This window comes from Saccoglossus kowalevskii, chromosome 11, assembly GCF_978046115.1.
Source record: "Saccoglossus kowalevskii chromosome 11, keSacKowa6.1, whole genome shotgun sequence".
NCBI lineage: Eukaryota > Metazoa > Hemichordata > Enteropneusta > Harrimaniidae > Saccoglossus > Saccoglossus kowalevskii.
In genome coordinates, this window is record NC_140651.1 from 1,284,509 (window position 1) to 1,519,829 (window position 235,321).

General features: G+C 35.0%; 4 protein-coding genes across 5 annotated transcripts; all 4 read left to right on the forward strand.

The window, feature by feature from the left end:
• Positions 1-12,747: 12,747 nt before the first annotated feature.
• Positions 12,748-42,004, forward strand: LOC100377029 (telomerase protein component 1-like). Of its 2 annotated transcripts, none has more exons than XM_085505612.1 (16): positions 12,748-12,824; positions 14,000-14,380; positions 17,616-17,845; positions 18,597-18,781; positions 19,198-19,426; positions 23,861-23,956; positions 24,289-24,400; positions 24,620-25,059; positions 26,034-26,136; positions 27,329-27,456; positions 36,549-36,761; positions 37,691-37,903; positions 38,112-38,312; positions 39,210-39,431; positions 40,138-40,312; positions 41,094-42,004. In XM_085505612.1, the coding sequence occupies exons 2-16, from the start codon at positions 14,182-14,184 to the stop codon at positions 41,276-41,278; spliced, it is 2,931 nt and encodes a 976-aa protein (XP_085361738.1). In that variant the 5' UTR covers positions 12,748-12,824; positions 14,000-14,181; the 3' UTR covers positions 41,279-42,004. The 2 variants fall into 2 exon arrangements, with proteins under 2 accessions (XP_085361738.1, XP_085361739.1); XM_085505613.1 differs by lacking the exon at positions 12,748-12,824 and adding an exon at positions 13,693-13,781.
• Positions 42,005-53,311: 11,307 nt separating this feature from the next.
• LOC146735856 (potassium channel subfamily K member 16-like) lies at positions 53,312-61,549 on the forward strand. The gene is made up of 3 exons (XM_085505559.1): positions 53,312-53,768; positions 61,282-61,439; positions 61,541-61,549. Exons 1-3 carry the CDS (start codon positions 53,312-53,314, stop codon positions 61,547-61,549), a joined length of 624 nt encoding a protein of 207 aa, XP_085361685.1.
• LOC146735857 (uncharacterized) lies at positions 61,375-62,692 on the forward strand. Its single transcript, XM_085505366.1, has 2 exons — positions 61,375-61,974; positions 62,140-62,692. The coding sequence occupies exons 1-2, from the start codon at positions 61,554-61,556 to the stop codon at positions 62,400-62,402; spliced, it is 684 nt and encodes a 227-aa protein (XP_085361492.1). The 5' UTR covers positions 61,375-61,553; the 3' UTR covers positions 62,403-62,692.
• A 4,438-nt stretch (positions 62,693-67,130) lies between these two features.
• Positions 67,131-161,611, forward strand: LOC102809432 (uncharacterized). The gene is made up of 6 exons (XM_085505560.1): positions 67,131-67,173; positions 67,426-67,575; positions 156,196-156,333; positions 157,393-157,558; positions 161,039-161,153; positions 161,301-161,611. The coding sequence occupies exons 1-6, from the start codon at positions 67,131-67,133 to the stop codon at positions 161,493-161,495; spliced, it is 807 nt and encodes a 268-aa protein (XP_085361686.1). The 3' UTR covers positions 161,496-161,611.
• The last annotated feature ends 73,710 nt before the right edge of the window (positions 161,612-235,321 follow it).

Sequence of the window (235,321 nt, forward strand, 5' to 3'; positions counted from 1 at the left end):
AAATACCCCGTAAAATACCGCAAAATGACGACACGATGTAACTTATGGCGTTACGGTGACATATGTATGACGAGTATTTATTGTAAATGAATCAAACGTATTGTCTGATAGAGCGTCATAAACCATACAGAATTGTCTAATGCAGCCTAATACACTTACAGTGTACTATAATATAATATAATAGCTGTGTCTTGAGTGAATTTTCTAATATAATCTATAATTAGACAACTAGTACTGAAAACAATGTAATTTGCTGTACCATGAACAGCCGTATCAAAATGTACCAGCAGCCGTTCGAGCATTGAAATGTTCCTTATGGGGTAAATGACGTCACTAATATTGACGCGTTCCAAGTCCAGTGACGTCACTTTCGAAGAATTTCTCTTGTTTATACAGTGGGCGCATAGTCGCCATAAGGCCGATGACATAACTGAACACAAACGTTCGCACACGTTGGGTTGCCATTTTTCTCATTATATGATTAGTACAAGCAGGAAAAGGGTGTATTATAATCAGCTTATCCGGGGAATGTCATAAAGTATGCACCTATACTGTCATTGTCTAATACAGCCTCGTACACACCTTGTGTAGTTGGAATAAAGTTGTCTGTTTTACAAACAAACGAGTTGTCGTTAGTGCACACCGAGTCATAGAAATTCCCCGAAGATGTACTAATTAAAATGCAGTTTTCAGTGTCTGTTCCTGTGGGCTGCAATAATGTCCATCTGATATAGCTTGCAATATCGCCATCTACGGTTTTATATATACCTTCTGTATCTTCATCTGATATACCTATCCAGGCTCCTTGCCATCCATCCCAAATGGTATCACTATTCGAGCAATTAATATTAACATTGAAAAGAGTTTGGTAACTAACAACAATAAATACAATAAACATATCAATATCTATCAAGAAAACTAATCATAGTTAATTCATTATACATAGGTACTGACAGTGTATTCGATAGCGATGATCACATTGGTTATATGTGATCAAAAATGAATTATTTTTTGTTTTTTAAACTGAAAAGAATAATAACAATAATAATAGTTCATTATCTCTGTTGCAAGCCTGTTTCAATAACTGTAAATTGAGGTCAAATAATATAGGTTTGGTATCCTTAGTTGTATATTACTGTATACAATAGCCCTAAGATAGTTGAAGATTGTGTATAGGACACTACATCAAACGTCGTTTGTGAAACTTACCTTAACGATGCTGCTAATGATCTCACTATTTCGTTCTCCGCATCATCTAGAACAGTTGCTAGGTTACCCCATCCAAAAGAATTGCAGACTGCATTAGATTCATGCCAATTAAATTTGACATTTCGTATTGCCGAATACGTGTTTCCGTTGTATTCTGTTTGTACGATAACTGTAACAAATCAGTAAGAGAATTAAAATTTCAGTATCCCTGGATTACACTGCGACATATTTGCAGGAATTTGAAAATGTGGCGAATCTTTGTGAACACACAAATATGAACACACAATCGAATCGGACAAAAATGTAAATGTTTTAAAAATCATTGAATATTATGCGTTCAGGAGATCTTTTCACAAAATTCTTGCAAATTCATAACTTCAAATATTTCACATTTGACGTGTGTTAATTGCATGTGTTCAGCGTATACTCACATAACAATGATAATATTTAAATCTTGTTGAATTATATATATTTACAACATTCAAGACTATAGACTAACTATTCTGTCATCAAAATATTATATATAAGAATGTAAGTATTGAAACATTATGCAGAATATGTTTTATAAATACACAAACATCTCAAATACAAAAAACAATAAAAATAACATAAAAATAATAAAAAAAAAATAATTATAAAACACAAAGGAAATCACAACTCAAGCTAATATTGCATATGCTTACAATACAAACGATTGTGAACAAGAGTAAATCTCAGAGTTCAACATAATTGTAACCAATCAGTCCTGTTATTTAAAATGTTATTAAAAGGTGGAAACCTGTAAACAGTATGTACTGAGCTAATGATTTATCTCGCGTTATAGACCTACAAAAAACTCATGAATACACGGCACGCATTAGTATAGGCCACGCGCACGTCGCCAAGTTTAACAAGTAATATTATACCATAGATTTGTTTTTTTTTTGACTTGTTAGTGAAGCATGTACGGAAAAGTAAGATCTTGACAGCAATACTTGTATCGTGTAATTTGCATAAGGGCATAGTGGCCCGACCATTAACACATTTTAACTGAAGTCGTACGTAAATACAATTCAAGTACTCGTGCTGATTGACTCTTGAATATCAGCCAGACACCTCACTATTGTGTCCCGAATGTTTTCCACTTCGATGGTTTATTGTTAGAATAATTAGATTCCACAATCTAAACAATATGAGGACTGAGATGAGAAGGCACAATTGTTGACCAAATAATGACAGTGTAAAATGACGAATTATTCAAACGAACAAAATGTCACAATATTTTACACATTAATCCGTTAGTTGGGATTATATTGCAATTAAGAATGCGTTTTAGTAAACTGTTTACTGAGATACAACTGTTTACTGAGATACAACTGTTTACTGAGATACAACTGTTTACTGAGATACAACTGTTTACTGAGATACAACTGTTTACTGAGATACAACTGTTTACTGAGATACAACTGTTCTGCATGAAAACAAACCAACGATAATTTACATGCGGTACATGAACGATAGAGAACACATAATATATAACAATTTATAATTACGTGATAAACATGATGGTACTGCATTGCTCCAATATCCATTAATGCAGGACAGTGACATTATAACAACATCACTTGGAAAACATCCTAAATGCAAAACATAACCTTCAGTCACAGGAAATGTTGGCTGAGGGTCATTCAAGATCAACAGTCCGTTATTGGCAGCAATTGCAGGGCACTGTCCGCCTGTGAAAAACAAATGAACTACATCGCTAGAAACATAAATGCCTCCCTCTCTAACAAGCTAGTTATAATGAATGCACTCATTTCATATTCCACGATCAAACCGCTATAAACAAGATAACCTTACACATAAATAACCGTTTATTGATGGCAGAATTTACACCAACATGTAAACAAACAGGGTATGTTAAGTTTGCATTACCATCTCATCCGTCTGGGAGTGATAGTCATGCGCCATCTCGAGTATCCCCCTTCGCAGGCCGAGTGCCCTCTGATAAATCTGACCGAGGACTCCATATGATATTTTACAAAGAATATATGGTATTTTACTATTATTTTTTAATGAAAACAACGTACTCATTGATTTCTTGCATACTGCCCCACCCGTGTAAGTTGACGTCAATGTATTCCATTTTCCATCATCAGTCGCCATATACACAAAGTCGTCACTCGCAGGTTGACCGGTGCCATCCCAGTCAAAGAAAGCTACCATTTGTCCCAATGTGTTCATAAACACATTTTCAGTTACTTTGTCACTGATGGCAATCCATATCTTAGAAACTCTGAAACGAAAATTCGTGGAGGATAAAACTTTGCAGTACGTACTTTTATAAATCTTCTATTGTGACACAATATCAGAATACTAAATAAAATGAGAATACTATAAATCTGAATTTATATGAGAAATATACGCTGTGGCATTTAATGTTATTTTTGATAATTGGAAACATCTGTATATTGTACTTACCCTGAAAACTGTGGTAACAATGATTGTATATGCTCATTTTCACAATTATCATTGATGTCAGCGAGTTGGCCAAGGAAGTTATTTCTGCAATAACTTTCAGCATCATCCCATGTTAAAGTGTCGACTGCTACTACTTCATAACAAAAACCGTTGTACAAATTTTGACAAACTGTGAGAATGTTAAAACAAAAGATGCGAATCTAAAAAAGACGGCATCATAGTTGACAAGTGCAAGTGCTTAATCAACTGATGTCTTCCGAAAATATTCGCCACAAGTGTAACCGCCGGCTATCGCATTGGTAATATTGTGTACCACTTTAGTCATGTATGACATGGTTATATTTTTTCGAACCATAGAAGCGATACTTCAGCAAGATCGTGGCAAAGATTATTTTGAAAAACTAGAAAAATAATTGGAGTTAGGCTATGATTCAATCAGTTTTGTTTAAACTAAGAAGTACAATTTGAGAATACACACCTGTTATTAAAGTTTAAGAAGAAAGTATGTAAAACGCCATGTGTGTGGTAAAATTCCATACACCATGTCAAAGCCGGCATTATAATATATGTGTAGTGTAATGGGCAACATGTGAATAATATTACTACCGTTATTTGAACGTCTTGAGTACTTACTTGTACAAAACGGAGGTAGGTAGTTCCAATAACCTGCAGTACAGGTTATTGTGTCTCGACCCTGCATTGTGTTGCCGGAATCACATGTAAAGCTGGCAGTTTCTCCTTCTGCAGCAGGGAATGCAGGAGGCGCAGTTACAACTTGTCCTTGAAATGGCTGATAAAATGCATCACACCCGTAGACACCATTCACTGCAGCTGAATGTCAAATTTAAAATATTTGAATACATTAAATGAAAAGATAGTAAAACAAATTACATTGAATGACGTACGTTGATCAGACGGTGTTTATTGTATATTTGATTCAGTACTGTGTTCCCATAATTAGCATCCAGAACAGGTCATCAACTTCTGATCGAAATTATTGTTGTGCATGTTTACATTATTGTAAGTGCACACTTACACCAAATGTACAACACTAAATAAAACAATACATAACAGTCTGAGAATTTGTGGATTTAATTGTCAGACACATAACATACACGGTCAATATATCGCATAGTTGAACCTAACCAAGAGTCATCCTAAAAACATGCAAATGTCATTGAGACCGTCTAAGATATCTGCAAACAAACATTTTAATTTAATTTGCAATACACATATTAGGCGTATACTACATGTCCTGGCATAACTGATGGGATTTATGTCAGACCTTAATCGCAATGATGGCACTTGCACTAAATTGGGCGACTACACACCATAGACATACGATTTCGTGGTTGAATTTACATAATGCTATGTTTGTTTGATTCAAGTCAACGCAAAGTAACACGTGGACGTTATGTATCATTATCCTACATGTGCAAGACGAATATACTAATAATGATAACTTTTAGTTGAATACCATCTTTACACTTGTTCGGTGTAACGACAAAAGCTTTAAATCAGATACGACTATATATAATCACAACGTCGAAATTAGGTTGCGCGTCAGACATGGTACAAATGAAATATCGACACAACATCCAATTGCGAATCTTTTCAACGTTAGGACATAATGTTGTATTAATGAAGTTTCAACGTAATTAGCCCACTGGGATGTTGTGACAGTTTATTTATTACAAATGAAAAACCAGGTAGGCCGCTTACCTCTTTTCTTGCAAACTGAATAATATTCAACATTGCAATCTCTGTCATACCACAGCCCCGTATCACTGGCAATAGATATACAATGTTCACCTTGTTCATGTGATGGCTGCCCAGGAGCAAAATTTGTGTACGTGGCTATTTCATGCAGCACAGTTCGGTATTCGCCCTGGCTTGCAAGATCAATTATACCAATCCAACCAGTTGTATCATATCTTTAATGAATAAAAACACAAAAGTTATTTTTAAGTCCGGAGAAATGCCCGAATTAGTTTAACAAATTAACCAACGTACATAGTTAATACAAATACATGGATAACTGCACTGCAGTAAGGCAGTTGACATTTAACAAAAAAAAAAGAGATACGAGGGGCGTTCAGTAAGTGATGCCCCTTACCCACTTCCAGGTGTCTGATCTAGATGAAATTTTGCATGTGTAATGATTTACATCTCTATGGGTTATGTTGCAAAAACAGCTATGAGTGTCGCGCAGTGATCCGGTTTTCGTATTTAAAAGGACACACGCCAAGGAAGACTTTTGATGAATAAAAGAAACTCACGGTGATGATGCCCCTTCATATGACCCTGTAAAACGCTGGCATCGAGAATTCAAACATGGCCTGAAGTCTGTGGAAACAGCTCCCAGACCTGGTCGTCCCTCTTCTGCCATTGATGAGGCACTGTCCGTCAAGTTGAGGCAGCCATTTTCGAAGATCGACGTATTACTGTTCGCCAAATAGCCCAAGAGGCAACGATTAGTACAGGGTCTGTGGAAACTAGCATTCATGACCATTTGCCAGATGGATTCTCAGGTTGCTCACACCTTTCCAAGGGCAAGAACGCGTCGAGTGCTCGAGGATGAATTTGGGGATGTGCCAAGAAGATGAGTCAAAGTTTTTCAAAAGAATGATTACACAGGATGAAACTTGGGTCCATCACTATGGTCCAGAGACCAAAGCCCAGTCAATGCAGTGGAAGCACTTGGACTCACCACCTCCAAAGAAGGCAAAGGTGCAGCCCTGATGACAGATTTCCTAGCAAAGGGTACCACAATTCCAGGAGCCTATTACGCTTCACTTTTGATGAAATTAAGAGAAGCTATCAAATCAAGAGGCGGGGCAAGATCAGCAAAGGTATCCTACTCCTGCAGGACAACGCTCCGGTCCACAACTCGCATGTCGTCAGATCAGAAGCACGGGCGTGTGGCTATGGGATCCTCCCCATCCCCTTACTCTCCGGACCTTGCACCCTCTGACTTTCATCTATTCCCAGCCATGAAGTTGATTTTGAAAGGAAAGCGTTTCCCAGATGATGCAGCCTTGATTTCTGAAGTTACGACGTGGTTGGAGGACCAACCAGGGGGTGTTCTACAAAAACTGTGTCCAGAGCTGCATCAAACGATGGGAGAAATGCATAACTCTTGGTGGTTCATATGTAGAGAAAGATTAATAACTGTGCCAAGTTTCATTAATCTCCTGCTACGGGAAATGGGTCAGGGGCATTACTTATTGAACGCCCCTCGTATGTGGTCAGGGACAGGGTAGATGCGAGATTGCTTGCTGGTGCTGACTCCTCCATTGACAGTGTTTCACTTACTGGTCTTGAAAGCTTTACCACCAAATTTAGAACTCTTATAATAGTACTTTCTTTTGTTCTTAGTACTTCATGTGATATGTATACATGGACAGAAGACTTCAGCGTATTGGTAGTGTCTTTGATGTAGGCCCGAATCATTAAGGTGTATTATGTCGATGCTGCAAGCATTGTATTCTGCATCCTATTGCCGGACAATTTGGAAGACTGATTCGTGTGGTAGAAGGTGATAAATGGGGTTTATATGAAGCAGTAGCACAAATGAGGGGTATACATCATTAGCAGGTGATCCTGATCGTGATGGTGACCCGGTAGCGGCTCCCAAAACCATATTTATCTCATTTAGAAGATATCTGAATATGATGTCAAAAGGTCAATCCTCCAATCAGATTGCTCGAATTGTTATTATTAGTATGGGGGTTTATAAATTATTACACTGCGTTATTACACTTAGCTGCTATTTTTTGCACCGTTGATTCACATTGCAGTGTAAAATCGTCGATGTTTATGTAATCGTATTTGGAACTTATAACTTGTGTGTTAGTGTTACCATAGTAATTTTAATATGAAAAAATGTAAATTTATTCATTACTGTATAATCTGCAAAGTATCAAATACTTACGACGAGTAGTACCATTGGTTACCGTAGTCGTCCAGCAAACTTCTAACGAACTCGTTTTCTCCTGCGTTTTGTATATCGACCAATTGTCCGTTTGCATTACACCCATTCAACGCTTCACGCCATGTACTCTGTGAAATAACTGTATACTCGTACCCATTGTACATGCTGTTCGTATCTGCAAGGTAGAAAAAGTGAACGTAGTAACAGAGAAAATAGTGTTCAAATATATATTCATAAAAAAATACACCTTACTCACCCGACATCCATCCTTGTGTGCAATACACCAATGCGAGACAATATATACATTCTCGCATCATAGTGTAGGGGAGTACCACACTGAATCAATCGTTTATGTGATATAGTGTCTATTAGCAGACACGGCACGTGAACATAGTCGGTGATGTGAATGAGCAAACACCACTCAAACTCGCCGGGAAGCTTTAGCAAGTGCGCATCGATTGAAAAACAATGATAATGTTATGCGGTAATTGTATTTGTTTTTCGAACTTTATCCAGTTTTCAATTTTTACAGTTAGGGAAAACAAACAATATGCATATAGTATACGTGAAAGCCACAGTTTCAAGTGTCTCGCCGTGGTATCCGACGTTATCTTCGCAGTACTTCCAGGTAAACAATACAAAGTAGTACTTAGTGTATTCGTGCGGAATGTTAAACAAGTAGAAAGTTTGTTAATTTCGGAAAGAAAAATCAATGCAACAAAGTACACTCCCAGAGAACGGAATTAAGTTACTGTAAACATAAAATATGCCACTCCCGGAAGGAACTTCGTAATACTGTGACGTAAGTAGTGTTTCGACATGCACTGTTTGTCGAATGACACTGTACGTAAGTTTGTACACAGGTTTGCACGTTGCCATGGGAGTAATTGATTAGGAAATAAAGAACGACGCAACGTTCGTTAAAATTGATTTGTCGACAAAATTGTGTATGAAACCTTTGGCATGTTAATAATAATATGCCTGCTGTAATACAGCAGCTATGGTATCCACTCGCCTTGCCAATAGCCGAACACTGCCGAGCAGCTTTTATCCACTCGCCTTGCCAATAGCCGAACACTACCGAGCAGCTTTTATCCACTCGCCTTGCCAATAGCCGAACACTGCCGAGCTGCTTTTATCCACGCGCCTTGCCAATAGCCGAGCAGTTCTTTATCCACACGCCTTGCCAATAGCCGAACACTGCCGAGAAGTTCTTTATCCACTCGCCTTGCCAATAGCCGAACACTGCCGGGCAGTTCTTTATCCACTCGCCTTGCCAATAGCCGAACACTGCCGAGAAGTTCTTTATCCACTCGCCTTGCCAATAGCCGAACACTGTCGGACAGTTCTTTATCCACTCGCCTTGCCAATAGCCGAACACTGCCGAGAAGTTCTTTATCCACTCGCCTTGCCAATAGCCGAACACTGCCGAGAAGTTCTTTATCCACTCGCCTTGCCAATAGCCGAACACTGCCGAGAAGTTCTTTATCCACTCGTCTTGCCAATAGCCGAACACTGCCGGACAGTTCTTTCATATCCACTCGCCTTTTCAATAGCTGAACACTGCCGAGCTGTTCTTTAGCCACTCGCCTTTCCAATAGCCGAACACTGCCGGACAGTTCTTTATCGAGGGGGGGGGGGCAAGGGTTATTTTCGTTCAACGTAATTGCAATATTTTTTGTTCGTACAACGTAAATACAAAAAATAAATTCCGTAATTCTGTAATCACAGGCTAGACGTACAACGTAATCAATCAAATATTTTTTTCGTACACTGTAAAAATGTGTCATTTTTCTCGTACGTACAAAAATTCAAATCCAAATAAAAAAATCGTAAAGAATAATCCAGGGAAATTACATTTTAGAAACTGTAAAACGACTAGAAGACACAATTCACTACAAAATTGAATGTCAAGACGTAAAAGGCCCTCTAACCGAATGAAGAGCATTACGAGGGTAATATGCGCATGCGTCTCTTCACACGGCGCAGCAATGTGGAGAATTTGAGTCGGAGAGCTCTTCGGACCATTCAATGTTACATTTGTTAACACTGTAAACTGTAAAAACGTCTTTTTTTTCTTCGTAAATTGTGAAAAGCCCTTTTTATTTCCCGTAAAACCGTACCAGCTACCCCCCTTGCCTCCCCTCTTTATCCACTCGCCTTTCCAATAGCCGAACACTTCCGAGCAGTTCTTTATCCACTCGCCTTTCCAATAGCCGAACACTGCCGAGCAGTGTTTTATCCGCTCGCCTTACTAATAGCTGAAGGTCAGAGATGGACTTTATTCCAAAATTAATATTCAATGTGAAGCATTTTCCATTAAGATTAATCTGTTTACTTCAGTTAATTTTATTTAATATCTCGGTAGCCCCTTAAGTTGCTATAAGTACTTATTTACAATGAGGCCGAGGGAAAGGAACAATAAATACGTAACAAACAATGCGTAGGGGGATTATTTTACTGAAGACAATGAATAACTTTATTGTCAGATGTCAATCAGATTCCAATCAGTATAACTTGCGAACGCAAATTTGATTTTTGGCTTCAAAAGAAAATATCAACATTTAGGTTCAGTATACGACACGGGAAAATACGATGACAATGTTACGTGAAAGCATCATGATGGGTTTAGACGAACCGTACATAAGATATTGCTGTCCCACTCACTATCGCGTTCGCATATGTTCGAGAACTGACCACGGAATTTACCAGTTATGCGGTCTGATACCAATGAGATCGTGGTGTTTCAACAATGGGCGTGGCATAATATTCTAATACAAGTAGCCTGTCCGCTGAGATAGCTCCACTGTTACTAGTAGCAATGCACATTTCAATTAAAAAAATTAAGATAACAGAGATCGGTCCACTTGAGGTACCTATATATATAATATCAGAGTAATCAAACATTCAGTTTTCAACAAGTAGTCGAAAATATCACTTTTTACCAAACATGACAAGCATATTCACCAAAATTAGAGAATTAAGGATATCATCACGAAATGAATAACTATAAGAAAGGTGCATATACCCAAGTATCAAAGCAATCAGACTTGTAGTTTTCAAGAAGAAGTCGAAAATTAAAGTAAAAAGTTGACGTGGACGACGACAGTCGGCGACGGACAATCTCATATAATAGGCTCCGCTCGACGAGTCGATAACGGGGCTAAAAGTATATATATTTTATAGCGCATAATTTTGTACACTTTCATGTTCCACCATTTTCCTCATACTATTTTATAGAGAACACAATAATGTTTGATGTATGCTAATGTAATGTCTACAGACTACAACAGATTGTTTGGTGGCTCATGTAAAATGGAAACCATTAACTGTGGAGTAGATAGTGTTGCTTTTGACAGGAGATGTGACGGACTGCAGAAATGTAATATAATGGCACCAAAAAGTTAACAATGTGGAATAAAATAATTTTTTTTTAAATAATATTTTTATTATAGCGCACGTGCAATGAAGCGTCTTGGCTAATCTAAATAGTGGAACATTGTCGAATGCTTTGATAAAATCTTAAAGATACACAACACAGGAACAAGTGACAAATACAACAAATTTTAGTAAATTTATTAGACTTGTTCATTCTAAATTATTAAATTAAATTAATTAAATCATTATTAAATACATTATACACCGTACTGTAGTATTTCTGATAAGTGTTTCCATTCGTAAAAGGTACAATGCTGTCTTATATGCTTTATATATAATGTTACGCAAGGGCTAATTGCCAAAGAATTAGCTTGGTTTTCACAAACAGTATTGAATGCATTGTGAAAACAAGTTACATTAAGAGTGTTGTCCAGGATGCAAACATATGACCTTGCAATCGTGACTATTCCATGTGTATGTTATAGTTTGTTCATTTAAAATAAATGGTAATACATGTTTTACTGTGCAAATTACGGAAGCACATTTAGACAAATGTTCAAAACAGAGCACAAGCCTTTTTATTAGTTGTCCACATCCCCATCTTTGTTACTGTCCTTCATCAGTGGCGGCGGCACAGGGGGCAGAGGGAGCGGTCGCCCCCTTGAACAAAATGTTGGGGTGTGGGCGTTGTGTACTCGCCTCTGAGGGTGGTACGTGAAACTGGTAAATATGTTGTGGTATGCTCAACTCTGAGGGTGGTACGTGAAACTGGTCAAAATGTTGTGGTATACTCGACTCTGAGGGCGGTGTTGTAAATATTTAGTAAATATCTCCGATATTTCCCATCACTATTGCGAGGTTAGTGATTAGCATTTGTTATTTTATGAAATTGAGATGAAATACAGTCATTGTATCATTTCTAAACTGCCATGAAAACTGACCTTCGCATGGAATGTGTTTGTCCCGAGTGAAATGTTCAATGATATCGTGGGAAAGTTATAACGACTAAATTCTGACAAGAATTTGAGTGTATGAGATAGTAGGTTTAATTTTGTTAATCTTTACGAGATGCGCTACAAATCTGAAAGTGTACGATGGACATTATATGTCTTTGTACTTACTATGTTGGCGATGAGGGCGCTAATATCTCCAAAGTTGATTTCGCTGAAATCAGGAGTTCAAATTATCAATGGGTATGAGTCAAATATTCTTTAAAGGGCACTAATACTATTACGAATACTATTTCTCATCATGTCTTTACATTTTGACATTTTGTCACAGGATTTTCTCGAAAACCGTGATTGTTACACTAAAAGGATTATCGCATATATGGAGCACTTTTGAAACAGTATATTACGATAAATTTCCCTCATATTTAATAGGTCGAAAACAAAACAAATAATCAAACTCAACATGCTACAGCTTATATCCAAATCTATAAATAGGAAGAACTTTTCAAAAAAAAAAATTGTGATAACATTTTCACTGTATTTAATAGATCGAAAAAGCCGCGAACGATAACTCGGAAGCTAACGGTGGTGGCATGGCAACTCGGTATGTTTGTGGTCCGCTAGCCATAATGACAACACAACCGATTATCAATAAAACGTAGAACCAACTGATAATTTTGGTTTGACACACAAAAGTAGTTGATTATTAATAGTAATTAATACCAAATACACAAAACTAAAATACATTATCTGTTTTCGGAGGGATAAACATTTTGTTTAATCATAGAAAAGTATTCTTGTACGAGGTTGCATGACGTCACGGGGTTGCCTTGTGTGTTAGTCTGATATGTAATTCCTACCACTACTAGTGTGTAAACACGTCGTGAGGCGAGGTAGGTGATCGATTTTCTAATATATCTACAGTTTTATGATATATTTCAAGTAAAACAATACATCAGTAGTTGGACTGTGGTATAAAAACATTGCCCGGAAATACACTCAGCACAGAAGTGTATGGAATCCTTGTTTTGATTTAATTACATTCAAATATTTGCTGTCCATCTATCTGTTGAACCAGGGACGGTGGTTGAACCAGGGAGCTGTATTACTGGTTGAACACAGAGTGACCAAGCTTCCACCGGACTAGCTCGGTGATTGAATGATTGCCGCAGTCAGCTACATAGTCAGTGTTTAGTGCAACATATAGTTGTTTTGCTCGCTGAACTAATCGAGCGTTCATTTTGTAATATTACTGTGTCGATTATGGAATGTCGTTCAGGAAAGTAATTGTGTTCCAATATTAGTTAGCAAATGGAAATCAGTAAAAGAAAAATATCTTGTGCATAAGAACCTTGCTCCATCCCGAACACACATACAACATAATCCGTGTAAGTAATGTTTTTCAGGAGAGAATTACGGAAAGCCCAATACACGAATACAGACAGGGTCATATCATTCAGGAATACAATGTATTTGGCTAGCTATTGTTTCTTTTATCACAAACCATAATAACCCTTATTGTTATGTTGATTACTTGTACTGGTAGATTCTTTTAAAAATTTTTACCTACATGTAGTAACACTACACCAGACACCCACAGAGCAAAGAGTGTACACACTGTATGACAGCTCTGTAGTGGAGCATGGAGTGTACACACTGTATGACAGCTCTGTAGTGGAGCATGGAGTGTACACACTGTATGACAGCTCTGCAGACTCTGTAGGGTTAGTTGAGATGCTAGTAGAGGATTGTACACGTTGATGCAAATGTAAGAGCGGCTTCTTGTTTACCGGTAATCAGGCAGATCCACAGTGTTAAATATAGCCAATTTTTTTCGCAACAGGAAAAAGGTTCAATATTTTTTTCTCTTTTCAAAAATGTTTTGGGAAATCATAAAAGTCAAAATGTTATTGTATTTCTATTGTTTGGACAATATTTTTGTCTCCAACCTGAGTGTTCAAACATGATTTTGAGACATTCATGTGACATGGTGTATTAAGAAATTTCTTTTTTTCCATTTTGTAATCACATTACATGTATGAGTAAGTGTTTTTTTTATTATTAACAGAGAGGTGGTCTGGACTATCAACGAGATCTTAAAAAGATATTTGCGGCAATTATTCGCCAAAATTTCATTGATATACTTAGTATCTACTTCTGAACTGATCATGTGACAGGAGTGATGATGTCACTGATCATGTGACATGTGTGTTGATGTCATGTTATGAGGATTCAATATTGAAATAAACAATGGGAACCGTTGTGTCATTGCCAAAACTAAGCCCCTTGGAAAAACAACTTGTTTCTGAGGGAAAATTGGACCGCAGTGCTCTGTCTAGTCGTGCATCCTGCAAGATCAGAACACTTTCACGAGAACAGCAACAAGCAGTGTTTACACAATGTCAAGGATTGTTAAATAATATCAAGGAAAGCAAAGATAAGCAGCGAGGTAAGTTAAAACTATTGATCCTGTGATATCAATGATTGATTGATTGTTCACTTAATATCTGCATTTCTATATAAACTACATTTAGAAAGGACAGTGAAAGGATACCAGAGAATGGAATCTAATCCTTCAGAATTTCTAACTCAGACTGAATATCATATACTGTTGATTTGTATTTTGAGTTGTACTTAAATTCTAAAATTAATGCACAAAGTATATATGCTTGGTTTAAGAATGCACAACTTAGGAACACAATGTGGGTATCTAGTGTGATTCAAATATAGTATGAATTAAAACTCAATGTCTGGAAAAACAATGAATTAAAACACAGTGAAGCATTATAGAAAACTTGAAGCTCAATGCCAGAAAAGTTGTAAAGAAATTATGCTCAAATTATGTCAAAAGCACATACCATAAAAATAAACTGAGAACGTACAGAAAATTAAAAAAAGATTTTTCACTAGAAAAATACTTGCAAATAATAAAAAAAATGCTATATCTCTCTGCAATGACCAAACTGAGGATAAGTGCCCATTGCTTACAAATTGAAATGGGAAGGTACAATAATGTACCAATCTACCAATTTAGGTGTATTTTTTCAAAAATTTCAATCTTTCCTGTCACCTGAATTAGAGCGACGCCTACATTTTATGGTAAATGATGTGGTGAAACACATTTAAAACTGTTTTACAGAGGAGGTAATATACAAGAAAATCCAATTAAAAGTGAAATGCTTACACCAGCTATTCAGAAAATACAAATTAACCATTTCTTTTTGTCTAGAAATTTGATCGTCTTGTTTTGGTTTTTCCTGTATTGTTAGTTTTGGTACCTCTTTTAAAACAGAGGGAGAAAACAGTTCATTTTGCCAATACTACATTTAGTGACATTTGTTCTGCCATGGAAACTTGTTTTTAAGAATAATACATTTGTATTGTTTAGTGTATTTCCCACTGTGTGCCCATGATACTATATTTATTAATTTATAATATCTCCCAGTGAAAATAAAAATTGTCCTACAAAACCAGCAAATAAAATAGATCTGGTACATATCATTTTAGCGTAAATGTTTTAGCATTACTCCATATACTATATTTATTACAATTGTTAGCCTTGTAACCAGGGTTCACAATGGAATAGCATTTGTACATGGAGATCAATTGGTCAGACTGTGAATCAATATTTTCTGACTTATTGTGTATAGTATACAGTATAATGGGATCTATTCATTGGTATCGTTGACTTGTTGACATACTGCAGTATATATGCAGGAACCATAGAAATTATCTAAACTATTCTGTGATCTATCATGTCATCAACTACTAACATTTACACATACCAAATAACTATTTACGGTTGCAGTCTGAGGAAAATATAATATATTTATTCGTTTTTTGGGACTGTTATTGACATATGTTATGTCCTTGTAATTTCATGTACATTCACAATTGATCTAAATTGACAAATATTGATTCAGAATCGATGTAAATGGATTTTTAATAATTGAATATGGTAAAGGCATTATAAACTGTGATTATATCCTTTCATTTTTAGCAAACTGATATTGTTTTATGGATTGAAATTAACATTAACTACCTGTACAGTCATTTTCAAAAATATTTAGAATATTTCATAAAACTTGGTTTTGTTTGTTATAATAATAATGTTATAGCAGTCTCCTGGGAAAACAGCTAAATTGTATATTTAGTTTAATTAAGAAGCAATGGAATTCGTAGAAAATACATTCATATCTTAAAAGGATGTTAATTGTGTTAAACAAATAATGCATTTTGTATGTAACATGGGACCCACATTGAATGTCATGGCGATTCACTCCTCTTAAAGGGACAATCTTTCGGAAACCAATTTTTCTTTCATTTGTTGATAGTATTTTATTTTATTTCTAGGTTAAATTGGTGCAACCATAATTTCACTTTTTTCACACATACAATGTATATAAATTTGATTTTTATAGTGGCTCAAGTTTGTACAGATTATTGTTTTAAGAGATTTTGGAATATTCACCTGAATAATTTCAGACATTATTTGATTCGATATTTCCTTCACTACCACTACCACTACTTTTGTTGACAATGTTTATGCTGGTGATCAACCGTACAAAGAACCTCATTATGTGGAAAGAGGACATTACCCTACGTCATTTAATTGAGGCAAAGAACTGCATCGATTGATGAATGCTGTCTGTACTTTATTTGTATTGTTAACTCACATTATAGAACCAGGACTGCTGGTTGTTATGTCTCTATATGCATAGTGTGGGCATTGCGTCTCCTGTGTTGCACAATGAATTACTCAATTTATTATAAAATGTATTATGTGTACATTGTATAGCCACATGTACACATGTTGAGTACAATGTCATACTTTGTGTGTGTGTGTGTGTGTTGGTGTAGACGTAGAAGTGGAGCCTGTAGACCAGACATACACAAACAAAGTGGAGCCCTTTGTACAAGTGGAGCCCCAAATTGGTGGCTCCACAATGTTTCATAATTTATATTAATATTTAATCGAATTTAAGTCAGGTTTGCGAAGCTTAGGTTTAGTATCGGGGAAGGTATGGTTCACGTTATATTAATATTAATATAATTATACCATACCTTACCCTGATACTAAACCTAAGCTTCGCAAACATTTCTATGTTCAGTCACGGGATATTCAACTCTAGTTTAATTAAACTTAATTAAAGTGCAATTCTCCATTGTATTGCATTGTAATTGAGTTTAATTAAACTCCAATTAAAACGCAACCCTATATAGGAACACGTTTTAATCAAGTTCATATCGCAACTATATTAAAAGTTAATTCAACTATATTAAAAGTTAATTCAATGGTGGCTCCACAATTCATGGGACACCTGTATGTGTGTGTGTGTGTGTGTGTCAGGGGAAAACATGGAATTTAATGAAAGAATGCCATCAAACAATCTAATCACAAACTTCCCTACTAGTGAAAAGTTTAAAATGTCTTGCTTTGAAATATTTAAACTAATATCTATTCCTATTTGTGTAGTTATTACATTTTTAGACAAGAAAAAAACACAATGCAATGTCTGCTGTCTGCTCAGTAATGCTGGGTGTCATTGTAGCCCTCAAAAAATGTGGTTCGAATTTGTTTGTTCTAGATAAAATATAGTCATGTTTTATTATTCTCAATTATATGTGTTCTGTAAAATAATTTCATTGATGTAAAACTAAACAATTAGTTCTTTGTTTTGTAGCTGAGACGGAAGCAGCATTGAAGGTTGAATGGCAGGATGGTGAATCAGTGAGCACAGAGGAAGCTGAAGATATAGTACAGACATGCTGGTCTAGAATTAATAGACAATGTGCACAATATTACAGAAAGAAGAACTCTAATAAAACAGTAACAGGATGGAGAGTTGTTCGTGTATTTGTCTCCTCCACCTTTGCTGATTTTTTTTCTGAGAGAGAAGCTCTTGTTAAAAAGGTATTCATATTATCTGTACACTGAATGATTAAGTTCTGTCATATCAGGTAGCGCAGCCCTTGCTGAAAGTCTTCATAGAAAGCCGAAATGAATGGGAAAAAATGACCGTAGCAGACACTATGTTAAGAATACATGCTACTATGAAAGAGATACTGTCATCAGAAATACAGATTTTAACTTCTTGCATTTCAAGTGACAAACATTTACCATAGTACCTAAGATTTCTAAGATAATTAAAGGTTTATCATTTTGGTACATTTATATACAAGCTTTTAAAATAATTTGGTTTTCCTATTCATCTGTGCCCCAGTATTTCAGTATCATTCTAATTGGTTGTTATTTGTGTTGGATGGAACATACCTATCACACATGAGACAACACTAGGTTTAGCTAGATTTTTCACTGCTGCATGATTTTTCACAATGAAGTTATCTCAGCAAATATATGCACATTGTTGTATCATTGTGTTACATGCCACTTCCAACCCCAGACACCCCCACCCCACCCTAGCATGTGTATTTACAATCATGTGTACATGTATCTTTTTTTGACTGACACTAAACTTATTAATAAAACAGTCAAATTTAAAAAAAAAAAAAACTTCAAAAAACACCCACTAAACCGCAACTTTAAAGTTACTGACAATTTAATTTATTTTATTTTTATTTTATTGTATGATATTATTAGTAATTTTAGACTAATATGATAGAGTTGAACATTCAAAGTGAAAATTGAGTCATTTGTCTTGTAGGTATTCCCAGAGTTAAAAGAATGGTGTGAGACACGACAGCTGCAGTTAATTGAGTGTGATTTGAGATGGGGAGTACCAAAAGACACCACAACAGGAGAAACCATAGCAACCTGTCTAGAAGAAATAGATCGTTGTCTTGATGAAACTGATGGTGAACCATTCTTTCTTGGAATGTTAGGTGAAAGGTGAGAATTTAAAACTTGTATCATCAAACTTATAATTAATTTTAAATCCTGTAAGTCTGGAAACTTCATTTGATATGCACGAGTTATTTAAAAGTTTACTTATCTTTTCCAAGTCAATTTTCAGTATCAAATATTGATGTGTATTTATAATGAAGTGTTCAACTTAAAGTAGTCAGGTCATGTTATATCAAGTGATAATGAAGTTTTATTTAAAAGTCAAAAACTTCTGTATATTGAATAAAAAGAATGGTATATTCAGATAAAGTGAAGATTTTCTACAGACATTGTTAGATTAGCGCAGGTCAAGTGATTATCTTAGTATTTTATAGTGGGCACATAGGCTTCTGTTGGAGATTTACTTGTACGTACATTAATTTACTAATTAAATAATTTTAAATTATTATTAATCCACACAGATATGGTTGGAATCCCACCTCCAGAGAAGTCCCCCAAGATATTATTCACAAATATGAATGGGTTCCAAATTTATCCATGACACATATGGAAATCTTACATGGAGCCATCCGGAATCAAAATCCTAATGCTGTGTTTATGCTGCGAGATCCATGTTACCTGTCAGACATTCCTCCTGATCATCTGAAGAATTTTCTTGAAGAAGATGAATTGCCGAAGTCACAACTCAAAGTAAGATTTGTCATTTGTTTCTATTGGAGCAATTATCCATGTAGATTTTGTAAAGGTAACACAAATTGATAAAGATATTCAATGGTTCCCTGTTTTTAGGATGTTAATGTTGTTTACAAAGTTAAACAAAGCTGGATTACTAATAATACAATATTTTACACTTAATAGATGCATATTAATTAGCCTTATTTGCATATCTTGATAATCAATGCATTTGCTTAGCTTCAACAAAGTTTTGCAGAAGATCTAGTATAAATGGCAAAATTTGTTTTCCGTAAGTTCAAATATTAATTGTTGTTATGTATAATTAGTCTTGTTATTTGAGTTATAATATCTGTCTTATATAGTTTTCTTATACATGCATTGGTAGCACTATAACAATCCTTCAAGTCTCCATTTGCTGTGCAAGTGTTCGCAGATGTTTGAAATGCTGCAATAATATTGTAGGTGTTAAGTTGCATGTTAGCTCAAGCTGGTGTGATAGGAGCTTGCGAGCTGCAGCGGTAATCTACTAGAATCCGCAAATATTTTATTTGTTGTTTTCTTTGTGTGTCACATAATCTGCTTGTGAGATGGAATTAGTCTGTATTGTTCATCTGATGTTCTATGTGTACTTGGTGGTACAAAATGTTTTTATTTTTCTTATTAGTCCTATTCTGAAAATTAAACCTTGTAAACAATACCCTACATAACAGACATTACCAAAAGCATGATCAGTCCCTCTCTGCCATCTAATCAGTAAATAGGCATTTACACATTTACACAAATTATAGTCAAGAATTTCTTCTTTAATTTGACTTATAAATCTAGAGGTCATACAACACATTGTACACACACATGATTGTACCTTGCTAGGCATGGTCATACTAAAGTGTCCATGTATGTTTGATATTAAAATTAAAATGTTATTTTTAACCTGCTGTTAGATTAAGAACACATTCATAGCATAGTCTACTATACTTGTGTTGTTAATTCAGGCATGTCATTGTTGTGTTGCCAGGTACCAGAGACACTCTGGATTGCATTGCTATGAAACTAAAGCTGATGCTATTAATCATATGACCTTATGTCTCTTTTAAGACTTGTAGCTTAATCCATGGTGTTCATACAATTGTTTGTCAGTCTGAATTTATTTAATACCCGAATAGTTGTTGACATACATGTACTGTTCTTGTTGCTCGTAAAGTTGATACCGAACGTTTTAGAGATAATTTGATGTCAAAGTAGTCATTTTATACATCTGGGATGCGTTCAATAGAAAAAGGTACTTGAAATATCTCATCAATTTATTTCATTGTTGTCATGGAAACATGCAAACGTTTTTGTTGGCTATATAACACTATTTGTCTGTATAGCATTACTTATCCACTTGCACTTTCTGACAACCAACTTATTACAGAAACATTAACCATGTTGGCTCTTTCAGAGAGTGCATTGTGAAATTGTGGAGCAGCAGGATATTTCTATTTCTTCTTTTCGAATAGATACTCTCCAAACATTTAATTATAATTACCATGTTTCATTATTTATATCTACACAGTCACTAATACTAGTAACTGGACAGGACATTGACAATAACTTAAAATCATTCCTCACTAATCCATCATAATAGTCTCTCACCAAACCAAAAAAACAGTGAGTTGGTTTACATTTTGGCGACTGGCTAAAGTACCTTTATAATGAGGTCAACAAAATCAGATATTGCTACGTAATACTAAAAGTGTTTCAAAAAAATATTACTGTACTTGAAAAAGTTTGAAAAATATTCATTTTAAAATTATTTAATTGTATTCTATTTTATTAGCTTCGCTGTCGACTTTGTCAAGTGGAGCTTATCATATGAGTGATTGTCCGGCATCATCGTCCGTGTCAACTTTTTACTTTTTAACTCCGCTGTCAACTTTGTCAAGTGATTGTCCGTCGTTATGAGTGATTGTCCGCCGTCTGCGTCAACTTTTTACTTTTTTGATTTTTTCTTGAAAACTACAAGCCTGAATGCTTTGATACTTGATGTATATGTACCTTGGGTAGAGCTCTCTTAGATTTGTTCATTTCATGATGATATCTTCAATTCTCTAAATTTGGTGAAAATTTTTGTCATTTTGGTAAAAAGTGATATTTTTGACTTTTAGTTGAAAATTGCAAGTTTGATGGCTTTGATATATGGCCAGAAATGACTGATTTGGTTATAGAACACAGACTGCCAATCCTGGTAATATCCTCACATATACAAAGTCACAAAGTTCTCATTTTGTTCTTCTGTTCGTGAATTGACCTCACGCATTGCACCGTTTAATGCAGGGCTCCATGTGATATCTATTGACCAATGAGAATACCTCATTTCAGTGCATGGTACAATGTATTGTAATTCATTCTTACTCTCTCTAGTTTATGTTTGGATAAAATTTCAAAGGTTTTATGATGAGTTGCTTTATTTACAGTATTCTTAGTTTTTGCCAGTCACAGATGACCTAGTAAATGCAAACAGACTTCACACAGGATACACCCCACTTAACACTCAGTTGGGGGTGAATTTCACAGGTTTTTTTCATAAAGAAAGGTACTTGTTGAATTGATCGCTAGGCAAGACAAGCTCTGATTAATTTCAATATAGCACTGGTTGGTGTGTTGAATAGACAGTAATATGACACAGGTGTGTGTGGTCATAGAGAATGAATTGATGTTCAGTAGTCTTTGTGATGCAGTTTGTTTATTGTTGTAACTTCCAAAAACAAAAAAGTTTCTGTTTCACAGTGTTAACTGCTTTAATCCTTTCAACACTTTTACCTTTTCCATCAAAATTATATTTATATTGAAGACCAAACTTATGTTTTCCACATTTAAAAAATACTGTAAAACATGTTGAAAAAGCAACATGCAATTTTAGCTAATTATGGTAAAATGACGTAATAGCGAAATGTTGATTTAGAGAATCGCTATTGTCATTGTTGATTTCCTGTTTTCACAATACTTGTCTGCCACGTGGAAAAACAAATGCACAGTTATCATCTCCATAAAACAAAGAAAAAGTGTAATTTGATTTTGTTCCAATGATAAACAACTGATTCAACAGGGATTTAAAAAAGCGGGCATCGTTGCTGCGTTACATCCAGAACATTGACCTTATATATATATATATAGTACTACTAATTTCCGTAATCAGTATCACTTCATTTATTTATTTTCATTATGACCACAATGAATACGTTTATTTTTTTGTGTTAATTTACTTTTCAATAAATCAATCATGTCAGTATGTTTTTTTTTTGTGTTGTTTACAAAGTGTGTGTCGAGAAAAAAGACATTGTTTGGCAACCATTTTTAATTTATAATAGGGTCATTAGCGACATCTTGAATTAGCGAATCAGTTCTCTCTCTAAATTCGCTAAAAAGACATGCTCGCAAAAAAGACATGTTTTACAGTAATGAAGAAATATGCAAAATATTGGCAGGAGAAAATCACATTCAAAAAATGTTCAGGGATTTTTTTAAAAGGCAGCTGCCATCTAAATATCTGTAAACTTGGCTTGTTCAGCTAGCGAGTAACCTAGTAACTGCTGTATAGCAGGCCAATCGGTTCAGTTGGCTCAGAAGTCAACCTTTTAGTTAAGATGTATTGATTGGCTGTCAAAACAGCTATCTTGGTAGGTGTCAACAAATCTAAAATTGTAGTCGGTTTCACATTTTCACTGCATTTGCAAAGTTTGAACTTTGGAGAGAGCATTCTGGGACTTGATTGTGTCGGGATTCGAAGTTGGCATATGTAGTTGTCTATAGACAATACATTTGACTGCATTATGAATCACAGCACTGATTTGTTTGTGTCATTTTGAATTCAGTATAATTTAGTTTTTGGGGATGTGTTTGGAGATATTGTCATCTTGTCTGCATCATGATATTAATTGGGTTTGGAATTTGACCTACCTGTATAGTATCTGGAAATGAATGTTGTTGGCTGTGGAAACTATACCTCCCTACTGCAAATATTGTCAGAAATGGTTTTTTGAGTTAATTACAAATAAATCACAGTAACATTTATATGTATGTGTCTAATACTTTGTGGTTTAGGGTTGAGATTCCAACAAAAACATGTATTGTTGGAATAAAATGTATCACTTTTTAATTGTAGTTTGTATTCCTGTTGTTATAATGAATTAGGAGTGCCTGAATTAAGACATATTTTTCACAATCAAGTTTCTCTCATCTCATGAATGTATGCAATTTGATAGGTCTGGTACCCAGGTTTAAATGACCTACTCCAGAACTTAGTTCTCCAGTCGCTATGTGGACACTCCATGAATACTGAGTGTATTTATGTTTGTATTTATTTTATGCAACCCTTTTTTGGATTCACTAAAAATTTGCTAATTACAATAATAGTGTGTGCTTCTAAAAAAAAGTTATTAGGTAATATTTATTTGTCTATTTTCACAGGAATTGAAAAGGTACTTACATGAAGAGTTCTCTGATTCTGTATTTGAATACAGTTGTGATGTTGATGGTGTTGATGATAGTACTGGTAGAGAAGTGGTAAGAAAATGCAACCAATAATTTTATCATATGACCACGGTGCATATTATTTGCATGTGGAATTTTTAAAATAATTCTATGCGGGTTTAAACTGTACATATCCACTATTATTTCTAAAAGAGTATCGATGAAAGGGTAATATTTCCGTCAATTATCATATCTGTAATAGTAGTTGACCATATCTGCTTATGTACATGTTTGTAAAACTAGTAAAATAAGATTCAGGACTCATTCTAAACATGATTATTCAACTCAATTATTGATCACCAGTTAATACTGCTACGTAAACCAACCATAATTCAATATTTAGTAATATTGTTTTTGTTTGACAGATACAACTTTCAAAACTAGATGAGTTTTGTGAGCATGTATTAACCTTCTTTAAAGCTGCTATAGAAAGAACTTACCCTCATAGTGAACACACTCTTACACCACAACAAGAAGGTAATATTAATTATAATTATACTGATGTTGTTTATTATAACACTGCTTCAAACTCAACATACATGTAATATTATGTTGTAGGCATTTTAAATAAAAAAATGTATATTTTTCAGTGTTTAGATGGTGCTGTTTAATAATATTATTATGTATTTGACTTGTTTTATTATTTTATTCTTGCGCCGACCACACAATAATTTGAATTTTTACTTTTTATTTCAGAGAATGAACAGCATAGGAATTATGTCCTACAAAAAGGAAGTACAGTGTTTGGTAGAGATAGAGTTATCACGAATATATTAAGGTTTGCCGAGGGAGATAATCAGGGAATTACTGATGAGAACATATCATTACAGAGTAGTATCCGAGATTCTGACACGATATCAAGCAGTGATGACATTGTGATGAATCATCTTACAAATGGTGAACTATTAGACTCAGATAAAAGTGATGAACAGAATGGCGATATCAGAGTAGTGGTTGAAAACTATTCAAGTGATGTCGGCAGTGATTCTGTAAACTCCAAGGGCAGTAGACAAAGAACTAATATGAGGGTGAGGCAGAGTCGAGCTCCAAGTGATAGTTGGTTACTAGTTGTTGTTGGTAGTCCTGGTACTGGAAAATCAGCTTTGATGGCAAGAACAGTCATGAATGCTGAAAAAGTGAGTCCTCATCTATTAATTTGACACTGTGAATCATTGCATTTAAACACTACAGCTAATGTGAGGCAACTGTGCCAAACATCAAAGGGGGATAGATTGACCTATGAAATATCTCTTAGTGTCACACTTTGTTACATAGTATGTATTTTATTTAATATGTACCAGAATAGGCAAGCTGTGAATTTGTAAATTTAATTATAGGGAACACCAACTGGTGTTGAAATGGTAGCCTAATACATTTAGAATAAACAGTATGTTGGGTCAAAAATATTGTATAACAATATATACAGTGTAGTTGCATTCTTTTAATTTTTTAGTTTTTTGAACAGTGCGCCCTCTATGCCGATATGATGCACCGAGAGTTGCTGTGATGTAACTTACTGTAAAATACTTTATTTTAGCTGGATTTAATTCTCGCTGAATAGACTTTTTTGGTGTTTTGTATGAAAATTGATTTTTGACAAGTTTAATATTCCTTCAGCCAAAATAGTGAAAATTCATTCCAAGCGAAAATAAAGTATTCCACAGTATTATGCTGCTTCACTGGCAGGTCATTAATAGTGATCTTGAAAAAATAAAATTTACTATACTTACAGAAATTGTGAATTATCATTTTATAAACAAAATAAATTAAAAACCAGATCAGGGGCCATACTCACATAATATTTTCTTTTTCCTCCCTCCCACCAGCAGTCAATAAACTGACTTATGATTTCTACAAAATCAATCATGTTAGACGGCCCAATGCTTTCAACATGGATGATGGTGTTTACTATTCAATTTAAAAAACTTCTTTTAATTTAAATTTGTTTACATTTATGGGGAGTTTAATTGTAATGTGCTACAATATTTCATGACTTGTTCTGCAATAACAAAAATTAATCCACAATTTTTATATTGCAAAGCTGAATGAACTGAATGACATATTTTATATTGCTTTTCTAATAGCATCTTTCATTGTTTTGTTTTTTTAGGCTGGTTTGGATATATTCTACCATTTTGTTGGTTCATGTCCATCATCAATTCACTATGATAATCTTATCAAGAGACTATGTAAATATTTACTGTCAGCTGATGGTACGTTCTCTTTTTCTTTGTTAATTTCACAAAGGTTTTTTTACTGATACATTGCAGTTAAGGTAGAAGCCTGCTCATAAATTAAAAAACCCAGAATTTATTCATTTTGCAATAAATTGTACTCTAAGGCAATATAAGGATTATTGACCTAAAATAAGTTGGGGGTCACCAGCCTTTTTTCGAGAAATTGATGGTTGTATTTTAGTGGAAAGTTGCTCTTTTGACACTATTATAACACTTTTACCTAGGTTCCTATGGCAGATATATAATTATGCAATATCTCAAAATCTAGCCTGGTTACATAGGCTGAAAAAATCACATATTGTTAATGATGGAGTACATTTTGTTGTTCTAAATTATTTAAAAAATCTAGATTTTAAAAAGTGTCAAAAAATGCAATTTTTTTTTTAACATTGTGTTCCATGGAATTGTTCTAAAAATAGCAATTTTCAAGAAATATTAGGACACGTTTCTCAAAAAACATAACTGTAACACACAAAATAATGGTATTTCATTGTACCATGGGACATTAGCTTCATGATTATACATAATAAACTAATGAACATTGTCATGTGATTTATGACCAATTTTGTCAGAAATTATGATTAGGCTTCTACCTTAAAGTATGACTAAGAGGCCTATAGTTAATGAATGAACATCGATGGAGCATATGACACCTGTATGTGACCTATTCAACCTTATTTGACCTCTAGTTGAGGTCTAGCAATACCCTAAACAGTTGATTAATTGTGATAATGACAGAATAGGAATACAAAGTTTTACCGTAAACCTAGTGAGTTTTAGGTGTTTTTTCTGCTACCCCATATCAGTTTGCATATTGTCTTTTAATTATTAAATGAACTTATTATAGTACGGGGCAAATAATTATTTATCTTATAACTGAACCTAATACATGTTGAAAATAATAAATAGAGCAGACTTGAAAACCATGTGTGTCCATATAAATGTGCGCAGTTTGATTTGGAGTCAAAGCATGTGATTTGACTATTTCTCAGTCAGTGTTTATGGCTAGCGAACATTATAGGTGAGAGTGGTAACACTTGATAAGGCTTGCATTCTTTATATACTGCCCTCCATGGCTAAATGCATAATTACTGTTTTTTTTTTTCAATTTGGTTTATTGAACCTTCATATTTTCAACATGATTAATCATTTTCATAATTATTTTCAGATGAAAGGTTAGTCAAACTTGATGGAGAGTATTCTGAAGAAGAGATAATCAAATTATTACCAACTTTACTGAAGGAACGATCAAGCAGGAGAGAACAGTTGTTGATTGTCATTGATGCCGTCAATCAGGTATGAAAAATATGCAAATAACGTATCTTTATTTATTTTTACCTAGTTGAATGCAACGTTTATTGTCTTTCACAAAATAATTGTTTTCATATTTAAATTGTGAATATTGTATTCATATCTGTAACCAATTGTACATCTATTTGTTTTAACAAGTGTGAAGACAGCCTACAGTTTGATTCACATGCAATTGACGTACGATTGAAATATCTATAAATCACATAAATATAGCAATTTGAGTCAATGTAAAAATACTTTTGTGTGGGAGAAAAATAGGGGTCAATTTAGTATTTTCTGTTGAAATCAAGGTTATAAATACTTTTATAACACATGGCAGTTCCTTGACACATCTGTGAATGCATGGAGGAAGGTCAAAGGGCAATGATTATAAATAAAAACATCATCAACATCCTTGTTTCAAAGATTTTATTTGCTTTTTAGTACTGAGTGGTGATAATTTGAGATTAAATTTTTTACATATGATTCATATTTTTTAAAACATATTTATGTCTTTCCTGTGTGTTACTATTGCTGTTTATACTTATTTGGGCCCAAGTCATGGTGAATCTTGATGTGACTGAGACTGTGTTACTATTCATAACAATGATTTTTCCACACAAAAATATTTTTACATTGGCTAAAATGCTATATTATAAACATTTGTATTTCAATCGTACGTGAATCAAACCATATGCTGTCTTCACACTCGTCATTAACAAAGAAATTATGGGAAAATATTGAAAAATTATCAAAGTGATACACCAACATTTTGGAACAAAATATTATATTGGCTTTTAAAGTTGATTACCATATTGTTTGTATAAATAAGATTGGATTCTGTGTCTGCAATGACTTGTAAGGTTGATGCCTTAGCAATGTTTTATTTTTAAATTAGTGTCAAATTGAATTCACTTCCCTTAGGTGATAGTTGAGAAATAAATGGCTGCGTAATCCTGGCTAGATGCTCCTACATGATTTAAATATCAATCATTCTTTTAGCTCCGCTGTCGACAAAGTTAACATAGCGGAGCTGTTCATATTACCGATTGTCCCTCGTCGTCGTCGTCCGACGTCAGCAACTTTACAATTTCAACTTCTTCTTCGAAACCGCACGTCAGAATTTTCTCAAATTTGATATGCAAGTACCTTGAATGGTTCTTTCTCAGATTTGTTCATTTCATGTCAAAATCTCAAATTCTCTAATTTTGATGAATATTTTTGTTATGTTTGGTAAAAAGTGATATTTTCAACTTCTTGTTACAAACGGCAAGTCCAATTGCTTTGATATTACATATATAGGTACTATACGTGGACCTCTCTCAGATTTGTTCATTTCGTGATGATATCTTTAATTCTCTAATTTTGGTGAATAATTCTGTCATTTTTGGTAAAAAGTGATGTTTTTGACTTCTTGTTAAAAACCGCAAGTCCGATTGTTTTTATATTACATATATAGGTACTACATGTGGACCTCTTTCAGATTTGTTAATTTCATGATGATATCTTCAATTATCTAATTTTGATGATTATTATTGTCATTTTTGGTGAAAAGTGATATTTTTGAATTCTTGTTAAAAACAGCAAGTCTGATTGCTTTGATACTATACATATTGTTCATTTTCTAATGATATCCGACTGGCTGCTTGTTTAAGTCTTCAGAAGATCAACATTTAAAGATGCTAATAATTAAAATATTCATATTTCAATCAAATAATTTATTCATGGAATAAATATGGAAACAAGTACTAAATTATACAAATCACAACTGACGAAATATTATACCAATCTTTTTTCTTCAACAGATTCTTGTACATGGGTTGGTAAATGTCTTTGCAAATATTGACTTCTTGATTTTAATTTAAAACCACAAAATCCAATTTGTTGTATATTTGTACATTTTGAGAATTTCATAAGTTTTATTTTGTACAGTTGTATGTGTGATTACTGGGTGTGTTTTGTAAGTGTTATTGTGTTGGTCACAGCATATGACTTATCCAAACTTTGTGTCAAATAAATTAGGATATTAGTCAACATTCTATGAGGTACAGAGCCAGCATTGTCTTACATCATAACATTCTATGAGGTACAGAGCCAGCATTGTCTTACATCATAACATTCTATGAGGTACAGAGCCAACATTGTCTTACATCATAACATTCTATGAGGTACAGAGCCAACATTGTCTTACATCATAACATTCTATGAGGTACAGAGCCAGCATTGTCTTACATCATAACATTCTATGAGGTACAGAGCCAGCATTGTCTTACATCATAACATTCTATGAGGTACAGAGCCAACATTGTCTTACATCATAACATTCTATGAGGTACAGAGCCAACATTGTCTTACATCATAACATTCTATGAGGTACAGAGCCAGCATTGTCTTACATCATAACATTCTATGAGGTACAGAGCCAGCATTGTCTTACATCATAACATTCTATGAGGTACAGAGCCAACATTGTCTTACATCATAACATTCTATGGGGTACAGAGCCAGCATTGTCTTACATCATAACATTCTATGAGGTACAGAGCCAACATTGTCTTACATCATAACATTCTATGAGGTACAGAGCCAACATTGTCTTACATCATAACATTCTATGGGGTACAGAGCCAGCATTGTCTTACATCATAACATTCTATGAGGTACAGAGCCAACATTGTCTTACATCATAACATTCTATGAGGTACAGAGCCAACATTGTCTTACATCATAACATTCTATGAGGTACAGAGCCAGCATTGTCTTACATCATAACATTCTATGAGGTACAGAGCCAGCATTGTCTTACATCATAACATTCTATGAGGTACAGAGCCAACATTGTCTTACATCATAACATTCTATGAGGTACAGAGCCAACATTGTCTTACATCATAACATTCTATGAGGTACAGAGCCAGCATTGTCTTACATCATAACATTCTATGAGGTACAGAGCCAACATTGTCTTACATCATAACATTCTATGAGGTACAGAGCCAACATTGTCTTGCATCATAACATTCTATGAGGTACAGAGCCAGCATTGTCTTACATCATAACATTCTATGAGGTACAGAGCCAACATTGTCTTACATCATAACATTCTATGAGGTACAGAGCCAGCATTGTCTTACATCATAACATTCTATGAGGTACAGAGCCAACATTGTCTTACATCATAACATTCTATGAGGTACAGAGCCAGCATTGTCTTACATCATAACATTCTATGAGGTACAGAGCCAACATTGTCTTACATCATAACATTCTATGAGGTACAGAGCCAACATTGTCTTACATCATAACATTCTATGAGGTACAGAGCCAACATTGTCTTACATCATAACATTCTATGAGGTACAGAGCCAGCATTGTCTTACATCATAACATTCTATGAGGTACAGAGCCAACATTGTCTTACATCATAACATTCTATGAGGTACAGAGCCAACATTGTCTTACATCATAACATTCTATGAGGTACAGAGCCAACATTGTCTTACATCATAACATTCTATGAGGTACAGAGCCAACATTGTCTTACATCATAACATTCTATGAGGTACAGAGCCAACATTGTCTTACATCATAACATTCTATGATGTACAGAGCCAACATTGTCTTACATCATAACATTCTATGAGGTACAGAGCCAACATTGTCTTACATCATAACATTCTATGAGGTACAGAGCCAACATTGTCTTACATCATAACATTCTATGAGGTACAGAGCCAACATTGTCTTACATCATAACATTCTATGAGGTACAGAGCCAACATTGTCTTACATCATAACATTCTATGAGGTACAGAGCCAGCATTGTCTTACATCATAACATTCTATGAGGTACAGAGCCAACATTGTCTTTCATCATAACATTCTATGAGGTACAGAGCCAACATTGTCTTACATCATAACATTCTATGAGGTACAGAGCCAACATTGTCTTACATCATAACATTCTATGAGGTACAGAGCCAACATTGTCTTACATCATAACATTCTATGAGGTACAGAGCCAACATTGTCTTACATCATAACATTCTATGAGGTACAGAGCCAACATTGTCTTACATCATAACATTCTATGAGGTACAGAGCCAACATTGTCTTACATCATAACATTCTATGAGGTACAGAGCCAACATTGTCTTACATCATAACATTCTATGAGGTACAGAGCCAACATTGTCTTACATCATAACATTCTATGAGGTACAGAGCCAACATTGTCTTACATCATAACATTCTATGAGGTACAGAGCCAACATTGTCTTACATCATAACATTCTATGAGGTACAGAGCCAACATTGTCTTACATCATAACATTCTATGAGGTACAGAGCCAACATTGTCTTACATCATAACATTCTATGAGGTACAGAGCCAACATTGTCTTACATCATAACATTCTATGAGGTACAGAGCCAACATTGTCTTACATCATAACATTCTATGAGGTACAGAGCCAGCATTGTCTTACATCATAACATTCTATGAGGTACAGAGCCAACATTGTCTTACATCATAACATTCTATGAGGTACAGAGCCAACATTGTCTTACATCATAACATTCTATGAGGTACAGAGCCAACATTGTCTTACATCATAACATTCTATGAGGTACAGAACCAACATTGTCTTACATCATAACATTCTATGGGGTACAGAGCCAACATTGTCTTACATCATAACATTCTATGAGGTACAGAGCCAACATTGTCTTACATCATAACATTCTATGAGGTACAGAGCCAACATTGTCTTACATCATAACATTCTATGAGGTACAGAGCCAGCATTGTCTTACATCATAACATTCTATGAGGTACAGAGCCAACATTGTCTTACATCATAACATTCTATGAGGTGTACAGAGCCAACATTGTCTTACATCATAACATTCTATGAGGTACAGAGCCAACATTGTTTTACATCATAACATTCTATGAGGTACAGAGCCAGCATTGTCTTACATCATAACATTCTATGAGGTACAGAGCCAACATTGTCTTACATCATAACATTCTATGAGGTACAGAGCCAACATTGTCTTACATCATAACATTCTATGAGGTACAGAGCCAACATTGTCTTACATCATAACATTCTATGAGGTACAGAGCCAGCATTGTCTTACATCATAACATTCTATGAGGTACAGAGCCAACATTGTCTTACATCATAACATTCTATGAGGTACAGAGCCAACATTGTCTTACATCATAACATTCTATGAGGTACAGAGCCAACATTGTCTTACATCATAACATTCTATGAGGTACAGAGCCAACATTGTCTTACATCATAACATTCTATGAGGTACAGAGCCAACATTGTCTTACATCATAACATTCTATGAGGTACAGAGCCAGCATTGTCTTACATCATAACATTCTATGAGGTACAGAGCCAACATTGTCTTACATCATAACATTCTATGAGGTACAGAGCCAACATTGTCTTACATCATAACATTCTATGAGGTACAGAGCCAACATTGTCTTACATCATAACATTCTATGAGGTACAGAGCCAGCATTGTCTTACATCATAACATTCTATGAGGTACAGAGCCAACATTGTCTTACATCATAACATTCTATGAGGTGTACAGAGCCAACATTGTCTTACATCATAACATTCTATGAGGTACAGAGCCAACATTGTTTTACATCATAACATTCTATGAGGTACAGAGCCAGCATTGTCTTACATCATAACATTCTATGAGGTACAGAGCCAGCATTGTCTTACATCATAACATTCTATGAGGTACAGAGCCAGCATTGTCTTACATCATAACATTCTATGAGGTACAGAGCCAGCATTGTCTTACATCATAACATTCTATGAGGTACAGAGCCAGCATTGTCTTACATCATAACATTCTATGAGGTACAGAGCCAGCATTGTCTTACATCATAACATTCTATGAGGTACAGAGCCAACATTGTCTTACATCATAACATTCTATGAGGTACAGAGCCAACATTGTCTTACATCATAACATTCTATGAGGTACAGAGCCAGCATTGTCTTACATCATAACATTCTATGAGGTACAGAGCCAACATTGTCTTACATCATAACATTCTATGAGGTACAGAGCCAACATTGTCTTACATCATAACATTCTATGAGGTACAGAGCCAACATTGTCTTACATCATAACATTCTATGAGGTACAGAGCCAGCATTGTCTTACATCATAACATTCTATGAGGTACAGAGCCAACATTGTCTTACATCATAACATTCTATGAGGTGTACAGAGCCAACATTGTCTTACATCATAACATTCTATGAGGTACAGAGCCAACATTGTTTTACATCATAACATTCTATGAGGTACAGAGCCAGCATTGTCTTACATCATAACATTCTATGAGGTACAGAGCCAGCATTGTCTTACATCATAACATTCTATGAGGTACAGAGCCAGCATTGTCTTACATCATAACATTCTATGAGGTACAGAGCCAGCATTGTCTTACATCATAACATTCTATGAGGTACAGAGCCAGCATTGTCTTACATCATAACATTCTATGAGGTACAGAGCCAACATTGTCTTACATCATAACATTCTATGAGGTACAGAGCCAACATTGTCTTACATCATAACATTCTATGAGGTACAGAGCCAACATTGTCTTACATCATAACATTCTATGAGGTACAGAGCCAGCATTGTCTTACATCATAACATTCTATGAGGTACAGAGCCAACATTGTCTTACATCATAACATTCTATGAGGTACAGAGCCAACATTGTCTTACATCATAACATTCTATGAGGTACAGAGCCAACATTGTCTTACATCATAACATTCTATGAGGTACAGAGCCAACATTGTCTTACATCATAACATTCTATGAGGTACAGAGCCAACATTGTCTTACATCATAACATTCTATGAGGTACAGAGCCAGCATTGTCTTACATCATAACATTCTATGAGGTACAGAGCCAGCATTGTCTTACATCATAACATTCTATGAGGTACAGAGCCAGCATTGTCTTACATCATAACATTCTATGAGGTACAGAGCCAGCATTGTCTTACATCATAACATTCTATGAGGTACAGAGCCAGCATTGTCTTACATCATAACATTCTATGAGGTACAGAGCCAGCATTGTCTTACATCATAACATTCTATGAGGTACAGAGCCAGCATTGTCTTACATCATAACATTCTATGAGGTACAGAGCCAGCATTGTCTTACATCATAACATTCTATGAGGTACAGAGCCAACATTGTCTTACATCATAACATTCTATGAGGTACAGAGCCAACATTGTCTTACATCATAACATTCTATGAGGTACAGTGCCAGCATTGTCTTACATCATAACATTCTATGAGGTACAGAGCCAACATTGTCTTACATCATAACATTCTGTGAAGTACAGAGCCAACATTGTCTTACATCATAACATTCTATGAGGTACAGAGCCAACATTGTCTTACATCATAACATTCTATGAGGTACAGAGCCAACATTGTCTTACATCATAACATTCTATGAGGTACAGAGCCAACATTGTCTTACATCATAACATTCTATGAGGTACAGAGCCAGCATTGTCTTACATCATAACATTCTATGAGATACAGAGCCAGCATTGTCTTACATCATAACATTCTATGAGGTACAGAGCCAACATTGTCTTACATCATAACATTCTATGAGGTACAGAGCCAGCATTGTCTTACATCATAACATTCTATGAGGTACAGAGCCAGCATTGTCTTACATCATAACATTCTATGAGGTACAGAGCCAGCATTGTCTTACATCATAACATTCTATGAGGTACAGAGCCAGCATTGTCTTACATCATAACATTCTATGAGGTACAGAGCCAGCATTGTCTTACATCATAACATTCTATGAGGTACAGAGCCAGCATTGTCTTACATCATAACATTCTATGAGGTACAGAGCCAGCATTGTCTTACATCATAACATTCTATGAGGTACAGAGCCAACATTGTCTTACATCATAACATTCTATGAGGTACAGAGCCAACATTGTCTTACATCATAACATTCTATGAGGTACAGTGCCAGCATTGTCTTACATCATAACATTCTATGAGGTACAGAGCCAACATTGTCTTACATCATAACATTCTGTGAAGTACAGAGCCAACATTGTCTTACATCATAACATTCTATGAGGTACAGAGCCAACATTGTCTTACATCATAACATTCTATGAGGTACAGAGCCAACATTGTCTTACATCATAACATTCTATGAGGTACAGAGCCAACATTGTCTTACATCATAACATTCTATGAGGTACAGAGCCAGCATTGTCTTACATCATAACATTCTATGAGATACAGAGCCAGCATTGTCTTACATCATAACATTCTATGAGGTACAGAGCCAACATTGTCTTACATCATAACATTCTATGAGGTACAGAGCCAGCATTGTCTTACATCATAACATTCTATGAGGTACAGAGCCAGCATTGTCTTACATCATAACATTCTATGAGGTACAAAGCCAGCATTGTCTTACATCATAACATTCTATGAGGTACAGAGCCAACATTGTCTTACATCATAATATTCTATGAGGTACAGAGCCAGCATTGTCTTACATCATAACATTCTATGAGGTACAGAGCCAGCATTGTCTTACATCATAACATTCTATGAGGTACAGAGCCAACATTGTCTTACATCATAACATTCTATGAGGTACAGAGCCAACATTGTCTTACATCATAACATTTTGACAAATTTATGAGTAGTCTCCCACTTTAAATGCCCATCGTTTATACATGTATGTATTTATATAAAAAACTTTAAATCTGCCAACAATCTCAGTCAACTCAGAGTCATCTAGAATGTCAAAATCTGAATAAAAGGTTAAACTGTTACTAAAATAGATGATTTTTATATCATTATCAAATTGTAATTTCCTGTCTCAAGAGCCTCTCTATGAAACATTTACTCTATAGAAATTCACATGATTTCCCCAAGTAATGAAATTAACTTACATTCTTTATGCTTATATTAATATATTTCATGTAAATAGAAACAATATTTTATATTCTTTCAGTTATCCGATGGCAAAGAGACATCACATTTACAATGGCTTCCAGCCACTATATCTGGTATATATGTCAAATGTGTTGTCAGCACGGTAGAAAATGCTCGGTCATTACAAATATTACATGACCTTTCACCTTCACCATGGGAACTAATTGTCAGGCCATTAAACACTTCAACCAGAATAGATATCGTACAACATTATCTTGGAAGATACAGCAAGGTAAGATGTTATTAAAGTAGCACGAGGGGGAAAAACAAGGAATATGTACCATAATTGCTATTAGGGCATACTCCGCCAATTACTGAGCATTTGACTATCTCAGTATATAAGTTTTCAGAAAGCTGGGATATAGGAAAATACATTTTGTGTTAATTAATATATGCTTAAGAGACTTAAGTTATGGAGAACCTTAATAAAAAAAAAACTTTTTTGTGTGGAATTGTGTGGAATGTGACTGCCCTGCCTTAACGACCTCTGTGAAATCTTTATTGTGATTCCCCTGTCTTAAGGACCTCTGTGAAATCTTTATTGTGATTTCCCTGTCTTAACGACCTCTGTGAAATCTTTATTGTGACTCCCCTGTCTTAAGGACCTCTTTGAAATCTTTATTGTGATTCCCCTGTCTTAAGGACCTCTGTGAAATCTTTACTGTGATTTCCCTGTCTTAACGACCTCTGTGAAATCTTTATTGTGATTTCCCTGTCTTAACGACCTCTGTGAAATCTTTATTGTGACTCTTCTGTCTTAAGGACCTCTGTGAAGTCTTTATTGTGATTCCCCTGTCTTAAGGACCTCTGTGAAATCTTTATTGTGATTCCCCTGTCTTAAGGACCTCTGTGAAACCTTTATTGTGATTTCCCTGTCTTAAGGACCTCTGTGAAATCTTTATTGTGATTCCCCTGTCTTAAGGATCTCTGTGAAATCATTATTGTGATTCCCTTGTCTTAAGGACCTCTGTGAAATCTTTATTGTGAATCCCCTGTCTTAATGACCTCTGTGAAATCTTTATTGTGACTCCCCTGTCTTAAGGACCTCTGTGAAATCTTTATTGTGATTCCCCTGTCTTAACGACCTCTGTACACAGACCTGAAAGTGAATGTATCATATACGGTAACAACAATTTTGAAGTGTATATTTTTTTGTTCTAGAGACTTGATCCAAATCAGCTAGCACTGCTGACTAAATGTGATGGTGCCAAGAATGCTCTGTGGTTAACATTGGCATGTGAGGAACTGCGTGTATTTGGTGTATTTGAAAGACTCACTCAAAGGATACAGACATTGCCCGGCAAGCTAGAGGGTCTTTTATCTGATATACTTAACAGATTGGTGAAGGAAGATCTCACTGACTGCATCGCCAAGGTAATTTATAATAAGTCATGGCAACCAACCATAATGCATATCAAAGCACAAAAATCAAAAACCTTTAGACAGCAAAAACAACATGCTTAATCAAATATACATACCGGTAATAAAAAAAGAAATAAAAGAGAAATATATAGACAGGAAAAGAACCCAGGCCTGACTGAATATCAGTAAAACCTTGAAATATGTATGTTTTACTTTACAGGTGTTAAGTCTACTATATTGCTCACAGGCAGGTCTTCTTGAAACAGAATTGCAGATGTTACTTGGTGATGTGGAGTCCAACACTCCTTTACCAATGCTACCATGGGCTCAGGTTAGACGAACATTGAAACCATTTTTACGTAACATTGGTCTGGTTGGTGGTGTTGAGAGATGGGATTTCTTCCATCAATCCATAGCAAAGGTATGATAGATTTCTTTTAAAATTATTTATTAGTTATTATTCATCATTGTTGTAGTATCAATGTATATCAATGATGTTGTATATTATAAATCAGATGTTGTATATTGTAGATCAGGTGTTGTATATTGTATATGAGCTGTTGTATATTGTGCATCAGATGTTGTATGATTTATATCAGGTGTTGTATATTGTACGTCAGGTGTTGTATATTGTAGACCAGATGTTGTATATTGTAGACCAGATGTTGTATATTGTAGACCAGATGTTGTATATTGTAGACCAGATGTTGTATATTGTAGACCAGATGTTGTATATTGTAGACCAGATGCTTTATATTGTAGACCAGATGTTGTATATTGTAGATGAGGTGTTGTATATTGTATATGAGGTGTTGTATATTGTATATCAGGTGTTGTATATTGTAGACCAGATGTTGTATATTGTAGACGAGGTGTTGTATATTGTATATCAGGTGTTGTATATTGTATATCAGGTGTTGTATATTGTAGACCAGATGTTGTATATTGTAGATGAGGTGTTGTATATTGTATATCAGGTGTTGTATATTGTATATCAGGTGTTGTATATTGTAGACCAGATGTTGTATATTGTAGACGAGGTGTTGTATATTGTATATCAGGTGTTGTATATTGTAGACCAGATGTTGTATATTGTAGACCAGATGTTGTATATTGTAGACCAGATGTTGTATATTGTAAATCAGATCTTATATATTGCACATAAGGTGTTGTATATTGTATATATCAGCATTGTACAATGTAATGTTGAAATTTTAGCTTTTAAAAACAAAAACCACATGTTTTCCTTTTTAACACACACCATCAATTAATTAATTTACTAAATGTTTTCATTAATAATTATTTTTAACTTAAACAGGCAGTTGAAGATCACTGGTTACAGGATGTGGAAAACCGTAAAAACTGTCATCTGGAGTTAGCTGATTTTTATCAGTATTATAACAATAATAACTTTGCTGTTACTCAAAATCTCCCATATCATTTACAAAGAGCTGGTCAGATTCAAAGAATGGTAGAATTTTTCCAGAAAGATCAACGTTCTTTACAAATGAACCAGGCACACAAGTCACAGTATCTCAGGGTAGGTTACATTCTTCTTAAATCTTTGTACATCACATTTTTTACCAACCACATTTGGGATTTTACATCTGTAATTAAAGTTTAATTCTTGTATTTATAAAAGCACTGACCAAATATTTTTTTCGCGGATTAATTTCTAGGATAGCAATAACTTTTATTTTATAGTCTATGTATGGTAATGTAATTTTAGTGCCTCATTCCTATCCTCGTACATTTTCTTAAATATAGTTTAAACAATTTTAGCAAGTGCAATAGACATAGACATGCACCTTAATTTGTTTCACTTTCACTTGTGATCTATGTTTTTCTTTGCTATGTCTTAAACCGGAGGGGTCGTCACGCAACAAGTGTTCGAATTTGATGTAAATAAACAATCTGTTGTATTTGCTACTTAGGATTCAAGTATCAAGGAAATGCTCGCGACAACCCCTTCGCTTTAATATGACAAACACAAAGATAACTTTCAAAAATTTAACGAGGACTGTGTCATTTTCATAGACTTGTTTTGTGTGCTAAATTAGATAACCAAAGATTAAATTTTAAGCAATGATGAGTTGTAACATTATAGCTTAATTCATTTGTTTGAATTTGGTGGAATATTTGGCATATTGTTATGTATTTTCTAAATAAATTTTGAACATAACTTCCTATTCCTATTTTGTGAGTGATAAGACCTGGTCTTACAGTGCATTCCTTTCATTTGACAGCAATTCCGATGTCAAAGACAGATTACCAATGTGATGGCAGGATTTGGTAAAAAGCTGATGATCTGTCATTTTTGTCAACTGAAACAGGGAGCTTTCAATCCCGGTGGATTTCAAAATCATAATTGTTGCGTGATCTGTGGTGGATTTGTTCATTTCAAGAAAGATGACAGTATAGGTAGGTTTGTTATAATAACTCAAACACATATTTTCAATAAAGTTAATGATACCTTACCCTTATGCATACTACATTTGATATAAATAATGTCTGCCTGTCTGCCTCTGTCTGTCTGTGTGTCTTCAGCATTTTCTAATAAATTGTTTTGTAGATATCATGGAATGTTTCCATGATGCAATTGGCTGAAAGAAAAATATTATTTGCATAAATTAATATTCATGAGAAATGAAATAACTTGTCTTTTCAGAAAAAATGTATCAAAATGCTTTCTGATTAACTGATTCTATCATGAGCTGAAGTGTTTTCATCAGAATACAGAAAACTGTTGAAAATAACCAACATTGTTTTCTGTAATGTGATCGTAGCAAGTTAAGGAATTCATGGAGGAACATTAATATTTCATTTAGTACTATTGCCAAAAAAAAATTTAAATAACTTTTACCAGTGACATGTTTTCTAATTAGTATGCATTTTGAGCAATCTTTGTATGTGTGCTCAGTTTGAAATTTCATTCTACTCAATAAATTTCATAAATGCAAAAAACAAATTACTCAGAATTTAAAAAAATACTTTAGTGAATTAACATTATATCTTTTCTCAATATGATTTTTGTTTTTCAAACAGGGAAACCATGACATTTATGTCTTGCTCCCACTTGTTTCTTATACTTACACTTATGCACACCATCAACTATTGTTCCAAAACTACTATCCATTCAACTTGTTTCTATTTTATTGTTGTTATAGTAAATTGAAAAGTTTTTATCTGTTTTATTTTTCAGCTTATTTATGTCAATTTCACATGCCGCGTACACCGCCCTCATGTGATTCCTGCTTCCTCTGCAATAAGATGTTTCCAGGCGGTGGTCCAGTGGCTTCAGTGACAGGATATGTGTGTGTTTGGTGCAGATATACTCCTTTCTCTGCAAAATGTGTCAAAATACTGACAGAAAACGATAAATACTGATAGTATATGTTTTATATTGTGTAATATATCATTACAACAAACTGATCAATTTGTGGACTTTTTATAACATGTGTGATTTGTAGAGATATATTTATGGAGGCTGGTGTCTTAGCAACACATCAACAATCAAGTATTGTAAATAATGTACATAAAACTTGACCATTATAGATAGGATTTATTTTTGATAGCTTGCACAGCATTGAAGTTGAATGCAACACTGTGACATAATATATATAATAGTAATAATATATATATATTTAAATTTGCAATCACATACACTTTCATATTGTGTACAATATATACATATAGGAGGTTCTTAAATATTTGATTGAACACAACCAGGCAATATGCATGGTAATTATTTATTGAATTTAATGATCAGCACATGATATAAAGATAAAAAGCACTGTCATGTATTATGTAATGTTTTAAATGTTTTGTACATTTTATCAACTTGCCAACTTTGTCACCTTCACCAACTTTTTATGTTTTAAAAATTACTTTCTATGAATTATAATGATAAAAAATGATGTATATCAGATGTGTTTTGAAAGAGTACTGTATACTAAAGTATGAATGTATATCAGATGTGTTTTGAAAGAGTACTGTATACTAAAGTATGAATGTATATCAGATGTGTTTTGAAAGAGTGCTGTATACTAAAGTATGAATATAATAAGAGCACAAGGTCTAGATGAGAAAATAAAAAGTGATATTTGCAAACAATTGTATATCGATAATTATGATGTTTGCTCCAGTATGTTCGTACCAATGTATAGATTATATTGAGGTAGTACTGCAGTCAGAGGAAAATACTTGGTACTACTTGGTTACTAAGAGATTTGTTGGAATTACATACATTTAATTTGACATCAGTTGGTACATATTATGTGTTGTAAAAGGCTATTGTAACATTCTGTGGGAATTCAATTAACCAACATGTCATTTTACAACTTTGACTCAATGTATGTACTGATTATGAGAATATACTTTTTGCAGAATTAGCTATTTTATTTAATTAGCTATTACCTACCTAATCTTGGATTTAGCTATAAGCTACATCTTGGATTTAGCTATTAGCCACATTTTGGATTTAGCTATTAGCCACATCTTGGATTCAGCTATTAGCCACATTTTGGATTCAGCTATTAGCCACATCTTGGATTCAGCTATTAGCCACATCTTGGATTCAGCTATTAGCCACATCTTGGATTCAGCTATTAGCCACATCTTGGACTTAGCTATTAGCCACATCTTGGATTCAGCTATTAGCCACATCATGGATTTAGCTATTAGCTACATCATGGATTTAGCTATTAGCTACAACCTGGATTTTGCTTTTAGCTACATATTGGACTTTGCTTTTAGCTACATCTTGGACTTTGCTTTTAGCCACATCTTGGACTTAGCTATTAGCCACATATTGGACTTAGCTATTAGCCACATCTTGGATTCAGCTATTAGCCACATCTTGGATTCAGCTATTAGCCACATCTTGGATTCAGCTATTAGCCACATCATGGATTTTGCTATTAGCTACAACCTGGATTTTGCTTTTAGCTACATCTTGGACTTTGCTTTTAGCTACATCGTGGTCTTTGCTTTTAGCCACATCTTGGACTTAGCTATTAGCCACATCTTGGATTCAGCTATTGGCCACATCTTGGATTCAGCTATTGGCCACATCTTGGATTCAGCTATTAGCCACATCATGGATTTAGCTATTAGCTACAACCTGGACTTAGCTATTAGCCACATCTTGATTCAGCTATTAGCCACATCTTGGATTCAGCTATTAGCCACATCTTGGATTCAGCTATTAGCCACATCTTGGATTCAGCTATTAGCCACATCTTGGATTCAGCTATTAGCCACATCATGGATTTAGCTATTAGCTACATCATGGATTTAGCTATTAGCTACATCATGGATTTAGCTATTAGCTACAACCTGGATTTTGCTTTTAGCTACATCTTGGACTTTGCTTTTAGCTACATCGTGGTCTTTGCTTTTAGCCACATCTTGGACTTTGCTTTTATCCACATCTTGGACTTAGCTATTAGCCACATCTTGGACTTAGCTATTAGCCACATCTTGGATTCAGCTATTAGCCACATCTTGGATTCAGCTATTAGCCACATCTTGGATTCAGCTATTAGCTACAACCTGGACTTTGCTTTTAGCTACATCTTGGACTTTGCTTTTAGCCACATCTTGAACTTAGCTATTAGCCACATCTTGGATTCAGCTATTAGCCACATCTTGGACTTAGCTATTAGCCACATCTTGGATTCAGCTATTAGGCACATCTTGGATTCAGCTATTAGCCACATCTTGGATTCAGCTATTAGCCACATCTTGGATTCAGCTATTAGCCACATCTTGGATTCAGCTATTAGCCACATCTTGGATTCAGCTATTAGCCACATCTTGGATTCAGCTATTAGCCACATCTTGGATTCAGCTATTAGCCACATCTTGGATTCAGCTATTAGCCACATCATGGATTTAGCTATTAGCCACATCATGGATTTAGCTATTAGCCACATCATGGATTTAGCTATTAGCTACAACCTGGATTTTGCTTTTAGCCACATCTTGGACTTTGCTTTTAGCCACATCTTGGACTTTGCTTTTAGCCACATCTTGGACTTTGCTTTTAGCCACATCTTGGACTTTGCTTTTAGCCACATCTTGGACTTAGCTATTAGCCACATCTTGGACTTAGCTATTAGCCACATCTTGGACTTAGCTATTCGTTACATCTTGGATTCAGCTATTAGCCACATCTTGGATTCAGCTATTAGCCACATCTTGGATTCAGCTATTAGCCATATCTTGGACTTAGCTATTAGCCATATCTTGGACTTAGCTATTAGCCACATCTTGGACTTTGCTTTTAGCCACATCTTGGACTTAGCTATTAGCCACATCTTGGACTTAGCTATTAGCCACATCTTGGACTTAGCTATTAGCCACATCTTGGACTTAGCTATTAGCCACATCTTGGACTTAGCTATTAGCCACATCTTGGACTTAGCTATTAGCCACATCTTGGACTTAGCTATTAGCCACATCTTGGACTTTGCTTTTAGCCACATCTTGGACTTTGCTTTTAGCCACATCTTGGACTTTGCGTTTAGCCACATCTTGGACTTTGCGTTTAGCCACATCTTGGACTTTGCGTTTAGCCACATCTTGGACTTTGCTTTTAGCCACATCTTGGACTTTGCTTTTAGCCACATCTTGGACTTAGCTATTAGCCACATCTTGGACTTAGCTATTAGCCACATCTTGGACTTAGCTATTAGCCACATCTTGGACTTAGCTATTAGCCACATCTTGGACTTAGCTATTAGCCACATCTTGGACTTTGCTTTTAGCCACATCTTGGACTTAGCTATTAGCCACATCTTGGACTTAGCTATTAGCCACATCTTGGACTTAGCTATTAGCCACATCTTGGACTTAGCTATTAGCCACATCTTGGACTTAGCTATTAGCCACATCTTGGACTTAGCTATTAGCCACATCTTGGACTTAGCTATTAGCCACATCTTGGACTTTGCTTTTAGCCACATCTTGGACTTTGCGTTTAGCCACATCTTGGACTTTGCTTTTAGCCACATCTTGGACTTTGCGTTTAGCCACATCTTGGACTTTGCTTTTAGCCACATCTTGGACTTTGCTTTTAGCCACATCTTGGACTTTGCTTTTAGCCACATCTTGGACTTAGCTATTAGCCACATCTTGGACTTAGCTATTAGCCACATCTTGGACTTAGCTATTAGCCACATCTTGGACTTAGCTATTAGCCACATCTTGGACTTAGCTATTAGCCACATCTTGGACTTAGCTATTAGCCACATCTTGGACTTTGCTTTTAGCTACATCGTGGTCTTTGCTTTTAGCCACATCTTGGACTTAGCTATTAGCCACATCTTGGATTCAGCTATTGGCCACATCTTGGATTCAGCTATTGGCCACATCTTGGATTCAGCTATTAGCCACATCATGGATTTAGCTATTAGCTACAACCTGGACTTAGCTATTAGCCACATCTTGATTCAGCTATTAGCCACATCTTGGATTCAGCTATTAGCCACATCTTGGATTCAGCTATTAGCCACATCTTGGATTCAGCTATTAGCCACATCTTGGATTCAGCTATTAGCCACATCTTGGATTCAGCTATTAGCCACATCTTGGATTCAGCTATTAGCCACATCATGGATTTAGCTATTAGCTACATCATGGATTTAGCTATTAGCTACATCATGGATTTAGCTATTAGCTACAACCTGGATTTTGCTTTTAGCCACATCTTGGACTTTGCTTTTAGCTACATCGTGGTCTTTGCTTTTAGCCACATCTTGGACTTTGCTTTTATCCACATCTTGGACTTAGCTATTAGCCACATCTTGGACTTAGCTATTAGCCACATCTTGGATTCAGCTATTAGCCACATCTTGGATTCAGCTATTAGCCACATCTTGGATTCAGCTATTAGCTACAACCTGGACTTTGCTTTTAGCTACATCTTGGACTTTGCTTTTAGCCACATCTTGAACTTAGCTATTAGCCACATCTTGGATTCAGCTATTAGCCACATCTTGGACTTAGCTATTAGCCACATCTTGGATTCAGCTATTAGCCACATCTTGGATTCAGCTATTAGCCACATCTTGGATTCAGCTATTAGCCACATCTTGGATTCAGCTATTAGCCACATCTTGGATTCAGCTATTAGCCACATCTTGGATTCAGCTATTAGCCACATCTTGGATTCAGCTATTAGCCACATCTTGGATTCAGCTATTAGCCACATCTTGGATTCAGCTATTAGCCACATCATGGATTTAGCTATTAGCCACATCATGGATTTAGCTATTAGCTACAACCTGGATTTTGCTTTTAGCCACATCTTGGACTTTGCTTTTAGCTACATCTTGGACTTTGCTTTTAGCCACATCTTGGACTTTGCTTTTAGCCACATCTTGGACTTAGCTATTAGCCACATCTTGGACTTAGCTATTAGCCACATCTTGGACTTAGCTATTCGTTACATCTTGGATTCAGCTATTAGCCACATCTTGGATTCAGCTATTAGCCACATCTTGGATTCAGCTATTAGCCACATCTTGGATTCAGCTATTAGCCACATCTTGGATTCAGCTATTAGCCACATCTTGGATTCAGCTATTAGCCATATCTTGGACTTAGCTATTAGCCATATCTTGGACTTAGCTATTAGCCATATCTTGGACTTAGCTATTAGCCACATCTTGGACTTAGCTTTTAGCCACATCTTGGACTTAGCTATTAGCCACATCTTGGACTTAGCTATTAGCCACATCTTGGACTTAGCTATTAGCCACATCTTGGACTTAGCTATTAGCCACATCTTGGACTTAGCTATTAGCCACATCTTGGACTTAGCTATTAGCCACATCTTGGACTTTGCTTTTAGCCACATCTTGGACTTTGCTTTTAGCCACATCTTGGACTTTGCGTTTAGCCACATCTTGGACTTTGCGTTTAGCCACATCTTGGACTTTGCGTTTAGCCACATCTTGGACTTTGCGTTTAGCCACATCTTGGACTTTGCGTTTAGCCACATCTTGGACTTTGCTTTTAGCCACATCTTGGACTTTGCTTTTAGCCACATCTTGGACTTTGCTTTTAGCCACATCTTGGACTTTGCTTTTAGCCACATCTTGGACTTTGCTTTTAGCCACATCTTGGACTTAGCTATTAGCCACATCTTGGACTTAGCTATTAGCCACATCTTGGACTTTGCTTTTAGCCACATCTTGGACTTTGCTTTTAGCCACATCTTGGACTTTGCTTTTAGCCACATCTTGGACTTTGCTTTTAGCCACATCTTGGACTTAGCTATTAGCCACATCTTGGACTTAGCTATTAGCCACATCTTGGACTTAGCTATTAGCCACATCTTGGACTTAGCTATTAGCCACATCTTGGACTTAGCTATTAGCCACATCTTGGACTTAGCTATTCGCTACATCTTAGATTAAATAACTTAGGTCAGGTATCTGAACAATCATCATTGTAGCATTCATGAGATATGATATGCATCTTTGAATAGGATCTTTATTTGTCATACATTCTACTTATAAGTAGAGCTGATTGATACTTAGATTGTGACGGGCTGTATCATCCAACTAATCTTACATTTGTGGATAATACATGTATTATGATGTTACTTGTATCAACTCCATGAACAAGTGACATTGAGTACTAACGACATTGTATCAATTACTGGCTGATTTTGTATCAAGGTCTGGTTCCAACCGACCAAATTTCTCCACTTTACTGGAATGAAGTTGAATCACAACGTTGGTGAGTTTTTGGTGTCTTTCTACAGGGCTGTATGTCATAATGCATGTGTGTTATGATGTTACATACCCCTATTTCTATAGAAGGACAATGAGCCAATAATAGATATTATTATACATCTGTCATGGTAACGCAATCAGTTACAGCGTGTCATAGTTTTGTGGTATTGCACTCATCTGGTTTTTTCATCCAATCATATTAGAAAGCGCGAATTCCAAATATGGAATGATTATGCTCCTCAGCGTCCTCTAATAATAAAAACAAACATGGCTGCCTCAAGGATTTGACTGGATCCCACACAAAGAAGCTTTAAATGTTTTGAATTTCGTCATTCCCATGATGTATTCCTGGGAGGAAAAAATGTATAATAATAAAGTTATTATGAGGATACTGCGTGTTGGTCGATACTCCCACTGTATTGTCTTTGTGCATACTATCCTCATAATAACCTCATATTACATTCATTCATGCATATAATATATATGAATCATAGTGAATGATCTGAAAATTGTTGGTTTGAATGCAGAATGTTATTCATTAAAAAAAACAATACACTTTCCCTACAAAGAAACTAGTAAAAACACAGAGAGAGTACATTCCTAGTAAATTCTGACAAAGGATGCTAGGCAAAAACTCTTCTCTACCAGAAATAAACACTATGCTTAGAACAATAGACACAGTACAAATGCTGGTCAGCTATTATGGATTGGATAGTGGAAAAATGCATAAAATTCATGTTTGCTATTTAAAATCTAGTTTGGCTATCCCAGATTTGTTTTTTATAATTTAGCAAAGTTTCTGAATGTTGTTGTCTGAAAATTCTGTTGGCTGCATTCATCCTTAAGACATTATTGGCATGTACACACTACTCAGTCTGTATTGACATGTACACACTATTCAGTCTGTATTGACATGTACACACTACTCAGTCTGTATTGACATGTACACACTACTCAGTCTGTAATGACATGTACATACCACTCAGTCTGTATTGGCATGTACACACTACTCAGTCTGTATTGACATGTACACACTACTCAGTTTGTATTGACATGTACACACTACTCAGTCTGTATTGACATGTACACACTACTCAGTCTGTATTGACATGTACACACTACTCAGTCTGTACTGACATGTACACACTACTCAGTCTGTATTTACGTGTACACACTACTCAGTCTGTATTGGCATGTACACACTACTCAGTCTGTAATGACATGTACACACTACTCAGTCTGTACTGACATGCACACACTGATCGGTCTGTATTGACATGTACACACTACTCAGTCTGTACTGACATGCACACACTGATCGGTCTGTATTGACATGTACACACTACTCAGTCTGTATTGACATATACACACTACTCAGTCTGTACTGACATGCACACACTGATCGGTCTGTATTGACATGTACATACTACCCAGTCTGTATTGACATGTACACACTATTGTAGAGAACTTACCTGAATCTCACTCGCAAAAAACAGTACTAGGATACAGACTTGACTATATCAATAAATCCATGTGATATTTTATAATAAAGTGACCCAGTGTAATAAAAATATAGTTAAATCACAGTATAATCTTGTCTACTGACTACTGTATCTGCTACGTCTGAAATTTGTATATTTATCCATGGAAGGGCCATGTACAGAGTAGCATGAATAAACACTATTAACAACAACCTAGGTATGAGTGAATGTTACCATGGCAATGTGTTATGATTTTCTATACAAACCACTTTGAAATGAAAATTGGGAAAAATAACCTACTTCTAAGTATGAACCTTATTTCGTTTTAATTAATTAAACAAAATCAAGAAAATTGACTTTGCAAAATTGAAAAATTCCTCTATCAAAATTGGCTTTGTGCTGCAGTATACTCTCTCCACTGGGCTGCATATTTAGTGTATTATAGTGTACTAATTGTACCATTTGTTGCCCTATTATTTTGGCATATATATTTTTGGAATGCATGAGTGCAGAGTAAAAACAGGAAGTATTATTCAATGATATATATCAATAGGGTTATCAAAATTGTGTTTCAACAATAATATACTTGATTAGAATCAAATTTGGTTCACAGATCAATTAGGTATTTTAAACTAATTACCTAGTTTAGCTAGCGCCTTGTATATCTTTGTAGTTTGTTCTCGACTCTTTACAAATAATTGTATTTTTTGAAATCTACAGTTGTTTTGTATTCATTGAATTTTAAACGACTCTCCGAACACCGATACGCACGTTAAACTTAATGATACTGATGTAAGGATGGGGAATTCAATGTCCTATTAATTACATGTTAAGAGAACACGGTAGTGATTAGACCTAAATTGCACATTTAAACCGATTGAAAGTTGGCTTAAACGTTTTTTCTCTAATCTATTTGTGGTGATGCGTCTCCTGCTCGCAAGCATCATCAATAAACACAGGTAATGTGACATTGAACTTTTGCCAAAATTAAAGTTTACGTGTATCACGTGACTGTATTACGACATAAAAGTACGTGTACCGAATTCGGATCATTATCTCCCGGGATGGGTATTTTTTGAAAAAATCTCAATTTGTTTAATGAATGTATATATTTAATGCATTTAAAAGATAAACCATCTGGTACATACCAATTGAACGTATTCATAAACATGTTGATCGATGAAAATTTGTCTGCAACACGGAAGACGACAAATTACTGTGATACGAATCCATGGAACACGTTTTACAGCTTGACCATTCAATATAAGATAGTATATTGCAAACTCACGTGTATAAATGTGAGAATTGAAGCCAGTCTCCCAATGGAGGATGAAGACTGTATGTAATAGTGGGGTAAAGACTTTGTTGTTTAGCTTCACGTATATTTTATTTTAAAAATGATACAGCTAATATTTTTTGATTAATAAAAATGGAACACTGTATCGAACTACGTTTATGTTTTGATATTCGTTTTAAATAGAAATGTATAATCTAATTTATAGTGTTGGTGAAGCTTCATCACTCATGACATCAATTGTTTACTAGTCCAGTGGTGATCATGTTGATCAGATTATCCAGAAAAATATAATACATCTTCCATAAAAATGTCCCCCTTCTTCAAAAACTTTCAGATCTCTATCCCACAAGGTTTGGGCTAGTCAGCCTTCAAAGTGTTCTTTAAACATCCTTTACGACAAATTTGTATAGTCTAAGAATACATTGCTTAACGAATGGCTAAACATCATCATGACCCTAAAAAAATAACATGGATACCACAATAGGGACGATTGACACCACACAGTATGTCTGAACTTCTATGAGATACAAACCTGGAATCGAATCTCGAAATTCTACCAGTATGGTATGAATTTGACGATTATGTAAATATTACCGTGATCGGAATGTTATCTGTAACACAGCAAATACATTGTATATCAACGTATATAAATATGTATGCAATGGCATAATACATCAGTGTCAATACCCTTCAGTCATTCTTAAAACTTATAGACAGATGCACCGTGCTATTTCATTGTGCTATCCAACCAATCTTTCTGAATTTTATTATATGAATATTCATTAATATCAATGTAGTAAAGTAAATCACTACGATGAAACTTGAAACGTGGGATTGTTACTTGTTGAAAAAGTAGGTATTTTTTAAATACCAGCATGAGTTGACCATCTTAGTTTCCCTGTCAGACTGTTTAGATTATTGAAGACACAGTGGACAAAATATATTTTTTCTAAGAATAGACAAGTATAGCTTTCCTAAACAAAGTGGCAGGAGATTGTGTTAAGTAAATATGCTGCTCATGAGGGCTGTCCGTACAACTTAAACATTGTCTTTTAGTTGTTCTACATATTTGTTTTTGTGATGTGTGATTTCAAAATTAGTTGGGAGATAAATGTCAATACAGTTGACATGTGAAAACTAGCTTGATTGTCACTTTTTTGCGTGTGCTAACGTTTTTAAGGAAGGACACGGCTAACTAGTAAAACCATTTTGCCAAGGTCCCATCAAATAAATAACAAATAACAATCGTGGAGACCCAAACTTGTATAGATTGCAAAATCCATACACTTGAGGCTACTACTTTAAAATCATGTTCGATACGAGTGATGATAGTACAACACATTTTATCAAGCAAAAACCGATTATGTCAACATACTCCACTAACACTTAGTCGAGTAGAAAATTGACACAATTAGTCATGGTTTCACAGCCCATGTAAAACGCTTTAGGCAGATATCATTAATTTTCATTTTTGGCAGGAAGGTTCAACAAGCCACGAGTTAATCAATCTCCCCCAGACGCCAATGAATTCTTACAATTGCGCAGTATATTTCAGTCAAGTGTGTACGTGTGTCTGTCCCGGTGTTTGCCTGACCACACCGTTTGCTTTATTATGATCTAAAACAAGTCATTGCAGATGTTCAACTATTTGTCGATTTCTATACTGACTGCGTATAAGGCTTATCAGAAAATAACCCGTGATGGTATCATTCGTTTCTTTCTAGTGGGAGGTGACATAGTATTTCTTTCAATAGCTCTACAGCATATTTCGCGCACATGGCGTGACGTCACCTCGCCCCATAGAGATGGTTCACACGAGAATATATCTGTGTGTGTTAGTGTTAATGTCATGGCATTGGAAGGGTAAATAAATATCTTCCAAGTAAATACGTTCAGGTCGTTGATGTACGAGGGATATGAGTGTATTCATCAGTTCAAGAATGAGAACTTAACGAGATGTGAACCGTGAATCTTATACGATACACACCGTTGTGTTGTTATGGTTCCTAGGTCCGACTACCTAACTGTGTTATTTCTAATTACTCTCAATGACTTAAACAATGCAGAAACCACATGCAAACTTCATTCGCTCTTGATTTTAACAAGCGTATATGCACAATCTTTTCTACCATATCCTTCATTCGTGCGACTTTCGATTCTTCGTAATTTTGATATTTCGAGATGTGTAGATTCTTTTCTTTGACACCTATATGTTAAATTCAATTAAACAGAATGTACTTTCACGGGTCATAATTCTCGTATATCACATTGCATATTTGGAAACGTCACATGACAACATATCAACATATAGTTGCATAAAGCCGACATCAATAATGCGCCGATTTAATGTCTCCGACTTTATCCAGAATACAAGTTGCATGTATCAGTGTTTGAGTACATTACAAAGAATGTGAAATCTGACCAATTCTTGCTAAAGTGATCGAGATATATAGCGTTTTTTTTCTAATGATACCGTTAAACGGGATTTCCATCACGACTGTAGGCGGTCATATTCTGTAGCTGCCGGCCTTCGTTAATTGCTTTTAAAGCGATCGCTACTCCTATTGGTTAAAAACGTAATGTATACTGAAATAATCAAATTCAGCTGGACGCGTTCTACGTTACAACTATCGAACTGCCATCAAAGTGTTGGATCAGTGTAACTTGAAACTCATACTGTAGCACTTAGTGTTATGAATTTTACGATTCATTTGCAATTATTTCCAGAATATTGTGCAATACTGAATATGTCGTCGTCATCCTTTTGCTTAACACACGTTTAAAATCGAATCAATATCTTCCAAGGCAAGAGAACATACTTTAACATAGTGATGTCATTGGCAGACGCATTCGTAAATCGGAATCTTCGTTAGATTTAGAGTTCTACACCGAAATTATGTCGGTACCGCAGCAACCCAAGGTTACACCGCCTACTAACAGTGGTCACTTAGCCGCCGAAGAGCCATACACGGTTCGATCAGAAGGGAAACAGGAAATGGCTACTCATGATATCGGTTGCAAAACTCGACTGTACTGTAAACACTGCGCGTTTATGTACCTAGTAGTGGTGGCTTATATTATGATGGGTGGATTCGTGTTTAGTTACATTGAAGGAGGAGGAAACAAGTCAGCGATGGATAAGTTTCAGAAGACGAGGGAGCTTATACTATCCAGGTTAGAAAACATATCATGTAGTCATGGCAACAACTGGTCGTCTGACGGTTTATTAATATTACTAGAGTTTGAAGATAACGTAAACGAAGCCTTCCAGGCGGGGATAGATACGAGAGAGGAGAATAGATGGAAATATCTGCCTGCTTGCTTTTTCTGTTTGGCTGTTGTCAGTACAATCGGTATGTAATTAATCATATATTCATTATCAGATCATTAACCGGCAACGAAGACATATGAGGTTTCACCAAAATACATGAGTTTTCATGAATTAGGACTATAAGAAGTCTGATATATGTCTACAATAATTAGTATGTAATTTAACATCCAGCATGACAATGTACAGACGAATGATTTAGTTTGTAGTAAAGACACATGCTCCACGCAGGTAATCGTTGATTGAATCATTTGAGAAACTAATAGCATATGAGATAATGATGATTGGAACGAGGATACACCGTGTCACTGTTTGTTACACATTCAATTCAACGTATTTTGAACAAAAATATCGCTTCGCTAATATGACAATTAAATCTTTACAATAACACATTAATGCATTAGCATTTGAAGTATTAGATATTTCGGATATCCATTAATTTACATTAAATCACTAGAATATTCCGCTTAGCCAACCGAAAAACAAATAACTTATATTACATGGCCAAGTGAATTACCGCGAGTTGTGATACTATGCAGACACCGTACTACTTTATCTAATCCACTAAAAGTCGAAGTGGATTGGTGTGGTTTGAGTATTATGACACTGTGACTGCTCAAATCTCGGCAATGACAGCAAATGATTGATTACCAGTCAGTTTCACAGGTCAATGAAAATTGAAATGCAACGTTTCTATATAGTATCGTATTGAAACATTTGAGAGTAAATACCGAAGCAGATATGAAATAATCAATCAATATATGCAAGGTTTTATATGCCCTGAAATTGTATGGTTACAGTTACACGTATTTATTTAGTGGCGGTTTATCGTATTTTCATTGCATAAATAATGAATTACAATATCAGATATCTTTGTGATTTTAGGTTAATAAATTTAAACAAAAACTCGCATGGGATCATTATTAGAGAGATCCATCACAGTAGTAATGAGACACATCATGTTTACATCCGGCTTGTTAGTTTTCAAAAATACATTACTTGAAGAAGTCATTATATTGACATTGTCAATCACATGCGATAACAACACGTCACTATAACAAAGGATAGAACCCGATATCAATCATACAGTAAACAATACGATTACAATTCAGTTTTTAAAGTACGCCACACCAAACTCCGACAATTGTAGAGATGTGGAATTTAACAAGTTTACGATCATATTTTTTGGTGAAAACTATTGCTATATTTTAGTGGAGAGCTGCCATTTTGTCTTTTATTTTTAGTCATTTCATTATGAATTATGTATTAATCTATTTTATCTCATTTTAAGTACAGGAACAGGGCAAATACGTAAATAACTTCCCATATGAAATCCAGTCACTGATGTACTGTAACAGTTTTAGGGACTTATTATTTAGCGTGCAGAATTACATTACACTTTGTTTGAGAAATCAAAGATACGAATTGTGTTAGTATTTTCATCTAGTCATTGTGAGAGGGCATTCACTACACGCTATTTCTAGTTTTCTTTAAGCTTTTGGGCCAGAGGCGTCGTGCCGTAGAGGGAACCTGTCAGAGGCGAGTTGTGATCGAATCTCGTGTATCATCTTATGTGCCTGTAATTTTGATTGCATAGTTCACACTAAAATCACTAAACTATTTTGACTGCTTTCACTTCAATACTACTTTTCGTACACTGAGTCATTGGGCATAACGTTGTAGTGACGTCAACCCATCATCGAATGCGATTTGACAAACGCGAAAGTATTTTCGAAATATTTCTAGTCTTAATTTTTTGCTAGAATATTTGATCGTCAATTTTGATGAAGTAAGGTTATCTGAATGCCATATTTATTCTTAAAGATTCAACCATAAACAATAAAAAAATATCAAGTTCAAAAATAAATCGTTCTATTTTTACGGCAGACGTTCGGTCCGTACATTTCACGCATTACGCGAAATTTCGCAGTGAACGAAAAATCAGCTATTTCATATGTGCGACACGAATGACATGCCTCTAGGATTTTACCAATGTGTGGAATTTTAATTAACATACTCAAAATGTACATGGTAATATTAATCTGCACACACACACACATTTCATTACAGGTAGACTATTAATTGAAAATATACTTTTATTTATTTGTGCCCATACATTATTTTGACATTGACCATCAAGTGTACTGACTATATATATCGACACGTAACTAGAAAACATCAATGTTTGGCAATGCATACTAATACAGATATTTTATTGACAAAAAAATTGGTTCCAGAATCGATCATTTTCAAGATTTGTGTGCAATACAGTTATAATGAACACGTAAAAAAGAAACAGCCAGTCGATATCACGTGACACACTCATCAACCTATGGGTTGGATGACTCAACATAAAACAGATTTGAATACCAATTCACTTGCTGACTAATGATTCAACATAAGAAGAAAAAAAAAGCTAACACTGTATAACATGGACTTATGATGGGAATACAGTATGAATTGTCAAAAACTGACAACCCCCCATAGACTAATGATGGGAATACAGTATGAATTGTCAAAAACTGACAACCCCCCATATCAGCCCATCTGAAGATATACCTACATAATTGAAGTTGAATAACACCAATATTCTAAAATTTTAAAGTTGGGATAATAAAAAAAATTAAATTATGCACTTAAAGAAATAGATTCATAATGTTGTACAGAATAGCTAGATATTGCATGACCATTTAATGCCATTGAATGATTTAACGTAGCGAAAGGTATCCAGCGATGGTGATAACCCCTTATAGACGCTACAAGAAACCAAACACCCCATTCGTCATCGGAAAATGATAAAAATGTATAATGCACCTTAATAACTTATTGCAACGTAAAGTGTATAATAATTCATTACGTTTTTTCGTCTAGGATTTGGTTATTTTATATTCACTGATAAAGTAGCAAACATCTCATAATATTGCACGTGTACTCATTCTATTTCTAACCATATCGTTACAAAGTTGTGAGATTAGATTTGAATTTGGTCGAGATATTATTACATTATACATATTATCAGTTGGAATTTTTGTCTATTCTTCAATTTAAATACGATAATGAAGACGTCAAGTCAGTTCTTGCGACCCAAAGATGAAATTATATATCGAGGCGCAGTGTAACAAAAATAAAAATAAAGCAATTCTAACATATAACAAGTAACCTGTAGAATACTGTGTGGGTAATATTTTTTATATTGATTTTTGTTGCATTTGCAGCAAATAGTTACCAAACAATGAGAAATCTATAGGATTGAATATACCCCACAGCTGGCTTCACATGCATTGTTCATAGTTCATATGGTGCTTACACCAGGATTTAATTACAGCACCTAGGCGGTATGTGGTTACAGCTTAATGTTCGAGTAATCGCAAGAAATTGACATGACAATAGAAATTCATTAAAGACTGCCACTCCCATGCAATTAACAGCGAGTGAAATTCCTGGGATCGAAACATATATTTTGAAGTCACTGATGTAGGCAACGAATAACTGCAAGTTGACATAAAGACGAGGTAGTTTATTTAATCAGTGGTCAACTAGAGGCTGAAATTATAATTAATTTGTTTATTTCAATTTCTCCTGACGTCAAATAGAATACACTGGTGAAACACGGTAGTAACTGTGGGTGAAAGGATGTTTTGGGGTGTAGTTTACATTGTATATGGAGTGGTAGGGTCGGGTGTAATGTGTTCATTTCCAACTATTATGAAGTCACGTAGAATTTCACTTAATTTATTTTTGCTGACATGTTTTCAAGCATTACATGTGAATCTAATTTTCACTGCGCTGTGTCTCAATATAGTATGAGGGAAATGGCATATTTACTGGAATTTATTTCAGGGGAAAAATGTTTTCAGTGATAATGAAGTATTATGACAGATACCCTCCCCGTGGCTTTCATTGCGTATGGAAGTTATTTTCACGAGTGATGCGGTGTATCCTGCTGCCGGACTTTCACGAGCGAAGCCACGGGGAGGGTGTGGGGTTCTGTTATTATACACATGTCCCATATTTGATTATTTCATATAAAAAAAAGAACGTGCAACAAACCGGGATAGAAATTTAGATCGGGGAACCCAATTGCCCATTAATATGCTCCAAGACAGTGCTGCGACCTAGCAACGCTTGTCAGTGTAGAACGCGTGTCGCTGTACGCGTGAAAATAAAATAATCAGACGTCTAATTTAAGTCATTGTCCGAATAAATAACTCGTCGATGTTTAAGCGCGGTGGTCGTAGCACAGCGCGTGTTCGAATTTCATGTAAATAAACAATGTATTTTACACGCGTTGTATACGTCGCTGTGAGTCCCATATCGAACAGGACGCGACACGACGACTGTCGCCCTTTAGTTGGGACCACGACAGAACCAGAACTTAAACTGGGCGACTACGATACACGGTTGATGTTGAAGTTAAAAGTTCCTCCACAGATCTGTACATTGGCAAACATGCCGTGCAACTGCGGTACTCCACTGACGGAATGACTTTCGTTGAAATCGGTCGTCGCTGACTCGTGAGCTGCACACTACAACCTCGTTTGTGATGTTGCTTGCTTGTCGTGGATAGACTAAGTCTTGGTTACCGGTTAAATTTTGCTAATTTGGCGTTGGTAATCTTTATTTGGAACTGAGTAACGCCGCAACGTCGCCAGCAGAAACCTCATGGTATATCGATGTTGATGGTTGCGGCTCCATATTAATCGGAGATTTTACTGCGGGTCCAGGCAGCGGGTGGATCTTCCGAGAGCCCTTCAAGATTTATAAAACTCAGATTCCAGGTGGTCAACAAAACATTAAGTTCTCCCAATCCTAGTATTCTATGTGATGTACATCTAACATGCCAAAAATGCTGGTGAACGATTTGAACCTGACAAAAATACTTGAAATAGATACCAGGAAGGGGAGGGGGGTAAAAGAAAAGTTATATAACATTTTATTATTCAATAATTTATTAAAATACACAAGTTTGTCCAACTCCCTGCGATACAACATCTCAGACATAGCTCATTGTACTCGGCTGGAGTGTGGGCAAAAAGTTACTATTTGAATGTTTGATATCTTTTTTCATTAATGAGAAAGTTGACCCCGAAGTTAGAGTAACTGTTCAGCAGGAATGGCTTTTTAACTCTTCTGTGATTTTTTTTTTGGCTTGGCTGATTTTGTCACGGTTCATACTTGACAGGCAGGTCGTACCATCACTAATTGGAAAAACAATCCTGACCCACCGCTACCATGGCAACAGCCAAAGTCTTGTAATAGCAGTGCCCAAATGATCATGCCTTTTATTCTGGCTACGTTGCGCACTGGTAAGAGATCACCTGCGCCGACATTGTTACCACTGTCAACGTAATCCCAACGCAGCTTTGAACTTTGAATAAAATGTAAATGCTGCTTCCAATCTAGAAAATACTATCGCAAAACGATTGGAAATTATACATTTAACGGCTGAATACGTCCCAACAATAAAATAAAGTGACTTCTAATGACTGCCATGTTATTTTGCAAACCTCGTATAAGGTGCCCGGTTTTAGTTATAAACAGACGTTAGCTTCACGTTCATGTCCCTTCCATGATAACAGCCGAAAACATATTGCTTGTTTTTTACCGGTTTTCATTGGCAACCGAAGTATTTTTATTTTGTAAACAAATTTTCGTCTGCTATTTTTATTCAGTTCAAATCGTTCAGCAACATTTTTGGCATATTAGGTGTACATCACATGGAATACTACGATTGAGAGAACTTGATGTATGTTGACTGATTTTTATCATAGTACGAAGTACCAGGAAGTTACTCAGTTCCAAATAAAGATTACCAACGTCAAATGAGCAACATTTGACTGGTAATCAAGATTCATGTAATCCATGGCTAACAAGCAACATCACAAGCGAAGTTTTAGCATGCAGTAAGTCATCCCGTCAGTGGAGTACCGCAGTAACACGGCATGTTTGCCATCAGCATTGTATTCAAACGAATCACGTGGTGTGCCGTTCTCGTTCAAACCCGGGATTCGATCAATAGGGGAGTCCCATTAAAAAAACACATTGCAAATCATGGAAGTTCAACATTTTCAAACCAATATACTAAAACAGAAATGCACAGAGATGTAAATGAAGGATAGATATTACTTTTCACTATACACATCTCTGTTGATACTATCCCTCACATATTCTACTCCCAATTACTCCTGCGTAAAATGGACTAGCCTCTTCATGTTGACATTCAGACTAAAATCACGTGACAGGCTGTTAATATTGGCTGTTGCATACTCTTTCGCCGGTCTGGAAAATGTGTTTAATTAACTCACATTCAAGCAACAATGCAGATTTCCCAGTGGGAGTGAGACTATTCAAACTCTGCCACTAAAAAATAGGGGTGTTTTCAGCAAAAAACGAATAACCCTGGAATACATACAATATACTGAATTTCGGAACAAATCGTGCATTACTTACAGCAGCAGAATACCACAGAAATATCAGACGAAACATGAAAACACTATATATTGTATTTCAGCCTGAACCCTCTATATTGCAATTCAAGGAATTAACCCCATATGTGCATCCATTTCCCACCTTGGTATCACCCACCCCTGAAAACAAACTCTTAATACCACGCTGAAGCGTTTGGTAATAACAAGCATAACAAAGGTGTCTTCGACATCTTACTCACTTAATCATAATCAAAATTATTAAGAGTTAGCGTATGTTGTTCTTGTATTCTGTAACACAAAGGAACCAAACTATGTGTACATTGGATTGGTTTACAATTAAAGCCAATATGAAATAGTTTGCCAGTAGGATATATTATATGCATCACCCCCCCCCACACACACACACACATACACCGACCTTATGAACACCCACACACTTGATAACATTATCACGAAATGCTGCTAAAATACATGATTTATTCGTGGAAGCATTCTAGTGTTTGCTTTGGTCTACTGTACATGACGTATCCGTTGGTTTCTAATAGAGCCATCTTAGAATTCACATAAAATGTATTATGGAAATCATTCTCTAGTCGATATCCATATTTGTGTTTGTGAACAGCTTGTGAGAATCGATATAGCAGTGAAATGGATGGGCGAAACCCACTATATTACATTGATGTATTTATTGTGATAAAACTAAATTTCCAGTCTTTGTATTTGTAAAAATAAGATAAATTTTAATAAGTTTCTAGAAGTATGCAATCAATTATCATACAGCTGATTAATTACATGCAGTAGTGGTGAAACATGTTTACATATATTCTTCATATTAAAACTATTCGCATTATGCGTTCATAGTAGAGAAAATACCGAAATTCAAAATGAAACAGAGCATCATGGGTATTGTTTAGTTAACTGTGTACAAACTCCATTCACAATTCTAATTGAGTATTTCAATGCAACATATTATAGTTTTCAGTTTTCTGTCATTATAAAAATGAGAATTTGGTTCATGTTTAGCTTATGTGAATGAATTGTTGTTTGTTCATGATATTGTAATGCTTGACTTTGCATTATTAATTATATGTGCTATGATGATTCTTACAGGATATGGTAATATGACACCTGTGACGTCATTGGGCCGGTTATTGTGCATCATGTATGCCATCATCGGGATTCCGTTATTTATTGTTTACTTGGCAAAGCTAGGTCACGTGATTTCCAATGCGATCACTAAAGTTCAGAAGAGAGCACATTGTTTATCAGTAAATGTCCATTCAGGGTTGTTTGCAACACGTGATGCAGTAGTTATTTCAAACAACAAACATTGCAAAGTGTCTGGACGAAAAGTGAACATTCACCAAAGACATGGTAAAGATATGGAAATTGAAGTGACAGTCACACAATCAACTAAACCAAATGTAGTGCTTGCTTCAACACACCAGACGAGCCGTTCATCCCAGACACAATCTACTCAGACTAAGTGGCCACGGGAATCCACCCAGACTGAGTGGCCACGGGAATCTACACAGACTGAGTGGCCACGGGGATCGACACAGACTGATTGGCAACGGGGTTCGACACAGACTGAGTGGCCACGGGAATCTACACAGACTGAGTGGCCACGGGGATCGACACAGACTGATTGGCAACTGGAATCTTTTTCACCTAGTGAAGCAGATGCCACAGCATCATCAGATATGGACTATAACTTACTCCAAACTCCAATTGTCAATGGTGAAGATATTCGGATTATCGCCGTCGAGGAACGTTCAAATGACGTATCTGAAATACAAACAAGTATGTTCGATAATAACAATCATCATCGAATCCCCTTTTCTGTAGAGGGCACCGGGGAAAATTGTAACCTCGTTCATGAAAAAAATTCACGGTGTACTTTTTTTATTGTAATTTTCCTGATAGTATATATTCTAATTGGATCTTTTATTATGTATGTTTTGCAAGATAACTGGGGCTTTCTAGACGCTATCTATTTCAATGTGATCACCTTTACGACTATTGGATTCGGTGACCTTGTGCCATCCTACATGGGGCAGCGCCACCAAAGTTTGATACGCCAGACGTTGCTGTCTTGGTATATCGTAATGGGTTTGGTTGTTATGTCAACCGCCATGAACTTATTAAAGGAGAGAATGAAGAGACTAGCGAAACGTACACAGAAGAAAAGTTTTAAAATTGAGAAATTGTGCAATTGTCACTGTGAATAAAATACTCTGTAGAACGTTTAGTTGTATATATGTATTGTAACCTGATAGCGCAGTTAATGAAACATTAAACAAAAACAGGAACTGAATAAATAAAGTACAATATTTTCACTGGTTTAAACAACATATGTCTTTTTATTGGAGTAAAAATCTTGCAAAACACAAAGATTATTAAGTATTTTTTAAACCAATGGGAATACGTTGTTCATATGTCTTAGTCTTTATAATTTACCTTGACATTCACTGTGAATAACGAGTGTTTTTCAATAAAGCAGTTTAGACTTTTGTTCAAATCGGACTTTGTTATTTGCTGGAATTTGACCCGACCCATTTAGACTATGTGTCAACAATTACATGATTATGTATGATTGCAGCTGTTCTTTAGCCCGACTGTTTTTGCTCATTTAGTATCACACACACATATTGAATAAATATTGATTAATTTATTTAACGACATATCTTATCTAAAACACGACACAACACATGGTACATGTCACACTAGTTCCGATCTATCGATATATACCCAACAGTTTACGTTCAATACGGCCGTGCTTTAGATTTATTAGATCATGTTGGTAAATGTTTTGCAAAAACTTTTGAAACAGAGGAGCAGCGTAGGAATACGGGTCAGAGAAAGTGATGAGGCGTTCTATTTTTTTTCTGTAACAGATAGATTGGTTAAAGTAGATTTGCGTATGCAATACACCAAGGCAATATGTAATGTAGAAGAAGAGAGATGTATAGAAGAGTAGGAATATGGTTTCGATACAATATGTTGTAGTTGCAAAATTAGATTAATGTTTGTAATAACTTGTAAATGTTAACAATGTGGGCGTTTCACGCCTTATGGAAACAACAAGATAATACGCATTAATATCCAGGCTGTCTTCAGTATTGATCGTTGCGATGTTTCAATTATCATGTAATAATTAGAATTTTTGTTTTCAGGATTAATATTTGTTTTAAAAAGAAAGTTTTTAGCACTGCATCCTTTATTAATTTCCGAGAGATTGAGTACATCTACAAAAATTCGAACGTGAAAGGAATTGATAGAATTGGCAATAACATTAATATAGGCCGGCAACGATTGTGTGTTTCAATACGTACACATTGTAGCCAATTACAAAGGCAGTTTTTTAACCAAAATAGAGAAAGACAAATTAATATCATAGTGCTCCAGTTTGCGGCAAAAAAGTTCATAATTAATTGCTTAAAAGACATTTTTAGATCGAGCCCACTTTGTCAGCTATGTCCGCCACCAGGTAAGCCAAGGCAATTTTCGTAACTGAGTGTCAATAAGTATTGATTTTTTAGTAATGTAATGAATTGCTTATTAACGATTGATTTACATACATTGTCCAATTGAGTGGATATTTAGCAATGGATAAATGGAAATGGACATAAATAAAATAACTTATCGAGGTAAACAATTGATAATGTGAGCAGGGGGAGGGGCGATATTGCATGCATGCTTGACTATTCAAAGGCGGCGGCACGAAGTTTTGCATGAGGAGCGAGATCTGAAATCTAGACACCCTGAAAAGCTATTTTCTGCATTTTTGCTGACACAACGGGTTTCAGCTTGATTTGAGGGGAACGCCCCCAACATTTTTTCGGGTGGACGACCGCCCCAACTGCCCCGTGCCGCCGCCACTGCTATTAGAGGAGGGGCCAATATGACTGTTTTTCTAGGATATAGGGCCATGATTTAATTAACTATATATCTTCCACTCACTGGTGGTGTTACTTATGTAAACTATTGCAATGCATGGTAAAACGTACTATACCTGATTCGACGATAATTTATTTTTATCATATTATACCACCATAGTGTTGGTGTAGCTATACAATCCCCAAATAAGATTAATCAACGAATCGTTTAGAATGCTTTCATATAATAATGAAAACGGACCGTAGAATCAGTATCTGATACACCGCGCGACAGCGGATATTCAAACCTCTGGGTTACCTTACCCCATCTTACGCTCCACTAAAAAACTCCTAGCTTGTTACGTATTTTTCAATAAAGAAAGAAGCGTGGAACAGTGAAATGATTATTAATCTGCATTGAACAGAACTACGTACAATAAATGATAGCACGTTTTTGATAAAATCTGGAATTACATTGATTTATAAAGCTTGATAAAACTTTTCAGAAATCAATGTCTTTATATTTATCAAAGAGAAAATAGAATCAGTAATGAATATCTTAATATACTAATTTACTTTTGTAAATGTGCACTACTATGTAAAAAAACAAAATCACTCCAAATGAGAACTATTTTCAATATTAATTAGTTAGTAATTGGACATCGGATAATTGTGTATTAGATGCAGGTTCCTTTAGTTAATTTTTTCCCACTTTCTTTAGAAACAATGGCAGCTCTGAATTTGAATACTTATATTGATTGTGAAATGTTAGAATAATTATTATTAGTCGAAAAGTACACTATCATTATCCGAGGATGCACTATTAACCAATGGAATACGTTCATGGGTGGAGATACCTCATGTAGATATTAGTTCAGCTTAAACATTTGAATTAGTCAGCAGTATCCAGAGTTTACAAACGTGTTTTGGGAGAGCTCTTAGGTAAGCAGTCGCATTTCTTCTTAAAACGAGATATAACTGGGATGTATTCAACTACTTTATGTGACTCTGTCGTAACATCAGCTCACATTGATCACAAGAACTCCTGACTGGTGACAGATTCTATGCTGCTATAGGGTAAAATAATTCTATTCATCAACTTTTCAACGCTCGTACTAGTACTACTGTGAGTTGGGATATGTAGTCAATGTGTGTCCCACTGTACAGAAGATAGTACAACTATTACTGTATTACGATAATTTATTACGATTATTGTTTATAATGTTTACTGGTAAATTTGTGCTAACACCTTATTGCACAGCGCCATCAAACAAACAAGATGACCCACTCAATAAGGCTGACAGGCAAACAAGGTGACCAACTCAATAAGGCTGACAGGCAAACAAGGTGACCAACTCAATAAGGCTGACTGGCAAACAAGATGACCAACTCAATAAGGCTGACTGTCAAACAAGATGATCAACTCAATAAGGCTGACTGGCAAACAAGATGACCAACTCAATAAGGCTGACTGCCAAACAAGATGACCAACTCAATAAGGCTGACTGGCAAACAGGATGACCAACTCAATAAGGCTGACTGTCAAACAAGATGACCAACTCAACTCGGCTGACTGGCAAACAAGATGACCAACTTAATAAGGCTGACTGGCAAACAAGATGACCAACACAATAAGACTGACTGGCAAACAAGATGACCAACACAATAAGACTGACTGGCAAACAAGATGACCAACTCAATAAGACTGACTGGCAAACAAGATGACCAACTCAATAAGGCTGACTGGCAAACAAGATGACCAACACAATAAGACTGACTGGCAAACAAAATGACCAACTCAATAAGGCTGACTGGCAAACAAGATGACCAACTCAATAAGGCTGACTGGCAAACAAGATGACCAACACAATAAGACTGACTGGCAAACAAGATGACCAACTCAATAAGACTGACTGGCAAACAAGATGACCAACTCAATAAGGCTGACTGGCAAACAAGATGACCAACACAATAAGACTGACTGGCAAACAAAATGACCAACTCAATAAGGCTGACTGGCAAACAAGATGACCAACTCAATAAGGCTGACTGGCAAACAAAATGACCAACTCAATATGGCTGACTGGCAAACAAGGTAACCAACTCAATAAGACTGACTGGCAAACAAGATAAGCAACTCAATAAGGGTGACTGGCAAACAAGATAACCAACTCAATAAGGCTGACTGGCAAACAAGATGACCAACTCAATAAGGCTGACTGGCAAACAAGATGAGCAACTCAATAAGGCTGACTGGCAAACAAGATGAGCAACTCAATAAGGCTGACTGGCAAACAAGATGACCAACTCAATAAGGTTGACTGACAAACAAAACTACAAACTCCATAATGTTGATTGGCAAACTAGACTACAAATTCAAATAGTCTGACTGGCAAACGAGCTGACATTATACAAATGTTCACTCCAACATCGGTCGACATACAGTTTTATGAATATGCCGCGTATCGCATCCACTGTCAAGTTATTGGCCTAAATTAGATAAATTCGGAAAGAAAGTACCCGGATGGATGTAGAAATACGTATACGTCAGCAGATAGACATAGGAATATTTCTACCTGTAATGCGCGAATCTGATTGGCTGTCGTGGTCATGAGGTACAATAATCCAATAATAGCCGACGTCTGTCTCGATGATAGTTTAAGGCTATTTAATTGTGCGAATATTATTAATAATTGTTCGAAAAACCAAGGTTGTTCCGCAGTGTTTAACGCTATGGAATCATCAAAAAAACAATATGGATAAAACACGTTAATTGTGCCTGGTCGGAATCTATCATATGAAATGAAATTACACTTCCTCAACTACGACTATATTATGATGAATGTGTGATAACAACTTAATGCATATAGTTTTACCACCGTCTGGTAACTGAATAATGTATCTAAGCCAGTATATGAGTTTAGATTGCGACATGAGAACGAACATATTGCAAATACATTTATTTATATCTTATCAGTGCCACAGAAAAATGTCAGCTGGCATGTCAGACATGCATAGAATCTTTAAAAATGACTGTATTGGTCTAATTTACCTATTACATGCTTAACAACTCGTTGAATCATGACAGCGTTTCTACTGCTTCTCTTCGTTGGCGCCTCAGTGGGTAGGATTTACTTATATTTCTTTATTACATGTTATGATTGTTTTACATAATAATCGTACTATGACCGCAGTTATACGAAATGAATAAATATGTTAGCATGCGTATTCTAAAAGATTAATGTAATTGTGTATTGTGTGCATATTATAAAATGACTTGATATATGTGTTTACGCCCTGTGAAAACTAATCAACAACTCAATACTTCTATAGAGAACCTCATCGTATAATACGTGTTGTGTAATTTGTTTTGAAGCTATGATAGAGCCTTATCAAGAAGACCCTTGTAGAAGTTCAGGTGGTACGTGTGTATATGACAGTTGTTGTCCTAATAATAACTATATCAGTAACCAATGTCCAACACAGTCAGCTAACGTGAAGTGCTGCTACAGTACACCAACATGCAGTAAGTAAAAGTAATACTTTAAAGATAGGCCTTTGTTTCCTGGAATTGACTGTTAGGTTAGATTGTCTCGTTGGTTGTATCACATATGTTCCTCGCAGCAATACCCCATACAAACACAATGTTATAGTTGTCACTATAACACCTGTTAAGTTTTGTGAGGTTTCTCCTTCACTCGAAAAACTGAACATGAAAACACAAACTAAGTAACGATTAGAGAATCCCGCCAATATATAACATATTGTGTTTGATGCGTATTACAAAAAGTTACATGTTTTTATGCAATATGGTTTATTGTAGTTGTTATACAAGAACGAATGTTGGTACTTTGTATAACATATAACAGAACGAATACTGGTGTATTGTAACATATAACAGAACGAATACTGGTACATTGTAACATATAACAGAACGAATACTGGTATATTGTAACATATAACAGAACGAATACTGGTGTATTGTAACATATAACAGAACGAATACTGGTACATTGTAACATATAACAGAACAAATACTGGTATATTGTAACATATAACAGAATGCATACTGGTATATTGTAACATATAACAGAACACATACTGGTGTATTGTAACATATAACAGAAAACATACTGGTATATTGTAACGTTTAACAGAACGAATACTGATGTATTGTAACATATAACAGAACACATACTTGTATATTGTAACGTATAATATAACTCATACTGGTATATTGTAACATATAACAGAACGCATACTGGTATATTGTAACATATAACAGAACGCATACTGGTATATTGTAACATATAACAGAACGCATACTGGTCATTGTAACATATAACAGAACGAATACTGGTGTATTGTAACATATAACAGAACACATACTGGTATATTGTAACGTTTAACAGAACACATACTGGTATATTGTAACATATAACAGAACGAATACTGGTATATTGTAACATATAACAGAACACATACTGGTATATTTTAACATATAACAGAACACATACTGGTATATTGTAACGTTTAACAGAACGAATACTGATGTATTGTAACATATAACAGAACACATACTGGTATATTGTAACATATAATATAACTCATACTGGTATATTGTAACATATAACAGAACGCATACCGGTATATTGTAACATATAACAGAACGCATACTGGTATATTCTAACATATAACAGAACGAATACTGGTGTATTGTAACATATAACAGAACGTATACTGGTATATTGTAACATATAACAGAACGCATACTGGTCATTGTAACATATAACAGAACGAATACTGGTGTATTGTAACATATAACAGAACACATACTGGTATATTGTAACGTTTAACAGAACACATACTGGTATATTGTAACATATAACAGAACGAATACTGATGTATTGTAACATATAACAGAACACATACTGGTATATTGTAACGTTTAACAGAACACATACTGGTATATTGTAACATATAATAGAACACATACTGGTATATTGTAACATATAGCAGAACGCATACTGGTATATTGTAACATATAACAGAACGAATACTGGTGTATTGTAACGTTTAACAGAACACATACTGGTATATTGTAACATATAACAGAACGCATACTGGTATATTGTAACGTTTAACAGAACACATAGTGGTATATTTTAACATATAACAGAACGAATACTGGTACATTGTAACGTTTAACAGAACACATACTGGTACATTGTAACGTTTAACAGAACACATACTGATATATTGTAACATATAGCAGAACGCATACTGGTATATTGTAACATACAACAGAACGAATACTGGTATATTGTAACATATAACAGAACGCATACTGGTATATTGTAACATATAACAGAACGCATACTGGTATATTGTAACGTTTAACAGAACACATACTGGTATATTTTAACATATAACAGAACGAATACTGATACATTGTAACGTTTAACAGAACACATACTGGTATATTTTAACATATAACAGAACGAATACCGGTATATTGTAACATATAACAGAACGAATACTGGTGTATTGTAACATATAACAGAACACATACTGGTATATTGTAACACATAACAGAACGAATACTGGTGTACTGTAACATATAACAGAACGAATACTGGTGTATTGTAACATATAACAGAACACATACTGGTATATTGTAACACATAACAGAACGAATACTGGTGTACTGTAACATATAACAGAACGAATACTGGTGTACTGTAACATATAACAGAACGCATACTGGTATATTGTAACATATAACAGAACGCATACTGGTATATTGTAACATATAACAGAACGCATACTGGTATATTGTATCATATAACAGAACGAATACTGGTGTACTGTAACATATAACAGAACGAATACTGGTATATTGTAACACATAACAGAACGAATACTGGTGTACTGTAACATATAACAGAACGAATACTGGTATATTGTAACACATAACAGAACGAATAGTGGTGTACTGTAACATATAACAGAACGAATACTGGTGTACTGTAACATATAACAGAACGCATACTGGTATATTGTAACATATAACAGAACGAATACTGGTATATTGTAACATATAGCAGAACGCATACTGGTATATTGTAACATATAACAGAACGCATACTGGTATATTGTAACATATAACAGAACGAATACTGGTATATTGTAACATATAGCAGAACGCATACTGGTACATTGTAACATATAACAGAACGCATACTGGTATATTGTAACATATAACAGAACGCATACTGGTATATTGTATCATATAACAGAACGAATACTGGTGTACTGTAACATATAACAGAACGAATACTGGTATATTGTAACACATAACAGAACGAATACTGGTGTACTGTAACATATAACAGAACGCATACTGGTATATTGTAACATATAACAAAACGAATACTGGTATATTGTAACATATAGCAGAACGCATACTGGTATATTGTAACATATAACAGAACGCATACTGGTATATTGTAACATATAACAGAACGCATACTGGTATATTGTGACATATAACAGAACGCATACTGGTATATTGTAACATATAACAGAACACATACTTGTATATTGTAATATATAACAGAACGCATACTGGTATATTGTAACGTATAACAGAATGCACACTGGTATATTGTAACATATAACAGAACGCATACTGGTATATTGTAACATATAACAGAATGAATACTGGTATATTGTAACATATAGCAGAACGCATACTGGTATATTGTAACATATAACAGAACGCATACTGGTATATTGTAACATATAACAGAACCCATACTGGTATATTGTAAAATATAACAGAACACATACTGGTATATTGTAATATATAACAGAACGCATACTGGTATATTGTAACGTATAACAGAATGCATACTGGTATATTGTAACGTATAACAGAATGCATACTGGTCATTGTAACATATAACAGAACGCATACCAGGAAGAATACTGGTATATTGTAACGTATACCAAGACGTGTACTGGTATATTGTAACATAAATCAATACATGAACTGGTATATTGTAACGTATACCAAGACGTGTACTGGTATATTGTAACATATATCAAGACGTGTACTGGTACATTGTAACATATAACAGAACGCATACTGGTATATTGTATCATATAAAAGAACGAATACTGGTGTACTGTAACATATAACAGAACGAATACTGGTATATTGTAACACATAACAGAACGAATACTGGTGTACTGTAACATATAACAGAACGAATACTGGTATATTGTAACACATAACAGAACGAATACTGGTGTACTGTAACATATAAAAGAACGAATACTGGTGTACTGTAACATATAATAGAACGCATACTGGTATATTGTAACATATAACAGAACGAATACTGGTATATTGCAACATATAGCAGAACGCATACTGGTATATTGTAACATATAACAGAACGCATACTGGTATATTGTATCATATAACAGAACGAATACTGGTGTACTGTAACATATAACAGAACGAATACTGGTATATTGTAACACATAACAGAACGAATACTGGTGTACTGTAACATATAACAGAACGCATACTGGTATATTGTAACATATAACAGAACGAATACTGGTATATTGTAACATATAGCAGAACGCATACTGGTATATTGTAACATATAACAGAACGCATACTGGTATATTGTAACATATAACAGAACGCATACTGGTATATTATAACATATAACAGAACACATACTGGTATATTGTAACATATAACAGAACACATACTGGTATATTGTAATATATAACAGAACGCATACTGGTATATTGTAACGTATAACAGAATGCATACTGGTATATTGTAACATATAACAGAACGCATACTGGTATATTGTAACATATAACAGAACGAATACTGGTATATTGTAACATATAGCAGAACGCATACTGGTATATTGTAACATATAACAGAACGCATACTGGTATATTGTAACATATAACAGAACGCATACTGGTATATTGTAACATATAACAGAACACATACTCGTATATTGTAACATATAACAGAACACATACTGGTATATTGTAACATATAACAGAACACATACTGGTATATTGTAATATATAACAGAACGCATACTGGTATATTGTAACGTATAACAAAATGCATACTGGTATATTGTAACGTATAACAGAATGCATACTGGTCATTGTAACATATAACAGAACGCATACCAGGACGAATACTGATATATTGTAACGTATACCAAGACGTGTACTGGTATATTGTAACATAAATCAATACATGAACTGGTATATTGTAACGTATACCAAGACGTGTACTGGTACATTGTAACATATAACAGAACGCATACTGGTATATTGTAACTGATAACAGAACGCATACTGGTATATTGTAACATATAACAGAACGTATACTGGTATATTGTAACATATAACAGAATGAATACTGGTGTATTGTAACATAAAACAGAACACATTCTGGTATATTGTAACACATAACAGAACGAATACTGGTGTACTGTAACATATAACAGAACGAATACTGGTGTATTGTAACATATAACAGAACACATACTGGTATATTGTAACACATAACAGAACGAATACTGGTGTACTGTAACATATAACAGAACGAATACTGGTGTACTGTAACATATAACAGAACGCATACTGGTATATTGTAACATATAACAGAACGAATACTGGTATATTGTAACATATAGCAGAACGCATACTGGTACATTGTAACATATAACAGAACGCATACTGGTATATTGTAACATATAACAGAACGCATACTGGTATATTGTAACATATAACAGAACACATACTGGTATATTGTAACATATAACAGAACACATACTGGTATATTGTAATATATAACAGAACGCATACTGGTATATTGTAACGTATAACAGAATGCATACTGGTATATTGTAACATATAACAGAACGCATACTGGTATATTGTAACATATAACCGAACGAATACTGGTATATTGTAACATATAGCAGAACGCATACTGGTATATTGTAACATATAACAGAACGCATACTGGTTTATTGTAACATATAACAGAACGCATACTGGTATATTTTAACATATAACAGAACACATACTGGTATATTGTAACATATAACAGAACACATACTGGTATATTGTTACACATAACAGAACACATACTGGTATATTGTAATATATAACAGAACGGATACTGGTATATTGTAACGTATAACAGAACGCATACTGGTATATTCTAACATATAACAGAACGAATACTGGTGTATTGTAACATATAACAGAACGTATACTGGTATATTGTAACATATAACAGAACGCATACTGGTCATTGTAACATATAACAGAACGAATACTGGTGTATTGTAACATATAACAGAACACATACTGGTATATTGTAACGTTTAACAGAACACATACTGGTATATTGTAACATATAACAGAACGAATACTGATGTATTGTAACATATAACAGAACACATACTGGTATATTGTAACGTTTAACAGAACACATACTGGTATATTGTAACATATAATAGAACACATACTGGTATATTGTAACATATAGCAGAACGCATACTGGTATATTGTAACATATAACAGAACGAATACTGGTGTATTGTAACGTTTAACAGAACACATACTGGTATATTGTAACATATAACAGAACGCATACTGGTATATTGTAACGTTTAACAGAACACATAGTGGTATATTTTAACATATAACAGAACGAATACTGGTACATTGTAACGTTTAACAGAACACATACTGGTACATTGTAACGTTTAACAGAACACATACTGATATATTGTAACATATAGCAGAACGCATACTGGTATATTGTAACATACAACAGAACGAATACTGGTATATTGTAACATATAACAGAACGCATACTGGTATATTGTAACATATAACAGAACGCATACTGGTATATTGTAACGTTTAACAGAACACATACTGGTATATTTTAACATATAACAGAACGAATACTGATACATTGTAACGTTTAACAGAACACATACTGGTATATTTTAACATATAACAGAACGAATACCGGTATATTGTAACATATAACAGAACGAATACTGGTGTATTGTAACATATAACAGAACACATACTGGTATATTGTAACACATAACAGAACGAATACTGGTGTACTGTAACATATAACAGAACGAATACTGGTGTATTGTAACATATAACAGAACACATACTGGTATATTGTAACACATAACAGAACGAATACTGGTGTACTGTAACATATAACAGAACGAATACTGGTGTACTGTAACATATAACAGAACGCATACTGGTATATTGTAACATATAACAGAACGCATACTGGTATATTGTAACATATAACAGAACGCATACTGGTATATTGTATCATATAACAGAACGAATACTGGTGTACTGTAACATATAACAGAACGAATACTGGTATATTGTAACACATAACAGAACGAATACTGGTGTACTGTAACATATAACAGAACGAATACTGGTATATTGTAACACATAACAGAACGAATAGTGGTGTACTGTAACATATAACAGAACGAATACTGGTGTACTGTAACATATAACAGAACGCATACTGGTATATTGTAACATATAACAGAACGAATACTGGTATATTGTAACATATAGCAGAACGCATACTGGTATATTGTAACATATAACAGAACGCATACTGGTATATTGTAACATATAACAGAACGAATACTGGTATATTGTAACATATAGCAGAACGCATACTGGTACATTGTAACATATAACAGAACGCATACTGGTATATTGTAACATATAACAGAACGCATACTGGTATATTGTATCATATAACAGAACGAATACTGGTGTACTGTAACATATAACAGAACGAATACTGGTATATTGTAACACATAACAGAACGAATACTGGTGTACTGTAACATATAACAGAACGCATACTGGTATATTGTAACATATAACAAAACGAATACTGGTATATTGTAACATATAGCAGAACGCATACTGGTATATTGTAACATATAACAGAACGCATACTGGTATATTGTAACATATAACAGAACGCATACTGGTATATTGTGACATATAACAGAACGCATACTGGTATATTGTAACATATAACAGAACACATACTTGTATATTGTAATATATAACAGAACGCATACTGGTATATTGTAACGTATAACAGAATGCACACTGGTATATTGTAACATATAACAGAACGCATACTGGTATATTGTAACATATAACAGAATGAATACTGGTATATTGTAACATATAGCAGAACGCATACTGGTATATTGTAACATATAACAGAACGCATACTGGTATATTGTAACATATAACAGAACCCATACTGGTATATTGTAAAATATAACAGAACACATACTGGTATATTGTAATATATAACAGAACGCATACTGGTATATTGTAACGTATAACAGAATGCATACTGGTATATTGTAACGTATAACAGAATGCATACTGGTCATTGTAACATATAACAGAACGCATACCAGGAAGAATACTGGTATATTGTAACGTATACCAAGACGTGTACTGGTATATTGTAACATAAATCAATACATGAACTGGTATATTGTAACGTATACCAAGACGTGTACTGGTATATTGTAACATATATCAAGACGTGTACTTGTACATTGTAACATATAACAGAACGCATACTGGTATATTGTATCATATAAAAGAACGAATACTGGTGTACTGTAACATATAACAGAACGAATACTGGTATATTGTAACACATAACAGAACGAATACTGGTGTACTGTAACATATAACAGAACGAATACTGGTATATTGTAACACATAACAGAACGAATACTGGTGTACTGTAACATATAAAAGAACGAATACTGGTGTACTGTAACATATAATAGAACGCATACTGGTATATTGTAACATATAACAGAACGAATACTGGTATATTGCAACATATAGCAGAACGCATACTGGTATATTGTAACATATAACAGAACGCATACTGGTATATTGTATCATATAACAGAACGAATACTGGTGTACTGTAACATATAACAGAACGAATACTGGTATATTGTAACACATAACAGAACGAATACTGGTGTACTGTAACATATAACAGAACGCATACTGGTATATTGTAACATATAACAGAACGAATACTGGTATATTGTAACATATAGCAGAACGCATACTGGTATATTGTAACATATAACAGAACGCATACTGGTATATTGTAACATATAACAGAACGCATACTGGTATATTATAACATATAACAGAACACATACTGGTATATTGTAACATATAACAGAACACATACTGGTATATTGTAATATATAACAGAACGCATACTGGTATATTGTAACGTATAACAGAATGCATACTGGTATATTGTAACATATAACAGAACGCATACTGGTATATTGTAACATATAACAGAACGAATACTGGTATATTGTAACATATAGCAGAACGCATACTGGTATATTGTAACATATAACAGAACGCATACTGGTATATTGTAACATATAACAGAACGCATACTGGTATATTGTAACATATAACAGAACACATACTCGTATATTGTAACATATAACAGAACACATACTGGTATATTGTAACATATAACAGAACACATACTGGTATATTGTAATATATAACAGAACGCATACTGGTATATTGTAACGTATAACAAAATGCATACTGGTATATTGTAACGTATAACAGAATGCATACTGGTCATTGTAACATATAACAGAACGCATACCAGGACGAATACTGATATATTGTAACGTATACCAAGACGTGTACTGGTATATTGTAACATAAATCAATACATGAACTGGTATATTGTAACGTATACCAAGACGTGTACTGGTACATTGTAACATATAACAGAACGCATACTGGTATATTGTAACTGATAACAGAACGCATACTGGTATATTGTAACATATAACAGAACGTATACTGGTATATTGTAACATATAACTGAATGAATACTGGTGTATTGTAACATAAAACAGAACACATTCTGGTATATTGTAACACATAACAGAACGAATACTGGTGTACTGTAACATATAACAGAACGAATACTGGTGTATTGTAACATATAACAGAACACATACTGGTATATTGTAACACATAACAGAACGAATACTGGTGTACTGTAACATATAACAGAACGAATACTGGTGTACTGTAACATATAACAGAACGCATACTGGTATATTGTAACATATAACAGAACGAATACTGGTATATTGTAACATATAGCAGAACGCATACTGGTACATTGTAACATATAACAGAACGCATACTGGTATATTGTAACATATAACAGAACGCATACTGGTATATTGTAACATATAACAGAACACATACTGGTATATTGTAACATATAACAGAACACATACTGGTATATTGTAATATATAACAGAACGCATACTGGTATATTGTAACGTATAACAGAATGCATACTGGTATATTGTAACATATAACAGAACGCATACTGGTATATTGTAACATATAACCGAACGAATACTGGTATATTGTAACATATAGCAGAACGCATACTGGTATATTGTAACATATAACAGAACGCATACTGGTTTATTGTAACATATAACAGAACGCATACTGGTATATTTTAACATATAACAGAACACATACTGGTATATTGTAACATATAACAGAACACATACTGGTATATTGTTACACATAACAGAACACATACTGGTATATTGTAATATATAACAGAACGGATACTGGTATATTGTAACGTATAACAGAATGCATACTGGTATATTTATCGTATAACAGAATGCACACTGGTCATTGTAACATATAACAGAATGCATACCAGGACGAATACTGGTATATTGTAACGTATACTAAGACGTGTACTGGTATATTGTAACATAAATCAATACATGAACTAGTATATTGTAACGTATTCCAAGACGTGTACTGGTATATTGTAACGTATATCAAGACGTGTACTGGTACATTGTAACATATAACAGAACGCATACTGGTATATTGTAACATATAACAGAACGCATACTGGTATATTGTAACATATAACAGAACACATACTGGTATATTGTAACATATAACAGAACACATACTGGTATATTGTAATATATAACAGAACGCATACTGGTATATTGTAACGTATAACAGAATGCATACTGGTATATTGTAACATATAACAGAACGCATACTGGTATATTGTAACATATAACAGAACGAATACTGGTATATTGTAACATATAGCAGAACGCATACTGGTATATTGTAACATATAACAGAACGCATACTGGTATATTGTAACATATAACAGAACGCATACTGGTATATTGTAACATATAACAGAACACATACTGGTATATTGTAACATATAGCAGAACACATACTGGTATATTGTAACATATAACAGAATACATACTGGTATATTGTAATATATAACAGAACGCATACTGGTATATTGTAACGTATAACAGAATGCATACTGGTCATTGTAACATATAACAGAACGCATACCAGGACGAATACTGATATATTGTAACGTATACCAAGACGTGTACTGGTATATTGTAACATAAATCAATACATGAACTGGTATATTGTAACGTATACCAAGACGTGTACTGGTACATTGTAACATATAACAGAACGCATACTGGTATATTGTAACTGATAACAGAACGCATACTGGTATATTGTAACATATAACAGAACGCATACTGGTATATTGTAACATATAACAGAACGAATACTGGTGTATTGTAACATAAAACAGAACACATACTGGTATATTGTAACACATAACAGAACGAATACTGGTGTACTGTAACATATAACAGAACGAATACTGGTGTATTGTAACATATAACAGAACACATACTGGTATATTGTAACACATAACAGAACGAATACTGGTGTACTGTAACATATAACAGAACGAATACTGGTGTACTGTAACATATAACAGAACGCATACTGGTATATTTTAACATATAACAGAACGAATACTGGTATATTGTAACATATAGCAGAACGCATACTGGTACATTGTAACATATAACAGAACGCATACTGGTATATTGTAACATATAAGAGAACGCATACTGGTATATTGTATCATATAACAGAACGAATACTGGTGTACTGTAACATATAACAGAACGAATACTGGTATATTGTAACACATAACAGAACGAATACTGGTGTACTGTAACATATAACAGAACGAATACTGGTATATTGTAACACATAACAGAACGAATACTGGTATACTGTAATATATATCAGAACGAATACTGGTGTACTGTAACATATAACAGAACGAATACTGGTGTACTGTAACATATAACAGAACGCATACTGGTATATTGTAACATATAGCAGAACGCATCCTGGTATATTTTAACATATATCAGAACGCATACTGGTATATTGTAACATATAACAGAACGCATACTGGTATATTGTAACATATAACAGAACACATACTGGTATATTGTAACATATAACAGAACACATACTGGTATATTGTAATATATAACAGAACGCATACTGGTATATTGTAACGTATAACAGAATGCATACTGGTATATTGTAACATATAACAGAACGCATACTGGTATATTGTAACATATAACAGAACGAATACTGGTATATTGTAACATATAGCAGAACGCATACTGGTATATTGTAACATATAACAGAACGCATACTGGTATATTGTAACATATAACAGAACGCATACTGGTATATTTTAACATATAACAGAACACATACTGGTATATTGTAACATATAACAGAACACATACTGGTATATTGTAACACATAACAGAACACATACTGGTATATTGTAATATATAACAGAACGGATACTGGTATATTGTAACGTATAACAGAATGCATACTGGTATATTGTAACGTATAACAGAATGCATACTGGTCATTGTAACATATAACAGAACGCATACCAGGACGAATACTGGTATATTGTAACGTATACCAAGACGTGTACTGGTATATTGTAACATAAATCAATACATGAACTGGTATATTGTAACGTATACCAAGACGTGTACTGGTATATTGTAACGTATATCAAGACGTGTACTGGTACATTGTAACATATAACAGAACGCATACTGGTATATTGTAACATATAACAGAACGCATACTGGTATATTGTAACATATAACAGAACACATACTGGTATATTGTAACATATAACAGAACACATACTGGTATATTGTAATATATAACAGAACGCATACTGGTATATTGTAACGTATAACAGAATGCATACTGGTATATTGTAACATATAACAGAACGCATACTGGTATATTGTAACATATAACAGAACGAATACTGGTATATTGTAACATATAGCAGAACGCATACTGGTATATTGTAACATATAACAGAACGCATACTGGTATATTGTAACTGATAACAGAACGCATACTGGTATATTGTAACATATAACAGAACGTATACTGGTATATTGTAACATATAACAGAACGCATACTGGTGTATTGTAACATATAACAGAACGCATACTGGTGTATTGTAACATATAACAGAACGCATACTGGTATATTGTAACATGTAACAGAACGCATACTGGTATATTGTAACTAATAACAGAACGCATATTGATATATTGTAACATATAACAGAACGAATACCAGGACGAATACTGGTATATTGTAACGTATACCAAGACGTGTACTGGTATATTGTAACGTATTTCAAGACGTGTACTGGTATATTGTAATATATATCAATACATGAACTGGTATATTGTAACGTATACCAAGACGTGTACTGGTATATTGTAACGTATATCAAGACGTGTACTGGTACATTGTAACATATAACAGAACACATGCTGGTATATTGTAATATATAACAGAACACATGCTGGTATATTGTAACTTATAACAATGTATACCAAGACGTGTACTGGTATATTGTAACGTATACCAAGACGTGTACTGGAATATTGTAACGTATACCAAGACGTGTACTGGTATATTGTAACATATATCAATACATGAACTGGTATATTGTAACGTATACCAAGACGTGTACTGGTATATTGTAACGTATATCAAGACGTGTACTGGTACATTGTAACATATAACAGAACACATGCTGGTATATTGTAACATATAACAATGTATACCAAGACGTGTATTGGTATATTGTAACGTATACCAAGACGTGTACTGGTATATTGTAACGTATACCAAGACGTGTACTGGTATATTGTAACATATATCAATACATGAACTGGTATATTGTAACATATAACAGAACGTACACTGGTATATTGTAACATATAACAGAATGCATACTGGTATATTGTATCATATAACAGAACGAATACTGGTATATTGTAACATATAGAAGAACGCATACTGGTATATTGTAACATATAACAGAACGCATACGGGTGTATTGTAATATATAACAGAACGCATACTGGTATATTGTAACGTATAACACAATGCATACTGGTATATTGTAACGTATAACAGAATGCATACTGGTCATTGTAACATATAACAGAACGCATACCAGGACGAATACTGGTATATTGTAACGTATACCAAGACGTGTACTGGTATATTGTAACATAAATCAATACATGAACTGGTATATTGTAACGTATACCAAGACGTGTACTGGTATATTGTAACGTATATCAAGACGTGTACTGGTACATTGTAACATATAACAGAACGCATACTGGAATATTGTAACTGATAACAGAACGCATACTGGTATATTGTAACATATAACAGAACGTATACTGGTATATTGTAACATATAACAGAACGCATACTGGTGTATTGTAACATATAACAGAACGTATAATGGTATATTGTAACATATAACAGAACGCATATTGGTATATTGTAACATATAACAGAACGAATACCAGGACGAATACTGGTATATTGTAACGTATACCAGGACGTGTACTGGTATATTGTAACGTATTTCAAGACGTGTACTGTTATATTGTAATATATATCAATACATGAACTGGTATATTGTAACGTATACCAAGACGTGTACTGGTATATTGTAACGTATATCAAGACGTGTACTGGTACATTGTAACATATAACAGAACACATGCTGGTATATTGTAACATATAACAATGTATACCAAGACGTGTACTGGTATATTGTAACGTATACCAAGACGTGTACTGGTATATTGTATCGTATACCAAGACGTGTACTGGTATATTGTAACATATATCAAGATGTTTACTGGTATATTGTAACGCATACCAAGACGTGTACTGGTATATTGTAACGTATACCAAGACGTGTACTGGTATATTGTAACATACATCAATACATGAACTGGTATATTGTAACGTATACCAAGACGTGTACTGGTATATTGTAACGTATATCAAGACGTGTACTGGTACATTGCGACATATAACAGGACGCATACTGGTGTATTGTAAATGATAACAGAACGCATACTGGTATATTGTAACATATAACAGAACGTATACTGGTATATTGTAACATATAACAGAACGCATACTGGTGTATTGTAACATATAACAGAACGTATACTGGTATATTGTAATATATAACAGAACGCATACTGGTATATTGTAACGTATACCAAGACGTGTACTGGTATATTGTAACATAAATCAATACATGAACTGGTATATTGTAACGTATACCAAGACGTGTACTGGTATATTGTGACGTATATCAAGACGTGTACTGGTACATTGTAACATATAACAGAACGCATACTGGTATATTGTAACTGATAACAGAACGCATACTGGTATATTGTAACATATAACAGAACGTATACTGGTATATTGTAATATATAACAGAACGGATACTGGTATATTGTAACGTATAACAGAATGCATACTGGTATATTTATCGTATAACAGAATGCATACTGGTCATTGTAACATATAACAGAACGCATACCAGGACGAATACTGGTATATTGTAACGTATACCAAGACGTGTACTGGTATATTGTAACATAAATCAATACATGAACTGGTATATTGTAACGTATACCAAGACGTGTACTGGTATATTGTAACGTATATCAAGACGTGCACTGGTACATTGTAACATATAACAGAACGCATACTGGTATATTGTAACATATAACAGAACGCATACTGGTATATTGTAACATATAACAGAACACATACTGGTATATTGTAACATATAACAGAACACATACTGGTATATTGTAATATATAACAGAACGCATACTGGTATATTGTAACGTATAACAGAATGCATACTGGTATATTGTAACATATAACAGAACGCATACTGGTATATTGTAACATATAACAGAACGAATACTGGTATATTGTAACATATAGCAGAACGCATACTGGTATATTGTAACATATAACAGAACGCATACTGGTATATTGTAACATATAACAGAACGCATACTGGTATATTGTAACATATAACAGAACACATACTGATATATTGTAACATATAACAGAACACATACTGGTATATTGTTATATATAACAGAACGCATACTGGTATATTGTAACGTATAACAGAATGCATACTGGTATATTGTAACATATAACAGAACGCATACTGGTATATTGTAACATATAACCGAACGAATACTGGTATATTGTAACATATAGCAGAACGCATACTGGTATATTGTAACATATAACAGAACGCATACTGGTATATTGTAACATATAACAGAACGCATACTGGTATATTTTAACATATAACAGAACACATACTGGTATATTGTAACATATAACAGAACACATACTGGTATATTGTTACACATAACAGAACACATACTGGTATATTGTAATATATAACAGAACGGATACTGGTATATTGTAACGTATAACAGAATGCATACTGGTATATTTATCGTATAACAGAATGCATACTGGTCATTGTAACATATAACAGAACGCATACCAGGACGAATACTGGTATATTGTAACGTATACCAAGACGTGTACTGGTATATTGTAACATAAATCAATACATGAACTGGTATATTGTAACGTATACCAAGACGTGTACTGGTATATTGTAACGTATATCAAGACGTGTACTGGTACATTGTAACATATAACAGAACGCATACTGGTATATTGTAACATATAACAGAACGCATACTGGTATATTGTAACATATAACAGAACACATACTGGTATATTGTAACATATAACAGAACACATACTGGTATATTGTAATATATAACAGAACGCATACTGGTATATTGTAACGTATAACAGAATGCATACTGGTATATTGTAACATATAACAGAACGCATACTGGTATATTGTAACATATAACAGAACGAATACTGGTATATTGTAACATATAGCAGAACGCATACTGGTATATTGTAACATATAACAGAACGCATACTGGTATATTGTAACATATAACAGAACGCATACTGGTATATTGTAACATATAACAGAACACATACTGGTGTATTGTAACATATAACAGAACGCATACCAGGACGAATACTGGTATATTGTAACGTATACCAAGACGTGTACTGGTATATTGTAACATAAATCAATACATGAACTGGTATATTGTAACGTATACCAAGACGTGTACTGGTATATTGTAACGTATATCAAGACGTGTACTTGTACATTGTAACATATAACAGAACGCATACTGGTATATTGTAACATATAACAGAACGCATACTGGTATATTGTAACATATAACAGAACACATACTGGTATATTGTAACATATAACAGAACACATACTGGTATATTGTAATATATAACAGAACGCATACTGGTATATTGTAACGTATAACAGAATGCATACTGGTATATTGTAACATATAACAGAACGCATACTGGTATATTGTAACATATAACAGAACGAATACTGGTATATTGTAACATATAGCAGAACGCATACTGGTATATTGTAACATATAACAGAACGCATACTGGTATATTGTAACATATAACAGAACGCATACTGGTATATTGTAACATATAACAGAACACATACTGGTATATTGTAACATATAACAGAACACATACTGGTATATTGTAACATATAACAGAATACATACTGGTATATTGTAATATATAACAGAACGCATACTGGTATATTGTAACGTATAACAGAATGCATACTGGTATATTGTAACGTATAACAGAATGCATACTGGTCATTGTAACATATAACAGAACGCATACCAGGACGAATACTGATATATTGTAACGTATACCAAGACGTGTACTGGTATATTGTAACATAAATCAATACATGAACTGGTATATTGTAACGTATACCAAGACGTGTACTGGTACATTGTAACATATAACAGAACGCATACTGGTATATTGTAACTGATAACAGAACGCATACTGGTATATTGTAACATATAACAGAACGTATACTGGTATATTGTAACATATAACAGAACGAATACTGGTGTATTGTAACTTAAAACAGAACACATACTGGTATATTGTAACACATAACAGAACGAATACTGGTGTACTGTAACATATAACAGAACGAATACTGGTGTATTGTAACATATAACAGAACACATACTGGTATATTGTAACACATAACAGAACGAATACTGGTGTACTGTAACATATAACAGAACGAATACTGGTATATTGTAACACATAACAGAACGAATACTGGTATACTGTAATATATATCAGAACGAATACTGGTGTACTGTAACATATAACAGAACGAATACTGGTGTACTGTAACATATAACAGAACGCATACTGGTATATTGTAACATATAGCAGAACGCATACTGGTATATTGTAACATATATCAGAACGCATACTGGTATATTGTAACATATAACAGAACGCATACTGGTATATTGTAACATATAACAGAACACATACTGGTATATTGTAACATATAACAGAACACATACTGGTATATTGTAATATATAACAGAACGCATACTGGTATATTGTAACGTATAACAGAATGCATACTGGTATATTGTAACATATAACAGAACGCATACTGGTATATTGTAACATATAACAGAACGCATACTGGTATATTGTAACATATAACAGAACACATACTGGTATATTGTAACATATAACAGAACACATACTGGTATATTGTAATATATAACAGAACGCATACTGGTATATTGTAACGTATAACAGAATGCATACTGGTATATTGTAACATATAACAGAACGCATACTGGTATATTGTAACATATAACAGAACGAATACTGGTATATTGTAACATATAGCAGAACGCATACTGGTATATTGTAACATATAACAGAACGCATACTGGTATATTGTAACATATAACAGAACGCATACTGGTATATTGTAACATATAACAGAACACATACTGGTATATTGTAACATATAACAGAACACATACTGGTATATTGTAACATATAACAGAATACATACTGGTATATTGTAATATATAACAGAACGCATACTGGTATATTGTAACGTATAACAGAATGCATACTGGTATATTGTAACGTATAACAGAATGCATACTGGTCATTGTAACATATAACAGAACGCATACCAGGACGAATACTGATATATTGTAACGTATACCAAGACGTGTACTGGTATATTGTAACATAAATCAATACATGAACTGGTATATTGTAACGTATACCAAGACGTGTACTGGTACATTGTAACATATAACAGAACGCATACTGGTATATTGTAACTGATAACAGAACGCATACTGGTATATTGTAACATATAACAGAACGTATACTGGTATATTGTAACATATAACAGAACGAATACTGGTGTATTGTAACATAAAACAGAACACATACTGGTATATTGTAACACATAACAGAACGAATACTGGTGTACTGTAACATATAACAGAACGAATACTGGTGTATTGTAACATATAACAGAACACATACTGGTATATTGTAACACATAACAGAACGAATACTGGTGTACTGTAACATATAACAGAACGAATACTGGTATATTGTAACACATAACAGAACGAATACTGGTATACTGTAATATATATCAGAACGAATACTGGTGTACTGTAACATATAACAGAACGAATACTGGTGTACTGTAACATATAACAGAACGCATACTGGTATATTGTAACATATAGCAGAACGCATACTGGTATATTGTAACATATATCAGAACGCATACTGGTATATTGTAACATATAACAGAACGCATACTGGTATATTGTAACATATAACAGAACACATACTGGTATATTGTAACATATAACAGAACACATACTGGTATATTGTAATATATAACAGAACGCATACTGGTATATTGTAACGTATAACAGAATGCATACTGGTATATTGTAACATATAACAGAACGCATACTGGTATATTGTAACATATAACAGAACGAATACTGGTATATTGTAACATATAGCAGAACGCATACTGGTATATTGTAACATATAACAGAACGCATACTGGTATATTGTAACATATAACAGAACGCATACTGGTATATTTTAACATATAACAGAACACATACTGGTATATTGTAACATATAACAGAACACATACTGGTATATTGTAACACATAACAGAACACATACTGGTATATTGTAATATATAACAGAACGGATACTGGTATATTGTAACGTATAACAGAATGCATACTGGTATATTGTAACGTATAACAGAATGCATACTGGTCATTGTAACATATAACAGAACGCATACCAGGACGAATACTGGTATATTGTAACGTATACCAAGACGTGTACTGGTATATTGTAACATAAATTAATACATGAACTGGTATATTGTAACGTATACCAAGACGTGTACTGGTATATTGTAACGTATATCAAGACGTGTACTGGTACATTGTAACATATAACAGAACGCATACTGGTATATTGTAACATATAACAGAACGCATACTGGTATATTGTAACATATAACAGAACACATACTGGTATATTGTAACATATAACAGAACACATACTGGTATATTGTAATATATAACAGAACGCATACTGGTATATTGTAACGTATAACAGAATGCATACTGGTATATTGTAACATATAACAGAACGCATACTGGTATATTGTAACATAAAACAGAACGAATACTGGTATATTGTAACATATAGCAGAACGCATACTGGTATATTGTAACATATAACAGAACGCATACTGGTATATTGTAACATATAACAGAACGCATACTGGTATATTGTAACATATAACAGAACACATACTGGTATATTGTAACATATAACAGAACACATACTGGTATATTGTAACATATAACAGAATACATACTGGTATATTGTAATATATAACAGAATGCATACTGGTATATTGTAACGTATAACAGAATGCGTACTGGTATATTGTAACGTATAACAGAATGCATACTGGTCATTGTAACATATAACAGAACGCATACCAGGACGAATACTGGTATATTGTAACGTATACCAAGACGTGTACTGGTATATTGTAACATAAATCAATACATGAACTGGTATATTGTAACGTATACCAAGACGTGTACTGGTATATTGTAACGTATATCAAGACGTGTACTGGTATATTGTAACATATAACAGAACGCATACTGGTATATTGTAACTGATAACAGAACGCATACTGGTATATTGTAACATATAACAGAACGTATACTGGTATATTGTAACATATAACAGAACGCATACTGGTGTATTGTAACATATAACAGAACGTATACTGGTATATTGTAACATATAACAGAACGCATACTGGTTTATTGTAACATATAACAGAACGCATACTGGTGTATTGTAACATATAACAGAACGCATACTGGTATATTGTAACATATAACAGAACGCATACTGGTATATTGTAACTAATAACAGAACGCATATTGATATATTGTAACATATAACAGAACGAATACCAGGACGAATACTGGTATATTGTAACGTATACCAAGACGTGTACTGGTATATTGTAACGTATTTCAAGACGTGTACTGGTATATTGTAATATATATCAATACATGAACTGGTATATTGTAACGTATACCAAGACGTGTACTGGTATATTGTAACGTATATCAAGACGTGTACTGGTACATTGTAACATATAACAGAACACATGCTGGTATATTGTAATATATAACAATGTATACCAAGACGTGTACTGGTATATTGTAACGTATACCAAGACGTGTACTGGAATATTGTAACGTATACCAAGACGTGTACTGGTATATTGTAACATATATCAATACATGAACTGGTATAATTTAACGTATACCAAGACGTGTACTGGTATATTGTAACGTATATCAAGACGTGTACTGGTACATTGTAACATATAACAGAACACATGCTGGTATATTGTAACATATAACAATGTATACCAAGACGTGTATTGGTATATTGTAACGTATACCAAGACGTGTACTGGTATATTGTATCGTATACCAAGACGTGTACTGGTATATTGTAACATATATCAAGACGTTTACTGGTATATTGTAACGCATACCAAGACGTGTACTGGTATATTGTAACGTATACCAAGACGTGTACTGGTATATTGTAACATATATCAATACATGAACTGGTATATTGTAAAGTTTACCAAGACGTGTACTGGTATATTGTAACGTATATCAAGACGTGTACTGGTACATTGCGACATATAACAGGACGCATACTGGTATATTGTAAATGATACAAGAACGCATACTGGTATATTGTAACATATAACAGAACGTACACTGGTATATTGTAACATATAACAGAATGCATACTGGTATATTGTAACATATAACAGAACGAATACTGGTATATTGTAACATATAGAAGAACGCATACTGGTATATTGTAACATATAACAGAACGCATACTGGTATATTGTAACATATAACAGAACGCATACTGGTATATTGTAACATATAACAGAACACATACTGGTATATTGTAACATATAACAGAACACATACGGGTGTATTGTAATATATAACAGAACGCATACTGGTATATTGTAACGTATAACACAATGCATACTGGTATATTGTAACGTATAACAGAATGCATACTGGTCATTGTAACATATAACAGAACGCATACCAGGACGAATACTGGTATATTGTAACGTATACCAAGACGTGTACTGGTATATTGTAACATAAATCAATACATGAACTGGTATATTGTAACGTATACCAAGACGTGTACTGGTATATTGTAACGTATATCAAGACGTGTACTGGTACATTGTAACATATAACAGAACGCATACTGGAATATTGTAACTGATAACAGAACGCATACTGGTATATTGTAACATATAACAGAACGTATACTGGTATATTGTAACATATAACAGAACGCATACTGGTGTATTGTAACATATAACAGAACGTATAATGGTATATTGTAACATATAACAGAACGCATACTGGTATATTGTAACATATAACAGAACGCATACTGGTGTATTGTAACATATAACAGAACGCATACTGGTATATTGTAACTAATAACAGAACGCATATTGGTATATTGTAACATATAACAGAACGAATACCAGGACGAATACTGGTATATTGTAACGTATACCAGGACGTGTACTGGTATATTGTAACGTATTTCAAGACGTGTACTGTTATATTGTAATATATATCAATACATGAACTGGTATATTGTAACGTATACCAAGACGTGTACTGGTATATTGTAACGTATATCAAGACGTGTACTGGTACATTGTAACATATAACAGAACACATGCTGGTATATTGTAACATATAACAATGTATACCAAGACGTGTACTGGTATATTGTAACGTATACCAAGACGTGTACTGGTATATTGTATCGTATACCAAGACGTGTACTGGTATATTGTAACATATATCAAGATGTTTACTGGTATATTGTAACGCATACCAAGACGTGTACTGGTATATTGTAACGTATACCAAGACGTGTACTGGTATATTGTAACATACATCAATACATGAACTGGTATATTGTAACGTATACCAAGACGTGTACTGGTATATTGTAACGTATATCAAGACGTGTACTGGTACATTGCGACATATAACAGGACGCATACTGGTGTATTGTAAATGATAACAGAACGCATACTGGTATATTGTAACATATAACAGAACGTATACTGGTATATTGTAACATATAACAGAACGCATACTGGTGTATTGTAACATATAACAGAACGTATACTGGTATATTGTAATATATAACAGAACGCATACTGGTATATTGTAACGTATACCAAGACGTGTACTGGTATATTGTAACATAAATCAATACATGAACTGGTATATTGTAACGTATACTAAGACGTGTACTGGTATATTGTGACGTATATCAAGACGTGTACTGGTACATTGTAACATATAACAGAACGCATACTGGTATATTGTAACTGATAACAGAACGCATACTGGTATATTGTAACATATAACAGAACGTATACTGGTATATTGTAATATATAACAGAACGGATACTGGTATATTGTAACGTATAACAGAATGCATACTGGTATATTTATCGTATAACAGAATGCATACTGGTCATTGTAACATATAACAGAACGCATACCAGGACGAATACTGGTATATTGTAACGTATACCAAGACGTGTACTGGTATATTGTAACATAAATCAATACATGAACTGGTATATTGTAACGTATACCAAGACGTGTACTGGTATATTGTAACGTATACCAAGACGTGCACTGGTACATTGTAACATATAACAGAACGCATACTGGTATATTGTAACATATAACAGAACGCATACTGGTATATTGTAACATATAACAGAACACATACTGGTATATTGTAACATATAACAGAACACATACTGGTATATTGTAATATATAACAGAACGCATACTGGTATATTGTAACGTATAACAGAATGCATACTGGTATATTGTAACATATAACAGAACGCATACTGGTATATTGTAACATATAACAGAACGAATACTGGTATATTGTAACATATAGCAGAACGCATACTGGTATATTGTAACATATAACAGAACGCATACTGGTATATTGTAACATATAACAGAACGCATACTGGTATATTGTAACATATAACAGAACACATACTGGTATATTGTAACATATAACAGAACACATACTGGTATATTGTAACATATAACAGAATACATACTGGTATATTGTAATATATAACAGAACGCATACTGGTATATTGTAACGTATAACAGAATGCATACTGGTATATTGTAACGTATAACAGAATGCATACTGGTCATTGTAACATATAACAGAACGCATACCAGGACGAATACTGATATATTGTAACGTATACCAAGACGTGTACTGGTATATTGTAACATAAATCAATACATGAACTGGTATATTGTAACGTATACCAAGACGTGTACTGGTACATTGTAACATATAACAGAACGCATACTGGTATATTGTAACTGATAACAGAACGCATACTGGTATATTGTAACATATAACAGAACGTATACTGGTATATTGTAACATATAACAGAACGAATACTGGTGTATTGTAACATAAAACAGAACACATACTGGTATATTGTAACACATAACAGAACGAATACTGGTGTACTGTAACATATAACAGAACGAATACTGGTGTATTGTAACATATAACAGAACACATACTGGTATATTGTAACACATAACAGAACGAATACTGGTGTACTGTAACATATAACAGAACGAATACTGGTGTACTGTAACATATAACAGAACGCATACTGGTATATTTTAACATATAACAGAACGAATACTGGTATATTGTAACATATAGCAGAACGCATACTGGTACATTGTAACATATAACAGAACGCATACTGGTATATTGTAACATATAACAGAACGCATACTGGTATATTGTATCATATAACAGAACGAATACTGGTGTACTGTAACATATAACAGAACGAATACTGGTATATTGTAACACATAACAGAACGAATACTGGTGTACTGTAACATATAACTGAACGAATACTGGTATATTGTAACACATAACAGAACGAATACTGGTATACTGTAATATATATCAGAACGAATACTGGTGTACTGTAACATATAACAGAACGAATACTGGTGTACTGTAACATATAACAGAACGCATACTGGTATATTGTAACATATAGCAGAACGCATACTGGTATATTGTAACATATATCAGAACGCATACTGGTATATTGTAACATATAACAGAACGCATACTGGTATATTGTAACATATAACAGAACACATACTGGTATATTGTAACATATAACAGAATACATACTGGTATATTGTAACACATAACAGAACGAATACTGGTGTACTGTAACATATAACAGAACGAATACTGGTGTACTGTAACATATAACAGAACGCATACTGGTATATTTTAACATATAACAGAACGAATACTGGTATATTGTAACATATAGCAGAACGCATACTGGTACATTGTAACATATAACAGAACGCATACTGGTATATTGTAACATATAACAGAACGCATACTGGTATATTGTATCATATAACAGAACGAATACTGGTGTACTGTAACATATAACAGAACGAATACTGGTATATTGTAACACATAACAGAACGAATACTGGTGTACTGTAACATATAACTGAACGAATACTGGTATATTGTAACACATAACAGAACGAATACTGGTATACTGTAATATATATCAGAACGAATACTGGTGTACTGTAACATATAACAGAACGAATACTGGTGTACTGTAACATATAACAGAACGCATACTGGTATATTGTAACATATAGCAGAACGCATACTGGTATATTGTAACATATATCAGAACGCATACTGGTATATTGTAACATATAACAGAACGCATACTGGTATATTGTAACATATAACAGAACACATACTGGTATATTGTAACATATAACAGAATACATACTGGTATATTGTAATATATAACAGAATGCATACTGGTATATTGTAACGTATAACAGAATGCGTACTGGTATATTGTAACGTATAACAGAATGCATACTGGTCATTGTAACTTATAACAGAACGCATACCAGGACGAATACTGGTATATTGTAACGTATACCAAGACGTGTACTGGTATATTGTAACATAAATCAATACATGAACTGGTATATTGTAACGTATACCAAGACGTGTACTGGTATATTGTAACGTATATCAAGACGTGTACTGGTATATTGTAACATATAACAGAACGCATACTGGTATATTGTAACTGATAACAGAACGCATACTGGTATATTGTAACATATAACAGAACGTATACTGGTATATTGTAACATATAACAGAACGCATACTGGTGTATTGTAACATATAACAGAACGTATACTAGTATATTGTAACATATAACAGAACGCATACTGGTTTATTGTAACATATAACAGAACGCATACTGGTGTATTGTAACATATAACAGAACGCATACTGGTATATTGTAACATATAACAGAACGCATACTGGTATATTGTAACTAATAACAGAACGCATATTGATATATTGTAACATATAACAGAACGAATACCAGGACGAATACTGGTATATTGTAACGTATACCAAGACGTGTACTGGTATATTGTAACGTATTTCAAGACGTGTACTGGTATATTGTAATATATATCAATACATGAACTGGTATATTGTAACGTATACCAAGACGTGTACTGGTATATTGTAACGTATATCAAGACGTGTACTGGTACATTGTAACATATAACAGAACACATGCTGGTATATTGTAATATATAACAATGTATACCAAGACGTGTACTGGTATATTGTAACGTATATCAAGACGTGTACTGGTACATTGTAACATATAACAGAACACATGCTGGTATATTGTAACTTATAACAATGTATACCAAGACGTGTACTGGTATATTGTAACGTATACCAAGACGTGTACTGGAATATTGTAACGTATACCAAGACGTGTACTGGTATATTGTAACGTATTTCAAGACGTGTACTGGTATATTGTAATATATATCAATACATGAACTGGTATATTGTAACGTATACCAAGACGTGTACTGGTATATTGTAACGTATATCAAGACGTGTACTGGTACATTGTAACATATAACAGAACACATGCTGGTATATTGTAATATATAACAATGTATACCAAGACGTGTACTGGTATATTGTAACGTATATCAAGACGTGTACTGGTACATTGTAACATATAACAGAACACATGCTGGTATATTGTAACTTATAACAATGTATACCAATACATGAACTGGTATATTGTAACGTATACCAAGACGTGTACTGGTATATTGTAACGTATATCAAGACGTGTACTGGTACATTGTAACATATAACAGAACACATGCTGGTATATTGTAACATATATCAATGTATACTAAGACGTGTATTGGTATATTGTAACGTATACCAAGACGTGTACTGGTATATTGTATCGTATACCAAGACGTGTACTGGTATATTGTAACATATATCAAGACGTTTACTGGTATATTGTAACGCATACCAAGACGTGTACTGGTATATTGTAACGTATACCAAGACGTGTACTGGTATGTTGTAACATATATCAATACATGAACTGGTATATTGTAAAGTTTACCAAGACGTGTACTGGTATATTGTAACGTATATCAAGACGTGTACTGGTATATTGCGACATATAACAGGACGCATACTGGTATATTGTAAATGATACAAGAACGCATACTGGTATATTGTAACATATAACAGAACGTACACTGGTATATTGTAACATATAACAGAATGCATACTGGTATATTGTAACATATAACAGAACGAATACTGGTATATTGTAACATATAGAAGAACGCATACTGGTATATTGTAACATATAACAGAACGCATACTGGTATATTGTAACATATAACAGAACGCATACTGGTATATTGTAACATATAACAGAACACATACTGGTATATTGTAACATATAACAGAACACATACGGGTGTATTGTAATATATAACAGAACGCATACTGGTATATTGTAACGTATAACACAATGCATACTGGTATATTGTAACGTATAACAGAATGCATACTGGTCATTGTAACATATAACAGAACGCATACCAGGACGAATACTGGTATATTGTAACGTATACCAAGACGTGAACTGGTATATTGTAACATAAATCAATACATGAACTGGTATATTGTAACGTATACCAAGACGTGTACTGGTATATTGTAACGTATATCAAGACGTGTACTGGTACATTGTAACATATAACAGAACGCATACTGGAATATTGTAACTGATAACAGAACGCATACTGGTATATTGTAACATATAACAGAACGTATACTGGTATATTGTAACATATAACAGAACGCATACTGGTGTATTGTAACATATAACAGAACGTATATTGGTATATTGTAACATATAACAGAACGCATACTGGTATATTGTAACATATAACAGAACGCATACTGGTGTATTGTAACATATAACAGAACGCATACTGGTATATTGTAACTAATAACAGAACGCATATTGGTATATTGTAACATATAACAGAACGAATACCAGGACGAATACTGGTATATTGTAACGTATACCAGGACATGTACTGGTATATTGTAACGTATTTCAAGACGTGTACTGTTATATTGTAATATATATCAATACATGAACTGGTATATTGTAACGTATACCAAGACGTGTACTGGTATATTGTAACGTATATCAAGACGTGTACTGGTACATTGTAACATATAACAGAACACATGCTGGTATATTGTAACATATAACAATGTATACCAAGACGTGTACTGGTATATTGTAACGTATACCAAGACGTGTACTGGTATATTGTATCGTATACCAAGACGTGTACTGGTATATTGTAACATATATCAAGATGTTTACTGGTATATTGTAACGCATACCAAGACGTGTACTGGTATATTGTAACGTATACCAAGACGTGTACTGGTATATTGTAACATACATCAATACATGAACTGGTATATTGTAACGTATACCAAGACGTGTACTGGTATATTGTAACGTATATCAAGACGTGTACTGGTACATTGCGACATATAACAGGACGCATACTGGTGTATTGTAAATGATAACAGAACGCATACTGGTATATTGTAACATATAACAGAACGTATTCTGGTATATTGTAACATATAACAGAACGCATACTGGTGTATTGTAACATATAACAGAACGTATACTGGTATATTGTAATATATAACAGAACGCATACTGGTATATTGTAACGTATACCAAGACGTGTACTGGTATATTGTAACATAAATCAATACATGAACTGGTATATTGTAACGTATACCAAGACGTGTACTGGTATATTGTGACGTATATCAAGACGTGTACTGGTACATTGTAACATATAACAGAACGCATACTGGTATATTGTAACTGATAACAGAACGCATACTGGTATATTGTAACATATAACAGAACGTATACTGGTATATTGTAATATATAACAGAACGGATACTGGTATATTGTAACGTATAACAGAATGCATACTGGTATATTTATCGTATAACAGAATGCATACTGGTCATTGTAACATATAACAGAACGCATACCAGGACGAATACTGGTATATTGTAACGTATACCAAGACGTGTACTGGTATATTGTAACATAAATCAATACATGAACTGGTATATTGTAACGTATACCAAGACGTGTACTGGTATATTGTAACGTATATCAAGACGTGCACTGGTACATTGTAACATATAACAGAACGCATACCGGTATATTGTAACATATAACAGAACGCATACTGGTATATTGTAACATATAACAGAACACATACTGGTATATTGTAACATATAACAGAACACATACTGGTATATTGTAATATATAACAGAACGCATACTGGTATATTGTAACGTATAACAGAATGCATACTGGTATATTGTAACATATAACAGAACGCATACTGGTATATTGTAACATATAACAGAACGAATACTGGTATATTGTAACATATAGCAGAACGCATACTGGTATATTGTAACATATAGCAGAACGCATACTGGTATATTGTAACATATATCAGAACGCATACTGGTATATTGTAACATATAACAGAACGCATACTGGTATATTGTAACATATAACAGAACACATACTGGTATATTGTAACATATAACAGAATACATACTGGTATATTGTAATATATAACAGAATGCATACTGGTATATTGTAACGTATAACAGAATGCGTACTGGTATATTGTAACGTATAACAGAATGCATACTGGTCATTGTAACATATAACAGAACGCATACCAGGACGAATACTGGTATATTGTAACGTATACCAAGACGTGTACTGGTATATTGTAACATAAATCAATACATGAACTGGTATATTGTAACGTATACCAAGACGTGTACTGGTATATTGTAACGTATATCAAGACGTGTACTGGTATATTGTAACATATAACAGAACGCATACTGGTATATTGTAACTGATAACAGAACGCATACTGGTATATTGTAACATATAACAGAACGTATACTGGTATATTGTAACATATAACAGAACGCATACTGGTGTATTGTAACATATAACAGAACGTATACTAGTATATTGTAACATATAACAGAACGCATACTGGTTTATTGTAACATATAACAGAACGCATACTGGTGTATTGTAACATATAACAGAACGCATACTGGTATATTGTAACATATAACAGAACGCATACTGGTATATTGTAACTAATAACAGAACGCATATTGATATATTGTAACATATAACAGAACGAATACCAGGACGAATACTGGTATATTGTAACGTATACCAAGACGTGTACTGGTATATTGTAACGTATTTCAAGACGTGTACTGGTATATTGTAATATATATCAATACATGAACTGGTATATTGTAACGTATACCAAGACGTGTACTGGTATATTGTAACGTATATCAAGACGTGTACTGGTACATTGTAACATATAACAGAACACATGCTGGTATATTGTAATATATAACAATGTATACCAAGACGTGTACTGGTATATTGTAACGTATATCAAGACGTGTACTGGTACATTGTAACATATAACAGAACACATGCTGGTATATTGTAACTTATAACAATGTATACCAAGACGTGTACTGGTATATTGTAAAGTATACCAAGACGTGTACTGGAATATTGTAACGTATACCAAGACGTGTACTGGTATATTGTAACATATATCAATACATGAACTGGTATATTGTAACGTATACCAAGACGTGTACTGGTATATTGTAACGTATATCAAGACGTGTACTGGTACATTGTAACATATAACAGAACACATGCTGGTATATTGTAACATATAACAATGTATACCAAGACGTGTATTGGTATATTGTAACGTATACCAAGACGTGTACTGGTATATTGTATCGTATACCAAGACGTGTACTGGTATATTGTAACATATATCAAGACGTTTACTGGTATATTGTAACGCATACCAAGACGTGTACTGGTATATTGTAACGTATACCAAGACGTGTACTGGTATATTGTAACATATATCAATACATGAACTGGTATATTGTAAAGTTTACCAAGACGTGTACTGGTATATTGTAACGTATATCAAGACGTGTACTGGTACATTGCGACATATAACAGGACGCATACTGGTATATTGTAAATGATACAGGAACGCATACTGGTATATTGTAACATATAACAGAACGTACACTGGTATATTGTAACATATAACAGAATGCATACTGGTATATTGTAACATATAACAGAACGAATACTGGTATATTGTAACATATAGAAGAACGCATACTGGTATATTGTAACATATAACAGAACGCATACTGGTATATTGTAACATATAACAGAACGCATACTGGTATATTGTAACATATAACAGAACACATACTGGTATATTGTAACATATAACAGAACACATACGGGTGTATTGTAATATATAACAGAACGCATACTGGTATATTGTAACGTATAACACAATGCATACTGGTATATTGTAACGTATAACAGAATGCATACTGGTCATTGTAACATATAACAGAACGCATACCAGGACGAATACTGGTATATTGTAACGTATACCAAGACGTGTACTGGTATATTGTAACATAAATCAATACATGAACTGGTATATTGTAACGTATACCAAGACGTGTACTGGTATATTGTAACGTATATCAAGACGTGTACTGGTACATTGTAACATATAATAGAACGCATACTGGAATATTGTAACTGATAACAGAACGCATACTGGTATATTGTAACATATAACAGAACGTATACTGGTATATTGTAACATATAACAGAACGCATACTGGTGTATTGTAACATATAACAGAACGTATATTGGTATATTGTAACATATAACAGAACGCATACTGGTATATTGTAACATATAACAGAACGCATACTGGTGTATTGTAACATATAACAGAACGCATACTGGTATATTGTAACTAATAACAGAACGCATATTGGTATATTGTAACATATAACAGAACGAATACCAGGACGAATACTGGTATATTGTAACGTATACCAGGACGTGTACTGGTATATTGTAACGTATTTCAAGACGTGTACTGTTATATTGTAATATATATCAATACATGAACTGGTATATTGTAACGTATACCAAGACGTGTACTGGTATATTGTAACGTATATCAAGACGTGTACTGTTACATTGTAACATATAACAGAACACATGCTGGTATATTATAACATATAACAATGTATACCAAGACGTGTACTGGTATATTGTAACGTATACCAAGACGTGTACTGGTATATTGTATCGTATACCAAGACGTGTACTGGTATATTGTAACATATATCAAGATGTTTACTGGTATATTGTAACGCATACCAAGACGTGTACTGGTATATTGTAACGTATACCAAGACGTGTACTGGTATATTGTAACATACATCAATACATGAACTGGTATATTGTAACGTATACCAAGACGTGTACTGGTATATTGTAACGTATATCAAGACGTGTACTGGTACATTGCGACATATAACAGGACGCATACTGGTGTATTGTAAATGATAACAGAACGCATACTGGTATATTGTAACATATAACAGAACGTATTCTGGTATATTGTAACATATAACAGAACGCATACTGGTGTATTGTAACATATAACAGAACGTATACTGGTATATTGTAATATATAACAGAACGCATACTGGTATATTGTAACGTATACCAAGACGTGTACTGGTATATTGTAACATAAATCAATACATGAACTGGTATATTGTAACGTATACCAAGACGTGTACTGGTATATTGTGACGTATATCAAGACGTGTACTGGTACATTGTAACATATAACAGAACGCATATTGGTATATTGTAACTGATAACAGAACGCATACTGGTATATTGTAACATATAACAGAACGTATACTGGTATATTGTAATATATAACAGAACGGATACTGGTATATTGTAACGTATAACAGAATGCATACTGGTATATTTATCGTATAACAGAATGCATACTGGTCATTGTAACATATAACAGAACGCATACCAGGACGAATACTGGTATATTGTAACGTATACCAAGACGTGTACTGGTATATTGTAACATAAATCAATACATGAACTGGTATATTGTAACGTATACCAAGACGTGTACTGGTATATTGTAACGTATATCAAGACGTGCACTGGTACATTGTAACATATAACAGAACGCATACTGGTATATTGTAACATATAACAGAACGCATACTGGTATATTGTAACATATAACAGAACACATACTGGTATATTGTAACATATAACAGAACACATACTGGTATATTGTAATATATAACAGAACGCATACTGGTATATTGTAACGTATAACAGAATGCATACTGGTATATTGTAACATATAACAGAACGCATACTGGTATATTGTAACATATAACAGAACGAATACTGGTATATTGTAACATATAGCAGAACGCATACTGGTATATTGTAACATATAACAGAACGCATACTGGTATATTGTAACATATAACAGAACGCATACTGGTATATTGTAACATATAACAGAACACATACTGGTATATTGTAACATATAACAGAACACATACTGGTATATTGTAACATATAACAGAATACATACTGGTATATTGTAATATATAACAGAACGCATACTGGTATATTGTAACGTATAACAGAATGCATACTGGTATATTGTAACGTATAACAGAATGCATACTGGTCATTGTAACATATAACAGAACGCATACCAGGACGAATACTGATATATTGTAACGTATACCAAGACGTGTACTGGTATATTGTAACATAAATCAATACATGAACTGGTATATTGTAACGTATACCAAGACGTGTACTGGTACATTGTAACATATAACAGAACGCATACTGGTATATTGTAACATATAACAGAACGTATACTGGTATATTGTAACATATAACAGAACGAATACTGGTGTATTGTAACATAAAACAGAACACATACTGGTATATTGTAACACATAACAGAACGAATACTGGTGTACTGTAACATATAACAGAACGAATACTGGTGTATTTTAACATATAACAGAACACATACTGGTATATTGTAACACATAACAGAACGAATACTGGTGTACTGTAACATATAACAGAACGAATACTGGTGTACTGTAACATATAACAGAACGCATACTGGTATATTTTAACATATAACAGAACGAATACTGGTATATTGTAACATATAGCAGAACGCATACTGGTACATTGTAACATATAACAGAACGCATACTGGTATATTGTAACATATAACAGAACGCATACTGGTATATTGTATCATATAACAGAACGAATACTGGTGTACTGTAACATATAACAGAACGAATACTGGTATATTGTAACACATAACAGAACGAATACTGGTGTACTGTAACATATAACAGAACGAATACTGGTATATTGTAACACATAACAGAACGAATACTGGTATACTGTAATATATATCAGAACGAATACTGGTGTACTGTAACATATAACAGAACGAATACTGGTGTACTGTAACATATAACAGAACGCATACTGGTATATTGTAACATATAGCAGAACGCATACTGGTATATTGTAACATATATCAGAACGCATACTGGTATATTGTAACATATAACAGAACACATACTGGTATATTGTAATATATAACAGAACGCATACTGGTATATTGTAACGTATAACAGAATGCATACTGGTATATTGTAACATATAACAGAACGCATACTGGTATATTGTAACATATAACAGAACGAATACTGGTATATTGTAACATATAGCAGAACACATACTGGTATATTGTAACATATAACAGAACGCATACTGGTATATTGTAACATATAACAGAACGCATACTGGTATATTGTAACATATTACAGAACACATACTGGTATATTGTAACATATAACAGAACACATACTGGTATATTGTAACATATAACAGAATACATACTGGTATATTGTAATATATAACAGAACGCATACTGGTATATTGTAACGTATAACAGAATGCATACTGGTATATTGTAACGTATAACAGAATGCATACTGGTCATTGTAACATATAACAGAACGCATACCAGGACGAATACTGATATATTGTAACGTATACCAAGACGTGTACTGGTATATTGTAACATAAATCAATACATGAACTGGTATATTGTAACGTATACCAAGACGTGTACTGGTACATTGTAACATATAACAGAACGCATACTGGTATATTGTAACATATAACAGAACGTATACTGGTATATTGTAACATATAACAGAACGAATACTGGTGTATTGTAACATAAAACAGAACACATACTGGTATATTGTAACACATAACAGAACGAATACTGGTGTACTGTACATATAACAGAACGAATACTGGTGTATTGTAACATATAACAGAACACATACTGGTATATTGTAACACATAACAGAACGAATACTGGTGTACTGTAACATATAACAGAACGAATACTGGTGTACTGTAACATATAACAGAACGCATACTGGTATATTTTAACATATAACAGAACGAATACTGGTATATTGTAACATATAGCAGAACGCATACTGGTACATTGTAACATATAACAGAACGCATACTGGTATATTGTAACATATAACAGAACGCATACTGGTATATTGTATCATATAACAGAACGAATACTGGTGTACTGTAACATATAACAGAACGAATACTGGTATATTGTAACACATAACAGAACGAATACTGGTGTACTGTAACATATAAGAGAACGAATACTGGTATATTGTAACACATAACAGAACGAATATTGGTATACTGTAATATATATCAGAACGAATACTAATGTACTGTAACATATAACAGAACGAATACTGGTGTACTGTAACATATAACAGAACGCATACTGGTATATTGTAACATATAGCAGAACGCATACTGGTATATTGTAACATATATCAGAACGCATACTGGTATATTGTAACATATAACAGAACGCATACTGGTATATTGTAACATATAACAGAACACATACTGGTATATTGTAACATATAACAGAACACATACTGGTATATTGTAATATATAACAGAACGCATACTGGTATATTGTAACGTATAACAGAATGCATACTGGTATATTGTAACATATAACAGAACGCATACTGGTATATTGTAACATATAACAGAACGAATACTGGTATATTGTAACATATAGCAGAACGCATACTGGTATATTGTAACATATAACAGAACGCATACTGGTATATTTTAACATATAACAGAACACATACTGGTATATTGTAACATATAACAGAACACATACTGGTATATTGTAACACATAACAGAACACATACTCGTATATTGTAATATATAACAGAACGGATACTGGTATATTGTAACGTATAACAGAATGCATACTGGTATATTGTAACGTATAACAGAATGCATACTGGTCATTGTAACATATAACAGAACGCATACCAGGACGAATACTGGTATATTGTAACGTATACCAAGACGTGTACTGGTATATTGTAACATAAATCAATACATGAACTGGTATATTATAACGTATACCAAGACGTGTACTGGTATATTGTAACGTATATCAAGACGTGTACTGGTACATTGTAACATATAACAGAACGCATACTGGTATATTGTAACATATAACAGAACGAATACTGGTATATTGTAACACATAACAGAACGAATACTGGTGTACTGTAACATATAAGAGAACGAATACTGGTATATTGTAACACATAACAGAACGAATATTGGTATACTGTAATATATATCAGAACGAATACTAATGTACTGTAACATATAACAGAACGAATACTGGTGTACTGTAACATATAACATAACGCATACTGGTATATTGTAACATATAGCAGAACGCATACTGGTATATTGTAACATATATCAGAACGCATACTGGTATATTGTAACATATAACAGAACGCATACTGGTATATTGTAACATATAACAGAACACATACTGGTATATTGTAACATATAACAGAACACATACTGGTATATTGTAATATATAACAGAACGCATACTGGTATATTGTAACGTATAACAGAATGCATACTGGTATATTGTAACATATAACAGAACGCATACTGGTATATTGTAACATATAACAGAACGAATACTGGTATATTGTAACATATAGCAGAACGCATACTGGTATATTGTAACATATAACAGAACGCATACTGGTATATTTTAACATATAACAGAACACATACTGGTATATTGTAACATATAACAGAACACATACTGGTATATTGTAACACATAACAGAACACATACTCGTATATTGTAATATATAACAGAACGGATACTGGTATATTGTAACGTATAACAGAATGCATACTGGTATATTGTAACGTATAACAGAATGCATACTGGTCATTGTAACATATAACAGAACGCATACCAGGACGAATACTGGTATATTGTAACGTATACCAAGACGTGTACTGGTATATTGTAACATAAATCAATACATGAACTGGTATATTGTAACGTATACCAAGACGTGTACTGGTATATTGTAACGTATATCAAGACGTGTACTGGTACATTGTAACATATAACAGAACGCATACTGGTATATTGTAACATATAACAGAACGCATACTGGTATATTGTAACATATAACAGAACACATACTGGTATATTGTAACATATAACAGAACACATACTGGTATATTGTAATATATAACAGAACGCATACTGGTATATTGTAACGTATAACAGAATGCATACTGGTATATTGTAACATATAACAGAACGCATACTGGTATATTGTAACATATAACAGAACGAATACTGGTATATTGTAACATATAGCAGAACGCATACTGGTATATTGTAACATATAACAGAACGCATACTGGTATATTGTAACATATAACAGAACGCATACTGGTATATTGTAACATATAACAGAACACATACTGGTATATTGTAACATATAACAGAACACATACTGGTATATTGTAACATATAACAGAATACATACTGGTATATTGTAATATATAACAGAATGCATACTGGTATATTGTAACGTATAACAGAATGCGTACTGGTATATTGTAACGTATAACAGAATGCATACTGGTCATTGTAACATATAACAGAACGCATACCAGGACGAATACTGGTATATTGTAACGTATACCAAGACGTGTACTGGTATATTGTAACATAAATCAATACATGAACTGGTATATTGTAACGTATACCAAGACGTGTACTGGTATATTGTAACGTATATCAAGACGTGTACTGGTATATTGTAACATATAACAGAACGCATACTGGTATATTGTAACTGATAACAGAACGCATACTGGTATATTGTAACATATAACAGAACGTATACTGGTATATTGTAACATATAACAGAACGCATACTGGTGTATTGTAACATATAACAGAACGTATACTGGTATATTGTAACATATAACAGAACGCATACTGGTATATTGTAACTAATAACAGAACGCATATTGGTATATTGTAACATATAACAGAACGAATACCAGGACGAATACTGGTATATTGTAACGTATACCAAGACGTGTACTGGTATATTGTAACGTGTACCAAGACGTGTACTGGAATATTGTAACGTATACCAAGACGTGTACTGGTATATTGTAACATATATCAATACATGAACTGGTATATTGTAACGTATACCAAGACGTGTACTGGTATATTGTAACGTATATCAAGACGTGTACTGGTACATTGTAACATATAACAGAACACATGCTGGTATATTGTAACATATAACAATGTATACCAAGACGTGTATTGGTATATTGTAACGTATACCAAGACGTGTACTGGTATATTGTATCGTATAACAAGACGTGTACTGGTATATTGTAACATATATCAAGACGTTTACTGGTATATTGTAACGCATACCAAGACGTGTACTGGTATATTGTAACGTATACCAAGACGTGTACTGGTATATTGTAACATATATCAATACATGAACTGGTATATTGTAAAGTTTACCAAGACGTGTACTGGTATATTGTAACGTATATCAAGACGTGTACTGGTACATTGCGACATATAACAGGACGCATACTGGTATATTGTAAATGATACAAGAACGCATACTGGTATATTGTAACATATAACAGAACGTACACTGGTATATTGTAACATATAACAGAACGAATACTGGTGTACTGTAACATATAACAGAACGAATACTGGTATATTGTAACACATAACAGAACGAATACTGGTATACTGTAATATATATCAGAACGAATACTGGTGTACTGTAACATATAACAGAACGAATACTGGTGTACTGTAACATATAACAGAACGCATACTGGTATATTGTAACATATAGCAGAACGCATACTGGTATATTGTAACATATATCAGAACGCATACTGGTATATTGTAACATATAACAGAACGCATACTGGTATATTGTAACATATAACAGAACACATACTGGTATATTGTAACATATAACAGAACACATACTGGTATATTGTAATATATAACAGAACGCATACTGGTATATTGTAACGTATAACAGAATGCATACTGGTATATTGTAACATATAACAGAACGCATACTGGTATATTGTAACATATAACAGAACGAATACTGGTATATTGTAACATATAGCAGAACGCATACTGGTATATTGTAACATATAACAGAACGCATACTGGTATATTGTAACATATAACAGAACGCATACTGGTATATTTTAACATATAACAGAACACATACTGGTATATTGTAACATATAACAGAACACATACTGGTATATTGTAACACATAACAGAACACATACTGGTATATTGTAATATATAACAGAACGGATACTGGTATATTGTAACGTATAACAGAATGCATACTGGTATATTGTAACGTATAACAGAATGCATACTGGTCATTGTAACATATAACAGAACGCATACCAGGACGAATACTGGTATATTGTAACGTATACCAAGACGTGTACTGGTATATTGTAACATAAATCAATACATGAACTGGTATATTGTAACGTATACCAAGACGTGTACTGGTATATTGTAACGTATATCAAGACGTGTACTGGTACATTGTAACATATAACAGAACGCATACTGGTATATTGTAACATATAACAGAATGCATACTGGTATATTGTAACATATAACAGAACATATACTGGTATATTGTAACATATAACAGAACACATACTGGTATATTGTAATATATAACAGAACGCATACTGGTATATTGTAACGTATAACAGAATGCATACTGGTATATTGTAACATATAACAGAACGCATACTGGTATATTGTAACATATAACAGAACGAATACTGGTATATTGTAACATATAGCAGAACGCATACTGGTATATTGTAACATATAACAGAACGCATACTGGTATATTGTAACATATAACAGAACGCATACTTGTATATTGTAACATATAACAGAACACATACTGGTATATTGTAACATATAACAGAACACATACTGGTATATTGTAACATATAACAGAATACATACTAGTATATTGTAATATATAACAGAATGCATACTGGTATATTGTAACGTATAACAGAATGCGTACTGGTATATTGTAACGTATAACAGAATGCATACTGGTCATTGTAACATATAACAGAACGCATACCAGGACGAATACTGGTATATTGTAACGTATACCAAGACGTGTACTGGTATATTGTAACATAAATCAATACATGAACTGGTATATTGTAACGTATACCAAGACGTGTACTGGTATATTGTAACGTATATCAAGACGTGTACTGGTATATTGTAACATATAACAGAACGCATACTGGTATATTGTAACTGATAACAGAACGCATACTGGTATATTGTAACATATAACAGAACGTATACTGGTATATTGTAACATATAACAGAACGCATACTGGTGTATTGTAACATATAACAGAACGTATACTGGTATATTGTAATATATAACAGAACGCATACTGGTTTATTGTAACATATAACAGAACGCATACTGGTGTATTGTAACATATAACAGAACGCATACTGGTATATTGTAACATATAACAGAACGCATACTGGTATATTGTAACTAATAACAGAACGCATATTGATATATTGTAACATATAACAGAACGAATACCAGGACGAATACTGGTATATTGTAACGTATACCAAGACGTGTACTGGTATATTGTAACGTATTTCAAGACGTGTACTGGTATATTGTAATATATATCAATACATGAACTGGTATATTGTAACGTATACCAAGACGTGTACTGGTATATTGTAACGTATATCAAGACGTGTACTGGTACATTGTAACATATAACAGAACACATGCTGGTATATTGTAATATATAACAATGTATACCAAGACGTGTACTGGTATATTGTAACGTATATCAAGACGTGTACTGGTACATTGTAACATATAACAGAACACATGCTGGTATATTGTAACTTATAACAATGTATACCAAGACGTGTACTGGTATATTGTAACGTATACCAAGACGTGTACTGGAATATTGTAACGTATACCAAGACGTGTACTGGTATATTGTAACATATATCAATACATGAACTGGTATATTGTAACGTATACCAAGACGTGTACTGGTATATTGTAACGTATATCAAGACGTGTACTGGTACATTGTAACATATAACAGAACACATGCTGGTATATTGTAACATATAACAATGTATACCAAGACGTGTATTGGTATATTGTAACGTATACCAAGACGTGTACTGGTATATTGTATCGTATACCAAGACGTGTACTGGTATATTGTAACATATATCAAGACGTATACTGGTATATTGTAACGCATACCAAGACGTGTACTGGTATATTGTAACGTATACCAAGACGTGTACTGGTATATTGTAACATATATCAACACATGAACTGGTATATTGTAAAGTTTACCAAGACGTGTACTGGTATATTGTAACGTATATCAAGACGTGTACTGGTACATTGCGACATATAACAGGACGCATACTGGTATATTGTAAATGATACAAGAACGCATACTGGTATATTGTAACATATAACAGAACGTACACTGGTATATTGTAACATATAACAGAATGCATACTGGTATATTGTAACATATAAGAGAACGAATACTGGTATATTGTAACATATAGAAGAACGCATACTGGTATATTGTAACATATAGCAGAACGCATACTGGTATATTGTAACATATAACAGAACGCATACTGGTATATTGTAACATATAACAGAACACATACTGGTATATTGTAACATATAACAGAACACATACGGGTGTATTGTAATATATAACAGAACGCATACTGGTATATTGTAACATATAACAGAATACATACTGGTATATTGTAATATATAACAGAACGCATACTGGTATATTGTAACGTATAACAGAATGCATACTGGTATATTGTAACGTATAACAGAATGCATACTGGTCATTGTAACATATAACAGAACGCATACCAGGACGAATACTGATATATTGTAACGTATACCAAGACGTGTACTGGTATATTGTAACATAAATCAATACATGAACTGGTATATTGTAACGTATACCAAGACGTGTACTGGTACATTGTAACATATAACAGAACGCATACTGGTATATTGTAACATATAACAGAACGTATACTGGTATATTGTAACATATAACAGAACGAATACTGGTGTATTGTAACATAAAACAGAACACATACTGGTATATTGTAACACATAACAGAACGAATACTGGTGTACTGTAACATATAACAGAACGAATACTGGTGTATTGTAACATATAACAGAACACATACTGGTATATTGTAACACATAACAGAACGAATACTGGTGTACTGTAACATATAACAGAACGAATACTGGTGTACTGTAACATATAACAGAACGCATACTGGTATATTTTAACATATAACAGAACGAATACTGGTATATTGTAACATATAGCAGAACGCATACTGGTACATTGTAACATATAACAGAACGCATACTGGTATATTGTAACATATAACAGAACGCATACTGGTATATTGTATCATATAACAGAACGAATACTGGTGTACTGTAACATATAACAGAACGAATACTGGTATATTGTAACACATAACAGAACGAATACTGGTGTACTGTAACATATAACAGAACGAATACTGGTATATTGTAACACATAACAGAACGAATACTGGTATACTGTAATATATATCAGAACGAATACTGGTGTACTGTAACATATAACAGAACGAATACTGGTGTACTGTAACATATAACAGAACGCATACTGGTATATTGTAACATATAGCAGAACGCATACAGGTATATTGTAACATATATCAGAACGCATACTGGTATATTGTAACATATAACAGAACACATACTGGTATATTGTAATATATAACAGAACGCATACTGGTATATTGTAACGTATAACAGAATGCATACTGGTATATTGTAACATATAACAGAACGCATACTGGTATATTGTAACATATAACAGAACGAATACTGGTATATTGTAACGTATAGCAGAACACATACTGGTATATTGTAACATATAACAGAACGCATACTGGTATATTGTAACATATAACAGAACGCATACTGGTATATTGTAACATATAACAGAACACATACTGGTATATTGTAACATATAACAGAACACATACTGGTATATTGTAACATATAACAGAATACATACTGGTATATTGTAATATATAACAGAACGCATACTGGTATATTGTAACGTATAACAGAATGCATACTGGTATATTGTAACGTATAACAGAATGCATACTGGTCATTGTAACATATAACAGAACGCATACCAGGACGAATACTGATATATTGTAACGTATACCAAGACGTGTACTGGTATATTGTAACATAAATCAATACATGAACTGGTATATTGTAACGTATACCAAGACGTGTACTGGTACATTGTAACATATAACAGAACGCATACTGGTATATTGTAACATATAACAGAACGTATACTGGTATATTGTAACATATAACAGAACGAATACTGGTGTATTGTAACATAAAACAGAACACATACTGGTATATTGTAACACATAACAGAACGAATACTGGTGTACTGTAACATATAACAGAACGAATACTGGTGTATTGTAACATATAACAGAACACATACTGGTATATTGTAACACATAACAGAACGAATACTGGTGTACTGTAACATATAACAGAACGAATACTGGTGTACTGTAACATATAACAGAACGCATACTGGTATATTTTAACATATAACAGAACGAATACTGGTATATTGTAACATATAGCAGAACGCATACTGGTACATTGTAACATATAACAGAACGCATACTGGTATATTGTAACATATAACAGAACGCATACTGGTATATTGTATCATATAACAGAACGAATACTGGTGTACTGTAACATATAACAGAACGAATACTGGTATATTGTAACACATAACAGAACGAATACTGGTGTACTGTAACATATAACAGAACGAATACTGGTATATTGTAACACATAACAGAACGAATATTGGTATACTGTAATATATATCAGAACGAATACTGGTGTACTGTAACATATAACAGAACGAATACTGGTGTACTGTAACATATAACAGAACGCATACTGGTATATTGTAACATATAGCAGAACGCATACTGGTATATTGTAACATATATCAGAACGCATACTGGTATATTGTAACATATAACAGAACGCATACTGGTATATTGTAACATATAACAGAACACATACTGGTATATTGTAACATATAACAGAACACATACTGGTATATTGTAATATATAACAGAACGCATACTGGTATATTGTAACGTATAACAGAATGCATACTGGTATATTGTAACATATAACAGAACGCATACTGGTATATTGTAACATATAACAGAACGAATACTGGTATATTGTAACATATAGCAGAACGCATACTGGTATATTGTAACATATAACAGAACGCATACTGGTATATTTTAACATATAACAGAACATATACTGGTATATTGTAACATATAACAGAACACATACTGGTATATTGTAACACATAACAGAACACATACTCGTATATTGTAATATATAACAGAACGGATACTGGTATATTGTAACGTATAACAGAATGCATACTGGTATATTGTAACGTATAACAGAATGCATACTGGTCATTGTAACATATAACAGAACGCATACCAGGACGAATACTGGTATATTGTAACGTATACCAAGACGTGTACTGGTATATTGTAACATAAATCAATACATGAACTGGTATATTGTAACGTATACCAATACGTGTACTGGTATATTGTAACGTATATCAAGACGTGTACTGGTACATTGTAACATATAACAGAACGCATACTGGTATATTGTAACATATAACAGAACGCATACTGGTATATTGTAACATATAACAGAACACATACTGGTATATTGTAACATATAACAGAACACATACTGGTATATTGTAATATATAACAGAACGCATACTGGTATATTGTAACGTATAACAGAATGCATACTGGTATATTGTAACATATAACAGAACGCATACTGGTATATTGTAACATATAACAGAACGAATACTGGTATATTGTAACATATAGCAGAACGCATTCTGGTATATTGTAACATATAACAGAACGCATACTGGTATATTGTAACATATAACAGAACGCATACTGGTATATTGTAACATATAACAGAACACATACTGGTATATTGTAACATATAACAGAACACATACTGGTATATTGTAACATATAACAGAATACATACTGGTATATTGTAATATATAACAGAATGCATACTGGTATATTGTAACGTATAACAGAATGCGTACTGGTATATTGTAACGTATAACAGAATGCATACTGGTCATTGTAACATATAACAGAACGCATACCAGGACGAATACTGGTATATTGTAACGTATACCAAGACGTGTACTGGTATATTGTAACATAAATCAATACATGAACTGGTATATTGTAACGTATACCAAGACGTGTACTGGTATATTGTAACGTATATCAAGACGTGTACTGGTATATTGTAACATATAACAGAACGCATACTGGTATATTGTAACTGATAACAGAACGCATACTGGTATATTGTAACATATAACAGAACGTATACTGGTATATTGTAACATATAACAGAACGCATACTGGTGTATTGTAACATATAACAGAACGTATACTGGTATATTGTAACATATAACAGAACGCATACTGGTATATTGTAACTAATAACAGAACGCATATTGGTATATTGTAACATATAACAGAACGAATACCAGGACGAATACTGGTATATTGTAACGTATACCAAGACGTGTACTGGTATATTGTAACGTGTACCAAGACGTGTACTGGAATATTGTAACGTATACCAAGACGTGTACTGGTATATTGTAACATATATCAATACATGAACTGGTATATTGTAACGTATACCAAGACGTGTACTGGTATATTGTAACGTATATCAAGACGTGTACTGGTACATTATAACATATAACAGAACACATGCTGGTATATTGTAACATATAACAATGTATACCAAGACGTGTACTGGTATATTGTAACGTATACCAAGACGTGTACTGGTATATTGTATCGTATACCAAGACGTGTACTGGTATATTGTAACATATATCAAGACGTTTACTGGTATATTGTAACGCATACCAAGACGTGTACTGGTATATTGTAACGTATACCAAGACGTGTACTGGTATATTGTAACATATATCAATACATAAACTGGTATATTGTAAAGTTTACCAAGACGTGTACTGGTATATTGTAACGTATATCAAGACGTGTACTGGTACATTGCGACATATAACAGGACGCATACTGGTATATTGTAAATGATACAAGAACGCATACTGGTATATTGTAACATATAACAGAACGTACACTGGTATATTGTAACATATAACAGAACGAATACTGGTGTACTGTAACATATAACAGAACGAATACTGGTATATTGTAACACATAACAGAACGAATACTGGTATACTGTAATATATATCAGAACGAATACTGGTGTACTGTAACATATAACAGAACGAATACTGGTGTACTGTAACATATAACAGAACGCATACTGGTATATTGTAACATATAGCAGAACGCATACTGGTATATTGTAACATATATCAGAACGCATACTGGTATATTGTAACATATAACAGAACGCATACTGGTATATTGTAACATATAACAGAACACATACTGGTATATTGTAACATATAACAGAACACATACTGGTATATTGTAATATATAACAGAACGCATACTGGTATATTGTAACGTATAACAGAATGCATACTGGTATATTGTAACATATAACAGAACGCATACTGGTATATTGTAACATATAACAGAACGAATACTGGTATATTGTAACATATAGCAGAACGCATACTGGTATATTGTAACATATAACAGAACGCATACTGGTATATTGTAACATATAACAGAACGCATACTGGTATATTTTAACATATAACAGAACACATACTGGTATATTGTAACATATAACAGAACACATACTGGTATATTGTAACACATAACAGAACACATACTGGTATATTGTAATATATAACAGAACGGATACTGGTATATTGTAACGTATAACAGAATGCATACTGGTATATTGTAACGTATAACAGAATGCATACTGGTCATTGTAACATATAACAGAACGCATACCAGGACGAATACTGGTATATTGTAACGTATACCAAGACGTGTACTGGTATATTGTAACATAAATCAATACATGAACTGGTATATTGTAACGTATACCAAGACGTGTACTGGTATATTGTAACGTATATCAAGACGTGTACTGGTACATTGTAACATATAACAGAACGCATACTGGTATATTGTAACATATAACAGAATGCATACTGGTATATTGTAACATATAACAGAACATATACTGGTATATTGTAACATATAACAGAACACATACTGGTATATTGTAATATATAACAGAACGCATACTGGTATATTGTAACGTATAACAGAATGCATACTGGTATATTGTAACATATAACAGAACGCATACTGGTATATTGTAACATATAACAGAACGAATACTGGTATATTGTAACATATAGCAGAACGCATACTGGTATATTGTAACATATAACAGAACGCATACTGGTATATTGTAACATATAACAGAACGCATACTTGTATATTGTAACATATAACAGAACACATACTGGTATATTGTAACATATAACAGAACACATACTGGTATATTGTAACATATAACAGAATACATACTAGTATATTGTAATATATAACAGAATGCATACTGGTATATTGTAACGTATAACAGAATGCGTACTGGTATATTGTAACGTATAACAGAATGCATACTGGTCATTGTAACATATAACAGAACGCATACCAGGACGAATACTGGTATATTGTAACGTATACCAAGACGTGTACTGGTATATTGTAACATAAATCAATACATGAACTGGTATATTGTAACGTATACCAAGACGTGTACTGGTATATTGTAACGTATATCAAGACGTGTACTGGTATATTGTAACATATAACAGAACGCATACTGGTATATTGTAACTGATAACAGAACGCATACTGGTATATTGTAACATATAACAGAACGTATACTGGTATATTGTAACATATAACAGAACGCATACTGGTGTATTGTAACATATAACAGAACGTATACTGGTATATTGTAATATATAACAGAACGCATACTGGTTTATTGTAACATATAACAGAACGCATACTGGTGTATTGTAACATATAACAGAACGCATACTGGTATATTGTAACATATAACAGAACGCATACTGGTATATTGTAACTAATAACAGAACGCATATTGATATATTGTAACATATAACAGAACGAATACCAGGACGAATACTGGTATATTGTAACGTATACCAAGACGTGTACTGGTATATTGTAACGTATTTCAAGACGTGTACTGGTATATTGTAATATATATCAATACATGAACTGGTATATTGTAACGTATACCAAGACGTGTACTGGTATATTGTAACGTATATCAAGACGTGTACTGGTACATTGTAACATATAACAGAACACATGCTGGTATATTGTAATATATAACAATGTATACCAAGACGTGTACTGGTATATTGTAACGTATATCAAGACGTGTACTGGTACATTGTAACATATAACAGAACACATGCTGGTATATTGTAACTTATAACAATGTATACCAAGACGTGTACTGGTATATTGTAACGTATACCAAGACGTGTACTGGAATATTGTAACGTATACCAAGACGTGTACTGGTATATTGTAACATATATCAATACATGAACTGGTATATTGTAACGTATACCAAGACGTGTACTGGTATATTGTAACGTATATCAAGACGTGTACTGGTACATTGTAACATATAACAGAACACATGCTGGTATATTGTAACATATAACAATGTATACCAAGACGTGTATTGGTATATTGTAACGTATACCAAGACGTGTACTGGTATATTGTATCGTATACCAAGACGTGTACTGGTATATTGTAACATATATCAAGACGTATACTGGTATATTGTAACGCATACCAAGACGTGTACTGGTATATTGTAACGTATACCAAGACGTGTACTGGTATATTGTAACATATATCAACACATGAACTGGTATATTGTAAAGTTTACCAAGACGTGTACTGGTATATTGTAACGTATATCAAGACGTGTACTGGTACATTGCGACATATAACAGGACGCATACTGGTATATTGTAAATGATACAAGAACGCATACTGGTATATTGTAACATATAACAGAACGTACACTGGTATATTGTAACATATAACAGAATGCATACTGGTATATTGTAACATATAACAGAACGAATACTGGTATATTGTAACATATAGAAGAACGCATACTGGTATATTGTAACATATAGCAGAACGCATACTGGTATATTGTAACATATAACAGAACGCATACTGGTATATTGTAACATATAACAGAACACATACTGGTATATTGTAACATATAACAGAACACATACGGGTGTATTGTAATATATAACAGAACGCATACTGGTATATTGTAACGTATAACACAATGCATAGTGGTATATTGTAACGTATAACAGAATGCATACTGGTCATTGTAACATATAACAGAACGCATACCAGGACGAATACTGGTATATTGTAACGTATACCAAGACGTGTACTGGTATATTGTAACATAAATCAATACATGAACTGGTATATTGTAACGTATACCAAGACGTGTACTGGTATATTGTAACGTATATCAAGACGTGTACTGGTACATTGTAACATATAACAGAACGCAAACTGGAATATTGTAACTGATAACAGAACGCATACTGGTATATTGTAACATATAACAGAACGTATACTGGTATATTGTAACATATAACAGAACGCATACTGGTGTATTGTAACATATAACAGAACGTATAATGGTATATTGTAACATATAACAGAACGCATACTGGTATATTGTAACATATAACAGAACGCATACTGGTGTATTGTAACATATAACAGAACGCATATGTGGTATATTGTAACTAATAACAGAACGCATATTGGTATATTGTAACAAATAACAGAACGAATACCAGGACGAATACTGGTATATTGTAACGTATACCAGGACGTGTACTGGTATATTGTAACGTATTTCAAGACGTGTACTGTTATATTGTAATATATATCAATACATGAACTGGTATATTGTAACGTATACCAAGACGTGTACTGGTATATTGTAACGTATATCAAGACGTGTACTGGTACATTGTAACATATAACAGAACACATGCTGGTATATTGTAACATATAACAATGTATACCAAGACGTGTACTGGTATATTGTAACGTATACCAAGACGTGTACTGGTATATTGTATCGTATACCAAGACGTGTACTGGTATATTGTAACATATATCAAGATGTTTACTGGTATATTGTAACGCATACCAAGACGTGTACTGGTATATTGTAACGTATACCAAGACGTGTACTGGTATATTGTAACATACATCAATACATGAACTGGTATATTGTAACGTATACCAAGACGTGTACTGGTATATTGTAACGTATATCAAGATGTGTACTGGTACATTGCGACATATAACAGGACGCATACTGGTGTATTGTAAATGATAACAGAACGCATACTGGTATATTGTAACATATAACAGAACGTATACTGGTATATTGTAACATATAACAGAACGCATACTGGTGTATTGTAACATATAACAGAACGTATACTGGTATATTGTAATATATAACAGAACGCATACTGGTATATTGTGACGTATACCAAGACGTGTACTGGTATATTGTAACATAAATCAATACATGAACTGGTATATTGTAACGTATACCAAGACGTGTACTGGTATATTGTGACGTATATCAAGACGTGTACTGGTACATTGTAACATATAACAGAACGCATACTGGTATATTGTAACTGATAACAGAACGCATACTGGTATATTGTAACATATAACAGAACGTATACTGGTATATTGTAATATATAACAGAACGGATACTGGTATATTGTAACGTATAACAGAATGCATACTGGTATATTTATCGTATAATAGAATGCATACTGGTCATTGTAACATATAACAGAACGCATACCAGGACGAATACTGGTATATTGTAACGTATACCAAGACGTGTACTGGTATATTGTAACATAAATCAATACATGAACTGGTATATTGTAACGTATACCAAGACGTGTACTGGTATATTGTAACGTATATCAAGACGTGCACTGGTACATTGTAACATATAACAGAACGCATACTGGTATATTGTAACATATAACAGAACGCATACTGGTATATTGTAACATATAACAGAACACATACTGGTATATTGTAACATATAACAGAACACATACTGGTATATTGTAATATATAACAGAACGCATACTGGTATATTGTAACGTATAACAGAATGCATACTGGTATATTGTAACATATAACAGAACGCATACTGGTATATTGTAACATATAACAGAACGAATACTGGTATATTGTAACATATAGCAGAACGCATACTGGTATATTGTAACATATAACAGAACGCATACTGGTATATTGTAACATATAACAGAACGCATACTGGTATATTGTATTATATAACAGAACACATACTGGTATATTGTAACATATAACAGAACACATACTGGTATATTGTAACATATAACAGAATACATACTGGTATATTGTAATATATAACAGAACGCATACTGGTATATTGTAACGTATAACAGAATGCATACTGGTATATTGTAACGTATAACAGAATGCATACTGGTCATTGTAACATATAACAGAACGCATACCAGGACGAATACTGATATATTGTAACGTATACCAAGACGTGTACTGGTATATTGTAACATAAATCAATACATGAACTGGTATATTGTAACGTATACCAAGACGTGTACTGGTACATTGTAACATATAACAGAACGCATACTGGTATATTGTAACTGATAACAGAACGCATACTGGTATATTGTAACATATAACAGAACGTATACTGGTATATTGTAACATATAACAGAACGAATACTGGTGTATTGTAACATAAAACAGAACACATACTGGTATATTGTAACACATAACAGAACGAATACTGGTGTACTGTAACATATAACAGAACGAATACTGGTGTATTGTAACATATAACAGAACACATACTGGTATATTGTAACACATAACAGAACGAATACTGGTGTACTGTAACATATAACAGAACGAATACTGGTGTACTGTAACATATAACAGAACGCATACTGGTATATTTTAACATATAACAGAACGAATACTGGTATATTGTAACATATAGCAGAACGCATACTGGTACATTGTAACATATAACAGAACGCATACTGGTATATTGTAACATATAACAGAACGCATACTGGTATATTGTATCATATAACAGAACGAATACTGGTGTACTGTAACATATAACAGAACGAATACTGGTATATTGTAACACATAACAGAACGAATACTGGTGTACTGTAACATATAACAGAACGAATACTGGTATATTGTAACACATAACAGAACGAATACTGGTATACTGTAATATATATCAGAACGAATACTGGTGTACTGTAACATATAACAGAACGAATACTGGTGTACTGTAACATATAACAGAACGCATACTGGTATATTGTAACATATAGCAGAACGCATACTGGTATATTGTAACATATATCAGAACGCATACTGGTATATTGTAACATATAACAGAACGCATACTGGTATATTGTAACATATAACAGAACACATACTGGTATATTGTAACATATAACAGAACACATACTGGTATATTGTAATATATAACAGAACGCATACTGGTATATTGTAACGTATAACAGAACGCATACTGGTATATTGTAACATATAACAGAACGAATACTGGTATATTGTAACATATAGCAGAACGCATACTGGTATATTGTAACATATAACAGAACGCATACTGGTATATTGTAACATATAACAGAACGCATACTGGTATATTTTAACATATAACAGAACACATACTGGTATATTGTAACATATAACAGAACGCATACTGGTATATTGTAACATATAACAGAACACATACTGGTATATTGTAACATATAACAGAACACATACTGGTATATTGTAACATATAACAGAATACATACTGGTATATTGTAATATATAACAGAACGCATACTGGTATATTGTAACGTATAACAGAATGCATACTGGTATATTGTAACGTATAACAGAATGCATACTGGTCATTGTAACATATAACAGAACGCATACCAGGACGAATACTGATATATTGTAACGTATACCAAGACGTGTACTGGTATATTGTAACATAAATCAATACATGAACTGGTATATTGTAACGTATACCAAGACGTGTACTGGTACATTGTAACATATAACAGAACGCATACTGGTATATTGTAACTGATAACAGAACGCATACTGGTATATTGTAACATATAACAGAACGTATACTGGTATATTGTAACATATAACAGAACGAATACTGGTGTATTGTAACATAAAACAGAACACATACTGGTATATTGTAACACATAACAGAACGAATACTGGTGTACTGTAACATATAACAGAACGAATACTGGTGTATTGTAACATATAACAGAACACATACTGGTATATTGTAACACATAACAGAACGAATACTGGTGTACTGTAACATATAACAGAACGAATACTGGTGTACTGTAACATATAACAGAACGCATACTGGTATATTTTAACATATAACAGAACGAATACTGGTATATTGTACCATATAGCAGAACGCATACTGGTACGTTGTAACATATAACAGAACGCATACTGGTATATTGTAACATATAACAGAACGCATACTGGTATATTGTATCATATAACAGAACGAATACTGGTGTACTGTAACATATAACAGAACGAATACTGGTATATTGTAACACATAACAGAACGAATACTGGTGTACTGTAACATATAACAGAACGAATACTGGTATATTGTAACACATAACAGAACGAATACTGGTATACTGTAATATATATCAGAACGAATACTGGTGTACTGTAACATATAACAGAACGAATACTGGTGTACTGTAACATATAACAGAACGCATACTGGTATATTGTAACATATAGCAGAACGCATACTGGTATATTGTAACATATATCAGAACGCATACTGGTATATTGTAACATATAACAGAACGCATACTGGTATATTGTAACATATAACAGAACACATACTGGTATATTGTAACATATAACAGAACACATACTGGTATATTGTAATATATAACAGAACGCATACTGGTATATTGTAACGTATAACAGAATGCATACTGGTATATTGTAACATATAACAGAACGCATACTGGTATATTGTAACATATAACAGAACGAATACTGGTATATTGTAACATATAGCAGAACGCATACTGGTATATTGTAACATATAACAGAACGCATACTGGTATATTGTAACATATAACAGAACGCATACTGGTATATTTTTAACATATAACAGAACACATACTGGTATATTGTAACATATAACAGAACACATACTGGTATATTGTAACACATAACAGAACACATACTGGTATATTGTAATATATAACAGAACGGATACTGGTATATTGTAACGTATAACAGAATGCATACTGGTATATTGTAACGTATAACAGAATGCATACTGGTCATTGTAACATATAACAGAACGCATACCAGGACGAATACTGGTATATTGTAACGTATACCAAGACGTGTACTGGTATATTGTAACATAAATCAATACATGAACTGGTATATTGTAACGTATACCAAGACGTGTACTGGTATATTGTAACGTATATCAAGACGTGTACTGGTACATTGTAACATATAACAGAACGCATACTGGTATATTGTAACATATAACAGAACGCATACTGGTATATTGTAACATATAACAGAACACATACTGGTATATTGTAACATATAACAGAACACATACTGGTATATTGTAATATATAACAGAACACATACTGGTATATTGTAACATATAACAGAACGCATACTGGTATATTGTAACATATAACAGAACGCATACTGGTATATTATAACATATAACAGAACACATACTGGTATATTGTAACATATAACAGAACACATACTGGTATATTGTAATATATAACAGAACGCATACTGGTATATTGTAACATATAACAGAACACATACTGGTATATTGTAACATATAACAGAATACATACTGGTATATTGTAATATATAACAGAACGCATACCAGGACGAATACTGGTATATTGTAACGTATACCAAGACGTGTACTGGTATATTGTAACATAAATCAATACATGAACTGGTATATTGTAACGTATACCAAGACGTGTACTGGTATATTGTAACGTATATCAAGACGTGTACTGGTATATTGTAACATATAACAGAACGCATACTGGTATATTGTAACTGATAACAGAACGCATACTGGTATATTGTAACATATAACAGAACGTATACTGGTATATTGTAACATATAGCAGAACGCATACTGGTATATTGTAACATATAACAGAACGCATACTGGTATATTGTAACATATAACAGAACGCATACTGGTATATTGTAACATATAACAGAACACATACTGGTATATTGTAACATATAACAGAACACATACTGGTATATTGTAACATATAACAGAATACATACTGGTATATTGTAATATATAACAGAACGCATACCAGGACGAATACTGGTATATTGCAACGTATACCAAGACGTGTACTGGTATATTGTAACATAAATCAATACATGAACTGGTATATTGTAACGTATACCAAGACGTGTACTGGTATATTGTAACGTATATCAAGACGTGTACTGGTATATTGTAACATATAACAGAACGCATACTGGTATATTGTAACTGATAACAGAACGCATACTGGTATATTGTAACATATAACAGAACGTATACTGGTATATTGTAACATATAACAGAACGCATACTGGTGTATTGTAACATATAACAGAACGTATACTGGTATATTGTAACATATAACAGAACGCATACTGGTATATTGTAACATATAACAGAACGCATACTGGTGTATTGTAACATATAACAGAACGCATACTGGTATATTGTAACATATAACAGAACGCATACTGGTATATTGTAACTAATAACAGAACGCATATTGGTATATTGTAACATATAACAGAACGAATACCAGGACGAATACTGGTATATTGTAACGTATACCAAGACGTGTACTGGTATATTGTAACGTATTTCAAGACGTGTACTGGTATATTGTAATATATATCAATACATGAACTGGTATATTGTAACGTATACCAAGACGTGTACTGGTATATTGTAACGTATATCAAGACGTGTACTGGTACATTGTAACATATAACAGAACACATGCTGGTATATTGTAATATATAACAATGTATACCAAGACGTGTACTGGTATATTGTAACGTATATCAAGACGTGTACTGGTACATTGTAACATATAACAGAACACATGCTGGTATATTGTAACTTATAACAATGTATACCAAGACGTGTACTGGTATATTGTAACGTATACCAAGACGTGTACTGGAATATTGTAACGTATACCAAGACGTGTACTGGTATATTGTAACATATATCAATACATGAACTGGTATATTGTAACGTATACCAAGACGTGTACTGGTATATTGTAACGTATATCAAGACGTGTACTGGTACATTGTAACATATAACAGAACACATGCTGGTATATTGTAACATATAACAATGTATACCAAGACGTGTATTGGTATATTGTAACGTATACCAAGACGTGTACTGGTATATTGTATCGTATACCAAGACGTGTACTGGTATATTGTAACATATATCAAGACGTTTACTGGTATATTGTAACGCATACCAAGACGTGTACTGGTATATTGTAACGTATACCAAGACGTGTACTGGTATATTGTAACATATATCAATACATGAACTGGTATATTGTAAAGTTTACCAAGACGTGTACTGGTATATTGTAACGTATATCAAGACGTGTACTGGTACATTGCGACATATAACAGGACGCATACTGGTATATTGTAAATGATAACAGAACGCATACTGGTATATTGTAACATATAACAGAACGAATACTGGTATATTGTAACATATAGAAGAACGCATACTGGTATATTGTAGCATATAACAGAACGCATACTGGTATATTGTAACATATAACAGAACGCATACTGGTATATTGTAACATATAACAGAACACATACTGGTATATTGTAACATATAACAGAACACATACGGGTGTATTGTAATATATAACAGAACGCATACTGGTATATTGTAACGTATAACACAATGCATACTGGTATATTGTAACGTATAACAGAATGCATACTGGTCATTGTAACATATAACAGAACGCATACCAGGACGAATACTGGTATATTGTAACGTATACCAAGACGTGTACTGGTATATTGTAACATAAATCAATACATGAACTGGTATATTGTAACGTATACCAAGACGTGTACTGGTATATTGTAACGTATATCAAGACGTGTACTGGTACATTGTAACATATAACAGAACGCATACTGGAATATTGTAACTGATAACAGAACGCATACTGGTATATTGTAACATATAACAGAACGTATACTGGTATATTGTAACATATAACAGAACGCATACTGGTGTATTGTAACATATAACAGAACGTATAATGGTATATTGTAACATATAACAGAACGCATACTGGTATATTGTAACATATAACAGAACGCATACTGGTGTATTGTAACATATAACAGAACGCATACTGGTATATTGTAACATATAACAGAACGCATACTGGTATATTGTAACTAATAACAGAACGCATATTGGTATATTGTAACATATAACAGAACGAATACCAGGACGAATACTGGTATATTGTAACGTATACCAGGACGTGTACTGGTATATTGTACCGTATATCAAGACGTGTACTGGTACATTGTAACATATAACAGAACACATGCTGGTATATTGTAACATATAACAATGTATACCAAGACGTGTACTGGTATATTGTAACGTATACCAAGACGTGTACTGGTATATTGTATCGTATACCAAGACGTGTACTGGTATATTGTAACATATATCAAGATGTTTACTGGTATATTGTAACGCATACCAAGACGTGTACTGGTATATTGTAACGTATACCAAGACGTGTACTGGTATATTGTAACATATATCAACACATGAACTGGTATATTGTAAAGTTTACCAAGACGTGTACTGGTATATTGTAACGTATATCAAGACGTGTACTGGTACATTGCGACATATAACAGGACGCATACTGGTATATTGTAAATGATACAAGAACGCATACTGGTATATTGTAACATATAACAGAACGTACACTGGTATATTGTAACATATAACAGAATGCATACTGGTATATTGTAACATATAACAGAACGAATACTGGTATATTGTAACATATAGAAGAACGCATACTGGTATATTGTAACATATAACAGAACGTATACTGGTATATTGTAACATATAACAGAACGCATACTGGTGTATTGTAACATATAACAGAACGTATACTGGTATATTGTAATATATAACAGAACGCATACTGGTATATTGTAACGTATACCAAGACGTGTACTGGTATATTGTAACATAAATCAATACATGAACTGGTATATTGTAACGTATACCAAGACGTGTACTGGTATATTGTGACGTATATCAAGACGTGTACTGGTACATTGTAACATATAACAGAACGCATACTGGTATATTGTAACTGATAACAGAACGCATACTGGTATATTGTAACATATAACAGAACGTATACTGGTATATTGTAACATATAACAGAACGCATACTGGTGTATTGTAACATATAACAGAACGTATACTGGTCATTGTAACATATAACAGAACGCATACCAGGACGAATACTGGTATATTGTAACGTATACCAAGACGTGTACTGGTATATTGTAACATAAATCAATACATGAACTGGTATATTGTAACGTATACCAAGACGTGTACTGGTATATTGTAACGTATATCAAGACGTGTACTGGTACATTGTAACATATAACAGAACGCATACTGGAATATTGTAACTGATAACAGAACGCATACTGGTATATTGTAACATATAACAGAACGTATACTGGTATATTGTAACATATAACAGAACGCATACTGGTGTATTGTAACATATAACAGAACGTATAATGGTATATTGTAACATATAACAGAACGCATACTGGTATATTGTAACATATAACAGAACGCATACTGGTGTATTGTAACATATAACAGAACGCATACTGGTATATTGTAACATATAACAGAACGCATACTGGTATATTGTAACTAATAACAGAACGCATATTGGTATATTGTAACATATAACAGAACGAATACCAGGACGAATACTGGTATATTGTAACGTATACCAGGACGTGTACTGGTATATTGTAACGTATATCAAGACGTGTACTGGTACATTGTAACATATAACAGAACACATGCTGGTATATTGTAACATATAACAATGTATACCAAGACGTGTACTGGTATATTGTAACGTATACCAAGACGTGTACTGGTATATTGTATCGTATACCAAGACGTGTACTGGTATATTGTAACATATATCAAGATGTTTACTGGTATATTGTAACGCATACCAAGACGTGTACTGGTATATTGTAACGTATACCAGGACGTGTACTGGTATATTGTAACATACATCAATACATGAACTGGTATATTGTAACGTATACCAAGACGTGTACTGGTATATTGTAACGTATATCAAGACGTGTACTGGTACATTGCGACATATAACAGGACGCATACTGGTGTATTGTAAATGATAACAGAACGCATACTGGTATATTGTAACATATAACAGAACGTATACTGGTATATTGTAACATATAACAGAACGCATACTGGTGTATTGTAACATATAACAGAACGTATACTGGTATATTGTAATATATAACAGAACGCATACTGGTATATTGTAACGTATACCAAGACGTGTACTGGTATATTGTAACATAAATCAATACATGAACTGGTATATTGTAACGTATACCAAGACGTGTACTGGTATATTGTGACGTATATCAAGACGTGTACTGGTACATTGTAACATATAACAGAACGCATACTGGTATATTGTAACTGATAACAGAACGCATACTGGTATATTGTAACATATAACAGAACGTATACTGGTATATTGTAACATATAACAGAACGCATACTGGTGTATTGTAACATATAACAGAACGTATACTGGTATATTGTAATATATAACAGAACGCATACTGGTATATTGTAACATATAACAGAACGCATACTGGTATATTGTAACATATAACAGAACGCATACTGGTATATTGTAACATATAACAGAACGCATACTGGTATATTGTAATATATAACAGAACGCATACTGGTATATTGTAACTGATAACAAAACGCATACTGGTATATTGTAACATATAACAGAACTTATACTGGTATATTGTAACATATAACAGAACGCATACTGGTATATTGTAACATATAACATAATGCATACTGGTACATTGCGACATATAACAAGACGAATACTGGTATATTGTAAATGATAACAGAACGCATACTGGTATATTGTAACATATATCAGAACGTATACTGGTATATTGTAACATATAACAGAACGCATACTGGTGTATTGTAACATATAACAGAACGTATACTGGTATATTGTAATATATAACAAAACGCATACTGGTATATTGTAACATAAATCAATACATGAACTGGTATATTGTAACGTATACCAAGACGTGTACTGGTATATTGTGACGTATATCAAGACGTGTACTGGTACATTGTAACATATAACAGAACGCATACTGGTATATTGTAACTGATAACAGAGCGCATACTGGTATATTGTAACATATAACAGAACGTATACTGGTATATTGTAACATATAACAGAACGCATACTGGTGTATTGTAACATATAACAGAACGTATACTGGTATATTGTAATATATAACAGAACGCATACTGGTATATTGTAACATATAACAGAACGCATACTGGTATATTGTAACATATAACAGAACGCATACTGGTGTATTGTAACATATAACAGAACGTATACTGGTATATTGTAATATATAACAGAACGCATACTGGTATATTGTAACTGATAACAGAACGCATACTTGTATATTGTAACATATAACAGAACGTATACTGGTATATTGTAACTAATAACAGAACGCATATTGGTATATTGTAACATATAACAGAACGAATACCAGGACGAATACTGGTATATTGTAACGTATACCAGGACGTGTACTGGTATATTGTAACGTATTTCAAGACGTGTACTGTTATATTGTAATATATATCAATACATGAACTGGTATATTGTAACGTATACCAAGACGTGTACTGGTATATTGTAACGCATATCAAGACGTGTACTGGTACATTGTAACATATAACAGAACACATGCTGGTATATTGTAACATATAACAATGTATACCAAGACGTGTACTGGTATATTGTAACGTATACCAAGACGTGTACTGGTATATTGTATCGTATACCAAGACGTGTACTGGTATATTGTAACGTATACCAAGACGTGTACTGGTATATTGTAACGTATACCAAGACGTGTACTGGTATATTGTAACATACATCAATACATGAACTGGTATATTGTAACGTATACCAAGACGTGTACTGGTATATTGTAACGTATATCAAGACGTGTACTGGTACATTGCGACATATAACAGGACGCATACTGGTGTATTGTAAATGATAACAGAACGCATACTGGTATATTGTAACATATAACAGAACGTATACTGGTATATTGTAACATATAACAGAACGCATACTGGTGTATTGTAACATATAACAGAACGTATACTGGTATATTGTAATATATAACAGAACGCATACTGGTATATTGTAACGTATACCAAGACGTGTACTGGTATATTGTAACATAAATCAATACATGAACTGGTATATTGTAACGTATACCAAGACGTGTACTGGTATATTGTGACGTATATCAAGACGTGTACTGGTACATTGTAACATATAACAGAACGCATACTGGTATATTGTAACTGTAACAGAATGCATATTGGTATATTGTAACATATAACAGAACGTATACTGGTATATTGTAACATATAACAGAACGCATACTGGTGTATTGTAACATATAACAGAACGTATACTGGTATATTGTAATATATAACAGAACGCATACTGGTATATTGTAACATATAACAGAACGCATACTGGTATATTGTAACATATAACAGAACGCATACTGGTGTATTGTAACATATAACAGAACGCATACTGGTATATTGTAATATATAACAGAACGCATACTGGTATATTGTAACTGATAACAGAACGCATACTGGTATATTGTAACATATAACAGAACGTATACTGGTATATTGTAACATATAACAGAACGCATACTGGTATATTGTAACATATAACATAATGCATACTGGTACGTTGCGACATATAACAGGACGAATACTGGTATATTGTAAATGATAACAGAACGCATACTGGTATATTGTAACATATATCAGAACGTATACTGGTATATTGTAACATACAACAGAACGCATACTGGTGTATTGTAACATATAACAGAACGTATACTGGTATATTGTAATATATAACAGAACGCATACTGGTATATTGTAACATATAACAGAACGCATACTGGTATATTGTAACATATAACAGAACGCATACTGTTGTATTGTAACATATAACAGAACGTATACTGGTATATTGTAATATATAACAGAACGCATACTGGTATATTGTAACTGATAACAGAACGCATACTGGTATATTGTAACATATAACAGAACGTATACTGGTATATTGTAACATATAACAGAACGCATACTGGTATATTGTAACATATAACATAATGCATACTGGTACATTGCGACATATAACAGGACGAATACTGGTATATTGTAAATGATAACAGAACGCATACTGGTATATTGTAACATATATCAGAACGTATACTGGTATATTGTAACATATAACAGAACGCATACTGGTGTATTGTAACATATAACAGAACGTATACTGGTATATTGTAATATATAACAGAACGCATACTGGTATATTGTAACGTATACCAAGACGTGTACTGGTATATTGTAACGTATATCAAGACGTGTACTGGTACATTGTAACATATAACAGAAAGCATACTGGTATATTGTAACTGATAACAGAACGCATACTGGTATATTGTAACATATAACAGAACGTATACTGGTATATTGTAACATATAACAGAACGCATACTGGTGTATTGTAACATATAACAGAACGTATACTGGTATATTGTAACATATAACAGAACGAATACTGGTGTATTGTAACATATAACAGAACGCATACTGGTGTATTGTAACATATAACAGAACGCATACTGGTATATTGTAACATATAACAGAACGCATACTGGTATATTGTAACTAATAACAGAACGCATATTGGTATATTGTAACATATAACAGAACGCATACCAGGACGAATACTGGTATATTGTAAAGTATACCAAGACGTGTATTGGTATATTGTAACGTATTTCAAGACGTGTACTGGTATATTGTTATATATATCAATACAGGAACTGGTATATTGTAACGTATACCAAGACGTGTACTGGTATATAGTAACGTATATCAAGACGTGTACTGGTACATTGTAACATATAACAGAACACATGCTGGTATATTGTAACATATAACAATGTATACCAAGACGTGTACTGGTATATTGTAACGTATACCAAGACGTGTACTGGTATATTGTATCGTATACCAAGACGTGTACTGGTATATTGTAACATATATCAAGACGTTTACTGGTATATTGTAACGCATACCAAGACGTGTACTGGTATATTGTAACGTATACCAAGACGTGTACTGGTATATTGTAACATATATCAATACATGAACTGGTATATTGTAACGTATACCAAGACGTGTACTGGTATATTGTAACGAATATCAAGACGTGTACTGGTACATTGCGACATATAACAGGACGCATACCGGTGTATTGTAAATGATAACAGAACGCATACTGGTATATTGTAACATATAACAGAACGTATACTGGTATATTGTAATATATAACAGAACGCATACTGGTATATTGTAACGTATACCAAGACGTGTACTGGTATATTGTAACATAAATCAATACATGAACTGGTATATTGTAACGTTTACCAAGACGTGTACTGGTATATTGTGACGTATATCAAGACGTGTACTGGTACATTGTAACATATAACAGAACGCATACTGGTATATTGTAACTGATAACAGAACGCATACTGGTATATTGTAACATATATCAGAACGTATACTGGTATATTGTAACATATAACAGAACGCATACTGGTGTATTGTAACATATAACAGAACGCATACTGGTATATTGTAACTGATAACAGAACGCATACTGGTATATTGTAACATATAACAGAACGTATACTGGTATATTGTAACATATAACAGAACGCATACTGGTATATTGTAACATATAACAGAACGAATACTGGTATATTGTAACATATAGCAGAACGCATACTGGTATATTGTAACATATAACAGAACGCATACTGGTATATTGTAACATATAACAGAACGCATACTGGTATATTGTAACATATAACAGAACGCATACTGGTATATTGTAACATATAACAGAACACATACTGGTATATTGTAATATATAACAGAACGCATACTGTTATATTGTAACGTATAACAGAATGCATACTGGTATATTGTAACGTATAACAGAATGCATACTGGTCATTGTAACATGTAACAGAACGTATACCAGGACGAATACTGGTATATTGTAACGTATACCAAGACGTGTACTGGTATATTGTATCGTATACCAAGACGTGTACTGGTATATTGTAACATATATCAAGACGTTTACTGGTATATTGTAACGTATACCAAGACGTGTACTGGTATATTGTAACGTATATCAAGACGTGTACTGGTACATTGTAACATATAACAGAACGCATACTGGTATATTGTAACTGATAACAGAACGCATACTGGTATATTGTAACATATAAAAGAACGTATACTGGTATATTGTAACATATAACAGAACGCATACTGGTGTATTGTAACATGTAACAGAACGTATACTGGTATATTGTAACATATAACAGAACGCATACTGGTATATTGTAACATATAACAGAACGCATACTGGTATATTGTAACTAATAACAGAACGCATATTGGTATATTTTAACATATAACAGAACGAATACCAGGACGAATACTGGTATATTGTAACGTATACCAAGACGTGTACTGGTATATTGTAACGTATTTCAAGACGTGTACTGGTATATTGTTATATATATCAATACATGAACTGGTATATTGTAACGTATACCAAGACGTGTACTGGTATATAGTAACGTATATCAAGACGTGTACTGGTACATTGTAACATTTAACAGAACACATGCTGGTATATTGTAACATATAACAATGTATACCAAGACGTGTACTGGTATATTGTAACGTATACCAAGACGTGTACTGGTATATTGTAACGTATTTCAAGACGTGTACTGGTATATTGTTATATATATCAATACATGAACTGGTATATTGTAACGTATACCAAGACGTGTACTGGTATATAGTAACGTATATCAAGACGTGTACTGGTACATTGTAACATATAACAGAACACATGCTGGTATATTGTAACATATAACAATGTATACCAAGACGTGTACTGGTATATTGTAACGTATACCAAGACGTGTACTGGTATATTGTATCGTATACCAAGACGTGTACTGGTATATTGTAACATATATCAAGACGTTTACTGGTATATTGTAACGCATACCAAGACGTGTACTGGTATATTGTAACGTATACCAAGACGTGTACTGGTTTATTGTAACATATATCAATACATGAACTGGTATATTGTAACGTATACCAAGACGTGTACTGGTATATTGTAACGAATATCAAGACGTGTACTGGTACATTGCGACATATAGCAGGACGCATACTGGTGTATTGTAAATGATAACAGAACGCATACTGCTATATTGTAACATATAACAGAACGTATACTGGTATATTGTAATATATAACAGAACGCATACTGGTATATTGTAACGTATACCAAGACGTGTACTGGTATATTGTAACATAAATCAATACATGAACTGGTATATTGTAACGTATACCAAGACGTGTACTGGTATATTGTGACGTATATCAAGACGTGTACTGGTACATTGTAACATATAACAGAACGCATACTGGTATATTGTAACTGATAACAGAACGCATACTGGTATATTGTAACATATAACAGAACGTATACTGGTATATTGTAACATATAACAGAACGCATACTGGTGTATTGTAACATATAACAGAACGTATACTGGTATATTGTAATATATATCAGAACGCATACTGGTATATTGTAACATATAACAGAACGCATACTGGTATATTGTAACATATAACAGAACGCATACTGGTATATTGTAACTAATAACAGAACGCATATTGGTATATTGTAATATATAACAGAACGCATACTGGTATATTGTAACTGATAACAGAACGCATACTGGTATATTGTAACATATAACAGAACGTATACTGGTATATTGTAACATATAATAGAACGCATACTGGTATATTGTAACATATAACAGAATGCATACTGGTACATTGCGACATATAACAGGACGAATACTGGTATATTGTAAATGATAACAGAACACATACTGGTATATTGTAACATATAACAGAACGTATACTGGTATATTGTAACATATAACAGAACGCATACAGGTGTATTGTAACATATAACAGAACGTATACTGGTATATTGTAATATATAACAGAACGCATACTGGTATATTGTAACGTATACCAAGATGTGTACTGGTATATTGTAACATAAATCAATACATGAACTGGTATATTGTAACGTATACCAAGACGTGTACTGGTATATTGTAACGTATATCAAGACGTGTCCTGGTACATTGTAACATATAACAGAACACTTGCTGGTATATTGTAACATATAACAGAACGTATACTGGTATATTGTAATATATAACAGAACGCATACTGGTATATTGTAACGTATACCAAGACGTGTACTGGTATATTGTATCATATACCAAGACGTGTACTGGTATATTGTAACATATATCAAGACGTTTACTGGTATATTGTAACGCATACCAAGACGTGTACTGGTATATTGTAACGTATACCAAGACGTGTACTGGTATATTGTAACATATATCAATACATGAACTGGTATATTGTAACGTATACCAAGACGTGTACTGGTATATTGTAACGTATATCAAGACGTGTACTGGTACATTGTAACATATAACAGAACGCATACTGGTATATTGTAACATATAACAGAACGCATACTGGTATATTGTAACATATAACAGGACGCATACTGGTATATTGTAAATGATACAAGAACGCATACTGGTATATTGTAACATATAACAGAACGTATACTGGTGTATTGTAACATATAACAGAACGTATACTGGTATATTGTAATATATAACAGAACGCATACTGGTATATTGTAGCACATAACAGAACGCATACTGGTATATTGTAACATATAACAGAACGCATACTGGTGTATTGTAACATATAACAGAACGTATACTGGTATATTGTAATATATAACAGAACGCATACTGGTATATTGTAACTGATAACAGAGCGCATACTGGTATATTGTAACATATAACAGAACGTATACTGGTATATTGTAACATATAACAGAACGCATACTGGTATATTGTAACATATAACAGAACGCATACTGGTATATTGTAATATATAACAGAACGCATACTGGTATATTGTAACGTATAACCGAACGCATACTGTTATATTGTAACTGATAACAGAACGCATACTGGTATATTGTAACTGATAACAGAACGAATACCAGGACGAATACTGGTATATTGTAACGTATACCAAGACGTGTACTGGTATATTGTAACGTATTTCAAGACGTGTACTGGTACATTGTAACATATAACAGAACACATACTGGTATATTGTAACATATAACAATGTATACCAAGACGTGTACTGGTATATTGTATCGTATACCAAGACGTGTACTGGTATATTGTAACATATATCAAGACGTTTACTGGTATATTGTAACGCATACCAAGACGTGTACTGGTATATTCTATCGTATACCAAGACGTGTACTGGTATATTGTAACATATATCAATACGTGTACTGGTATATTGTAAAGTATTTCAAGACGTGTACTGGTATATTGTAACGTATATCAATACGTGTACTGGTATATTGTAACGTATACTTAGACGTGTACTGGTATATTGTAACGTATACCAAGACGTGTACTGGTATATTTTGACGTATATCAATACGTGTACTGGTATATTGTAACGTATACCAAGACGTGTACTGGTATATTGTGACGTATTTCAATACGTGTACTGGTATATTGTAACGTATACCAAGACGTGTACTGGTATATTGTAACATATATCAATATGTGTACTGGTATATTGTAACATATATCAATATGTGTACTGGTATATTGTAACGTATACCAAGACGTGTACTGGTATATTATAACGTATATCAATATGTGTACTCGTATATTGTAACGTATATCAATACGTGTACTGGTATATTGTAACGTATACCAAGACGTGTACTGGTATATTGTAACGTATACCAAGACGTGTACTGGTATATTGTAACGTATTCCAAGACGTGTACTGGTATATTGTAACATAAATCAATACATGAACTGGTATATTGTAACGTATACCAAGACGTGTACTGGTATATTGTAACGTATATCAAGACGTGTACTGGTACATTGTAACATATAACAGAACGCATACTGGAATATTGTAACTGATAACAGAACGCATACTGGTATATTGTAACATATAACAGAACGTATACTGGTATATTGTAACATATAACAGAACGCATACTGGTGTATTGTAACATATAACAGAACGTATAATGGTATATTGTAACATATAACAGAACGCATACTGGTATATTGTAACATATAACAGAACGCATACTGGTGTATTGTAACATATAACAGAACGCATACTGGTATATTGTAACATATAACAGAACGCATACTGGTATATTGTAACTAATAACAGAACGCATATTGGTATATTGTAACATATAACAGAACGAATACCAGGACGAATACTGGTATATTGTAACGTATACCAGGACGTGTACTGGTATATTGTAACGTATATCAAGACGTGTACTGGTACATTGTAACATATAACAGAACACATGCTGGTATATTGTAACATATAACAATGTATACCAAGACGTGTACTGGTATATTGTAACGTATACCAAGACGTGTACTGGTATATTGTATCGTATACCAAGACGTGTACTGGTATATTGTAACATATATCAAGATGTTTACTGGTATATTGTAACGCATACCAAGACGTGTACTGGTATATTGTAACGTATACCAAGACGTGTACTGGTATATTGTAACATACATCAATACATGAACTGGTATATTGTAACGTATACCAAGACGTGTACTGGTATATTGTAACGTATATCAAGACGTGTACTGGTACATTGCGACATATAACAGGACGCATACTGGTGTATTGTAAATGATAACAGAACGCATACTGGTATATTGTAACATATAACAGAACGTATACTGGTATATTGTAACATATAACAGAACGCATACTGGTGTATTGTAACATATAACAGAACGTATACTGGTATATTGTAATATATAACAGAACGCATACTGGTATATTGTAACGTATACCAAGACGTGTACTGGTATATTGTAACATAAATCAATACATGAACTGGTATATTGTAACGTATACCAAGACGTGTACTGGTATATTGTGACGTATATCAAGACGTGTACTGGTACATTGTAACATATAACAGAACGCATACTGGTATATTGTAACTGATAACAGAACGCATACTGGTATATTGTAACATATAACAGAACGTATACTGGTATATTGTAACATATAACAGAACGCATACTGGTGTATTGTAACATATAACAGAACGTATACTGGTATATTGTAATATATAACAGAACGCATACTGGTATATTGTAACATATAACAGAACGCATACTGGTATATTGTAACATATAACAGAACGCATACTGGTATATTGTAACATATAACAGAACGCATACTGGTATATTGTAATATATAACAGAACGCATACTGGTATATTGTAACTGATAACAAAACGCATACTGGTATATTGTAACATATAACAGAACGTATACTGGTATATTGTAACATATAACAGAACGCATACTGGTATATTGTAACATATAACATAATGCATACTGGTACATTGCGACATATAACAAGACGAATACTGGTATATTGTAAATGATAACAGAACGCATACTGGTATATTGTAACATATATCAGAACGTATACTGGTATATTGTAACATATAACAGAACGCATACTGGTGTATTGTAACATATAACAGAACGTATACTGGTATATTGTAATATATAACAAAACGCATACTGGTATATTGTAACATAAATCAATACATGAACTGGTATATTGTAACGTATACCAAGACGTGTACTGGTATATTGTGACGTATATCAAGACGTGTACTGGTACATTGTAACATATAACAGAACGCATACTGGTATATTGTAACTGATAACAGAGCGCATACTGGTATATTGTAACATATAACAGAACGTATACTGGTATATTGTAACATATAACAGAACGCATACTGGTGTATTGTAACATATAACAGAACGTATACTGGTATATTGTAATATATAACAGAACGCATACTGGTATATTGTAACATATAACAGAACGCATACTGGTATATTGTAACATATAACAGAACGCATACTGGTGTATTGTAACATATAACAGAACGTATACTGGTATATTGTAATATATAACAGAACGCATACTGGTATATTGTAACTGATAACAGAACGCATACTTGTATATTGTAACATATAACAGAACGTATACTGGTATATTGTAACTAATAACAGAACGCATATTGGTATATTGTAACATATAACAGAACGAATACCAGGACGAATACTGGTATATTGTAACGTATACCAGGACGTGTACTGGTATATTGTAACGTATTTCAAGACGTGTACTGTTATATTGTAATATATATCATTACATGAACTGGTATATTGTAACGTATACCAAGACGTGTACTGGTATATTGTAACGCATATCAAGACGTGTACTGGTACATTGTAACATATAACAGAACACATGCTGGTATATTGTAACATATAACAATGTATACCAAGACGTGTACTGGTATATTGTAACGTATACCAAGACGTGTACTGGTATATTGTATCGTATACCAAGACGTGTACTGGTATATTGTAACGTATACCAAGACGTGTACTGGTATATTGTAACGTATACCAAGACGTGTACTGGTATATTGTAACATACATCAATACATGAACTGGTATATTGTAACGTATACCAAGACGTGTACTGGTATATTGTAACGTATATCAAGACGTGTACTGGTACATTGCGACATATAACAGGACGCATACTGGTGTATTGTAAATGATAACAGAACGCATACTGGTATATTGTAACATATAACAGAACGTATACTGGTATATTGTAACATATAACAGAACGCATACTGGTGTATTGTAACATATAACAGAACGTATACTGGTATATTGTAATATATAACAGAACGCATACTGGTATATTGTAACGTATACCAAGACGTGTACTGGTATATTGTAACATAAATCAATACATGAACTGGTATATTGTAACGTATACCAAGACGTGTACTGGTATATTGTGACGTATATCAAGACGTGTACTGGTACATTGTAACATATAACAGAACGCATACTGGTATATTGTAACTGTAACAGAATGCATACTGGTATATTGTAACATATAACAGAACGTATACTGGTATATTGTAACATATAACAGAACGCATACTGGTGTATTGTAACATATAACAGAACGTATACTGGTATATTGTAATATATAACAGAACGCATACTGGTATATTGTAACATATAACAGAACGCATACTGGTATATTGTAACATATAACAGAACGCATACTGGTGTATTGTAACATATAACAGAACGCATACTGGTATATTGTAATATATAACAGAACGCATACTGGTATATTGTAACTGATAACAGAACGCATACTGGTATATTGTAACATATAACAGAACGTATACTGGTATATTGTAACATATAACAGAACGCATACTGGTATATTGTAACATATAACATAATGCATACTGGTACGTTGCGACATATAACAGGACGAATACTGGTATATTGTAAATGATAACAGAACGCATACTGGTATATTGTAACATATATCAGAACGTATACTGGTATATTGTAACATACAACAGAACGCATACTGGTGTATTGTAACATATAACAGAACGTATACTGGTATATTGTAATATATAACAGAACGCATACTGGTATATTGTAACATATAACAGAACGCATACTGGTATATTGTAACATATAACAGAACGCATACTGTTGTATTGTAACATATAACAGAACGTATACTGGTATATTGTAATATATAACAGAACGCATACTGGTATATTGTAACTGATAACAGAACGCATACTGGTATATTGTAACATATAACAGAACGTATACTGGTATATTGTAACATATAACAGAACGCATACTGGTATATTGTAACATATAACATAATGCATACTGGTACATTGCGACATATAACAGGACGAATACTGGTATATTGTAAATGATAACAGAACGCATACTGGTATATTGTAACATATATCAGAACGTATACTGGTATATTGTAACATATAACAGAACGCATACTGGTGTATTGTAACATATAACAGAACGTATACTGGTATATTGTAATATATAACAGAACGCATACTGGTATATTGTAACGTATACCAAGACGTGTACTGGTATATTGTAACATAAATCAATACATGAACTGGTATATTGTAACGTATACCAAGACGTGTACTGGTATATTGTGACGTATATCAAGACGTGTACTGGTACATTGTAACATATAACAGAACGCATACTGGTATATTGTAACTGATAACAGAACGCATACTGGTATATTGTAACATATAACAGAACGTATACTGGTATATTGTAACATATAACAGAACGCATACTGGTGTATTGTAACATATAACAGAACGTATACTGGTATATTGTAATATATAACAGAACGCATACTGGTATATTGTAACATATAACAGAACGCATACTGGTATATTGTAACATATAACAGAACGCATACTGGTATATTGTAACATATAACAGAACGCATACTGGTGTATTGTAACATATAACAGAACGCATACTGGTATATTGTAATATATAACAGAACGCATACTGGTATATTGTAACTGATAACAGAACGCATACTGGTATATTGTAACATATAACAGAACGTATACTGGTATATTGTAACATATAATAGAACGCATACTGGTATATTGTAACATATAACAGAATGCATACTGGTACATTGCGACATATAACAGGACGAATACTGGTATATTGTAAATGATAACAGGACGCATACTGGTATATTGTAACATATAACAGAACTTATACTGGTATATTGTAACATATAACAGAACGCATACTGGTGTATTGTAACATATAACAGAACGTATACTGGTATATTGTAATATATAACAGAACGCATACTGGTATATTGTAACGTATACCAAGACGTGTACTGGTATATTGTAAAATAAATCAATACATGAACTGGTATATTGTAACGTATACCAAGACGTGTACTGGTATATTGTAACGTATATCAAGACGTGTACTGGTACATTGTAACATATAACAGAATGCATACTGGTCATTGTAACATATAACAGAACGCATACCAGGACGAATACTGGTATATTGTAACGTATACCAAGACGTGTACTGGTATATTGTAACATAAATCAATACATGAACTGGTATATTGTAACGTATACCAAGACGTGTACTGGTATATTGTAACGTATATCAAGACGTGTACTGGTACATTGTAACATATAACAGAAAGCATACTGGTATATTGTAACTGATAACAGAACGCATACTGGTATATTGTAACATATAACAGAACGTATACTGGTATATTGTAACATATAACAGAATGCATACTGGTGTATTGTAACATATAACAGAACGTATACTGGTATATTGTAACATATAACAGAACGAATACTGGTGTATTGTAACATATAACAGAACGCATACTGGTGTATTGTAACATATAACAGAACGCATACTGGTATATTGTAACATATAACAGAACGCATACTGGTATATTGTAACTAATAACAGAACGCATATTGGTATATTGTAACATATAACAGAACGAATACCAGGACGAATACTGGTATATTGTAAAGTATACCAAGACGTGTATTGGTATATTGTAACGTATTTCAAGACGTGTACTGGTATATTGTTATATATATCAATACAGGAACTGGTATATTGTAACGTATACCAAGACGTGTACTGGTATATAGTAACGTATATCAAGACGTGTACTGGTACATTGTAACATATAACAGAACACATGCTGGTATATTGTAACATATAACAATGTATACCAAGACGTGTACTGGTATATTGTAACGTATACCAAGACGTGTACTGGTATATTGTATCGTATACCAAGACGTGTACTGGTATATTGTAACATATATCAAGACGTTTACTGGTATATTGTAACGCATACCAAGACGTGTACTGGTATATTGTAACGTATACCAAGACGTGTACTGGTATATTGTAACATATATCAATACATGAACTGGTATATTGTAACGTATACCAAGACGTGTACTGGTATATTGTAACGAATATCAAGACGTGTACTGGTACATTGCGACATATAACAGGACGCATACCGGTGTATTGTAAATGATAACAGAACGCATACTGGTATATTGTAACATATAACAGAACGTATACTGGTATATTGTAATATATAACAGAACGCATACTGGTATATTGTAACGTATACCAAGACGTGTACTGGTATATTGTAACATAAATCAATACATGAACTGGTATATTGTAACGTTTACCAAGACGTGTACTGGTATATTGTGACGTATATCAAGACGTGTACTGGTACATTGTAACATATAACAGAACGCATACTGGTATATTGTAACTGATAACAGAACGCATACTGGTATATTGTAACATATATCAGAACGTATACTGGTATATTGTAACATATAACAGAACGCATACTGGTGTATTGTAACATATAACAGAACGCATACTGGTATATTGTAACTGATAACAGAACGCATACTGGTATATTGTAACATATAACAGAACGTATACTGGTATATTGTAACATATAACAGAACGCATACTGGTATATTGTAACATATAACAGAACGAATACTGGTATATTGTAACATATAGCAGAACGCATACTGGTATATTGTAACATATAACAGAACGCATACTGGTATATTGTAACATATAACAGAACGCATACTGGTATATTGTAACATATAACAGAACGCATACTGGTATATTGTAACATATAACAGAACACATACTGGTATATTGTAATATATAACAGAACGCATACTGTTATATTGTAACGTATAACAGAATGCATACTGGTATATTGTAACGTATAACAGAATGCATACTGGTCATTGTAACATGTAACAGAACGTATACCAGGACGAATACTGGTATATTGTAACGTATACCAAGACGTGTACTGGTATATTGTATCGTATACCAAGACGTGTACTGGTATATTGTAACATATATCAAGACGTTTACTGGTATATTGTAACGTATACCAAGACGTGTACTGGTATATTGTAACGTATATCAAGACGTGTACTGGTACATTGTAACATATAACAGAACGCATACTGGTATATTGTAACTGATAACAGAACGCATACTGGTATATTGTAACATATAAAAGAACGTATACTGGTATATTGTAACATATAACAGAACGCATACTGGTGTATTGTAACATGTAACAGAACGTATACTGGTATATTGTAACATATAACAGAACGCATACTGGTATATTGTAACATATAACAGAACGCATACTGGTATATTGTAACTAATAACAGAACGCATATTGGTATATTTTAACATATAACAGAACGAATACCAGGACGAATACTGGTATATTGTAACGTATACCAAGACGTGTACTGGTATATTGTAACGTATTTCAAGACGTGTACTGGTATATTGTTATATATATCAATACATGAACTGGTATATTGTAACGTATACCAAGACGTGTACTGGTATATAGTAACGTATATCAAGACGTGTACTGGTACATTGTAACATTTAACAGAACACATGCTGGTATATTGTAACATATAACAATGTATACCATGACGTGTACTGGTATATTGTAACGTATACCAAGACGTGTACTGGTATATTGTAACGTATTTCAAGACGTGTACTGGTATATTGTTATATATATCAATACATGAACTGGTATATTGTAACGTATACCAAGACGTGTACTGGTATATAGTAACGTATATCAAGACGTGTACTGGTACATTGTAACATATAACAGAACACATGCTGGTATATTGTAACATATAACAATGTATACCAAGACGTGTACTGGTATATTGTAACGTATACCAAGACGTGTACTGGTATATTGTAACGTATACCAAGACGTGTACTGGTTTATTGTAACATATATCAATACATGAACTGGTATATTGTAACGTATACCAAGACGTGTACTGGTATATTGTAACGAATATCAAGACGTGTACTGGTACATTGCGACATATAACAGGACGCATACTGGTGTATTGTAAATGATAACAGAACGCATACTGGTATATTGTAACATATAACAGAACGTATACTGGTATATTGTAATATATAACAGAACGCATACTGGTATATTGTAACTGATAACAGAACGCATACTTGTATATTGTAACATATAACAGAACGTATACTGGTATATTGTAACTAATAACAGAACGCATATTGGTATATTGTAACATATAACAGAACGAATACCAGGACGAATACTGGTATATTGTAACGTATACCAGGACGTGTACTGGTATATTGTAACGTATTTCAAGACGTGTACTGTTATATTGTAATATATATCATTACATGAACTGGTATATTGTAACGTATACCAAGACGTGTACTGGTATATTGTAACGCATATCAAGACGTGTACTGGTACATTGTAACATATAACAGAACACATGCTGGTATATTGTAACATATAACAATGTATACCAAGACGTGTACTGGTATATTGTAACGTATACCAAGACGTGTACTGGTATATTGTATCGTATACCAAGACGTGTACTGGTATATTGTAACGTATACCAAGACGTGTACTGGTATATTGTAACGTATACCAAGACGTGTACTGGTATATTGTAACATACATCAATACATGAACTGGTATATTGTAACGTATACCAAGACGTGTACTGGTATATTGTAACGTATATCAAGACGTGTACTGGTACATTGCGACATATAACAGGACGCATACTGGTGTATTGTAAATGATAACAGAACGCATACTGGTATATTGTAACATATAACAGAACGTATACTGGTATATTGTAACATATAACAGAACGCATACTGGTGTATTGTAACATATAACAGAACGTATACTGGTATATTGTAATATATAACAGAACGCATACTGGTATATTGTAACGTATACCAAGACGTGTACTGGTATATTGTAACATAAATCAATACATGAACTGGTATATTGTAACGTATACCAAGACGTGTACTGGTATATTGTGACGTATATCAAGACGTGTACTGGTACATTGTAACATATAACAGAACGCATACTGGTATATTGTAACTGTAACAGAATGCATACTGGTATATTGTAACATATAACAGAACGTATACTGGTATATTGTAACATATAACAGAACGCATACTGGTGTATTGTAACATATAACAGAACGTATACTGGTATATTGTAATATATAACAGAACGCATACTGGTATATTGTAACATATAACAGAACGCATACTGGTATATTGTAACATATAACAGAACGCATACTGGTGTATTGTAACATATAACAGAACGCATACTGGTATATTGTAATATATAACAGAACGCATACTGGTATATTGTAACTGATAACAGAACGCATACTGGTATATTGTAACATATAACAGAACGTATACTGGTATATTGTAACATATAACAGAACGCATACTGGTATATTGTAACATATAACATAATGCATACTGGTACGTTGCGACATATAACAGGACGAATACTGGTATATTGTAAATGATAACAGAACGCATACTGGTATATTGTAACATATATCAGAACGTATACTGGTATATTGTAACATACAACAGAACGCATACTGGTGTATTGTAACATATAACAGAACGTATACTGGTATATTGTAATATATAACAGAACGCATACTGGTATATTGTAACATATAACAGAACGCATACTGGTATATTGTAACATATAACAGAACGCATACTGTTGTATTGTAACATATAACAGAACGTATACTGGTATATTGTAATATATAACAGAACGCATACTGGTATATTGTAACTGATAACAGAACGCATACTGGTATATTGTAACATATAACAGAACGTATACTGGTATATTGTAACATATAACAGAACGCATACTGGTATATTGTAACATATAACATAATGCATACTGGTACATTGCGACATATAACAGGACGAATACTGGTATATTGTAAATGATAACAGAACGCATACTGGTATATTGTAACATATATCAGAACGTATACTGGTATATTGTAACATATAACAGAACGCATACTGGTGTATTGTAACATATAACAGAACGTATACTGGTATATTGTAATATATAACAGAACGCATACTGGTATATTGTAACGTATACCAAGACGTGTACTGGTATATTGTAACATAAATCAATACATGAACTGGTATATTGTAACGTATACCAAGACGTGTACTGGTATATTGTGACGTATATCAAGACGTGTACTGGTACATTGTAACATATAACAGAACGCATACTGGTATATTGTAACTGATAACAGAACGCATACTGGTATATTGTAACATATAACAGAACGTATACTGGTATATTGTAACATATAACAGAACGCATACTGGTGTATTGTAACATATAACAGAACGTATACTGGTATATTGTAATATATAACAGAACGCATACTGGTATATTGTAACATATAACAGAACGCATACTGGTATATTGTAACATATAACAGAACGCATACTGGTATATTGTAACATATAACAGAACGCATACTGGTGTATTGTAACATATAACAGAACGCATACTGGTATATTGTAATATATAACAGAACGCATACTGGTATATTGTAACTGATAACAGAACGCATACTGGTATATTGTAACATATAACAGAACGTATACTGGTATATTGTAACATATAATAGAACGCATACTGGTATATTGTAACATATAACAGAATGCATACTGGTACATTGCGACATATAACAGGACGAATACTGGTATATTGTAAATGATAACAGGACGCATACTGGTATATTGTAACATATAACAGAACTTATACTGGTATATTGTAACATATAACAGAACGCATACTGGTGTATTGTAACATATAACAGAACGTATACTGGTATATTGTAATATATAACAGAACGCATACTGGTATATTGTAACGTATACCAAGACGTGTACTGGTATATTGTAAAATAAATCAATACATGAACTGGTATATTGTAACGTATACCAAGACGTGTACTGGTATATTGTAACGTATATCAAGACGTGTACTGGTACATTGTAACATATAACAGAATGCATACTGGTCATTGTAACATATAACAGAACGCATACCAGGACGAATACTGGTATATTGTAACGTATACCAAGACGTGTACTGGTATATTGTAACATAAATCAATACATGAACTGGTATATTGTAACGTATACCAAGACGTGTACTGGTATATTGTAACGTATATCAAGACGTGTACTGGTACATTGTAACATATAACAGAAAGCATACTGGTATATTGTAACTGATAACAGAACGCATACTGGTATATTGTAACATATAACAGAACGTATACTGGTATATTGTAACATATAACAGAATGCATACTGGTGTATTGTAACATATAACAGAACGTATACTGGTATATTGTAACATATAACAGAACGAATACTGGTGTATTGTAACATATAACAGAACGCATACTGGTGTATTGTAACATATAACAGAACGCATACTGGTATATTGTAACATATAACAGAACGCATACTGGTATATTGTAACTAATAACAGAACGCATATTGGTATATTGTAACATATAACAGAACGAATACCAGGACGAATACTGGTATATTGTAAAGTATACCAAGACGTGTATTGGTATATTGTAACGTATTTCAAGACGTGTACTGGTATATTGTTATATATATCAATACAGGAACTGGTATATTGTAACGTATACCAAGACGTGTACTGGTATATAGTAACGTATATCAAGACGTGTACTGGTACATTGTAACATATAACAGAACACATGCTGGTATATTGTAACATATAACAATGTATACCAAGACGTGTACTGGTATATTGTAACGTATACCAAGACGTGTACTGGTATATTGTATCGTATACCAAGACGTGTACTGGTATATTGTAACATATATCAAGACGTTTACTGGTATATTGTAACGCATACCAAGACGTGTACTGGTATATTGTAACGTATACCAAGACGTGTACTGGTATATTGTAACATATATCAATACATGAACTGGTATATTGTAACGTATACCAAGACGTGTACTGGTATATTGTAACGAATATCAAGACGTGTACTGGTACATTGCGACATATAACAGGACGCATACCGGTGTATTGTAAATGATAACAGAACGCATACTGGTATATTGTAACATATAACAGAACGTATACTGGTATATTGTAATATATAACAGAACGCATACTGGTATATTGTAACGTATACCAAGACGTGTACTGGTATATTGTAACATAAATCAATACATGAACTGGTATATTGTAACGTTTACCAAGACGTGTACTGGTATATTGTGACGTATATCAAGACGTGTACTGGTACATTGTAACATATAACAGAACGCATACTGGTATATTGTAACTGATAACAGAACGCATACTGGTATATTGTAACATATATCAGAACGTATACTGGTATATTGTAACATATAACAGAACGCATACTGGTGTATTGTAACATATAACAGAACGCATACTGGTATATTGTAACTGATAACAGAACGCATACTGGTATATTGTAACATATAACAGAACGTATACTGGTATATTGTAACATATAACAGAACGCATACTGGTATATTGTAACATATAACAGAACGAATACTGGTATATTGTAACATATAGCAGAACGCATACTGGTATATTGTAACATATAACAGAACGCATACTGGTATATTGTAACATATAACAGAACGCATACTGGTATATTGTAACATATAACAGAACGCATACTGGTATATTGTAACATATAACAGAACACATACTGGTATATTGTAATATATAACAGAACGCATACTGTTATATTGTAACGTATAACAGAATGCATACTGGTATATTGTAACGTATAACAGAATGCATACTGGTCATTGTAACATGTAACAGAACGTATACCAGGACGAATACTGGTATATTGTAACGTATACCAAGACGTGTACTGGTATATTGTATCGTATACCAAGACGTGTACTGGTATATTGTAACATATATCAAGACGTTTACTGGTATATTGTAACGTATACCAAGACGTGTACTGGTATATTGTAACGTATATCAAGACGTGTACTGGTACATTGTAACATATAACAGAACGCATACTGGTATATTGTAACTGATAACAGAACGCATACTGGTATATTGTAACATATAAAAGAACGTATACTGGTATATTGTAACATATAACAGAACGCATACTGGTGTATTGTAACATGTAACAGAACGTATACTGGTATATTGTAACATATAACAGAACGCATACTGGTATATTGTAACATATAACAGAACGCATACTGGTATATTGTAACTAATAACAGAACGCATATTGGTATATTTTAACATATAACAGAACGAATACCAGGACGAATACTGGTATATTGTAACGTATACCAAGACGTGTACTGGTATATTGTAACGTATTTCAAGACGTGTACTGGTATATTGTTATATATATCAATACATGAACTGGTATATTGTAACGTATACCAAGACGTGTACTGGTATATAGTAACGTATATCAAGACGTGTACTGGTACATTGTAACATTTAACAGAACACATGCTGGTATATTGTAACATATAACAATGTATACCATGACGTGTACTGGTATATTGTAACGTATACCAAGACGTGTACTGGTATATTGTAACGTATTTCAAGACGTGTACTGGTATATTGTTATATATATCAATACATGAACTGGTATATTGTAACGTATACCAAGACGTGTACTGGTATATAGTAATGTATATCAAGACGTGTACTGGTACATTGTAACATATAACAGAACACATGCTGGTATATTGTAACATATAACAATGTATACCAAGACGTGTACTGGTATATTGTAACGTATACCAAGACGTGTACTGGTATATTGTAACGTATACCAAGACGTGTACTGGTTTATTGTAACATATATCAATACATGAACTGGTATATTGTAACGTATACCAAGACGTGTACTGGTATATTGTAACGAATATCAAGACGTGTACTGGTACATTGCGACATATAACAGGACGCATACTGGTGTATTGTAAATGATAACAGAACGCATACTGGTATATTGTAACATATAACAGAACGTATACTGGTATATTGTAATATATAACAGAACGCATACTGGTATATTGTAACGTATACCAAGACCTGTACTGGTATATTGTAACATAAATCAATACATGAACTGGTATATTGTAACGTATACCAAGACGTGTACTGGTATATTGTGACGTATATCAAGACGTGTACTGGTACATTGTAACATATAACAGAACGCATACTGGTATATTGTAACTGATAACAGAACGCATACTGGTATATTGTAACATATAACAGAACGTATACTGGTATATTGTAACATATAACAGAACGCATACTGGTGTATTGTAACATATAACAGAACGTATACTGGTATATTGTAATATATATCAGAACGCATACTGGTATATTGTAACATATAACAGAACGCATACTGGTATATTGTAACATATAACAGAACGCATACTGGTATATTGTAACTAATAACAGAACGCATATTGGTATATTGTAATATATAACAGAACGCATACTGGTATATTGTAACTGATAACAGAACGCATACTGGTATATTGTAACATATAACAGAACGTATACTGGTATATTGTAACATATAATAGAACGCATACTGGTATATTGTAACATATAACAGAATGCATACTGGTACATTGCGACATATAACAGGACGAATACTGGTATATTGTAAATGATAACAGAACACATACTGGTATATTGTAACATATAACAGAACGTATACTGGTATATTGTAACATATAACAGAACGCATACAGGTGTATTGTAACATATAACAGAACGTATACTGGTATATTGTAATATATAACAGAACGCATACTGGTATATTGTAACGTATACCAAGATGTGTACTGGTATATTGTAACATAAATCAATACATGAACTGGTATATTGTAACGTATACCAAGACGTGTACTGGTATATTGTAACGTATATCAAGACGTGTCCTGGTACATTGTAACATATAACAGAACACTTGCTGGTATATTGTAACATATAACAGAACGTATACTGGTATATTGTAATATATAACAGAACGCATACTGGTATATTGTAACGTATACCAAGACGTGTACTGGTATATTGTATCATATACCAAGACGTGTACTGGTATATTGTAACATATATCAAGACGTTTACTGGTATATTGTAACGCATACCAAGACGTGTACTGGTATATTGTAACGTATACCAAGACGTGTACTGGTATATTGTAACATATATCAATACATGAACTGGTATATTGTAACGTATACCAAGACGTGTACTGGTATATTGTAACGTATATCAAGACGTGTACTGGTACATTGCGACATATAACAGGACGCATACTGGTATATTGTAAATGATACAAGAACGCATACTGGTATATTGTAACATATAACAGAACGTATACTGGTGTATTGTAACATATAACAGAACGTATACTGGTATATTGTAATATATAACAGAACGCATACTGGTATATTGTAGCACATAACAGAACGCATACTGGTATATTGTAACATATAACAGAACGCATACTGGTGTATTGTAACATATAACAGAACGTATACTGGTATATTGTAATATATAACAGAACGCATACTGGTATATTGTAACTGATAACAGAGCGCATACTGGTATATTGTAACATATAACAGAACGTATACTGGTATATTGTAACATATAACAGAACGCATACTGGTATATTGTAACATATAACAGAACGCATACTGGTATATTGTAATATATAACAGAACGCATACTGGTATATTGTAACGTATAACCGAACGCATACTGTTATATTGTAACTGATAACAGAACGCATACTGGTATATTGTAACTGATAACAGAACGAATACCAGGACGAATACTGGTATATTGTAACGTATACCAAGACGTGTACTGGTATATTGTAACGTATTTCAAGACGTGTACTGGTACATTGTAACATATAACAGAACACATACTGGTATATTGTAACATATAACAATGTATACCAAGACGTGTACTGGTATATTGTATCGTATACCAAGACGTGTACTGGTATATTGTAACATATATCAAGACGTTTACTGGTATATTGTAACGCATACCAAGACGTGTACTGGTATATTCTATCGTATACCAAGACGTGTACTGGTATATTGTAACATATATCAATACGTGTACTGGTATATTGTAAAGTATTTCAAGACGTGTACTGGTATATTGTAACGTATATCAATACGTGTACTGGTATATTGTAACGTATACTTAGACGTGTACTGGTATATTGTAACGTATACCAAGACGTGTACTGGTATATTTTGACGTATATCAATACGTGTACTGGTATATTGTAACGTATACCAAGACGTGTACTGGTATATTGTGACGTATTTCAATACGTGTACTGGTATATTGTAACGTATACCAAGACGTGTACTGGTATATTGTAACATATATCAATATGTGTACTGGTATATTGTAACATATATCAATATGTGTACTGGTATATTGTAACGTATACCAAGACGTGTACTGGTATATTATAACGTATATCAATATGTGTACTCGTATATTGTAACGTATATCAATACGTGTACTGGTATATTGTAACGTATACCAAGACGTGTACTGGTATATTGTAACGTATACCAAGACGTGTACTGGTATATTGTAACGTATTCCAAGACGTGTACTGGTATATTGTAACGTATCCCAAGACGTGTACTGGTATATTGTAACGTATTTCAAGACGTGTACTGGTATATTGTAACGTATACCAAGACATGAACTGGTACATTATAATTTATTTTCAGAGGTAATTAAAAGACACGCCGTTTAATTTGGGATCGATCATCCATACATTAATGTTTGCAGATTTCCTGCATTGCACGAGCTCATTTTACTCGATGCAAATTAAGTATATTATTTATATTTGCTGAACCTACTAATATATTGAATTTAGGTTACGTTATTTGTTATCAAGCAATGAGTATTTAAATTAATAAATAATTAGACACGATAAGATATCAATATATTATCAGATGAGTTGAATTTGTAGCAGATGGTAGGCCGTATATACATGAAAACATCTTGCATGTTGTCTGACGCAACGCCTGTTTCTTTAGTTTAGTTACCGGTCATTGATTGTCGAGTACCGTAATTCGGTTGGTTCCGCTATAATAACAAATAAACAAGGTACAAGCAAGTTAGTGGAATTTACTCCTAGCACTGTAATAGCGCGTATACACAAGATATTCGACCCTTCTTTGAAATATTAAATTTGATATGTAAAATAATTACATATGCGTGTTTTTTATAGGTTACAATGAGGAACCATGCCAAAGCAACGGTGGCAGATGTTGGAACGACAATCAATGTTTAAACGATGACTACAAGAGTGGAGAGTGTCCCACCCAGTCTGGATCTATTAAGTGTTGTTACAGTGGACCAAGTGATGGTGATGTTTACCTTTTTAAATGGGTTAAGAACACGTGGTCATATTAAGTTGTAATGCTCCTGCTGTAAAAATGTTCTATTAGTTCAGTAGTCTTAGTTTTAATAATATTTGAATCCAATGAATTTAGTGCTAACAAATTGAATTTCAATATTTGTGACCAAAATATCTTACATACAACTAGTCACTATACCATGACAAATCATTGGCAAACTTTTAACGTTTTGTCAGTTTTGAGAATTAGCTCTGTAACATGAACACGTGTTTTAAAAGGACATATATGCGTTTAACTCGGGCAATCTTTATTCATTATCTAGGCAGGTAAATTAGTTTACGTATCAGAAAAGTTGGAATGGGGGAATAAGATACTGGCAAGTCGTGCATTGCTTGCAAATTTCAAATTCTGGATTGCCAAAATTGTCTGTTACATGTTAACCCACTCTCCTTTAAGATTCCGTCAAATAATGTCATACACAGTTAAACGCAAATAATTTGCGACCATAATTTAGGCAAACAGTGGCGGCGGCACATGGGAGCAGAGGGGGCCGGCTCTCGACAAAAATGTTGGGGGCGTCGCCCCTCCAAAATCAAGCTGAAATCCTCAGCAAAATGTGCCCCTCAAAATGCAGGAAATAGCGTTTCAAAGAGTCTAGATTTCAAAATTGTTAAGGGGTGCATGTCCCTGGACCCCCTAGTAAAGTCGCGCCTTCAGCGCAGGGTTGGTGAGCAGATCTCGTCTCCTCATGCACAATCTCGTGCCGCCGCCTCTGGCAAAGCAGGATGTTTGCTGCAATATAAATCAAAGCTCACGTTAGCAAGAGGAATAAGAAGCTTTAGTAAGATAGTCACTCATAATAGAGAATTGACTCTAAGGGTCAAGTAGAATGACTGCCATTTAAACGGATTGAATGCCGGTATGAACAGAACGGAACGGAACGCGTTTATGAAGCTAATTTTTCCTTCATTTCATCCTGGTACATACGAATATACGCTAAATTTGTCTACGGTATCTGTATATCTTGCTCTGTTATTCTTATTTGTTGACGTTTAATGTTATTGTAGGTTGTGCTACTAGTTGTGGAACCAAAGCAAAAGAACTTGCCTGTGATATCCAAGCACATAGCTCCATCTATTTGTTGACAGTTAATCCATCAGGTGTTGATGACGGTGCCGATGCTGCATCAAATATCAGGGATACATGTAACGGTTGCATGGCCAAACGATCAAGGTAACACACCATATTTAATTTATATTATGAATCATTGTAAAATTAAAACAGTACAATATTGATAAACGTACTTTTATTTATACAAGTTGTAGTTTGGGAGTAAAAAGATATACAAATATTCTGATGGCAATTTAACAAATACTATACAGCTCACTACAACTCATGGTTCTTTTCATGAACTTTTCAACGTTGGATGATATATTCGATTCGATCAAAAAGAATTTAATGCTTACTTGTATAGACGTTTTCCCATAATTAAACATTCACATTCTGTAACAATGCCAAAGCATGACAGTTCCTCAGTGCGTATATAACGTGAATTAGTAGATTTTTGTAATCGCTATATGTAACAACGCTATATCTCCGAATGGTTTGCTAGGTACACATGAACTAATCAAAATACGTCTCATAGAGGAGCTTATACTGTATATGATTTTTGTTCATATATTTGCATATTGTTGAAGTTTTCTGATTATTGATATTATCATATAAAATATCGTATTTAAATTAAATATGGCATAACAATATGACGTGATTAATAATCTACAGATGTATAAATAATGGATAAAGGCAACCTGGTAACTAAAACCATCAAAACAGCTATCATTCTCTATTCTTGTTTTATTTTGTTTAAATTGAACATTGATCAGATTAAGGTAGAGATGCAGTTTATTTGGCTTGCTTTTTAATTGAGTAATTAGACAATGAAGATGGTATTATATATCCAACATGTTATATATTTTCTGAAAGCTTATTATACAAACTTTGTAAAACTTGTCTTTATTTTGAATATCCAGAATGCGTTTTTAATTTTGGGTCAAAAATATGCTTTTTTGGACAAAAGTGGTTTAAAAAAAATTAGCTTAAAAACTTCAAGTCCGTTTGTGGGTAAAATTACATCACTGGATACCTTGGTATACTACTAATTCAAATGCGTCCACTCATCTCTCTAACGGCTTTCAAAGTCGCACAGCATGACCTCTAAGTTCACTCTTTTCTATTTTTGCATAATTTATATATCCATGTTAATTGCGGACTTGTTATTTTTGTTCCACTAGCTGTAATAAACTGTCCGGACGCATTTTGAAGGGGGGACACCTTGTCAATAATGTGTGAAAATTTCGAGGCAAATGGCCAAAGCGTCTATCAGCTATTTTAATTTAAAGCCCAAGAATTCACCAAAAATAGAAGACGAGAAAAAGGCTAATTTGCATATTTGCGCGTTAAACCGGGAATTACTGCTTTGTCTTACTTTGTCATACTTTCTAGACTATTGAAATTGAAAGTTAACGTATAGACATAGACATTTTATGTAAAATCGTTGGACCAGAACAACTGCTTTTGAATATATAAATCAGAAACACGTCATTCATACCAGTGTTTTGATGGGGTCGGTAAAAACACGTGGCAATGCCCAGTAAATATGACGTCATCTCATGAATTATTAAACAGGGGGCGGTCCTAGGAAGGTGACCTTTTATCACGATCAAAACATCATGGCTTCTCTTCGATGTATTTTCAATAAAAAATCTACGAGTATTTCAGAGCCTATGGTTTACCGTGAAGAGTACAAAGTGGGATATTAAATTATTTATCCTTGATGATTTGTATGTAGTATTGAGAACCAACTCCAGGAAGCGAACGCACAATAATGAATAATTGCGTAATCCTAGAATCGAAACGCGAGGCACAGAAGTTTTGTTCATCGTTTCCAATCCCATTTTTCCCACTGCAACATATTTGTTAAAAGAAATATTTGAATTCTGTTCGTTTTTTAAGGAGGCATTTTTTTATTTTTTCCGATTTTGGCAACGCCTTATTCAGGGATTTTCTAAGACAGTCGCAGACAATCAGCGCACAGATGTACGTACAAAACATGCTGTTATACTACCGGCGACGGTCGCCTGCAAGAAGAGAGCTCCAGCTCCTAACGTAAAAGTTTAAAAATTTCGACCGGTTTTAAATAATTTGTGTTGGAAATCTGACATGTTTTAAGAGTGCAAAATTAAGGTGCATTTTCGAGCGGTCGAATTTTTCTGAATAGAAATCGGCAAATGAAAAAAATGGGAGTGCTAAACAGTGTGCTTCGTTAGTTTAAAAAAATGGAATGTCCGCAAATTGACGTAAACTTCCCCATTTTTCACGGAAAAAGCAAAGGTCGTGGCCGAGTTGCAGGCTAAAAAAACTCAAAAATCAAAACAAAATCATCAATCAGTAAGTATTATGACAAGGAAAACAAAACATCAGACGTGGAGAGGCGGTCAGCGCGTCAAAAGAGTTGTTACCGTAATGTATCAAGTTACCTCTCTCTGTGATTTATTTTTCATTGAAATTATTTGGTTGTTTTCAATTAATTTTAGCGTACCTTTGCAATTTATCAGTTGCATTGTCAGTTGTTTGCTTCATTGAATTAAACGGAGTTCGTCCGGTTGCAAACAAAGCTGTCTCGCACCACCGAGCAAAACTTGCGAATGATCGAAGTACAGGTACCCATTGGACAAAAGATACACACAAGTTTGTATCTCCCCGACCCAGTGCAATATATCCGGTTAGAATCAATGCTCACGTGTCCCTTATTTGAGGGACCAGATTCTGCCGTAAATTCGGGATGGGATTTAGAAAATAAAATAAAATGGGACTTTTAAGGTGTATTTTGGTGTCATTTTCGGACATTTCAATCATTCCTGATGCCTAAAATAGAGTCTAAGTTTTACCGTAGTCATTGACGCACATTCAAGAGTATGATGTTTATTGTGACTAGCGTGAATGGGTCAGCTTCGTTTCGACTATGAGCAGTTATCACTGTAAACAATGTTAAATTATTCTTCACATACTCAGTTTATTGTTTGAGAACAATTATTTAAAAATAAAATCTCTCAGTCAATCAGAAACTCGGATTGATGCCTTCAGGGAAAGTCATGTTTGGACGCTCACATCGATTTGTTTTTCGTTCGGTGGGCTGATGCCTTCAGTGTAGCTTTTGCCTCTTCCGACATAGAAATCATCTGAATCTTCTTTCTACCTCTCTTTCTTTTCACACCACGCATAATGTAATGATAAAAATTAAGAAAAAAACGCTGAGGAAATATAATGTTTGGTTTGCTAGCGAGCGAGAACTGATTTGAGAATAATTGCACATGCGCGTGAATTGAATGAACTATGACCCGTACAATCTCGATTTGCATATTGTCAATCAAAGGTCTTGTTATTTGGTTACTCATGCAAATTAGGCAATTAGACATAAACATTGCCACGAGTGAGTGTTTTTTATTTTTAACCAGAAAATAAATAGCAATTTTAACGGTGTTCCAATAAGAATTCATTGGTAAAATATTCACAGAATGTTCTTTAGATAAAAATCTATATAAAAAACGATTTTTGATTGAAATTCACAAATAAAGTGCATCTCTACCTTAATGGACTTGAATGTTCTTTAATACATACACTTACTCATATATATTTATTTAAACATTTATTAAGCTACTCTTGCTCGTCTGGAACTGCACCTGGAGGATATGTTTGTTTGTCTGAGAGCGTGTTGGGATACATATTAGATGTGGGAAACAATGCTGCAAGTCCGAGCAATACAGTGCAAGTAAGCATGGCATATTTTATTAAGATTGAGGTGTTCTGAACATCTTCTGAGTTACTTCTAGCAATCATTTCCAATCACCAACCTTCATGCTTTTGGAAATTAATGACGACGCAATATCCTCAATAATTGTTTATTTTTCCTCAAAAGGTGAACTCAATTGCTGGTGCCTGCCATTCAACTACATCATACCATTATAGGGGGACAGCAGTCGACTTTCAAGTCAAAGCCAGTAGCCCATGGGAAACATATATGAATTTGTGCGCGGCAAACGGAGCTGTGGAAAATTTGGGTCCCGGTGACCCTGGACACAGCAGTCATACTCACTGTGCATTCTCATCCTAAGATGAATCCATACAACATCACTTACTTTATTCATGGTGATAATTCATGATAACTATTCGATGCAACTTTATTTCTGTCATCTAATTTGCAATAAACTTGATGAAGCAACTACAAAATTGATTTTCAATCTTGCCGTCATTTATGAGTGGATATCGTGAGTACTTTGTATTGGAAACAATCATTAATTATTTGGTGGGTACTTATTCAGTGAGCTATCATAACTATGTATTCTCTTAGTCATATTAAACATTTCCATAAGTGCTTAAATTATTACAGTTACACATAACCATAATAAGATCACGTGATTAAATATGGTAATTTGAAATTCCAGCCACATCTCCTGTCCGACGCATTTAATACTGCTATCAGGGGTAAATTCTCCTCTCTGGGGTTCTCCACACTTGCCAGGGCAGGGGGGGGGATCTCGTCTCGTCTCTCTATCGCGTCCCCTTGAGGTACGTATACGGGATCGGGAAAGTCACTTTAACTTTACAGTCAAATAAGACGCGCACAACGAAATACGTTTCAACTCTCGTCTTAGTCGGTCTTTCGAGAACTCTATAAGACACAGCGCCCTGGGGAAAAATCCCCAAGACTATCGCAAGGCTGACACAAGACTCGCCCGAGACTACGTCAAGACTCGTCCCAAGATTCTCCAGGACTGCGTCTGTTCTGGTGTACTCGCCAAGACCAACTCAAACTCTCTTTATTCATTTTCAAAACTCTAACCAATTACAAAACAGTAAAAAGACTCTAGGGCGTAACTTTCAATCATAAAGCCAATCACACTAAGTACTGAATACGTCATATATTTTGATTAATCGTTCACTACATTAATAACTACGGATACCAACTTTCAGAATTAATAGTCCGAATAGCGACGGTTATCTCGAAATTAGTTCCAAGTCACTGAGCCAAGTTCCGTCCAAAACTTCAAATAGGCCTAAACGATGACAGACATAACACAGCAATTCGCTAATAATCAGCTAATTAAGTCGATTAACAGATACGCAAAAACTAATTCATGACACTGCACTGGTTGCATTGGGGAATCTGTAACAGTGCTTCAGATATTACAGTCATGTATAATAAAGAGGTTACATGATAATATATATATATATATATATATATAAATTGGTTGCATATTCCTATTTGCAATAGTGTTTGAGATATTACAATTACATATATTAATTAGGTCACATTACCATATATGCTCATCTTATATAATATTTTTTGCCAATGACTTTTTTTACAATGGTTGCATGTATATTACAGTTATGAATATTAATGAGATCACATGACATTATATGGTAATCTTTTATGTTCGTCATATTAATTGTCACGTGCCTTCAATATAGCATTGGTTGAATCTTCCTGTATATAACAGTAACTGTGAGGGCGTTGATGCTTGAATGTTTTGGAAAAGTTAAATTACATGACTGCTAAGGATTATTTATGAATATCATCACAATACATTCTACGCAAAATAATCCTCAAAAAGTGGTAGAATTGAGATCTTCCGGTATTTTTACAAAACCCCCGTTACTAATCAAAAATTAGTTCCATTCATTTTGTGGAGTGGAACAAGTAGAATGTATACCTAACTTATCATGCCAAGTGGTGATATGTGATTACAGATGAGAGCAGTCTTCGCTAGCACTATTACACTGGTATGCAAGCATTTCTTATTCACCGAGTGTGTATGGAAATGAAGCAGATATACTAAACTTATAAAAATGGGAAGCAACTTGCTTTTGTAATCGACGGTTAGAAAAGTTCGTAATTTGTCTTACAAAGACCATACTTAAATTTCCACAAATTTAAATGAATTGATAATATGCTCTTAAATAAATAACAAGTTTGACAAGCAGTGTAAAAGAACTGCTATTGATTTAAATATTATAAACTGAAATATTCGGCCAGGCTCTGAGATAATTGTGACACACATCAAAATAGCATGATATCATATTCTTCACTAAGTAAGAGATGTCAATTGTATTGATTACACATGATATGTTGTATTATATTATAATGTTATAATATAGCATAATCACGCTTGTCACATCATAGATATCATTTCGGCAATTACTCATATGTATTTGCAGGCATCGTGTGGAAAGAAGTGTACTCTGAGCGTTTAATTGTAATTCTCGTGCTCTTAAACCTTATCTCAGGTAACCGGGATCGATACGTCCGCAAACCTTTCGACCAAGCAAAGACACACACAGATATAGAATCGTGTCGTCTTCTAGTCCCAGCGCCACGCGGAGAGCTGGCCAAGGCTGGCTCGCCTCCCGGAGAACTCCCCAAGACTCCCAACCTCATGGAGTACTCCCCCAGACAGACTAAGACTAGCTTTATTCACTTCTCAAAACTTTAACCTATCACATGGAAGTTATGGAAGTTTAAGAGCTTTAAGAGTTTAACACTTCATATATATTTGATTAATTGTCAGCTATATTAAAGACTATACATACCAAACTCTCAGGAATAACGGTCTGTCAGCAAAGTATATATATGTAATTCGTTCCAATCACTGACTCGACTACCACCTAGTACGTCGTATAAGCCTAATGATGACAGGGAAAGTGTTGAAAGATCTCAACCAGCACTTCACATGAAACCAGTTATCAAGTCGATATCTAGACACATGGAAACAATTCATGACAGTCAGTTCTTATGAGCTGACAGCAACATCAATTCAAGATGTTAGATAATGGTGATAAAAAAAACGTGGGGTTGTCACTTCAAAATGTTCAAGTAGAAAAAAACAAAAAAACAATCTAATTGCATACTAATATTGCGAAACTGGATTGTCTCTCTCCTGTATGATGCGTTGGCTGGTGTCACACATTGAAACCTGACGCTGCGTGGTTAATGGCAAGTTCAACATCTTCGTTTTAAAAACAAAACAAAGAAACTTTTCTCAAATTGAAAGGACGAATAATTAAAGGCGCTGAGCGTGAGGCAGTTAGGGGCGACTGACTGGCGACTGGTGAACAGTAAACACAGTATTCAGATCACACATAGCACATGTTAGTGAAACAATCGATTAATAAATTCATATTAAGAAGGTGAAACCAGTTGATATTTTGAGATCGTTATTCATATATTGATGCAAATGTATTAAAACAAATCTGGTACGTGTATACTGCTGTTTTGCAGTTATATTTTTTTTTTGCCGATCAAGGTAGAAAGAAGAAAAACTGCGATGACATACAATTATAAGAACTGGTGCACATGCATTTCAAAATTGTGGTTGGACACGTGATTCGGCGACCATATTGGTTTACTGTAGACGCGTGAATGAAAGGAACATCTAATTACCAACATCGTCAGCAAATAATAGAGTTTAAACCATTTAAGGAAATAATGGCCATAAAATATAATTAACGTCCCAATGTAAATGGCCAGCTCAAACCACGTGACATTGCGCGCGATTAATTGAAAATGTCGACCGTGAGACAGCAGGCTCGACCAGGACACTCGATCGTGTATGGCTTCGAAACCAGTCGGCCGCCGGCGGCGTCGAATAGATATTGTGTTTTGTTTAACGTGTATATTTCCTGTAACTCCAAGTTTGGTTAACTGATAATTAAAATTCGAGTTACTAAATTTGAATGAGTGGGCGTGGTTTCCAAAATATGGGCGTGGTCATTTCTGTAACTCGATGTTCGTAACTCGAACAATTCAGCATCTCATATCATCGATACAGTGTCACAACTCAATCCTTTGAATTTGCATTTTTCTAATGAAGCGGGTGTTAACAACACTACTAGTAATCGTAAGTAAAGACATGCTTTAGTCGGACAACCAGCATTTGAAATACTGCGCTACACATCTGAGGTGAATTCTAACTTTGAACATGTTTCACAATCCACTTGGATTGACGCACTTCAACATACTGCGTGGACCATCAAATAGAATGGAAAGCTATTTCTTTTGAAGAAGTACTGAATCAAACTATTGTAGATCGTGACCATGCATTTCGAGATCACAGTCACTTGGGGGCTGACAATCAATAAATACTAATTTTCAATAAAAATCATTGGCTATACGTATATAAATAAACAAGTTGTGAAACACGGCACCGAGTAAATCGACACCCTGTCGGTTTCAAATGTCGATTTCTTACCTTAAAATGCGAAAATTTTTTTTTAGAGGGGATCAGATGTTACGTTAATAACTATTGTTCATAATCGCTAACTTGGTTTTATTCAAAACTGCACAAATCCCGCGTTTTCTGGTGATATCCGACGATTTCATGAACGAAAATGGCCAGCAGCCAGAATCAAGGGGGATTCGCATAGAGTTCTGGGTAAATCAAGTGCGCATACATATCAAGTGAGAATACGATCATGGTATATCCATAATTCGCCCTTTACGTTTAGTGTTTTTTCAACAGGTTTAGTCTTTTTCAACAGGTTTAGTCTTTTTGAATAGGTTTAGTGTTTTTCAACTGGTTTAGTGTTTTCCGGGGTTTCCACTCAACGGCTATTGTAGGTAAATGGCCACAGCAGGAATGTACATAATGTCATTTATTAGGCAGAAACTGATAGGGACAATTCCTTGTGCTGATGTCTACATACACATGTACATCAGTGAAAGTTTTGCTGTCGCCAGCTGCCATTCTTGAAATGGTGCCACTGATCAACAGTTCATGCCACTCACATCAACCTTAAACAATGACATAAGTTGTCATTTGTTAATAAGGCCAAATTTTATTTTTATGGAAATGTGTTACCTTTTTTCTAAAATGAACAAAAGTTGATATTAATATCATCGTTTTAAAAAAATTGTTTAAAATGATTGTATTTAATATAGACTGAGCATGTTGGGAAAAAAATAAATGTAAAATATTAAAATCCCTGTCTAATACTGAAAACACCAAATTTATTTTTCATTGGCCTCATAATGGTTTGAGATCTTTTCAACATGGTCCACATAAATAATGAGGGATGAACTGGTATTCTGTACAAACAGGTCCATGTATTTACATTCTATGTTTCTGGTTTGATGTTGACTCATTTACAGCCCTGTCATTGGTGATACCAGGATTTTACTCCTTATAGCATGTGTGTGGGCTGTCTTATGCAAACCAACAATGCTGTCTTTGCACATGGTTAATTCACATTGCCATGCGATTAATTCATTACTTTTGCGGGTTCTATCAGTCTGATGGGATTGATATCATCAATGATATTTCTATGAAGTACAATTACATTCCATATAATCTATTTGCACCTACTTTATTTCCTCTTCATTCTGAATGGACAGTTGGATGAACCTACAATAGCCTAAAAGTAAGGGGGTATATTTGTACAACACCCTGTAACTTTGCATATGGGAATATAATACTGTCTTGTACAATGTTGTAAACAGTTAACTACTGGTTTCATACAGTTTATTGCTGCAGCACATATACTTATTGAAAAAAACAAGATATAGTATTTTCGGCAATATGACTACTACCAAATTGGTTGTTGGTGGTGATACCTATCATTTGGGTCTTCCGTCAACACTTATGTGCTTTTGCACCATGAGTCGTTCCATGCACATCATACCATATTTAATCATGACACTCTGTTGACAACACTAATTTACCTCATTATAATGTAAATGTGCATAACCTGTGTTTATTATCAATGAGAGGATGTTTGAATGCACGGTAGTGCTTTTAGCATCCTCTCGCCAGTTATTTACAATGTGCCTCAAGATTTAATTATGGAAAGTCCAATCATTTCCAAAGCATTATCTATTTCAACAATGTTCTTCCTGTTGAACTATCTCTACTCAACACCTTACTCAAATCATTCATTACAATTATATAATCCTTACCACTTACTTTTTTTCTTTTTTTTATTTTCTTCCAGGCAAGATAATTCAACCATCACCTGTATCTTATATTGGTTAAAGTGTTTACTTAATTCTTACTCAAATGTTTTTTGTAAACTTGTTGTTTATTGTTGGTTACTATTTCCTTGTTCATTACAGACGATTATTTTATTCACACTATTTTACATGGTTGTCTTCCAACTAGTCATGCTGAGTGACGTCTAATAGCAGCTGGCCAAATTACAATTGAGAGGTGGGTGGGTCACAGTCAAGTACAAATAAGTCATTCACTGCCAAAGAACAAATATAATCATTCTTTTTGATCAAGTACTTTAACCTCCCCTTCTTGATTCAAATGACATAACCAAAAGACTTAAGACATCACCTACTTCTATAACACACAACACCATATTCACATAATTGTTCATACATGCATACATTATCACAGCAAAATCAATTATATAAATTTACCAATGGCTTAAGCAAGTCATTTGCCCATACATGTATTAACTATAAGCCTCTTTTGTAATCCATCTAATACTCTTGTCTTGTGTTTCAATTACATAACGTTAGTCCAAAAATGTTAGCTTATATTATTTGAACACATGGGGAAAACACAATCCCATTATCAAGGTCACGTTTATATTGCGCTGGTCCTGCTAACTCTGGGTCCATGGGAATTGTTTATTCAGGATCATCACTATGTATGACGCAGATTGGGGAATGGACAATCACTTGAAACAAACAGAAAGTGTGACAGCAATCAGTTTTGTCACGTAAATGATACAAATGCATCTTAATTATGTACATTGTATGTTTGTTTAAATTTTCTAAATACAGTGGTTCCAGTTATCATTACATCAGTTGTATTTTTTATCTTAATAAAGGGGAAGATTTCAATCCCGGGAGTTGCACTTATATCGGAATAGGGTTATTTTTCCAGGAAAATGGGAAACTGACAATAATAATATGAATACAAGAATTTGCTAGCATAATGCACACTGTTACAGTATATATGTAAAACAAACCACAATAAACGTTTTTTTTATTTTGTTTCTAATTAATAATCACAAATCCAGAATGGTAGAAAAAGTTCCGTGACAGTTGAGAGGTGTTGGCATCAAATTTTGCATGAGGGTCGAGAACTGAAATCTAGACACTCTGCATTTTGAGGGGCAAATTCAGCATTGTTTTCAGGTGGGCGACCGCCCCCCCCTCCCGGTGCCGCCGACACTGGTAAGCATCGTTATTCCCGTAATTGTCATTCCAGCTCAGCAGCCAATCAGCGACGGCCTTACAGTCAGATGACAATTTCGGTTTCAAATATCTCAGGAAAGTGTTACATGTTCTTCGTGTAGTTAGATGTTCGTATGCAAGGGATTTTTCCGAATTCGGCAGAATTTTGTTATCGGTTGACTTAATACAACTCCAACGGATCGCATTTTTGTGAACGATTGGTATTTTTGTCCTTATTTGTAGGAATCTGAAAAACGTGTTTCACAACTTGTCTCCTATTTTGTTTTATGCTGCATGCAAGATGGCGGCCCCCATATAGTAAATATCGTATTTATTTTATTATCACATATGCGCCAGCTGACTGTGGATACAACTGCTATGGCACGAAATGCATTTTACATATATTTGTGTAGTCTTCAATTGAACCAGCACGGTCTTCACGATGACTACTAGTACTTGAATAGCGTCGTCGTTTCTTCTTCCCTTAAGGTTTTGGACGAAATTGTTTTGAGCTGGTCGTCTGAGAATAGTTTGACGTGTTTGAATCAACCGTTTTTGCAATATCGACATCGTCACTAGGAATGTCCGACTTCAAAGAAGACACTAAAAAACAACGAAATAATTGAATAATAAAGTTTTAACATTATAAAATGCTAGGGGGAAAGTATGGCAATTACACAAATTTTATGAAACACACAGACGTCACGAATAAATTAGAAATTTCCAGGAATAAAACTTACTTTTTACTAGAGCTTGCACATACTGTTGTGAATAATCACGAGGGTTTTCACGGCATGTTGTTTTGTTCTCTGTCAAACAATTCGCGGTCTTCCTGTAAGTTTTCAAATTGTGGTATCATTTTCACGTTTGTCTTAGTATAACAACGTCACGCTGGAGTGCAGTTTGTTGCTAAAGTTATACCGCTCTGGGAATGCTGAACAAAGTCGCTGGTTGATCGCAGTAAAAAGTGCCGTAAAAAGTCGTGTAGATGTTTGTCTCGTCGGCCACAATAAATATACCCTTGACAGGGTTTTCCTACTAAACACGTGTCACTGTTTCTATTTCCAGACGGCTTGTCGCCCGGTGATGACAGACAGTACATGTGCTTCGAACGTTTTTGCCTATCGGCGATGTTTCCTCGACTGGTCGTTTGAGTTCATTTCGTTGTATGGCAAACTTCTCGTCTTTCAGTAAAAGTTAATTTTTCCACACGATTAGTTCCTTTACAAGTTTGCAGTTTGTTTCTGTGGAGAAAGTGAACTTTCGTTTAGATTCAGGTATGAACGACTTTGCTTCAACGTCAAAACTTGGAGTGATGTCAGCGTACATTTTACTTTTCTGGGCGTCTTCTTTTGTCGGAGCTAGAGATGCGCCCTCAATTATGGCCATCATAATTCTGCGGTACTCAGCCTGGGGAACAGATTGTGAACAGCGGTATAAATCCTCCATATCAAATTCAGAGTCAGACAATTTGGTCCTCTCGTTAATTTTTGTAAATAATTTGAACATCACAACATTGGAGTGAAATTATTTCCCCTTGAATGATACTCACCAAGTTTGAGTATTGGAACATTTTACACGTGTCTTAGCTGCTTGATTTTTGTTTTGTTGTGTTTTGTCAGTGTGCCAGGGAACCACAAATAGAAATATATCGCGTCACTGACTTTTTGCAATATGATTATCATTCTAAAAAAATGCACTTAATACTTCTCAATCTTTCAGAACCACTAAGTTTATTACCCAGCCTCGTCCGCAGTGCTGGATTTAAGAAAACCCGGTCTCACTTTCAATGTATACCACGTCGCTTGACCATTTTTTTAAAATGTTTTTAAATCTTCTTCTTAAGAATCATTCTATGTACCATGTATATAAATAATACAGCACAGTTTGAACTTTTGCTGACGATTGGAAATTTGGTTGACCACAAAGCCGAATTAACACATAGTGGGCATTGCTCTATATCGTGAAATCGTTCTGGTAGCTGTCACGTTTGTTACTATTTCTTTAGTCTTTTTATTTGGAATACATATTTAACTAAATGTGTGAGTGTTTGAAATAAACACGAGAGCCCTCTAATAAGAATATAATTCCAATAATAGTATGATAATAGCATAAGTACTATTACAATACCATTTCTGGAATGAGTAATTTGAAATTTAACAGACTAAATTATAGCAGGAAAATCATTACAAAGATGTTCACTATAACAAGGTTCCAGCACATCGTTTAGGAACATGTGTTCACTATAACAAGGTTCCAGCACATCGTTTAGGAACATGTGTTCACCATAACAAGGTTCCAGCACATCGTTTAGGAACATGTGTTCACCATAACAAGGTTCCAGCACATCGTTTAGGAACATGTGTTCACTATAACAAGGTTCCAGCACATCGATATCGTTTAGGAACATGTGTTCACCATAACAAGGTTCCAGCACATCGTTTAGGAACATGTGTTCACTATAACAAGGTTCCAGCACATCGATATCGTTTAGGAACATGTGTTCACCATAACAAGGTTCCAGCACATCGTTTAGGAACATGTGTTCACCATAACAAGGTTCCAGCACATCGTTTAGGAACATGTGTTTACTATAACAAGGTTCCAGCACATCGATATCGTTTAGGAACATGTGTTCACCATAACAAGGTTCCAGCACATCGTTTAGGAACATGTGTTCACTATAACAAGGTTCCAGCACATCGATATCGTTTAGGAACATGTGTTCACCATAACAAGGTTCCAGCACATCGTTTAGGAACATGTGTTCACCATAACAAGGTTCCAGCACATCGTTTAGGAACATGTGTTTACTATAACAAGGTTCCAGCACATCGATATCGTTTAGGAACATGTGTTCACCATAACAAGGTTCCAGCACATCGTTTAGGAACATGTGTTCACCATAACAAGGTTCCAGCACATCGTTTAGGAACATGTGTTCACTATAACAAGGTTCCAGCACATCGATATCGTTTAGGAACATGTGTTCACCATAACAAGGTTCCAGCACATCGTTTAGGAACATGTGTTCACTATAACAAGGTTCCAGCACATCGATATCGTTTAGGAACATGTGCTCACTATAACAAGGTTCCAGCACATCGTTTAGGAACATGTGTTCACTATAACAAGGTTCCAGCACATCGTTTAGGAACATGTGTTCACTATAACAAGGTTCCAGCACATCGTTTAGGAACATGTGTTCACTATAACAAGGTTCCAACACATCGTTTAGAAACATGTGTTCACTATAACAAGATTCCAGCGCATCGTTTAGGAACATGTGTTCACTATAACAAGGTTCCAGCACATCGTTTAGGAACATGTGTTCACTATAACAAGGTTCCAGCACATCGTTTAGGAACATGTGTTCACTATAACAAGGTTCCAGCACATCGTTTAGGAACAGACAATTTTTTATGTCATATTATATAAAAACAATAATACAGTATGAAAATGTTTGGTATTCACAAATAATCATATTTTGCTAAAAGTATTTATATATCTTACATTTCCACGTTCAAATGACTTCCAAATAAACTTAAAGCAGTGTATTATATATAAACTCTTAATAATACAGTGGCCCCTCGCTAAGTCGCGCCTCGGTAAGTCGCGATTCGGCTAAGTCGCGGGTACTTGGATGGCTCCCAAAATTTCTATTGTGTTTTGACAGCAGTTTTGAAGTACAAAGACTAATGTTTCGTGGCATAGTGTTTTTAACTAACCGTTAAAGAGACAACTTAACACCCACTGTCCGTCAATTGCTGAGACGAAATGGGTGACGGCGGCCTTACTCAAGGTGTCAACAGGGGTGTCGAGTAGTGACCGTACATACTTCTTGGCCGGTCCCATTTGGTATACCTCTAAAAAAACTCGCCACAATGAGTTGAATTCATAGAATTCTGATCTCTATTTCTCAATTGAGCAGCATGTCAAAGCAAAAGCTATCCAGCCTGTTCGTACGCCATAAACTCACGGCGATCGACCGTGTCAAGTAGAAGTGAAACCAAGTTATGGGTTGCACGTGATCTAGCCGTGGTTGAGCCCACTATTCGTGGGTGGGTAAAAAATGAAAAGTAAATTTGTTTTCAAAGTTGACTGAACAGAAAAACATGCGAAAGTGTCCTACAATGATGACACCAATAAAGCTGTTTACGTTTCTTTAAGAACGGTCTGCCGGAACTCCACTATCTGGTCTCATCACCCAATGCAAAGCATACAACTCAGATATGACGACTTTGAATTTGAGGCCAGTTCAGGGTGGTTCTTGCGATGGCAAAGAGGACACGCTATCGACACACGCAGTCTCAATCCAAGCTCGATCTGTGAACATGGGCGCTGTCAGAACTTTTCCCGAAAAACTGAGAGAAATTATCTATGAAGGTGGTTATTTTGACGAACAAGTTTATAATTGCGATGAAACTGGTTTATTTTGGAAGCTGTTACCGTCGAAGTCGCAAGCAACAGCAAGCGACCCACATAATATCGGACACAAACAAAATAATCAACGCAATGTTTACAGCAAACATAATCATGATTTTATTCGAATACTACCTGACACATATGATGATACATCAATTAGCTAAACCGAGGATTTATATGCGCTTTTTATATGTTTTTCAATGCACGATCTCCCTCTTTCACGAGGTCCCTCGGTAAGTCGCGGCCCTCGATAAGTCGCGGTTTTTGCTTGGATCCCGACACCCGCGACTTAGCGAGGGGCCACTGTATATATACAACCTTTGTGATGAAAGATATCCATTTTTTGTAAATAATTGTTGTCGTCGCTTATATGCATTGCTATTTTCCACATTTGACAGTTTTGCTAAAAAAACACAGATTGATAGAACATAAAAACAGTCCACATATTGGTTGAATATAGATTTATTTATACACATAATTTCGAGATTGCAATATGCACAAAAATAAAAGGCACGTTTCAAAATGTACGGGTAGCATTCTGCTTTTTTTATTTTCTTGGCTCAAAATACTGATAACAAAATTTTTGAGAGTCGCGTCGTTAAAATAGTTTTCGCTAGTTATAACATCATTCGCTAAAATATAACGTCAGCTTCACACAAGTCACCAAGTGAGTGTACAAATGACTCGATATTCTATACTGAGCAATGTTTTGACAGGCCTCCCAGAACTACTGTACCAGGATGTTTGTTTGTCTAAACAAAAACAACTCCATATTGTTATATCCAGGCTCCCAAAATAGTCTGAGTTTAGCGATAGTACACAATTTAGTAAATGCGCATTGCGATAAATCATCACAATATGGTGAATAGAAATTACAATACGGTAATTGAATATCAAGACATTGGGAATGGATAGGACAATATGTGGATTTATTGTGAATAGACATTACAATGAGCATCACGATGTTTTCACATGTCAATGTGCCCAAGCGATTTCAATAAAAAAACTGCCACCAAAGACAATCAAGACGTTTTGTAATTGACAATATAGTGACGACGAATGAAGCCTAAGCTTAGTAAGCTAGCGAGTGAAAATATGTTCAACTCTATTTTTATCAAACACCAGCGAAGCCAAGAGCGCTATTTTAAAATTACTTTCATTTTAGAATTTATTACCTACCGTACACATATCATAAAAACACTATTCCATAATTATAAAGGTTATTGGACCTAAATTATGCAATCAAAATATTTTAGGTATGAATTGATACCTTGATTGAATTTCTATCAGATAGGTTTACTTCGTACTGATGTCATTTTGTGCGATCATTTTTGCCATTTTCGATATTCTTGCATGATATTTTTGTGAATTATTGTGAATTAAGGTAGAGATGCACTTTATTTGTGAATTTCAATCACAAATCGTTTTTTATATAGATTTTTATCTAAAGAACATTCTGTGAACATTTTACCAATGAATTCTTATTGGAACACCGTTAAAATTGCTATTTATTTTCTGGTTAAAAATAAAAAACACTCACACGTGGCAATGTTTATGTCCAATTGCCTAATTTGCATGAGTAACCAAATAACAAGACCTTTGATTGACAATATGCAAATCGAGATTGTACGGGTCATAGTTCATTCAATTCATGCGCATGTGCAATTATTCTCAAATCAGTTCTCGCTCGCTAGCAAACCAAATATTTCCTCAGCGTTTTTTCTTAATTTTTATCATTACATTATGCGTGGTGTGAAAAGAAAGAGAGGTAGAAAGAAGATTCAGATGATTTCTATGTCGGAAGAGGCAAAAGCTACACTGAAGGCATCAGCCCACCGAACGAAAAACAAATCGATGTGAGCGTCCAAACATGACTTTCCCTGAAGGCATCAATCCGAGTTTCTGATTGACTGAGAGATTTTATTTTTAAATAATTGTTCTCAAACAATAAACTGAGTATGTGAAGAATAATTTAACATTGTTTACAGTGATAACTGCTCATAGTCGAAACGAAGCTGACCCATTCACGCTAGTCACAATATACATCACACTCTTGAATGTGCGTCAATGACTACGGTAAAACTTAGACTCTATTTTAGGCATCAGGAATGATTGAAATGTCCGAAAATGACACCAAAATACACCTTAAAAGTCCCATTTTATTTTATTTTCTAAATCCCATCCCGAATTTACGGCAGAATCTGGTCCATCAAATAAGGGACACGTGAGCATTGATTCTAACCGGATATATTGCACTGGGTCGGGGAGATACAAACTTGTGTGTATCTTTTGTCCAATGGGTACCTGTACTTCGATCATTCGCAAGTTTTGCTCGGTGGTGCGAGACAGCTTTGTTTGCAACCGGACGAACTCCGTTTAATTCAATGAAGCAAACAACTGACAATGCAACTGATAAATTGCAAAGGTACGCTAAAATTAATTGAAAACAACCAAATAATTTCAATGAAAAATAAATCACAGAGAGGGGTAACTTGATACATTACGGTAACAACTCTTTTGACGCGCTGACCGCCTCTCCACGTCTGATGTTTTGTTTTCCTTGTCATAATACTTACTGATTGATGATTTTGTTTTGATTTTTGAGTTTTTTTTAGCCTGCAACTCGGCCACGACCTTTGCTTTTTCCGTGAAAAATGGGGAAGTTTACGTCAATTTGCGGACATTCCATTTTTTTAAACTAACGAAGCACACTGTTTAGCACTCCCATTTTTTTCATTTGCCGATTTCTATTCAGAAAAATTCGACCGCTCGAAAATGCACCTTAATTTTGCACTCTTAAAACATGTCAGATTTCCAACACAAATTATTTAAAACCGGTCGAAATTTTAAAACTTTTACGTTAGGAGCTGGAGCTCTCTTCTTGCAGGCGACCGTCGCCGGTAGTACAACAGCATGTTTTCTACGTACATCTGTGCGCTGATTGTCTGTGACTGTCTTAGAAAATCCCTGAATAAGGCGTTGCCAAAATCGGAAAAAATAAAAAAATGCCTCCTTAAAAAACGAATAGAATTCAAATATTTCTTTTAACAAATATGTTGCAGTGGGAAAAATGGGATTGGAAACGATGAACAAAACTTCTGTGCCTCGCGTTTCGATTCTAGGATTACGCGATTATTCATTATTGTGCGTTCGCTTCCTGGAGTTGGTTCTCAATACTACATAAAAATCATCAAGGATAAATAATTTAATATCCCACTTTGTACTCTTCACGGTAAACCATAGGCTCTGAAATACTCGTAGATTTTTTATTGAAAATACATCGAAGAGAAGCCATGATGTTTTGATCGTGATAAAAGGTCACCTTCCTAGGACCGCCCCCTGTTTAATAATTCATGAGATGACGTCATATTTACTGGGCATTGCCACGTGTTTTTACCGACCCCATCAAAACACTGGTATGAATGACGTGTTTCTGATTTATATATTCAAAAGCAGTTGTTCTGGTCCAACGATTTTACATAAAATGTCTATGTCTATACGTTAACTTTCAATTTCAATAGTCTAGAAAGTATGACAAAGTAAGACAAAGCAGTAATTCCCAGTTTAACGCGCAAGTATGCAAATTAGCCTTTTTCTCGTCTTCTATTTTTGGTGAATTCTTGGGCTTTAAATTAAAATAGCTGATAGACGCTTTGGCCATTTGCCTCGAAATTTTCACACATTATTGACAAGGTGTCCCCCCTTCAAAATGCGTCCGGACAGTTTATTACAGCGAGTGGAACAAAAATAACAAGTCCGCAATTAACATGGATATATAAATTATGCAAAAATAGAAAAGAGTGAACTTAGAGGTCATGCTGTGCGACTTTGAAAGCCGTTAGAGAGATGAGTGGACGCATTTGAATTAGTAGTATACCAAGGTATCCAGTGATGTAATTTTACCCACAAACGGACTTGAAGTTTTTAAGCTAATTTTTTTTAAACCACTTTTGTCCAAAAAAGCATATTTTTGACCCAAAATTAACAACGCATTCTGGATATTTAAAATAAAGACAAGTTTTACAAAGTTTGTATAATAAGCTTTCAGAAAATATATAACATGTTAGATATATAATACCATCTTCATTGTCTAATTACTCAATTAAAAAGCAAGCCAAATAAACTGCATCTCTACCCCAAATTTACTGTAATTGTATCAGATACAACCACATATTTTTCAAATGATGGGAATATTAATAACAAAACACATTTGATTAATTTCTATAGTGGAATTAATGGGCATATGGGTATCGAAATACTACACCAATAGGCAAGATGTTTGAAACTGGCTTTTGAAGTAGCTAATTATTGTCAGGCCTCTTGGTAAGTACCAAATAGCCTGGTTATGTTGCTGTATGTTTTGTAACATGTATTTTGTCTGCATGTACTTGGGAAATATCTTCAATAATAGTATGAAATAATGACAAATCGTAATACAACGTGATAGTAATACCGTAAAGTCAACATCATACATGAAGTCTAGCTTGGATGATACAGATTTTAAACATTGAATTGATGAATATTCATAATGCTGATCATTCATCCCAACCAAGTAATGTGCATACTGCATATTGCACATCATTTCTAATGTTTAGTTCCAAGCTTTTCCAACAAAACATCGTTTTGATTAGGCCATATTGACTCCTTGTTTAGACTTAAGAGATTTAACCTCCACTTGCACTGCAAGATCATTTGCCTCTTTCTCCGTGTTGTAATATTGATTACCAGACAATCGCAATTCATCTAAGGGCTTGGGAGACATATTGTTGAATAGAGGAAAGAATAAATTTGGACTCTGGACAACCATCAGATTCATTAACATATGCTGGAAGTACTTGAAAACCGACTTGCATCTTGTTGGTACTCCACAGGAGGCTTGCCCTTTTCACGTCCTTACTGATAGTAGCCCTATTCATCTGACTGTTGTTCAAATAGTTTAATAGATTCATCTTGTTTGCTCTTATAAAATCCTTCTTCTTGTAAAATGTGTTAGTGAAATCGTTGACAGTGTTTATGATCTTTGCAGAATAAACATATATACTTTTCATCAACCAAAGAAATATGAGACTTCATTGTCATGGATTACATCAGATTCAGGATTGCTAGCTCCCTTTGCTCCCCAGGTATCCAGGGTACTAATCATCACTGGTGGGTGAGTTGCTTTGCTGTCACCTTTTTTCACAATCTGGCTTAGACCTCACACATTTTCTGAAACGTGTGCTTGCAATTCCTGACTTAGTTTTAGTTTGAAGATATGATGGAGGCATATGACAAATCTTCAAGAGTATCCATGGAATTTAGATCAGCCAAAGTTTCATAGTTCATACACATGTATGTCTGCTGGTGGACATAGATATACAGTAAACACATGACAACTTATATTGCTGTGTAGCAGTACACCTTGAGTCCTTCCTTTGCAAGGGGATTAATTTTATCAAGGCACCATTCAGGTGTTCCTGACCCTCTATGCCATGGTCAGTAGGTGTAACTTCCATCATGCCAGTAGAGACACACAGGTGTACCCAGTGGCATGGATGAGGTGTACATCACACATCTTCAGGAAATTGGCATTGTACAGTTTATCTGTAAAACCATCCCTCCTCTATCAACCTATATGATCATGTTCTAGTTATACATTTTATCTACACCAGCATCTTATGCATGAACTGTCAATGACTTCCCTGTCCCTGACCGCTCGAATGGTCATTTTGTGCAACTTGCAAGCTGTGTCTATCAGTCGTCTCTTAAGCAGAATACACTTCTTGTTTTATTTTATGTTGACTCATATAAAAAATACTAACGGTGTAACAAGTCAAAACTACATCTGAAACCTATTTAATAACCCACTGAACTGCCATCCTACCATCTCCCATAAACACCAACGAAATATTTACTGTTAAATATTTAACAAAGAAGCTTAGCACTAAACACAGAGGAACGTGTATAGGCTTATAGTTGATTTAGATCGTGTTAAAATCTAAATACAACTTGGAGAGTTGTAAACAGAAATATTCATATGAGTATCATTTTGTTATTTATATTAGAACGTAAATAACTATATTTAAGTTATTACACAAAATAAAGATGAGGATGTTTTTATTTATTTATAATTTCGAATACCCGCATTTTGTTATTAATATTAGTACGTAAATAACAATACAGGAATTACCTAGCTGCACCACAAACCAGTCTCCCACATAACAGTCTACCAGACCATTTCTCTTGACATAGATTCACCTGTAAGTTGCCTATTTTATACATTCTCTAGGGTTTTTTTTGTAAGTGACCTGGCTGTGAAGTGTTTGTATTTGATCATTTCACCCCGACAAAAGTAAATGATCAAAACAGAGATTATAATATTTCGCCTCATTTTAATTTTAAAACCAACATTTAAATCGTAAAATCATCCTTGCTGTTACCTAGTTGCTTGTTGTTAAGCAGTTTCAAGAACTTGACTATATCTGTACTAACGAATAGTCATATGCTAGTAAGAGGTTATATAGCTAGAAATATTAAAAAGTGCTTCAAACAGATATATAGCTGTTGGACATAACATGATATTTAATGTAATACACAAAATCTCAAAAAATCTGTTTTCTTTAAAGTTATACAAGCCGTCAGACACATCATAGCATTTTGTGTGATTTACCATTTCGAATACACGCATTTTTATTTATATTGTTACATAAAAATACAGGGATTATTAAACGTTGTCATATACCATTTTCCCATGCCACACCACACATCGAGCAATACAAAAGCAGTACTCTCAAATACATCTGTAAGTTAGCTATTATATACATTTTACATAGTAATTTAGACCAATGTAATAGTGAAGATGCAGTTACACACGTCTATTAAAACTGTTTGGAGATACCATAGACACATTTACATATGAAACACGTGTGTTTCAAACACTCGTGTATTTGATGTCTGCATGGACAATCTCTATTAATGATTATGTATGTCCAACCAACATATAAATATATATATGGGAATGTATGCATATTATGGAAATCATGACATTTGATTCTTTTTGTTGAATTAGAATATTTCACTATGACTTTTCCTTCTGAAAAACACTAACATTTGGATATTGAGATTTCCCTGGTTGTTAGTATAATAAAGCAGATTATGTTAATGCTGACATTTGATGGTATAATGGTGGACAAAGATGGCGATTACAAAAAAAAATAATAATGAAAAACGAACATTATGTAGTGTATGTTATATAATTACTCTTCAACAGAAGTTGACAGAAACATCCATAGTGCAATGCATTGGTGTGTTTTTTAATGTGTATACAGAAAACATTTTGTTATGAATTATACATATTTCCGAATTGTTTGTCAAAATCAGTTGTTTCCATGTTTTTTTATTTCATAAAAATATGAATAAATCTCACAATATCGTAAACGCGTTGTCTTTATCTCTGCGTAATGACACATGTTACGACAATTAGCTATTTTCATATTTGTGTTTACTGTAACGAATATTATGATGTATTGTTCTTTCTGGTTTGGAGTTCCTTTTGTGTCATCAAAATATGAAAAAGGATTACATGGATTGAGTAATGGGAATTTCAATAAAAAGAAGAAAAACTGCTGTCATAATTGTATATACCTATAATTTTAAGGAGGCATTTTTTGTGTTGAATGGATAGCATTCATACCTTGTACAAATTAAAGCCCCTGGTTATGTTTTTGATTTTTTTTTCAGTTCTTTCCTGATTCACTACGATTCACACTGTTAAGAATGGCGATGACCACTGTTGGGAATTGGTTTTTACGGTGTAAACAGGCAGTGGTATAGATTCGAAGAATGATCATTAAAATGTATAATAGATACATTTATATTTTGCACACAACAAACGACTTTGCATTTTCCCAGCTACTATTTATTTCAAATTATATCACTTATATAAACTTCATGGCACCAGTGTCTTTCCTCTACAATTTCACCAGTGTCTTTTCTCCACAATATCACCAGTGTCTTTTCTCCACAATATCACCGGTGTCTTTCATCCACAATATCACCAGTGTCTTTTCTCTACAATTTCACCAGTGTCTTTCCTCCACAATATCACCAGTGTCTTTCCTCCACAATATCACCAGTGTCTTTCCTCCACAATATCACTAGTGTCTTTCATCCACAATATCACCAGTGTCTTTTCTCCACAATATCACCAATGTCTTTCCTCTACAATAACACCAGTGTCTTTCCTCCACAATATCACAGTGTCTTTCCTCCACAATATCACCAATGTCTTTCCTCACAAGTATCACCAGTGTCTTTTCTCCACAATATCACCAATGTCCTTACTCTACAATATCACAGTGTCTTTCCTCCACAGTATCACCAGTGTCTTTACTCCACAATATCACCAGTGTGTTTTCTCCACAATATCACCAGTGTCTTTTCTCCACAATATCACAGTGTCTTTCTATCACAATATCACTAGTGTCTTTCTATCACAATATCACCAGTGTCTTTCATCCACAATATCACCAGTGTCTTTCCTCCACGATATCACAGTGTCTTTCTATCACAATATCACAGTGTCTTTCATCCACAATATCACCAATGTCTTTCCTCCACAATATCACCAGTGTCTTTCATCCACAATATCACCAGTGTCTTTCATCCACAATATCACCAATGTCTTTCATCCACAATATCACCAATGTCTTTCATCCACAATATCACCAATGTCTTTCATCCACAATATCACCAGTGTCTTTCATCCACAATACCACCAATGTCTTTCCTCCACAATATCACTAGTGTCTTTCATCCACAATATCACTAGTGTCTTTCTATCACAATATCACTAGTGTCTTTCTATCACAATATCACCAGTGTCTTTCATCCACAATATCACTAGTGTCTTTCTATCACAATATCACTAGTGTCTTTCTATCACAATATCACCAGTGTCTTTCATCCACAATATCACCAGTGTCTTTCCTCCACGATATCACAGTGTCTTTCTATCACAATATCACAGTGTCTTTCATCCACAATATCACCAATGTCTTTCCTCCACAATATCACCAGTGTCTTTCATCCACAATATCACCAGTGTCTTTCATCCACAATATCACCAGTGTCTTTCATCCACAATATCACCAATGTCTTTCATCCAGAATAGCACCAGTGTCTTTCATCCACAATATCACCAATGTCTTTCTTCCACAATATCACTAGTGTCTTTCTATCACAATATCACCAATGTCTTTCATCCACAATACCACAGTGTCTTTCATCCACAATATCACCAGTGTCTTTCATCCACAATATCACCAATGTCTTTCCTCCATAATATCACTAGTGTCTTTCTATCACAATATCACCAGTGTCTTTCATCCACAATATCACCAGTGTCTTTCATCCACAATATCACCAGTGTCTTTAATCCACAATATCACCAGTGTCTTTCATCCACAATATCACCAATGTCTTTCCTCCACAATATCACCAGTGTCATTCATCCACAATATCACCAATGTCTTTCATCCACAATATCACCAATGTCTTTCCTCTACAATATCACAGTGTCTTTCCTCCACAATATCACAGTGTTCTTCCTCCACAATATCACTAGTGTCTTTCCTCCACAATATCACCAATGTCTCCACTATATCACAGTGTCTTTCCTCCACAATATCACAGTGTCTTTCCTCCACAATATCACCAATGTCTTTCCTCCACAATATCACCAGTGTCTTTCATCCACAATATCACCAATGTCTTTCCTCTACAATATCACAAGTGTCTTTCCTCCACAATATCACAGTGTCTTTCCTCCACAATATCACCAGTGTCTTTCATCCACAATATCACCAGTGTCTTTCATCCACAATATCACCAGTGTCTTTCATCCACAATATCACCAATGTCTTTCATCCACAATAGCACCAGTGTCTTTCATCCACAATATCACCAATGTCTTTCCTCCACAATATCACTAGTGTCTTTCTATCACAATATCACCAATGTCTTTCATCCACAATACCACAGTGTCTTTCATCCACAATATCACCAGTGTCTTTCATCCACAATATCACCAATGTCTTTCCTCCATAATATCACTAGTGTCTTTCTATCACAATATCACCAGTGTCTTTCATCCACAATATCACCAGTGTCTTTCATCCACAATATCACCAGTGTCTTTAATCCACAATATCACCAGTGTCTTTCATCCACAATATCACCAATGTCTTTCCTCCACAATATCACCAGTGTCTTTCATCCACAATATCACCAATGTCTTTCATCCACAATATCACCCATGTCTTTCCTCTACAATATCACAGTGTCTTTCCTCCACAATATCACAGTGTTCTTCCTCCACAATATCACTAGTGTCTTTCCTCCACAATATCACCAATGTCTCCACTATATCACAGTGTCTTTCCTCCACAATATCACAGTGTCTTTCCTCCACAATATCACCAATGTCTTTCCTCCACAATATCACCAGTGTCTTTCATCCACAATATCACCAATGTCTTTCCTCTACAATATCACAAGTGTCTTTCCTCCACAATATCACAGTGTCTTTCCTCCACAATATCACTAGTGTCTTTCCTCCACAAAATCACAGTGTCTTTCCTCCACAATATCACCAATGTCTTTCCTCTACAATATCACCAGTGTCTTTCCTCTACAATATCACAGTGTCTTTCCTCCACAATATCACCAGTGTCTTTCCTCCACAATATCGCAGTGTCTTTCCTCCACAATATCACTAGTGTCTTTCCTCCACAATATCACAGTGTCTTTCCTCCACAATATCACCAATGTCTTTCCTCCACAATATCACCAGTGTCTTTCATCTACAATATCACCAATGTCTTTCCTCCACAATATCACAGTGTCTTTCCTCTACAATATCACTAGTGTCTTTCCTCCACGATATCACCAGTGTCTTTCCTCCACAATATCATAGTGTCTTTCCTCCACAATATCACCAATGTATTTCCTCCACAATATCACAGTGTCTTTCCTCCACAATATCACCAATGTCTTTCCTCCACAATATCACTAGTGTCTTTCCTCCACAATATCAGTGTCTTTTCTCCACAATATCACTAGTTTATTTCTATCACGATATCACAGTGTCTTTCCTCCACAATATCAACAGTATCTTTCTATCACAATATCACAGTGTCTTTCCTCCACAATATCACCAGTGTCTTTCCTCCACAATATCACCAGTGTCTTTCATCCACAATATCACCAGTGTCTTTCTATCACAATATCACTAGTGTCTTTCTATCACAATATCACTAGTGTCTTTCTATCACAATATCACCAATGTCTTTCTTCCACAATATCACTAGTGTATTTCTATCTCAATATCACCAGTGTCTTTCCTCCACAATATCACTAGTGTATTTCTATCACATATCACAGTGTCTTTCCTCCACAATATCACAGTGTCTTTCCTCCACAATATTACAGTGTCTTTCCTCCACAATATCACCAGTATCTTTTCTCCACAATATCACCAATGTCTTTCTATCACAATATCACAGTGTCTTTTATCCACAATATCACCAATGACTTTCCTCCACAATATCACCAATGTCTTTCATCCACAATATCACCAGTGTCTTTCTATCACAATATCACCAGTGTCTTTATATCACAATATCACCAGTGTCTTTCATCCACAATATCACCAATGTCTTTCCTCCACAATATCACTAGTGTCTTTCCTCCACAATATCACAGTGTCTTTCCTCCACAATATCACCAATGTCTTTCCTCTACAATATCACCAGTGTCTTTCCTCCACAATATCACAGTGTCTTTCCTCCACAATATCACTAGTGTCTTTCCTCCACAAAATCACAGTGTCTTTCCTCCACAATATAACCAATGTCTTTCCTCTACAATATCACCAGTGTCTTTCCTCCACAATATCACAGTGTCTTTTCTCCACAATATCACCAGTGTCTTTCCTCCACAATATCACAGTGTCTTTCCTCCACAATATCACTAGTGTCTTTCCTCCACAATATCACTAGTGTCTTTCCTCCACAATATCACAGTGTCTTTCCTTCACAATATCACCAATGTCTTTCCTCCACAATATCACCAGTGTCTTTCATCCACAATATCGCCAATGTCTTTCCTCCACAATATCACAGTGTCTTTCCTCCACAATATCACTAGTGTCTTTCCTCCACGATATCACCAGTGTCTTTCCTCCACAATATCAGTGTCTTTCCTCCACAATATCACCAATGTCTTTCCTCCACAATATCACTAGTGTCTTTCCTCCACAATATCACCAATGTCTTTCCTCCACAATATCACAGTGTCATTCCTCCACAATATCACCAGTATCGTTTCTCCACAATATCACCAATGTCTTTCTATCACAATATCACAGTGTCTTTCATCCACAATATCACCAATGACTTTCCTCCACAATATCACCAATGTCTTTCATCCACAATATCACCAGTGTCTTTCTATCACAATATCACCAGTGTCTTTATATCACAATATCACCAGTGTCTTTCCTCTACAATATCACCAGTGTCTTTCCTCCACAATATCACAGTGTCTTTCCTTCACAATATCACTAGTGTCTTTCCTCCACAAAATCACAGTGTCTTTCCTCCACAATATAACCAATGTCTTTCCTCTACAATATCACCAGTGTCTTTCCTCCACAATATCACAGTGTCTTTTCTCCACAATATCACCAGTGTCTTTCCTCCACAATATCACAGTGTCTTTCCTCCACAATATCACTAGTGTCTTTCCTCCACAATATCACTAGTGTCTTTCCTCCACAATATCACAGTGTCTTTCCTTCACAATATCACCAATGTCTTTCCTCCACAATATCACCAGTGTCTTTCATCCACAATATCGCCAATGTCTTTCATCCACAATATCACAGTGTCTTTCCTCCACAATATCACTAGTGTCTTTCCTCCACGATATCACCAGTATCTTTCCTCCACAATATCACAGTGTCTTTCCTCCACAATATCACCAATGTCTTTCCTCCACAATATCACTAGTGTCTTTCCTCCACAATATCACCAATGTCTTTCCTCTACAATATCACCAGTGTCTTTCCTCCACAATATCACTGAGTCTTTCCTCCACAATATCACCAATGTCTTTCCTCCACAATATCACTAGTGTCTTTCCTCCACAATATCACAGTGTCTTTTCTCCACAATATCACTAGTGTACTTCTATCACGATATCACAGTGTCTTTCATCCACAATATCACCAATGTCTTTCATCCACAATATCACCAGTGTCTTTCATCCACAATACCACCAATGTCTTTCCTCCACAATATCACTAGTGTCTTTCATCCACAATATCACTAGTGTCTTTCTATCACAATATCACTAGTGTCTTTCTATCACAATATCACCAGTGTCTTTCATCCACAATATCACTAGTGTCTTTCTATCACAATATCACTAGTGTCTTTCTATCACAATATCACCAGAGTCTTTCATCCACAATATCACCAGTGTCTTTCCTCCACGATATCACAGTGTCTTTCTATCACAATATCACAGTGTCTTTCATCCACAATATCACCAATGTCTTTCCTCCACAATATCACCAGTGTCTTTCATCCACAATATCACCAGTGTCTTTCATCCACAATATCACCAGTGTCTTTCATCCACAATATCACCAATGTCTTTCATCCAGAATAGCACCAGTGTCTTTCATCCACAATATCACCAATGTCTTTCCTCCACAATATCACTAGTGTCTTTCTATCACAATATCACCAATGTCTTTCATCCACAATACCACAGTGTCTTTCATCCAAAATATCACCAGTGTCTTTCATCCACAATATCACCAATGTCTTTCCTCCATAATATCACTAGTGTCTTTCTATCACAATATCACCAGTGTCTTTCATCCACAATATCACCAGTGTCTTTCATCCACAATATCACCAGTGTCTTTAATCCACAATATCACCAGTGTCTTTCATCCACAATATCACCAATGTCTTTCCTCCACAATATCACCAGTGTCATTCATCCACAATATCACCAATGTCTTTCATCCACAATACCACAGTGTCTTTCATCCAAAATATCACCAGTGTCTTTCATCCACAATATCACCAATGTCTTTCCTCCATAATATCACTAGTGTCTTTCTATCACAATATCACCAGTGTCTTTCATCCACAATATCACCAGTGTCTTTCATCCACAATATCACCAGTGTCTTTAATCCACAATATCACCAGTGTCTTTCATCCACAATATCACCAATGTCTTTCCTCCACAATATCACCAGTGTCATTCATCCACAATATCACCAATGTCTTTCATCCACAATATCACCAATGTCTTTCCTCTACAATATCACAGTGTCTTTCCTCCACAATATCACAGTGTTCTTCCTCCACAATATCACCAGTGTCTTTCATCCACAATATCACCAGTGTCTTTCATCCACAATATCACCAGTGTCTTTAATCCACAATATCACCAGTGTCTTTCATCCACAATATCACCAATGTCTTTCCTCCACAATATCACCAGTGTCATTCATCCACAATATCACCAATGTCTTTCATCCACAATATCACCAATGTCTTTCCTCTACAATATCACAGTGTCTTTCCTCCACAATATCACAGTGTTCTTCCTCCACAATATCACAGTGTCTTTCCTCCACAATATCACAGTGTCTTTCCTCCACAATATCACCAATGTCTTTCCTCCACAATATCACCAGTGTCTTTCATCCACAATATCACCAATGTCTTTCCTCTACAATATCACAAGTGTCTTTCCTCCACAATATCACAGTGTCTTTCCTCCACAATATCACCAGTGTCTTTCCTCCACAATATCACAGTGTCTTTCATCCACAATATCACCAATGTCTTTCATCCACAATAGCACCAGTGTCTTTCATCCACAATATCACCAATGTCTTTCCTCCACAATATCACTAGTGTCTTTCTATCACAATATCACCAATGTCTTTCATCCACAATACCACAGTGTCTTTCATCCACAATATCACCAGTGTCTTTCATCCACAATATCACCAATGTCTTTCCTCCATAATATCACTAGTGTCTTTCTATCACAATATCACCAGTGTCTTTCATCCACATATCACCAGTGTCTTTCATCCACAATATCACCAGTGTCTTTAATCCACAATATCACCAGTGTCTTTCATCCACAATATCACCAATGTCTTTCCTCCACAATATCACCAGTGTCTTTCATCCACAATATCACCAATGTCTTTCATCCACAATATCACCAATGTCTTTCCTCTACAATACCACAGTGTCTTTCCTCCACAATATCACAGTGTTCTTCCTCCACAATATCACTAGTGTCTTTCCTCCACAATATCACCAATGTCTCCACTATATCACAGTGTCTTTCCTCCACAATATCACAGTGTCTTTCCTCCACAATATCACCAATGTCTTTCCTCCACAATATCACCAGTGTCGTTCATCCACAATATCACCAATGTCTTTCCTCTACAATATCACAAGTGTCTTTCCTCCACAATATCACAGTGTCTTTCCTCCACAATATCACTAGTGTCTTTCCTCCACAAAATCACAGTGTCTTTCCTCCACAATATCACCAATGTCTTTCCTCTACAATATCACCAGTGTCTTTCCTCTACAATATCACAGTGTCTTTCCTCCACAATATCACCAGTGTCTTTCCTCCACAATATCGCAGTGTCTTTCCTCCACAATATCACTAGTGTCTTTCCTCCACAATATCACAGTGTCTTTCCTCCACAATATCACCAATGTCTTTCCTCCACAATATCACCAGTGTCTTTCATCCACAATATCACCAATGTCTTTCCTCCACAATATCACAGTGTCTTTCCTCCACAATATCACTAGTGTCTTTCCTCCACGATATCACCAGTGTCTTTCCTCCACAATATCATAGTGTCTTTCCTCCACAATATCACCAATGTATTTCTTCCACAATATCACTAGTGTCTTTCCTCCACAATATCACCAATGTCTTTCCTCTACAATATCACCAGTGTCTTTCCTCCACAATATCACAGTGTCTTTCCTCCACAATATCACCAATGTCTTTCCTCCACAATATCACTAGTGTCTTTCCTCCACAATATCAGTGTCTTTTCTCCACAATATCACTAGTTTATTTCTATCACGATATCACAGTGTCTTTCCTCCACAATATCAACAGTGTCTTACTATCACAATATCACAGTGTCTTTCCTCCACAATATCACCAGTGTCTTTCCTCCACAATATCACCAGTGTCTTTCATCCACAATATCACCAGTGTCTTTCTATCACAATATCACTAGTGTCTTTCTATCACAATATCACTAGTGTCTTTCTATCACAATATCACCAATGTCTTTCTTCCACAATATCACTAGTGTATTTCTATCTCAATATCACCAGTGTCTTTCCTCCACAATATCACTAGTGTATTTCTATCACATATCACAGTGTCTTTCCTCCACAATATCACAGTGTCTTTCCTCCACAATATTACAGTGTCTTTCCTCCACAATATCACCAGTATCTTTTCTCCACAATATCACCAATGTCTTTCTATCACAATATCACAGTGTCTTTCATCCACAATATCACCAATGACTTTCCTCCACAATATCACCAATGTCTTTCATCCACAATATCACCAGTGTCTTTCTATCACAATATCACCAGTGTCTTTATATCACAATATCACCAGTGTCTTTCATCCACAATATCACCAATGTCTTTCCTCCACAATATCACTAGTGTCTTTCCTCCACAATATCACAGTGTCTTTCCTCCACAATATCACCAATGTCTTTCCTCTACAATATCACCAGTGTCTTTCCTCCACAATATCACAGTGTCTTTCCTCCACAATATCACTAGTGTCTTTCCTCCACAAAATCACAGTGTCTTTCCTCCACAATATAACCAATGTCTTTCCTCTACAATATCACCAGTGTCTTTCCTCCACAATATCACAGTGTCTTTTCTCCACAATATCACCAGTGTCTTTCCTCCACAATATCACAGTGTCTTTCCTCCACAATATCACTAGTGTCTTTCCTCCACAATATCACTAGTGTCTTTCCTCCACAATATCACAGTGTCTTTCCTTCACAATATCACCAATGTCTTTCCTCCACAATATCACCAGTGTCTTTCATCCACAATATCGCCAATGTCTTTCCTCCACAATATCACAGTGTCTTTCCTCCACAATATCACTAGTGTCTTTCCTCCACGATATCACCAGTGTCTTTCCTCCACAATATCAGTGTCTTTCCTCCACAATATCACCAATGTCTTTCCTCCACAATATCACTAGTGTCTTTCCTCCACAATATCACCAATGTCTTTCCTCCACAATATCACAGTGTCATTCCTCCACAATATCACCAGTATCGTTTCTCCACAATATCACCAATGTCTTTCTATCACAATATCACAGTGTCTTTCGTCCACAATATCACCAATGACTTTCCTCCACAATATCACCAATGTCTTTCATCCACAATATCACCAGTGTCTTTCTATCACAATATCACCAGTGTCTTTATATCACAATATCACCAGTGTCTTTCATCAACAATATCACCAATGTCTTTCCTCCACAATATCACTAGTGTCTTTCCTCCACAATATCACAGTGTCTTTCCTCCACAATATCACCAATGTCTTTCCTCCACAATATCACCAGTGTCTTTCCTCCACAATATCACAGTGTCTTTCCTCCACAATATCACTAGTGTCTTTCCTCCACAAAATCACAGTGTCTTTCCTCCACAATATAACCAATGTCTTTCCTCTACAATATCACCAGTGTCTTTCCTCCACAATATCACAGTGTCTTTTCTCCACAATATCACCAGTGTCTTTCCTCCACAATATCACAGTGTCTTTCCTCCACAATATCACTAGTGTCTTTCCTCCACAATATCACTAGTGTCTTTCCTCCACAATATCACAGTGTCTTTCCTTCACAATATCACCAATGTCTTTCCTCCACAATATCACCAGTGTCTTTCATCCACAATATCGCCAATGTCTTTCATCCACAATATCACAGTGTCTTTCCTCCACAATATCACTAGTGTCTTTCCTCCACGATATCACCAGTGTCTTTCCTCCACAATATCAGAGTGTCTTTCCTCCACAATATCACCAATGTCTTTCCTCCACAATATCACTAGTGTCTTTCCTCCACAATATCACCAATGTCTTTCCTCTACAATATCACCAGTGTCTTTCCTCCACAATATCACTGAGTCTTTCCTCCACAATATCACCAATGTCTTTCCTCCACAATATCACTAGTGTCTTTCCTCCACAATATCACAGTGTCTTTTCTCCACAATATCACTAGTGTACTTCTATCACGATATCACAGTGTCTTTCATCCACAATATCACCAATGTCTTTCATCCACAATATCACCAGTGTCTTTCATCCACAATACCACCAATGTCTTTCCTCCACAATATCACTAGTGTCTTTCATCCACAATATCACTAGTGTCTTTCTATCACAATATCACTAGTGTCTTTCTATCACAATATCACCAGTGTCTTTCATCCACAATATCACTAGTGTCTTTCTATCACAATATCACTAGTGTCTTTCTATCACAATATCACCAGTGTCTTTCATCCACAATATCACCAGTGTCTTTCGTCCACGATATCACAGTGTCTTTCTATCACAATATCACAGTGTCTTTCATCCACAATATCACCAATGTCTTTCCTCCACAATATCACCAGTGTCTTTCATCCACAATATCACCAGTGTCCTTCATCCACAATATCACCAGTGTCTTTCATCCACAATATCACCAATGTCTTTCATCCAGAATAGCACCAGTGTCTTTCATCCACAATATCACCAATGTCTTTCCTCCACAATATCACTAGTGTCTTTCTATCACAATATCACCAATGTCTTTCATCCACAATACCACAGTGTCTTTCATCCACAATATCACCAGTGTCTTTCATCCACAATATCACCAATGTCTTTCCTCCATAATATCACTAGTGTCTTTCTATCACAATATCACCAGTGTCTTTCATCCACAATATCACCAGTGTCTTTCATCCACAATATCACCAGTGTCTTTAATCCACAATATCACCAGTGTCTTTCATCCACAATATCACCAATGTCTTTCCTCCACAATATCACCAGTGTCAATCATCCACAATATCACCAATGTCTTTCATCCACAATATCACCAATGTCTTTCCTCTACAATATCACAGTGTCTTTCCTCCACAATATCACAGTGTTCTTCCTCCACAATATCACTAGTGTCTTTCCTCCACAATATCACCAATGTCTCCTCTATATCACAGTGTCTTTCCTCCACAATATCACAGTGTCTTTCCTCCACAATATCACCAATGTCTTTCCTCCACAATATCACCAGTGTCTTTCATCCACAATATCACCAATGTCTTTCCTCTACAATATCACAAGTGTCTTTCCTCCACAATATCACAGTGTCTTTCCTCCACAATATCACCAGTGTCTTTCATCCACAATATCAATAGTGTCTTTCTATCACAATATCACCAATGTCTTTCATCCACAATACCACAGTGTCTTTCATCCACAATATCACCAGTATCTTTCATCCACAATATCACCAATGTCTTTCCTCCATAATATCACTAGTGTCTTTCTATCACAATATCACCAGTGTCTTTCATCCACAATATCACCAGTGTCTTTCATCCACAATATCAACAGTGTCTTTAATCCACAATATCACCAGTGTCTTTCATCCACAATATCACCAATGTCTTTCCTCCACAATATCACCAGTGTCTTTCATCCACAATATCACCAATGTCTTTCATCCACAATATCACCAATGTCTTTCCTCTACAATATCACAGTGTCTTTCCTCCACAATATCACAGTGTTCTTCCTCCACAATATCACTAGTGTCTTTCCTCCACAATATCACCAATGTCTCCACTATATCACAGTGTCTTTCCTCCACAATATCACAGTGTCTTTCCTCCACAATATCACCAATGTCTTTCCTCCACAATATCACCAGTGTCTTTCATCCACAATATCACCAATGTCTTTCCTCTACAATATCACAAGTGTCTTTCCTCCACAATATCACAGTGTCTTTCCTCCACAATATCACTAGTGTCTTTCCTCCACAAAATCACATTGTCTTTCCTCCACAATATCACCAATGTCTTTCCTCTACAATATCTCCAGTGTCTTTCCTCCACAATATCACAGTGTCTTTCCTCCACAATATCACCAGTGTCTTTCCTCCACAATATCGCAGTGTCTTTCCTCCACAATATCACTAGTGTCTTTCCTCCACAATATCACAGTGTCTTTCCTCCACAATATCACCAATGTCTTTCCTCCACAATATCACCAGTGTCTTTCATCCACAATATCACCAATGTCTTTCCTCCACAATATCACAGTGTCTTTCCTCCACAATATCACTAGTGTCTTTCCTCCACGATATCACCAGTGTCTTTCCTCCACAATATCATAGTGTCTTTCCTCCACAATATCACCAACGTATTTCCTCCACAATATCACTAGTGTCTTTCCTCCACAATATCACCAATGTCTTTCCTCTACAATATCACCAGTGTCTTTCCTCCACAATATCACAGTGTCTTTCCTCCACAATATCACCAATGTCTTTCCTCCACAATATCACTAGTGTCTTTCCTCCACAATATCAGTGTCTTTTCTCCACAATATCACTAGTGTATTTCTATCACGATATCACAGTGTCTTTCCTCCACAATATCAACAGTGTCTTTCTATCACAATATCACAGTGTCTTTCCTCCACAATATCACCAGTGTCTTTCCTCCACAATATCACCAGTGTCTTTCATCCACAATATCTCCAGTGTCTTTCTATCACAATATCACTAGTGTCTTTCTATCACAATATCACTAGTGTCTTTATATCACAATATCACCAATGTCTTTCTTCCACAATATCACTAGTGTATTTCTATCTCAATATCACCAGTGTCTTTCCTCCATAATATCACTAGTGTATGTCTATCACATATCACAGTGTCTTTCCTCCACAATATCACAGTGTCTTTCCTCCACAATATCACAGTGTCTTTCCTCCACAATATCACCAGTATCTTTTCTCCACAATATCACCAATGTCTTTCTATCACAATATCACAGTGTCTTTCATCCACAATATCACCAATGACTTTCCTCCACAATATCACCAATGTCTTTCATCCACAATATCACCAGTGTCTTTCTATCACAATATCACCAGTGTCTTTATATCACAATATCACCAGTGTCTTTCATCCACAATATCACCAATGTCTTTCCTCCACAATATCACTAGTGTCTTTCCTCCACAATATCACAGTGTCTTTCCTCCACAATATCACCAATGTCTTTCCTCTACAATATCACCAGTGTCTTTCCTCCACAATATCACAGTGTCTTTCCTCCACAATATCACTAGTGTCTTTCCTCCACAAAATCACAGTGTCTTTCCTCCACAATATAACCAATGTCTTTCCTCTACAATATCACCAGTGTCTTTCCTCCACAATATCACAGTGTCTTTTCTCCACAATATCACCAGTGTCTTTCCTCCACAATATCACAGTGTCTTTCCTCCACAATATCACTAGTGTCTTTCCTCCACAATATCACTAGTGTCTTTCCTCCACAATATCACAGTGTCTTTCCTTCACAATATCACCGATGTCTTTCCTCCACAATATCACCAGTGTCTTTTATCCACAATATCGCCAATGTCTTTCCTCCACAATATCACAGTGTCTTTCCTCCACAATATCACTAGTGTCTTTCCTCCACGATATCACCAGTGTCTTTCCTCCACAATATCAGTGTCTTTCCTCCACAATATCACCAATGTCTTTCCTCCACAATATCACTAGTGTCTTTCCTCCACAATATCACCAATGTCTTTCCTCCACAATATCACAGTGTCTTTCCTCCACAACATCACCAGTATCGTTTCATCACAATATCACCAATGTCTTTCTATCACAATATCACAGTGTCTTTCATCCACAATATCACCAATGACTTTCCTCCACAATATCACCAATGTCTTTCATCCACAATATCACCAGTGTCTTTCTATCACAATATCACCAGTGTCTTTATATCACAATATCACCAGTGTCTTTCATCCACAATATCAACAATGTCTTTCCTCCACAATATCACTAGTGTCTTTCCTCCACAATATCACAGTGTCTTTCCTCCACAATATCACCAATGTCTTTCCTCTACAATATCACCAGTGTCTTTCCTCCACAATATCACAGTGTCTTTCCTCCACAATATCACTAGTGTCTTTCCTCCACAAAATCACAGTGTCTTTCCTCCACAATATAACCAATGTCTTTCCTCTACAATATCACCAGTGTCTTTCCTCCACAATATCACAGTGTCTTTTCTCCACAATATCACCAGTGTCTTTCCTCCACAATATCACAGTGTCTTTCCTCCACAATATCACTAGTGTCTTTCCTCCACAATATCACTAGTGTCTTTCCTCCACAATATCACAGTGTCTTTCCTTCACAATATCACCAATGTCTTTCCTCCACAATATCACCAGTGTCTTTCATCCACAATATCGCCAATGTCTTTCCTCCACAATATCACAGTGTCTTTCCTCCACAATATCACTAGTGTCTTTCCTCCACGATATCACCAGTGTCTTTCCTCCACAATATCACAGTGTCTTTCCTCCACAATATCACCAATGTCTTTCCTCCACAATATCACAGTGTCTTTCCTCCACAATATCACTAGTGTCTTTCCTCCACAATATCACTAGTGTCTTTCCTCCACAATATCACAGTGTCTTTCCTTCACAATATCACCAATGTCTTTCCTCCACAATATCACCAGTGTCTTTTATCCACAATATCGCCAATGTCTTTCCTCCACAATATCACAGTGTCTTTCCTCCACAATATCACTAGTGTCTTTCCTCCACGATATCACCAGTGTCTTTCCTCCACAATATCAGTGTTTTTCCTCCACAATATCACCAATGTCTTTCCTCCACAATATCACTAGTGTCTTTCCTCCACAATATCACCAATGTCTTTCCTCCACAATATCACAGTGTCTTTCCTCCACAACATCACCAGTATCGTTTCATCACAATATCACCAATGTCTTTCTATCACAATATCACAGTGTCTTTCATCCACAATATCACCAATGACTTTCCTCCACAATATCACCAATGTCTTTCATCCACAATATCACCAGTGTCTTTCTATCACAATATCACCAGTGTCTTTATATCACAATATCACCAGTGTCTTTCATCCACAATATCAACAATGTCTTTCCTCCACAATATCACTAGTGTCTTTCCTCCACAATATCACAGTGTCTTTCCTCCACAATATCACCAATGTCTTTCCTCTACAATATCACCAGTGTCTTTCCTCCACAATATCACAGTGTCTTTCCTCCACAATATCACTAGTGTCTTTCCTCCACAAAATCACAGTGTCTTTCCTCCACAATATAACCAATGTCTTTCCTCTACAATATCACCAGTGTCTTTCCTCCACAATATCACAGTGTCTTTTCTCCACAATATCACCAGTGTCTTTCCTCCACAATATCACAGTGTCTTTCCTCCACAATATCACTAGTGTCTTTCCTCCACAATATCACTAGTGTCTTTCCTCCACAATATCACAGTGTCTTTCCTTCACAATATCACCAATGTCTTTCCTCCACAATATCACCAGTGTCTTTCATCCACAATATCGCCAATGTCTTTCCTCCACAATATCACAGTGTCTTTCCTCCACAATATCACTAGTGTCTTTCCTCCACGATATCACCAGTGTCTTTCCTCCACAATATCACAGTGTCTTTCCTCCACAATATCACCAATGTCTTTCCTCCATAATATCACTAGTGTCTTTCCTCCACAATATCACCAATGTCTTTCCTCTACAATATCACCAGTGTCTTTCCTCCACAATATCACTGAGTCTTTCCTCCACAATATCACCAATGTCTTTCCTCCACAATATCACTAGTGTCTTTCCTCCACAATATCACAGTGTCTTTTCTCCACAATATCACTAGTGTACTTCTATCACGATATCACAGTGTCTTTCCTCCACAATATCAACAGTGTCTTTCTATCACAATATCACAGTGTCTTTTCTCCACAATATCACCAATGTCTTTTCTCTACAATATCACCAGTGTCTTTCCTCCACAATATCAACAGTGTCTTTCTATCACAATATCACAGTGTCTTTCCTCCACAATATCACTAGTGTCTTTCCTCCACAATATCACCAATGTCTTTCCTCTACAATATCACCAATGTCTTTCCTCTACAATATCACCAGTGTCTTTCCTCCACATTATCACAGTGTCTTTCCTCCACAATATCACTAGTGTCTTTCCACCACGATATCACCAATGTCTTTCCTCCACAATATCACCAGTGTCTTTCCTCCACAATATCACTAGTGTCTTTCATCCACAATATCACTAGTGTCTTTCTATCACAATATCACTAGTGTCTTTCTATCACAATATCACCAGTGTCTTTCATCCACAATATCACTAGTGTCTTTCTATCACAATATCACTAGTGTCTTTCTATCACAATATCACCAGTGTCTTTCATCCACAATATCACCAGTGTCTTTCGTCCACGATATCACAGTGTCTTTCTATCACAATATCACAGTGTCTTTCATCCACAATATCACCAATGTCTTTCCTCCACAATATCACCAGTGTCTTTCATCCACAATATCACCAGTGTCCTTCATCCACAATATCACCAGTGTCTTTCATCCACAATATCACCAATGTCTTTCATCCAGAATAGCACCAGTGTCTTTCATCCACAATATCACCAATGTCTTTCCTCCACAATATCACTAGTGTCTTTCTATCACAATATCACCAATGTCTTTCATCCACAATACCACAGTGTCTTTCATCCACAATATCACCAGTGTCTTTCATCCACAATATCACCAATGTCTTTCCTCCATAATATCACTAGTGTCTTTCTATCACAATATCACCAGTGTCTTTCATCCACAATATCACCAGTGTCTTTCATCCACAATATCACCAGTGTCTTTAATCCACAATATCACCAGTATCCTTCATCCACAATATCACCAGTGTCTTTCATCCACAATATCACCAATGTCTTTCATCCAGAATAGCACCAGTGTCTTTCATCCACAATATCACCAATGTCTTTCCTCCACAATATCACCAGTGTCTTTCATCCACAATATCACCAATGTCTTTCCTCCATAATATCACTAGTGTCTTTCTATCACAATATCACCAATGACTTTCCTCCACAATATCACCAATGTCTTTCATCCACAATATCACCAGTGTCTTTCTATCACAATATCACCAGTGTCTTTATATCACAATATCACCAGTGTCTTTCATCCACAATATCAACAATGTCTTTCCTCCACAATATCACTAGTGTCTTTCCTCCACAATATCACAGTGTCTTTCCTCCACAATATCACCAATGTCTTTCCTCTACAATATCACCAGTGTCTTTCCTCCACAATATCACAGTGTCTTTCCTCCACAATATCACTAGTGTCTTTCCTCCACAAAATCACAGTGTCTTTCCTCCACAATATAACCAATGTCTTTCCTCTACAATATCACCAGTGTCTTTCCTCCACAATATCACAGTGTCTTTTCTCCACAATATCACCAGTGTCTTTCCTCCACAATATCACAGTGTCTTTCCTCCACAATATCACTAGTGTCTTTCCTCCACAATATCACTAGTGTCTTTCCTCCACAATATCACAGTGTCTTTCCTTCACAATATCACCAATGTCTTTCCTCCACAATATCACCAGTGTCTTTCATCCACAATATCGCCAATGTCTTTCCTCCACAATATCACAGTGTCTTTCCTCCACAATATCACTAGTGTCTTTCCTCCACGATATCACCAGTGTCTTTCCTCCACAATATCACAGTGTCTTTCCTCCACAATATCACCAATGTCTTTCCTCCATAATATCACTAGTGTCTTTCCTCCACAATATCACCAATGTCTTTCCTCTACAATATCACCAGTGTCTTTCCTCCACAATATCACTGAGTCTTTCCTCCACAATATCACCAATGTCTTTCCTCCACAATATCACTAGTGTCTTTCCTCCACAATATCACAGTGTCTTTTCTCCACAATATCACTAGTGTACTTCTATCACGATATCACAGTGTCTTTCCTCCACAATATCAACAGTGTCTTTCTATCACAATATCACAGTGTCTTTTCTCCACAATATCACCAATGTCTTTTCTCTACAATATCACCAGTGTCTTTCCTCCACAATATCAACAGTGTCTTTCTATCACAATATCACAGTGTCTTTCCTCCACAATATCACTAGTGTCTTTCCTCCACAATATCACCAATGTCTTTCCTCTACAATATCACCAATGTCTTTCCTCTACAATATCACCAGTGTCTTTCCTCCACATTATCACAGTGTCTTTCCTCCACAATATCACTAGTGTCTTTCCACCACGATATCACCAATGTCTTTCCTCCACAATATCACCAGTGTCTTTCCTCCACAATATCACTAGTGTCTTTCATCCACAATATCACTAGTGTCTTTCTATCACAATATCACTAGTGTCTTTCTATCACAATATCACCAGTGTCTTTCATCCACAATATCACTAGTGTCTTTCTATCACAATATCACTAGTGTCTTTCTATCACAATATCACCAGTGTCTTTCATCCACAATATCACCAGTGTCTTTCGTCCACGATATCACAGTGTCTTTCTATCACAATATCACAGTGTCTTTCATCCACAATATCACCAATGTCTTTCCTCCACAATATCACCAGTGTCTTTCATCCACAATATCACCAGTGTCCTTCATCCACAATATCACCAGTGTCTTTCATCCACAATATCACCAATGTCTTTCATCCAGAATAGCACCAGTGTCTTTCATCCACAATATCACCAATGTCTTTCCTCCACAATATCACTAGTGTCTTTCTATCACAATATCACCAATGTCTTTCATCCACAATACCACAGTGTCTTTCATCCACAATATCACCAGTGTCTTTCATCCACAATATCACCAATGTCTTTCCTCCATAATATCACTAGTGTCTTTCTATCACAATATCACCAGTGTCTTTCATCCACAATATCACCAGTGTCTTTCATCCACAATATCACCAGTGTCTTTAATCCACAATATCACCAGTGTCCTTCATCCACAATATCACCAGTGTCTTTCATCCACAATATCACCAATGTCTTTCATCCAGAATAGCACCAGTGTCTTTCATCCACAATATCACCAATGTCTTTCCTCCACAATATCACCAGTGTCTTTCATCCACAATATCACCAATGTCTTTCCTCCATAATATCACTAGTGTCTTTCTATCACAATATCACCAATGACTTTCCTCCACAATATCACCAATGTCTTTCATCCACAATATCACCAGTGTCTTTCTATCACAATATCACCAGTGTCTTTATATCACAATATCACCAGTGTCTTTCATCCACAATATCAACAATGTCTTTCCTCCACAATATCACTAGTGTCTTTCCTCCACAATATCACAGTGTCTTTCCTCCACAATATCACCAATGTCTTTCCTCTACAATATCACCAGTGTCTTTCCTCCACAATATCACAGTGTCTTTCCTCCACAATATCACTAGTGTCTTTCCTCCACAAAATCACAGTGTCTTTCCTCCACAATATAACCAATGTCTTTCCTCTACAATATCACCAGTGTCTTTCCTCCACAATATCACAGTGTCTTTTCTCCACAATATCACCAGTGTCTTTCCTCCACAATATCACAGTGTCTTTCCTCCACAATATCACTAGTGTCTTTCCTCCACAATATCACTAGTGTCTTTCCTCCACAATATCACAGTGTCTTTCCTTCACAATATCACCAATGTCTTTCCTCCACAATATCACCAGTGTCTTTCATCCACAATATCGCCAATGTCTTTCCTCCACAATATCACAGTGTCTTTCCTCCACAATATCACTAGTGTCTTTCCTCCACGATATCACCAGTGTCTTTCCTCCACAATATCACAGTGTCTTTCCTCCACAATATCACCAATGTCTTTCCTCCATAATATCACTAGTGTCTTTCCTCCACAATATCACCAATGTCTTTCCTCTACAATATCACCAGTGTCTTTCCTCCACAATATCACTGAGTCTTTCCTCCACAATATCACCAATGTCTTTCCTCCACAATATCACTAGTGTCTTTCCTCCACAATATCACAGTGTCTTTTCTCCACAATATCACTAGTGTACTTCTATCACGATATCACAGTGTCTTTCCTCCACAATATCAACAGTGTCTTTCTATCACAATATCACAGTGTCTTTTCTCCACAATATCACCAATGTCTTTTCTCTACAATATCACCAGTGTCTTTCCTCCACAATATCAACAGTGTCTTTCTATCACAATATCACAGTGTCTTTCCTCCACAATATCACTAGTGTCTTTCCTCCACAATATCACCAATGTCTTTCCTCTACAATATCACCAATGTCTTTCCTCTACAATATCACCAGTGTCTTTCCTCCACATTATCACAGTGTCTTTCCTCCACAATATCACTAGTGTCTTTCCACCACGATATCACCAATGTCTTTCCTCCACAATATCACCAGTGACTTTCCTCCACAATATCACTAGTGTCTTTCATCCACAATATCACTAGTGTCTTTCTATCACAATATCACTAGTGTCTTTCTATCACAATATCACCAGTGTCTTTCATCCACAATATCACTAGTGTCTTTCTATCACAATATCACTAGTGTCTTTCTATCACAATATCACCAGTGTCTTTCATCCACAATATCACCAGTGTCTTTCGTCCACGATATCACAGTGTCTTTCTATCACAATATCACAGTGTCTTTCATCCACAATATCACCAATGTCTTTCCTCCACAATATCACCAGTGTCTTTCATCCACAATATCACCAGTGTCCTTCATCCACAATATCACCAGTGTCTTTCATCCACAATATCACCAATGTCTTTCATCCAGAATAGCACCAGTGTCTTTCATCCACAATATCACAATGTCTTTCCTCCACAATATCACTAGTGTCTTTCTATCACAATATCACCAATGTCTTTCATCCACAATACCACAGTGTCTTTCATCCACAATATCACCAGTGTCTTTCATCCACAATATCACCAATGTCTTTCCTCCATAATATCACTAGTGTCTTTCTATCACAATATCACCAGTGTCTTTCATCCACAATATCACCAGTGTCTTTCATCCACAATATCACCAGTGTCTTTAATCCACAATATCACCAGTGTCTTTCATCCACAATATCACCAATGTCTTTCCTCCACAATATCACCAGTGTCAATCATCCACAATATCACCAATGTCTTTCATCCACAATATCACCAATGTCTTTCCTCTACAATATCACAGTGTCTTTCCTCCACAATATCACAGTGTTCTTCCTCCACAATATCACTAGTGTCTTTCCTCCACAATATCACCAATGTCTCCTCTATATCACAGTGTCTTTCCTCCACAATATCACAGTGTCTTTCCTCCACAATATCACCAATGTCTTTCCTCCACAATATCACCAGTGTCTTTCATCCACAATATCACCAATGTCTTTCCTCTACAATATCACAAGTGTCTTTCCTCCACAATATCACAGTGTCTTTCCTCCACAATATCACCAGTGTCTTTCATCCACAATATCACCAGTGTCTTTCATCCACAATATCACCAGTGTCTTTCATCCACAATATCACCAATGTCTTTCATCCACAATAGCACCAGTGTCTTTCATCCACAATATCACCAATGTCTTTCCTCCACAATATCACTAGTGTCTTTCTATCACAATATCACCAATGTCTTTCATCCACAATACCACAGTGTCTTTCATCCACAATATCACCAGTATCTTTCATCCACAATATCACCAATGTCTTTCCTCCATAATATCACTAGTGTCTTTCTATCACAATATCACCAGTGTCTTTCATCCACAATATCACCAGTGTCTTTCATCCACAATATCAACAGTGTCTTTAATCCACAATATCACCAGTGTCTTTCATCCACAATATCACCAATGTCTTTCCTCCACAATATCACCAGTGTCTTTCATCCACAATATCACCAATGTCTTTCATCCACAATATCACCAATGTCTTTCCTCTACAATATCACAGTGTCTTTCCTCCACAATATCACAGTGTTCTTCCTCCACAATATCACTAGTGTCTTTCCTCCACAATATCACCAATGTCTCCACTATATCACAGTGTCTTTCCTCCACAATATCACAGTGTCTTTCCTCCACAATATCACCAATGTCTTTCCTCCACAATATCACCAGTGTCTTTCATCCACAATATCACCAATGTCTTTCCTCTACAATATCACAAGTGTCTTTCCTCCACAATATCACAGTGTCTTTCCTCCACAATATCACTAGTGTCTTTCCTCCACAAAATCACATTGTCTTTCCTCCACAATATCACCAATGTCTTTCCTCTACAATATCTCCAGTGTCTTTCCTCCACAATATCACAGTGTCTTTCCTCCACAATATCACCAGTGTCTTTCCTCCACAATATCGCAGTGTCTTTCCTCCACAATATCACTAGTGTCTTTCCTCCACAATATCACAGTGTCTTTCCTCCACAATATCACCAATGTCTTTCCTCCACAATATCACCAGTGTCTTTCATCCACAATATCACCAATGTCTTTCCTCCACAATATCACTAGTGTCTTTCCTCCACGATATCACCAGTGTCTTTCCTCCACAATATCATAGTGTCTTTCCTCCACAATATCACCAATGTATTTCCTCCACAATATCACTGGTGTCTTTCCTCCACAATATCACCAGTGTCTTTCATCCACAATATCACCAATGTCTTTCCTCCACAATATCACCAGTGTCTTTCATCCACAATATCACCAATGTCTTTCATCCACAATATCACCAATGTCTTTCCTCTACAATATCACAGTGTCTTTCCTCCACAATATCACAGTGTTCTTCCTCCACAATATCACTAGTGTCTTTCCTCCACAATATCACCAATGTCTCCACTATATCACAGTGTCTTTCCTCCACAATATCACAGTGTCTTTCCTCCACAATATCACCAATGTCTTTCCTCCACAATATCACCAGTGTCTTTCATCCACAATATCACCAATGTCTTTCCTCTACAATATCACAAGTGTCTTTCCTCCACAATATCACAGTGTCTTTCCTCCACAATATCACTAGTGTCTTTCCTCCACAAAATCACATTGTCTTTCCTCCACAATATCACCAATGTCTTTCCTCTACAATATCTCCAGTGTCTTTCCTCCACAATATCACAGTGTCTTTCCTCCACAATATCACCAGTGTCTTTCCTCCACAATATCGCAGTGTCTTTCCTCCACAATATCACTAGTGTCTTTCCTCCACAATATCACAGTGTCTTTCCTCCACAATATCACCAATGTCTTTCCTCCACAATATCACCAGTGTCTTTCATCCACAATATCACCAATGTCTTTCCTCCACAATATCACTAGTGTCTTTCCTCCACGATATCACCAGTGTCTTTCCTCCACAATATCATAGTGTCTTTCCTCCACAATATCACCAATGTATTTCCTCCACAATATCACTAGTGTCTTTCCTCCACAATATCACCAATGTCTTTCCTCTACAATATCACCAGTGTCTTTCCTCCACAATATCACAGTGTCTTTCCTCCACAATATCACCAATGTCTTTCCTCCACAATATCACTAGTGTCTTTCCTCCACAATATCAGTGTCTTTTCTCCACAATATCACTAGTGTATTTCTATCACGATATCACAGTGTCTTTCCTCCACAATATCAACAGTGTCTTTCTATCACAATATCACTAGTGTCTTTATATCACAATATCACCAATGTCTTTCTTCCACAATATCACTAGTGTATTTCTATCTCAATATCACCAGTGTCTTTCCTCCACAATATCACTAGTGTATTTCTATCACATATCACAGTGTCTTTCCTCCACAATATCACAGTGTCTTTCCTCCACAATATCACAGTGTCTTTCCTCCACAATATCACCAGTATCTTTTCTCCACAATATCACCAATGTCTTTCTATCACAATATCACAGTGTCTTTCATCCACAATATCACCAATGACTTTCCTCCACAATATCACCAATGTCTTTCATCCACAATATCACCAGTGTCTTTCTATCACAATATCACCAGTGTCTTTATATCACAATATCACCAGTGTCTTTCATCCACAATATCACCAATGTCTTTCCTCCACAATATCACTAGTGTCTTTCCTCCACAATATCACAGTGTCTTTCCTCCACAATATCACCAATGTCTTTCCTCTACAATATCACCAGTGTCTTTCCTCCACAATATCACAGTGTCTTTCCTCCACAATATCACTAGTGTCTTTCCTCCACAAAATCACAGTGTCTTTCCTCCACAATATCGCAGTGTCTTTCCTCCACAATATCACTAGTGTCTTTCCTCCACAATATCACAGTGTCTTTCCTCCACAATATCACCAATGTCTTTCCTCCACAATATCACCAGTGTCTTTCATCCACAATATCACCAATGTCTTTCCTCCACAATATCACTAGTGTCTTTCCTCCACGATATCACCAGTGTCTTTCCTCCACAATATCATAGTGTCTTTCCTCCACAATATCACCAATGTATTTCCTCCACAATATCACTAGTGTCTTTCCTCCACAATATCACCAATGTCTTTCCTCTACAATATCACCAGTGTCTTTCCTCCACAATATCACAGTGTCTTTCCTCCACAATATCACCAATGTCTTTCCTCCACAATATCACTAGTGTCTTTCCTCCACAATATCAGTGTCTTTTCTCCACAATATCACTAGTGTATTTCTATCACGATATCACAGTGTCTTTCCTCCACAATATCAACAGTGTCTTTCTATCACAATATCACTAGTGTCTTTCATCCACAATATCACCAATGTCTTTCCTCTACAATATCACAAGTGTCTTTCCTCCACAATATCACAGTGTCTTTCCTCCACAATATCACTAGTGTCTTTCCTCCACAAAATCACATTGTCTTTCCTCCACAATATCACCAATGTCTTTCCTCTACAATATCTCCAGTGTCTTTCCTCCACAATATCACAGTGTCTTTCCTCCACAATATCACCAGTGTCTTTCCTCCACAATATCGCAGTGTCTTTCCTCCACAATATCACTAGTGTCTTTCCTCCACAATATCACAGTGTCTTTCCTCCACAATATCACCAATGTCTTTCCTCCACAATATCACCAGTGTCTTTCATCCACAATATCACCAATGTCTTTCCTCCACAATATCACTAGTGTCTTTCCTCCACGATATCACCAGTGTCTTTCCTCCACAATATCATAGTGTCTTTCCTCCACAATATCACCAATGTATTTCCTCCACAATATCACTAGTGTCTTTCCTCCACAATATCACCAATGTCTTTCCTCTACAATATCACCAGTGTCTTTCCTCCACAATATCACAGTGTCTTTCCTCCACAATATCACCAATGTCTTTCCTCCACAATATCACTAGTGTCTTTCCTCCACAATATCAGTGTCTTTTCTCCACAATATCACTAGTGTATTTCTATCACGATATCACAGTGTCTTTCCTCCACAATATCAACAGTGTCTTTCTATCACAATATCACTAGTGTCTTTATATCACAATATCACCAATGTCTTTCTTCCACAATATCACTAGTGTATTTCTATCTCAATATCACCAGTGTCTTTCCTCCACAATATCACTAGTGTATTTCTATCACATATCACAGTGTCTTTCCTCCACAATATCACAGTGTCTTTCCTCCACAATATCACAGTGTCTTTCCTCCACAATATCACCAGTATCTTTTCTCCACAATATCACCAATGTCTTTCTATCACAATATCACAGTGTCTTTCATCCACAATATCACCAATGACTTTCCTCCACAATATCACCAATGTCTTTCATCCACAATATCACCAGTGTCTTTCTATCACAATATCACCAGTGTCTTTATATCACAATATCACCAGTGTCTTTCATCCACAATATCACCAATGTCTTTCCTCCACAATATCACTAGTGTCTTTCCTCCACAATATCACAGTGTCTTTCCTCCACAATATCACCAATGTCTTTCCTCTACAATATCACCAGTGTCTTTCCTCCACAATATCACAGTGTCTTTCCTCCACAATATCACTAGTGTCTTTCCTCCACAAAATCACAGTGTCTTTCCTCCACAATATAACCAATGTCTTTCCTCTACAATATCACCAGTGTCTTTCCTCCACAATATCACAGTGTCTTTTCTCCACAATATCACCAGTGTCTTTCCTCCACAATATCACAGTGTCTTTCCTCCACAATATCACTAGTGTCTTTCCTCCACAATATCACTAGTGTCTTTCCTCCACAATATCACAGTGTCTTTCCTTCACAATATCACCAATGTCTTTCCTCCACAATATCACCAGTGTCTTTTATCCACAATATCGCCAATGTCTTTCCTCCACAATATCACAGTGTCTTTCCTCCACAATATCACTAGTGTCTTTCCTCCACGATATCACCAGTGTCTTTCCTCCACAATATCAGTGTCTTTCCTCCACAATATCACCAATGTCTTTCCTCCACAATATCACTAGTGTCTTTCCTCCACAATATCACCAATGTCTTTCCTCCACAATATCACAGTGTCTTTCCTCCACAACATCACCAGTATCGTTTCATCACAATATCACCAATGTCTTTCTATCACAATATCACAGTGTCTTTCATCCACAATATCACCAATGACTTTCCTCCACAATATCACCAATGTCTTTCATCCACAATATCACCAGTGTCTTTCTATCACAATATCACCAGTGTCTTTATATCACAATATCACCAGTGTCTTTCATCCACAATATCAACAATGTCTTTCCTCCACAATATCACTAGTGTCTTTCCTCCACAATATCACAGTGTCTTTCCTCCACAATATCACCAATGTCTTTCCTCTACAATATCACCAGTGTCTTTCCTCCACAATATCACAGTGTCTTTCCTCCACAATATCACTAGTGTCTTTCCTCCACAAAATCACAGTGTCTTTCCTCCACAATATAACCAATGTCTTTCCTCTACAATATCACCAGTGTCTTTCCTCCACAATATCACAGTGTCTTTTCTCCACAATATCACCAGTGTCTTTCCTCCACAATATCACAGTGTCTTTCCTCCACAATATCACTAGTGTCTTTCCTCCACAATATCACTAGTGTCTTTCCTCCACAATATCACAGTGTCTTTCCTTCACAATATCACCAATGTCTTTCCTCCACAATATCACCAGTGTCTTTCATCCACAATATCGCCAATGTCTTTCCTCCACAATATCACAGTGTCTTTCCTCCACAATATCACTAGTGTCTTTCCTCCACGATATCACCAGTGTCTTTCCTCCACAATATCACAGTGTCTTTCCTCCACAATATCACCAATGTCTTTCCTCCATAATATCACTAGTGTCTTTCCTCCACAATATCACCAATGTCTTTCCTCTACAATATCACCAGTGTCTTTCCTCCACAATATCACTGAGTCTTTCCTCCACAATATCACCAATGTCTTTCCTCCACAATATCACTAGTGTCTTTCCTCCACAATATCACAGTGTCTTTTCTCCACAATATCACTAGTGTACTTCTATCACGATATCACAGTGTCTTTCCTCCACAATATCAACAGTGTCTTTCTATCACAATATCACAGTGTCTTTTCTCCACAATATCACCAATGTCTTTTCTCTACAATATCACCAGTGTCTTTCCTCCACAATATCAACAGTGTCTTTCTATCACAATATCACAGTGTCTTTCCTCCACAATATCACTAGTGTCTTTCCTCCACAATATCACCAATGTCTTTCATCCACAATATCACCAGTGTCTTTCTATCACAATATCACCAGTGTCTTTATATCACAATATCACCAGTGTCTTTCATCCACAATATCAACAATGTCTTTCCTCCACAATATCACTAGTGTCTTTCCTCCACAATATCACAGTGTCTTTCCTCCACAATATCACCAATGTCTTTCCTCTACAATATCACCAGTGTCTTTCCTCCACAATATCACAGTGTCTTTCCTCCACAATATCACTAGTGTCTTTCCTCCACAAAATCACAGTGTCTTTCCTCCACAATATAACCAATGTCTTTCCTCTACAATATCACCAGTGTCTTTCCTCCACAATATCACAGTGTCTTTTCTCCACAATATCACCAGTGTCTTTCCTCCACAATATCACAGTGTCTTTCCTCCACAATATCACTAGTGTCTTTCCTCCACAATATCACTAGTGTCTTTCCTCCACAATATCACAGTGTCTTTCCTTCACAATATCACCAATGTCTTTCCTCCACAATATCACCAGTGTCTTTCATCCACAATATCGCCAATGTCTTTCCTCCACAATATCACAGTGTCTTTCCTCCACAATATCACTAGTGTCTTTCCTCCACGATATCACCAGTGTCTTTCCTCCACAATATCACAGTGTCTTTCCTCCACAATATCACCAATGTCTTTCCTCCATAATATCACTAGTGTCTTTCCTCCACAATATCACCAATGTCTTTCCTCTACAATATCACCAGTGTCTTTCCTCCACAATATCACTGAGTCTTTCCTCCACAATATCACCAATGTCTTTCCTCCACAATATCACTAGTGTCTTTCCTCCACAATATCACAGTGTCTTTTCTCCACAATATCACTAGTGTACTTCTATCACGATATCACAGTGTCTTTCCTCCACAATATCAACAGTGTCTTTCTATCACAATATCACAGTGTCTTTTCTCCACAATATCACCAATGTCTTTTCTCTACAATATCACCAGTGTCTTTCCTCCACAATATCAACAGTGTCTTTCTATCACAATATCACAGTGTCTTTCCTCCACAATATCACTAGTGTCTTTCCTCCACAATATCACCAATGTCTTTCCTCTACAATATCACCAATGTCTTTCCTCTACAATATCACCAGTGTCTTTCCTCCACATTATCACAGTGTCTTTCCTCCACAACATCACTAGTGTCTTTCCACCACGATATCACCAATGTCTTTCCTCCACAATATCACCAGTGTCTTTCCTCCACAATATCACCAGTGTCTTTCATCAACAATATCACCAGTGTCTTTCTATCACAATATCACTAGTGTCTTTCTATCACAATATCACCAGTGTCTTTCTATCACAATATCACCAATGTCGTTTCTCCACAATATCACTAGTGTATTTCTATCTCAATATCACCAGTGTCTTTCCTCCACAATATCACAGTGTCTTTCCTCCACAATATCACAGTGTCTTTCCTCCACAATATCACCAGTATCTTTTCTCCACAATATCACCAATGTCTTTCTATCACAATATCACAGTGTCTTTCATCCACAATATCACCAATGTCTTTCCTCCACAATATCACCAATGTTTTTCCTCCACAATATCACCAGTATCTTTCATCCACAATATCACCAGTGTCTTTCTATCACAATATCACCAGTGTCTTTCTATCACAATATCACTAGTGTCTTTCTATCACAATATCACCAGTGTCTTTCATCCACAATATCACCAGTGTCTTTCCTCCACGATATCACAGTGTCTTTCCTCCACAATATCACAGTGTCTTTCCTCCACAATATCAACAGTGTCTTTCTATCACAATATCACAGTGTCTTTCCTCCACAATATCACTAGTGTCTTTCCTCCACAATATCACCAATGTCTTTCCTCTACAATATCACCAATGTCTTTCCTCTACAATATCACCAGTGTCTTTCCTCCACATTATCACAGTGTCTTTCCTCCACAACATCACTAGTGTCTTTCCACCACGATATCACCAATGTCTTTCCTCCACAATATCACCAGTGTCTTTCCTCCACAATATCACCAGTGTCTTTCATCAACAATATCACCAGTGTCTTTCTATCACAATATCACTAGTGTCTTTCTATCACAATATCACCAGTGTCTTTCTATCACAATATCACCAATGTCGTTTCTCCACAATATCACTAGTGTATTTCTATCTCAATATCACCAGTGTCTTTCTATCACAATATCACCAATGTCGTTTCTCCACAATATCACTAGTGTATTTCTATCTCAATATCACCAGTGTCTTTCCTCCACAATATCACAGTGTCTTTCCTCCACAATATCACAGTGTCTTTCCTCCACAATATCACCAGTATCTTTTCTCCACAATATCACCAATGTCTTTCTATCACAATATCACAGTGTCTTTCATCCACAATATCACCAATGTCTTTCCTCCACAATATCACCAATGTTTTTCCTCCACAATATCACCAGTGTCTTTCATCCACAATATCACCAGTGTCTTTCTATCACAATATCACCAGTGTCTTTCTATCACAATATCACTAGTGTCTTTCTATCACAATATCACCAGTGTCTTTCATCCACAATATCACCAGTGTCTTTCCTCCACGATATCACAGTGTCTTTCCTCCACAATATCACAGTGTCTTTCCTCCACAATATCACCAATGTCTTTCCTCCACAATATCACTAGTGTCCTTCCTCCACAATATCACAGTGTCTTTCCTCCACAATATCACCTATGTCTTTCCTCCACAATATCACCTATGTCTTTCCTCCACAATATCATTAGTGTATTTCTATCACGATATCACATTGTCTTTCCGCCACAATATCACCAATGACTTTCCTCCACAATATCACTAGTGTATTACTATTACAATATCACAGTGTCTTTCCTCCACAATATCATCAATGTCTTTCCTCCACAATATCACTAGTGTCTTTCTATCACAATATCACAGTGTCTTTCATCCACAATATCACCAGTGTCTTTCTATCACAATATCACCAGTGTCTTTCATCCACAATATCACCAGTGTCTTTCCTCCACGATATCACAGTGTCTTTCCTCCACAATATCACAGTGTCTTTCCTCCACAATATCACCAATGTCTTTCCTCCACAATATCACTATTGTCCTTCCTCCAAAATATCACAGTGTCTTTCCTCCACAATATCACCTATGTCTTTCCTCCACAATATCATTAGTGTATTTCTATCACGATATCACATTGTCTTTCCTCCACAATATCACCAATGTCTTTCCTCCACAATATCACTAGTGTATTACTATTACAATATCACAGTGTCTTTCCTCCACAATATCACCAATGTCTTTCCTCCACAATATCACTAGTGTCTTTCTATCACAATATCACAGTGTCTTTCATCCACAATATCACCAGTGTCTTTCTATCACAATATCACCAGTGTCTTTCATCCACAATATCACAGTGTCTTTCCTCCACAATATCACAGTGTCTTTCCTCCACAATATCACCAATGTCTTTCCTCCACAATATCACTAGTGTCTTTCCTCCACAATATCACAGTGTCTTTCCTCCACAATATCACCTATGTCTTTCCTCCACAATATCATTAGTGTATTTCCTCCACAATATCACCAATGTATTTCCTCCACAATATCACTAGTGTCTTTCCTCCACAATATCACCGATGTCTTTCCTCTACAATATCACCAGTGTCTTTCCTCCACAATATCATAGTGTCTTTCCTCCACAATATCACCAATGTATTTCCTCCACAATATCACTAGTGTGTTTCCTCCACAATATCACCAATGTCTTTCCTCTACAATATCACCAGTGTCTTTCCTCCACAATATCACAGTGTCTTTCCTCCACAATATCACTAGTGTATTTCTATCACGATATCACAGTGTCTTTCCTCCACAATATCACCAGTGTCTTTTCTCCACAATATCACATTGTCTTTCCTCCACAATATCACCAATGTCTTTCCTCCACAATATCACTAGTGTCTTTCTATCACAATATCACTGTGTCTTTCATCCACAATATCACAGTGTCTTTCCTCCACAATATCACTAATGTCTTTCCTCCACAATATCACTAGTGTATTTCTATCACAATATCACAGTGTCTTTCATCCACAATATCACCAATGTCTTTCCTCCACAATATCACCAATGTCTTTCCTCCACAATATCACCAGTGTCTTACATTCACGATATCACCAGTGTCTTTCTATCACAATATCACCAGTGTCTATCTATCACAATATCACTAGTGTCTTTCTATCACAATATCACCAGTGTCTTTCATCCACGATATCACAGTGTCTTTCCTCCACAATATGACTGTGTCTTTCCTCCACAATATCACCAATGTCTTTCCTCCACCATATCACTAGTGTCTTTCCTCCACAATATCACCAATGTCTTTCCTCCACAATATCACCAATGTCTTTCCTCTACAATATCACCGGTGTCTTTCCTCCACAATATCACAGTGTCTTTCCTCCACAATATCACTAGTGTATTTCTATCACGATATCACAGTGTCTTTCCTCCACAATATCACCAGTGTCTTTCCTCCACAATATCACAGTGTCTTTCCTTCACAATATCACCAATGTCTTTCCTCCACAATATCACCAGTGTCTTTCATCCACAATATCGCCAATGTCTTTCCTCCACAATATCACAGTGTCTTTCCTCCACAATATCTCTAGTGTCTTTCCTCCACGATATCACCAGTGTCTTTCCTCCACAATATCACAGTGTCTTTCTTCCACAATATCACCAATGTCTTTCCTCCACAATATCACTAGTGTCTTTCCTCCACAATATCACCAATGTCTTTCCTCTACAATATCACCAGTGTCTTTCCTCCACAATATCACTGAGTCTTTCCTCCACAATATCACCAATGTCTTTCCTCCACAATATCACTAGTGTCTTTCCTCCACAATATCACAGTGTCTTTTCTCCACAATATCACTAGTGTATTTCTGTCACGATATCACAGTGTCTTTCCTCCACAATATCACCAGTGTCTTTTCTCCACAATATCACATTGTCTTTCCTCCACAATATCACCAATGTCTTTCCTCCACAATATCACTAGTGTCTTTCTATCACAATATCACTGTGTCTTTCATCCACAATATCACAGTGTCTTTCCTCCACAATATCACTAATGTCTTTCCTCCACAATATCACTAGTGTATTTCTATCACAATATCACAGTGTCTTTCATCCACAATATCACCAATGTCTTTCCTCCACAATATCACCAATGTCTTTCCTCCACAATATCACCAGTGTCTTACATTCACGATATCACCAGTGTCTTTCTATCACAATATCACCAGTGTCTATCTATCACAATATCACTAGTGTCTTTCTATCACAATATCACCAGTGTCTTTCATCCACGATATCACAGTGTCTTTCCTCCACAATATGACTGTGTCTTTCCTCCACAATATCACCAATGTCTTTCCTCCACCATATCACTAGTGTCTTTCCTCCACAATATCACCAATGTCTTTCCTCCACAATATCACCAATGTCTTTCCTCTACAATATCACCGGTGTCTTTCCTCCACAATATCACAGTGTCTTTCCTCCACAATATCACTAGTGTATTTCTATCACGATATCACAGTGTCTTTCCTCCACAATATCACCAGTGTCTTTCCTCCACAATATCACAGTGTCTTTCCTTCACAATATCACCAATGTCTTTCCTCCACAATATCACCAGTGTCTTTCATCCACAATATCGCCAATGTCTTTCCTCCACAATATCACAGTGTCTTTCCTCCACAATATTTCTAGTGTCTTTCCTCCACGATATCACCAGTGTCTTTCCTCCACAATATCACAGTGTCTTTCTTCCACAATATCACCAATGTCTTTCCTCCACAATATCACTAGTGTCTTTCCTCCACAATATCACCAATGTCTTTCCTCTACAATATCACCAGTGTCTTTCCTCCACAATATCACTGAGTCTTTCCTCCACAATATCACCAATGTCTTTCCTCCACAATATCACTAGTGTCTTTCCTCCACAATATCACAGTGTCTTTTCTCCACAATATCACTAGTGTATTTCTATCACGATATCACAGTGTCTTTCCTCCACAATATCAACAGTGTCTTTCTATCACAATATCACAGTGTCTTTCCTCCACAATATCACCTATGTCTTTTCTCTACAATATCACCAGTGTCTTTCCTCCACAATATCACCAATGTCTTTCCTCTACAATATCACCAGTGTCTTTCCTCCACAATTTCACAGTGTCTTTCCTCCACAATATCACTAGTGTCTTTCCACCACGATATCACCAATGTCTTTCCTCCACAATATCACCAGTGTCTTTCCTCCACAATATCACCAGTGTCTTTCATCCACAATATCACCAGTGTCTTTCTATCACAATATCACTAGTGTCTTTCTATCACAATATCACTAGTGTCTTTCAATCACAATATCACCAATGTCGTTTCTCCACAATATCACTAGTGTATTTCTATCTCAATATCACCAGTGTCTTTCCTCCACAATATCACAGTGTCTTTCCTCCACAATATCACAGTGTCTTTCCTCCACAATATCACCAGTATCTTTTCTCCACAATATCACCAATGTCTTTCTATCACAATATCACAGTGTCTTTCATCCACAATATCACCAATGTCTTTCCGCCACAATATCACCAATGTCTTTCCTCCACATTATCACTAGTGTCCTTCCTCCACAATATCACAGTGTCTTTCCTCCACAATATCACCTATGTCTTTCCTCCACAATATCATTAGTGTATTTCTATCACGATATCACATTGTCTTTCCTCCACAATATCACCAATGTCTTTCCTCCACAATATCACTAGTGTATTACTATTACAATATCACCAATGTCTTTCCTCCACATTATCACTAGTGTCTTTCTATCACAATATCACAGTGTCTTTCATCCGCAATATCACTAGTGTCTTTCTATCACAATATCACCAGTGTCTTTCATCCACAATATCACCAGTGTATTTCCTCCACGATATCAGTGTCTTTCCTCCACAATATCACAGTGTCTTTCCTCCACAATATCACCAATGTCTTTCCTCCACAATATCACTAGTGTCTTTCCTCCACAATATCACAGTGTCTTTCCTCCACAATATCACCTATGTCTTTCCTCCACAATATCATTAGTGTATGTCTATCACGATATCACATTGTCTTTCCTCCACAATATCACCAATGTGTTTCCTCCACAATATCACTAGTGTCTTTTTATCACAATATCACAGTGTCTTTCCTCCACAATATCACAGTGTCTTTCCTCCACAATATCACTAATGTCTTTCCTCCACAATATCACTAGTGTATTTCTATCACAATATCACAGTGTCTTTCATCCACAATATCACCAATGTCTTTCCTCCACAATATCACCAATGTCTTTCCTCCACAATATCACCAGTGTCTTACATTCACGATATCACCAGTGTCTTTCTATCACAATATCACCAGTGTCTTTCTATCACAATATCACTAGTGTCTTTCTATCACAATATCACCAGTGTCTTTCATCCACAATATCACCAGTGTCTTTCCTCCACAATATCACAGTGTCTTTCCTCCACAATATCACCAATGTCTTTCCTCCACAATATCACTAGTGTCTTTCCTCCACAATATCACCAATGTCTTTCCTCCACAATATCACTAATGTGTTTCTATCACGATATCACAGTGTCTTTCCTCCACAATATCACCTATGTCTTTCCTCCACAATATCACTAGTGTATTTCTATCACGATATCACAGTGTCTTTCCTCCACAATATCACCAATGTCTTTCCTCCACAATATCACTAGTGTATTACTATTACAATATCATAGTGTCTTTCCTCCACAATATCACCAATGTCTTTCCTCCACAATATCACTAGTGTCTTTCTATGACAATATCACAGTGTCCTTCATCCACAATATCACCAATGTCTTTCCTCCACAATATCACCAGTGTCTTTCATCCACAATATCACCAGTGTCTTTCCCCACGATATCACCAATGTCTTTCCTCTACAATATCACCAGTGTCTTTCCTCCACAATATCACAGTGCCTTTCCTCCACAATATCACTTGTGTCTTTCCTCCACAATATCACCAATGTCTTTCCTCTACAATATCACCAGTGTCTTTCCTCCACAATATCACAGTGTCTTTCCTCAACAATATCACCAATGTCTTTCCTCCACAATATCACTAGTGTCTTTCCTCCACAATATCACAGTGTCTTTCCTCCACAATATCACTAGTGTATTTCTATCACAATATCACCTGTGTCTTTCCTCCACAATACCACTTGTGTCTTTCCTCCACAATTTCACTCGTGTCTTTCTATCACAATATCACAGTGTCTTTCCTCCACAATATCACCAGTGTCTTTCCTCCACAATATCACCAGTGTCTTTCATCCACAATATCACCAGTGTCTTTCTATCACAATATCACTAGTGTCTTTCTATCACAATATCACTAGTGTCTTTCTATCACAATATCACCAATGTCTTTCCTCCACAATATCACTAGTGTATTTCTATCACAATATCACCAGTGTCTTTCCTCCACAATATCACTAGTGTATTTCTATCACGATATCACAGTGTCTTTCCTCCACAATATCACCAGTGTCTTTTCTCCACAATATCACAGTGTCTTTCCTCCACAATATCACCAATGTCTTTCCTCCACAATGTCATCAGTGTCTTTCATTCACAATATCACCAGTGTCTTTCTATCACAATATCACTAGTGTCTTTCTATCACAATATCACCAGTGTCTTTCATCCACAATATCACCAGTGTCTTTCCTCCACTATATCACAGTGTCTTTCCTCCACAATATCACAGTGTCTTTCCCCCACAACATCACCAATGTCTTTCCTCCACAATATCACTAGTGTCTTTCCTCTACAATATCACCAATGTCTTTCATCCACAATATCACTAGTGTATTTCTATCACGATATCACAGTGTCTTTCCTCCACAATATCACCAATGTCTTTCCTCCACAATATCACTAGTGTATTACTATTACAATATCACAGTGTCTTTCCTCCACAATATCACCAATGTCTTTCCTCCACAATATCACTAGTGTCTTTCTATCACAATATCACAGTGTCTTTCATCCACAATATCACCAATGTCTTTCCTCCACAATATCACCAGTGTCTTTCATCCACAATATCACCAGTGTCTTACCTCCACGATATCACTAGTGTCTTACCTCTACAATATCACCAGTGTCTTTCCTCCACAATATCACAGTGTCTTTCCTCCACAATATCACCAATGTCCTGCCTCTACAATATCACCAGTGTCTTTCCTCCACAATATCACAGTGTCTTTCCTCCACAATATCACCAATGTCTTTCCTCCACAATATCACTAATGTGTTTCTATCACGATATCACAGTGTCTTTCCTCCACAATATCACCTATGTCTTTCCTCCACAATATCACTAGTGTATTTCTATCACGATATCACAGTGTCTTTCCTCCACAATATCACCAATGTCTTTCCTCCACAATATCACTAGTGTATTACTATTACAATATCATAGTGTCTTTCCTCCACAATATCACCAATGTCTTTCCTCCACAATATCACTAGTGTCTTTCTATGACAATATCACAGTGTCCTTCATCCACAATATCACCAATGTCTTTCCTCCACAATATCACCAGTGTCTTTCATCCACAATATCACCAGTGTCTTTCCCCACGATATCACCAATGTCTTTCCTCTACAATATCACCAGTGTCTTTCCTCCACAATATCACAGTGCCTTTCCTCCACAATATCACTTGTGTCTTTCCTCCACAATATCACCAATGTCTTTCCTCCACAATATCACTAGTGTCTTTCCTCCACAATATCACAGTGTCTTTCCTCAACAATATCACCAATGTCTTTCCTCCACAATATCACTAGTGTCTTTCCTCCACAATATCACAGTGTCTTTCCTCCACAATATCACTAGTGTATTTCTATCACAATATCACCTGTGTCTTTCCTCCACAATATCACTTGTGTCTTTCCTCCACAATTTCACTCGTGTCTTTCTATCACAATATCACAGTGTCTTTCCTCCACAATATCACCAGTGTCTTTCCTCCACAATATCACCAGTGTCTTTCATCCACAATATCACCAGTGTCTTTCTATCACAATATCACTAGTGTCTTTCTATCACAATATCACTAGTGTCTTTCTATCACAATATCACCAATGTCTTTCCTCCACAATATCACTAGTGTATTTCTATCACAATATCACCAGTGTCTTTCCTCCACAATATCACTAGTGTATTTCTATCACGATATCACAGTGTCTTTCCTCCACAATATCACCAGTGTCTTTTCTCCACAATATCACAGTGTCTTTCCTCCACAATATCACCAATGTCTTTCCTCCACAATATCACTAGTGTATTTCTATCACAATATCACAGTGTCTTTCATCCACAATATCACCAATGTCTTTCCTCCACAATATCATCAGTGTCTTTCATTCACAATATCACCAGTGTCTTTCTATCACAATATCACTAGTGTCTTTCTATCACAATATCACCAGTGTCTTTCATCCACAATATCACCAGTGTCTTTCCTCCACTATATCACAGTGTCTTTCCTCCACAATATCACAGTGTCTTTCCCCCACAACATCACCAATGTCTTTCCTCCACAATATCACTAGTGTCTTTCCTCTACAATATCACCAATGTCTTTCATCCACAATATCACTAGTGTATTTCTATCACGATATCACAGTGTCTTTCCTCCACAATATCACCAATGTCTTTCCTCCACAATATCACTAGTGTATTACTATTACAATATCACAGTGTCTTTCCTCCACAATATCACCAATGTCTTTCCTCCACAATATCACTAGTGTCTTTCTATCACAATATCACAGTGTCTTTCATCCACAATATCACCAATGTCTTTCCTCCACAATATCACCAGTGTCTTTCATCCACAATATCACCAGTGTCTTACCTCCACGATATCACTAGTGTCTTACCTCTACAATATCACCAGTGTCTTTCCTCCACAATATCACAGTGTCTTTCCTCCACAATATCACCAATGTCCTGCCTCTACAATATCACCAGTGTCTTTCCTCCACAATATCACAGTGTCTTTCCTCCACAATATCACCAATGTCTTTCATCCACAATATCACAGTGTCTTTCCACCACGATATCACCAATGTCCTTCCTCTACAATATCACCAATGTCTTTCTATCACAATATCACTAGTGTATTTCTTCCACAATATCACTAGTGTCTTTCCTCTGCAATATCACAGTGTCTTTCCTCTACAATATCACAGTGTCTTTCCTCCACAATAACACCAGTGTCTTTCCTCCACAATATCATCAATGTCTTTCCTCCACGATATCACCTGTGTCTTTCCTCTACAATATCACCAGTGTCTTTCCTCCACAATATAACAGTGTCTTTCCTCCACAATATCACCAATGTCCTGCCTCTACAATATCACCAGTGTCTTTCCTCCACAATATCGCCAATGTACTTCCTCTACAATATCACAGTGTCTTTCCTCCACAGTATACCAGTGTCTTTCCTCCACAATATCACAGTGTCTTTCATTCACAATATCACCAATGTCTTTCCTCCACAATATCACCAGTGTCTTTCTATCACAATATCTCTAGTGTCTTTCTATCACAACATCACCAGTGTCTTTCATCCACAATATCACCAGTGTCTTTCCTCCACTATATCACAGTGTCTTTCCTCCACAATATCACAGTGTCTTTCCCCCACAACATCACCAATGTCTTTCCTCCACAATATCACTAGTGTCTTTCCTCTACAATATCACCAATGTATTTCATCCACAATATCACTAGTGTATTTCTATCACGATATCACAGTGTCTTTCCTCCACAATATCACCAATGTCTTTCCTCCACAATATCACTAGTGTATTACTATTACAATATCACCAATGTCTTTCCTCCACATTATCACTAGTGTCTTTCTATCACAATATCACAGTGTCTTTCATCCGCAATATCACTAGTGTCTTTCTATCACAATATCACCAGTGTCTTTCATCCACAATATCACCAGTGTATTTCCTCCACGATATCAGTGTCTTTCCTCCACAATATCACAGTGTCTTTCCTCCACAATATCACCAATGTCTTTCCTCCACAATATCACTAGTGTCTTTCCTCCACAATATCACAGTGTCTTTCCTCCACAATATCACCTATGTCTTTCCTCCACAATATCATTAGTGTATGTCTATCACGATATCACATTGTCTTTCCTCCACAATATCACCAATGTGTTTCCTCCACAATATCACTAGTGTCTTTTTATCACAATATCACAGTGTCTTTCCTCCACAATATCACAGTGTCTTTCCTCCACAATATCACTAATGTCTTTCCTCCACAATATCACTAGTGTATTTCTATCACAATATCACAGTGTCTTTCATCCACAATATCACCAATGTCTTTCCTCCACAATATCACCAATGTCTTTCCTCCACAATATCACCAGTGTCTTACATTCACGATATCACCAGTGTCTTTCTATCACAATATCACCAGTGTCTTTCTATCACAATATCACTAGTGTCTTTCTATCACAATATCACCAGTGTCTTTCATCCACAATATCACCAGTGTCTTTCCTCCACAATATCACAGTGTCTTTCCTCCACAATATCACCAATGTCTTTCCTCCACAATATCACTAGTGTCTTTCCTCCACAATATCACCAATGTCTTTCCTCCACAATATCACTAGTGTCTTTCTATCACAATATCACAGTGTCTTTCATCCACAATATCACCAATGTCTTTCCTCCACAATATCACCAGTGTCTTTCATCCACAATATCACCAGTGTCTTACCTCCACGATATCACTAGTGTCTTACCTCTACAATATCACCAGTGTCTTTCCTCCACAATATCACAGTGTCTTTCCTCCACAATATCACCAATGTCCTGCCTCTACAATATCACCAGTGTCTTTCCTCCACAATATCACAGTGTCTTTCCTCCACAATATCACCAATGTCTTTCATCCACAATATCACAGTGTCTTTCCACCACGATATCACCAATGTCCTTCCTCTACAATATCACCAATGTCTTTCTATCACAATATCACTAGTGTATTTCCTCCACAATATCACTAGTGTCTTTCCTCTGCAATATCACAGTGTCTTTCCTCTACAATATCACAGTGTCTTTCCTCCACAATAACACCAGTGTCTTTCCTCCACAATATCATCAATGTCTTTCCTCCACGATATCACCTGTGTCTTTCCTCTACAATATCACCAGTGTCTTTCCTCCACAATATAACAGTGTCTTTCCTCCACAATATCGCCAATGTACTTCCTCTACAATATCACAGTGTCTTTCCTCCACAGTATACCAGTGTCTTTCCTCCACAATATCACAGTGTCTTTCATTCACAATATCACCAATGTCTTTCCTCCACAATATCACCAGTGTCTTTCTATCACAATATCTCTAGTGTCTTTCTATCACAACATCACCAGTGTCTTTCATCCACAATATCACCAGTGTCTTTCCTCCACTATATCACAGTGTCTTTCCTCCACAATATCACAGTGTCTTTCCCCCACAACATCACCAATGTCTTTCCTCCACAATATCACTAGTGTCTTTCCTCTACAATATCACCAATGTATTTCATCCACAATATCACTAGTGTATTTCTATCACGATATCACAGTGTCTTTCCTCCACAATATCACCAATGTCTTTCCTCCACAATATCACTAGTGTATTACTATTACAATATCACCAATGTCTTTCCTCCACATTATCACTAGTGTCTTTCTATCACAATATCACAGTGTCTTTCATCCGCAATATCACTAGTGTCTTTCTATCACAATATCACCAGTGTCTTTCATCCACAATATCACCAGTGTATTTCCTCCACGATATCAGTGTCTTTCCTCCACAATATCACAGTGTCTTTCCTCCACAATATCACCAATGTCTTTCCTCCACAATATCACTAGTGTCTTTCCTCCACAATATCACAGTGTCTTTCCTCCACAATATCACCTATGTCTTTCCTCCACAATATCATTAGTGTATGTCTATCACGATATCACATTGTCTTTCCTCCACAATATCACCAATGTGTTTCCTCCACAATATCACTAGTGTCTTTTTATCACAATATCACAGTGTCTTTCCTCCACAATATCACAGTGTCTTTCCTCCACAATATCACTAATGTCTTTCCTCCACAATATCACTAGTGTATTTCTATCACAATATCACAGTGTCTTTCATCCACAATATCACCAATGTCTTTCCTCCACAATATCACCAATGTCTTTCCTCCACAATATCACCAGTGTCTTACATTCACGATATCACCAGTGTCTTTCTATCACAATATCACCAGTGTCTTTCTATCACAATATCACTAGTGTCTTTCTATCACAATATCACCAGTGTCTTTCATCCACAATATCACCAGTGTCTTTCCTCCACAATATCACAGTGTCTTTCCTCCACAATATCACCAATGTCTTTCCTCCACAATATCACTAGTGTCTTTCCTCCACAATATCACCAATGTCTTTCCTCCACAATATCACTAATGTGTTTCTATCACGATATCACAGTGTCTTTCCTCCACAATATCACCTATGTCTTTCCTCCACAATATCACTAGTGTATTTCTATCACGATATCACAGTGTCTTTCCTCCACAATATCACCAATGTCTTTCCTCCACAATATCACTAGTGTATTACTATTACAATATCATAGTGTCTTTCCTCCACAATATCACCAATGTCTTTCCTCCACAATATCACTAGTGTCTTTCTATGACAATATCACAGTGTCCTTCATCCACAATATCACCAATGTCTTTCCTCCACAATATCACCAGTGTCTTTCATCCACAATATCACCAGTGTCTTTCCCCACGATATCACCAATGTCTTTCCTCTACAATATCACCAGTGTCTTTCCTCCACAATATCACAGTGCCTTTCCTCCACAATATCACTTGTGTCTTTCCTCCACAATATCACCAATGTCTTTCCTCTACAATATCACCAGTGTCTTTCCTCCACAATATCACAGTGTCTTTCCTCAACAATATCACCAATGTCTTTCCTCCACAATATCACTAGTGTCTTTCCTCCACAATATCACAGTGTCTTTCCTCCACAATATCACTAGTGTATTTCTATCACAATATCACCTGTGTCTTTCCTCCACAATACCACTTGTGTCTTTCCTCCACAATTTCACTCGTGTCTTTCTATCACAATATCACAGTGTCTTTCCTCCACAATATCACCAGTGTCTTTCCTCCACAATATCACCAGTGTCTTTCATCCACAATATCACCAGTGTCTTTCTATCACAATATCACTAGTGTCTTTCTATCACAATATCACTAGTGTCTTTCTATCACAATATCACCAATGTCTTTCCTCCACAATATCACTAGTGTATTTCTATCACAATATCACCAGTGTCTTTCCTCCACAATATCACTAGTGTATTTCTATCACGATATCACAGTGTCTTTCCTCCACAATATCACCAGTGTCTTTTCTCCACAATATCACAGTGTCTTTCCTCCACAATATCACCAATGTCTTTCCTCCACAATATCACTAGTGTATTTCTATCACAATATCACAGTGTCTTTCATCCACAATATCACCAATGTCTTTCCTCCACAATGTCATCAGTGTCTTTCATTCACAATATCACCAGTGTCTTTCTATCACAATATCACTAGTGTCTTTCTATCACAATATCACCAGTGTCTTTCATCCACAATATCACCAGTGTCTTTCCTCCACTATATCACAGTGTCTTTCCTCCACAATATCACAGTGTCTTTCCCCCACAACATCACCAATGTCTTTCCTCCACAATATCACTAGTGTCTTTCCTCTACAATATCACCAATGTCTTTCATCCACAATATCACTAGTGTATTTCTATAACGATATCACAGTGTCTTTCCTCCACAATATCACCAATGTCTTTCCTCCACAATATCACTAGTGTATTACTATTACAATATCACAGTGTCTTTCCTCCACAATATCACCAATGTCTTTCCTCCACAATATCACTAGTGTCTTTCTATCACAATATCACAGTGTCTTTCATCCACAATATCACCAATGTCTTTCCTCCACAATATCACCAGTGTCTTTCATCCACAATATCACCAGTGTCTTACCTCCACGATATCACTAGTGTCTTACCTCTACAATATCACCAGTGTCTTTCCTCCACAATATCACAGTGTCTTTCCTCCACAATATCACCAATGTCCTGCCTCTACAATATCACCAGTGTCTTTCCTCCACAATATCACAGTGTCTTTCCTCCACAATATCACCAATGTCTTTCCTCCACAATATCACTAATGTGTTTCTATCACGATATCACAGTGTCTTTCCTCCACAATATCACCTATGTCTTTCCTCCACAATATCACTAGTGTATTTCTATCACGATATCACAGTGTCTTTCCTCCACAATATCACCAATGTCTTTCCTCCACAATATCACTAGTGTATTACTATTACAATATCATAGTGTCTTTCCTCCACAATATCACCAATGTCTTTCCTCCACAATATCACTAGTGTCTTTCTATGACAATATCACAGTGTCCTTCATCCACAATATCACCAATGTCTTTCCTCCACAATATCACCAGTGTCTTTCATCCACAATATCACCAGTGTCTTTCCCCACGATATCACCAATGTCTTTCCTCTACAATATCACCAGTGTCTTTCCTCCACAATATCACAGTGCCTTTCCTCCACAATATCACTTGTGTCTTTCCTCCACAATATCACCAATGTCTTTCCTCCACAATATCACTAGTGTCTTTCCTCCACAATATCACAGTGTCTTTCCTCAACAATATCACCAATGTCTTTCCTCCACAATATCACTAGTGTCTTTCCTCCACAATATCACAGTGTCTTTCCTCCACAATATCACTAGTGTATTTCTATCACAATATCACCTGTGTCTTTCCTCCACAATATCACTTGTGTCTTTCCTCCACAATTTCACTCGTGTCTTTCTATCACAATATCACAGTGTCTTTCCTCCACAATATCACCAGTGTCTTTCCTCCACAATATCACCAGTGTCTTTCATCCACAATATCACCAGTGTCTTTCTATCACAATATCACTAGTGTCTTTCTATCACAATATCACTAGTGTCTTTCTATCACAATATCACCAATGTCTTTCCTCCACAATATCACTAGTGTATTTCTATCACAATATCACCAGTGTCTTTCCTCCACAATATCACTAGTGTATTTCTATCACGATATCACAGTGTCTTTCCTCCACAATATCACCAGTGTCTTTTCTCCACAATATCACAGTGTCTTTCCTCCACAATATCACCAATGTCTTTCCTCCACAATATCACTAGTGTATTTCTATCACAATATCACAGTGTCTTTCATCCACAATATCACCAATGTCTTTCCTCCACAATATCATCAGTGTCTTTCATTCACAATATCACCAGTGTCTTTCTATCACAATATCACTAGTGTCTTTCTATCACAATATCACCAGTGTCTTTCATCCACAATATCACCAGTGTCTTTCCTCCACTATATCACAGTGTCTTTCCTCCACAATATCACAGTGTCTTTCCCCCACAACATCACCAATGTCTTTCCTCCACAATATCACTAGTGTCTTTCCTCTACAATATCACCAATGTCTTTCATCCACAATATCACTAGTGTATTTCTATCACGATATCACAGTGTCTTTCCTCCACAATATCACCAATGTCTTTCCTCCACAATATCACTAGTGTATTACTATTACAATATCACAGTGTCTTTCCTCCACAATATCACCAATGTCTTTCCTCCACAATATCACTAGTGTCTTTCTATCACAATATCACAGTGTCTTTCATCCACAATATCACCAATGTCTTTCCTCCACAATATCACCAGTGTCTTTCATCCACAATATCACCAGTGTCTTACCTCCACGATATCACTAGTGTCTTACCTCTACAATATCACCAGTGTCTTTCCTCCACAATATCACAGTGTCTTTCCTCCACAATATCACCAATGTCCTGCCTCTACAATATCACCAGTGTCTTTCCTCCACAATATCACAGTGTCTTTCCTCCACAATATCACCAATGTCTTTCATCCACAATATCACAGTGTCTTTCCACCACGATATCACCAATGTCCTTCCTCTACAATATCACCAATGTCTTTCTATCACAATATCACTAGTGTATTTCCTCCACAATATCACTAGTGTCTTTCCTCTGCAATATCACAGTGTCTTTCCTCTACAATATCACAGTGTCTTTCCTCCACAATAACACCAGTGTCTTTCCTCCACAATATCATCAATGTCTTTCCTCCACGATATCACCTGTGTCTTTCCTCTACAATATCACCAGTGTCTTTCCTCCACAATATAACAGTGTCTTTCCTCCACAATATCACCAATGTCCTGCCTCTACAATATCACCAGTGTCTTTCCTCCACAATATCGCCAATGTACTTCCTCTACAATATCACAGTGTCTTTCCTCAACAGTATACCAGTGTCTTTCCTCCACAATATCACAGTGTCTTTCATTCACAATATCACCAATGTCTTTCCTCCACAATATCACCAGTGTCTTTCTATCACAATATCTCTAGTGTCTTTCTATCACAACATCACCAGTGTCTTTCATCCACAATATCACCAGTGTCTTTCCTCCACTATATCACAGTGTCTTTCCTCCACAATATCACAGTGTCTTTCCCCCACAACATCACCAATGTCTTTCCTCCACAATATCACTAGTGTCTTTCCTCTACAATATCACCAATGTATTTCATCCACAATATCACTAGTGTATTTCTATCACGATATCACAGTGTCTTTCCTCCACAATATCACCAATGTCTTTCCTCCACAATATCACTAGTGTATTACTATTACAATATCACAGTGTCTTTCCTCCACAATATCACCAATGTCTTTCCTCCACAATATCACTAGTGTCTTTCTATCACAATATCACAGTGTCTTTCATCCACAATATCACCAATGTCTTTCCTCCACAATATCACCAGTGTCTTTCATCCACAATATCACCAGTGTCTTTCCTCCACGATATCACTAGTGTCTTACCTCTACAATATCACCAGTGTCTTTCCTCCACAATATCACAGTGTCTTTCCTCCACAATATCACCAATGTCCTGCCTCTACAATATCACCAGTGTCTTTCCTCCACAATATCACAGTGTCTTTCTTCCACAATATCACCAATGTCTTTCATCCACAATATCACAGTGTCTTTCCACCACGATATCACCAATGTCCTTCCTCTACAATATCACCAATGTCTTTCTATCACAATATCACTAGTGTATTTCCTCCACAATATCACTAGTGTCTTTCCTCTACAATATCACAGTGTCTTTCCTCTACAATATCACAGTGTCTTTCCTCCACAATAACACCAGTGTCTTTCCTCCACAATATCATCAATGTCTTTCCTCCACGATATCACCTGTGTCTTTCCTCTACAATATCACCAGTGTCTTTCCTCCACAATATCACAGTGTCTTTCCTCCACAATATCACCAATGTCCTGCCTCTGCAATATCACCAGTGTCTTTCCTCCACAATATCGTCAATGTCCTTCCTCTACAATATCACAGTGTCTTTCCTCCACAGTATACCAGTGTCTTTCCTCCACAATATCACAGTGTCTTTCCTCCACAATATCACCAATGTCTGTCATCCACAATATCACAGTGTCTTTCCACCACGATATCACCAATGTCCTTCCTCTACAAAATCACCAATGTCTTTCTATCACAATATCACTAGTGTATTTCCTCCACAATATCACTAGTGTCTTTCCTCCACAATATCACCAATGTCCTTCCTCTACAAAATCACCAATGTCTTTCTATCACAATATCACTAGTGTATTTCCTCCACAATATCACTAGTGTCTTTCCTCCACAATATCACCAATGTCCTTCCTCTACAATATCACCAATGTCTTTCCTCTACAATATCATCAATGTCTTTTCTCCACAATATCACCAATGTCTTTCCCCACAATATCACTAGTGTCTTTCTATCACAATATCACAGTGTCTTTTCTCCACAATATCGCCAATGTCCTTCCTCTACAATATCACAAAGTCATTCCTCCACAGTATACCAGTGTCTTTACTCCACAAAATCATCAATGTCATTCCTCTACAATATCACTAGTATCTTTCATCCACAATATCACCAGTGTCTTTCTTTTACAATATCACCGTCTTTTCTCTGCAATATCACCGTCTTTTCTCTACAATTTCACCAGTGTCTTTTCTCTACAATTTCACCAGTGTCTTTCCTCCACAAAATCATCAATGTCATTCCTCCAAAATATCACCAGTGTCTTTCCTCTACAATATCACCAGTGTACATATATTAAAATATCACAAGTGTCTTTCCTCCACAATATCACCAGTGACTTTTTTCTACGATATCGCCAATTTCCTTCCTAAAAAATATCACCAGTGTCTTTTCTCTACAATCAAGTCTGGTTCCCGTTCTGGTCATGCAACTATTGCTGATATGCTAAGTATTTTTAATCAATCAAATGATTGGAAAAATCTTCTACAATGTACAATACAGTAATTTCAAAAACGCTGTCAATCCTTACACATGCGTTTATGAAGGTTCGTTCAACTGTCTTCTGTGGTGTAAACACACCACAGAAGACATTTTTACGAACCTTCATAAACGTCATATGGCCATGTGGCCGTCATGTATGTATGTGGCCTTCGTGTATGTTACACAGTTCCATATTTATGTTATGTGACCTCGCCTCTATGTTATGTGGTTCCATATTTATGTCATGTGAGCCGCCTCTATGTTATGCAGTTCTATATTTATGTCATGTGCTCCGCCTTTATGTTATGCAGTTATATATTTATGTCATGTGGTCCGCCTTTATGTTATGCAGTTATATATTTATGTCATGTGGCCCGCCTTTATGTTATGCAGTTATATATTTATGTCATGTGGTCCGCCTTTATGTTATGCAGTTATATATTTATGTCATGTGGTCCGCCTTTATGTTATGCAGTTATATATTTATGTCATGTGGTCCGCCTTTATGTTATGCAGTTATATATTTATGTCATGTGGTCCGCCTTTATGTTATGCAGTTATATATTTATGTCATGTGGTCCGCCTTTATGTTATGCAGTTATATATTTATGTCATGTGGTCCGCCTTTATGTTATGCAGTTATATATTTATGTCATGTGGCCCGCCTTTATGTTATGCAGTTATATATTTATGTCATGTGGCCCGCCTTTATGTTATGCAGTTATATATTTATGTCATGTGGTCCGCCTTTATGTTATGCAGTTATATATTTATGTCATGTGGTCCGCCTTTATGTTATGCAGTTATATATTTATGTCATGTGGTCCGCCTTTATGTTATGCAGTTATATATTTATGTCATGTGGCCCGCCTTTATGTTATGCAGTTATATATTTATGTCATGTGGTCCGCCTTTATGTTATGCAGTAATATATTTATGTCATGTGGTCCGCCTTTATGTTATGCAGTTATATATTTATGTCATGTGGTCCGCCTTTATGTTATGCAGTTATATATTTATGTCATGTGGCCCGCCTTTATGTTATGCAGTTATATATTTATGTCATGTGGTCCGCCTTTATGTTATGCAGTTATATATTTATGTCATGTGGTCCGCCTTTATGTTATGCAGTTATATATTTATGTCATGTGGTCCACCTTTATGTTATGCAGTTATATATTCATGTCATGTGGTCCGCCTTTATGTTATGCAGTTATATATTTATGTCATGTGGTCCGCGTTTATGTTATGCAGTTATATATTTATGTCATGTGGCCCGCCTTTATGTTATGCAGTTATATATTTATGTCATGTGGTCCGCCTTTATGTTATGCAGTTATATATTTATGTCATGTGGTCCGCCTTTATGTTATGCTGTTATATATTTATGTCATGTGGCCCGCCTTTATGTTATGCAGTTATATATTTATGTCATGTGGTCCGCCTTTATGTTATGCAGTTATATATTTATGTCATGTGGTCCGCCTTTATGTTATGCAGTTATATATTTATGTCATGTGGTCCGCCTTTATGTTATGCAGTTATATATTTATGTCATGTGGTCCGCCTTTATGTTATGCAGTTATATATTTATGTCGTGTGGTCCGCCTTTATGTTATGCAGTTATATATTTATGTCATGTGGCTCGCCTTTATGTTATGCAGTTATATATTTATGTCATGTGGCCCGCCTTTATGTTATGCAGTTATATATTTATGTCATGTGGTCCGCCTTTATGTTATGCAGTTATATATTTATGTCATGTGGCCCGCCTTTATGTTATGCAGTTATATATTTATGTCATGTGGCCCGCGTTTATGTTATGCTGTTATATATTTATGTCATGTGGTACGCCTTTATGTTATGCAGTTATATATTTATGTCATGTGGCTCGCCTTTATGTTATGCAGTTATATATTTATGTCATGTGGCCCGCCTTTATGTTATGCAGTTATATATTTATGTCATGTGGTACGCCTTTATGTTATGCAGTTCTATATTTATGTCATGTGGCCCGCCTTTATGTTATGCAGTTATATATTTATGTCATGTGGCCCGCGTTTATGTTATGCAGTTATATATTTATGTCATGTGGTACGCCTTTATGTTATGCAGTTCTATATTTATGTCATGTGGCCCGCCTTTATGTTATGCAGTTATATATTTATGTCATGTGGCCCGCGTTTATGTTATGCTGTTATATATTTATGTCATGTGGCCCGCCTTTATGTTATGCAGTTATATATTTATGTCATGTGGTCCGCCTTTATGTTATGCAGTTATATATTTATGTCATGTGGTCCGCCTTTATGTTATGCAGTTATATATTTATGTCATGTGGTCCGCCTTTATGTTATGCAGTTATATATTTATGTCATGTGGTCCGCCTTTATGTTATGCAGTTATATATTTATGTCATGTGGCTCGCCTTTATGTTATGCAGTTATATATTTATGTCATGTGGCCCGCCTTTATGTTATGCAGTTATATATTTATGTCATGTGGTACGCCTTTATGTTATGCAGTTCTATATTTATGTCATGTGGCCCGCCTTTATGTTATGCAGTTATATATTTATGTCATGTGGCCCGCGTTTATGTTATGCTGTTATATATTTATGTCATGTGGCCCGCCTTTATGTTATGCAGTTATATATTTATGTCATGTGGTCCGCCTTTATGTTATGCAGTTATATATTTATGTCATGTGGTACGCCTTTATGTTATGCAGTTCTATATTTATGTCATGTGGCCCGCCTTTATGTTATGCAGTTATATATTTATGTCATGTGGCCCGCGTTTATGTTATGCTGTTATATATTTATGTCATGTGGCCCGCCTTTATGTTATGCAGTTATATATTTATGTCATGTGGTCCGCCTTTATGTTATGCAGTTATATATTTATGTCATGTGGTCCGCCTTTATGTTATGCAGTTATATATTTATGTCATGTGGTCCGCCTTTATGTTATGCAGTTATATATTTATGTAATGTGGTCCGCCTTTATGTTATGCAGTTATATATTTATGTCGTGTGGTCCGCCTTTATGTTATGCAGTTATATATTTATGTCATGTGGCTCGCCTTTATGTTATGCAGTTATATATTTATGTCATGTGGCCCGCCTTTATGTTATGCAGTTATATATTTATGTCATGTGGTCCGCCTTTATGTTATGCAGTTATATATTTATGTCATGTGGTACGCCTTTATGTTATGCAGTTCTATATTTATGTCATGTGGCCCGCCTTTATGTTATGCAGTTATATATTTATGTCATGTGGCCCGCGTTTATGTTATGCAGTTATATATTTATGTCATGTGGCCCGCCTTTATGTTATGCAGTTATATATTTATGTCATGTGGTCCGCCTTTATGTTATGCAGTTATATATTTATGTCATGTGGTCCGCCTTTATGTTATGCAGTTATATATTTATGTCATGTGGTCCGCCTTTATGTTATGCAGTTATATATTTATGTCATGTGGTCCGCCTTTATGTTATGCAGTTATATGTTTATGTCATGTGGCCCGCCTTTATGTTATGCAGTTATATATTTATGTCATGTGGTCCGCCTTTATGTTATGCAGTTATATATTTATGTCATGTGGTCCGCCTTTATGTTATGCAGTTATATATTTATGTCATGTGGTCCGCCTTTATGTTATGCAGTTATATATTTATGTCATGTGGTCCGCCTTTATGTTATGCAGTTATATATTTATGACATGTGGTCCGCCTTTATGTTATGCAGTTATATATTTATGTCATGTGGCCCGCCTTTATGTTATGCAGTTATATATTTATGTCATGTGGTCCGCCTTTATGTTATGCAGTTATATATTTATGTTATGTGGTCCGCCTTTATGTTATGCAGTTATATATTTATGTCATGTGGCCCGCCTTTATGTTATGCAGTTATATATTTATGTCATGTGGTCCGCCTTTATGTTATGCAGTTATATGTTTATGTCATGTGGCCCGCCTTTATGTTATGCAGTTATATATTTATGTCATGTGGTCCGCCTTTATGTTATGCAGTTATATATTTATGTCATGTGGTCCGCCTTTATGTTATGCAGTTATATATTTATGTCATGTGGTCCGCCTTTATGTTATGCAGTTATATATTTATGTCATGTGGTCCGCCTTTATGTTATGCAGTTATATATTTATGACATGTGGTCCGCCTTTATGTTATGCAGTTATATATTTATGTCATGTGGCCCGCTTTTATGTTATGCAGTTATACATTTATGTCATGTGGTCCGCCTTTATGTTATGCAGTTATATATTTATGTTATGTGGTCCGCCTTTATGTTATGCAGTTATATATTTATGTCATGTGGTCCGCCTTTATGTTATGCAGTTATATATTTATGTCATGTGGCCCGCCTTTATATTATGCAGTTATATATTTATGTCATGTGGCCCGCCTTTATGTTATGCAGTTATATATTTATGTTATGTGGCCCGCCTTTATGTTATGCAGTTATATATTTATGTCATGTGGTCCGCCTTTATGTTATGCAGTTCTATATTTATGTCATGTGGCCCGCCTTTATGTTATGCAGTTATATATTTATGTCATGTGGCCCGCCTTTATGTTATGCAGTTATATATTTATGTCATGTGGCCCGCCTTTATGTTATGCAGTTATATATTTATGTCATGTGTCCCGCCTTTATGTTATGCAGTTATATATTTATGTCATGTGACCCCGCCTGTATTTTATGCAGTTCCGGATTTATGTCATGTAGTCCCGTTCATAAGTTAGGTAAGCTAGTTTTATTTTATGTTGCCCTATTTTGTGTTATGTAGTATTGTATTATATTAGGTAGTCTCTTTTTAGCTCCACTGTCGACTTTGTCGAGCGGAGCTTATCATATGAGTGATTGTCCGTCGTCGTCCGTCGTCGTCGTCCGTCCGTCGTCGTCCGTCCGTCGTCGTCGTCCGTCGTCCGTCGTCCGTGTCAATGTTTACTTTTTCGACTTCTTCTTGAAAACTACAAGCCTGAATGCTTTGATACTTGGTGTATATGTACCTTGGGTAGACCTCTCTCAGATTTGTTCATTTCATGATGATATCTTCAATTCTCTAATTTTGGTGAATATTTTTGTCATTTTTAGTAAAAAGTGATATTTTCGACTTCTTGTTGAAAACCGCAAGTCCAATTGCTTTGATATTACATATATAGGTACTACATGTGGACCTCTCTCAGATTTGTTCATTTTGTAATGATATCTTTAATTCTCTAATTTCGGTGAATATTTTTGTAATTTTTGGTAAAAAGTGATATTTTCGACTTCTTGTTGAAAACCGCAAGTCCAATTGCTTTGATATTACATATATAGGTACTACATGT

What these genes read in the sequence shown, in the direction of transcription:
- LOC146735856 (XM_085505559.1), top strand. Translation starts at nt 53,312, where the DNA reads ATGTCGGTACCGCAGCAACCCAAGGTTACACCGCCTACTAACAGTGGT. An exon ending in GGCTGTTGTCAGTACAATCG is followed by an intron (nt 53,769 to 61,281) that starts GTATGTAATTAA and finishes TGATTCTTACAG; the next exon opens with GATATGGTAATATGACACCT.
- LOC100377029 (XM_085505612.1), top strand. Translation starts at nt 14,182, where the DNA reads ATGGGAACCGTTGTGTCATTGCCAAAACTAAGCCCCTTGGAAAAACAA. An exon ending in CTTGGAATGTTAGGTGAAAG is followed by an intron (nt 18,782 to 19,197) that starts GTGAGAATTTAA and finishes TAATCCACACAG; the next exon opens with ATATGGTTGGAATCCCACCT. An exon ending in TCCATCAATCCATAGCAAAG is followed by an intron (nt 38,313 to 39,209) that starts GTATGATAGATT and finishes TAACTTAAACAG; the next exon opens with GCAGTTGAAGATCACTGGTT.
- LOC102809432 (XM_085505560.1), top strand. Translation starts at nt 67,131, where the DNA reads ATGACAGCGTTTCTACTGCTTCTCTTCGTTGGCGCCTCAGTGG. An exon ending in CTACAGTACACCAACATGCA is followed by an intron (nt 67,576 to 156,195) that starts GTAAGTAAAAGT and finishes TGTTTTTTATAG; the next exon opens with GTTACAATGAGGAACCATGC. An exon ending in GTCCGAGCAATACAGTGCAA is followed by an intron (nt 161,154 to 161,300) that starts GTAAGCATGGCA and finishes TTTCCTCAAAAG; the next exon opens with GTGAACTCAATTGCTGGTGC.
- LOC146735857 (XM_085505366.1), top strand. Translation starts at nt 61,554, where the DNA reads ATGGAAATTGAAGTGACAGTCACACAATCAACTAAACCAAATGTAGTG. An exon ending in CGTATCTGAAATACAAACAA is followed by an intron (nt 61,975 to 62,139) that starts GTATGTTCGATA and finishes ATGTTTTGCAAG; the next exon opens with ATAACTGGGGCTTTCTAGAC.